Source organism: Oncorhynchus tshawytscha, linkage group LG04, assembly GCF_018296145.1.
Source record: "Oncorhynchus tshawytscha isolate Ot180627B linkage group LG04, Otsh_v2.0, whole genome shotgun sequence".
NCBI classification, from domain to species: Eukaryota; Metazoa; Chordata; class Actinopteri; order Salmoniformes; family Salmonidae; genus Oncorhynchus; species Oncorhynchus tshawytscha.
In genome coordinates this window covers 14,880,428-15,168,785 of record NC_056432.1, presented here as the reverse complement: position 1 = coordinate 15,168,785, position 288,358 = coordinate 14,880,428, and the positions used below count along the sequence as shown (strand labels likewise).

General features: G+C 42.8%; 4 protein-coding genes and 1 long non-coding RNA gene across 8 annotated transcripts; 3 read left to right on the top strand and 2 right to left on the bottom strand.

Annotated features, from left to right (window-relative positions):
* The first annotated feature begins 53,257 nt into the window (after positions 1-53,257).
* Positions 53,258-75,770, top strand: LOC112247227 (hyaluronan and proteoglycan link protein 1). 2 transcript variants are annotated; one of them, XM_042320360.1, is made up of 4 exons: positions 53,258-53,547; positions 67,863-68,213; positions 72,623-72,925; positions 73,134-75,770. In XM_042320360.1, the coding sequence occupies exons 1-4, from the start codon at positions 53,448-53,450 to the stop codon at positions 73,421-73,423; spliced, it is 1,044 nt and encodes a 347-aa protein (XP_042176294.1). In that variant the 5' UTR covers positions 53,258-53,447; the 3' UTR covers positions 73,424-75,770. The 2 variants fall into 2 exon arrangements, with proteins under 2 accessions (XP_042176294.1, XP_024271716.2); XM_024415948.2 differs by having other exon boundaries at positions 67,863-68,234.
* A 9,145-nt stretch (positions 75,771-84,915) lies between these two features.
* On the bottom strand, positions 84,916-144,896 carry LOC112247206 (versican core protein). The gene is made up of 19 exons (XM_042321263.1): positions 144,832-144,896; positions 140,229-140,615; positions 138,795-138,969; positions 138,328-138,455; positions 135,383-135,676; positions 130,241-131,122; positions 129,311-129,931; positions 125,823-125,902; positions 124,873-124,924; positions 121,965-122,279; positions 121,424-121,526; positions 98,800-113,411; positions 98,532-98,645; positions 97,507-97,620; positions 95,140-95,298; positions 94,608-94,690; positions 87,545-87,689; positions 87,031-87,213; positions 84,916-86,945 (listed from the first exon to the last, which is right to left on the bottom strand). Exons 1-19 carry the CDS (start codon positions 144,893-144,895, stop codon positions 86,740-86,742), a joined length of 18,717 nt encoding a protein of 6,238 aa, XP_042177197.1. The 5' UTR covers position 144,896; the 3' UTR covers positions 84,916-86,739.
* An 11,628-nt stretch (positions 144,897-156,524) lies between these two features.
* Positions 156,525-167,964, top strand: LOC121846343. Its single transcript, XR_006083193.1, has 3 exons — positions 156,525-156,745; positions 166,541-166,606; positions 167,035-167,964. It is a non-coding gene; the product is annotated as an uncharacterized LOC121846343 (long non-coding RNA).
* Positions 167,965-180,475: 12,511 nt separating this feature from the next.
* On the bottom strand, positions 180,476-244,195 carry LOC112247171 (DNA repair protein XRCC4). 3 transcript variants are annotated; one of them, XM_024415895.2, is made up of 8 exons: positions 243,918-244,195; positions 234,015-234,188; positions 232,653-232,858; positions 210,919-211,079; positions 193,712-193,864; positions 192,877-192,983; positions 188,161-188,305; positions 180,476-180,734 (listed from the first exon to the last, which is right to left on the bottom strand). In XM_024415895.2, the coding sequence occupies exons 2-7, from the start codon at positions 234,151-234,153 to the stop codon at positions 188,169-188,171; spliced, it is 903 nt and encodes a 300-aa protein (XP_024271663.1). In that variant the 5' UTR covers positions 234,154-234,188; positions 243,918-244,195; the 3' UTR covers positions 180,476-180,734; positions 188,161-188,168. The 3 variants fall into 3 exon arrangements, with proteins under 3 accessions (XP_024271663.1, XP_024271656.1, XP_024271671.1); XM_024415888.2 differs by having other exon boundaries at positions 243,929-244,194; XM_024415903.2 differs by lacking the exon at positions 193,712-193,864 and having other exon boundaries at positions 180,477-180,734; positions 243,929-244,192.
* Positions 244,196-244,217: 22 nt separating this feature from the next.
* LOC112247190 (protein kish-A) lies at positions 244,218-251,845 on the top strand. The gene is made up of 4 exons (XM_024415916.2): positions 244,218-244,332; positions 246,349-246,458; positions 250,831-250,865; positions 251,000-251,845. The coding sequence occupies exons 1-4, from the start codon at positions 244,330-244,332 to the stop codon at positions 251,068-251,070; spliced, it is 219 nt and encodes a 72-aa protein (XP_024271684.1). The 5' UTR covers positions 244,218-244,329; the 3' UTR covers positions 251,071-251,845.
* Positions 251,846-288,358: the final 36,513 nt, after the last annotated feature.

Genomic DNA, 288,358 nt, shown 5'->3' with positions numbered 1-288,358 from the left:
AAGCTGGTAACTGTCATGACTCCGACCGAAGGTGGCTCCCCTTCCCGTTCGGGTGGCGCTCGGCGGTCGTCGTCGCCGGCCTACTAGCTGCCACTGATTCTTTCCTCCCCCTCCTTATGTGTTTATTGATTACACCTGTTTTGAGTTTGTTGTAATTAGTTGGGCTTTATTAGTCAGCCGGCCCGCCCGTTTCTTTGTGCGGGATTAATTATTGTAACCTTTGTGTTTGGTGTAGACAAACGTGTTGGTTTATGTTTGTGGAGTTTGCTGGACAGTTTTCGTCCCCCGTGTCTGGGGCATTTGTTTTGAGCACCCAGTGTTTCGTGGGGTGGTCGTTGCTCACCGTGTGTGCATTAAAAGAGCACTATATTGAACTCTCTGTTTCCTGTGCCTGACTTCCCACTCATGACACCCAGAAAGTTACAGTAACACTGTTGATTGTTCATTTCCTACAATATATTTTTTTAAAGTATTGATTTCTCCAAACAACATTCAATATTCCTAATTAGATCCAATTCAGACAGGGTCTTTGGTAAAATGTCATTTTGCACACATCACAGCTTGTTAAGATAATCATCTGATTACATACATTCTGAAGACAAGTTCAAAAACCTTGTTCATTAATTGACCCTGCAGCACGCTAACCTGGTCTTTCTCTCTGGCTCTATTAGCTAACAGACTGACAGACTGGCCTGAGAGAGGAAACACAAGGCAAAACCCTTCCTGTGATTATTGGAGGGGCTTGTTTCAAAACTTCTTACACCAGCTCATTTACCCACCTTCCCTGCCTGTGGCATTTCTGCTTTTGATGGAAAGTCCGTGGGAGGCACAGAAGGGACTAGCTTGCTGCCCATCTCAGAGATGATCTTGCTTTGGTCAGCAGAAATGACTGTCTTGCATAATGCATTATCTATTGGGCTCTGATCTTGCTCTTGTTTGATAGGCAATCTGTGAGCATTGCATTGTATATGGAAAACATCAAATCTATCAGGATGAATGGGAAACATGAACACATAGCCCAACATATTTGGTTGTAATATTTCATTAGTAGACCTATTTGTTAATTGACATTTAAATTATTTTTGATCATGTAATTTCATAACAAACAGGATTTAAACTAAATGTCAAACTTTAGAAAATTTCCACAAAGTGCCCATGAAATAAAGCTTGACTGGTTCTGGGAATCTTCTTTACACCTTTGGTTTCAACTCCCATTTCTGCCTTGGGGGGATTATTTTTAGCTTTGATGATAGCAGACAAAGCATTTTTCTATCTGGGTCATATCTGAGGGGAGAAAGCAAGCTAGCACTGCTCGCTCAGTCTGTCAAAATAGCAGCAAGGTTATAGAGATCATCCCTATAGCAGAATTCACCCAGAGACTCACTGTCTCCCCTGTTGACTCCCCCTTTTTTCTCAGTCTTAGAGGAGGGAGCAAAGAACTACAGAGACAAAGAGAAAGACAGTCACCTGTATTATATGGAATGTCATGTCATCTGTCACCAGTCTGCCTCAGAGCATGGGTACAACTCAGAACAATGTCATCTCTTTTTAACCCTTAAAGAGGAAACATATTTTTACCTTAAAAGCGCCAAAGGGGGTCATTGGTAAAATTGGTAATGATTGCAAAGAATCTGTCAGGCAGTAACAGTTTTTATTAATCTTTTGTAACACAAGTAAATGGTTTACATTCCCCAAAATAAGCATATTTAACACAAATATAGGTTTTTGTAAAACATTCATGTCTGGAACAGATCTTTTGATACAGTTTATCCATAGATACTTGTTATGAACATTTGTTTGTTATTCATTCAAATTGAAAAAGTATCTGTGATACTCAGAGGCTGAGAATTTGGCGATTGAGCTAATCTGACATACTGGTACGACCTATGATGGCCACTGATATCAGCGATATGTGACATTCAGCTCTAACTGTGGAACACTATGGGCTAACAACTCCATTCCAATTGCATCTGAAATATGAGACTCTCAACATCGCAACTTTCTTTATTTTTACATTGTTTAGTAATTATTTTGTTATAGGGGCTGCCACGCCCCATGGGCCAAATCTGGAGTGGCTCCATATCTATATGTTTTCAGGGTACTGTGCATCTACCTCTGTGCCAATTGTTTTGCTTTTACCACAAAGTTTACTCCACATTTTCAGCTTAGCCGCACACCACTAGAATACAACAAATGTATTATTTTTCATGTCTCCATATTAAAATCATGGCACATTATGTATTTTTTGTTTGTAACTAGTTACTTGACAAAGTCAAAAAGGGAAGGGTCAACATTTACCCCTCACTGATATGCCAACATTAGTTGTAACAATTAGAAACTAGCTTGTCAGTCCTCTGTGGGCTTCTGGAAAATCCTGTGTAGATGCTGTCTCTGTGACTGACGATTAAGCAGTTTATTTTGGTAAAAGCTGATTTCAGAACTTTGAAATGGCTCAAGATTTTATTTTACTGCACTGACAGAAAGCTTGACTCTATCACTGGTTGGAGAGTTTGGGATAATAAATACACAGTAGTTATAATAAAGTCTTAATATGCCTATTTATCTACCCATCTTAGTAGACCTCATTCTAAAGGCCTTTACTCCTGACCCAAGAATAATGCCATGCCCAATATACTGTACACCAGCTCTTCCCTCAACTAAAAAGCCTTGTTGTTTAGTTGTCTATTACCATATAATACAATCACAAACTTGAATTAAGACTTGAATAGAAAATTACAAAGCCAAACTTAGCAAAGAACAGAAAAAGAGAGAAGGATGGGGGATATTGCATGCAGATGGCTTGACTGGTATGAATGTCACACATTGCCTGAGGAGTAGTCATTATTGCCACAAAGGGGAGGAGTCTCTTTTTGAACTTTACATAATTGTTTGGGAGTTTGCTTCCAATTACTGTACGCTGACTAAGTCACTTGCCCCCGGGAAGCATTGAGTTTTTAATCAGTGGAGACGGCTGAGGGGAGAACGGCTCATAATAATGTCTGGAACAGAGCGAATGGAATGGCATCACACACATGGAAACAATGTGTTTGATGTATTTGATTACATTCCACCAATTTCGATCCAGCCATTACCACGAGCCCGATCTCCCCTATTAAGGTGCCACAAACCTCCTGCGGTGAATTTGTCACGCACACTTTCAAAGCTGGGGCTAATTTGTTTTGGTTTATTTTGCAGATGTTTTAAATAGTGCATCTCATTAGAGGCTTTGATAAGGAAGTGAAACCTTTTTTAACCTCGTGATCTCTCCCTGTAACTCTGATGATCACAGCATCATTGATCTTTAACATTAGCCTAGTGGTTAAGAGTGTTCGGCCAATACCTAAAAAGTCATTGGTTCGAATCCCTGAGCCGGACAAGGTGAAAAAAATCGTCCCTTCTGCCGTTGAGCAAGGCAGTTAACCCCCAACAACAACAGCTCCCCGGGCACCGATGATGTCGATTAAGGCAGCCCCTTGCACCTCTGATTCAGAGGGGTTGGGTTAAACGCAGAAGACACATTCCGGTTGAATGCATTCAGTTGTGCAACTCACTAGGTTTCCCCTTTTCCCAATACTTCAAATATTTCACCCCAAGATAATATGCTTTCGTATGGTACCCATATGGTAACTGACAATAGTTGGAGTAATTACTGGTACAAAACACTCATCCAGTCCCTCACTACAGTGTCATTTAACACTGAATTTAGTAAACCAACAGTATTTCAAATATTTTCCCTGGAAAAGTATGCTTTGTATGTTACATGGACCACTACCTAAACGGGACCTAAAAGGTCTCCAAATTAGCTGTCACTATCCTGATGTTGAAATGGAGCTGAAACAATCACCCATCATCTCTATACAATCCAACACAGCAATGTTTGGATGCTCATTTGGTTTATGGGAGAAATCTATACACTGTCAAGACACAACCCACAGTACACATGCTCTCTCCATAGACTGGGCTGCAGTGTGACACATCACTGCAGAACGTCTGCTAGACAGCTGAGTCCACACTGTCTTTACAGGGTGTCTGCATAACAGTCCTATAATACTTCAGATGTTGAACACTGCTCACGTGTGTGTGTGTGTGTGTGTGTGTGTGTGTGTGTGTGTGTGTGTGTGTGTGTGTGTGTGTGTGTGTGTGTGTGTGTGTGTGTGTGTGTGTGTGTGTGTGTCCTATGGAATATTTCATATGTGTATACCTTAGTATGTGTCCATTGGTATTTATGTCTACTGCACCAGCAGGAACTGAGTTAGGCTAACTGGGAAGTTTGTCTCTACCTTTGTATTTAGTTGTCTGTACAAGAATGTAGATGTGCCTTTGTCAGTGGGTTTACAGATATAAGACAAGGGTGTGAGTGTTTCAAATCAAATGTTATTGGTAACATACACATATTAAGCAGATGTTATTGCGGGTGTAGCGAAATGCTTGTATTCCTAGCTCCAACAGTGCAGTAATATCTAACAATTCACAACAATACACACAAACCTAAAAGTAATACAATGGAATTAAGAAATATCTAAATATTAGGACGAGCAATGTCGAAGTGGCATTGACTAAAATACAGTAGAATAGAATACAGCAGATACACATGAAATTAGTAAAGCAGTATGTAAAAATTATTAAAGTGACCAGTGATTTCATGTCTAAGTATATACAGCCTCTAAGATGCAGGGTTGAGTAATCGGGTGTTAGCCAGCTAGTGATGGCTATTTAACAGTCTGATGGCCTTGAGATAGAAGCTGTTTTTCAGTCTCTCAGTCCCAGCTTTGACACACCTGTACTCACCTTCTGGATGACAGCGGGGTGGACAGGCTGTGGCTCGGGTGGTTTATGTTCTTGATGATCTTTTTGGTCTTCCTGTGACATCGGGTGCTGTCGGTGTCCTGGAGGGCAGGCAGTGTGCCCCCTGTGATGCGTTGGGCAGACCGCACCACCCTCTGGACAGCCCTGCATTTGCGAGCAGTGTCTGTGTCAGTGGACCATGTTAGACCGTCAGTGATGTGTACGACGAGGAACTTGAAGCTTTCCAACTTCTCCACAACGATCCTGTCGATGTGGACAGAGGGGTGCTCCCTCTGCTATTTCCTGAAGTCCACGATCAGCTCCTTTGTTTTGTTGACATTGAGTGAGAGGTTATTTTCAAGCACCACACTCCCAGGGCCCTCACCTCCTCCCTGTCGGCTGCCTCGTCATTGTTGGTAATCAGGCCTACTACTGTTGTGTTGTCTGCAAACTTGATGATTGAGTTGGAGGTGTGAGTGGCCATGCAGTCATGGGTGAACAGGGAGTACAGGAGGGTGCTGATCACACACCCTTGTGGGGCCTCTGTGTTGAGGATCAGTGAAGCGGAGGTGTTGTATCCTACCTTCACCACCTGGAGACTCCCGCCAGGAAGTCCAGGACCCAGTTGCACAAGGCGTTGTTCAGACCCAGGGCCCAGAGCTTGATTATGAGCTTAGAGGGTACTATGGTGTTGAAGGCTGAGCTATAGTCAATGAACAGAATTCTTACATAGGTATTCCTCTTATCCAGGTGGGATAGCGCAGTGTACAGTGCAATGGTGATTGCATCGTCTGTGGATCTTTGGGGAGGTAAGCAAATTGAAGTGGGTCTAGCGTGTCAGGTAAGGTAGAGGTGATATGATCCTTAATTAACTAGCCTCTCAAAGCGCTTCATGATGACAAAAGTGAGTGCTTCAGGGTGATAGTCATTTAATTCAGATACCTTTGCTTTCTTGGGTACAGGAGCAATGGTGGACATCTTGAAGCAAGTGGGAACTGCAGACTGGGATAGGGAGAAATTGAATATGTCGGTAAACACTCCAGGCAGCTGATCTGCGCATGTTCTGTGGGCCGGATAGGGATGCTGTCACGGCCGGCAGCCTTGCGAGGGTTAACACACTTAAATGTCTCAGTCACATCAGCCACGGAGAACGAGAGCCCACAGTCTTTGGAAGCGGGCTGTGTCGATGGCACTGTGTTATCCTCAAAGCGGGTGAAGAAGGTCTTTAGCTTGTCTGGGAAAAAAACGTCGGTGTCCGCGATGTGGCTTGTTTTACCTTTGTAATCTGTGATTGTCTGTAGACCCTACCACATACGTCTCATGTCTGAGCCATTGAATTGCGACTCCACTTTGTCTCTGTACTGACGTTTTGCCTGTTTGATTGCCTTACGGAGTGAATAACTACATTGCATGTATTCAACCATATTCCCAGTAACCTTGCCATGTTTAAATGCGGTGGTTCGCACTTTCAGTTTAGCATGAATACTGCCATCTGTCTACGGTTTCTGGTTTGGATAGGTTTTAATAGTCACAGTGGGAACAACAACTGAGTCACCGTGTCCGTGTATACATCAATGTTATTATCCGAGGCTCCCCGGAACATATCCCAGTCCGCGTGATCAAAACCATCTTGAAGCATGGATTCTGATTGGTCAGAACAGCGTTGAATAGACTTCCTGTTTGAGTTTCTGCCTATAGGTAGGGAGGAGCAAAATTGAGTTATGATCTGATTTTCCAAAGGGAGGGTGGTGTAGGACTTTGTAGGGATCCCGGAAGAGAAAATAGCAGTGGTTGAGTGTTTTCCCAGCGCGAGTACTACAGTCAATGTGTTGATAGAACTTCGGTAGTATTTTCCTGAAATTTGCTTTGTTAAAATCCCCAGCCTACAATAAACGTGGATATGGATATGTGGTTCCCAGTTTGTATACAGACCAGTGTAGTTCCTTGAGGGCCATCGTGTTATCAGCTTGAGGGGGAATATACACAGCCGTGACTATAACCAAAGAAAATTATCTAGGGAGGTAATACGGTCGGCATTTAATTGTGCGGTATTCTAGGTCGGGTGAACAACAGGACTTGAGTTTCTGTACATTATCACAATCACACCATGAGTGGTTAATCATGAAACATACACCACTGCACTCTTCATCCTGGAGAGTTCTTTATTCCTGTCTGCGGGACATATAGAGAACCCAGCTGGCTGTATGGAAGGGGACAGTATATCCGAAGAGAGCCATTATTCCGTGAAACAGAGTATGTTACAGTCCCTGATGTCTCTCTGGAAGGAGATTCTCGCCCTGTGTCACGAATCCCACCGAAGATGGTGCCTCTTCCTGTTCGGGCGGCGCTCGGCGGTCGTCGTCGCCGGCCTACTACCTGCCATCGATTCCCTTTCCTTTTGTTTCTGTTAGTTTGCTCTAATTGGTTACACCTGTTTTGAGTTTAGTTTTGTTTGTAGGCTATTTAAAGGCACTAGGCCCGCTGGCTATTGTGCAGACTTGTTCTCTGTTTTATGGTGTTGTTTAATTTTGTGGTCTCTATTTTTCCGGATAGTTTTAGTCCTGTTTGTTTGGACGGGTTGTTTCATGCGCCCTTGTGTTTTGCATGTCCGTTTTTTCGCTGTCATTGGAATAAAGATCCCCGTACGTACCTAATCTGCTCTCTGCGCTTGACTCCTCCACCCACCATTCATAGTAGCCGTAACACCCTGAGCTTGTTTACTTTATTGTTCAAGCGGTGGATGGTGTGCCCGTCTCCTGAGTCGGACTAGAATTCCACTCAGAGTACCTCTTCTCCGCCAGCAGCATATTGGAACAGCCTCTGGGATAAGTTCAATTCCCCTTGGGGGTGCAAACAAAGGATCCAATTCGGGAAATTCGTATTGCTGATCATAATTCTGGTGAGTTAGCTCCGACTCTGATATCCAAATGTTTTTTCCGGATGTATAAACACAAAAAATGTTCTGGGCTAATAGTTTAAGAAATAACACACAAACAAAATACTCAAAGTTGTATAGGAGCTAGTAGCAGAGCTGCCATGTCTGTCGGCTCCATCTTACGTGTCTGTGTGTGTTTGTGTATCTTTGCGATTGTGTGCATATTCACTGACTGTACAAAGCATTTGGAACACCTTCCTAATACTGAGTTGCACCCCCTTTTGCTCTCAGAACAGCCTCAATTAATCTGGGTATGGACTCTGTAAGGTGCCGAAAGTATTCCAAAGGGATGATGGCCCATGTTGACTCCAATGCTTCCCACAGTTGTGTCAAGTTGACTGATGTCCTTTGGGTGGTGGACCATTGTTGATACACACAGTAAGCTGTTGAGGGTGAAAAACCCAGCAGCGTTGCAGTTCTTCACAGAAACCATGCACGTGTCACCTACTACCATACCCCAGTCAACGGCACTTAAATCTTTTGTCTTGCCCATTCACCCTCTGAATGGTACACATACACAATCCATGTCTAAATTGTCTTAAAGCTTAAAAATAATTATTTAACCTGTCTCCCTACCTTCATCTACACTGATTGAAGTGGATTTAAGTGATCATAGCTTTCACCTGGATTCACCTGGTCTGTCATGGAAAGAGCAGGTGTTCCTAATGTTTTATCCACTCAGTGTTTGTCGTATTTGCTTGTAAGTCTGTTTAAAATCAGGTCCCGGGGGAACTTTATGTGGGTGTTGTGCTTGCTGTCACCACCGCAATCAATCTGCCTCTCCCAGCTGCTGATTCACCGCAGGCAGAGCAGAAATGTACTGAATAAATTTCTCCGCAGGCCGAGATGGATCCGCCACACACATTTAAATTTGACGCTCTATTACCTCCTAATGCAGGAGATTGACCTGCAGGCTCAATAATCGTACAATAAGTTTGAGCAATCGCCACTGATTTCACCCCTCTGCCATCCAAGTCATGTTCCCTCTCAGCCAAGAATGGTACATTTTTAGTCTTAACATCCTCTCTGGCAAAACGTTTGATGAAATGTATTCCCCTGGTGCCAATGGAAAGAACAGTAGACATGCTAGAGATTAGAAAAGAGATTAAAAAACTGTACATTCAGTATGTTCAGTTTATGCCTCTGTTTGTGGTTAATGAATTAGCAGAGGCTGTGTGTGTGTGTGTGTGTGTGTGTGTGTGTGTGTGTGTGTGTGTGTGTGTGTGTGTGTGTGTGTGTGTGTGTGTGTGTGTGTGTGTGTGTGTGTGTGAGTGTGTGCGTGTTTGTGCGCGTGTGTGCGCGTGTGTGTGTGGCAACACATATACATGTGCCTTCAGCTCAAAGCACCCCCACAACATGATTCTGACACCTCGTGCTTCACGGTTGGGATGGTGTTCTTCGGCTTGCAAGTCACCCCCTTTTTCCTCCAAACATATCAATGGTCATTATGGCCAAACAGTTCTATTTTTGTTTCATCAGACCAGAGGACATTTCTCCGAAAAGTATGAACTTTGTCCCCATGTGCAGTTACAAACCGTAGTCGGGCTATTTTATGTCGGTTTGGAGCAGTGGCTTCTTCCTTGCTGAGCGGCCTTTCAGGTTATGTCGATATAGGACTCGTTTTACTGTGGATAAAGATACTTTTGTACCTGTTTCCTCCAGCATCTTCACAAGGTCCTTTGCTGTTGTTCTGGGATTTATTTGCACTTTTTACAACAAAGTACATTCATCTCTCGGAGAAAGAATGCGTCTCCTTCCTGAGCCGTATGACGGCTGTGTGGTCCCATGGTGTTTATACTTGCGTACTATTGTTTGTACAGATGAATGTGGTACCTTCAGGTGTTTGGAAATTGCTCCCAAGGATGAGCAAGACTTGTGGTCTACAATTGTTTTTCTGAGGTCTTGGCTGAAATCTTTTGATTTTCCCATGATGTCAAGCAAAGAGGCACTGAGTTTGAAGGTAGGTCCTGAAATACATCCACAGGTACACCTCTATTTCACTTAAATTATGTCAATTAGCTTATCTGAAGCTTCTAAAGCCATGACAACATTTTCAGGAATTTTCCAAGCTGTTTAAATGCACAGTTTATGTAAACTTCTGACCCACTGGAATTGTGATACAGTGAATTATAAGTGAAATAATCTGTCTGTAAACAATTGTTGGAAAGATGACTTGTGTCATGCACATAGTAGATGTCCTAACCGACTTGCCAAAACTATAGTTTGTTAACTCTTGCTCCTACTTGAGACGCAGACGTCCCATCTAGAGCTCTGGAAATGCAAATGCGCTACGCTAAACGCTAATAGTATTAGTTAAAATGCAAACGTTCATTAAAATACACATGCAGGGTATTGAATTAAAGCTACACTCGTTGTGAATCCAGGCAACAAGTCAGATTTTTAAAATGGTTTTCGGCGAAAGCATGAGAAGCTATTATCTGATAGCATGTAACACCCCAAAAGACCCGCAGGGGATGTAAACAAAATAATTAGCATAGTCGGCGCTACACAAACCGCACAATAAAATATAAAACATTCATTACCTTTGACCATCTTCTTTGTTGGCACTCCTTGATGTCCCATAATCAATATTGGGTCTTTTTTTCGATTAAATCGGTCCATATATAGCCTAGATATCGATCTATGAAGACTGTGTGATAAACGGAAAAAAATTGTGTTTCATAACGTAACGTCATTTTTTAAAAGTAAAAAAGTTGACGATAAACTTTCACAAAACACTTTGAAATACTTTTGTAATGCAACTTTAAGTATTAGTACACGTTAATAAGCGATAAAATTCATCAGGAGGCGATGTAAATTCTATAGGTGGTCGTCTGGAAAAAATGTCCGGAAAAAACTCAACCAATACATCCTGTTGGAGGCCGGAGGGAATCGGTTCCCTTGGGTCGGTTCGACCAAGAATCAAATCCGAAGCAAATGAGAAGACTCTAGACATCCTGTGGAAGCTGTAGGTACTGCAACCTCGGCCTCATTTAATACGGTTCACCTTTAACAAATCCTGGAAGTGGCGCATGGATATTTTTTTCCATTTTCAGTGATCAGATTTTCCTGCGCTTTTTGATGAAACAGACGCTCTGTTATAGTCACAGCCGTGATTTAACCAGTTTTAGAAACGTGAGAGTGTTTTCTATCCACACATACTAATCATATGCATATACTATATTCCTGGCATGAGTAGCAGGACGCCAAAATGTTGCGCGATTTTTAACAGAATGTTCGAAAAAGTAGAGGGTCGACTTAAGAGGTTTTTAATAAGAGTGGAGTGGTGGAGTGGTTGAAACACTAGTTTTAATGACTCCAACCTAAGTGTATGTAAACTTCCGACTTCAACTGTATGTTCTGTCTGTGTGGGTTTTACAGTATGTATGGCACCCAAACATATGGCTTTACAGTATGTATGGCACCCAAAAATATGGAATCCCTAAAATGTAATTATGTATCAAAGTATAAGTAAAAAATATAAATCATTTTTAATTCCTTCTATTAAGCAAACCAGACAGCACAATTATTTTTTATTGATATTTAGCAGGAGCACACTCCACTTTTTCTGTCAGTGTAACAATTACTTTTGGGTGTCAGGAAATGTATGGAGTAAAAAGTACATTAATTTCTGTAGTGAATGTAGTGAAGTGTAAGTAGAAGTTGGCAAAAATATAAATACAGATAAGTATAAGTACAGATACCCCATAAAACGAATCAAGTAGTACTTTAAAGTATTTTTACTTAAGTACTTTACACCACTGCATATGGCTGTACAGTATGTTTTGCACCCAACATATGGCTTGACACTATGTATGGCATCCAAACATATTGCTTTACAGTATTTAGTATGTATGGCTTTACATGTAGTAGCTGGTAGTTGTTTCTACAGTAGTAGCCATTTGATTCTGTAAACACTTTTTTTTAAATAAAAAATAATACAGTAGGATTATTCACATTTACATTTTACATTTACAATTCAGTTTCTGCACAGGAAGCAGAGTATCAGTAAGCAGGTTTCCAGCCAACCTTTTTATGCAAGTAAAGTACATGTCAGATAAAAATTGTCACGACAGGCCTGATGAAAACAGCTAATTTGTTGATAAACTTTCCAAATGCCGACAAAACAAAATATGCTAGACAAGGTGGTCTATTTTTGTGTCTGTAAAATTAATTATGCAAAAAATGGTAGTGATATAATAACCATCATTTCAAAGTAAACTTTGAGTCACCTGATTAACGTTTGTGTAGTCGTCCCACGAAGACATGGGAAAGCAGGCAGTTTATTAGGCTACAGATGAAATAAATGATGATGAACTTCAAAGGTGGTGAAAGTGCAAGGTGATGAGCTTAATCGGGGTGACATATTCTTGTGACATATTCTGGCTGGCGTTTGACAAATTACCAAGTATATTGCTCTTTTGGCCATAATAATCTAATCATGTAGTAAGCTATACCTGCACTGTATCAGCAGCTGTTGGCTAGAGCGCACGTGCCCAGACACACATTTTTTTGTGACAAAACCATCAGTAGAACTGAAAATGTGATGGAAACCCATTTAACTTGTATTTCGGCACATGGGAATTTAACCACACAAGTGATTGGTATGTGCACTATAACATCACACACAGCCTTTTATCCGCAACAAGTCAATTTGATGGAAACACATCGTTGTTGGAAAAATTAGCAAATTAATTTTATGTGTTTTTTAGAATATTGGTGTCACGACATCTGCCGAAGTCGGTCCCTCTCCTTGTTCGGGCGGTGTTCGGCGGTCGACGTCACCAACCTTCTAGCCAACACTGATCCATTTTTCATTTTCCATTGTCTTGTCTTCCTTCACACCTGGTTCCAATCCCATCAATTACATGTTGTGTATTTAACCCTCTGTTTTCCCTCATCCCTCATGTGTGCGACGGGTTTTGTACCCACTTTTGTTATTTTGTATATTTTGGTTTTTGGAGTTTTGTCAGCACTTATTAAACGACTCCGTTTATACCAAGTTCGTTCTCCTGCGTCTGACTTCCCTGCCACCAACACGCACCCTTTACAATTGGCATGGAAATCTGTCGCCAATTAGATGGAAACCAGTCTACTGCAGCTAAATGTGTCCATTTCTTAGGAAAGATTTAGTCTACAAATGGGAAAATAGTTGCATGCATACTAATGTGTTGACTACAAGGTACATCTGTTTCCACCAGTACTGGGAAGGCCTTTTGACCTGGTGATTCAGCACAAAATAAATTATGCTTTTTAGTTTCTTCACTTTCCCTCACCATTCCTCGAAGTCATTGGGATAGGAGAGCTGAAAGCTCTGAAACTCTGGTGGTAAGATCATTGCAAATGCATATTAAAACATGTATTATTACACTTAAAAATAAAAGTGGTTAATCTTGTATCATCTTGTATCGAGCCAGCATATATAGCAATGCAGTTTACACTGTGATGCAGTATCTTAGATCGCTGCGCCACTCGGGAGGCCCCAATTTTTTTATGCTGATCAATTGCCTTGCACAAAGAATCTATTGTCCTGCTAATAGCCCATAATGGTGCTGTACAACGTGACCGGTCGGGAGTAGGCTACAGTACTACAGTCACAGCAAAATAATCCTAACATTTCCACACCCTAATTGTTGTCTAACCAATACCCAAACAGAGATTCAGTGAAAATAAAAATCTCATTGACAATCCATTCAATGAGTAGGTGTCAATCTCGCTGTCTTGACCTCTGAATGCTGTCTTTTCCCCCTACCACTTGCCTCATCCATTCATTTTGAAAGAGTATTTTCCTGTAAGCATAATCAGTGCTCTATCTCCCCCTTGCGCTGGTCTGGAGCAGTGACACAGTGACACAGGGTATTGTACTAAAGCACAAATTACCTCTAAATCCCGCAGCATAATCTCAAAATGTTTAGTTCAGCAACCACTGTACAACATTCCCACAAAGTCTCACAATAAAGATGTTCTATTCAAATCTATCATATTCCTTCAACAGATGAAGGCCAGACATATAAAATACATGCCACTGGACTGTTGTCGGTTTTTCCTGAGACCTCAGATGTCAAGGGTCACCGAACTGAACTAACATCAGAACTCCCAGGTGCAAGGGCAGCACACAGACACCGCATCAGGGGAAAAGTAATTAACAGATGATCTCACACAGCACTCAAACCAACATTGTCCATGGGCCAATCAAAACAATAAATTATTCTTTAAATGGGCCTATAGTGGCAAAAGAAGACACACATCAGTTGGCCCAGCTCTAGTGGTTTTGTGCAGTATGATCATTACATACTGTATGTACAACAACAACAACAAAATTATGTGATTTCCAGAATGTCTGGCGTTGACACTAATTCAAGACTGTCTACGTAAATAGTTACTAAATGTACAAAAAAAAGTGTTTAAGGGTGTTTCAATATTTTATTCATTACATCATTGAAAAAGTACCATCAATGGAACATTTGTCATGCAGGTGCTATCAAAAGACATCCATTTGTACACGTAAGTGACTCACTGCATGGCAGAATGTTTACCTTGTCTCCGCTTGCATATCTACAGTATGTCGTGCCATAGATATTCAGCAGAGACACTCGTCTGGCTAACCCTAACTAACACTGATTGATTTGTTGTTGTCCCCTTTTTCAGTGGAAAGTTTTTTGGCACAAAAAGTTGCCTAATTACATACTTGTAAGTGCTACACAGATACAGTTTGATAGATTGATTACCTTATCCGTAAACATGCCTACTAACTGCCCTGATACCTCACCAGTTTATGAACAAGATAAGGCTCCTCCTTGTTAGCTGATTAAATGTCTGTCAAAGTTGTCTGATGAGAGAGAGGCGAAATGCTGTGAGGTATTCTGTCTGTCAAGCATTGAGCCATGAAATTGGTTTGAAAATACAGGCTGTAATATAAAGACTTGATAAACAACACGACAGCAGATGTTACAGTTTGTTCATTTGATAACAAAGCAGTGTAGTTGTGTGACTTTGAGTTTAGGGTGTGTGTGTGTGTGTGTGTGTGTGTGTGTGTGTGTGTGTGTGTGTGTGTGTGTGTGTGTGTGTGTGCGCGTGCGTGTGTGCGTGTGCGTGTGCGTGTGTGTGTATTTTATGAGTTAAATTAAATTTAAACATTGCAGTACATTAGTCTATTTGACTAATGTAAATACCCTCATGTCAATTAGGGCAGTAGAACATGGGAATTATTAATTGTCTGTTGTTTGTCTTCATAAAAAGATTGAAGCTGTCCTGTGGGCATCCAACGTCCTAAGTTAAAAATCTTCTACCACTATACATTAAGCAAATATATATATATATATATATATATATATATATATATATTTTTTTAAATTTTTTTTTTTAATGTATGGCGCAATGGGTTAGACAGTTTTCCATGTTGTGATTCTCTGGCGTGGCAATGTGAGTAATCCCTGGGGATTGGGACGGGCGTCCTGAGGCTTTGTCAAATGATAATGACGTCGCCCCTCTGTGAGTGGGTGAAATAGTGGGTAGGTATATTTCATAGTCAAAGACCTGACTAACTCAGTCCCTCTCAACTTCAGCGCCAACTTCTCAAGGTGAGCACAACTTTTTTGGACTTGTTGAATGGGCATAGTAATTTGCAGTGTGTAATGTATTGCTTTCTCATAAAATGCACCTCTTATCTGTTAAAATCTTTTACTTGACCTGTGGTGAATATCTGTGATGCGTGGATGTCTTTCAGTCATGGCTAATGTTCATGCAGCATTGATGGGCACTGGTAGGATCAGGTGGAATTATTGTAGGGTGAGAACGCAACCAGAAGTTGTATATCAAATCAATCATCTTTTTGGTTTAATATTAATTCACTGTAAAAGTGCAATCTTTCTATAGTTTGTCTTTTTAAACAGTATCCACATAACTATATAAGGACGGGTATGACAGTGATACAAAGTAGCCTAAGATATTATTTCAAGATTCAAGTATTATTGCACAAGTACTTTGAAATTACTTTCTTTTGTGCAATGTATTATTTTTCAGTAGGCTACAGTGCACACATGTAGGGAAGTATGGTCTTTATGTACACTGAACAAAAATATAAACACAACATGTAACGTGTTGGTCCCGTGTTTCATAAGCTGAAATGTTTTTTTTTTCTCCCAGAAATGTGTTACATCCCTGTTAGTGAGCATTTCTCCTTTGCCAATATAAACCATCCACCTGACGGGTGTGGCATATGAAGAAGCTGATTAAACAGCATGTTCAGAAACACCTTGTTCTGGGGACAATAAAAGCCCACTTTAAAATCTCAATTTTTTTTCGCACAACACAATGCCACATATGTCTCAGGTTTTGAGGGAGTGTGCAATTGGCATGCTGACTGCAGGGATCTCCACCAGACCTTCACATCCAGCTTTTTCACCTGAGGGGTCATCAGAGGGGGTGTGGGGGGGCTTTCTGAGGAGTATTTCTGTCTGTAATAAGCCCTTTGGTTGGGAAAACCCATTCTGATTGTCTGGGCCTGGCTCCCCAGTGGGTGGGCCTGGCTGCCAAGTTGGTGGACCTTTGCCCTCCCAGGCCCACACATGGCGGCACACCTGCCCACTCATCTGAAATCTGTAGATTAGAGCCTAATGAATTTATTCAAAATGACTGATTTCCTAATATAAACTTTAACTCATAAAAACATTTGAAATGATTACTTATTTATTGGGGTGGCAGGGTAGCCTAGTGGTTAGAGCGGTGGACTTATAACCGGAAGGTTGCAAGTTCAAACCCCTGAGCTGACAAAGGTACAAATCTGTCATTCTGCCCCTGAACAGGCAGTTAACCCAGGCTGTCATTGAAAATAAGAATTTGTTCTTAACTGACTTGCCTAGTTAAATAAAGGTAAAAAATAAAGTTAATTTATATTAGGGGTAGATCAGCTTTAATATTGTGGCTTCTATCAATGAAATTGTTTGCATCATTTCCAAACCTCCATATATATACTTATTTGGTAAAATAATATACAGTACCAGTCAAAAGTTTGGACACACCTACTCATTGAATGGTTTTTCTTAAATTTGACTAATTTCTACATTGTAGAATAATAGTGAAGACATCAAAAACATTAATTTACCCATAGGGAATCAGGTAGTAACCAAAAAAGGGTTAAACAAATCAAAATATGTTTTATATTTGAGATTTCTTTTAGGTAGCCACCGTTGGCCTTGATGACAGCTTTGCACACTCTTGGCATTCTCTCAACCAGCTTCATGAGGTATTCACCTGGAATGCATTTCAATTAAGTTGTGTTGTGACAAGGTAGGGTTGGTATACAGAAGATAGCTCTATTAGGTAAAATACCATGTCCATATCAAATAAGCAAAGAGAAACGACAGTCCATTACATCAAGAAATGAAGGTCAGTCAATACGGAATTTCAAGAACTTTCAAAGTTTCTTCAAGTGCAGGCTGTGTAAGGGCTATTTGACCAAGGAGAGTGAGAGAGTGATGCATCAGGCGTCCACAATCACTCGACCTCTACCCAATTTGGGACGAGTTGGACTGGAGAGTGAAAGAAAAGCAGCCAACAAGAGCTCAGCATGTGTGGGAACACTGTTCCTGTCCTGTTCCATGGCTGTTCAATGTTACATGTTCACTCTCCGTACCTGCTTCTCTACTCCAGCGTCAGTTTTTATATCCTGTACAGGTCCTAAACAAAAAATGAATGTCAAACACTACACAGTGCATCTCCTTGGAACCACATTAATCTCTTAGTAGTTAGTATATGTTGTGTATCAGTATGATTATGGTGGCATCAGTAGTATCCACTCATCTGACACCAAGCTGGTCACTTTCACAACCTTATGTAGCCGGCCATCCATGCAAGTGCATGACTTTAAATATTTTTTTCCTGTCTTCTCTAAGATGTGGTTATGTCGAAAAGTGCTATTTTATAAATGTAGCAAAAAAACGCAACATTAGGAGTAGAACTTTCCTGCAGTCAATTGACTTGTGGTCTCATGGGTGGAATATTATTAATATTTTCATAACTAATAAACTGCAAACAAAACTGGTGTTTCTATGTCAAACAATTTTGTTATATTTCAGTCTGTTGTGATGTATATAAAGTGTAATTTTGGGATACGAACTTAAACTTTAATACATTACATCTCTTTATCTGACATGGTAAAGGGGACTTCTTTTTATGCCCATAACCATGTGTGTGAGGTGTCAACTTTCGTAGATTTGTTTAAGACTACTACGACACATTCTGTGTGACCCTGATTTTGCCCACTGCAGTAAAATGAAAGAGTTGCCAAACTATGGTACATAATGATAGACAAGTCCAAATTCTGCAAATATGGACAACCAAATACTTCAAGAGTAACTTTCATTTTCCCTTTACTTAAGTGATAATGCCAGAGAAGCCGGTGTTTGGAGGATATATTGGATATATATGTATATATCCTCCAAACACAGGCTTTGAGGGCATTATCACTTTTATACAATGGGTCTCCAAATGAATACTGATTTACATGTTTTCAATAGAAACTAACTTAATTTTTATTATTAATTTATTCATACTAGTTCATCCTTCCACAAGATATAGTCCTGACACAAACCTAGGGTATCTACCCAAGCCGGCTGGTTGTTGGTTCTATCATTTCGGTTGCCAGAGACGCGACCCAGTCGTTCAGTCTTTTTGTTCTGTATCTATGGACGCGACCCAGTCGTTCATTCTAAATGTTCCATTGGCTGGCAACGTTCTTATCCCTTTGCTTGCTAGCTAGCCAACGACAGCTAACTTACAGTCATGGTAAACAGAGCAGCCAGAATAACAACAGTAGCTGCATTTGCATATGTTAAAGTTGTTTTCTAGTGACATTTATTTGGATACATCCATAACAATGAGCTAATGAGGACCTATTTTGCCTGACATTGAATATGTGCTCTCTCGTCAGAACACTGTTGTTCAGAGGAGCTAGCCAACAACACAGCTAACACAATAACTTCAAACTGAAGCTGGAAAGACTGCAAAGTAGCTGCACTTCGTTTGTTTGACCCTTTTTCAATTGATATTTCTTTGTATGTATCCATACAAATTATGACAGCTGATTCATGATTTCGACGGGCTGAGAAACGCTGCCTGCTTGTCTGCCTCGTCCCGCATTACTATGGGAGAGCTGGAGATTGAATTTGAATATTGAAACAATGTTGCAAATGTCGGGAAGACCAACAGCAAGGTTTATACAAATCCCCCATGTTGAAAACTAAATGCTAGTCTGAAAGAAATGTGAGATAATGTCTAGATGCTTTTTGCAGTAGAGATCAAGTTTATAAATTGCCTGGCTGGGCTGATGAGAGTGGATTGCGCAGTCAGATGGAACAGAGTAAATAGGCATGTGTGTGTCTGTTACCATTATGCCCTAGTGGACTGCTCCATCTCTTTTCATAATATCTTGACCTATAAGGAACAGTGATGATGCATCAGTCACATCAGTCAATGAAAATCATTTTACTAACAGTGTACAGCAGGCATATCACTCCCTGTATGTCAACCATAAGTCAAAGAGGTGTTGTGCCCTCATGTGGTGATACAGTTCCATTACACTTTATACTGAATGCCCATATGTGTAAACAAACAACTGGCATATCACTTAATTTTCCTGTAGCATGCATGTCTTTTAATTGGAATGATTCAGTAAACATGTCTTTTTCATTTAGGCTTCATTACAAGACCTTGTGGAACATAGGTTACCAAGGGAGAATAACATGATACGTTGAAGGGAAACATATTAAATTATGCAGTACCTACATTGGAAATTGAGGTCAATGTTGGGGCTTGGAAGTAACAGTACTTCAAAGCTTCTAGAAGTTAAGTTAAGAATATGTCCATAGACTGATGATGTCCAATGATGGCCATGGACTGAAAATGCTAATGGTGTGATGTTTACATTAGTTCAGTATCTGTGTCATATTTGAACCCCAAAACTCCAAAATTTCTATTTATGTCATTGTAATTCAGATATCACATAATATTTCATGTATATAGTAATATTTAGCAGCCACATGTTGAGATTATTTCAAATTTCACATACTGTAGACACTGCACAACATTATATTGTTAATACTATCATGCAGTAATAAGATATTTTACAATTTACATTTCACAGTAATATTTTTTAAATAGTTTATCCGCGGACTAGCCACATTCTCTGCAAGTATAATCTAACATTGGAACTTTCATGGGAGGTTATTCAATAGCGACAAATATCTGGACTCTTTACATACACTCTTGCGTCCATGAACGAGCTCATATGGGATCCCTCAGAATTAAGTGGTACCAAATGTTTTTTTCTCAGGCAACAATAGGCCACTGTTGAACTTGCTTGTTTATAGACCTGGGGTCGTATAATAGTAAAATGGAGATTTGAGCACTTAAGGTTCTTGACGTTAGTGGAAGGCATTAAGGGTTCACAAACAAAAAAAATCCCCACATTGGCAACCAACCTAATTGCATCACACTCAGGCAGTTTTCATAGGTTAAATTTCCTTCTGTACATTGCAACAGGAGATGGAGAGTCTGGAGATGATAGTGCTGGAAACAAAGTCTTCTGACACAGTCCATGGATCAGTATAGCATTTTGTGATAGATTGATCTCTTATAGTTGCATCCTCTACCGACTATTGTATGGCGATAGGTTTAAAGTCAGCAACCTCTTTACAGAGAGCGGGGAGCGCGATTACATCCAGATGTGTCTTGTTTAATTTTCCCCCTATGCATTGATTGTGTTAACTGAAAGCAGGGGCTGTACATTAGAACGTTGACATATTGTGGGGCAGATAACTTGGCTACTGCATTACATAAGCACACAGAAGCTTGGGGGACTCTTCTCATGCATGCCGCTACCTACAGTACCCTGAGCTGGGCCTACCCTCACAGTACCCCATGCTATGAATGACCCATAGAGCACTACCATCCCGAGCACATCCCCTCGGCTCATAGCACAGGCCAAAAATCCATCTTAGACCTGTGTGTCACCCATATACGTAACAGAGGCTCCTTTTCCCCTCTGGAAGCCATGACCCCTTAGGAGACCGTGTTGCGATTTGGGGTGTGGTGAGAGGGAGGTACTCAAGCATCAAGCGTGGCATGGGGGAAGGAAGATCTTCAGAAGGATGGCATTTCAGAGCTGGGAGTTTACACGGCAGTTTATTTTTCTTTGTGTGTTTGGGGGGTTAGGGAGAGTTGAGGGTGAGAGGCAGAGAACCGCAGGCCTGCTCCTATGAAGTTGGGGCCACTGAGGTCTGTTTGTTTTAGCCTAGGAGGTCGTGGAGCGGGGAGAGGAGGCTGGAGACCCACGAGGTTGGCCCAAAGTGCACCCAGACTGCCTCCAGACTCCCTGGTCGCCAAACCTGAACACACAACTACTAATAACTACCATCGTTTGGTCTTTAGAGGTTTACATACTCCAAAATTCACTAGAAATATATTGAACAGTATCATTTAGTTACCATATTTGTCTGCATATTTGATCTGTGCTCTAAACACGAATGAAGAGATGTTGAAAAGTCATAATTTTGAGTAAAATAATTGCAGCAAGAGCTCCAACAGCCCAATTCATAATTGAGCAAGAAGTGAACAAGGAGTCTACATAAGACCTCATATGCTGTCCAGCCTCCCACTCAGAGGAGTGGATACAGTGCATTAGACAGTAGGGTGCATTTTGGCTCATTTTGCACTTTGTACTCAAAATACTGGTTCAAGAAGACTGCCGTCCATTTAAAGTTTCCACTTGGCCTTAAATGCCTGTGGAAAATATATATGCATCCAGCAGATCCGTGTAGCTGGGGGATGACTATCTACTTATAGCCAGGGGGAGGAGGGATAGAGAATGTACATACTGTATAGGGGGGGGGGTCTCATGTCTCTCTCTTAATTGTCATGGAGCTCGTTCATCAATAAGGTTTTTAACAATGCGTCCGTACAATTCTCCCTACGTTTTTATGCCTTTAATCCCATTACTGCCTGCTGGTGGGAAAGACAGAGCGATGGATGAGAAACAGATTGATGTGCGTAGCCAATGAGCTTTACTGCCCAGAAGGGAATTGTATTCTATAGCCTGTAAACTGAAACATAATTATATCAATATGCAGCCTTTGGTCATTTGTTTTCCTTTCATGGTATGATCTAAGCACAGTGTGCATATGGGACACATACAGAGCCTTCGGAAAGTATTCACACCCCTTGACATTTTACACATTTTGTTGAATTTAAAATGGATAAAATTCCATTTTCTTGTCACTGGCAAACACACACACTATAATGTCAAAGTAACACATACAAATAATGATTTGTAAGGTCACTCAATCGAGCAGCAAATTTCAAACACAGATTTAACCACAAAGACCAGGAAGGCTTTCCAATGCCTCGCAAAGAAGGGCACCTTGGTAGATGGGTAAAAATGTTTAAGCTTTGTTTAACTAGACAAGTCAGTAAAGAACAAATTCTTATTTACAATAACAGCATACCCCAGCCAAACCCTCCCTTAACCCGGACGACGCTGGGCCAATTGTGCGCCGCCCTATGGGACTCCAAATCACGGCCTGTTGTGATCCAGCCTGGGATCGAACTCGCCTCTGTGGTGACGCCTCTCGCACTGCAATACAGTGCCTTAGGGAAAATGCTGAATTTCCCATATTACCAAAAAAATGCATTAAAAAGTGTGTATTTATTGTTACATAAACAACGATTGGTGTCTCAGCATTGAATTGCCAAATACATTTGTTTAATGTAAAAAGTATAAAAACAAAGATCTACTTCGTGCTAGCTCAAAGGTCTTCCATGTTGTCTGTAATCCAGTAGATACTCTTCTTCATGTTTCTAAAATTGATAATTACAGAAGGCAGGACAAAGGAGCGTCTTATTATTGGTCTTCAAGAAAATAAATCAGAACAAAAGAGATGGTAGCTAGCTAGACTAGCGGTTAGTAATCTCTGAAGTAAAGTAAGGCACGGCGAATAACGTTAGTAATCGAGTAATCGTGACATTTGTCAAAATAAAGTGCAGTGCTATTCCATTCAGATACAAATACACTAGACATTTCCACTCTTGTCCTGACCGCGATGGAGATTTCTGTCAGGCATGGCTTCAGGCCATCCGACATTGTGCTTATGGTGTTGATGCGACGCCTAAAGTCATTCACCAGCTTAGGTTGACCGTGTCCAGTGATCACTTTGTGGCCAGGTTCTGTTCCCACCGTCTTTCCACCACGGACGGGAAAGCGCCAACCATTGAAGGTATGTTGCTAGCTAGCTAAGTTGCTAACACCTGTACCTAGTCACCACAAAGTCATTTATAACATTATTTGTTTACCATTCCTTGAACTAGTTTGTGATGTTTTTAGCTTAGCGGCTACTGTAACGGTAATGTTATCCTGTCCTGCTGACTGTTTTGTTTGTTTATCTTTGTGATGCAATTTCCTATTTCATTATAACGTTACTGATGATAAATAGTATGTTATTTTCCACCTGACATCACAGTTTTCTGTAGTGCTATTGATTGCATTAATGTACTTGCCAGAGTTAAGGTTAATGAGTAGGACACAACCCTAGCCAGAGCTATATACTGTAGATAAACGTAATTCCCTGTCCCTAGCTGGTACATGAGTTGTAATGACAACAATCTAGCCCAACCTTTACATTATTTACATTAAAACATTTAGAATATGAGCTCATGCACTAAATTGACATGTAATGACTGACTCTGTTTTATACCATGCAACTTCACCAATCACTCGTTCTGTTTCTGCCTGCCTGGAAGGGAATGGAGGAAGGAGAGGGGTAGTGGACCAGGCATGAGGATAGGAAAATTAACTATACAGTCTGGGATTTTATCTTTGTTCAATTTCTCACATCTTCTGTCTTTGTATCCTTTTCAAACCCTTTTCAAAGAGGGGACCCAATGTTCCTCCAAACATTTTTCAGGAGGATGCAAGGAAAGACTAATTAGGACTCATTTCTATTTTTAGTTTTGTTATTCTGTTACACATCTTTCAGGAGATCCAATAAGCCATGTGGAGTATTCCAAACAGGCCAGGGACTGGGTAGAGAAGAGTGTATGAACAGAAGACATTAAACTTTAGAACCCGAATGGTCCAGCAGGCTGTCTTGAACCCAATTGGCCCAGCCGTCTGGACCAATTGACCAGACCTACCTCCCAGCATCATCAACCAACCAAGGAGACTGCCTGTAGCAAAACGTTTCAGCCATACTTTGCAACTAAATTTATCTAGCCTAATGATGGCAGTGTGATGTTGTGGAATGCCATCAATGACATGTCATGCAATCAGAACAGGCTTGGCTTGAATAGAACAGGCTTGGAATCTCTAACCCTGGTAATTTGACTGGTCAACTCATGGGTACATTTGCATGGGCTGCCTGGTGTCATCAAATCACATTATATTTGTCAGATGCTTTGTAAACAACAGGTGGAGACTAACAGTGAAATGCTTATTTCCCGGCCCTTCCCAACAATGCATAGAGAGAGAAAACAGAGAAATAATAGAAAAGTAATAACAGTTAATAATAAAAGTAATTAGTAATGATAACTTGGCTATATGCAAGCGGTACCAGTGCCGAGTCGATGTGCAGGGGTACATAGTAGTTGAGGTAGATATGTACACATAACTGGGAATAAAGTGACAGAAACAACAGGAACAACAGCGTACGTGATGAGTCAAAAAAGTATGGCTTGGGGAAGAAGCTGTTTAGGGTCCTCTTGTTTGCAGACTTGGTGCATCGGTACCTCTTGCCTTGCGTGATGCAATAATTTCCGTGGTAATGTAGAATGTTCATTCAAATGATGCTAACTGATGTGGCTCATGCAATGGAATGTATTTTTTGTAATGTCAGTTGAGTTGATTCAACAAATCACAGCACGCTGCGAGGGTCCCCGCTCCAGAGGCGCCACCTAAGTGGGCCAAGACTGCGGTAGAACGGGGTCCACGTCCCGCACCCGAGCCGCCGCCGTGAAACAGGCTCACCCGGACCCTCCCCTTTTGATTAGGTTTTTGCGGCCGGAGTCCGCACCTTTGTGGGGGGGTACTGTCACGCCCTGACCTGAGAATTCTTTGTTTTCTTTATATATTTTGGTTAGGTCAGGGTGTGACATGGGTGATGTAGGTGTTTGTTACTGTCTAGGGGCTTTGTAGGTTTATGGGGTGTTTACCATCTAGGTGTTCATGTATGTCTATGGTTGCCTAGATTGGTTCTCAATTAGAGGCAGCTGTTTATCGTTGTCTCTGAATGAGAACCATATTTCGGCAGCCATCTTCTTTGGGTATTTCGTGGGTTATTGTCTATGTCTAGTTGCCTGTGTCTGCACTGTTTATATATCACGTCACGTTCGTTTGTTGTTTTGTAAGTTTGTTTTAGTGTTCTTTCTTCATTAAATATAGAACATGTATTCATATCACGCTGCGCCTTGGTCTCCTACCTACAACGAACGTGACAGAATAAGAACGGAGAGAATTTGTTAGGCAAATTATATACAAGCTCTGTGTGTGTGATCACATTATGGCGCCAACAGATAGGGCAGCTCTGCTTCTAGCTCCCAAGCAACTTTGCAGTATTTTCTTTTGTTGTGTGTTATTTCTTACATTTTTAGCCCAGGAAATGTTTTGTTTTATTGCATACAGCCGGAAATAACTTTTGGATATCAGAGCAATGGTAACTCACCAGCATTACGACCGGGAATACGACTTTCCCGAATTGTATCCAGAGTTCGTACCCCCCATGGCAATATAACTGATTCCAGAGGCTGATCCAAAACACCGCCGGTGGAGAAAAGGTATTTGGAGTGGACTTCTAGTCCGATTCAGAAGGCGTGCACACCATCCACCGCTTCCGAGTATATTACTCGCTAATGTTCAGTCTCTGGATAATAAGATATACGAGCGCAGGGTGAGAATCTCCTTCCAGAGAGACATCAGGGATTGTAACATACTCTGTTTCACGGAAACATGGCTCTCGGAATATATTGTCTTTGACTATACAGCCAGCTGGGTTCTCAGTATATCGTGCAGACAGGAATAAATAACTCTCTGGGAAGAAGCAAGGCATGTTTCATGATTAACCACTCATGGTGTGATTGTGATAACATAGATAAACTCAAGTCCTTTTGTTCACCCGACCTAGAATACCTCACAATCAAATGCCGACCGTGTTACCTCCCAAGAGAATTTGCTTCGGGTTATATTCACAGCCGTGTATATTCCCCCTCAAGCCGATACCACGGCGGCCCTCAAGGAACTACACTGGACTTTATGCAAACTGGAAACCACATATCCTGGGACCACATTTATTGTAGCTGGTGATTTTACCAAAGCAAATTTGAGGAAAACGCTACCAAAGTTCTATCAACACATTGACTGTAGCACTCGCTCTGAGAAAATATTAAACCACTGCTACTCAGCTTTTCGAAATGCCTACAAGGCCCTCCCCGCCCTACAATCAGCAAATCTGATCATGGCTCAATTTTGCTCCTCCCTTCCTATAGGCAGAAACTCAAACAGGAAGTACCCATAATAAGGGCTATTCAATGCTGCTCTGACCAATTGGAATCCACGCTTCATTGTTGTTTTGATCACGCGGACTGAGGATATGTTCCGGGTAGCCTCTAAGAATAACATTGACAATACACGGATACGGTGAGTTTATCAGGAAGTGTATAGGAGATGTTGTATCTAGTTACAGTATCTAGTTACAGTAGATGTTGTATCTACTGTAACTATTAAAACCTACCCTAACCAGCAACCATGGATAGATGGCAGCATTCGTGCAAACTGAAAGCATAAAACACCGTATTTAACCATGGCAAGGTGACTGGGAATATGGCCGAATACAAACAGTGTAGTTACTCCCACTTTAAGGCATACATCAGTATAGAGACAAAGTGGAGTCGCAATTCAAACAAGCTCAGACAAGAGACATGTGGCAGTGTCTACAGACAATCACAGACTACAAAGGGAAAACCAGCTACGTCTCGGACACCGACGTCTTGCTTCAGGACAAGCTAAACACCTTGGCCAGCTTTGAGGATAACACAGTGTCACCGATGTAGCCCGCTACCAAGGACTGGGGGCTCTCCTTCTCCATGGCCGACATGAGTAAGACATTTAAGAGTGTTAACCCTCGCAAGGCTTGAGCCCAGACGGCATCCCTAACCTGTCCTCAGAGCATATGCAGACCATCTGGCTGGAGTGTTTACGGACATATTAAATCTCTCCATATCCCAGTCTGCTGTTCCCACTTGCTTCAAGATGTCCTCCATTGTTCCTGTACCCAAGAAAGCAAAAGTAGCTGAACTAAATGACTATTGCCCCGTAGTTCTCACTTCTCTCATCATGAAGTGCTTTGAGAGGCTAGTTAAGGATCATATCACATCTACCTTAACTGACACCCTAGACCCACTTCAGTTTGCTTACCAACTCAATAGATCCACAGGCGATGCAATCGCCATCGCACTGCACACAGCACTATCCCATCTGGACAAGAGGAATACCTATGTAAGAATGCTGTTCATTGACGATAGCTCAGCATTCAACACCATAGTACCCTCCAAGCCAATCATTAGGTTTGGGGCCCTGGGTCTGAGCCCTGTGCAACTGGGTTCTGGACTTCCTGAGGGGCCGTCCCCAGGTGGTGAAGGTAGGAAACAACACTTCCACTTTGCTGATCCTCAACACAGTTGCCCCACAAGGGTGCATGCTCAGCCCCCTCCTGTACAGTACTCCCTGTTCACCCATGACTGTGTGGCCATGCCATGTACATCCTCCTTTTTCTGCCACCGTCTCTTATGACCAAAAGAGCTTCTAGAGGACAGCAATTACTCACCTCGTTCTGGAGGAAGACTCATTCTTTTACGAGATGGACACAAAGGATTCACTTCAGTCACCCGACAAGGCCCAAATCCCAATGATTTGCATGAGAAAGAGACAGAGATATCAGGGACGTAGGTCAGTGGCCCTTGTAAGGATCCAACGGCAGCCTCCCGGGTGGCGCTGTGGTTAAGGGCGCTGTACTGCAGCGCCAGCTGTGCCATCAGAGTCCCTGGGTTCACACCCAGGCTCTGTCGTAACCGGCCGCGACCGGGAAGTCCGTGGGGCGACGCACAATTGGCCTAGCGTCGTCCGGGTTCGGGAGGGCTTCGTCGGTAGGGATGTCCTTGTCTCATCGCGCACCAGTGACTCCTGTGGCGGGCCGGGCGAAGTGTGTGCTAGCCAAGGTTGCCAGGTGCACGATGTACCCTCTGACACATTGGTGCTTCTGGGTTGGATGCGTGCTGTGTTAAGAAGCAGTATGGCTGGCTGGGTTGTGTATCGGAGGACGCATGACTTTCAACCTTCGTCTCTCCCGAGCCCGTACGGGAGTTGTAGTGATGAGACAAGATAGTAGCTACTACAACAATTGGATACCACAAAATTGGGGAGAAAAAGGGGTACATTTTTTTTTTTTTAAACAAAAAAAAAAGGATCCAACGGCGAGTGGGTAATCTGCCTCTACCATCAGTCCTATTAGCCAACATACAATCATTGGATAAGAAAATAGACGAACTATGATCTACGACCACTCCAATTCGCGTAACGCCCCAACGGATGATGCAATCTCTATTGCACTCCACACTGCCCTTTCCCACCTGGACAAAAGGAACACCTATGTGAGAATCCTATTAATTGACTACAGCTCAGGTTTCAACACCATAATGCCCTCAAAGCTCCTCACTAAGCTAAGGAACCTCGGGCTAAACACCTCCCTCTTGAACTGGATCCTGGACTTCCTGACGGACCGACCCAGGTGGTAAGGGTAGGTAACAACACATCTGCACTCTGATCCTCAACACGGGGGCCCCTTAGGGGCGCGTGCTCAGTCCCCTCCTGTACTCACTGTTCAGCCATGACTGCATGGCTAGGCATAACTCCAACACCATCATTAAGTTTGCTGACGACACAACAGTGGTAGGCCTGATCACCGGCAACGATGAGACAGCCTAGGTCAGAGACCTGCCATGTGGTGCCAGGATAACATCCTCTCCCTCAATGTGATCAAGACAAAGAAGATGATTGTCGACTACAGGAAAAGGAGGACCGAGCACTCCCACATTCTCATCGATGGGACTATAGCAGAGCAGGTTGAGAGTTTCAAGTTCCTTGGTGTCCACATCACCAACAAACTATCATGGTCCAAACACACCAAGACAGTCGTGAAGAGGGCACGACAAAGCCTATTCCCCATCAGGAGACTGCAAAGATTTGGCATGGGTCATCAGATCCTCAAAAGGTATTACAGCTGCACCATCGAGAACATCCTGACTGGTTGCATCACTGTACTCCGGCTCAAATCAATATGGCACAACAGTAACATTCTGAAAACAAGGCAGGCCTGCAATTTCCTCTTCTTTCTACAGGTGACATTCTTTACTGTAATTAAATTTGACGAAGGTACCAAATACTATGAGGGCGTGAGAACAGAATATGATTGTTTTCTTGCGGCGCACATTAATCTACTTCATGGGTTTCAATATAAGAAAATAACAAAATACATTGGCAAAAATGTGCCTACTGAAATAAGTTAGCTGAAAAATTGTGCCTAGAAAGTCATTACAAGGACCATTGCGGTCATGGGAGGTCAGAGCGGTGTGTTTGGGAGGTATTTATGATGGACTTTGACGTTACATGTGGAAGGTGGAGGTAGAATCAGCTTATTACCTAAATCTAAATACTCAAGCAAAGGATCTAAAAACTGTCTGGGGTAGTGACAAAAGCCCAGGCAAGTATTTTGAGTTAACTTTTAAGGACTGCAGAGATTTTCAGGCTAAAAAATAAACGGAATGGAGCTGAGCACAGGCAAAATCCTTGAGGAAAACCTGGTTCAGTCTGCTTTTTTGCACAGGGCTCAGTCTGCAGACACTAGGAGATTAATTCCCCTTTCAGCAGGACAAAAACCTAAAACACAAGGCCAAATCTACACTGGAGTTGCTTACCAAGAAGACAGTGAATGTTCCTGAGTGGCCGAGTTACAGTTGTCACTTAAATATGTTTGAAAATCTATGGCAAGACCTGAAAATGATTGTCTAATAATTATCAACAATCAATTTGACAGAGCTTGAAGAATTTTGAAAAGAATAATGGCCAAATATTGCACAATCCAGGTGTGGAACACTCTCAGAGACTTACCTAGAAAGACTCACAGCTGTAATCGCTGCCAAAGGTGCTTCTACAAAGCATTGACTCAGGTGTGAATACGTATGTAAATGAGATATTTCTGCATTTCACATTCAATACATTTGTTACATTTTCTTAAAACATGTTTTCACTTTGTCATTGTAGGGAATTGTGTGTAGATGAGCGAGATAATCTATTTACTCCATTTTGAATTCAGGCTGTAACAGAACAAAATGTGGAATAAGTCAGGGGGTATGAATACTTTCTGAAGGCACTGTAAGTAATGGATTCCATGAAGTAACCTCCTCCCTATAGCTACCCCCATCGACAGTGCAATAGTGCTCGTCTGTTGCAGCATCTGGTTCATTATACAAGACTGATGAAAGCTCTTTAATATGAACTCGCCGAGCACAGTGCAGACCCCCACCTTCCTCCCCTCACCCCCACCACCCCTAACCCTCTTGTGTGAGAACATGTGGAAGCCATTCACATGCTGCAGCGGTAGAGGGACTCCTGGTTAGATGGGAACAGAATGGGACACAGGCAGGGAGAGAAGGAGACAGCTGTAGCTCTGTTGTATTGGCAGCACAATCAACCAGTTAAACAGGCCGATTTAAAACAGTCTGAGACCCATGGAACATGCTGTACAGCCAGCCACTACGACAAGATAGGAGAGGACAGGACAGGACTTTTGAATTTTCAGACTATCTTCTGATCAGTTTTCCACTTTAACTACTGCTTGTGTTCTCTTTCTTGCAATATATTCAAATTGTGATTGATGTATGTTCATGTGAATGGAAGATAGGGGTTGTTTGAAAGGGTTTAATAGAAGGGGTAGAGGGAGTTTTAACAGGGAAAGGGAGGTAGATGGAAGGAAAGTATTTGAAGAGATTTGAGAGAGGGAGGAACACATACAATACTTTCAGTGGGACAAAGATGAACATCAGGGCAACGTTGTATTCATGTACTCTAAGTGATCACAGCCCAGTAGCACCCCAGTATTTCTGAGCCTGCATCTGAAGTAAGAATGACCGTCTCCTTGTCTGGTTGGCATGATAGACACAGATGTGATTTCATACAAAGGAAATAATGTATTTACATTTTATTAAGAGACACTTTGGGAGTAAAGTTCCTTGGGTTTTAGAAAATAAGTAGCATGTTCCATTCTCTTTGGATTACAGAAAATTGTTCCAATGCATGTAGAACTTTATAGGTTTGTCTGATTCCGTTTGTCTGAAGTTGGCAGGTCAAGTACTCACGAGGGAAGTCATTTCGTCAGTCAGGCTTCTCTCTTGTATGTGTTACATTGTCTCTGAGAGGCAGGAGTTAGGCTATGACTGATGGCAGGGTAACAGATAAAGAGCCACAAGCAAAAGTCCCCATTAAACCCACATGGTTCTTCAGGTGTTGAGATGAATCTACAGGACCTCTAAAGAAATGCCTAGCACAGAATGGCAACAGCTGGGGACTGTACCACAACACTGTCACTGAACCCATTTGAGGTTTTTGCGGATGGTCTCTAGCCCTTATGGTGTTTGGGAGTTTTAGGGTGGTCTGCTTCCCCTTTCTCAACATTTCTGAACCTCACTTCCTTATGGGGCTGTGATAATGGACCTGAGATGGTGAGAGAGATGCACTGTCTAATTGATTGTTTTGTAAACATATGGACATTGAGTTTACAGGCGTAGTCAAGCAGAATGGAAATTGAAGGGTTAAAATTCCAGAAAAACAATCACTTCCTGTTTGGCTCTAAATTGGAAGGTGGTATGTGGGAAGTTAAAAAGCTCCAACCTCGCATGAGGGGCTTGCAGTAAAACATAATTATCATTATTTTTGCTGAATCACATTTGCACTAATCCTTCGAAACATTTATATCGCCACCCGTTAGTTTGTGTAGTCGGTGCCAAGCGGTGGAGCTCTCATGTAGGGCTAATACACGTCAGTGGGTTGCTGAGTCACTGACCCTAAACCGCCAGGACTAACCTCTGAGTGTGATGATAGCCACCCTGCCTAGGTGAAACATGCCGCTAAAGGCCTGGAACATGTGCCACACTGGCCTTTAAAAGTGTGCTCTTCAGATGTTGGGAAATACCCCTGCTTCACTATAAAACCTATAATGAACTAAAGTAAGTTTGGACCAGCGATTTGAAGCGAGAGTGTTTATAATATATTTTTATTTTTTATTTTTCCCCCCTCGTCCTCCCCCTTCCCTGTTATTTTTTACAGACTGATTCTCGTGAATGCTTTGCCATTTCCTTTTGTGTGTTTCGTCCTGGTCTTTCAAAAGGGAGGAAGGAGTTAGATTGTGTTGGGTGGAGGAGAGCAGGGTGCCTCCATTTTGCCCTGGAGCTCTGCATGTGGATGTGAAGCCACATCTGATGGGCAGGGGGAACGGGAGTGGGACAGTTCTGGTATCATGGCTGTAATTACTGGGGCACTGACGTTGAGAGATTGATTGGGTTTGTACAAGAACCGAGCAAAGCCATTCAAACAGGGGTCCGTTCAGGGGGACCAGAAAAGGATGAAGAGTTAAATAGGGAAAGGATACTCACTCCCTTGTTTGCATGGATTGTTCCAGGTACACAAAGGGTCCTCTGTCAAAAGAGGAGGTTTGTTTAGGATGTGGTTAGGACAGGACTGGTGTCACAGCAGAGTAATTAACCATGCATTTGTTACACTCAGTCAGTAACATGTTGCATATCAATTTTGGGGATTGATGTTTGAATATTTGCATTACCAATGGGCCTATGTTGAAGGCCCAGTGCGGTCAAAATTCTGTTGTTCCTGTGTTTATACCATATTATACAACAGCTGATGAAACTAACACTGTATAAGTGTGAAAACATTTGATCAGTGTTATTTCCTGATAGTTGCAGGTTGAAAATACAATACAAAGGACTTTCTAATCAGCAGGCTTGCATGGGCAGGAGTTTTGGCTTTCCATGGTGACATTACATTTTTACATTTGACATTTTAGTCATTTAGCAGACGCTCTTATCCAGAGCGACTCAATGTATTCTTTTGCATTCTTTTTCGACATCACCATGCAGTAAATTGGTTGATAGAGAAATAACAAAGAGAGTTCCAAACCTTTCGGCCAACAACAGCTAGTCCCCACTCAAGACCACTCCCAGATAGGCCTAGCAAAAAATGGGCAAACAGCTTTTTTGCCCATTTTCATTGGAAATCTATAACTATAAAGTACTTAAGAGTTATTGTTTATTCCAGTCCTATTCATCAGCCAGTATGATGTGGAAGAGTGAGTGAAATAACTGCCTTCTAATGCTCATGAGACCGATGTTGTTAGCAGTGCTTATTTTCTCAGGCAAATGAACCATCTATTAGCAGAAATGAGTATATATCTTGGACTAAAATAGTTTAGACTACACCCTCTGAACAATCACGCTAATCACAATTTCCCAACAAAATGATTATGAAACAATTCCATTGCCAGAATTGTACATTTAACTGATGGGGTTTGAACGCAGATCTTCTATGTACACATATCTTCTATGTACCTGATTTTCTATTAGCCTACTGAGCTAAAGCCTAGGTATAGACACAATACCAATGAATAACATAAGCCAATGAATCTCCTTGTTCCAGTTCGCTCCTCGTTCTAGTATTTCTTGATCTCTTCTTTAAGTTTGGACCCAGAACTTCATTGAGCAGCTGACCAATTACGTGAGAGATTACACACACAACAAGTAGCAACTTTTCTTGCAGTGCCTTGTTTTTAGCTCCCACGAGAGACATGGCTTTTAAGAGCCCCTTGAGCATAGGATAGATAACTAAAATACACAATCTTCAGAGCTGTTTGTACCCTAATGACTCGATTGCTACCCGCACTCTTTCCCAAACCCTAGCGTGCTCTCACTTTGGCTAATCCAAATCTTAGTGCTGTTTCTGTCCCAGTGTAAATGTTGAGTGCTTGTTGAGGATAGTCTTTTGTCCCAGAATAGGACACAAGGGTCTGTGACATGATTTGGGCACAAGCATATCTTTAAGGTTACAAAACAGCGACATAATATAGGGCTGTTTTGCTGGAGCCAGATTATGCCCGCTCTTGGACTAAAAAGAATACTAAATGAAGAGTCTCCATTAAAAATTATTCATCTGGGTCTGTAGGATGAGCTGATGAATGATGGAGAAGATCATATGTGAGATGTTTAATGAGAGACAATGTGGATGTTTGTTTGAACCTCCCAGCTGACAAATTGTAAGCAACTGTTGATCTCCCTTCTTCACTCATCTTCAAAGCTGTGCACGGAGGCTATTTTGCTTGTGGGGCTGCATTGGTATTGGTTTGGTCATGGTCGAACGGCACTGAGTGACAGATGTTGAGTGGTGTTGCTATGAGCAGAGACAACCTAGACCAGGGGTGACTCTACCGATCAGTTCTGCTTCGTGTGTGGCTCCCCGTGCTGCACGGAGACCTAATTAAATGTAATGTGAAAGAAGATTAACAGCTGTGGGGGAAATGACTGACAAATCTTTACTAAACCCAGGTTTTGTTACGACTGCATTTCATCTCCCTATTTTCCTTTCCTATCTCATAATAACGAACGTGGTAAGAACTTACTTTCCACCGTGTTGGCTCTTTCCACGCTTGGCTCTCTGCTAGGGTACATTGTAGACTATTAGATCGGTAAAGTGATTCATCTGAGCCACACACTGTTCTACATCTGTTCCCTGGCCCTCTCCAGCTGTTCTCTGACGGGGTTCTTCTCAAATGAATCTAAAGGAGATCGCTAGGGTCACTGACAAAGTGTTCTGGCTCCCAGTATATAATCTAATGTGATCCCTCCAGTCCCTTTACGTCTAACGTTTATCAATGCATCCAGTTCTGATTAAGCTCCAGCACTGTTCACTGGCCATGTGTTTTCAATATGCAAGTGTATACCGAAAAGCCGTCTTTAACAATTGGAACTAGAGAATTACAGTAGATGATGTAAAAGCTATTCACTGACAATAAAAGATTGTTGATTAAACTCTAATGAAAACCAACATTAAACAACTGACATGACGCGCAGAAGACATTTGAAGTTTGTCTTTTGTTTGCAATGCCAGGTGGCTCTGCCTAGCCCCACCCATGTCCTTGGCAAGGGACCCTGGACTCCAAAAGATGATGTGAATTTTTCGACCTCTTAAATCAATTATGCATAAAAAACACGTGGCTGTGAACTTGGCCCTGTCCGAACTCTTTGGTCATTTACTGAATCATCTAGAAGCACAGTGACAGTCATGAATCCACCTCTCTACCCACTACCCCAAGACACACCCCTTTCAAATTCCAATTGTCTTCAGTTTCATCTTTCCCATCCATTGAAGCTGACTTCAGCCACATCTGGCATCCAGCCTCAGCAACGCTCTGTGAAAGCACTCACAGACTAATCAATTAGTTTCAATAGGACCACAGAATGCTTATCAAAAAGAAGAGGTAAAACTCTCATCCAACTCATCATCCAAAGACTTGCAGGATGAGGACAGAAGCTCATCTGTATCGTAATGGCACTGTAATGACACTGTGTCTCCAGCACTCCAAGCCCCCTGCCTTCCATCTTCTCCTGTCCTTTCACAGTCCAAACGATGCCCCAGACTGCAGACCTAATGATTCACCACCATTGTCATAATCCTGTCCTTTGGGTTAGATTGGGTCTGTGACTTAGTTCCCGGGGTTCAATTTGGGGAAGGGAGGTGTATTTCTCCACGGTCATTAGGGATCTAAATATGTTATCGGTTAGACGTCTCCCTAAAGCCATGTTTCTTCATGGCACCATCATAGAAATAGAATGAATAGAACAGGCTTGGAACCTCTAACTGACTGGTAAACTCATCCTGGCACATTTTTGCAAAAAGCTAAATGTCACAGGATTTTTTATCAATGCATTGCGGTCAATCGGAAAATATGAGTGTCACAGGGTTGACGTTTATGTCAATACATTACTGTCAATGGGAAATGCCTAGCCTCACAGGGTTGACACATGTCAATGTCAATACATTGCAGTTCATGTGAAAAGATAAGCTTCACAAGTGTTGATGCTTATCTCAATAGGAAAAGATGAGTGTCACATGCCTAAGTGAATAAATTGCATTCAATATGGGAAAATTAACAACACCATATGGACGCAGAGAAAGGCATCACAGACATGACACCCTCCTCTCTACATATCACTCTCACGCTCTCTCTTTCCATGCCCCCCTCCATCACCCTCTCCCTCTCAGTCTCCTCTCACATCTCCCGCCCTCAATTCTATCTCCCTCCTTTCCCCCTCTATAATATTTCTAGACAAACATACAGACAGACACATAAACTCACAGACAGACAGAGAGACAGACAAACAGGGATAATATATATATATATATATATATATAGATTTTGAAATTATGATAGCATAACTGAAAACTGTTTTTCTGATTAAAGAAGCAATAAAACTGTCCTTCTTTGACTAGCATCAGCATTTGTGGGTTCGATTACAGGCTCAAAATGGCCAGAAACAAAGATCTTTATTCTGAAACTCATCAGTCTATTCTTGTTCTGAGAAATGAAGGCTATTCCATGCAAGAAATTGCCAAGAAACTGAAGATCTCATACAACGCTGTGTAGTACTCCCTTCACAGAACATCGCAAACTGGCCCTAACCAGAATAGAAAGAGGAGTGGGAGGCCCCGGTGCACAACTGAGCAAGAGGACAAGTACATTAGAGTGTATAGTTTGAGAAACAGATCCCTCACAAGTCCTTAACTGGCTGATCCATGAAATAGTACCTGCAAAACACCAGTCTCAACGTCAACAGTGAAGAGGCGACTCCGGGATGCTGGCTTTCTAGGCAGAGTTCCTCTGTCCAGTGTCTGTGTTCTTTCGCCCATCTTAATGTTTTGAGATATGGCTTTTTCTTTGCAACTCTGCCTAGAAGATTGTTTAGTATAGTCCGATTGTAACTCCACTTACTACTAGCTGTATAGTCCGTTTGTTTGTGTTGTTGGTCTGGCTAATTTCCCATCAGTAGCTAGCATTCACTCTTGTGGCTGCTAGGACCTTCGTGAAAATGGGCATGAGGGATTCCCTAGAATATTACATTTTTCTAAGTAGTGAGAACAATTGGGAGCAGGCAATGTTGAAAGTAATCATCAGACATGTTGTACTTTTCTTAAATGTATTTTTGTAATTGACTAAAACAATCAGATAAAAAGAAAATTACGTTTGAAAAAGGTTACGTTTTTGCTGTGAGCCAATGGGGTACACCTAGGTAACCACAGGTTGTCTTTCCCACAGGCGGGCAGGACCACGACTTCTATCTATTACCGACTGGGACTATAATCCAACTCGATATTCGCATCATAAAAAGGGATTCGCTTCGAACACGCCCACAAATTGGGGAAAACAAACATTATTTCCCATTGACCCCCATTGTACATTTTTGCTGTGAGCCAATAGGGTAACAGGGTATTTCCCCACAGGTGGGCAGGGGCTGTGGTGTTCTATCAAATAGGGCAGGGGTGTCAAACTCAAATACCCAGTGGGCCAAAATGTAAAACCTGAACAAAGTCACGGGCCAACATTGAACAAATTAACCTTTTAATATGGACCCAAACAAGTTTTGCTTTAACATTGAATATGGAACAAGCATCGCTTATTACCATACAATATATAATTTAATAGTGGAGACATGCAAAATTGAATTTCAAATGAAAAAACACATCAATGGCATTAATTTATTAAATGAATAAAATTTAAATAAAAATTGTATGCCTCTTTTCTATTTGCAGCCTTCTGATTTAAATACCAAAATAAACTTTTTCCACTGGCTAATAATTTTACAAATAAAATGATAATAAATCAATCAACCATTCAAGCCCATGCCTTGTAGCAAGAAAAAGTGCATAAAGAAAACGTTAATTATTGCACACTGGTCTAATCTGATGTGCCCAAGCCAGATACCTGGCATCTCTTCTTGGATGCTAGTTCATCAATGTCTGGGCTCAAGCTCTGAGCTGAAGAAATCCTCAGTATCGAGCGAAGATGTTCATCAGTCAGACGTCTCCTGTGAGTTGTTTTGGTCATCTTCATCGAGGAGAAAAGTTGCTCGCATAGATAAGTGCTGCCGAACATGGAGAGCATCTGAGCAGCTTGGGTGCGGAGCTGAGGCATTGTGTCAGGGATGAACCGTGGAAACTGTGCGGCGCCCACAGCATCATACTTTGACTTCAGCGTGTCGTTGCACTGGAGTTCAATCAGCTCCATTTGGATGTTGGTTGGTGCATTTTCCACATCAACTGCGAAGGGATTACTAAGCAGTTCAAACTTGCATTTCTGGGCATCGAAGTCGGCAAATCGCCGGCTAAACTCAGCGGCGAGAACACTGAGTTTTTCAGCAAACTGTGCGCATGGGAACACGGCGGTAGAGATCTGCGCTTTTATGGATTGGCAGCAGGGAAAATGGCAAGGGTTTCCTTGCAGCATCTGATTCTCCCACAGGCAAAGTTTAGTTTTGAAGGCCCTCACTGCAGCGTACATGTCTGTGATGATGCGCCCCCGCCCCTGAAGCTGCAGGTTCAGCGCATCGAGATGGCTCGAGATGTCACAGAGAAAGGCCAGCTCACACAGGAACTTTTGCTCCCGGAGCTCTGCTGTATCCTTCCCTTTGGTTTCCAGGAATTGACATATTTCCTCGCAGCTCGAAACATCTGTTCAGTACTTTTCCTCTGCTTAGCCATCTCACCTCTGTGTGATACGGCACGTCTGCGTATTCCGAACCACACTCCTCCAGAAAAGATTTAAACTGGCAGTGATTTAGACCTTTGGCTCTTATAAAGTTAACTACCTGTGTTACTGTGGTCATAACATGTTCCATCTTTAGGGCTTTGGCACACAGTGCTTCCTGATGTATGATGCAGTGGTAAACAGTTAGCTCACCTGCACAGTTCTCTTCCCGCATCTTCTCCCGAACCATGCCCACCAGTCCACTCTTTTTACCGCACATCGCTGGCGCACCATCTGTCGTTAATCCAACGAGTTTATCCCACGGCAGCTTTATTTCAGTTACACATTTGGAAACCTCCTCAAAGATTGCCTTTCCTGTGGTTGTGCCATGCATTGATTTGAATCCTAATAGCTCCTCCGTAACACACAGATTTGAGTCCACTCCACGGATGACGACTGACAGCTGAGCAGTATCAGATGCGTCGCAGCTCTCATCCACAGCGAGGGAGAACGCAACAAAATCTTTTCCCTTTTCCATCAGCTGGTCATACAGATTGGTGGCAAGATCACATGTGCGATCAGCTACTGTGTTCCTGCTCAGGCTCACGTTTGAAAATGCTTGTTTTTTCTCTGGGCATACGAGGTCACAAACCTTCATCATGCACTTTTTCATGAACTCTCCCTCATTAAAGGGCCGGGCTGATTTTGCGATCTCTGCTGCCACTATATAACTAGCCTTTACAGCAGCCTCGCTTTGTGATGTGGCTTTTTAAACATATTCTGTTGTGAAACCAAACTTCTTTTCATCTCCTCTACTTTCTGGCTCCTTTGAGTCATGTCCAGGTCCTTGTATTTGTCATGGTGTTTCGTTTCATAGTGTCGTCTAATGTTGTACTCCTTACTTACAGCCACGTTGACTCCACAAACAAGACAAACAGGTTTGTCTTTTACATATGTAAACAGATATTCTGCCTCCCACTTGTCCAGAAAGCTCCTGTTTTCTGCCTTTCTTTTCGCCATTTTTGGGAAGGGTTAGCTCGCTGACAGTTGTAGCGTCTATGTTGCTATGACTACTGTCACAGAGGAGAGAGCGTTTCTGGGTCCTGTCCTGATTGGCGCGCGAAAACAGCAGAGCATTATGGGATTCGTAGTATTAGTGGTGAATGCGCTGTATAATACCGGCGGGCCAGCTCTAGTAGTAATTTGGTATTGTCTCGCGGGCCAAATATAATTACCCAGCGGGCCAAATTTGGCCCACGGGCCAGAGTTTGACACCCATGAAATAGGGGGTTGCCATGTGACGTATAATGTCTCCTGGCAGCCATTTTGGAAGACCACCCACCGCATCAATTCTTCAGACAACAACAGCTGACTGGCTACTCCATACTGCATGATAACAGTGCCTAAAACTCGTTGACCATCATCATGGTCAATTTCCGTAGCTGTATTTGGCTGCTCTAACAAGGCAGGAAAGACAACAGGAAAACAATATTTTTAAAGATGACCTGCAATCATGAATCACCAAGGAGATAAGACTAAATAACTATCAGAAAAGCAAAGAAATCTTTTTTCCCTTTAAGACCTGAACCCAGACAGTTGTCAGTACAGGGTCTGCTCTGATCGATTTCGAGTTTAGTTGTTATGCTAACCAAGTGTTGACAACAAGACTAAGTTAGCCAACATTAGCTAGCTACGTAAATAGCTTGTAGTCTAGCTAATAGCCTGCGTCTCTCTCATAGTTGGTGTGTGAGTTTCAAGTTTTGGAGAAGCACATTTTTCACCATAAAAAATGCACCTTTATAATAAAACATTGCATCTATCATCGCATTTGCTGACTAATGTAAGCCTACTATTCCTAATGTGATGAGTGGATTGTATAGTCATAATTTATTAGGCTATTAATATAACTCTATCTAATTACTATGCATGGCTTAGCGTGTAGTGGAATAGGCCTATAGGCTATATCAGATATGTTTCTTTTTTTCCGTTGCACAGGAAAATGTGGCCTTTGATCAACATTAGCAAAATCTTTTATCATTTGACAAATCACAGGGTAGCCTAGGACTACTCTGCTGACACTGGCAAACAATGACAATGACCTTGTCTTGAATGAAACTATCTAATCTAGGTCTACGAAAAGGAGAGACACAAATCAAGAGTTCTGGTGTTATAGGTGAAGTGATATTCTAACATCAGGTGTGCATTTTCATCAGCTGCAAAATGGGTTCACATGGCTGATATCCTAAGAGTCAATCAAATAAATTGAATCGGAGAGCTAACAACTGAAAAAAAATTTATGTTTCATTTGTGAATACAACACAGAAATACAGACCAATTACAAACAGATTTCCTTACCCTCTTTAATGCAGGATTGGGATATGTGATTAATCAACATTGACACTAGTTCACCTTGAATAATACATTTAAGTAAAAAATGTAAACAATTTTAAACACTTCACTTCAAAAGAGTCCACACTTAATTTAATATTTTTTTTTTTTACTTGTACAGTTAACTCGTATGTAAAGGTTAGAAATCTTAGTAACAAGTAGGCTATTATTACTAAAGCATTATTTCAGGTGAACAAAAAAAAGTCAATATCAGAGGTGGCCAACCTCGCTCCACTGATCCCTGATCTACTTGGTGAGCGGACTTCTATTCCATCTCAGAAATAGCACACTTGATTATTAACTAATTAGGTTGAATAAATTGCATCAGTTGTGCTAATGATGAGCTGTACCAGAAGCCTGCACACCCAGTAGGGTTGGCCTGCTCCAGTTGTAATACGTTTATACATTGTGTGTAACTGTTAAAGGGTAGGTCGCATAAATGTAACCACCTGACATATGGATTCACATTAGAATACGCATCAGAAGTCCCAATGCAAAGTTACAACTCTCCTTTCAATTTGTTGAATCATTACAAAAAACTGATCAGAATTCTAAAGAATGGGGAAACAACATTTGCGGGGTGTGACGCAATATGGAAGACCCAGAAATCCAACCTATTCCCTATAATTTAAATCAAACCAAGTCGTTTGTACTCATGACTTCTGGTTTCAATAAAAAAAAAAAATCTGCCAACTCACAAGCAAATAATTTATGAATATATTACAAATCAGCTTGCAAGGCCTTATTCTAATGAACCCTGTAAAATAGCCTTATTCTAATGAACCCTGTAAAATAGCCTCATTCTAATGAACCCTGTAAAATAGCCTCATTCTAATGAACCCTATAAAATAGCCTCATTCTAATGAACCCTATAAAATAGCCTCATTCTAATGAACCCTATAAAATAGCCTCATTCTAATGAACCCTATAAAATAGCCTCATTCTAATGAACCCTATAAAATAGCCTCATTCTAATGAACCCTATAAAATAGCCTCATTCTAATGAACCCTATAAAATAGCCTCATTCTAATGAACCCTATAAAATAGCCTCATTCTAATGAACCCTATAAAATAGCCTCATTCTAATGAACCCTATACAATAGCCTCATTCTAATGAACCCTATAAAATAGCCTCATTCTAACGAACCCTGTAAAATAGCCTCATTCTATTGAACCCTCTTTTTCCAGCAGTAACCCACAGAACATAAATAAAACAAAACCCTCCAGCTGAAAAAAAGCTCTAAAAAAGCTCCCTCCAGCTCTAAAAAAAGTAAAGAGAGTGCAGACACTTAAATATTGCCGGCTATCATCAAGGTAAAAACTGTAGGCTGAGTTAGCTACCAAACAAAGGACGAGCCAGAGAATGAGGCACTAACTAGCCTTGCCAGCTAGCATATCACTGCAGAGGAAACTTCTGCCAGATATGAAATGTCAAAATGTGAGACAAAAGCAGCAACTCCAAGCATAGTAGGAACTCTGTTTCTACTGGGCCTGACCTTTTTGGAGAATATGATGAAGACCAGGTGTTGTTAATGTTAGAGCATGCAGCTGAGGTAGGGATCCTTCTCAATTTGGAGCCCGAAGCAAGGTACCGAGAGCACACTGGGGGTAGGGAAGCTTCAAGTAGGGAATGTTGATTGGTAATATGGCTAACTAGTTAGTTTACTACTGAAAATACACCCTATAATGTCACTCCCTTCATAACTAGGTCTGAACCATGTACAAATATCTTGTTGTACGTGCTCGTGAAGCAGGTATATTCAGATGTCAACAGCCATGAAGTCTGTGTGCTGTCAGGAATACAAGCAGACAATGTCCAAGTTGATAGAGGAAGGAATGGGTTGTATAACGCAATATTCTAGCTTCCCCGTGGTGTGCCTGGATGGCAATGTGATGCGCACTGCCTACAATATCTACCAGCAAGCAGTGTTGCCAATTCCTCAGTAAGGAACGTAGTTATTGCCTGTCCTAAAAGTCGCTAGAAGTCACTAAATGACATCATCACCTATTTGCATCATTGGCCATGTGCATGTAATTGTGATGGACGCTGTAGGAGAGGGGACTAACGTCGTGGGAAAGACAAAAAGTGAGCAAAAAACACCCTAAATATATTTTGAACTACAAATTAACTTTCTTCTGTCGATTCTTGTTTTTTTTAATGTCACAATTCCAACCCTCCTCCTTTATCCGGGCTTGGGACCTGCAAAAGTGACCCAATAGAAACACTCTGACAGAGTTACTATGTTTGTTTGTTTTTTAGTTTAGTTTTCTTAATTTGGTTTGGTTTTTAACCTTATGGTCCACTTAGGAGCCTACAACAAGTCACAGTAAAACATGAACATTTTTAACCATAATATTTATTACATTTTTTTGTATACAATCTACATTAACAATCTAAATGGACCAAAAAGACACAATAGAAACAAACTGCCAATGGCAATGTGAGAAAATTTTGTTAACTAGTCTGGTCCTAATTCCGGCAAAAAAAATAAAAAATATAGCAACTAAGTCGCTAAATTGGCAACACTGCCAGCAAGACTGTGCCCCGAAGGCTGACATAGTCCATAGTCAACAAAGTTAGTTCATCTACAAATAGAATCTCACTAATTGTGTGCAATAATGAAGTCAAATAATGTTACACCACTCCCCCTACCAATAAAGTTTCTCCCTAGATATTTCAAACATGTTTCCTATAGGCAGTTCATCAGCTGGAATTGGGTCTATCTCGGGCAGTACAATGGTGTGCCAATTCCAGCATGTGCAGTCAACGGGATATGAAATAGGTTCCCATATGAGGAGAACATGCCCCACACAGGCATCAAGTTACCATTCAAATAATTAAAACGTGTTTTTAACAACACTTCTACAAATATATATATTTTTAATTTAACCAGGCAAGTCAATTAAGAAGAAATTCTTATTTACAATGACTGCCTAGCCAGGACGACGCTGGGCCAATCAGAGCCGAATATGATACAGCCTGGATTTGAACCAGGAACTGTAGTGATGCCTCTAATACTGAAATGCAGTGCCTTAGACCGCTGCACCACTCGGTAGCCCTGCTGTACCAATACTGATGCACTACTTTTGTCATGGGTCTTTTTTTGTTGTTGTCACATTCCACTTCGTGGTCACAGTCCCCATAATAATGATAGTTAATATACAATAACAATAACATTTTGAAATACAATGAAATAATTGTATATATTTTTATAGATTTCCTTATGGATGATTGAGATGTGCAGCACTTGGTGTGAGGAGTTTCAAAGAGCCCAAAGTCCGATGAACATAGTTTGCGGGTGGGTGTGTAGGTGTGGAGTTAGGCTTGCTACCGACTCAAAGTGCTGCTTACACTTATCCAATTATCTCAGCTAAGTAATGGGAAGTAAACAAGGACAGAGGGTACGAGAGAACAACTCTGTGTAACAAAACCCTAATGAGAGGAACAACTCTACTCTAGCAGACAGAAATCAGCATAGGTTTGGATGCAGGTGTGTAGATGGCATAGATGGCAGTGCGACCTAAGAAGGCAGATGTTGAACTGAGGTGCTATTCAGGTTCGTGGAGGAAGAGGGAGCAAGAAAAATGAATTTGAATGTTACTCAAGTTCTCAAGTACTGTAAAACATATAGGCTTTGAATCATTATGACACCGCATGTTACCAATATGATAACAATGCTTCCTGCATGGAAAGACTGGTGTGAATTCAGGTGTTGATGGAAATGTGACATTAGAAGACTGATGTTGGACTGAGGTGGTATCAGATTCCTAGAGAAAGAGGGAGGGAGAAAGACAAAAAATAAATAATAATGTTTTATATAATGACGTGATAAAATATGAAGAAATGTTACCGTAGGTGGGTTTGGTCTTCACTCGTCCGCTCTTCTCATTGTAATGCAAGGCTGAAAGGTATGATCTAAAATAAAAAAGGATTAAAAAAAGAAGCACAGGATACATTTGATGGGAAGGTGACAATTGACAGACAAACAATGGAAAAAGGGCTTTGATACACTTGACTACACTCTTACTTTGAAATGGCTTTACCAACCTTGCTTGCATTCCCTTGTAGAAGGCGGTGTGCTTCGGCAAGAAGCTCAGCATCAGAAAGGGGTATGCCTCTAGCCCGATGTCCGGTAGTCACAGCATAGTTGTGAGATGTCCTTCAGAATCAAGGCCCCATGTAGAATCTTCTCCATCCCCACTGCCAGAGTCTGGAATTAAATTTCAAAACAGCCTTATATTCTAAGAATATAAGGCTGTTCTATAAAAACACATGTACTACATGTTAGATGTGGACACTTACAGTGCCTTCGGAAAGTATTCAGACCCCTTGACTTTTTCCACATTTAGTTATGTTACAGCCTTATTCTAAAATGGATTAAACTTTTTTCCATCCCTCATCAATCTACACACAATATCCCATAATGACTAAGCCAAAACATGTTTTTAGAAATACCTTATTAACATAAATATTCAGCCCCTTTGCTATGAGACTCGAAATTGGGCTCAGGTGCATCCTGTTTCCATTGATCATATATGTCAAGATAGCTAACTAGTTAATATGAAGTTAGCTCGCTGGTGATATTTCATTCACTTAGCTAGCTATACAGTATGTAAAGTTAGCTAAATATATTTACTTACTTGAATAGGTTCTCCCACTGCCTCCATTGTCTGGGTCCTTCAAAAAAACAAAATAATGTGCAATCATAATGGGCAATCTTCCCGATGTTTCCGGTGGTAGCAAAACGCAGCCAGCCATGTGGACAATCAGAGGACTTCTCCAGACTGACTCTGGTCTTCCCACATGGCACCTAGAGTGGTTGCTAGGTGATTTGTGACGCAACTGTAACCCTCTATTGATGGGTTGCACGTTTAACGTTAGCTAGTTGGCGAAGATTGAGGGGAGACCTCCTGATTTTAGATAGCTAATGTTAGCGTTGCTATCTATTTTTGACAAACCTTTGCTAGCCAATGACAACATTGCCATCTGTCTAAAGTAAATTTGACAAGATGATGATGATGATGGCAAAGTTGCGTCCTACTAAATATGTGCAGACTTTGCCAATGTCATTGTATTCCCAAGCCCCTATAATGTAATTTAGATTAAACAGTCATTAGCCCCGGTACAATGTTATTAGCCCACGTTCTATTTTTGAGTATCAGTGTGGCTGTGGCGTCTGTAGAATGTTGATAACAATGGCAACGAAGTGACCGAGTGACAGAGGTGCAACCCATGAATACCGACTGGGACTGTGGCTGCCTGATGTTGTGATGCCATAATTCCCATGGTCATGTAGAATGTTCATTCAATTGATGTTAACTGATGTGGCTCATGCAATGTAATGTATTTTTTGTAATGTCAGTTGCTTTGAATCAACAAATCACAGGTTATATTGATGGGTACACTTCCTGCTTTTACTTCCTCCTTTGGTCGCCATGCAACCCATTATGTTATCATTGACTTGAATGGGGACGCCTATTAATTATATTTATATGGGCGCCACCTCAGCATCTGAACCTGGACCTTAGAGAGGCCTCGTTTCATCATGCTTAAATTATTCAGGGAAGAGCAAATGATGTACATGGAACTTGTCCCTTGAGCAGTGGACCTTTGTCTATAATCCTACAATAGGGTGTGATATTTCAGCTGATGGTTCAGGGGGAGGTGGGTGTTGAGGGCATGAGAGGGAAGATTACAGTCCACCATAAAGAAGGCTAGACCACCACCACATTTGTGCGGCTAGCATGTTAAAGGTATGATTACATACAGGAATATAACATATAACATGATAATGATGACTGTACTGTACAACGCTTTACCGCTCAAGGAAACCATAAACAAATGTGCTTTAACAACACCAGTGTGCTCAGTGAAGAGAGCCAGTGAACTTAAACAAAACTCTAAGAGACTGACACTGCACTGTAATCACATCTGGGTTCTATGGAGTGTACACTTTCTTTATCTTCAGAGATATTTTTTGCAAAATAATTGTTTTGGGTTTGAATGTTTTCCTTTCAGATGCCATACATTCAGAACTAACAATGAGACATAATTGTCCGATGCTTAGCCCTTCCTTCCAAAAGCAACTGAAACTGATGAAGAGAAAAACATAGTGTTTTATTGTTCCTCACCAGTGAATTCCCCGGACTGTTAAGGAACATAGACATGTCTGTCTCCATCCAGACACATGTTGGGAAGCCTGCCAACTCTTATGTACAGGCTACAGATCACCACTTCCTCCTCCCCATACTGGTTCTACCAGAGCCTGACTGGAAATGATGGGGAGAGTGTGGCCACTTCAGAGCCTCACCTTGTGTCCCAATCCAATATGGCTGACTATATGGCAACTCTAGTTATTCAACGTAATGCATTTAGACCATTTGGTAATTTGTTTTACAACGCTTTTGTAGCTAGGTTTCCATTCAACTGGCGACAGATTTTCATGCGAATATTGTAGAATCTGCATGATGAAAATATGCGCATTTCCCACTAGTGGTGTACTTCCAACAAATGGACTAAAGTTGCGGATAAAGTTTGGTGCGTGATGACATAGTGCACACAAAATGTACTTTTTCGGATAGGAATTCATGTACCAAATAAAAATAAAATGTTCAGTATGTTTCCATTGCATTTTTAACTCTACCGATATACCAACAGTTTTGTCACAAAAAAAGTTGTGTTAAATAGAAATTGTGCCTAGTCTGGTCTTGGCATGTGGGCTTTAGCCAACAGCTCGCACATAAAGTGCAGATAGGCTGGGCGGGTTTGGCTAGTCTACATGAGGAGATTATTATGGATAAGAGCGAGAATATTTTTATTGGTCAAATGGCAGTCGAGTATCGATCATGTCACCGGAATAAGACCCTTGATATGTATTGGAATGGAGCAATAAGATCACAGCACACTTTCACCACTCTGTGAAGTTCATCATCATTTATTTAATCTGTAGCCTAATAAACTGCATGTTTCCCGAGTCGTAGTGGGAGGACCAAACACCATATTATCAAGTGACTCCAAGTTTACTTCGATGCAATTGTTATTATATCAATATTCACACATAAAGGCATTTCCACCGCCATTTCTCACGTAATAAATTTTACAGACACAAGAAGATGTCATCATGTCGAACCAACAAATTATCTGTCGGCATTTATTTAAAAAATGTAAATAAGAATTTGTTCTTATCTGACTTAGTTAAAAGAGGTTAAATAAAAAAGTAAAAATTCTAGCAAATTTTCCTGTTTCCATCCCAGCTGTCATGATTTTTTTATTTATACGGTAAGACTTTACTCGCAGAAAAACTGTTGATGGAAACATGGTTACTGACTCAGATATATACTGTTCCATGGAGACATTTCCCTCTGTAGCACTCTCAATGTCTCTATTCTACGCCAGCTGTGGGGTTTCAGCCAGCAAGTAGCTGGCATGAAAGAAAGTTCACTGCCCCTTGACTGCCAGCTTAGGCACCACCACAAATAACCAAGGCTTTGCAAGAAATCACGTCTCAATAATATGTGAAGACTGATCTCTTCCATTGCAACCCCCCACGTATTTAACCAATATTTGTTTCATCAAATAGAATAACAAAAGAGAGAGCCACAGACAGAGTGAACCCTGCCAATAGCTGATCACCCAGTGGTGAGTCTCCATCCAACGACGACCTGGTTAACTGTTACATGTAATAGTCTTAAGAGGTGTAATCATTAAAGTTTGTCTCTTTAAACAATCAAAAGGGTACAGGAAAATGTAAAGATCAGATTTGTCTTATGAGCCCTACATGGTTATCCAATGCTGTTACGATCAACTCTGGCAAAAACATAACACCACAGACTGTAAATGGTTCTTCCCAATAGCTCCCTACAGTAGAATCATGATTTATAGTTGAAGTCGGAAGTTTACATACACCTTAGCCAAATACATTTAAACTCAGTTTTTCACAATTCCTAGTAAAAATTCCCTGTCTTGGGTCAGTTAGGATCACCACTTTATTTTAAGAATGTGAAATGTCAGAATAATAGTAGAGAGAATTATTTATTTCAGCTTTTATTTATTTCATCACATTCCCAAGTTTACATACACTCAATTAGTATTTGGTACCATTGCCTGTAAATTGTTTAACTTGGGTCAAACGTTTTGGGTATTCTTCCACAAGCGTCCCACAATAAGTTGGGTGAATTTTGGCCCATTCCTCCTGACAGAGCTGGTGTAACTGAGTCAGGTTTGTAGGCCTCCTTGCTTTTTGCTTTTTCAGTTCTGCCCACAAATGTTCTATGGGATTGAGGTCAGGGCTTTGTGATGGCCACTCCAATACATTGACTTTCTTGTCCTTAAGCCATTTTGCCACAACTTTGGAAATATGCTTTGGGGTCATTGTCCATTTGGAAGACACATTTGCGACCAAACTTTAACTTCCTGACTGATGCCTTGAAATGTTGCTTCAATTTATCCACATAATTTTCCTCCGCCATGATGCCATCTATTTTGTGAAATGCACCAGTCCCTCCTGCAGCAAAGCACTGACTGGAATTGTGATACAGTGAATTATAAGTGACATTATTTGTCTGTAAACAATTGTTGGAAAAATGACTTGTTTCATGCATAAAGTAGATGTCCTAACCGACTTGTCAAAACTGTCATTTGTTAACAAGAAATTTGTGGAGTGGTTGAAAAATGAGTTTTAATGACTCCAACCTAAGTGTATGTAAACTTCCAACTTCAACTGTACTATCATAAGCAGTCATACGTGGTGTAATAACTCATGTTGAGCTCTTATCAATTATGGTGATGCTCCCACGGTCCTTGGCCAGAATGTTCGACATCTGTGGCCAAAGCAGAGCCGTATACTTCCATGCCCCCCCCAAAAAACTCACAAGGGCCAAGGGAAAGAGCCAGGATTTCAGAAAGAGGAAGAAAGAGAGAGAAAGAGAGAAGAGAAGGGGGTTGGGAAAGACAGGGAAAGGGAAAGGGGACTTTACACTGGGATCTTATAGGTGTGTTTTACGCCTTCTTGCGTGTTATGTGTACTATATATTGTAAACTGGGTGGTTCGAGCCCTGAATTCTGATTGGTTGACAGCCGTGGTATATCATATCCTATTCCACTGGTATGACAAAACATTTATTTTCACTGCTCTAATTACATTGGTAACCAGTTAATATTAGCAATAAGGCACCTCTGCGTTGCACCGTGCATAACAACATCCCTTAGCCGTGGTATATTGGCCATATATCACACTCCTCTGACCCTATTGCTTATTTACAAGCTTTGTCGAGTATCAAAGACTGATCGGTGCTGTTCTTGGAGGGAGTTGTGGGTACTTGCGCTCCATCCATTTGCCTTTGTTCCTCATGGAGTGGTGATTTTATAACTGTAATGTATGGTTATGTGTTTCCATCTGAAATGAAACAGATGAGCCAAATGAATCTTTAGCATTTGTTGCATTTGATATGATGTGCAGTGACAAGGAGCTGGCATGGGCATAGGACACTCCTGCTATTTCCACCCTGGATGCCAGGCATTGCGCACAGATGGCACATGAATGGGGACGCAGTGCCAAGACAACTCTACCGTGCGTCGAGCCATCCTTAATAAGGATCAGATGACAAAGTACGTCCATTATGACATGGCGTAACAAAATACAGTGTTTTTGTTCCTCCCTGATCTGAAGCGAGGCTGAAACCATGATACACCATCTGTGAGGCGTCTCATCACTTCTGCTCATGCATGGGTCCAGCCCTCTCCAAATGCACTAAGCTCATCCTCCCCTTTTTGTCCCCATCCTGTCCTCATGTTGACAGAAGCAGCACGTTGTCTGAGCGTTATTAACCAGCAATAGTCCTGTCCCCAATCACGTCGTGTCTGTGACGATGATTAGAAGCACATGTTTGGCGGTGGCTAACATGGACACCCTCTCCTAGTTCAGCCTTGACCTGCTCTCCTCAGTTCTGTGTGAAGGTTTATGTAAAGAACACAAGGGGTCTGAGACGACCATTGTCCTGCGACCCCCGATGGCAGGATCCCAGGAAGCTGCTATATGTATATTAACGGGAACCATACCACCCTGTCAAGTGCAGGAAGCACAGACCTCAGCCAGCTGGGAATCCGCTTATGGCCCTGACACTAGGCGAAGGGTCTTTGAGTGGGACATTCCATATACATCCTTTCAGGTCAGCATGTACTCTCCCACACAAACACTCCCACAAGTACACAGATGGACAAGCTAATGGACACACTAAGAAATACTTACGTATGCATGCACAATGAGTTATTGCAGATAGTCATAAACACACATACACGTCGCACACACACATACACACCTACACATTCACATGCACACATACCCAGTGCCCAACCACACAAATGACTCTGCCTATGCACTGTATATAACTGCCCCAACTGTCAAAGTGCTGATGACTACTTTCCATTGCAGCCTTTATTGCCACTTCGACTAGAGCTGGTTGAATTGTGTTTCCGTTGGACTTTTTCCCATTGCTAAGCAGTGCTATTAAATCAGGGGCGTTCAGCATTATTCACCAATCCAAATTAATGCATTAACCCTTTTTCTTCACGTATAGTTTTGTACTCTGCAGTCCCATACATATTCTGTGCTGATTTCATCATTTGGGTCATGTCACGTCACATGGACACTCTGCAGAACATTTACGTTACTCGTGCTGTTGTCATGTCGCCCTAGCTTTGAGTTCATCTTTTAAATGGGTGGCTTTTTAACAGTCTTTCATCAGGTCTGTAATAGGTCAAATTGCCAGCGCTGAACTTCTACACAATAAGTTGGTTTTCATTGCACTGTTAGGGAGGGATCTGTTTCATGGTCAGTGATCTTTGGCTTGAACACTCACATGAAGATCAAAGTTGATGCAAAAAATCTGTACAACAGAAAGAAAAATGCCTGGGAAAATCAGATTTTTAAGCATTGACCTAATTTAAAATTCATGAAATGTAACCGATAACGGCAATGTTTAGGGAACAGAAGTGATTAGTTGCGTCCTTAAACGTTGATTGTGTGTCCAAATATACTTACACCATTGTTCCAATAGAAAATTAGTTTGCAGCAATAATCTAGCAAAACAATACTGCTGAAATCTGCTCACATCCAAAATGAACTGGTTCCATGGTAAGTTTGGCTGCATAATGGTGGCTGTGTTTCATGGATCTACGTTTGTCCCTGAGGTTTGTCTGCAAGTGTTTCCTTCACTGTGGGTGAAAAGTATCTCAATCATAGCTGTGCTAGCTAGCTAGCCTTCATTAGAGGAGAACACTATGTTGTGGTAAAATCCCCCAGAGTCATGCATTATATCTACTTTCTAGCCTGGAGCAGGACTGAAGTTCTGCTGTACATACCCTACAAACTGCCAATCATTCTCCCCGTAAATACTTTCTCCTTCTAGTCTTCTATTTTAGCCCTTGGCAACGCAGACGCTTGTTAGCCGCGTGTGAGCAGTGTGGGTGCAATAATTTAATAAAATAGATTTCTACATTTATTTTGCAACGGGAGGTGTTTCTTTGTTCAGTGGACTAAGTCCTGGAGGTGTTTCTTTGTTCAGTGGACTAAGTCCTGGAGGTGTTTCTTTGTTCAGTGGACTCGGTAATGGAGGTGTTTCTTTGTTCAGTACATTAAATCCTGGAGGTGTTTCTTTGTTCAGTGGACTCAGTCCAGGAGGTGTTTCTTTGTTCAGTGGACTCAGTAATGGAGGTGTTTCTTTGTTCAGTGGACTAACTCCTGGAGGTATTTCTTTGTTCAGTGGACTAACTCCTGGAGGTATTTCTTTGTTCAGTGGACTAACTCCTGGAGGTGTTTCTTTGTTCAGTGGACTATGTCCTGGAGGTGTTTCTTTGTTCAGTGGACTAAGTACTGGAGGTGTTTCTTTGTTCAGTGGACTAAGTCCTGGAGGTGTTTCTTTGTTCAGTGGACTAAGTCCTGGAGGTGTTTCTTTGTTCAGTGGACTAAGTACTGGAGGTGTTTCTTTGTTCAGTGGACTAAGTACTGAAGGTGTCATATCAACAAAGGGGACAATTTGAGGGCAATATAGTTTACCTCTTCTGCCCCTCTGAGAGGCCAAAGTGAAGGAACATGGCGTTGTGGGGAGGTTGAGGAGAGCTGTTCATAAATGACGTGGCTGAGTGAAGCCTATACAGAGCTATGTCGAGCCAGAGCGATGGGGAGGGGGAGTGGTCTCAGCCATGCTGGGCTACAATAAAAGAGACCTCATATCTGAGGAGTCCAAACTGTCCAGTAGCACCACCGGTGGCTGCTGTTCCAGGGTTACTGGCACACCTCATAAAAGAAAGAAAATAAAGAAAATAAAGAAAACAAACAAAGAGCTTTTGATTCTGATTCCTTTGTTACCTTGCTAATTAGTGTGATTTTTATTTTTGCATTTCCAGTGAAGAGGCCCCTTGGTGTGAAAAAAAAAGAAAGAGAAAATGATCACCATGCTTTGCACCGTTTTTCTTTCCCTGACCCTGGCCAGCAGTGTGTACAGCGAGACCAACAGCCCTGCTTCTCCACCAGCCTACACAGCAGGTAAGATTCTGTGTGTGTGTGTGTGTGTGTGTGTGTGTGTGTGTGTGTGTGTGTGTGTGTGTGTGTGTGTGTGTGTGTGTGTGTGTGTGTGTGTGTGTGTGTGTGTGTGTGTGTGTGTGTGTGTGTGTGTGTGGGGGTGTGTGGGGGCAGGGGTGTGTATGTAGTGTCTGTACATGTGTGTGTGCTATGGGGCCTCAGTAAAGTGGTACCATAGACTTATAACAGCAGGGTAATTGTAGTGGTTGGTAATAGAAGCCTCTCTGGGCTGTCATACTCAGTCTGACTCACCATGCTGGCCACTGGCTGAGCATAAATCAGCCTGTCACTCACAAGGGCTCACTGTCCACACGTCACAATCTACTAGTTTTACACTGCATATTTGGACAAAACTTTATTTTCAGAATTTAAATGTGGACCAAACCCTCCTTTTTACTCTGAAAATTAGTCACTGTTTCCATTGTAGTTCAAAATATTATTATTAGTATACCTTTATTTCAACAAGGAACAAAGACTGAGGCCAAGGTCTCTTTTACAGCTGGGCCCTGCGTATACATGTTTACACATACAGTTTAGGTACAATGAATTTAAAAAACTCAACATTACAAACAAAAGATCACAGATAACACACAAAAAATACAGCAACAGATTACATTTACACTTAGGTTATTCTACTAACAGGTTATTCCCCTAACAGTTTATTCCCCTAACAGGTTATTCTACTAACAGCACAAGAACTTGCATTACCCGAAGCAGTTGCAAGCAATACAAAAATAAAAATGCTCCAATAAATGTTTAAAATGAGCAAGGGGGACAAGAGTCTCAAGTTTAAGTTTAGTCTGCAGGCTATTCCATAGGCAAGGAGCGTAACAGGAAAAGGCAGCCATACCCAACTCTGTGGAAACCGCACGGGCCTCAAGTGTAATCCATGCTTGAGACCTGATTTTAGGAATTATAATTATAATATTGATGAATGATGATAAATAAGAAGGTAGATTATTCAGAAGTGCTTTATAGCCAAACACGAGAGCATGTTGTTCTCGTCTCATGGACAGCGAAGTCCAACCCACATTATGATATTAAACACAGTGGTGAGTTCTGTAGCTAGCACCCGTAATAAACCTAAGTGCGCAATGATAAGTAGCATCCAGCGATTTAAGTGTTGATGCCGTAGCATGAGTGTAGATAATATCCCCATAATCCATAACAGACATAAAAGTAGCATGCACAATTTGTCTTCTATTTGTAGAGGACAAACATGTCCTGTTTCTATAGAGGAAGTCTAGCTTGATTTTGAGCCGTTACAAAGTTCGTCAATATGTATTTTAAAAATGGACTTATAGGTCAGAATTTGTCAAAATTGTGTTCTGATAAACTGCAGCTACGTGCTTTTTATGTCTACAATCAGACCACTTGTTCTTTTCTTTCCCACACTGCATTCCTATTAGGAGGGAGTGTGAACGGGGAAATTGGAACAGCACTTTTTCAGACTGCACCTGCTCCAGCTACATCCTTAAGTATTATTTGAAATAGCACATGTAGCTTAAATCAAATACTGTGGGATATCTTACTGCCAAATGCAATAGTCAAAATACCACTAGAAACACATTGGTCTAGCTCAAACCAGAGTCTCAATGGACAAGGTTAAGAGTAGTATGAAATGTAATTTCTTCAGTCTGTCAGGCTGACTCAGGGGATTTGAGCAGTAGCACGGCAGACAGAGAACCACGGCCAAGTAGGAAAAATGCACTTTCTCAGAATCTGTAGATGAGATGCTGTCCTGTCTGTGCAAAAGTTTGTTCTACTCATGTGGGCTGATGATGTCAGAAATGTGTGTGTGTGTGTGTGTGTGTGTGTGTGTGTGTGTGTGTGTGTGTGTGTGTGTGTGTGTGTGTGTGTGTGTGTAGCCCCATGATGTCATAACCTTGGCTCTGGCCGGCACCCAGTCCAAATCTATACAGTAGATCTTTATTCTAACACTATGGAAAAAAAGCCTTAATGTACACTTATGCCAGGGGCATTGCCTGCTCCACTGACTCACCCAGGCCTCTGGGTTAAGATTAAAAGCCACAGTAAAACATATAGAGCTGAACTCTAGCCAAATGACTCTCCCTTTCCCACTGAGGTAATGGTCTGTTAACTCTGGAGATTTTGGGGGGCTGGTGCTTAGACAGAACTGGGGATTGGACAGGGCTGGGGTTTGGATAGGGCTGGGGCTTGGACAGGGCTGGGGCTTGGACAGGGCTGGGGATTGGACAGACCTGAGGCTTGGACAGAGTTGGGGCTTGGACAGAGCTGGGGCTTGGACAGGACTGGGGATTGGACATGGCTGGGTTTTGGATAGGGCTGGGGCTGGGGCTTGGACAGGGCTGGGCCTTGGACAGGACTGGGATTTGGACTTAAGTAGGGTTTGGTTGGAACTGGGCCTGGGATGGGACTTATACAGGGTTGGGGGTGAGGTTGTGGCTTTGACATAGTTGGTGCCTGGGAAGGGGCTTGGGCTCGGGCTTGTTTGGGAGGGGGTTGGTGCTGTGTCAGGAGGAGGCTGTGATGCTGGTACAACAAGTGAAGTTTGATGTGAAAGTTTAAAGTAACTGTCCAGTTTTTCCACATTTCTATGAAATATGACCTATAATTAATTAAAATATGAGTGAAAATGTTTCCTTTCCCAAAAGTATAATGAACTATTTTAAAAAGCAGATTTTCTGTGTTGTAATGATATGGGTCGACCCCAACAACAGAATGGTGTGGACATATACTGGTCATTAAAAATATTATTGCGAGTAGACCGCTGATTGGCCATCTCAGCCAATGAGGCAGGAGACATCATTCTCTATGAGGAAATATCAAGCATTTTTTAAATGGTCTATTTGAGATACAAGTTTGAGCTGTTTTTTAATAAATGTTTTATTTATGCTTTGGCCACAAATACCAGTATAGGATGAGTCAACAACATTATTTGGGTATGAGTTAAGAGAACATTAACTTTGAAACGGGAGCTTTTCACTGAACAATTACTTTAAGGCAGGTCTGATTTATAAGGCGATGGCAACAGCCAAGAAGTCATGGTGACATCATAGTACCATTCCCAGAGTATGTGTGTGTTTAAAAGAGTTGAGGTGTGTATGTGTGTGCATAAGTTCGTACACACCTGTGTCCGTGTATATGAGAGTGAGTACACGTTTTTTGGGCACGTGCGGGGGTGTGTGTGTAGGCGTGTACCTTGGTCACAGCTGCCTGTTAACTAGATCTCCCTGTTGACTCAGGAGCATAGCTGCAGAGCTGCAGGATGTTGTAAAGGATAGCATGTCTAGCTGGTCGGGGTGGGTGTGGTTTTACACTGGATGACACACATGTAGTTACAGCTGTGTAACATACTCTCTGTATACATACTGTTGCTCCTTCAATGTCTCAGAGACCATAGTAAAACTAAGTTAATGAACACTAGGTTAGGATAACATTATGAAGTGCCTGTAGACTCTAAACATGTATGTCACATGGCAACATTGGACCATTATGATGTTACTGTCAATTTATTACTCTCTCAGATACAGCTGTTTTCAATCACTCAGTACTATAACATTTTACGGAGTGAGAGAGAATTGTATATGATCGTAAAATGGCAGTAGGTCATGGTTACCACGGTACTTTTTATTGTCATGCACATGTGGTCATTTACTTATTCTCTTTCCTCTTTTTCATTCAACCCCCACCCTCAAAACCCTTAGTTCTAAGGGCCCGGGGCTGGGTTTCTACTAAGCTAACATGTGGATGTTCATACCCAGATCATTGAACTATTTCATTTAACATTTTTGGACCCCTATAGGTACAAAAAATAAATGAGAAAAACCTATTTGATGAAGCATTGAATTTGGCCTTATTGCTGTTAGCCCTGTAGAAACACACTGAAGATGGAGCAGACGGAGAAGGACGACGTCTTACGAGTTCCAATATAGTGACATTTATCATGTTTATCTTAACTTTTTTTGTACAGTAAGTTCATACTATTACCACATATGACTGCGAAGCACTTCTGGACATCAGATTGCCAGTTACTAATCCTTGATTTCAACTTCAACAAGAGTCTTCTGTCATAGAGACTTGAAAGCTGCTATATTATATGTCTTACTGCTGAAAAGTGGCTATAGCTATGATGAAGCTATGCACGTAGTACTCAGTGGATTCTCCATCCAGTGGCAGGATCGGTCGGTGGATTTAGCGAAATCGAAAGGAGAATAAGTGTGTTTTTTAAAATAAATAACAACTGGTGTGCTACTTCCAGTGCAAAGGAAATCTCTAGCTTTGGCTCACCTGATACCATCCTACTGCAACAACCCTCACACGGCAGCCCCTCAGGGGTGTGTGCTTAGTCCCCTACTGTACTCCTTGTTCACCAACAACTGTGTGGTCGCACACGACTCCAACACCATCATCAAGTTTGCTGATAACGCAATGTTGATAGGCTTGATCATCGATGGCGATTATTCAGCCTACAGAGAGGAGGTCAGAGATTTAGCGGTGTGGTGCCAGGACAACAACGTCTCCCTCAACGTCAGTAAGACCAAAGAGCTGATCGTGGACTATATGAGAAAGTAGCCTCCCGAGTGGCGCAGAGGTCTAAGGCACTGCAGTGCTTGAGGCGTCACTACAGATCCTGGTTTGATCCCGGTCTGTGTCGCAGCTGGCCGTGACCGAGATGCCCATAAGGCGACGTACAATTGGCCCAGCGTCATCCGGGTCATGGGAAGGTTGGTGCCTCTTTAATTTGCTCTAAATCTCTCTACATCTGTCTCTTCCTCTATTTGAGAGATGAGAGAGGCCTGTAATTTTCATCATAGGTACAATACAACCATGACAGACAAAATGAGGGAAAAAATCCAGAAAATCACATTGTAGGATTTTTAATGAATTTATTTGCAAATTATGGTGGAAATAAGTATTTGGTCAATAACAAAAGTTTATCTCAATACTTTGTTATATATCCTTTGTTGGCAATGACAGAGGTCAAACGTTTTCTGTAAGTCTTCACAAGGTTTTCACACACTGTTGCTGGTATTTTGGCCCATTTCTCCATGCAGATCTCCTCTAGAGCAGTGATGTTTTGGACCCACTGGATTTGTAAATTATAAGTGAAAAAATCTGTGTGTAAACAATTGTTGGAAAAATTACTTGTGTTATGCACAAAGTAGATGTCCTAACCGACTTGCCAAAACTATAGTTTGTTAACAAGAAATTTGTGGAGTGAAATATGAGTTTTAATGACTACAACCTAAGTGTATGTAAACTTCCGACTTCAACTGTATCTACCTCAAGTACCTCATACCTCTTCACATTGATCTGTTTTTTGTACTCCTTGTATATAGCTCCATTCTTGTGTATTTTATTCCTCTTACTCAGCATGGAAAAGTTTGTAAGCAAGAATTTCACTATAAAGTTTACACCAGTTGTATTCGGTGCAAGTGATAAATACAATTTGATTGGAATAACAGATTCATACATGGAAAGAAAGATGGGTGTCATAGAGAAAAACAGAGAACACCATCATATTCGTGAGAGTCTCGTCTTTCCATCGAGGGGCCATATTAATTTGTACAATTCAGATGTTTTTTGGAGAAGACCAAAAGGTGCTGTAGCTCTGCCACCTCCCACAGACAGATTTTGATGGGGATTGTTTTATTATGCTATTTCGATTAGTAAATAAGTGGGGGGGAAATGGTTGGTAATGGTTTCATAAAATGTTTGTATATGTTACATTGACATTTTAGTCATTGAGCAGATGCTCTTATCAAAAGCGACTTAAAGGAGCAATAAGGGTTACGTGCTTTGCTCAAGGGCACGTTGACAGATTTTTCACCTAGTCGGCTCAGGGATTTGAACAAGCAACCTTTCCGTTACTTGCCCAACGCTCTTAACTGCTTAGCTACCTGCCACCCCAATTAGAGGGAACCCTTGACCCAAAACAAATAGCCCTGTGTAAATAAGCTAAGGCTTGATATACACTGAGTGTACAAAATATTAGGAACACCTTCCTGATATTGAGTTGCACCCGCTTTTCCCCTCAGAACAGCCTCAATTCGACGGGGCATGGACTCTACCAGGTGTCGAAGGTGTTCCACAGGGACGCTGGCGTCATGCACGCCTGGTGCTTTTGATGAGGAGCCATTGTGTCATTCTATAGCAGAAGTGGGATAAACTCTTTGGCGTGCGTTTGGTGGGTAATGAGGGGAGGGGTGAAGGAAAGAGTGGTTGGATTTAGGGCTATAGGGGAAGATTAAATGTGTAAGGCAGCCCCACTACTAATCATTAAATCAGTCTACAGGATAGCTTGCAACTGATAATGTATAGGTCATGCTAGTAAATCCAGCCACGCGTCGAGTATGTGTTCTGTGTGCATAGAAGAATTGGGTTGAGGTGGGAAACAGGGGTGGAGGAAGAGGGGTGGGGGTGGGGAGATGACTGAACCGGGAGGCAGTTAACCTGGAGCGCCTGGTAGTGATTCTTGCATCCATGTTGAAAAGTATTTTCCCGTTGAAGAGCCAGTGGAACCGTTTTCAAGTCATGGCTTTGGTATGGCTCAAGACGCCCGCGGTTGTACGACTCTCTGAGTGAGCCTCCGCCAGACAGATGTGGAACAGAACCCAAGAGAGATACAAAAGAGGAAGAAAAATAGAGGAAGAGACAGATGTAGAGAGATTTAGAGCAAATTAAAGAGGCACCAGGAGATAGGCACAGAAGGAGAGGGAGGAAGGGATACTGGCTAGGATGCCACTGGGGACACCAGTTAGTACTGACATAATTTGATCTATCACTCAAAAAGGGACTTAGTTTTTACCAAATGCTGCCGATTATTTCTCCAGACATATTCTGCTCAAAGGGAAGGGGATGTGAAAAGTCTGCTTTGCATCAAATCAATGTTTATTGGTTGTGTACACAGTTTGGCAGATGTTATAGCAGGTGCAGTGAAGTGCTTATGTTTCTAGCTGCAACAATGCAGCAATATCTAGCGATACAATAACAATACACATCTAATCCAAAAGTTAATCCAAAAAGAACAAGAAATGAAGACCTATCAGAACGAGGTTGGTGGAACATTAATGTTGGTGGCACCTTAATTGGGGAGAACTAAGTGGAATGGTAGCTAATACATCAAACACATGGTTTGCATGGTTTCCATCTGTCTGAAGTCATTCCATTTGCTCCATTCCAGCCATTATCATGAGCTGTCCTCCCCTCAGCATCCTCCACTACAGCAATATCAGAACAAGCAATGTCAGCAGAGGTGTGATACCCATAGGGGGCACAGGGGCATGTGCCAACAGATTTGTCCTGTTTAAAAATATATATACACCAAGTGTACAAAACATTAAGGACACCATGGCATAGATTACCCAGGTGAATCCAGGTGAAAGCTATGATCCCTTATTGATGTCACTTGTTAAATCCACTTCAATTAGTGTAGATAAAGGGGACGAGGCAGGTTAGAGGGATTTTTAAGCTTTGAGCCAGTCGAGACATTGTGTATGTGTGCCATTCAGAGGGTGAATGGGCAAGAAACAATATTTAAGTGCCATTGAACGAGGTATGGCAGTGGGTGCCAGGCACATCGGTTTGTGTAAAGAACTGCAACGCTGCTGGGTTTTTCACACTCAACAGTTTCCAGTGTGTATCAAAAATGGTCCACCACCCAAAGGACATCCAGACAACTTGACATAACTGTGGGAAGTATTGAAGTCAACATGGGCCAGCATCCCTGTGTAACGCTTTTGATACCTTGTAGTCCATGCCCGACAAATTGAGGCTGTTCTGAGGGCAAAAGAGGGGGTTCCTTGGCTGAGATGGGAGAACCTGCCATAAGAACAACAGTCTCTACAGCACTTCACCAATCTGGGCTTTAAGGGAGAGAGGCCAGAAGGAAGGCACTTTGGCCTGAATGAAAAGCACTATGTCTGGAGTAAACCAGACACATCTCATCACCCATCTAACACCATTAGTACCGTAGAGCATGGTGGTGGCAACATCATGATATGGGGATGCTTTTAAGGAGCAGGGACTGGGAGGCTGGTAAGGATAGAAGGAACAATTAATGGAGCCAAATACAGGCAAATCCTTGATGAGAACCTGCCTCAGAGTGCAAACTACCTGAGACTTGGGAAAATATTTATTTCCAACTGGACAATGACCCCAAGCATACAGCCAAAGCAACACTGGAAGGCTTCAGAACAAGAATGTGAAAGTCCTTGAGTGGCCCAGCCAAAGCTGACTTGAATCCCACTGAAAATCTCCCCCATCTAATTTAACAGAGCTTGAGAAAAGCTGCGAGGAATAATGGGAGGAAATCCCCAAATCCAGATGTACAAACCTGATACAGACATACCCAAGACGACTCAAAGCTGTAATCGCGGCCAAAGGTGCTTTGACAAAGTATTGACTCAGGGATGTAAATTAGATATTTCTGTATTTCCTTTTCAATACATTTGCAGACATGTTTTCACTTTGTCATTATGGGGTGTTCAGATGGTTAAGAAAAAATATATTTAATATATTTTGAATTCAGGCTGTAACACAAAAAAAAGTGGAAAAATCAAAATACATGACACAAGTAATTTTTCCAATAATTGTTTACAAACAGATTATTTTACTTACCCTGTATCACAATTTCAGAGGGTCAGATGTTTACATACACTTGACTGTTGACTGTGCCTTTAAACAGCTTGGAAAATTCCAGAAAATTATGTCATGTGTTTAGAAGCTTCCGATAGGCTAATTGACATAATTTGAGTCAATTGGAGGTGTACCTGTGGATGTATTTCAAGGCCTAACTTCAAACTCAGTGCCTCTTTGCTTGAAATCATGTGAAAATCAAAAAAAATCAGTCAAGGTCTAGTTCATCCTTGGGAGCAATTTCCAAACGCCTGAAGGTACCATGTTCATCTGTACAAACAATAATACGCAAGAATAAACACCATGGGACCACGCAGCTGTCATACCGCTCAGGAAGGAGACGAGTTCTGTCTCCTAGAGATGAACATACTTTGGTGCGAAAAGTGCAAACCAATCCCAGAACAGCAGCAAAGGACCTTGTGAAGATGCTGGAGGAAACCGGTACAAAAGTATCTATATCCTCAGTAAAACGAGTACTATATCAACATAGCCTGAAAGGCCACTCAGCAAGGAAGAAGCCACTGCTCCAAAACCGCCATAAAAAAGCCAGACTACAGTTTGCAACTGCACATGGTGATGAAAATCATAGTTTTTGAAGAAATGTGCTCTGGTCTGATGAAACAAAAATAGAACTGTAGAACTGAGGATTGCAAGCTGAAGAACACCCTCCCAACCGTGAAGCACGGGGGTGGCAGCATCATGTTGTGGGGGTTCTTTGCTGCAGGAGGGACTGGTGCACTTCACAAAATAGATGGCGTCATGAGAAAGGAAAAGTCAGGAAGTTAAAGCTTGGTCTCAAATGGGTCTTCCAAATGGACAATGACCCCAAGCATACTTCCAAAGATGTGGCAAAATGGCTTAAGGACAACAAAGTCAAGGTATTGGAGTGGCCATCACAAAGCCCTGACCTCAATCCCATAGAAAATTTGTGGGCAGAACTGATAAAGCGTGTGCGAGCAAGGAGGCCTAGCAACCTGACTCGGTTACACCAGCTCTGTCAGGAGGAATGGGCCAAAATTCATCCAACTTCTTGTGGGAAGCTTGTGGAAGGCTACCTGAAACATTTTACCCAAGTTAAACAATTTAAAGGCAATGATACCAAATACTGTTTGTGTGTATGTAAACTTCTGACCCACTGGGAATGTGATGAAAGAAGTAAAAGCTGAAATAAATAATTATCTCTACTATTATTCTGACATTTCACATTCTTAAAATAAAGTGTTGATCCTAACTGACCTAAGTCAGGGAAAGTTTATTAGGATTATAAGTCAGAAACTTTGAAAAACTGAGTTTAAATGTATTTGGCTAATGTATGTTAACTTCAGACTTCAACTCTATCTTTGGCTAGCGAGTGTATTTAAGAAGAGGCTGATGTGTGGTGACCATTGACTGCTCTGTCTGGCCCAGGGTGCTGTATTTCCTGGGAATCTTGCCAAGGCTTTATTGATTGGGGCTACACCAGTGGTGAGAGGGTCATGGACCAAGTGCATCCATCATGTCTTGGCATAGGCTTAGAGAGACGTGTGTAGGCAACCACTAGGTGGAATCCCCACAAAGCACCACTCTCATGAAGACTTAACAGAGGTCAGGGAGATTGTGGGAACTCACATGGAGTGACTAATTGCACCTACTTCTCTGAACTGAAGGGTAGCATGACTAATTGCACCTACCTATCTGAATTGAAGGGTGGCATGACTAATAGCACCTACCCTTCTGAACTGAAAGGTGGCGTGACTAATAGCACCTACCCCTCTGAACTGAAAGGTGGCGTGACTAATAGCACCTACCCCTCTGAACTGAAAGGTGGCGTGACTAATAGCACCTACCCCTCTGAACTGAAAGGTGGCGTGACTAATAGCACCTAACTCTCTGAACTGAAGGGTAGCCTTATTAGGAGGGAGGCCGGGAAGAAGGGAGGGAAGGAGGGAATAGTTGTCACCTTTTTCTGTAAACTGATGAATGGACGACTTTGGTTCCTGCCCTGGTGGGATGCCCAACATTTTTTTTACATAAGTCAACTGGGCCAGATGAAAGATAAACATTTAATCTCGGGGGTTAATGAGTGATAAACTAGCATTTGATAACTGCCAGAGCTGGCGGTGGTATACAGTTTGGTAACTGCCAGAGCTGGCGGTGGTATACAGTTTGATAACTGCCAGAGCTGGCGGTGGTATACAGTTTGATAACTGCCAGAGCTGGCGGTGGTATACAGTTTGATAACTGCCAGAGCTGGCGGTGGTATACAGTTTGATAACTGCCAGAGCTGGCGGTGGTATACAGTTTGATAACTGCCAGAGCTGGCGGTGGTATACAGTTTGATAACTGCCAGAGCTGGCGGTGGTATACAGTTTGGTAACTGCCAGAGCAGCTGGTGGTATACAGTTTGGTGAAAGCCAGAGCTGGTGGTGGTATACAGTTTGGTAACTGCCAGAGCTGATGATGGTATACAGTTTGGTGAAAGTCAGAGCAGCAGGTGGTATACAGTTTGGTGAAAGCCAGAGCAGCAGGTGGTATACAGTTTGGTGAAAGCCAGAGCAGCAGGTTGTATACAGTTTGGTAACTGCCAGAGCTGGTGGTGTTATACAGTTTGGTGAAAGCCAGAGCTGGTGGTGGTATACAGTTTGATAACTGCCAGAGCTGATGATGGTATACAGTTTAGTGAAAGTCAGAGCAGCAGGTGGTATACAGTTTGGTGAAAGCCAGAGCAGCAGGTGGTATACAGTTTGGTGAAAGCCAGAGCAGCAGGTTGTATACAGTTTGGTGAAAGCCAGAGCAGCAGGTGGTATACAGTTTGGTGAAAGCCAGAGCAGCAGGTGGTACACAGTTTGGTGAAAGCCAGAGCTGGCAGTGATATACAGTTTGATAACTGCCAGAGCTGGCAGTGGTATACAGTTTGGTGAAAGCCAGAGCTGATGGTGTTATACAGTTTGGTGAAAGCCAGAGCAGCAGGTGGTATACAGTTTGGTGAAAGCCAGAGCAGCAGGTGGTATACAGTTTGGTAAAAGCCAGAGCAGCAGGTGGTATACAGTTTGGTGAAAGCCAGAGCTGGTGTTGTTGTACAGTTTTCTGAAAGCCAGAGCAGCAGATGGTGTACAGTTTGGTGAAAGCCAGAGCAGCAGGTGTTATACAGTTTGGTGAAAGACAGAGCAGCAGGTGGTACACAGTTTGGTGAAAGCCAGAGCTGGCGGTGGTATACAGTTTGATAACTGCCAGAGCTGGCAGTGGTATACAGTTTGGTGAAAGCCAGAGCTGATGGTGTTATACAGTTTGGTGAAAGCCAGAGCAGCAGGTGGTATACAGTTTGGTGAAAGCCAGAGCAGCAGGTGGTATACAGTTTGGTGAAATCCAGAGCTGGCAGTGGTATACATTTTGGTGAAAGCCAGAGCAGCAGGTGGTATACAGTTTGGTAAAAGCCAGAGCAGCAGGTGGTATACAGTTTGGTGAAAGCCAGAGCTGGTGGTGGTATAGAGTTTGGTGAAAGCCAGAGCAGCAGGTGGTATATAGTTTGGTGAAAGCCAGAGCAGCAGGAGGTATACAGTTTGGTGAAAGCCAGAGCAGGTGGTGTTATACAGTTTGGTGAAAGCCAGAGCAGCAGGTGGTATACAGTTTGGTGAAAGCCAGAGCAGCAGGTTGTATACAGTTTGGTGAAAGCCAGAGCTGGTGTTGTTGTACAGTTTTCTGAAAGCCAGAGCAGCAGATGGTATACAGTTTGGTGAAAGCCAGAGCAGCAGGTGGTATACAGTTTGGTGAAAGCCAGAGCAGCAGGTGGTATACAGTTTGGTGAAAGCCAGAGCTGGTGGTGTTATACAGTTTGTTGAAAGGCAGAGCAGCAGGTGGTATACAGTTTGGTGAAAGTCAGAGCTGGTGGTGTTATACAGTTTGGTGAAAGCCAGAGCAGCAGGTGGTATACAGTTTGATGAAAGCCAGAGCTGGTGGTGTTAAACAGTTTGGTGAAAGCCAGAGCAGCAGGTGGTATACAGTTTGGTGAAAGCCAGAGCAGCAGGTGGTATACAGTTTGGTGAAAGCCAGAGCAGCAGGTGGTATACAGTCTGGTGAAAGCCAGAGCAGCAGGTGGTATACAGTCTGGTGAAAGCCAGAGCAGCAGGTGGTATACAGTTTGGTGAAAGCCAGAGCAGCAGGTGGTATACAGTTTGGTGAAAGCCAGAGCAGCAGGTGGTATTCAGTTTGGTGAAAGCCAGAGCTGGTGGTGTTATACAATTTGGTGAAAGCCAGAGCAGCAGGTGGTATACAGTTTAGTGAAAGCCAGAGCAGGCGGTGGTATACCGTTTGGTGAAAGCCAGAGCAGCAGCCCGTATACAGTTTGGTGAAAGCCAGAGCTGATGGTGTTATGCAGTTTGGTGAAAGCCAGAGCAGCAGGTGGTATACAGTTTGGTGAAAGCCAGAGTTGGTGGTGTTATACAGTTTGGCAAAAGCTAGAGCTGATGGTGGTATACAGTTTGGTGAAAGCCAGAGCAGCAGGTGGTATACAGTTTGGTGAAAGCCAGAGCAGCAGGTGGTATAGAGTTTGGTGAAAGCCAGAGCTGGTGGTGTTATACAGTTTAGTGAAAGCTAGACCTGATGGTGGTATACAGTTTGGTGAAAGCCAGAGCAGCAGGTGGTATACAGTTTGGTGAAAGCCAGAGCAGCAGGTGGAATACAGTTTGGTGAAAGCCAGAGCAGCAGGTGGTATACAGTTTGGTGAAAGCCAGTGGCTGGTGATTTGCTCCAGAGGCGGGAGACTGGCTGGTGCCCCAAAGTGGAATCTAATCAGGACTAGAGGCCCACTTTGATGATAGAGCTTACTGGATCCAACAGAAGTGTGTGTGTGTGTGTGTGTGTGTGTGTGTGTGTGTGTGTGTGTGTGTGTGTGTGTGTGTGTGTGTGTGTGTGTGTGTGTGTGTGTGTGTGTGTGTGTGTGTGTGTGTGTGTGTGTGTTTCTGTGCATATGTTTTATAACACACAGACACCATAAATTATTCAAATAATAAGCCTACAGTATATAGTCTGACCCAATTGTGTAACAAGCAATATGTTACCTACTGCAAGACCCAGATTGTGCTAAGGAATCTTTGGTGACAGTCAGTTTCACGCTGGTACAACCCTACCACAAGACACTGTACAGATAAGCTTATACAGAAAAGTCCATTTAAACTGCCCCCCATTCCCGTACTCAACCACTAGTGCCAGGAACATGGAAAATTGCTCTGCATATTATAGGAAGGGACAGTGCCATGCCACAATGGGAAAGAGGTTTTGAGACAAACAGTCTGAAGTTCCCATAGCTATATTAACATTGTTCAACTCCAAGCCACAGTCATTATGGGTTTTAAAAAGTGGTTTATAGGCAATGTAGAGAGGTGCATTTTTCAGAGATCCTTTAATACTTTTTTGCTTGCCAACCAACCACATGCAAAGCCACAATTCTTGTGGGCCATCTTTATTCTGGTACACTTGAATGTCCTCGAACGTCAATCATTAATACATATGCATAAACCCATTACTCTCTCAAAACATTACCAGACATGTCAGTCTGCTTTTTGGAAGCGGTCCTTTCTGAACTGACACCAGTAATTAATACATTGTTCAGTATTCTACCCTGTTGTCCTGATGCCTTATTGAATCCTAACACACTTTACATCTTCTCTTGTATTTCACAGAGACTGAACTAGGTGATCAGAACCGGGTGTTTGCCAGCCGTGGCTCCAACGTCACTCTACCATGCCGGCTCCACCGCCAGCATGGGATGTCCTTCGGCAGCGTGGGCATGAGAATCAAGTGGACCAAGCTGTCTGCAGACGAGTCTGTGGAGGAGGATGTGCTAGTGTCCATGGGATTCCACAAAAAGAGCTACGACAGCTTCCAGGGTCGCGTCCACCTGCAAGAAGCCGACGATGACGACGCCTCGCTGGTCCTTAGCGACGTGTCCCTAGATGACGTGGGAAAGTTCCGTTGTGAGGTCATTGATGGCATGGATGATGTCATCCATGAGGTTACCTTGGAGGTGCAAGGTAGTGTAAGCTACAGCGATGGTAAATCCTTCTCTCTTTACTTCTGCCTCCGGCTCTGCGATGGGCATCATGTCATCACATCATCCCACATTTCCTCATCACCCCCCACCATTTTATCTTGTCTTCTTTGTCTTTATGTTGTGGTTATACTTTACCCCATAAATAGAGAGGAGTTTTTCAAGACCAAGTAGCCTGACCTGCAAGGGAAAAAAGTATTTAGCATTTTAGCAGACACTTTTATCAAGAGTGACTTACAGGAGCAATTAGTGTTAAGTGCCTTGCGCAAGGGCACATCGGCATATATATTTTTTTACCTAGTCGGCTCTGGGATTTGAACCAGCGGCCTTTCGGTTACCGACCCAACGCTCTTAAGCCGCCCTAGTCCTACCCATGAACTACTGTCTGGTGGAAATGAATGGTTTAAAGACCAGAGCCAATAAATCTCTTTCACGGACTGGCTGTTCCCTTATTTTCAACACCTCACCACCACATTATTGATTTCTTTGCAGAGAGACAAAAGACGAAAGAGCTGACATCTTTTGTTCATTTATTCAGATCTTGTGCTGAATACATTCACGCAGTCTAACACTGCAGTAAACTAAAACACATTTTCCAACTGAACTAATACCACTCCACATCTATCCAGACATCCTCATTACTTATACCATTTGTATAATGATGAAATGAGTCCTGTTCTTCCTTTTAATATGTGGCACAAATACAACCACATGGCAAATTATCTATCGGTAAAAGTGAGTCAGCCTAAATGCATTCAATACTATTATATGGTCCTCGTTCCTATTTGGGCCAAGACCGCCAAGAACGCCTGAGCAGATTTGGGTCTTGGGTAAGAAAAGGGATCTTTAACAGAGAGAAGCTAGTTTGCTAGCCATAATGAAAACATGCTGGTACAACTAGCCATTGTTAACATTGGAACAAAATAGTCCAATAAAAAGTCTTAATGTTGGTTGTGATTTTTCTTCAAAGTACCGGTAATCAAATCAAAATGTTATTCTGTTTGCGGCTGTGCACATATGACAATCCAGCACTCGGGTACTTAGGCTACGATGGGATGCAGGGTTTTGTAACAGATGTAACTACAGATGCTGATATAGCAATGCCAGGATAATCTACTGTCTTACAGGGATGGTTCTTGCTTTATCGGCTCCTAATCATTTGTTAACCATTCCCAAAGGGTAAAGAGAGAAGTGGTTGATTTATCTTGGGATAAACAGGCAGTGGTCAAATGTCACCCTCTCTGTTAGCTACAGTAGCAGTTACACAAAGCAAAGATGGGGGTTAAATGCAGATGTCTTACTCAGGCCGTTTACGATTGAAAGAAATTAAGGGGTGGCTCTCCCTTAGGCATCGGGGTCTGGTCTACTTAGTTCATTGACTGTACATGAACCAGATAAAATGAGGGAGTGGAATGTTTCTCTTCCTCTTACATCTCTGACACAAAGAACATTAATGAAGGCTGAAGAAGTGATGCTGAGGTCAAATTCTGTGCTCTCCAAGAACATGTCAACAATCACTAAAGCCTGATGATAACCACCTTCCCCTCAGGATTTTCACATTTATAAGGGATTACATTTGGGTGGAGGCCGGACAAATAAAATATTTAACAGGACAATAGAGGAGTGGACCAGCAAAGTCTGAATCAAAGGAATTACTTCCATTACAAAACCATCACACTCAAGGTGCTGTTTTACAGCTGTTAATTACATAACTGAACCACCCAATGATTGACACCAGAAGTTCCATTTGTACTTTGTATTATAGTGCATTCGGGTTGTTTTGGCCTAACATACTTACATGCATACTTATATACATAGATCTTAATTTGAGCCAGTTTGCTACAGCAGGAAAATAATCCTGCAGCAACAGGAAATGTGAATTATTATGTGGATTATAATTAATAGACATTTTTGTAGGAGTTGACACATTTTTCGTAAGGGTATATCAAGTCTGAAATTTCAAAGAAGAAATTACAAACTTCAGAGGCCTTTTAAACCTCAAATACACTACACGTTTTAGATTTCCTGCATTGCAGGAAATATCTTAAGCCACAGGGAGATCAAATCAAGGTCATGCATCTGTAGCTTTGCAGTTGCAGCCTAATTAAAACATGAACAGCTTGTTTGGTAAAAGAGAAGAGATCACACCTAGCTTGCGTGAGATGAATCTCCCTTCCCTGCTGAGGGGCAGACAGCCACGTAGTTAGATAGTAAGCGAAGTCTGGAGATTCTCTGTCTCTCTGGAGACGGCTGCTCTTTTAACACTCACCAGGAGCCGAACGACCAAGAAGAGTAATGGCTTACACTCACTAACATATACTATCAGATCGTATGTCAGAAACCCCCATTCCCTCATGACTGGTCCGGTCTAGATCCAGGACCACACACATTCTTCATCCCACTGGATGTCTGGGTCTGTAAACCAACAGTAGGAGGAGTGTGTTAAACATAAATCCAAAATCCTTTGTTCCATACACTTCCTGAAACTGGAATTACAAACACGGTGCCACTGGTTTAAAAGGAATAATGGTCAGCTTTAGAATCATATTCCTCACCTCAGTATGTAATGATGTTTTATGTGTATTTGTATGTTTACGGTATATTTCTATCTACTGTATGTACAGTTGAAGTCGGAAGTTTATATACACTTAGGTTGGAGTCATTAAAACTCGTTTTTCAACCACTCCACAAATTTCTTGTTAACAAACTATAGTTTTGGCAAGTCGGTTAGGACATCTACTTTGTGCATGACATGAGTAATTGTTCCAGCAATTGTTTACAGACAGATTATTTCACTTATTTCACTGTATCACAATTCCAGTGGGTCAGAAGTTTACACACACTAAGATGACTGTGCCTTTAAACAGCTTGGAAAATTCAAGAAAATTATGTCATGGCTAGAAAATTATGGTAGGCTAATCAACTAAATTTGAGTCAATTGGAGGTGTACCTGTGGCTGTACTTCAAGGCCTACTTTCAAACTCAGTGCATCTTTGCTTGACATCATGGGAAAATCAAAAGAAATCCGCCAAGACCTCAGAAAAAAATTGGAGACCTCCACAAGTCTGGTTCATCCTTGGGAGCAATTTCCAAATGCCTGACGGTACAAATGAATCTGTACAAACAATAGTACGCAAGTATAAACACCATGGGACCTTCATACAGCCTTCATACAACTCAGGAAGGAGACGCGTTCTATCTCCTAGAGATGAACGTACTTTGTTGCGAAAATAGCGAATCAGTCCCAAAACAACAGCAAAGGACCTTGTGATGATGCTGGAGGAAACAGTACAAAAGTATCTGTATCCACAGTAAAATTAGTCCTATATCGACATAACCTGAAAGGCCGCCCGGCAAGGAAGAAGGCACTGCTTCAAAACCACCATAAAAAAAGCCAGACTACGGTTTGCAACTGGACATGGGGAAAAAGATTGTACTTTTTAGAGAAATTACCTCTGGTCTGATGAAAAAAAATTGAACTGTTTGGCCATAATATCGTTATGTTTGGAGGAAAAAGGGGGAGGATTGCAAGCTGAAGAACACCATCCTAATCATGAAGCATGGGGGTGGCAGCATCATGTTTTGGGGGTGCTTTGCTGCAGGAGGGACTGGTACACTTCACAAAATAGATGGCAAGGTAAATTATGTGGATATATTGAAGCAACATCTCAAGACATCAGTCAGGAAGTTAAAGCTTGGTCGCAAATGGGTCTTCCAAGTGGACAATGACCCCAAGCATACTTCCAAAGTTGTGACAAAATGGCTTAAGGACAACAAAGTTAAGGTATTAGAGTGGCCATCACAAAGCCCTGACCTCAATCCCATAGAAATTTGTGGGCAGAACTGAAAAAGAGTGTGCGAGCAAGGAGGCCTACAAACGTAACTCAGTTACACCAGCTCTGTCAGGAGGAATGGACCAAAATTCACCCAATTTATTGTGGGAAGCTTGTGGAAGGCTACCCGAAACGTTTTACCCAAGTTAAACCATTTAAAGGTAATGATACCAAATAGTAATTGAGTGTATGTAAACTTCTGACCCACTGGGAATGTGTAGAAAGAAATAAAAGCTGAAATAAATAATTCTCTCTACTATTATTCTGACATTTCACATTCGTAAAATAAGTTGTTGATCCTAACTGACCTAAAACAGGGATTTTTTACTGGGATTAAATGTCATGAATTGTAAAAAAATATTTTTTTAATCAATAATTATTTGAATATGTTGTTTAACCTGTTGTATACACGTGATAATGCCCTCGAAGCCAGTTGTTTGGAGGATATATTGGCACAGTTTGCCGGGCCCTCAACGAAACAACCCCCATGTCAATATATCCTCCAAACACCGGCTTCGAGAGCATTTTCATTTAACCCCAGCTCCTTTCTCATTCCCAGGTGTGGTGTTCCCTTACTCCCCACGGCTGGGCCGGTACAACCTCAACTTCCACGATGCCGAGCAGGCTTGCTTGGACCAGGACTCTGTGGTGGCCTCCTTCGACCAGCTCTACGAGGCCTGGAGGAGTGGCATGGACTGGTGCAATGCCGGCTGGCTGAACGACGGGTCCGTGCAGTACCCCGTCACCAAACCTAGAGGGCCCTGTGGAGGTGCCAACGCCAGGGCGGGCCTGAGGAACTACGGCCAGCGTGAAAAGTCCAAGAGCCACTATGATGTCTTCTGCTTCACCTCTGGCCTCAACGGTGAGTTGGTGTTTCCTTTGTGTGGTTGTTTTCCTGTTAATCATTAAAAATGCAGTGTGTTATGTATCATTGAGACACAATTATTCAAGTAGCAGAAATAGATGGACATACATTGCAGTAGGACAGAGTTCATCAACATAGCTAATAGACCTTTTTGTAAAGTGAGGCAGAATACCCCCAACCCAAATCCTCTTTTGGCCGACCTCAGGTCGTCTCTACTGGCTGGTGCAACCCGACAAGCTGACGTTCACAGAGGCTGTTCAAGCGTGCCAGGATGACGGGGCTGAGATCGCCAATGTGGCCCAGATGTACGCTGCCTGGAAGCTGAACGGTTATGACCGCTGCGACTCTGGCTGGCTGGCTGACGGCAGCGTCCGCTACCCCATCTCCAGACCCCGCAGGAACTGCAGCCCAACAGAGGCGGCCGTGCGCTTTGTGGGATTCCCTGACAAGAAGCAAAAGCTCTTTGGTGTCTACTGCTTCAAGGGCCAGCAGTGAAGAGGCAATGCCAGGACTTAGCCCTGTGCACAAAACCAACTTAACCACCAAAGAAAAATAATGACAACAACACCAATAACACCAATACATGTCGGGAATTAATTCGCATGAACTAGCATGAGCTCATTACCTTACCAAAACTGTGCTCATTTTTTTTATTCTTACAAACTATGAATATTGTAAAAACTAATTTTCATACTGCAATGACCTAAATATATTTTGTAAGCTGAAACAAGAGTTATTCCTCGTCATGTAATAACACAGCACCATGGTTGAAATTGTGACAGAGACAAGGCCTGGATGAGTTACATCATCCTCGTTTGTTTTGTCCTCCACAAATTGAGTGTGTGAAGAAATAATGATTGGAGCGTTTATGCTCTATTTGGCCAGGGAATGCTTTTGAAGTTTCAAAAAATGAAAAAAATTGTCTGTGACAAAATGCATCAGGTCTAACTAACATGCATATCAAGCAATTTATGGACTCAATTTCATGAACATAATAACCACAGTTTGACTATGGAAGTTCTGTTTTCAGTAACACTTGCACAGTAATGTTACCACAAACTACGACAGACAAAAAACAAAAACGACAACAACAACAAAATCACATTTTAATCCCCATCTCAAGTGAATCTTCATCTAACATTTGACAAAGGAGATTCAAGTCAGCAAGCTAACTTTCCTGTATGTCCTGAAACGGTGAACCACACCCATAGAAAAAATGGTTCCAAAAGGGTTCTTTGGCTGTTCCCATAGGAGAACCCTTTTTGGTTCCAGGTAGAACCATTTTTAGTTCTAGGTAGAACTATTTTGTGTTCAATGTAGAACTCTATGGGGAAAGGGTTCTACGTGGAACCCAACAGGGTTCTACCTGGAAACTAAAATGGATCTTCAAAGTATTCTCCTATGGGACAGCTGAAGAACCATTTTAGGTTCTAGATAGCACCTTTTTTTCTAAGAGTGTATTGTTCCAAAGTTTAAAAAAGTTTCAGAATAGTTTGTCTGCTAACTCAGAGACCCTTGTCCCTTCTCTTTGCAAGTGTTACTTTAATAATGCATGTCTCTCCTCAACATCTAAATACTTCCCCCTCTTACTAAGAATCCTCCAGGGTGCTTTTCAACTTTATGAATTGTGATCCGATCTTTTAACATTTCTGTTTAAAGCATAGCATGAATGTATGTGTCCCGGACTGTCACTCCTCTTCATAGATAGTTTAGATCAATAGATAATCATAAGTCATACTGAGCAATTATTGTAACTAATATAACCCGGTTTGTTATTCTTTACAAAGTGTTTGTATTGCCTTTTTCTAATGTTCTTTTTATGTCACTATGTGTGGCTTATTGCTTTGTCAAATTGTTTTTAATCATTTTTTTTGTAACTCTTTTGAGAGAATCTTAATATGTACTCCCCACACTTGCCCCTCACCCAAACCTTACTTAGTGTACAGTATTATATTGGACAAAATTCTCAGATTGAAATCGCAACAATTCCTAGGTATAATTTCAGCTAAATTTCAGTGAAGGAAAAATCTCAACGTACTATAGTGTTGATTGTACGGCATCACATAAGAGGCATCCACTTTGAGAGTTTCCAATTGGAATTTTTTTTTAAAACAATGTTGAACAGTTTTTGTCTTCAAATCAATGAAACGCAGGGTCTGACTATAATCCTGACTCGAAGAAGTTGGTCCAGTCCAGACTCGAAGAGCAAAAAAATCACAAAGTATTTGCTACCAATTTTAACTCAGACTTGAGATTAGCCTCTTCTGAGGTTAATTCTGGAATGATAATATCCAAGGGCAGTAACCAGATTAATTGCATATGCAGTGCATATAAAGTGGTAAATAAAGAGAGTGATTAGAAATACCACCTGACTTCTATGTCTCCATATTATGTTAAATGTTTTAGTGTTCCCTCAGCATTACAACACTAAAATGGACCCATTGGATAAGCAGGAGGTTGACAACTGAGATGTGTGTTGACTATAGCCATAACCACTAGCCTAGTAGAGACAATATTGGTCAGTAAAACTGAATATACAAATGAAGGAGGTGATCTTTATTTTATTTTTGTGTTGCATTTAGGTTTACCTTTCTCTCACTCTCCTAGATGCATTGACACAGTAGCATGTGGTTATTTGATTGAACCTGGTTTACTAACTGCAGTCACATAAAAAAGAAACAGATTTTTCTAAAGCATGATACACATAATTGGCGTTTTTCACATTTGTGTTACCTTTTTATTCACACATCCCTTGGTGGAGGTGTTTTTTGTTTTCTAATGCCATTTAGCATTTTGAACATAAGACAAAACTGAAAATAAAGACTTGGTGATAAACTTTTGACACTGACTTATTCCCGTCCATTTAATGGTAGTTCTGTGTATTTCTGTTGTTGGATCTGGACCAACATACATGGATTATGTTTCTACATTCTATAAATGCCGAGGTTGACATTGGTGCAGTAGAAAGCTGCTGGAAGGAGCAAAGGAGTTGGCAAATGAAGGGCACTCTCCTGTCTCCATGTTCTGTGTACAATGGTGTTTTATATTGAAAGTAAATTGCCTGCATAAGGCTTTAATATTGCATGTGTATCAAACACTAGGGGTCCCCTCAGAGGTGCCCCTCAGGCTGCATGCTTAGTCCCTTCCTGTATTCACGCATTCATGTGTGTGTGTGCGTCAGGACTAAATCCTCTCCATGTTTCATGCTTGTTACTGATATCCAGATTATGTTACATGGCTGAGGAAATGCCAAAGTAATGAATAAACGATGGACATGGAGCATTAGACTGAAACAGACCCTGAGACTATCAGGATAATCCAGCGCACATTTCATTTTCAAAATGTTTCTCTTTTTTTCTAAAGAGGGAAGAAAGACTCCGATATCCCAGAGAAACCAGCCGAGAGAGTGTTCTTTTCCTGAGCTTATTAACGGGATGTCTGTTTCATGAGGAAGATTGAAGGGTCTCTCTCCGTGGGACATCCAGCCAGAGGCCTGTAATGCTAATGACAGCTAGAGCAGCAATGTTCACAATAAGAACTGTACACAAACCTCAATCAATACGAAGATTGCATTCATCTACCCACTGTTATAGTTTGTAATAATGGTGAATTGGTAATGGTGTTTCACACCATTGCATCATCGTAGATCAGGGCTCCCCAACTGGAGGTCTGTGGATGTTTTTATTTGGACCTCCAAGTTTTCTGAGGATTGATTTGTTTTTTTAGGACTATTTTTTACATTATTTTTTAGATGGTTTTATTTTTTATTGTTGGACATAAAATACTGTACAAACACCAGGAAATCACGTTTGGAATTATTATATTGTGGGCAAATGTTTGAGCTTCTTGTGGTCAGTTTGGTCAGGAGCAAAGGAGTTGGCAAATGAAGGGCACTCTCCTGTCTCCATGTTCTGTGTACAATGGTGTTTTATATTGAAAGTAAATTACCTGCATAAGGCTTTAATATTGCATGTGTATCAAACACTAGGATATAAATGTAGGAATTGATCTAAAAAAAGGCTCCACTTACACTGCAAAGGCCCATTCAGAAACCAGTTACAAATCAATATTTTGTGATATGAAAATGTGCAACCTTGGTATAGATTTAATAATAGCCTATAAAGTGTGGAGGTGGTTTGTGTGAGCTATAAGACACTCAAGACCAGGCCTACAGGTAACCTGTCTAAATTACTATCGGCCCGTAGCACTCACGTCTGTAGCCATGAAATGCTTTGAAAGGCTGATCATGGCTCACATAAGCACCATCATCCCAGACACCCTGGACCCACTCCAATTCGCACACCGCCCCGACAGATCAACAGATAACGCAATCTCTATTGCACTCCACACTGCCCTTTCTGGACAAAAGGAACACCTACATGAGAATGCTGTTCATTGGCTACAGCTCAGTATTCAACAATATAGTGCCCTCCAAGCTCATCACTAAGCTAAGGACCCTTGGATAAAACATCCCCCTTTGCAACTGGATCTTGGACTTCCTGACTGGCCACCCCCAGGTGGTGAGGGTAGGCAACATCACCTTTGCCATGCTGACCCTCAAAAGGGGGCCCCTCAGGGGTGCATGCTTAGTCCCTTCCTGTACTCCCTGTTCACCCATGACTGTGTGGCAGTGCATGACTCCAACTCCGCCATTAAGTTTGCAGATGACATGACGTTGATAGGCCTGATCCCCAATGTCGATGAGACAACCTACAGGGAGGAGGTCAGAGAGCTGGCAGTGTGGTGCCAGGGCAACAACCACTCCCTCAACGTCAGCAAGACAAATGAGCTGATCGTGAACTACAGGGAATGGAGGGCCGAACACACCCCCATCCATGTCGACGGGGCTGTAGTGGAGCAGGTCGAGAGATTCAAGTTCCTCGGAGTCCACATAACTAAGGAATTATCATGGTCCACACACACCAACACAGTCGTAAAGAGGGCACGACAACGCCTCTCCCCACTCAGGAAGCTGAAAAGATTTGACTTGGGTCCTCAGATCTTCAAAAAGTTCTACAGGTGCACCATTGAGAGCCTCTTTACTGGCAGCATCACCGTTTTGTATGGCAACTGCTTGGCTTTCAACCGCTAGGCGCTACAGAGGGTAGTCCATACGAGCTCCCTGCCATCCAGGACCTCTATACCGGTCGGTGTCAGAGGAAGGCCCTAAAAATTGTCAAAGACTCCAGCCATCCAAGTCATAGACTGTTCTCTCTGCTACCATATGGCAAGCGGTACCGATGCACCAAGTTTAGAACCAACAGGACCCTAAACAGCTTCTACCCCCAAGCTATAAGACTGTTAAATAGTTAACCAATAGCTTCCTGGACAAATCTGCATGGATCCTTTTTTGCACCAGCTCTTTTGACTCATCACATATGCTGCTGTTACGGTTTATTCTCTATCCTGTTGACTCACACCAATTCAGTACTGGTACCCAGGGTATATAGCCACGTTATTGTTACTCATTGTGTATTTATTATGTTTCTATTTTCTTTCTATTAGTTCTATATATTCTCTCTGCGTTGTTGAGAAGGGCCTGTTACTAAGCATTTCATTGTTAGTCTACACCTGTTGTTTAAGCATGTGGCAAAGAACATTTGATTTGATATGTAGAAAATAAGTGTATTTCCCCTTAATCTTCCCTGGCTGTTTATTCTTGTCTATAGGAGACCTACCGGCTGTTTATACTTCTCTATGGGAGACCTGACAGCTGTTAATACAATACTTCTCCATGGGAGATCAGCCAGCTGTTGATACTTCTCTATGGGAGATCAGCCAGCTGTTTATACTTCTCTATGGGAGATCAGCCAGCTGTTTATACTTCTCTATGGGAGATCAGCCAGCTGTGCTTCAACTGACTATTATTTAAGAAGTGAGAGAGCAACAGGACATACAACTTCTACCTCCTTTGCTTTGGTATGCTAAGTGTTGCCTAGCCAACCAAGTAGATTACAGGGGGCTGTCTCTCCAAGTGGTTCTATTTGTGGTATATTTCAGCGGGGAGACATTTACTGTGTTAGCAGAAGGAAACGCCAGACAAATGTAAGGGTGTTGTTTGACTAGCCCAAGAACCCATTGACATGCCACTTCCAAAGGTTGTGTTAGAGACTCCTTCAAGACTACTTCAAAATACACTGCTGCACACGCCAGGGAGATGGCAGGGAATATCACTAAAGCCACAAAAAACAATGGCGGAGAGGTGAAGAGCAATGCTGTTTTATTATACAAAGCAAAGCAGTCATGAGTATACAGACAACGTGGGGGCTTGTTAAATGTCTGTGAGTATGTGTGCATGCGCGTGCATGTGTGCGTGTGCGTCAGGGCTAAATCCTCTCCATGTTTCATGCTTGTTACTGATATCCAGATTATGTTACATGGCTGAGAAAATGCCAAAGTAATGAATAAACGATGGACATGGAGCATTAGACTGAAACAGACCCTGAGACTATCAGGATAATCCAGCGCACATTTCCTTTTCAAAATGTTTCTCTTTTTTTCTAAAGAGGGAAGAAAGACTCCGATATCCCAGAGGAACCAGCCGAGAGAGTGTTCTTTTCCTGAGCTTATTAACGGGATGTCTGTTTCATGAGGAAGATTGAAGGGTTTCTCTCCGTGGGACATCCAGCCAGAGGCCTGTAATGCTAATGACAGCTAGAGCAGCAATGTTCACAATAAGAACTGTACACAAACCTCAATCAATACAAAGATTGCATTCATCTACCCACTGTTATAGTTTGTAATAATGGTGAATTGGTAATGGTGTTTCACACCATTGCATCATCGTAGATCAGGGCTCCCCAACTGGAGGTCTGTGGATGTTTTTATTTGGACCTCCAAGTTTTCTGAGGATTGATTTGGTTTTTTAGGACTATTTTTTACATTATTTTTTAGATGGTTTTATTTTTTATTGTTGGACATAAAATACTGTACAAACACCAGGAAATCACATTTGGAATTATTATATTTTGGGCAAATGTTTGAGCTTCTTGCGGTCAGTTTGGTCAGGAGCAAAGGAGTTGGCAAATGAAGGGCACTCTCCTGTCTCCATGTTCTGTGTACAATGGTGTTTTATATTGAAAGTAAATTACCTGCATAAGGCTTTAATATTGCATGTGTATCAAACACTAGGATATAAATGTAGGAATTGATCTAAAAAAAAGGCTCCACTTACACTGCAAAGGCCCATTCAGAAACCAGTTACAAATCAATATTTTGTGATATGAAAATGTGCAACCTTGGTATAGATTTAATAATAGCCTATAAAGTGTGGAGGTGGTTTGTGTGAGCTATAAGACACTCAAGACCAGGCCTACAGGTAACCTGTCTAAATTACTATCGGCCCGTAGCACTCACGTCTGTAGCCATGAAATGCTTTGAAAGGCTGATCATGGCTCACATAAGCACCATCATCCCAGACACCCTGGACCCACTCCAATTCGCACACCGCCCCGACAGATCAACAGATAACGCAATCTCTATTGCACTCTACACTGCCCTTTCTGGACAAAAGGAACACCTACATGAGAATGCTGTTCATTGGCTACAGCTCAGTATTCAACAATATAGTGCCCTCCAAGCTCATCACTAAGCTAAGGACCCTTGGATAAAACATCCCCCTTTGCAACTGGATCTTGGACTTCCTGACTGGCCACCCCCAGGTGGTGAGGGTAGGCAACATCACCTTTGCCATGCTGACCAGCCGAGAGAGTGTTCTTTTCCTGAGCTTATTAACGGGATGTCTGTTTCATGAGGAAGATTGAAGGGTTTCTCTCCATGGGACACCCAGCCAGAGGCCTGTAATGCTAATGACAGCTAGAGCAGCAATGTTCACAATAAGAACTGTACACAAACCTCAATCAATACAAAGATCGCATTCATCTACTCTCTGTTATTGTATGTAATAATGGTGAATTGGTAATGGTGTTTCACACCATTGCATCATCGTAGATCAGGGCTCCCCAACTGGAGGTCTGTGGATGTTTTTATTTGGACCTCCAAGTTTTCTGAGGATTGATTTGTTTTTTTTAGGACTATTTTTTCCATTATTTTTTAGATGGTTTTATTTTTTATTGTTGGACATAAAATACTGTACAAACACCAGGAAATCACGTTTGGAATTATTATATTTTGGGCAAATGTTTGAGCTTCTTGCGGTCAATTTGGTCAGTCTACAAATGATTTGTTAATATGTTCTGGCCACCCCGACCATCCACTCAAGAAAAAATCGGCATGCGACTGAATCTAGTTGATGATCCCTGTTTAGACAGAGCTTCTCAATAAGCAGGCACTGGGGACCAATGGCGTGATGTTCAGTGGAACTGAAGGGGGCTGTTACGGTTCTCTTCTTCCTCCTACACAAAGACAGGAACAATCACCCACGAAACACTCAAAGAATATGGCTGCCCAAATATGGTTCCCAATCAGAGACAACGATAAACACCTGCCTCTGATTGAGAACCATATTTAGGTAGCCTGTTTTGTGTTGGGTTTTGTGGGTGGTTATCTCCTGTGTCAGTGTTTGTACCACACGGGACTGTTTCGGATTTTCATGTTTCTTGTTTTGTAGTGTATTTCATGTATAGTTTCGTTATTAAAAGTACCATGAATTATAACTATGCTGCGTCTTGGTCCGATCCCTGCTACACCTCTTCTTCAGAGGAAGAGGAAGAAGAGAACCGTTACAGAACCACCCACCACAACAGGACCAAGCGGCGTGGTGACAAGCAGCCAGCATCAAAAGACTCATGGACTTGGGAACAGATATTGAACGGAGAGGGACCCTGGGCACAGGCTGGGGAATATCGCCACCCCAAAGCAGAGCTGGAGGCAGCGAAAATAGAGAGGCGGCATTACGAGGAGCAGGAGAGGCAGCGATGTCAGGATTTCGGGACATGGGAGCAGAATCTGGACTACACAACTTGGGAAGAGATAGACAGGTGGTCGGTCGACCCAGGGAGAGTGCCGGAGCCCGCCGGGGATTCGATGGAGCAGTGCGAGGAAGGTTACAGGAGAATGAGGTTGGCGAAGCGAGCACGGCGGCGCGGTAGAAAGCCCGAGAGTCAGCCCCAAAAATTTCTTGGGGGGAGGCACACAGGGAGTATGGCGAAGCCAGGTAGGAGACCTGCGCCAACTTCCTGTGCTTACCGGAGAGCGAGAGAGACCGGGCAGGCATAGTGTTATGCTGTGGAGCACACGGTGTCTCCAGTGCGGGTGCATAGCCCGGTGCGGTACATACCAGCTCCTCTTATCAGCCGGGCTAGAGTGGGCATCGAGCCAGGTAAGGTTAGGCAGGCTCGATGCTCAAGAGCTCCAGTGCACCTGCACGGTCCGGTCTATCCAGTGCCACCTACACGCACCAGCCCTCCGGTGGCAACCCCCCGCACCAGGCTTCCTATGCGTGTCCAGAGCCCAGTACTCCCTGTTTCTCCTCCCCGCACTCGCACTGAGGTGCGTGTCCTCAGCCTAGTACCACCAGTGCCGGCACCACGCATCAGGCCTATAGTGTGTCTCGCCTGTCCAGTGCTGCTACAGCCTTCCTCCTCTCCAGCGCAGCCGGAGTCAGTCTCCCGACTGTTCAGCACTGCCAGAGCTCCCGCCCCTCAGTTCAGAGGCGCCAGAACCCCTCATTCCAGAGGCGCCAGAGCTCCTCAATCCAGCGCTGCCAGAGCCTTCCTCCTCTCCAGCGCAGCCGGAGTCTCCCGCCTGTCCGGCGCTGCCAGAGCTCCCGCCCCTCAGTCCAGAGGCGCCAGAGCCCCTCATTCCAGAGGCACCAGAGCTCCTCAGTCCAGCGCTGCCAGAGCTTTCCTCTCCAGCGTTGCCGGAGCTTCCCGTCTGCACAGCGCCATCAGAGTCGCCAGTCTGCCCAGCGCCGCCAGTGCCGCCAGTCTGCCCAGCGCCGCCAGTGCCGCCAGTCTGCAAGGAGCCGCCAGTGCCGCCAGTCTGCAAGTGGCCGCCAGTGCCGCCAGTCTGCAAGGAGCCGCCAGTCAGCCAGGAGCCGCCAGTGCCGCCAGTCAGCCAGGAGCCGCCAGTGCCGCCAGTCAGCCAGGAGCCGCCAGTGCCGCCAGTCAGCCAGAATCCGCCAGAGCCGCCAGTCTGCCAGGATCCGTCAGTTCCGCCATTCAGCCAGGATCCGCCATTCAGCCAGGATCCGCCAGTCAGCCAGGATCTGCCAGAACTGCCAGTCTGCCAGGATCTGCCAGAACTGCCAGTCAGCCAGGATCTTCCAGAACTGCCAGTCAGCCAGGATCTGCCAGAGCCGTCAGTCAGCCAGGATCCGCCAGTCCGCCAGTCTGCCAGGATCCGCCATTCAGCCAGGATCCGCCAGTCAGCCAGGATCTGCCAGAACTGCCAGTCAGCCAGGATCTGCCAGAACTGCCAGTCAGCCAGGATCTGCCAGAACCACCAGCCACCAACTGTCACATTCTGACTATCGTTCTTGTGTGTTTTCCTTGTTTTAGTGTTGGTCAGGACGTGAGCTGGGTGGGCATTCTATGTTGTGTGTCTGGTTTGTCTATTTCTATGTTTGGCCTGATATGGTTCTTAATCAGAGGCAGGTATTAGTCATTGTCTCTGATTGGGAACCACATTTAGGTAGCCTGCTTTGTGTTGGGTTTTGTGGGTGGTTGTCTCCTGTGTCAGTGTTTGTACCACACGGGACTGTTTTGGGTTTTCATGTTTCTTGTTTTGTAGTCTATTTCATGTATAGTTTCGTTATTAAAAGTACCATGAATTATAACTACGCTGCGTCTTGGTCCGATCCCTGCTACACCTCTTCTTCAGAGGAAGAGGAAGAAGAGAACCGTTACAGGGGCACTGGCCCCCCTATTTTAAACCATTATTTGTACTGAATTATTTTTAAGGCATTGCATAGATATAAAAGTAAAGCCCCCACACGCAGATGCTCCAACAAAACATTGAAGGCACCAACCCATACCAACTTTTTGAGCCTCACTGATATTTCCTGCTCAGTACCTGAAAAGACATGTGCTTCTGACCTCATATGTTAAAGGAATTGAGTATGGTCACCTTTGTCCCCTAAAAGTGAACATTGTGTGCTGTGAAGACAGGGCGGTGATATATCCTCTGTTCTGTACTGTCTTTGACCTCGGGTCACTGGCCAAGGATTGAGTATAAGCCTGTTTTCTCTGTGTTTCACAGCACAGACCAGCGCTCCGGAGCCAAGAGGAACAATTTAACACGTTAATGAAACAAAGTGTATGATGTATGAACACTACTCTTTCTTCAATGTCATTCATTTGGACATGAGTGACAATTTCTCATCTCTCTGTTCCATATGCTGACCATAATTCAAACTCAGTCTACCAATGACCTCTCCCTCTCCACACTTTACAGATTCACATGTAATGTTTCTCCCTGCGAGGATGTGTGCACATAAGCGCTGGTGAACTGTAATAGTGTGCTGTGCAGGGCTCCAACCCATCAGGGATTTGTGTTCAGATGATAATGGTATGGAAAGCAGAATACCTTAAAGGTAATGACTTGTGAGAGAGTTGTGTTACAATGTGAACTGTACGACAATATGGAGTCTTTGCTTTGGTAGCCATCATATTTTCTCTAATTCAATACATTTATTTTCTCATATCTTCTCACACTTTCATATCTATTTTAATTCAAACATTCAGGCAGCAATAGGACACCTCCTGGATACATGTTGCATTGTCGCAAGGAACAAATGTTCAGGAGTTACTCAAGATTTTCAAGTGAAAGTAGCCATCCCAGTTCATTGACAGCAACTGTTTCTGTAGACAAAGCTTTGAGCAGGAAATGGCATGTCTTGCAACTAGTTCAATTTTGAACAGCGCTACCTGCTGGTAGTAGGACTGTACTACTAACAAAGTGAAGTCCTGTTGACCACCACGATCACAGTAAAAGTCAAAGCTTACTGTTGAATGTTAAATCATGGATTGTAACATGGTTTGAAACCTAGCCTGCCCCAGACTGTTAATACAAAAAGGAGACGGGAGTAAAATTGGCAAACTTTTTATTTTATTTCTTTGGTGACTGAGAGCAGGTAAAACAGTTTTGTTTCATTTAGAAATGTATTTCTCGAACATCCTAGACATTCACATTGTAAAAAAAAAAGTTATACTGTAAATGTTATTATGTGCACTTTGATGCTAAAACACAAATAAAAAAAGACAAACAACAACTGCTGGATGACCGTCATCAATTGTGCAACACTAAATCTGTACAAAGTGTTTTGTGACAGAAACACTGCAATTTCAGCTGATTGAAGCCCTACTCTTTGGTCCATTGTTGACCCCTAAATGTCATACTATAAGGCCCATCGAGCATAGTGTGTAGTAAAGGAATATCTTCATCACATTGACTCAGATACTGCGATGTTAGCTGTCTCCTACAAAGCATGTAAATACATTCTAGTATTGAGACAAGTAAGACCAAGTGATTGCATCGTCAGAATATTTCACTTACAAAAAATTACGTAGCAAGAAGAGCAGCTTGAAAAATAAATTATTTGTATCTTTTGTTAAAAAAGGTGTTTGTTCAAGTCTTTCGAAGTGTTTCACTAAGTACATTCTCTCAATAGTAGTTTTACATTGACCTAAGAAAACAGCACATGGAAGCGAAGAGCTTGAGTCGCCTACAGTGTCAGGAAACAGAAAAGTTACCCCCTCGGGCAGAACAGAAGCAAAGCTAATTTTTTAAAGGATTTTTATAACATTGTTTTAGTAACATTAAAATACCTCGCATTTGCTGTAAACGTAGCAAGGAATTCCAGGTTATATTGTCTAGAAAACATACATTCCATAACCCTCCTTTCCCTTCTATAGTTTCATTCAACACAGTCAAATAATTTACAGGTCGATGGCTTCACTTCAATGTCTAAGGCCTTTAGAGCTTAGGAGGAGACACTCATTTGGCCCTCAGTCAAATAATACTTAGAAATCTCCTCTCTAGTTTCTCAACATACAATAGAAAGCAAAAGTGTTAAATGGATGTGCACAAATATTAACCCATTATCATTGCATCATATATTCTTTATATATCTATGGATGAGACGGGATGAAGACTGCAGCTGATGACAAAGAGCTAGTGATAAAAGGACTCCAGCTATCTAAATTCTGATTGGATGGGCCTTCGCCATGTTTCAGTTTTTCTTTCTGTGATCTGAAATCTGATTGGTCAGTGACGTGTGTCATCAGATAGTCGCAAGTGTGGTATTGGATGAAAAACTCTGTATAAATTGCATACAGTAATCATGTGTAACAACAAGATAAACACAAGTATAGAACCTCTTTCTTTGAAATGTCATTCCTGGAATAATGTAGAGAAGAGAGAGATGGATTGTGTACTGTGGATTCATTTGATTGTCAGTGCCTGCGTAGCACAGACTATTAATTAAATTAAGTAAATTAATTGTATTCTTTTGCATAACATAAGCGCTATAATTTCACAAAAGCTGGAATTTGCCGGTATCTTTTTCCCAATGTAAGAGTTGAACACTCTCCTGTCTGTATAAAAGGGAGAAAATCGTATCATTGCGGATGAATGCATTATTTGGTCCAAAGTACATCTCCAGCACACTTTTCCAGTAGCCATCTGAAGGTATCCACTTTGGCTTTGTTATAAAATAGTGTCCCTTTATAAGAATATTCTTTAAAATCACATCATTCCAAGATTCCACCATCAAAATTGCAAGAAAAATTGTAAATATCCTTTGGGTTTCTTCTTTTTGTCCTTTCATTCTTTAAAGTTCTTAAAATGTTTTAATTCGATTAAAAAATATATATATATCCACATAACTAACAGTCCTGCGTTCCTATGGTTTAGGCTCTGCTAGTTCTGAGTAAACGTAACCTAGCGTAATCATGGCGATCATTGTCTTCTGCTTGTCTTCTGCCTCTCCGCTCTCTCCTTCCTCGATGGTGAGGATGATGTCGGGCCGCCGCCTCGTCAGACCGCCGCTTATATTTGTTGCTACTGAACAGGCTATAACTCTGCCTCCTCGCAAAGGCCCTCTGGAAGTTTGATGCTGGGGAAGAAACAATAGCACTTGGTCAGAAAATGTGGAGAGATCCTCACTAGAATTAATCAATCAATCGATCTACTGTACTCACGACTCATGCAGGCGATTTTGGGGATGTCCCATCGGCCGTCTTCACGGCAACGGATGGTTGGCACGTGCCTCTGGATGAAACCGTCCCTACACTGGTACCTCACTAGTGCGTTGATCTCATAGCGTGACCTCTTTCTGCCGAAGGTACGAGTGTTCTGTACCAGAGGGGGCTGGTTACAGGCCACTGGGAAGAACACACAAGGATTGATGGGAGAATGAATGGCTGAATGGATGGATGGATAAACAAATGAATGAATGGATGGATGGATGAATGGGTGGGTGGAAGAATGAATGAATGAATGATAGATTAATAGATAGATAGATGGATAAATGTACACTGTCAGTGGATTGAAATAGCTCTCAACATTTCAGTCATTTAGCAGACGCTCCTGTCCAGAGAGACTTAAAGTTAGTGCATCCATCTTAGGATATCTAGGGGGGACAATTATTATGGGACAATTATGGCTAACATTAAAGTACTTTTGTGGCATTTTTAAACTGTATTTCTGTCTTACCTGTGCCTTTCTTGCAGGTGAAGGTGAGATGGTAGTTGCAAGGCACGTCATTCCACTGGCCGTCCTCGTGCCAGATCATCACCACACAGTCCTCTCCAGATGAGAAGAAACTGTCTGGCTGGTTGGGACGCCAGTTCTCATATTGCTATGGGAAAATAAGAAGAAACAGACCATAACGATTGGATCATCATCATCATTATAAGAAGGATCGGACCAGGATCACAGTGAAGACACTTTAGTAAATTTCCTCTAGCAAGTGCCTCACTTTGTCCGAGCTGAAATCAGTACAGATACACACTCTCTTTATTTAAGAATAACAGCTAACAACATGCTGGCAGCACGCGCTATCTCTGGGGTATAATTGGAACAATAGATATGGTCAGTGATAGTCCTGTCTCAAGTCTCCTCTGGGGTAAAGGCCATTAAATTGGTTATCAAAGAGGTTAAAATAGCTTTCCGGTGTGTAGTTAGGTTGGTGGGGACATTTCTGAATGACTTATAAGTGGCAGCTTAATGTAATGCTGATATCATCCACTGGAGGTCTCTATGTTCCTTCTGCCTGCTCAGATCAACACAGACGTATTGACACATCTGGAACTAGAGTCATTACGACAATACTTTTTAAAATCCGATTTAACCTTCATTTTACCAGGTAGATGGAGTGAAAACTATTTTTCACTTACAGCGACGACCTGGTGAAGAGTTGCAGGGGTGATAGATAACGGTAGAATGTACTGTGACTTTGAGGAATTTAAATAACTTTTTACTTTCTCCTACTTTCAAACAGACTATCCTACTCCTCTGTCTCTCCAACCACCCTCTCTGCTCTCTCCCTACCCCTCCTCCCCTCTCTCCTCAACCTCTCCACTCTCTCTTCTCTCTCCCACCCCCTCCTCCCCTCTCTTCTCATCCTCTCCACCCCCTCTCCTCTATCCCCACCTCCTCCACCCCTCTCCCCCTCTCTCCTCACCCCCTCCACACTTCTATACTCCACCCTCACCTCTCCACACTGCTGTCTCAGTTCCCAAAGGACACTGTAACCCACTGCTCAGCTACACTATGACATCACCCTCCAGACTTTTCACTGGGACCCTGTGAGAGACTTTGCTCCACAGCCAAACAAAGGAACAGAAAAGAGGCCAAATCACTAAATAAACTGAGCCTGTGAGTCCTGCTCAGATAAACATTATACTGGTACAGTTGTGCTGTGCAGGATGGAAACAGTCATGGGAAATAGAATGTTTCTAACACATGTACACTGTCATATTGCACATTTGTAAGACGGAGGAAATATTGATCCAATGTGGAGTATTGGATATTATAAACCGGGTAGTTTGGGTCCTGGATGCTGATTGGCTGAAATAGCATTTCAGCTGTGTGTGTGTGTGTGTGTGTGTACACCGAGTGTACAAAACATTAAGAACAGCTGGTCTTTCCATGACATGCCAGTCAGAGGGTGAATGTGAAAGACAATAGGTTTAAGTGCCTTTGAACAGGGTATGGTAGTAGGTGCCAGGCGCACCAGTTTGTGTCAAGAACTGCAATGTTGCTGGGTTTTTCACGCTCAATAGTTTCCCGTCTGTATCAAGAATCCACCAACCAAAGGACATCCAGACAATTTTTTAATTGCAGATAAGTTATCCAGAAACAGGGTGTGTACGACAATTATCGTGTGTTGAAGCAGAGTTACACTAGTAATGCCAGGCATGTATTGAATCACACACCATTACTGTGTAATGTGGAGGGACCATAGCAAAGCATTGAGAAGCCTCCTCTTAGCTCCTCTCCCACCTTGTTAGAAATACAATTGTTCCTGTCACAGGGAAATTATATTATTAATGTGGCATTGTAAATATACTTTACTTGGATGAATAGAGAATTAAGCAATATGTCCCGAGGGGTATGGTACAGTAACTTTGGAAAGTACCCCTTGACTTTTTCCACATTTTGATAGGTTACAACCTTATTCTAAAATGTATTAAATTGTTTGTTTTTTCTCATCAATCTACACACCATAGCACATAATGTAAAAGCAAAAACTGTTTTAGAAATTATTGCTATTTAAAAAAAAATTTTTTAATGAAAATATCATGTTTGCATTAGTATTAAGACCCTATACTCAGTACTTTGTTGAAGCACCTTTGGCAGCGATTACAGTCTTGAATCTTCTTGGGTATGACACTACAAGCTTGTATTTGGGGAGTTTCTCCCATTCTTCTCTGCAGATCGCCTCAAGCTCTGTCAGGTTGGATGGGGAGTGTTGATGCACAGCTATGTTCAGGTGTCTCCAGAGATATTCGATCCGGTTCAAGTCCGGGCCCTGGCTGGGCCACTCAAGGACATTCAGAGACTTGTCCCGAAGCCACTCCTGCGTTGCCTTGGCTGTGTGCTTAGGGTCGTTGTCCTGATGGAAGGTGAACCTTCACCCCAGTCTGAGGTCCTGAGCGCTCTGGAGCAGGTTTTCATCAAGGATCTCTCTGTACTTTGCTCCATTCATCTTTGCCTCTATCCTGACTAGTCTCCCAGTCCCTGCTGCTGAAAAACAACCCCACAGCATGATGCTGCCACCACCATGCTTCAACGTAGGGGTGGTGCCATGTTTTCTCCAGACATGACGTTTGGCATTTAGGCCAAAGAGTTCAATCTTGGTTTCATCAGACCAGAGAACCTTGTTTCTTTAGGTCTGAGAGTCATTTAGGTGCCTTAGGCGAACTCATAGCGCGCTGTCATGTGCCTTTTACTGAGGAGTGGCTTCCGTGTGGCCACTCAACTCATAAAGGCCTGATTGGTGGAGTGCTGCAGAGATGGTTGTCCTTCTGGAAGGTTCTCCCATCTCCACCGAGGAACTCTAGATATCTGTCAGAGTGACCATCAGGTTCTTGGTCACCTCCCTGACCAAGGCCCTTCTCCCCCGATTGCTCAGTATGGCAGGACGGCCAGGTCTAGGAAGAGGCTTGGTGGTTCCAAACTTCTTACATTTAAGAATGATGGAGGCCACTGTGTTCTTGGGGACATTCAATGATTGAGAAATGTTTTGGTACCCTTCCCCAGATCTATGCCTCGAAACAATCCTGTCTCGGGGGCTCTACGGACAATTCCTTCGACCACATGGCTTGGTTTTTGCTCTGACATGCACTGTCAACTGTGGGACCTTATATAGACAGGTGTGTGCCTTTCCAAATCATGTCCAATCAATTGAATTTACCACAGGTGGACTCCAATCAAGTTTTAGAAACATCTCAAGGATGATCAATGGAAACAGGATGCACCTGAGCTCAATTTTGAGTCTCATTGCAAAGGGTCTGAATACTTATGTAAATAAGGTGTTTCTGTTTTAATTTTTAATTAGTTTGCTAAAATTGCTATAAACCTGTTTTTTCTTTGTCATTTTGGGGTATTGTGTGTAGATTGCTGAGGGAATTGTTTTATTTAATCAATTTTAGAAAAAGGCTGTAACGTAACAAAATATGGAAAAGGTCAAGGGGGTCTGAATAGTTTCCGAAGACCGTTATAAAACTGGGTGGTTCGAGCCCTGAATTCTAATTGTCTGACAGCTGTGTTATCAGACTGTATACAAAAGGTATGACAAAACATTAAATATGTATTGCTCTAATTACTTTGGTAACCAGTTTATATTAACAATAAGGCATCTGGGAGTTTGTGGTACACAGTATGCTCAATAAACCACGGCTAAGGGTTGTCTCCAGGCACTCCGCTTTGTTCCTGCGAACAGTCCTTAGCCGTGCTATATTTAAGCAATAAGCCCCGAGGGGGTGAGGTATCTGGCCAATTTACTACAGCTACGGGCTGTTCTTATGCATGACGCATCATGGAGGGCGTGGATACAGCCCTTAGCCGTGGTACAGTATATTGGCCATATACCACAAACCCCCAAGGTGCCTTATTGCCATCATAAACTGGTTACCAATGTAATTAGAGCAGTAAAAAGGAATATTTCGTCATACCCGTCGTATATGGCCAATGTACCATGGCTAAGGGCTGTATCCAGGCACTCTGCGTTGGGTCGTGCTAAGAACAGCCCTTAGCAGTGTTATATTGGCCATATACCACACCCCCTCGTGCCTTATTGCTTAATTCTCTATTCATCCAAGTAAAGTATATTTACAATGCCACATTAACAATATAATTTCCCTGTGACAGGAACAATTGTATTTCTAACAAGGTGGGAGAGGAGCTAAGAGGAGGCTTTTCAATGCTTTGCTATGGTCCCTCCACATTACACAGTAATGGTGTGTCATTCAATACATGCCTGGCATTACTAGTGTAACTCTGCTTCAACACACGATAATTGTCATAGACACACACACATACAGATGTAAGATCTTAATTTGATCACCCTGTTGCAGGATAATTGTCTGGATGTCCTTTGGTTGGTGGACCATTCTTGATACAGACGGGAAACTATTGAGCGTGAAAAACCCAGCAGCGTTGCAGTTCTTGACACAAACTGGTGCGCCTGGTACCTACTACCATACCCTGTTCAAAGGCACTTAAACCTATTGTCTTTCACATTCACCCTCTGATTGGCACACATACACAATCCATGTCTCAATTGTCTCTATTGTCTTAATCTACACTGATTGAAGTGGATTTAATAAGTGACAGCAATAAGGGATCATAGCTTTCACCTGGTCAGTCTATGTCATGGAAAGACCAGCTGTTCTTAATGTTTTGTACACTCGGTGTACACACAGCTGAAATGCTATTTCAGCCTACCAGCATCCAGGACCCAAACTACCCAGTTTATAATATCATACAGATGTAAAATCTTAATTTGATCACCCTGTAATACTAGAGTAGTTGAGCTACGAAAAAAGCTTCTGAATTGTCTAATTTCCTCTTTGAAATGTCAGACTTGATTTTCCTAATTGAAAAATGTGTCAACCCTACATATACAAAAATGTACATTAAATATAATCCACATAATAATTCACATTTCCTGTTGCTGCAGGATTATTTTCCTGCTGTAGCAGACTTGCTGCAGCTGTATACACACAGCTGCAGAGCTGCGTGGAATGTACCGCTGCATTGATCAGAGCTACCATCTTTCAGCTAGGCTTTAGGTTCAAACAGTCTGTTCAAAGACTTGACCCCCCCTCCCCCTACCTTGTTCCTCCCCCGAGGCCCCATGCAAGATCCCACAAGGAACCTTGTTATTACGGTTAGCAAACACAATCTCAGCTTCCTGCTCAGCTGACTGACGTAGCAAATGCCCACAACAGCCCCCACGCATCCTCCCCAAAATAATCAAACAGCCTCTCCCTCCCACAAAACCAAAATGACCCCAAACATGCAAATGATAATTCCTACATTTCCTGAATGAATTGAGAATCAATGTTGTGTGTGTTAAATGTGTTTGTTGTTTTACACAAGAGAGAATGTAAAACTGTTAAGGTATATACACTCTGTTCCCACATAAAGCCGCAATACAGTAATGCTGACCACCCACCCAGGCCTACTATCCTACCCCACCCCCCTCCTATCTCTCTCTGCTGCCGGGGACAGGTGCTGCCCATCTGTGTGTCTGGCTGCCTGATGTGCTTCCTGAGGAGAGGGGAGGCCTGTACCTGTCTGCGCCTGTCAGCTCCTCTCTCTGCTGCGTCATTGACACCTTTATTCCCATCTCTCTCAACTGAGAGGGGGTTCAATCTGCCCGCAAAATGACACCGCTTATCTCCTGCCCCCCAGGCCCTCTCGGTCCTCCGCCCTTCCCCCCACCCCTCTCTCTCTGGTGATGGTGGGGTCTTATCTTTGAAGTGAAGAGCCAATCTGTACAACCTGGCCGAAAGTAGTAATTAACCACTTTCCTGTCTAGTGAGGGGAATCTGCAGTGCGTTTACATGACCACAAACAAACATGCTTCCACTTGTGCAGACACATACACTACATATACTGAGGCTCATTATGTCTATTTTTCTCCATCTCTTACAATCAACAGACACACACAATTCAAGCCAGTGTGGTTATTGTTATAGTTTGTGAATGACAGAGATTGTTGTTAGTGAAAGGCACCACATGTTACTGAACATGTAGAGTAGCATTTCCATAGCAATAGAATGAAAAGAACAGTCTTGGAACCTCTAACCCTGGCAATTTGACTGGGAAACTGATGGGTACACTTGCAATGCCTGCCTGGTATTATGATGCAATAATTCCCATGGTAATGTAGAACGGTCATTCAAATTATGTTAACTGATGTGACTCATGCAATGGAATGTCAGTTGATTCAACAACTCACAGCACCGATTATTTTTTATTTTATTTTTTATTTGTTTTACACCCCTTTTTTCTCCCCAATTTCATGGTATCCAATTGGTAGTAGTTACAGTCTTGTCTCATCGCTCGGACTCGGGAGAGGCGAAGGTCGAGAGCCATGCGTCCTCCGAAACACAACCCAACCAAGCCTCGCTGCTTCTTGACACCATTCCCATCCAACCCGGAAGCCAGCCGCACCAATGTGTCAGAGGAAACACCGTACACCTGGCGACCTGGTCAGCGTGCACTGCGCCCAGCCCGCCATTGGAGTCGCTAGTGCGCGATGAGACAAGGATATCCCTGCCGGCCAAACCCTCCCTAACCCGGACAACGCTGGGCCAATTGTGCGCCGCCCCATGGGCCTCCCGGTCGCAGCCAGCTGCGACAGAGCCTGGACTCGAACCCAGAATCTCTGGTGGCACAGCTAGCACTGCGCCACCTGGGACAGCATCGATTATTGGGTACACTTCCTGCTTTTACTTCCTGCTTTGCCTCTATGGGTACACTCGCAGTCCCCCCATTATGCCATCATTGTCTTGAATGGGGACGCCTGTTCTATTCATTATATTTCTATGAGCATGACGCCAAGCCAGTGAGCTTGTCCAACAAGGTGTAAAGGAGATAGTAGGCTATGTCATGAGAAAGTGACCAGAGAGTTTCCTCATTTACCACTGCAGGAAATGACACATCTCCTAGATGACTGTGTTTGTCAGCAGTATCCCTGTAAATATTTACCGGGATTCAACACCGTTTGTCGAGGCTAAAAAGTGTGAGAACCTCTTCTTACCATGGGCGTGCTGTCGGTCCAGCGGAAGTCATTCTCGTACATCTTATCGTTCAGGCCGATCCACTGGTAGTCCTGTCCAAGGCCTGCCGTGAAGGGCACAACAGAACACAGGAGGTCAATGAGTTGATTCCAATGCCTTATTAGGCGCTTTTCAGTCCCTCCATAAAGAGAGCGCGAGAGAGGCATTTTTCTACACATGCATCACTCTTCCTGTTCCAAATGCCTGCGTTTTCTTTCTCTTTCAGCCAAGACATTTGTCGTCTACTCCACTGTTGCTGCCAACCACCCCAAAAAACCTACTGTAGTAATCCACTATGCCTCTCTGCTCCACAGCCCATATTCATTTAATGAGATTAGTGTATACTGACTTTAAGACGAGACACTTGTGAAATACTGTAGTCACTTTCAGACGGTTAAGACTGTGTCATTGAGCATTATTTTATGGTTGGCTTTGTGTCTTGTGTTGTCTTGTGTACAACTAACAGTATTGTTTTCCTGGCGTGTACGTGCATGCGTGTGATATCACACTTACGGTTGACAAACTGCTGCTCATCATGGGAGAGGATGCTGGCCAGGTGTGCCCCCTGTACCCTGCACTCTCTCTCTGCTGTGTCCCAGTTCCTCCTCTGGGGGATGTACTTGTAGCAGTGGCCCTGGAACTTGTGCCAGCCAGAGTCACACGTCTCAGTGTCTGAGGAGAGAGAGAGAATGGATGTGTATCACAGACATTTGTGCTTCAACGGTACAATAAAAAAGATAACAGCAGCTGAGAATCCGCAGACAATGACACAATAACATTTTCAAAAACTGTTATTTATGGGGGGGATTGTTCACAATGCATGAGTCTACAACTTGGCAAAAAAAAGGTAATGTGATTAGTGAATAAAAGGGTTACACACATTGTAATACCTCTCACTATATTTTCACTGAAAATGAAAAAGACACTCTCCCCTAAGAATGTCTAATCCACCCAACACCTGTGGGTACATGGTCCTATCTGCATGTTGATCTAGGTTTCATCCCTAACCTCCAGTGCACACCAATTAGTTTCAGGAGATAACTAGGAGACAGAGAGGGGGTACTGTGTGTCTTTATAAGGTCACCCTGAGCCCCCTGGCTCTGCTGTTATCTCAGACTGCTCTCTAATCAGTGCCCCACCCCCTCTCAATTCAATTCAAGGGGCTTTAAAAGTTAAATAAACAATACAAAGTGGACAGTAAATATTACACTCACACAAGTTCCAAAATAATAGAGACATTATGTCTATATACAGGGTTGTAACAATATGCAAATAGTTAAAGTACAAAAGGGAAAATAAATAAATAAACATAAATATTGTATTTTCAATGGGGTTTGTTCTTCACTGGTTGCTCTTTTCTTGTGGCAACAAGTCACACATCTTGCTGCTGTGATTGCACAGTGTGGTATTTCACCCAATAGATATGGGAGTTAATCAAAATTGGATTTGTTTTCGAATTCTTTGTGGGTCTGTGTAATCTGAGAGAAATATGTGTTACTAATATGGTCATCTCTCTCTCTTTTGCACACTCACTCTCTCACTCTCTCCTCACTCTTTATTTTATTTTATTTAACTAGGCAAGTCAGTTAAGAACAAATTCTTATTTTCAATGATGGCCTAGGAACAGTGGGTAAACTGCCTGTTCAGGGGCAGAATGACAGATTAGTACCTTGTCAGCTCGGGATTTGAACTTGCAACCTTTCGGTTACTAGTCCAACACTCTAACCACTAGGCTACCCTGCCGACTCTCTCTCACTCCCTCTCTCTCTCTCCCCTCTAGCCCCCAGAGAAAGAGTGTCGACTATTTACTATTTACTACTTACCTTCTCACTCTCTTATTCCCTTAATACAGCTGTATATGGGCTAAACAAAGAGTGTTATCATAGCCTTTTCTCTGTTTGTCTTCTGGCAAGAGACCCTGAGAAAACAGCTGGGTCTAAGCATACGGGATCCAGCCCTGACTCAGTGATGAGTAATGGCAGCAACATTCGGAGTATGGTCAGGACAGACTGGCCAGCATGTATAATGCCCTGGGTCAACACACCAGGGACAAAATGGGGTGCAGTCAAGCTATAGACTCAATAGAGAATAAGAGGCTATGAGTTGGTCTGAATGACATAATCAGGCATTTCATCGTGCTTGTGCATGTGACATTAAACCTTCAAACTTTAAACATGTAGCTTGAGAGTCTCAACCCAGGTTCTGTTGAAAAAAATGCAGTGACATACCCTGCTTAGGGCCAGTGAACGATTGGATCATTGTTGAGCTGAACAAGAGAGGACGTGAAGTCTAAAACACCTGTACTGGAAAATTACTTTACACCTGGACTCGTGGGTATTAACCGATTGTCTGTGATTTCTTTAATAGACCATTGTGTTTGCAGACATGGAAAACTGTGACAATCTGTGGTCTGTCTGATATGTGAAGAGACTGTAGCCCCTGGCTTTCTGACCACACATTTCTATGCTGCCTCCAGTATCTGAATGACTCAGAGTCTAAGAGTCTCACTCTATTTCCCAAGGGCTCAGGTAACTGATCATATCACACACAGCTATCTGGAGATCTATGACTTTCCTCCAAAAAAGCCAACTTCCATTCCTCTGTGATCTAAATTCAATGATCAGTGATGTATTTTTGTGTGAAATACAGGCCAGCGTTGGAGCGCCTCACACCGTTGCTAAGAACACTGCCATTGTTTATTTTACTATGTCATATTCTCCTTTGCATGGCAAGTACTAGTGCCTGAATGATGGAGAAAAAGCTGGAACAACCTTTAACAAATATCTACTCAAATGTTTTCATTCAGCTGATGTTTAACGAGGAGAGAATCCTACTGACAGAGTTTACTGACAGATCCCATGGATATTCTAACTAACCTACCTTCTTCACAATAGAGTCCAGCGTAGCTTGAGAGGCAAACACAGGTGAAGGAATTCAGGCCGTCAATGCATGTAGCTCCGTTGCGACAGGGGTTGGACTGACATTCATCAATGTCTGAAAAGAAACGTGAAAAAGCATGGGTAAATTATACTGCACAAGATATAAAACAAACTGAAAGAACAACTGCATAACCATTCAGAGGTGGAGGAGATGGACATGCAAAACAAATGCATGTCTGATGAACTCGGAATTCAAATTACAACATGTAGACAATGGTGGAAAAAGTACCCGATTGTCATTTTTACTTGAGTAAAACTGAAGCCCATAATTGAAAATGACTAAAGTAAAAGTAAATGTCACCCAGTAAAAGTGTAAATGTATTAAGTTTGAAATATACTTAAGTACTAAAAGTTAATGTAATTGCAAAAATATGCTTAAATATCAAAAGTAAAAGTATAAATAATTTCAAATTGCTTTGAAAGCAAACCAGCAAACCAGACGCCACGGTTTTCTAGTTAAAAAAAGAAAAGATTTACGGATAGCCAGGGGCACCCTTCAACACTACACATATTTTGCAAACAAAGCATTTGTGTTTAGTGAGTCCGCCATATCAGAGGCAGTAAAGATGGCCAGGGATGTTCTCTTGACAAGTACTTGAATTGTACCTTTTTCCTGTCCCACTAAGCATTCAAAATGTACGTACTTTTGGCTGACAGGGAAAATTTATGGAGTAAAAAGTACAAGAAAAGTTGTGCAAAATATAAATAGTAAAGAAAAGTACAGATACTCCAAAAAAGTACTTTAAAGTATTTTTATTTAAGTACTGCATGCAGATAATACCCGTTGTCTAATTTTGGCACATGGCTACTGCATCAGTAAGCCAACAAAATGAAAGGCCTACACATAAATGTGGCCTTCAGGAAATAATTGGTCCTCGTTGAGATGAATCTCATTAGCACATTGAGACTGAAAGCTTACTCTAAAATGCCTAGTCCTCCACTGACTGAAAACCATTTTTGGCATACCTGTTTCACAACGATCTCCACTGTAGCCAGGGGCACAGCTGCAAGAGGGGAGACTTCCGCGTCTATAGCAAGAGCCCCCATTCAGACAAATGTTCTCAGTGCAGGAGTGGATGCCTGTGTTTTAAATAAGAAGTAGAAAAACGAAAACAAACATTCAATTGACTTCACATTCTAGAGAAGACAAACGTTAAATGACAAACGTTTAAAATTATGATATGATGATATTTCCATAGCACACAATAACATTGTATCATTGACAACCACATACCTGCAATTTCAATTGTCTCGCCAACGATCGTGTGCCCCAAATCCAGTCTGGTCTCAGCTGAAGTGGTATTTTCTACTCCCTTGATGGGGGGTTCACCCTCGACTAACGTAGGTCCTGATACATTATCATAGTCCACGGTTTCCTCCTCCGCAGACACAGATGAAGGAATACTGTGGATTGTAGCAACTGATTCTGGCTCGTTCTGTGTTCCTGCTGGCGATTCAGTTGTGTACTCTGGCTTTTCCCTCGTTGGCATCTCCGTGGTAGGAGTAACAACTTCCTCAATTTCACCCTGTGCTTCATGTTTCTCAGAGGAGCTTACGACACTAAGGGACTCCGCTCCGGGGTCGGCTGGAGACTGGCGAGATGGTGGACTGGTGACACCTGGCAAAACCCCGGTCTGAATCTGTGCCAACGATTGGGTGGTTTCCTCCACAGTGTCAATCTCTGGCTTCTCAGAAACTGTATTTTCTTCTGGACTGCTCTCAGAACCGGCTGACTTAATTTCAACACTAGAAGTCGTGAGAGAGGGTGAACCAGTGACGGCGGATGTCAGTTCTGTCTGAGTCACAAAGAGGGATGGGGTGGTCTCCTCTGTTGTGTCATTCTCTGGCTTCAAGGTTGAAGCAATTGTCAACTTTTCCTCCAAACTGCTTTCTGAGCTGTAGGAGGCTAATACTGATTGAGTCACAGATGGGCTGGACAGTTCATCTGATCTGCTCTCTGAACTCGATGACACACTCTGAATATTCTGTGTTGGGACAGTCTGTGTTGGGACATTCTGTGTTGGGACAGTTCTGAGCGCTGTTGCTTCCACCTCAGGCTTTGTGGTGGTTGTAACGACGGAAGGTATAGATTTAACCTGTACTGGCTCTGAGGTACTTTCATAGTCCACCATTTCATCAATGTATGTCATTGCAGATGGTGTGCTGTTCACTTTAGTTTCTAATACCTTCTCAGTTAGAGGAGAAACAATGATAGGAACGCTTGTCTCTTCAACCACAGCCTCTTGTTCGGAGCTGCCTCCTGCCTCCTCTGTTGTAGGTACCTGGCTTGAAGCTTCAACTTGTTCCTCTGCCTCTGGTGTGAGTAAAACAGCATCGGTCTTCACTGGAGAAGCAGTAGAGACAAAAATTGATTCTGAGCTCTGTGCAGGTGCAGTTATAGTTTCTAAAGACTGGCTTGAATCTTCCTTAGGCAGCATGGGACTGGTTGTAGGCAATGCTGTTTCCTCAGAAGAGAGATCAGTATGAGGACGATGAGTAAATGTTATCTCTGACCTGGCCTGTTCAAACGATTCCTCTGGTGTTGTCATGTCTGGTTTGGGTACAAATGTTGTGACAAACTGGACCACCACGTCAGACTCTGATGCTGCCTCAGTGGAATAGACAGAGGCAATTGCCTGCACTGTGCTAGCCAAGAGAGGATCTTCTGTTGAAGAAGTGTCTGTAGTGAAACCCTCACTTGTCTGGTGACCTGAGCTCTGGTCATCTGTGGAAGGTAAGACAGAGATGGTAGCTGATGTTTTTCCAGAGCCTGATGGTCTCTCAGTTTGCTCAGTGACTTCACTCTCCTCTGTTACAGTTTCCTGTGATGTTGTTGTAGGTTCCTCTGTGCTAAACAGAGAGGAAACTGTAGTAGTTGGTAAGTCTTTGGTAAAAATGTCAAGGGTTTGGTCACCTGAGCTCTCCTTATCTTTATCAGGTAGGACTGAGATCACTGTGCTTTTCACTGAACTGGCAATATCTGATGGCTGTCCTGTGTTAGTTAGGTCTGTCTGTGTGGTTTCTTCACTATCAGCAGTTGTTTCAGGAGAGGTAAGGTCAGCCACGGATTCATAGACAGCTGATGTTGATGTCTGCAATGGCTTGGCTGTGCTACTGTGTAAATGAGCTTCTGTTACAGGAGACTCCTGGGTGGTCATCGGACTTGTCTCATCTCCAGAACTCTCTTCATCTGTAGAACCTGTTTCTATGTCATCAACACCAGGAGTTACTAACTCCTCTGAGTCTGTTGGTGTTTCTGTCGGATCAATGGCTGCAGACTCTTCTGGTGACATGACATGTGGCCTTACTGTGGTTGTCACTTGTTCTGCTTTGACAGTGCTGTGTACAGAAGAAGCTGTTGTAGTGACTGACATAGCAGAGGTATGGGTAAATGCATGTTGGGTAAATGCAATCTCAGACCTAGCCTGTTGGAAAGATTCTTCAGGTTTTGTCACGTCCACCTCGGGGACAAAATCTGTGACAAACTGGTCCACCACATCGAGCATTACAGATGGCGCAACAGTGGAATGGACAGACAAACTTGCCTGGGAGGAAGCTTTCTCTGTTTTCTCAGTCCTAAACAGAGACAACCCTGTAGTAGTTGTAGTCTTTTCAATCTCTGCTGTTGCTTTTTCAGGTGACATTGTTGTGGCTGTTACCTGCTCCATTTTGACAGTGCTGTCAACTGGAGAAACTGTGGTTGTTTTAGACGCTTTACTAAAATTATCAGGGGTATGGTCACCAGAGCTCTCTTCGTCTGTGGAGATTATATCCGAAATGGAAGAAAGTGAAGATTTCTCAGTGCTGAACAGAGAATAAACCGTAGTTGTGGATGTCATTTGTAAACGTACAGTAACAGACTCTTTGGTAAACGTTTTAGGGGTTGGGTCACCAAAGCTTTCTTCATCTGTGGAGGTTAAATCCAAAATGGAAGCAACTGATGGTTTATCTTTGCTATACAGGGAGGAAGTGGCTTCAGAGGGTTTGGGATTTGAAGTCTTCATGTCATCCCCAGAGATGCCCTCCTCTAAAGATGAAGGTACTAGAATGTTAATCTCTGTCGCATCACCCTCCTTAGCAGCTGTTGAGGTGGGGATTGTGGTTTGGGAGGTCTCCACTACAGAGGTGAAGGTCTCAGATCCAGAGCCTTCAGAGTCATCTTCTCCTGAAGACTCATCAACAGGCAATGGGCTGGTTGGTTTCACAGTCTCTTTGTCTTCTTCAGTGGACACTGGCGTATGTTGTGTAGGAGTGTTAGACACCTTGGTGGCTTGGGTGGAACTAGATGAAGTTGTTGTGGCCTCCACTTCAGAATGCTCATCAGATGTGTCTTCTACTCTAGCTTTAACAGTAATAGGAGAAGGGGCGGTGGATAATTCAATTGCATCTGTCCGGAATTCCTCACTGCTAACTGTGGTCTGTGAGATTGTATCTATGGGGAGAGTTGATGCTTGGGATGATACAGGGGCAGAAGGAGTAGGCTCGGTATCAGACTCCTCACCAGTGACACCATCTCCGGAGAACTCATCAATAAACACAGTTGGTGTGGTGAATGCCGTCTGAGAGCTGGACTCCGTGGATAGAGCTTTGGTTTGGGTGGTTTGAGCTACAGAGGACACAAACACTGAAGTAGACGCCTCACTAAAAACATCCTCTACAGATGACGAGGTGGTCGTTCTCACAGTCTCTGAATGTTTAACTTTTGCAGACCTTCTTGTTGTCTTAGCACTTGCCTCTGCAGATATATCTACAGAGGTGACTGATGGGATTTGTGTTGTGGCCAGACTCAGTGAGTCAATTGTGGAAGACAAACAGTCATCTGTCCCAGACCCTTCAGGTTCTTTTGTCATTGTAATTGAGGACTGTGGTGTCATGGTAATGGCTGTGACTCCCCATGCTTCCTCTGTAAAGATGGTGGGGTAGAGAGGTGAGGAGAGTTCAACCATTGCCACAGTATCAGCGTCAATTATGGTTTCATCTTTAGTGATAATCTCAGGGGTTGTGGTCATGCTCTCTGTAACAGTGGAGAACAGTGTGTCCTCATCTCCGGCCTCCTCTGTAAATATGATAACTGTGCTTGTTGATGGTTTCGTACCGTGCACCACCATGGTGGGGGTCTGGTCAGTTTTGGTTTGGCTGCTTGTTGAGGTGACTATCATGACCTGCTGGTCAGTAACACCCTGGTACATAATAGAGGGGAGAGCAGTGAATGTGGATGACTGTGATCTAAAAGGCACTGTCGTATGGTCTCTGACAGTTGTGTGGTCTCTTACTACTGTGTGGTCTCCAACAGTTGAATGATCACTCACTGTTGTATGGGCTCTCGTCGTAGTATGGTCTCTTTCGGTTATATGGAATCGGTGTGTTGTACGGTCACTCATAGTTGTGCTATCAGTCATAGTTGTGCGATCATTCACAGTAGCAGGGGGCTGTGTAGCATCTGGACTGATGGGGGTTTCAGTATCTGGGCTGACATGACCCTCATCATCTGGGCCTGGTGTGCTTGACACAATGGATTCTGTTTGGGCAGTTTCCTTGGTAAACATATCAGAGGTCTGGTCACCTGAGCTTTCATCTGAAATTAAGGCAACTGATGATTTATTTGTACTGCTTGTTTTTCTTTCTGTCACCTCACTTTCCGTGGTCTGAGCTGTGATAGAAATAAACTTAGGTACCTCAGCAGTTGTGCCAGATGATAGGGTTTCATCAACCTCAACAGCTGTTTCTAGGCTGGTGACACTGCTGACAGACAATGTGGTAAATTCCTCCATTGTTGTTGCTGGACTAGACAGTAGAGGAGCAGTTGTGCTTGCAGGTTGCTTAGTGGACATGTCTAAATTGTCTTCACCTGAACTCTCATCCTCTGTACCATCATTCTCAACTGTAGAGTCAATTGTCAAGTCACCACTACCATTCTCTGTGAAAGAGACTGTGGAAGCCTCTGATGGTTTACCTGTTATTAACATGGAAGGATATTGGGTTGATGTGGATTCCTGTGACTGTGTGAACTCTTTTGAAGCATCAACATTTGGAGTCCAAGATGTGCTTTCAGTCTCTCTGATTTCGGTCTCATCTGTGGCTACCATGAATAGGTCTTGTGGTTGAGTGGCAGTCTCAACTACTACCTCCTCACCTGAACCCTCTGCCTGAGTTGTCTCTTGGTCATCCTCTGTCTTTGAGATTCCAGATCCCTCCAAGTCCATGGGTGAAGAGGTGCTGTGGGCAGAATGTGTTGATGCCCCGGTTTGTTCCATCACCTGTCCAGTCGATGTATGAACAGTGGTAGACCTGCTGACAAACTCAATCGTTGAGACTGGTGCCTTGGTAAATGTATCAGAGGTCTGGTCACCAGAACCATCCTCCTCTGTAAGTGTCAAGATTGAACTTGTGGTCTCTTTTGGACTTGATGAGGTGAAAGCACTAACTGACTCTGATGTGGATGCAGTTGTTGCAACAGAGTCCTTAGTGAGCATCTCAGTTGTTGCTCCAGCTGAGCTTGTATCCTCATCTGAAGTAAGGATGGTGCTTTTCTCTGTTTCATCAAAAAAGGGAACAACTGATGTTTCTTTTTCTCTAGTCTGTCCAGAATCTGTTATATCAGTGAGTGCTTCCTGTGAGGTTCCGATCACTGTAGCTGATGTCTCCATTGGTTCCCGTGTCTGATCTATCAGGGTAACAATGGGAGTCGTAGATGATTCTTGGGGAATAATTTCAGCTGTGTCCCCTGATCCGTCATCTCTGAGGGTATAAATCAAACCTGTTGTTTTCTCGACAATGGCAGTGACTGAAGGCTGGGCAATTGCAATTGTTGTCTGTGAGGTGACATCCAGAGATGTTGCATTAGTAGATACCTTGGCAAACATATCAGGGATCTGGTCACCAGAACCATCGTCCTCTGTAATGGTCAAGATTGAACTTGAGGTCACAGTTGGTCTTGTTGTAGTGAAAGCACTAACTGACTCTGATGTGGATGCAGTTGTTGCAAATGACTCCTTCGTGAACATCTCAGGTGTTGAACCACTTGACCTTCTATCCCCTTCTGAAGTGGGGGCGGTGCTTGTCTCTGTTTCATCAATAAAAGGAACAAATGATGGCATTTCAGAACTTGATGGTGCCCCTGGCTGTTCTGGTCTGACTGTACCATACACTGGAGAAAGAGGGGTGGCAGCTGACTGAGTAGTAAACATATCAGAAGTCAGATCTCCTGAGCTCTCCTCCTCTACGATGGTAGTCTCAAAATTAGCAATTTTCTCTGTACTATGTAGAGAAGAAAATGTATTAGCAGCAGCAGTCATTATCGACTCCACTGTTGCAATTTCCTTTGATACTGAAGTCGTTAAATGACTTGGTTTCTCAGTGCTAAACAGAGAAGTTGCTGAAATTGTAGCAGTCTTTTCACTGTCTTTTGTTGCAGTGTCCTGTTGCGCTGTGGTAGGTCTCTCAGTGCTATACAGAGAAGAAGTTGTATTTGTAGCATTTCTTGCAGTCTCAGCTGTTGAAGTTTCATGAGGTTCTCTGGTCAATATTTGTTTTAGCTTCTCAGTGCTAAACAGAGAAGAAACTTTAGTCGTGGACGTCATTTGTTCTGCTTTGACTGTGCTGTATTCAGAAGAAACTGTTGTAGTAACAGACTCTTTGGAAAACATATCAGGGGTCTGGTCACCTGAGCTTGTATCGCCTGTGAGTGTTACATTTGAAATTAAAGCAACTGATGGTTTCTCTGTGCTGCTTGCATCTTTTTCTGTCACCTCACTTTCCGGTGTCTGAACTGCGCTAGAAATAAACTTAGGTACCTCTGCAGTTGTGCCGATTGATAGAGTAGCATCAACCTCAACAGCTGTTTCAAGGGTGGCGTCACCACTGACAGACAATGTGGTGAATCCCTCCTTTGTTGTTGCTGGACTAGACAGGAGAGGAGCAGTCGTGCTTGCAGGTTGCTTAGTGGACACATCTGAGATGTCTTCATCTGAACTCTCATGCTCTCTCCATTCATCCTCAGCTATAGAGTCTATTGTCAAGTCACCACTACCCTGCTCTGTGAAGGAGGCTGTGGAAGCCTCTGCTGGTTTACCTTTGCTTGACATGGAAGGAGATTGGGTTGATGTGGATTCTTGGGACTGTGTGATCTCTATTGAAGAAACATTACTTGGACTCTCAGATGTGCTCTCAGTCTCTCTGATTTCATTCTCATCGGTTGCTACAGTGAACTGGTACTGTGGTTTAGTGGTGGTTTCCACTGGTGCTTCCTCAACTGTCCCTTCAGGTTTACTTGTCTCCTGGTCGTCCACTGCTGCTGAGATTCCCGAGACCCCCATGTCTACGTAAGTGAATGCAGTGAAAAATGTTGATGATGTGCTTGCTAGTCCAGTTGCTTGGTCCACAGAAGGCTCCAAAGTTTCAACTGCTGCAGTGGGAGATTCTTTGGGTGATTCATCTATTTCCTCTGTGGGTGTGATAACTTTTCCTACAGTTGTGCTTTGGAATTGGTCAATGCTGATGATTGCGGAGGAAGATGTGATCATCAAAGCTTCTGACCCTAGTGATGTTGGTGTAGTAGATTCCTTGGTAAAAATTTCAGGTGTCAGGTAGCCAGAACACTCCTCATCAGTGAATGTGACCACTGAGGCTGTCACACTTGAGACAGGGCCAGCTGAAGGTCCATCTGTGCCTGTTGTTTCTTCTGTCTGCTCAACCCCTTTGGTTCCATTAGTTACTTCAGTGCTTACTGATTTTGTAACCAATGAGTCTGTTGAAGATGATGTAGTATGCAGTGAGACTGTTGTAATAGCAGATGTGTCATCACCTGAACTCTCACCCTCTGTGGCATCACTTTCTGAAAAAGAGGGTTCTGTCAAGTCTCCACTTCCTTGCTCGGACAATGAAGCAGTAGCTGATTCTATTGTCTCAGCTGTGCTAGTGGATAGAGGGTTTTGGGTTGATGTAGATTCTTGGCTGAGCTGTGTGGACTGTGTTGAGGATGCAACACCTAGAGCCTCAGATTTACTCTCGGTCTCTTTGATTTCTGTCTCATCTGTGACTACAGAGAACAAGTCCTGTGGTTTAGTGGCGGTCTCATCTGCTACCTCCACACCTAATCCCTCTGCCTGAGTTGTCTCTTGGTCATCCTCTGTCTTTGAGATTCCAGATCCCTCCAAGTCTCTGGGTGAAGAGGTGCTGTGAGTGTACTGTGTTGATGCACTGTTTTGTTCCATCACCTGTCCAGTCGATGTATGAACAGTGGAATAACTGCTGACCAACTCAATCGTTGAACCTGGTGCCTTGGTAAACATATCAGTGTTCTGGTCACCAGAACCATCTTCCTCTGTAAGGGTCAAGATTAAACTTGAGGTCACTGTTGGTCTTGATGCAGTGAAAGCACTAAGTGACTCTGATGTGGATGAAGTTGTTGCAACAGAGTCCTTGGTGAACATCTCAGTTGTTGCTCCAGCTGAGCTTGTATCCTCTTCTGAAGGGAGGATGGTGCTTGTCTCTGTTTCATCAATAATGGGAACAACTGATGGCATTTCTGAGCTTGATGGTACCTCTGGCTGTTCTGGTCTGACTGTACTATACACTAGAGAAAGAAGGGTGGCAGCTGACTGAGTAGTAAACATATCAGAAGTAGGATCTCCTGAGCTCTCCTCCTCTAGGATGGTAGTTTCAACATGAGCAGTTTTCTCTGTAGTATGTGGAGAAGAAACTGTAGCTGCAGCAGCAGTCATTTTCGACTCCACTGTTGCAGTTTCCTGTGATACTGAAGTTGTTATATGTCCTGGCTTCTCAGTGCTAAACAGAGAAGTTGCTATCGTTGTAGAAGTATTTTTACTATCTGCTGTTGCAGTTTCCTGTGACGCTGTGGTAGGCTTCTCAGTGCTATACAGAGAATAAGCTGAAGTGATTGTAATCTTTGATATTTCAGCTGCTGCAGTTTCGTGCGATGCTGTAGTCACTACTGGTATTGGCTTCTTAGTACTGAACAGAGAAGAAACTGTTATTGTTCCTGTGTCTTTGGTAAACATATCAGGTGTCTGATCACCTGAGCTCTCTTTTTCTGTGGTGAGGACTGAACTTTTGTCAGGGGCAGTGCTGAGGATTGTAAGTTCTCCCTCAAGTTGTTTGGTAGTTTGAGCAGTTGAAGGTTTATCTTCAACGAGTGAAGCCTCTGCGGTACTGTCATTGAACACCTCTTCAATGTCTGGAGATATGGATGATGTGACAGCAATGTAAGCTAAACTTGTTGCTTCTGTGCCGTACAAAGAAGATATAGGTGTCACAGAGGAAGTCTTTGTAAAAATCTCAGTTGTTTGGTCACCTGAGCTTTCTTCATCTGTAGAGGTGAGGAATGAACTTGACTTTATGTCAGCGGTAATAGTGGTATCTGTTGATTTTTCTGTAACTTGTCCTGCTTTCTCTGTGCCATATAGAGACGAAGCAGAAGTAGGACCTGTCTTTGAGGTCTCATCTGTTGCAAAATCATGTGACGCTGTCATTCCGACATGTCCTGGTTTCTCTGGACTGAAAAGAGCAGAGACCGTGGTGGTTGCAGCGTCTTTGGTAAACATATCAAGAATTGAACTTTTCTCTGTATCATCAATAAGGGGAATACCTGATGTCCTTCCTGTTTCTCTAATCGGTCCAGATTCTGTTATATCAGTGAGTGCTTTCTGTGAGGTTCCGATCACTGTAGCTGATGTCTCCATTGGTTCCCGTGTCTGATCTATCAGGGTAACATTGGGAGTCGTAGATGATTCTTGTGGAATAATTTCAGCTGTGTCCCCTGATCCGTCATCTCTGTGGACATAAATCAAACCTGTTGTTTTCTCGACAATGGCAGTGCCTGAAGGCTGGGCAATTGCAATTGTTGTCTGTGAGGTGACATCCAGAGATGTTGCAATAGTAGATACCTTGGTAAACATATCAGGGGTCTGGTCACCAGAACCATCGTCCTCTGTAATGGTCAAGATTGAACTTGAGGTCACAGTTGGTCTTGTTGTAGTGAAAGCACTAACTGACTCTGATGTGGATGCAGTTGTTGCAAATGACTCCTTCGTGAACATCTCAGGTGTTGAACCACTTGACCTTCTATCCCCTTCTGAAGTGGGGGCGGTGCTTCTCTCTGTTTCATCAATAAAAGGAACAAATGATGGCATTTCAGAACTTGATGGTGCCCCTGGCTGTTCTGGTCTGACTGTACCATACACTGGAGAAAGAGGGGTGGCAGCTGACTGAGTAGTAAACATATCAGAAGTCAGATCTCCTGAGCTCTCCTCCTCTACGATGGTAGTCTCAAAATTAGCAATTTTCTCTGTACTATGTAGAGAAGAAAATGTATTAGCAGCAGCAGTCATTATCGACTCCACTGTTGCAATTTCCTTTGATACTGAAGTCGTTATATGACTTGGTTTCTCAGTGCTAAACAGAGAAGTTGCTGAAATTGTAGCAGTCTTTTCACTGTCTTTTGTTGCAGTGTCCTGTTGCGCTGTGGTAGGTCTCTCAGTGCTATACAGAGAAGAAGTTGTATTTGTAGCATTTCTTGCAGTCTCAGCTGTTGCAGTTTCATGAGGTTCTCTGGTCAATATTTGTTTTAGCTTCTCAGTGCTAAACAGAGAAGAAACTTTAGTCGTGGACGTCATTTGTTCTGCTTTGACTGTGCTGTATTCAGAAGAAACTGTTGTAGTAACATACTCTTTGGTAAACATATCAGGGGTCTGGTCACCTGAGCTTTTATCGCCTGTGAGTGTTACATTTGAAATTAAAGCAACTGATGGTTTCTCTGTGCTGCTTGCATCTTTTTCTGTCACCTCACTTTCCGGTGTCTGAACTGCGCTAGAAATAAACTTAGGTACCTCTGCAGTTGTGCCGATTGATAGAGTAGCATCAACCTCAACAGCTGTTTCAAGGGTGGCGTCACCACTGACAGACAATGTGGTGAATCCCTCCTTTGTTGTTGCTGGACTAGACAGGAGAGGAGCAGTCGTGCTTGCAGGTTGCTTAGTGGACACATCTGAGATGTCTTCATCTGAACTCTCATGCACTCTCCGTTCATCCTCAGCTATAGAGTCTATTGTCAAGTCACCACTACCCTGCTCTGTGAAGGAGGCTGTGGAAGCCTCTGCTGGTTTACCTTTGCTTGACATGGAAGGAGATTGGGTTGATGTGGATTCTTGGGACTGTGTGATCTCTATTGAAGAAACATTACTTGGACTCTCAGATGTGCTCTCAGTCTCTCTGATTTCATTCTCATCGGTTGCTACAGTGAACTGGTACTGTGGTTTAGTGGTGGTTTCCACTGGTGCTTCCTCAACTGTCCCTTCAGGTTTACTTGTCTCCTGGTCGTCATCTGCTGCTGAGATTCCCGAGACCCCCATGTCTACGTAATTGAATGCAGTGAAAAATGTTGATGATGTGCTTGCTAGTCCAGTTGCTTGGTCCACAGAAGGCTCCAAAGTTTCAACTGCTGCAGTGGGAGATTCTTTGGGTGATTCATCTATTTCCTCTGTGGGTGTGATAACTTTTCCTACAGTTGTGCTTTGGAATTGGTCAATGCTGATGATTGCGGAGGAAGATGTGATCATCAAAGCTTCTGACCCTAGTGATGTTGGTGTAGTAGATTCCTTGGTAAAAATTTCAGGTGTCAGGTAGCCAGAACACTCCTCATCAGTGAATGTGACCACTGAGGCTGTCACACTTGAGACAGGGCCAGCTGAAGGTCCATTTGTGCCTGTTGTTTCTTCTGTCTGCTCAACCCCTTTGGTTCCATTAGTTACTTCAGTGCTTACTGATTTTGTAACCAATGAGTCTGTTGAAGATGATGTAGTATGCAGTGGGACTGTTGTAATAGCAGATGTGTCATCACCTGAACTCTCACCCTCTGTGGCATCACTTTCTGAAAAAGAGGGTTCTGTCAAGTCTCCACTACCTTGCTCGGACAATGAAGCAGTAGCTGATTCTATTGTCTCAGCTGTGCTAGTGGATAGAGGGTTTTGGGTTGATGTAGATTCTTGGCTGAGCTGTGTGGACTGTGTTGAGGATGCAACACCTAGAGCCTCAGATTTACTCTCGGTCTCTTTGATTTCTGTCTCATCTGTGACTACAGAGAACAAGTCCTGTGGTTTAGTGGCGGTCTCATCTGCTACCTCCACACCCAATCCCTCTGCCTGAGTTGTCTCTTGGTCATCCTCTGTCTTTGAGATTCCAGATCCCTCCAAGTCTCTGGGTGAAGAGGTGCTGTGGGTGTACTGTGTTGATGCACTGTTTTGTTCCATCACCTGTCCAGTCGATGTATGAACAGTGGAATAACTGCTGACCAACTCAATCGTTGAACCTGGTGCCTTGGTAAACATATCAGTGGTCTGGTCACCAGAACCATCTTCCTCTGTAAGGGTCAAGATTGAACTTGAGGTCACTGTTGGTCTTGATGCAGTGAAAGCACTAAGTGACTCTGATGTGGATGAAGTTGTTGCAACAGAGTCCTTGGTGAACATCTCAGTTGTTGCTCCAGCTGAGCTTGTATCCTCTTCTGAAGGGAGGATGGTGCTTGTCTCTGTTTCATCAATAATGGGAACAACTGATGGCATTTCTGAGCTTGATGGTACCTCTGGCTGTTCTGGTCTGACTGTACTATACACTAGAGAAAGAAGGGTGGCAGCTGACTGAGTAGTAAACATATCAGAAGTCAGATCTCCTGAGCTCTCCTCCTCTAGGATGGTAGTTTCAACATGAGCAGTTTTCTCTGTAGTATGTGGAGAAGAAACTGTAGCTGCAGCAGCAGTCATTTTCGACTCCACTGTTGCAGTTTCCTGTGATACTGAAGTCGTTATATGTCCTGGCTTCTCAGTGCTAAACAGAGAAGTTGCTATAGTTGTAGAAGTATTTTTACTATCTGCTGTTGCAGTTTCCTGTGACGCTGTGGTAGGCTTCTCAGTGCTATACAGAGAATAAGCTGAAGTGATTGTAATCTTTGATATTTCAGCTGCTGCAGTTTCATGCGATGCTGTAGTCACTACTGGTATTGGCTTCTTAGTACTGAACAGAGAAGAAACTGTTATTGTTCCTGTGTCTTTGGTAAACATATCAGGTGTCTTATCACTTGAGCTCTCTTTTTCTGTGGTGAGGACTGAACTTTTGTCAGGGGCAGTGCTGAGGATTGTAAGTTCTCCCTCAAGTTGTTTGGTAGTTTGAGCAGTTGAAGGTTTAGCTTCAACGAGTGAAGCCTCTGCGGTACTGTCATTGAACACCTCTTCAATGTCTGGAGATATGGATGATGTGACAGCAATGTAAGCTAAACTTGTTGCTTCTGTGCCGTACAAAGAAGATATAGGTGTCACAGAGGAAGTCTTTGTAAAAATCTCAGTTGTTTGGTCACCTGAGCTTTCTTCATCTGTAGAGGTGAGGAATGAACTTGACTCTATGTCACCGTTAATAGTGGTATCTGTTGATTTTTCTGTAACTTGTCCTGCTTTCACTGTGCCATATAGAGACGAAGCAGAAGTAGGAGCTGTCTTTGAGGTCTCATCTGTTTCAAAATCATGTGACGCTGTCATTCCGACATGTCCTGGTTTCTCTGGACTGAAAAGAGCAGAGACCGTGGTGGTTGCCCCGTCTTTGGTAAACATATCAAGAATTGAACTTTTCTCTGTATCATCAATAAGGGGAATACCTGATGTCCTTCCTGTTTCTCTAATCGGTCCAGATTCTGTTATATCAGTGAGTGCTTTCTGTGAGGTTCCAATCACTGTAGCTGATGTCTCCATTGGTTCCCGTGTCTGATCTATCAGGGTAACATTGGGAGTCTTGGATGATTCTTGTGGAATAATTTCAGCTGTGTCCCCTGATCCGTCATCTCTGAGGGCATAAATCAAACCTGTTGTTTTCTCGACAATGGCAGTGACTGAAGGCTGGGCAATTGCAATTGTTGTCTGTGAGGTGACATCCAGAGATGTTGCATTAGTAGATACCTTGGTAAACATATCAGGGATCTGGTCACCAGAACCATCGTCCTCTGTAATGGTCAAGATTGAATTTGAGGTCACAGTTGGTCTTGTTGTAGTGAAAGCACTAACTGACTCTGATGTGGATGCAGTTGTTGCAAATGACTCCTTCGTGAACATCTCAGGTGTTGAACCACTTGACCTTCTATCCCCTTCTGAAGTGGGGGCGGTGCTTGTCTCTGTTTCATCAATAAAAGGAACAAATGATGGCATTTCAGAACTTGATGGTGCCCCTGGCTGTTCTGGTCTGACTGTACCATACACTGGAGAAAGAGGGGTGGCAGCTGACTGAGTAGTAAACATATCAGAAGTCAGATCTCCTGAGCTCTCCTCCTCTACGATGGTAGTCTCAAAATTAGCAATTTTCTCTGTACTATGTAGAGAAGAAAATGTATTAGCAGCAGCAGTCATTATCGACTCCACTGTTGCAATTTCCTTTGATACTGAAGTCGTTATATGACTTGGTTTCTCAGTGCTAAACAGAGAAGTTGCTGAAATTGTAGCAGTCTTTTCACTGTCTTTTGTTGCAGTGTCCTGTTGCGCTGTGGTAGGTCTCTCAGTGCTATACAGAGAAGAAGTTGTATTTGTAGCATTTCTTGCAGTCTCAGCTGTTGAAGTTTCATGAGGTTCTCTGGTCAATATTTGTTTTAGCTTCTCAGTGCTAAACAGAGAAGAAACTTTAGTCGTGGACGTCATTTGTTCTGCTTTGACTGTGCTGTATTCAGAAGAAACTGTTGTAGTAACAGACTCTTTGGAAAACATATCAGGGGTCTGGTCACCTGAGCTTGTATCGCCTGTGAGTGTTACATTTGAAATTAAAGCAACTGATGGTTTCTCTGTGCTGCTTGCATCTTTTCTGTCACCTCACTTTCCGGTGTCTGAACTGCGCTAGAAATAAACTTAGGTACCTCTGCAGTTGTGCCGATTGATAGAGTAGCATCAACCTCAACAGCTGTTTCAAGGGTGGCGTCACCACTGACAGACAATGTGGTGAATCCCTCCTTTGTTGTTGCTGGACTAGACAGGAGAGGAGCAGTCATGCTTGCAGGTTGCTTAGTGGACACATCTGAGATGTCTTCATCTGAACTCTCATGCTCTCTCCGTTCATCCTCAGCTATAGAGTCTATTGTCAAGTCACCACTACCCTGCTCTGTGAAGGAGGCTGTGGAAGCCTCTGCTGGTTTACCTTTGCTTGACATGGAAGGAGATTGGGTTGATGTGGATTCTTGGGACTGTGTGATCTCTATTGAAGAAACATTACTTGGACTCTCAGATGTGCTCTCAGTCTCTCTGATTTCATTCTCATCGGTTGCTACAGTGAACTGGTACTGTGGTTTAGTGGTGGTTTCCACTGGTGCTTCCTCAACTGTCCCTTCAGGTTTACTTGTCTCCTGGTCGTCATCTGCTGCTGAGATTCCCGAGACCCCCATGTCTACGTAATTGAATGCAGTGAAAAATGTTGATGATGTGCTTGCTAGTCCAGTTGCTTGGTCCACAGAAGGCTCCAAAGTTTCAACTGCTGCAGTGGGAGATTCTTTGGGTGATTCATCTATTTCCTCTGTGGGTGTGATAACTTTTCCTACAGTTGTGCTTTGGAATTGGTCAATGCTGATGATTGCGGAGGAAGATGTGATCATCAAAGCTTCTGACCCTAGTGATGTTGGTGTAGTAGATTCCTTGGTAAAAATTTCAGGTGTCAGGTAGCCAGAACACTCCTCATCAGTGAATGTGACCACTGAGGCTGTCACACTTGAGACAGGGCCAGCTGAAGGTCCATCTGTGCCTGTTGTTTCTTCTGTCTGCTCAACCCCTTTGGTTCCATTAGTTACTTCAGTGCTTACTGATTTTGTAACCAATGAGTCTGTTGAAGATGATGTAGTATGCAGTGGGACTGTTGTAATAGCAGATGTGTCATCACCTGAACTCTCACCCTCTGTGGCATCACTTTCTGAAAAAGAGGGTTCTGTCAAGTCTCCACTTCCTTGCTCGGACAATGAAGCAGTAGCTGATTCTATTGTCTCAGCTGTGCTAGTGGATAGAGGGTTTTGGGTTGATGTAGATTCTTGGCTGAGCTGTGTGGACTGTGTTGAGGATGCAACACCTAGAGCCTCAGATTTACTCTCGGTCTCTTTGATTTCTGTCTCATCTGTGACTACAGAGAACAAGTCCTGTGGTTTAGTGGAGGTCTCATCTGCTACCTCCACACCTAATCCCTCTGCCTGAGTTGTCTCTTGGTCATCCTCTGTCTTTGAGATTCCAGATCCCTCCAAGTCTCTGGATGAAGAGGTGCTGTGGGTGTACTGTGTTGATGCACTGTTTTGTTCCATCACCTGTCCAGTCGATGTATGAACAGTGGAATAACTGCTGACCAACTCAATCGTTGAACCTGGTGCCTTGGTAAACATATCAGTGGTCTGGTCACCAGAACCATCTTCCTCTGTAAGGGTCAAGATTGAACTTGAGGTCACTGTTGGTCTTGATGCAGTGAAAGCACTAACTGACTCTGATGTGGATGAAGTTGTTGAAACAGAGTCCTTGGTGAACATCTCAGTTGTTGCTCCAGCTGAGCTTGTATCCTCTTCTGAAGGGAGGATGGCGCTTGTCTCTGTTTCATCAATAATGGGAACAACTGATAGCATTTCTGAGCTTGATGGTACCTCTGGCTGTTCTGGTCTGACTGTACTATACACTAGAGAAAGAAGGGTGGCAGCTGACTGAGTAGTAAACATATCAGAAGTCAGATCTCCTGAGCTCTCCTCCTCTAGGATGGTAGTTTCAACATGAGCAGTTTTCTCTGTAGTATGTGGAGAAGAAACTGTAGCTGCAGCAGCAGTCATTTTCGACTCCACTGTTGCAGTTTCCTGTGATACTGTGGTTGTTATATGTCCTGGCTTCTCAGTGCCAAACAGAGAAGTTGCTATAGTTGTAGAAGTATTTTTACTATCTGCTGTTGCAGTTTCCTGTGACGCTGTGGTAGGCTTCTCAGTGCTATACAGAGAATAAGCTGAAGTGATTGTAGTCTTTGATATTTCAGCTGCTGCAGTTTCGTGCGATGCTGTAGTCACTACTGGTATTGGCTTCTTAGCACTGAACAGAGAAGAAACTGTTATTGTTCCTGTGTCTTTGGTAAACATATCAGGTGTCTGATCACCTGAGCTCTCTTTTTCTGTGGTGAGGACTGAACTTTTGTCAGGGGCAGTGCTGAGGATTGTAAGTTCTCCCTCAAGTTGTTTGGTAGTTTGAGCAGTTGAAGGTTTATCTTCAACGAGTGAAGCCTCTGCGGTACTGTCATTGAACACCTCTTCAATGTCTGGAGATATGGATGATGTGACAGCAATGTAAGCTAAACTTGTTGCTTCTGTGCTGTACAAAGAAGATGTAGGTGTCACAGAGGAAGTCTTTGTAAAAATCTCAGTTGTTTGGTCACCTGAGCTTTCTTCATCTGTTGAGGTGAGGAATGAACTTGGCTCTATGTCACCGTTAATAGTGGTATCTGTTGATTTTTCTGTAACTTGTCCTGCTTTCTCTGTGCCATATAGAGACGAAGCAGAAGTAGGAGCTGTCTTTGAGGTCTCATCTGTTTCAAAATCATGTGACGCTGTCATTCCGACATGTCCTGGTTTCTCTGGACTGAAAAGAGCAGAGACCGTGGTGGTTGCAGCGTCTTTGGTAAACATATCAAGAATTGAACTTTTCTCTGTATCATCAATAAGGGGAATACCTGATGTCCTTCCTGTTTCTCTAATCGGTCCAGATTCTGTTATATCAGTGATTGCTTTCTGTGAGGTTCCGATCACTGTAGCTGATGTCTCCATTGGTTCCCGTGTCTGATCTATCAGGGTAACAATGGGAGTCGTAGATGATTCTTGGGGAATAATTTCAGCTGTGTCCCCTGATCCCTCATCTCTGAGGGTATACATCAAACCTGTTGTTTTCTCGACAATGGCAGTGACTGAAGGCTGGGCAATTGCAATTGTTGTCTGTGAGGTGACATCCAGAGATGTTGCAATAGTAGATACCTTGGTAAACATATCAGGGGTCTGGTCACCAGAACTATCGTCCTCTGTAATGGTCAAGATTGAACTTGAGGTCACAGTTGGTCTTGTTGTAGTGAAAGCACTAACTGACTCTGATGTGGATGCAGTTGTTGCAAATGACTCCTTTGTGAACATCTCAGGTGTTGAACCACTTGACCTTCTATCCCCTTCTGAAGTGGGGGCGGTGCTTGTCTCTGTTTCATCAATAAAAGGAACAAATGATGGCATTTCAGAACTTGATGGTGCCCCTGGCTGTTCTGGTCTGACTGTACCATACACTGGAGAAAGAGGGGTGGCAGCTGACTGAGTAGTAAACATATCAGAAGTCAGATCTCCTGAGCTCTCCTCCTCTACGATGGTAGTCTCAAAATTAGCAATTTTCTCTGTACTATGTAGAGAAGAAAATGTATTAGCAGCAGCAGTCATTATCGACTCCACTGTTGCAATTTCCTTTGATACTGAAGTCGTTATATGACTTGGTTTCTCAGTGCTAAACAGAGAAGTAGCTGAAATTGTAGCAGTCTTTTCACTGTCTTTTGTTGCAGTGTCCTGTTGCACTGTGGTAGGTTTCTCAGTGCTATACAGAGAAGAAGTTGTATTTGTAGCATGTCTTGCAGTCTCAGCTGTTGCAGTTTCATGAGGTTCTCTGGTCAATATTTGTTTTAGCTTCTCAGTGCTAAACAGAGAAGAAACTTTTGTCGTGGACATCATTTGTTCTGCTTTGACTGTGCTGTATTCAGAAGAAACCTTTGTAGTAACAGACTCTTTGGTAAACATATCAGGGGTCTGGTCACCTGAGCTTTTATCGCCTGTGAGTGTTACATTTGAACTTAAAGCAACTGATGGTTTCTCTGTGCTGCTTGCATCTTTTTCTGTCACCTCACTTTCCGGTGTCTGAACTGCGCTAGAAATAAACTTAGGTACCTCTGCAGTTGTGCCGATTGATAGAGTAGCATCAACCTCAACAGCTGTTTCAAGGGTGGCGTCACCACTGACAGACAATGTGGTGAATCCCTCCTTTGTTGTTGCTGGACTAGACAGGACAGGAGCAGTCGTGCTTGCAGGTTGCTTAGTGGACACATCTGAGATGTCTTCACCTGAACTCTCGTGCTCTCTCCGTTCATCCTCAGCTATAGAGTCTATTGTCAAGTCACCACTACCCTGCTCTGTGAAGGAGGCTGTGGAAGTCTCTGCTGGTTTACCTTTGCTTGACATGGAAGGAGATTGGGTTGATGTGGATTCTTGGGACTGTGTGATCTCTATTGAAGAAACATTACTTGGACTCTCAGATGTGCTCTCAGTCTCTCTGATTTCATTCTCATCGATTGCTACAGTGAACTGGTACTGCGGTTTAGTGGTGGTTTCCACTGGTGCCTCCTCAACTGAACCTTCAGGTTTACTTGTCTCCTGGTCGTCATCTGCTGCTGAGATTCCCGAGACCCCCATGTCTACGTAAGTGAATGCAGTGACAAATGGTGATGATGTGCTTGCTAGTCCAGTTGCTTGGTCCACAGAAGGCTCCAAAGTTTCAACTGCTGCAGTGGGAGATTCTATGGGTGACTCATCTATTTCTTCTGTGGGTGTGATGACTTTTCCTACAGTTGTGCTTTGGAATTGGTCAATGCTGATGATTGGGGAGGAAGATGTGATCATCAAAGCTTCTGAACCTAGTGATGTTGGTGTAGTAGATTCCTTGGTAAACATTTCAGGTGTCAGGTAGCCAGAGCTCTCCTCATCAGTGAATGTGACCACTGAGGCTGTCACACTTGAGACAGGGCCAGTTGAAGGTCCATCTGTGCCTGGTGGTTCTTCTGTCTGCTCAACCCCCCTGGTTCCATTAGTTACTTCAGTGCTTACTGATTTTGTAACCAATGAGTCTGTTGAATATGATGTAGTATGCAGTGGGACTGTTGTAATAGCAGATGTGTCATCACCTGAACTCTCACCTTCTGTGGCATCACTTTCTGAAAAAGAGGGTTCTGTCAAGTCTCCACTTCCTTGCTCAGACAATGAAGCAGTCGGTGATTCTATTGTCTCAGCTGTGCTAGTGGATAGAGGGTTTTTGGTTGATGTAGATTCTTGGCTGAGCTGTGTGGACTGTGTTGAGGATGCAACACCTAGAGCCTCAGATTTACTCTCAGTCTCTCTGATTTCTGTCTCATCGGTGGCTACAGCGAACTGGTCCTGTGGTTTACTGCTGGTTTCAACTACTACCTCCACACTTAATCCTACTGGCTGAGTTGTCTCTTGGTCATCATCTGTCTTTGAGATTCCAGATACCTCCAAGTCCATGGGTGAAGAGGTGCTGTGGGTAGAATGTGTTGATGCCCCGGTTTGTTCCATCACCTTTCCAGTAGATGTATGAACAGTGGTATATCTACTGAAAAACTCAATCGTTGAGAATGGTGCCTTGGTAAACATATCAGGTGTCTGGTCACCAGAAGCATCTTCCTCTGTCAGGGTCAAGATTGAACTTGAGGTCACTGTTGGTCTTGATGTAGTGAAAGCACTAAGTGACTCTGATGTGGATGTAGTTGTTGCAACAGACTCCTTGGTGAACATCTCAGCTGTTGCTCCACTTGAGCTTGTATCCTCTTCTGTGTGAACAGTAACAGGGGTACCTAAAGGTTTTTCTGTGCTTGTTGGCCTCTCTGTGACTTCTGTGACTATCTCCGCTGTTGCATTTTCTTGTGACGTTGTTTTCTCTGTGCTATATACAGATGAAACTGTAGTAGTAGCAGTCGCAGTGTCAGGTGTTGCAGTTTCATGTGATGAAGTGGTTACTTGTCCGGGTTTCTCAGGGCTATACAGAGAAGTAGCTGTCTGTGGAGACTCCCCTGTTGCAGTTCCATGTGATGCTGTAGTCTCTACATGTTCTGGGTTCTCTGTACTAAACAGAGGAAAACTGGTGGTTGTTGTAGTTGCAGAGTCTATGGTGAACGTATCTCTTGTCTGGTCAACTGAGCTTTCTTCGTCTGTAGAGGAGATAACTGTGCTCGTCACCACCTCATCAATAACAGGTGTAACTGATGGTTTTTCTGAACCCGATGATTTCTCAGTCTGCCCTGTAACTTCACTCTTTCCTGTTGTGATCATTACATGTGGCATTTCAGTGGTTGTCATTTGTTCTGCCTTGACTGTGCTACAAACAGAAGAAACTGTTGAAGTGACAGGCTCTTTGGTAAACATATCAGGAGTCTGATCACCTGAGCTCTCTTCATCTGTGGTGAGAGCTGAGCTTGTCTCTGTAACAGGAATAGATGAAGGTTTTTCTGAGCCTGCCAGTTTCTCAACCTGCTCTCTAACTGCACTCTCTGCTGTTTCATATGACACTGTGGTAGTAATTACTGGTTTCTCAGTGCTATAAAAATAAGACACTGTGGGAGTTGCAGTGTCTTTGGTGTAAATCTCACTTGTCTGGTCACCTGAGGTCACTGTCGAGGATAGGGTTGAGCTTGCCTCAGTCACTTGAGTATCCACTTTAGCTCCACTAGAAACAGCTGGGCTGAAAGTCACAGAAGGTGAGACTGTTGATGACACATCAACTTTTTTACTGGGTTCAATGCTTGATGATAATGTTGATTTCTCATCCTCCATTTTGCTCATGCTGAACATAGGAGATGCTGTTGTCACAAGAGACTCCTTTGTGGACATCGGAGAAATCTCATCTTCATCTGTAGGGGTGACGGCTGTGCTAGTCTTTGTGTCATCACTAATCGGAGTAGCTGATGGTTTCTCTGTTTGCTCTGTAGCCTCACTGGTTGCTGTTGAGCTTGTGGTCACATCATGTTCTGTTTTGACTGTACTATAAAGAGGAGAGAGCGGTGTTGCAGTAGATGTGCTAGTAAACATACCAGGGTCACCTGAACTTTCCTCCTCCGTAATAGTTGGGGTAACTGAAGGTTTATCTTTGCTTGTGGTCTCTTCGTCTTGTTTAGGTACCTCACGTGTCAGAATTGTGCCCTGTGTGGTGTATCGGCTGACTAAGTCTGAGAGAGTTGCCATGGTTGTCTTAATCATCTGAATAGTATTATATATTGGAGAGGCAGTTGTTGAAGGAAATTCTTTGCTGGACATTGGAGATATTGCCGGACTCTCAGAACCCTCTTCATCTGTGGAGGTTGAAGTTGTCTCAGTCTCATCAATGACAGGAACAACTATTGGTTTCTCTGTGTCTGTTCGGTCTTTGGTCGGTGCTGTGATCTCACTTTCCTGTGTAGTATCTGCTGAGCTTGTTCTTGGTAACGTTGTTGTGGATCCTAACAAGATCTGTTCCATGTTGGATGATGGAGAGCTGGTTGTGAACATATCAGGAGTTTGGTCTCCTGTGGTCTCCTGCTCTGGTGTGGAAACCATATGCGCTGCAGTCGTGTCTTTCACGGTGGGAGACACAAGAGGCTGGCTAACTGTTGTTCCCTCTTTATGGCTTGTCAAAAATTCAGCTGTGGTAGAGCTCAAGGAATGCGATTTCGTGCTGCCTGCCTTTTTGGATGGCGTCACCTCAGTCGTGATTGTTTCTCCTAAAGTTGTTTGGGCACTTGTTGTTAAGGAAGGCAGAGTGGTGCTGGTTGGTTCCTGAGGAGTGTGTGTGTCCTGTGCTGATCCTTCCTCCTCGCCTGAGGTGGAGCCCTCAATGTCACTGGGGGTCGCTGGCGGTGAGCCATCTTCAACATCAACAGAAGTGGGTGTAGAGACGGACAGTAAAGGGGTTTGAGTGGAGATTACAACATCTGGAACAGCAGAGGTGCTCTTTGTTCCTACTGCAATTTCAGGCGCATCTGTGGACACGTGCAGTTCAGTTGTGGGAGAGACAGAGAGCTCTTCCACAGACCCTTCTGGCTGAGTCACCTCAGCATTACTGTCATCATCCGGGGGTTGTGTCTCTGATCCCTCCACCTCTTTGTCAAACACAGAGGTGCTGACTTGCTGGCTTCCTTCAGGGGGTGTGGGTGTATGAGATGTTTGGGTTTGTTCTGAAGCTTTGGTTACTGCTGTGCCAGATGGTGAAACAGTGGACACTGCTTCAGTGGACGTAGTTATGATGTCACTTGGTCCCTCTCTGGTTTCTGAAAAAGATGATACACCCTCAGCTGTTTGCTCTGTTTTGGATGGGGTGGTTTTCACAATTGTTGTGACAGGTGCAGAGGTTACAGTCACTTCTGTCTTTGCAGCGGGGCCTTGTGTGGTTTCCTCAAACTGCTCTGGAGGTGACAGAGGAGGAGTTGACTCCACATGAACCATCTCAGGGCCATAGCTTTCAAAAAATGTGTCCAGAGTGGACATTGACAAAGGCAGTGGGGAAGTTGAGAACAGTTCCTCCTTGGGCACCAAAGATATCTCATTCTGAACCTCAGTCTCATCTGTTATAGTACCAATCTCTATCACAGAGTAATCAAAAACGGCGGGGGTCATCTCCTCCTCGCTGCCCCCCAGAGTGGTCACATTGCCCTCAAACTGGAACTGGTCTCCTCCTGGTCTCCTCCCAACCTCCTCCTCTACCCGTCTTCTCTCTGGCTCCAGGGTCACCTCATGTTTTCCATTGATGAAGCTCAGCATTGGGGTGATGGTGACAGCAGCAGAGGAGAATAAGTCAGGTTCTCCACTGGCCAGCATGGGCTCACCATCCACCAGGGAGGGGGTGGCCTGGTCAGGAACGGCAGGGATGATAGGGAACGGACTCAAAGTGTCTAAGATCAGCAGAGTCGCATCCATTGAAAATAGACAGAGAAATGGAAAGAAAAGAAGAGTGCAAAAGAGAAAGAGAGAGAGAGGGATAGAGGGAGAAAGAGGGGGGAAAGAGACTGATTAGCATACATGACAATGACACTATAAAAAGTAATTGTGTTGGTAACATTAGTTCATGCATTTATTTATACTTATTACTAAATCATTATTGAAAGTGATTGATAAAGTGCTCAAAATGAACAATTGTGACATTGTTCTTAAACTTATGATTAGATTTCTTTCTTCCTGAAATGTAACCTGACTGAACACAGTAATGGTCATTCTCTATAATTTTACTAAGGTGTGGATTTTCCAAAGATACAAAGAGTAGATAATGTGAAAATATACACATTCCTATCCATACAGAAATTGAAAAGCATTCCCACTGGGCACAGACGTCTAGTTTTGATTTGCGTTTCATTAAGTTGTGAATTCAACGTGAAATCAACAACACATTTCACCATGTCATTGGATTTAGGTTGAAAGTTGGGTGAAAAAAAATACAAAATGCTCTGACCTTTTGCAAATCCAACACATTTTCCATGTTGATTCAACGTCATCACATAGGGGGTTGAAATGTCATGGAAACAACGTTGATTCAACCAGTTTTTGCCCAGTGGGTTGTCTCAACTTTCACAGTTCTCCGTCTAGGCTGTATTTAGTGAGTGGAAATCCAAATAAAAACAATTCCATGTTTGCCCTTCCTCTTTCAGCTGAACTCTATTCAGCTCCATGGTTTACAAAACATTGGACCTGAAATAATGTAAGATCCCCTAGGCCTAGGTGATCAGTGGGAGGGAAGGAGTCCGCTTCTACTCCTGTTTTTTGTAGGTCCTCTGTCTAGTCACAAATAGCAGGGGATGGTAAAATCGAGTGGCAAGATGCGGCACTAAGTAGAGCTCAGCAGCTAATGCCTGTTATGTGCTTATGACTTAATGATTTGATATGGTCACAGCATCGTCACAACAAAAATAGCATGAGAGGACTTGTCACTTTAAAGGCCAGCCTACAAATAATACAAATATTATAAATCAAATCTTCTCGTACATACTTGGAAACTTTGGCTTGTCTGCCAACTGAATACTATCCAAACCATAATCCACAGATTTATATCCCCAATTAATTTTCTAAGAAAATATGACCACAAGCCATCTAAGTGAGTCAGAAATGTAACATTTAGGCTTAACATTGAGGATTCCAAATTAAATAGTGACACTTCCAAACATCTTCGTGGAACATCGTTTGCTTGTCTGGGGTTACCACTATTGCATTACAGGTCTTATTTAATATCTGTATTGATGGTGGCCACTTCCAACTTGGATTCATAAATAATACATGTCCTTCAATACTACAGATGTAGGATCTTAATTTGATCACCCTGTTGCAGGAGAAATTTCCTGCAATGCAGGAAATGTAAAACTTGTAGTGTATGAGGTTTAAAAAGGCTTCTGAAATTTCCTCTTTGAAATTTCAGACTTGATTTACCCTTACAAAAACTGTATCAACCCCTACGACAATGTCCATTAATTATAATCCACATAAGAATTTACATTTCCTGTTGCTGCAGGATTATTTTCCTGCTGTAGCAAACTGGTTCAAATGAAGATCCTGCATCTGTACACATTCACAAACAATCAAATACCACACATACAGTATAGTGGTCCAATGACCTTGTGTGACCCTAGGCTTCATCAGTAGTTTTTTTTTCTCCATCAGCTGTGTTAATTTCTTCTTCTTTTTTTATGGTAACTCAGCAGCATCCTTTACTCTCTCTAAAGCACAAAGCTATCCCCATCGTCCTACACGCTTTACGCCTTGCTTTGGAAAGCACACTAAGTGACATGCTTCACCAGTTAAGAGGATGGCATCTGGTATACCTCACAATACTTGGCAGTGATGTTTCAATCAGGATGTTATGGTGAGCATTAAAGAATGCGTATACTCGGTGTAACACGGCCCTTAAGCCCATGTCCTGCGGGCTGAAAGGTTCCCCTCAGACCCCAAGTCAACTAAGGCCCTGAGTAAAGACAGACATCCTGTTCCTGCCCTGCTTTGCAAACAAGAACGGCTGTTCGGAGTCAAACCCTGAGCAGATCCATTGGATGTCAGAGTGTCTCCCTGGAGAGGAACGCGTGCCACATCTAATGATCGGCCCACACAACCGTACAGCCTTTGGAAAATAAGTCCTCACACGTCCCCTTGAGATGCACACTCGTTTTTCCCTTCCCCTTATTAATAACAAACGTTGTGAGTCAGCCAGCTTCACGCCCTGATCTGACGGCACTAAAATGTTTTATAAACAAGGTGGTAAATGGCTTGGCAGAACACAGAGCAGTGTGGTCGTCTCTCTGTCATGGTAATCAGCTCACCATTCTTTGGCTTGATCTGTTTACCATTTTCTACTTGCAATCCAACCAGCGCCAGGGTAGGGGATAATGGTTATTCATTCACCATTCACCACACACTCCTCCTCCATCTATTTCTCTCTCCCATCTGAAAATAAAAGTTTCCCACAAGCTGTGGCTCAGATAGATTAATGGCTGGAAGAGAGAACACCTGCAGGAGCCGAGAGCTGCAGAGGCTGACACTTGTTTAAGGCCAGTGGAGCCTGGGAACACAGGAGAGCAATAACCCACCTGTTACACACACTCTTTAATCACCGCATCTTACCTCACCACACACTGTCAACCTCCCTACCCTTTCCACTCCCCCCCACCACCACTGCCATCACTACCACCACCCCACCCACGGCACTACCCCACAACTACCACCACCCCCAACACCACTACTACCACCACTACCCCTACCCCCACCACTGCCCCACCACCACTACTACCCCCACCACTACCCCCACCACTACCCCCACCACCACTACTACCACTACCCCTACCCCCACCACTACTATTACCACTACCCCCACCACTACCACTACCTCTACCCCCACAACTACCACTACCCCCACCACCACTACTACCACTACCCCCACTACTACCCCACCCCACCACTAACACTACCCCTACCCACACCACTACCCCATCACTACCCCCAACCCCACCTCTACCACTACCCCCACCATTATCACTACCCACACCACTACCACTACCCCCACCACTACCCCCACCTCTACCACTACCCCCACCATTACCACTACCCACACCACTACCACCACCACTACCACCAACCCCACCTCTACCACTACCCCCACCATTAACACTACCACTACCACTACCCACACCACTACCACCAACCCCACCTCTACCACTACCCCCACCACTACCACTACCCCTACCACTACCACTACCCCACCCCACCACCACTACCACTACCACTACCCCCACCACTAACACTACCCCCACCCACCCACACCACTACCACTAGACCTACGCCCACCACTACCCCCAACCCCACCTCTACCAGGACCCCCACCATTACCACTACCGCCACCCCCACCACTACACCCACCACTACTACTACCCCCACCACCACCACCACTACCACTAACTTACCCTCACCCCCACCACCATGCCTCCCCGCCTCCCTCTTGGCCCTCCCTGCCTCAGTTGCTCCATGGCGGGTGCCCAAGCTCCTGGTGACATATTACACATCTGTTAAAATAAAACCAGCAGCCCACATAAACCCAGGCCAGCAGTGGCTCTGGAGGGAGAGCAGTGCTCCATGCTGAGGACAGGCACAAACACTCTGCTGTGTGCAAATCATGACCTCAGCCACAAAACTCACCAGCTGCACAGCACCACTGCTCCAGAGTCCAGACCTATCTCCTGACTCAAATTCAGTGGGCAGGTAGGTCATGTGGTTGCTTTGGAGGAATCATTTTGTACTGGAGTGCACATAATTGAAGATCAAATTATAAGTGGACAAATATCAGTTTTCTGTGCTCACTGGAGTCATTGTAGCCTATAAAAAGGGCTTGATAAGTGACAATAATCACTCACATCTCCCTGATCAGAATGAACAAAATTATCCCATAAGGGTACAGTGATATTTTATTGCATGTTAAAATATCCCTGTGCCCTTAGAGATAATTTAGTTCATTCTGATCAGGGAGACGTGAGTGATTATTGTCACTTATCAAGCCCTTTTATAGGCTACAATGACTCCAGTGAGCACAGAAAACTGAGGCCAATTCCCATAAGCAAGTGGTGTCTGCTGTGGTGGCACAAAACAGTCAAGCCACCATGTCACCAGATACTCAGATGTCCTCACAGAGAGGGGAGATTTTTTCTTAGTGGTGACATCACCCTAGAGGTGGTGTCCAGGCTTCAGTGTGCTGACAGGCATCTGTGCTTACTCAGGTAGGCTGCCAAGCCTCCTCCTTTACTGTCAGGCTAGCAGAGGGAGCTACGTGCGTGCGCGCACACACACACGCACAGGCTGTGCCCTGGGTCTGTTGTGTGGCTCCTCTGAGCACAGTGCTGGCTTTCTCCCCAGCAGGCTGCACCAGCAGGCCTGCACTCTAAGAGGGAGTCCAGATCACCTGTACCCAGGCTCAATGGCAGCCAAACCAAGCACGTCCTGTAGCACCGTGCCAGATCACCACACTCCTTTACAACTAGTGTAGCACCACAGCGGGTCAGTAACACTGGAGTATCCCCCTGTTTTCTCCTTCTCATCTTTCTCATCCTCAAGGCCAGCCTACTCCTCATTTTGGCATAAATGCTGAGGGACAAGTAGCAAATATCCCCATTTACTGTAATCTGAAGTGGGTGAGGTAATGTTACTGACACATGTAAAAGGCCACTTCAGCAGAAACTGCATGCCAATTTGCTTACAACACATTAAGGATTTTATTGCCTTACACTGATTGAAATTAAAGAGGAAAAGTGGCATATTGACACTTGGTAAAATATTACAATCATGTTATTAATCTATAATCCAGCATTACTCAAAAAGCATGAGTAATCACACCTGAAACACACTGGCACTCTGATCAATAACCTGCTGAATAAATCGTCAGGCACCTGTACAGTAATCCCTCCCACTGGCCGATTGACTGTGAGGTGAGGTGAGGCCACACACTCCCTCGTCCTACACTGTTGCGGCTGCCTCAGTGAAGAAGAATACCAGCGATAGCAAAACGCGACGTGGAGAGAGTTATTCTTAACATTGGTCATTTACATAACCCAGGTCCTGGAGGCCTCACTGCTATGCTGACCACAAAACCTGTTAATCAAATAAACAGCTGCTTTCTGAGAGAGTGTGAAGTTCTCCATTTCTCATTTTGTGTTAATTTCCCTCTGAACCCCCAGTCTGTCTGGACATCTGTTCAGCTGGACTGACTGACTGAACTGAGGTGGTCCAGGCACTAAGAACCAAGTAGTCTCTTAGCGGATGTGGGGAGAGAGGATCCACTAAGGAATTCACTAGCTAGCAGGGGAGAGGGAAACATTTACAAAAAAAGGGTTTTGCAAGTGGTCCCTTGACAGGTCTACAGGGGTGGAAATATATTTAATATATTTAATGATTAGAAATAATGTTTTTTGTTTTTTGTTGCTCTGTAAGTGTCAGAAGGTGTACAATTGTGACAATATGCTAATGTTGCCTTTGTCTTCTGTCATTTTCAAATGGTCTTCTGATGTAAATAACCTACATGATTCTTGCCTGGTCTAAGGTTTTCATGAAACACACTCAAGTAGCCTATATAGAGTAAAATGTTGTAAAATATGAGAATAGTATGACACTATAAAGGCAAAGCAACGTCGGTATTCTTCAGCATTGTTTAGACAAGCTAATTTGCTATAGCAATGTATGTGTTCAGTGCAGTAGTGGTTCCACACTATAATTGGCTATCCAAATGACAAGACAAGTCATAATCTTCCTTTTCAAGTATCCAGCTCAAAAAAAAGCCATTGTGGCGATATACATAGAGATGCATGTTTCCAATCAAATAGAATTAACTTCACCCATGCTAAATCAGAATACGGTTCAACTATGCTTAGTTTTTGCACATAGGTTTACACAAAGACGATCTTGGTTTCACGATCAAGAGAGTATAAAATATTAGCGCTCCATGCTCCTCCAAACTACAGCATCTCCAAAAGAAAACAGCTGCACCATTTGCAAAGCCAAAAACTACAAACATAATGGTATGGAAATGAACAACAGTCACACCAAAGCTAATGCTGATATGGCAGCGCCTCCATGTGTGTGTGTGTGTGTGAGAGAGAGAGAGAAAGAGAGAAAGAGAGAGAGAGAGAGAGAGAGAGAGAGAGAGAGAGAGAGAGAGAGAGAGAGAGAGAGAGAGAGAGAAAGAGAGAGAGGGAGAGAGAGCAGCACATGCATTCTCCTTGGCAGAGAGTCAACCCCCCACCCCCTTTCAGCACCCTGGACAGCACATGGTCTTACTGTCTCTTGCCAAAACCCCCTCTACTGTACATTCATGTTCATTGGCAGAGAGCAGCAGCACAGTAGGCAATAAGTGTTAACACATGCCTGCGTTACAGACTCTCTGTCATATTGGCCTATGCCTAAACATATTGAAAAGGAAAATAGCTGTTATTCACAGTTAAACCAAAACATGTACTGTGCTTATGTTTAAATTGCAAGTTGACAGGAGGAGAGTGATCATGTTGAAAACCCACCCTAGTAACAGTAGCCTAACACATCTGACCTCCTACTAGAGCAGACATAAAGGATCCCGGGTAGGGACAGACCTGAAAGACTACTAAGCACATGTGCACCACATGACTGTGGAGTAGGCCTAATCCTATTATAGGGAGGTCCTGATCTTTCCAGGTGATGCACAGCAAACCTTAACCACTGCAATCAACTTAATTGCAGACATCCAGGTTATCACTGTCATGAAAATAAACATAATCTGGAGAGCTACTGGAAGTTTGACCTTTATATGTCATACTTTATATAGATCACCAAACGTTGAATTGTTACAGATCAACGTTTACCTCTGTTTGCCTATATCATATGACCATAGCATTAGACGTAATGGAATACAGTGAACAAGACGTATTCTTCTTACCTGACTTGTTCTGCTTCTGCTCGTCAACATTGACAATGATGACATGGATTGGAAGTCCGTCTGGGCCCACGGTGGCTGGAGCCCTGGTGGGCTTGATCACGGTGGAGGTTATGGGGGCAGACGTGAAGTATTCTGTGTCGATGTCTGTGGGGGTGTCTGGGTCTTCAGTCAGGGTTTCACAGGGGAACTCAGGGATGTGAGTGGTGGACTCTTCAATGACCTGGACCCCTGAGGTCACATCCTCAGCTGACGTCTCAATGTTGATGAGAATGGCAACTGCTGTTGTGCTCACAGAGGAAGGCTGCTTGGATGTCACGGTTGCATGTAGTGTGGTGGATTCAGTTGGTGGGGCCTGTGTTTGACTTGCCTCTTCCCTGTACACGGTGGCTGGTGTCTCTACATCATGAGGAAGAGGTTTCTGGGTGGCCTCAGCTTCAGAAACACCCTCTGTCTCAGCCGGGTGAGCGACAGCTTGCACGGTTGAATCTTGGGATGAGTGTGTGGTCAGGGCATCAGTTTCTGAGCCATCTAAAGGCTTCAACGATGAATCCGTTGGTATTGCTGAGTGTGTGGTTCCTGGTTGTGTCGGGGTGGTGGTGGGCTCTGTGCAGGTGCCGGGATCTGTATCACACACAATTGGGAGAGTGGTGGGAGATGTGCTGGTTGAGGGGTCATAATGTACCTCTTGAGTTGGAGGAACTGGTGGAAGTCTCTCTACAATTCCTTCAGCGGATCCCTCAAGGACCTCTACTGCTGAGGGTTGGGCACTAGCCTCAATGTCAATATGATCAATTGGTTGAGAAGTAGCACCACTTACTGACACATCTGGAGTGGTAGAGGCAATCATCATTGTGGAATCATCTGTGGTTTCAAGAGTGTAGGACAGTTCAGTTACATGTAGACTGGAATCATCTGTAGTGTCCTCGGTACTAATAGGTTCATCTGTAGTTTGCTCAGAGGTGACTGGTTCTTCTGTAGTCTCTTCAGTGGTGATTGATTCAGTTGTTTCGGTTGTCGAAACTGATTGGGCATCTTTCAGGTTTAAGGTCATCTCTGGAGTGATCCCTTCCAGGACGGTTTCCTCTGTGTTTCCATGAGCAAACATGGGTTCTGTGCTTGGAGAGGCCTCTAGAAGAATGTCAGGCTGAACCGTGCCGACTTCAATCATGGAGTGATCCTCTGGTTCTTCTGTGGCTTCAGCCAATCTCTGCCCAGATTCTGTGCTCTGTGGCTGGGCCACAATGGTGCCTAAAAACTCTTCAGGTTTGGCATCTTCCACCTGGATGGCTGCAGTGGCCGGAGGGGGAGCAGTGGAGGTAGTATCACCAGGATGTGGAGCTGTTGGACTTCCTGTTGTAGTGGGTGGAGCTTGGAACGAGTCTCCACGGCCTGGGTACGACTCAACATGGCTTGAGATTCCCTCAAAGTCATTGATGTCGGAATCGGGGAAGGGCGTTGTAATGACATTGTCAGTGGTCTGCTTGGTGATGTTGGCAATGGTAGTGTGTGGCTCTGTAGCAGCTGTTGTGTGTAGCGGGGTCACCTCCTCAAGATCATCTTCATGTGTTACCGGGGTGGGGCGAGGCGGAACCATGCTGGTTGAGAACATAGACGGAGTCACTGCTGTCTCAGCTGATTCTCCTGTCTCTGTGACAAGTTCAGAACTCAGGGTCTGGGTAGTGCTGCCTCTGTCCAGAGAAGAGAGCTCTGTTGTGGAACCAATGGGGGATGTGGCCAGCATGGGGGGGGGCGTGGTAGAACCCTCCACAGACACATCCACCCAGGTAGTCTGATTTCTCAGCTCCCTCCTAGCTGCGGACAGAAGAATGGAAATAGAGTGTATTACTGTCAATGAAATCCCCAGCACAAAAAAAAAGTGCCTGAAACAAAAAGAACCAATGACCGACACATAAAAATTTGGTCAGGCCCAAAAATAGTTTGTTACATAAGAACAGCATGATTAATAGACAGTAAAATCATATCCCACTGTCTTATTTTTGGACCACTTAACTATTTAATCTGGGATCTTTCATTCTATTTTCAAACTACCCAGTTCCTGTCTGAGGCTCACTGGCTGGCACCAGAATGGTACGTTTGTCTTGGCTGTACCTTGCCAACTCACTCAATCTGCCAGATTTCACACAGCACTACCCACTTACAATACAGCACACACGCTGGTTTATGGCACGACGCCAGTATAGACTTCACTATAAACCCTACAGTGAGTGTCCTCAGAAGACCCAGCCTCTATCATGACATCATCTCCCACAGCCACAATAAGTCTAATAATGCAAACTCTGGAATAAAAGGAGAGCAACAAAAGAATGATTGATTAGCATTATTGGCTAATTGTTTATGAAACAATGCAAAGTAATCCCCTTCAAAAGTAATTCCCCTTACTAAACTTGGGACTCATCTTACAACGTTCTAAATGTACTTGCAGAGTTTAAAAATAATTTGTAACACTTGGTCAACAGTGTTTCTTCTTGTGAGAATACAACCAAATCAGAGTAAAATACCGGACATGGCTTAATAAATTAGTGTTGCCATGGCATTTGAGTGTAGGGCATGAAAGAACTCTGTGTAAACATGACGCTTAGAGACACAGCTGTAGTGTTTATCACTAGTCACTCCATAAATTCTAATTTTCTCTCCAAGAAATAATGATATTATTATGAAATTATTTTTTGACATGTTATGGAGTTGACAGTCCCTAGAGCATCAGTATTGGAAACAGTTTCCCACCCCTGAGGTTTGTAATCATAACAAAGGTTCAAATTACCAAACAATGGTCATAAATTGTGTCTAGAAGTCCAGTATTATCATGTTGATCCACTCAGAACGTTCTCCCCCCCATTCTCCCCACTAAGCACAGGCTAGTTTCCCTAGCACAGGCAGATACTGTAATGTAGGTGAGGTCATTTTCTAAGCTTTCCATTTGAAATATTAGGACAAGTACAAACTTTGAACAGTAATTTTACATTTTCAATAGTGTCTATCGGCATGCATGTAGCCATTAAGTGTGAATTAAACAGTAGTGTAAAGTACTTAAGTAAAAATACTTGAATGTACTACTTAAGTAGTTTTTTGGGGTATCTGTACTTTACTTTACTATTTACTTTTACTTCACTACATTCCTAAAGAAAATTATGTACTTTTTACTCCATGCATTTTCCCTGACACCCAAAAGTACTCGTTACATTTTGAATGCATAACAGGACATGAAAATGGTCTAATTCACTTATCAGGAGAACATCCCTGGTCATCCCTACTGCCTCTGATCTGGCGGACTCACTAAACACATGCTTCGTTTGTAAATTATGTCTGAATGTTGCAGTGTGCCTCTGGCTATTCCTAAATTAAGAAAATTGTGCCATCTGGTTTGCTTAATATAAGGATTTGAAATTATTAATACTTTTACTTTTGATACTTAAGTATATTTTAGCAATTACATTTACTTTGATATATTTTAAACCAAATACTTTTAGACTTTTACTCAAATAGGATTTAACTGGGTGACTTTCACTTGTACTTGAGTCATGTTCTATTAACGTATCTTTACTTTTACTCAAGTATGACAATCGGGTGCTTTTTCCACCACTGGAATTAAACACATTCACTTTTAGATGTCTTTTGTGTGGATTAGCTCTTGCTTTTTGGTCTTTTTGGTCTCTTTGTGCCTGTCATCGCACGGTCTCTGGGTTTACTGGTGTTGTTCCTCGCTGTGCTCCAGCTCCTGACTTCATGTGGCTACTGGAACTGCTCCTCCAATATTCCTATTACATAGGCTAATCAGAATTATGATCCCTCCCTATAAGCTTAAAGGTTAAGCTGCTACGTGATCAAGACTATATTCCTCCCAGTCTGTTCTCAGTGACTGGATCAAAGCTTGATTGTTCAGAAGGCACATCCTCGCTCGTTCTAAATCAAATCAAATCAAATTTTATTTGTCACACATACACATGGTTCTCTCCCTGTCCCTATGTCTGACTCACTCTCCCCCTCTCCCTCTCTCCCTCATATATATATACACACACATACACACACACACTCCTCTCCTCAGCGGCGCAACAGGCTGTGTAAAGCAAATGACAGCTGTTCAGCATTACGTACTTTCCCTCCTTCTCTACCAGCTATCTCTGATGTAAAGTGTGAGACCATTTTTTCCCTAGCAGGAAAAACAGACCGTGGTCTGTTAGAAAGCAGAGGGAGTGCACTTTCTCACTGATGTTTGTGTGCTGTCACTGTTACCCGGTCCTTTGTTTTCTCCAGTCCGGGGACCAAATTATCCCTCCATTTTCCTCCTCTGACACTCATCTGACTGACTAATGTTTATATAATGTCTATTTGGTGTTTTTGTGTTCCTCGAAGGGGAAATGATGAACTGTTCGAGTCAATGGAAAAGGGGGTACTTGAAAAGCACTTAGGTGAGAACAAAACCAAAAAGGGAGAGCTAAAAGGCAACACAGGGAGATCTAAAATGGAATACAGGAATGTGGAGGTAAGGATGCCCTCTTTATGTGACCTCCTAACCCTGTGACTTCTAGCGTCTCTCAGGGAGGCCCAATGGCCTGGCAGGGGGTGGCTTATCTAGCCGATCCTCGTTTAAAAAGATGGAATGGCTAGGTCAGAGGTCGGCTTATCTAGCCGACCCTCGTTTAAAAAGATGGAAAGGCCAGGTCAGAGGTCACCAAGGCTGACTGGTTTTAGAAGTCTGGTCAGTAGCTCCAAGTGAGTGTTACAGAAAAGGGGCAAACTCTGACAGCGGAAACGAGAGGAGAGAAGAGAAAAGAGAAAGATAAGGAGAGGAGAAACGGTGACAGACCTGTATCTGCACTTTCATTTGGTGGCCAAGTCATTTGGCATCACCTGGAGATGTCATGTTTACATAGAGTTTAAATAACTTGGATCAAATAAGTATATTACGTATTATATATATATTTATTTTTTACATCTTATATTTGTATAGTTTATGAGGTAGTATGTGACTGTTTTCTCTGCTCAACTGCACCAATGAGGTTATTCAAAGCTAGCCACAGAGAAAGAAAACACTAAATGTGCCCAGCCTTGAAGTAATGCAGCTATTACAGCCAGACAAATAATGACTGTGTAGGACCCTCCATCAGATTGGGCTATGCATCAAGTAAAACACCCATCAGATTGGGCTATGCATCAAGTAAAACACCCATCAGATTGGACTATGCATCAAGTAAAACACCCATCAGATTGGGCTATGCATCAAGTAAAACACCCATCAGATTGGGCTATGCATCAAGTAAAACACCCATCAGATTGGGCTATGCATCAAGTAAAACACCCATCAGATTGGGCTATGCATCAAGTAAAACACCCATCAGATTGGGCTATGCATCAAGTAAAACACCCATCAGATTGGGCTATGCATCAAGTAAAACACCCATCAGATTGGGCTATGCATCAAGTAAAACACCCATCAGATTGGGCTATGCATCAAGTAAAACACCCATCAGATTGGGCTATGCATCAAGTAAAACACCCATCAGATTGGGCTATGCATCAAGTAAAACACCCATCAGATTGGGCTATGCATCGAGATCAAAGGCAGCAAGAGTTTAGAGTCATGCTTTCATTCTACTGTTATCCAATCCCAATTTAGTTGCTGAGGGCGGGACACAAAAGGACATACAATGAGGTGAGTAATTCACTGTAACGGGCTACATAGTCTATCTAGCATGAAACAAACAACGCTCTACATAGGGATCTGTTAAGTTTGTTTTGTTGACAAAAGAAACATGAAAATTAACATGCAAATAAACCATACACTCAATACAAGGTGAGTTATACACAACATATTGAGAGTGGACTGTTTTGTAGACATTTCAGTATTTGTGTCAGAGAAGGTGCAGACAGGATGAGGATTGGTGGGTGGGAGTGAAGCATCTGCACTCTAAAGGGGGGACATCACAGCACTGTCCTTGACCAGAAATATTAAACATTCTCTGACCTCAGTCTGTGTCTGAGTAGTGTGCTCTGAGAGTACTCTGTTAAAATCCAAAAGGAACCCTTTCCACATAGATGCCTATGTATGTTTACCTGTAAAGCAGTAGGCTCCCAGCTGGGTGGAGGGTTCTGGGAAGCCAGTCTGGTTCCTGTAGCGGTACATGGTCCTGACGCCCAGTAGACCTCCACCGCACTGCATTCTGGGTACGGCGACGGGATGGCGAGCGCTACCGTCCGAGAGCCAGCCATAGTCACATCTGTCCAGACCCTGTCTCCAGGCGGAGTGGAGCTGACCCGGCGACGCCAGTACGGCGTTCCTGTTCTCACACTCCTTCTTCGCCTCCTCAAACGTCATCTTACGGGTCACAGGCGCATAGTACACCTCACCTAAAAACAAACAGGCATTACATGTAAAGTGTGACTTTCTAGTGAATCAGGATGTTGTAATACAACTTATATGGGTGCTATCACTGACTATAGTGTTATCACTAACTTTTTGGTCCTTTAAAAACCTGCTTGCAGGCATAATATTGTGTGCTGTAGCTTGGAAAATAAATACATGTGACTCTGGATGACAACATGTTTGTTTCCCTGCCATGATACTAACGAGTATCACAATACTGGTATCATCCATAACAAATATGTCATTCCATTTTGACCATGGTAGCAGTGTCATGAAGATATAGAGCCATGAAGATATAGACACTATAAGCCAGTGTCAGTGCAGTGGAGGGCTCTGGGCCTAAACCTTCTCCCACTAATTCATTTAGGACTACAGTACAGCATTCATTCCATTATCCTGAGGTGGGCTAGCAATGCTGACTATGTGTCACTATCAAAGACAGTCTGTCCCTCATGCCATTAGGTCCCCCACAGTGGGTGTGGCAGTCCATAGTTAATGTAGTCAACTTCATAACTCATCATCCAAAGTTGTTTTTAAAGATGTCAACACTTATTGATTATGTTTTCAACCAGCCTGGAGTGGAATCTAGTTCAAAACAAGTGACAGTGGGGATTAAAAAAACTGCATGTTTTCAGTTAAGATTTGGGTGTAACGTTCACTGTCTTCTCAGTAGTTTCCATATGAATTGTCCCATACTTTAAACCTTACAGATTTACTGCCGTACGTTTCGGACATCCCCAGTCGCAGTGTCTGGTGTTAAATTTGTCTTTAATAAAGCAGGCGTGAGACATATTAAATACCACAACACACAACCGTCTGTTTCTGTTCTGTTGCCATGTGTCTCAGTGTCAAGGGAAGTATACTCTGGCTTGCTAAACATTGAAAAATGTTCACTGAAAGTCTCAGAATCCATAAATATGCATTGATATGCACAGTAATACCATACAGAAACATTGTAGTATAAGGTATGACAGTGTATATACCATACAGAGGAAGTATGTATAAGGTGCAGTATGACAGTGTACATACAATACAGGTACCATTTTGGATTCAGGATCAGGGGTGTTTGATGCTATTTCCTACTTCACAGCAAAATAAATCAAAAATATATATATTATGCCTTCTTGAACATGTGAACGTTCATATGCCTGAATTACAAAACATTTAAATTATGAGCCTAGTTTAGCCAAGGAGAAAACACTGAGCTATATAGGGAGAAAGTTAGGACCCATGATTGGCTGAGATAATAGAGGGGGGACAATAGACAGACTACTTTCTGGAGGACAATGCCATGCTGACTCATGCATTTAAATGTGTTTTTTTAAAGAGATGGGTGGGCCTAAGGCTTTAGAGGGCGTTAACAATGTTGAATGGGCAGAAACAAAAAGGAGCTCTCTAGGAAGTGTGAAAATCGTTCAAGGTCTGTTTTCTCCTACTTCTCTCCAAAGTGGGATAACAATTTTATCCAATTTCAAAGAAGCATAACTTTTATCATGTTTCCCCCAACTGCAGTGTATGATATACAATTTTGAAGCTATGTTTCTGAACTTTCATAAAATGCATTAAAAGAATGAACATTTGATATAAGCTCACCTTCCTAAATTCTGTCAGAAATGTGTATTGTGTACTGTGCATTATTGACATGCATACAGTGTATGTGCATTGTAAATGAGAGGGTTGAACTGTGAGCAGAACATGGTGGGGTACGGGTGGGGTGCTGCTTCCTGGCTGACATTATACTGGAGTAACTACATGCGTTCCTCAGCTAGCCTCCATAACAGTGCATTAAGATCAACACTACTACATGTTATCTTGGCCAGGTCGCAGTTGTAAATGAGAACTTGTTCTCAACTAGCCTACCTGGTTAAATAAAGATGTTTTTTTTTTTACAAAAATAAAAACCCTAATGGTATTATCATACTCCTTATGATCCAAGAGGATTTGACCTGATAATACCACAAGGAAGACACGTGTGATACTTTCCCAGCATGAGTGGAGGAGTGACGTTAGCGCTCAGAGACAAGTGATGGAGCACGCTGCGACTCACATTCAATTTGTCAGCAGGCTCAGCGTGAAGGATAAACACAGATAATAAAGTGTATTGGCCGCTCTCAGGCTTTCCCTTTATGGTGCCAGAAGCATTTAAAGCTCCCATCACCACATAGTTTCTGGTGTTGTTTTTAGAGCCTTTGTGAAGGAAGGAAGGAAGGATCTGGTCCAACATGAAGAGCCTGGCAGTTTGTCTCTTTTGATGGTTGTGCCTGTCAGGGGAATAACGTTTGGCACCATGCTGCTTGTCAAAGTTACGTAGAGTTACTGTAGCCTTCACTCATTCCTATTTACAGACTGCAAGTATGTTATAAACAGGCAACAAACAAAATAGAATCCAGTAAATATTTAGAGAGGAAATGCCTTGCCACATGTATTTACTTGCTTACAATACCAGAATAAAGACCTAAATTGGTACATTGCCAACTCTTTCCATCACCAGGTGTGTAGAAACCCATTTCTCCCCCTGACTAGCATCAGTGTAGTTTAGCAGCTTGTCTGTGTATGGTTCCATTGGATGTGCTCATCTTGGTTTTCATTGGACGTACCACTAGCCGACCCTACATCCAACATGTTGTTCTCTTACCATCCAGCTTGTCCACATAACAGTAGACATCATAGGTCTCTGTGGCCTTCCTGGCTCCATACGTCCTCACCCCAGCCTTCCTCTGCAGGTTGCCATAGCAGCCAGGTCTAGGTCTGGTGATTGGGTATCTACACATGCAAACAGAAGATAAGATCACGTCATGTAATTGATCCCCAAAGGGAAAGGTGATTGCACCAGCTAACCTGTACATCATGTCATAAATGAGAAAGCCAGGGAGTCAGAATAGAGCTGGTACTGTCACTGGCTTAAACTCAGTATATGTCAGTACACATGCAAATTCAGACCAATGACAGCTATGGCAGAGAGGGTAAACTAAAGAGTTTTAGACTTCAGGCCCTGTAACAACCAGTTACCAGTAGCCTGGGAGAGAGTCCTTTTCTGATTTAGGCAATTACGTCTATTTACTTTTTGACAAAAACAGAAAAGAACATGGAAGATCATCTCACCTTACTGACAGATCTGCGATCCAGCCTGCGTCACATTGGTCAAAGCCGTCATCATAGGCTGATTTAAGCTGGTCAAGCGTGGCGATGGAGGCTCCTATGGTTTGGCAGGCCTGGACAGCGCTCTTGTAGTTCATGTTGTACCTGCTGGTGCTTGCCCGGTAGTGAAACACAACACCTGGGAACAAACACGCACACGCACACACGCACACACACACACACACACACACACACACACACACATACAAAAACACAAATGAGTTCCTGTGTAGAAAAGTGCTCTAGTAAATAATCTATTAATTATCAAAGAGTAAAACACTGGGGGTCATGACTCCTGTCTAATAGCACACACGTGTGAAATAAATTGGGGTCTAATATGTTAATTGTGATGAGCATAGCTTAAGATGACTAGAACCCTCTGCAATGACCACAAATGAAGATAGCACTGGATGATTTAGAGACGATACCATGAACCTGACTTCCCATATTTGTGGCAGTAGACTGACTCTGAAGAAATGAATGATAATTGCAACAAGTTGGAGAAATGGGTGTTTTCAATGTCCCGAATATGAGTTATGTCTGCCAGATAATGTAACTCCCCAAATAAAGATTGAGAATATAGTCATATTAAATGATTGGGACACAGTTATCCTTCTACACAAAAATGAAGATTTACACCTCAGTTGCCATAGCTCTGGAACTGTTCTGCATAATATCCCACTTGGGACATAGACTGTAAACATGCCAAGATTCAAAATTGTATGTTGACACCTCATCAGTGACTGACCTTACTGTGTTTGTCTTTTATCAGATCATATCTAGTTTTCCTGGTGAGAAGATTAACTTTGCATGCCACTGTTTTCAATGAGAAACTGTTTCTTGCAAAACACTGGGAGAAAGAATGTTACACTAATACCAGATGTACTTCCTGATTAATGATTCCAACATGATTGTTTCCTATGCTAAATCAAGGGGATAAAACAAGATGTCTTATTATAAGAGCATAGGGTCTCTCACCATTCAGATAAAAAGGATGGGAACCATCAACAGGCACCAGTATCATCAAATGCACACAATACTTAGGCCTATAACGTAGCTGAGTAACTCCTCCCTATGGCATAGCCATAGGTATATATATTGATATATATAGAGTTGGGTGTCTCTAGCACAAAATGCAGGAAACCCCAAGTCTACAGTCGACACATGTGCTCCCTACTTTCATATTTACTGAATGACACATTGAGGGAAATTGCTTTGATTTGTTACTAATACGTCTCCACCACTTCATTCAAAGGTTGGCTCATCCACTTCATAAGCTTATCAAACATTTTCCATTGGGAACTTGTCAAAATGTCAATGTGCTTAGCAGATATTTTCTCCAGCAAAAGGAAATAGGCAGAGAAACTGACTATACAGAAATAAACAGATGACACCAACCCTTGACGTCGAGGTTGACCATGTCCTGCGTGTCCTCGATACCATACATGACCTCGCAGCGGTAGGTGCCGGCATCGCTGGCTCGGAGCTTCACCATGGTCAGAGAAGAATCCCCCACATCCTCTGGGTGGCTGGGCACTGACACACGGTTTCTGTAGATGGAGCCAATCTTAATGATGCCATTTTGGGCCACCAGCACCGTGGATTCCTTTTCTCCATCCATTTTGGTCCATTTGATGCGCAGGTAGTCTGTGCTGGTGGGGGTTACTGTGCCGTTGGCGTTGATGGAGGGCTTGGCTGTGGGCATATTGGAGAAGTGGCACGGCAAAACCACCTTCCCCGAGAGGGAGCCACTCACAGGCCTCATCATAGTTAACGTGTTGGATGCTGGGAAATATTTCAAACAAAAAAGACTAGGTAAGGCAGCTGAAAATGTATAGAGAGATTACTGAACAATGGCATGTTTTTTTCAGAGAATAACAACTTTAACTCTGGTGCAGTATCAGTATGGGTGATAAAGGACAACAACAAGAAACGATACATTGATTCGAGGTTGTCCCCTTCAACCACACTACCCAAGCTTTTCCTCTAGTTTAAAACATCTGTTAAATATAGTCTGGGATAAGCTCTTCATAAAATGTTAAACCTTTTATTCAAAGTTGAAACACTCTGCAAAGACTTCTAATTAGTCAAGCATATTGCTAGTTTGCTATGAACCTCTTATTCAATAACAGACATAGAGGGTGTAACATTAAGTCCCAGACAACTAAAGGACATGCATCATAGCACCAAAGTAGCCCTTGGAAAGTCAAGCCTCATCCTCAAAACTATGGGTGGGGAGCCTCCCAGTGACATACACAGAATGTGATGTATGGTCATAAAAATGTGTATGACATAAAATAGTCAAACAGGGAAGGCATGTCTGCAGCCTTAAAAGTTGCTCCACTACTATACTACCTGTCAGGAACCATAAGAAAAACTGATTCACTGTTCTTCCAGGCTATCAGAGCTAAAAATACACAATTGGCTGGTTTCCCAGACATAGATTTACCTTGGTTTTGGACTAAGGAGCACGTTCAACAGATAATCTACATTGACATGCTTTTAAATCCAGGATTAGGTTTAATCTGTGTATGGGAAACCCTATAAACTATGAATGATACTTAAAATGCAATGTCAAGTCATAAATTAAGAGTTTTCAAGTCATCAGAGTAAAAGCTCTTATTTGGTCCACATATCTTAAAATATATTGTTACTCTCTCTCTCTATGAAGGCCAACACCGCAAAAAAAAAGGTTTGCTATGTGGGGCACAGCGACAGTATGACACAGCTATGACAGTTTATGAGCATCGCATCTGGTCTTTCTAAACAACTCAGACTTTCTGGCAGCAGGTCGGACAGGCAAACAGTCCTCTGGAGCAAGGTTATTCACAATTCCCTCAAGTATTGCTTTTTATAAAGTAATCAACACAGAGTAACTCCCAGTCTCTGTTTATGTTCCGGTTAGAACCACACCACACACAGCGCACATCCTCACGATGCCAGATGCAATGCCATGGCAACGGGATGAATCACCCTTGGCCACCTGCACGGGATTATCACATTGAAGGGAATCAATGAACGCTCGGAGCAACGATGTACAGAATGCTTTGGAAGCGGTGTGGGACAGCCGTGAGCAAGGGCTCTAAACAGAGGGCCTTACTAGGGCTGAGAGGTGAAACCAGCTGTTTTAGCTGAATCCAGACTGGGACCTGGGCCTAATTGAAAGGTATCCTGTCTGTACAGGGCTAAGGACCTGAGGTTCTAGCTGCCCACTGCTGCCCATCACAGGGCTGACCTTACTCTGCTTGCAGGGCTCACAGGCATTGACTTGGCGTTGTCTGTCTGCTTTTTTGTTGTTGATTGGGGTGAAACCTCATTGCTGTGAGACATTTTTTTACATTTATTTTATTTCACCTTTATTTAACCAGGTAGGCTAGTTGAGAACAAGTTCTCATTTGCAACTGCGACCTGGCCAAGAAAAAGCAAAGCAGTTTGACATACTGTATACAACAACAAAGAGTTACACATGGAATAAACAAACATACAGTCAATAATACAGCAGGAAAATCAATATACAGCATGTGCATATGAGGGAAGATAAGAGAGGTAAAGGCAATAAATAGGCCATGGTGGCAAAGTAATTACAATATAGCAATTAAACACTGGAATGGTAGGATGTGCAGAGGATGAATGTGCAAGTTGAGATACTGGGGTGCAAAGGAGCAAGATAAATAAATACAGCATGGAGATGAGGTAGATTGGATGGGCTATTTACAGATGAGCTATGTACAAGTGCAGTGATCTGTGAGCTGCTCTGACAGCTGATGCTTAAAGCTAGTGAGGGAGGTAAGTGTCTCCAGCTTCAGAGATGTTTGCAGTTTGTTCCAGTCATTGGCAGCAGAGAACTGGAAGGAGAGGCGGCCAAATGAAGAATTGGCTTTGGGGGTGACCAGTGAGATATACCTGCTGGAGCGCGTGCTACGGGTGGGTGCTGCTATGGTGACCAGTGAGCTGAGATAAGGCAGGGCTTTACCTTGCAGAGACTTGTAGATGACCTGGAGCCAGTGGGTTTGGCGACAAGTATGAAGCGAGGGCCAGCCAACGAGAGCATACAGGTCGCAGTGGTGGGAAGTATGTGGGGCTTTGGTGACAAAACGGATGGCACTGCATCCAATTAGTTGAGTAGAGTGTTGGAGGCTATTTTGGTGGCTATTTTGTAAATGACATCACTGAAGTCGAGGATTGGTAGGATGGTCAGTTTTAAGAGGGTATGTTTGGCAGCATGCTTTGTTGTGAAATAGGAAGCCGATTCTAGATTTAATTTTGGATTGGAGATGTTTAATGTGAGTCTGGAAGGAGAATTTACAGTCTAACCAGACACCTAGGTATTTGTAGTTGTCCACATATTCTAAGTCAGAACTGTCCAGAGTAGTGATGCTGTACAGGCGGGCAGGTGCGGGCAGCAATCAGTTGAAGGGCATGCATTTAGTTTTATGTTCATTTAAGAGCAGTTGGAGGCCATGGAAGGAGAGTTGTATGGCATTGAAGCTCATCTGGTGTTTTTATTTTATTTATTTAACCAGACGGCCTAGGAACGACAGTACGACAGATTTGTACCTTGTCAGCTTGGAGGTTTGAACTTGCAACCTTCCGGTTCCTAGTCCAACACTCTAACCACTAGGCTACCCTGCCGCCCCACAGGGTAGCCTAGTGGTTAGTTAATACAGTGTCCAACGAAGGGCCAGAGGTATGCAGAATGGTGTCGTCTGCGTAGAGGTGGATCAAAGAATCACCAGCATTGAGAGCGACATCATTGATGTATACAGAGAAGAGAGTCGGCCCGAGAATTGAACCCTGTGGCACCCCCATAGAGACTGCCAGAGGTCCGGACAACAGGCCCTCCGATTTGACATACTGAACTCTATCGGAGAAGTAGTTGGTGAACCAAGCGAGGCAATCATTTGAGAAACCAAGGTTGTTGAGTCTGCCAATAAGAATGTTGTGACTGACAGAGTCGAAAGCCTTAGCCAGGTCGATGAATACGGCTACTGGCCCAACTTTCGGTTACTGGCCCAATGCTATAACCGCTAGAATATCTGCCACCCAAAGCACAATACTTTCCAATTGACTTAGTACCAAAAAGTGTGTTTGACTAATTGCCTACCTGAATTGTGCTGAAACACATGCATGGGTCATTCCTCAAAATAAGTGCATTTTGCATCGCTTTGATGTTTATATACACTTGAAGTCGGAAGTTTACATACACCTTAGCCAAATATGTTTAAACTCAGGTTTTTACAATTCCTGACATTTTATCCCAGTAAAAATTCCCTGGCTTAGGTCAGTTAGGATTCACCACTTTATTTTAAGAATGTGAAATGTCAGAATAATAGTAGAGAGAAATATTTCTTTCAGTTTTTATTTCTTTCATCACAATCCCAGTGGGTCAGAAGTTTACATACACTCAATTAGTATTTGGTAGCATTGCCTTTAAACTGTTCAACTTGGCTCATACACACATGACCTAAGTGTGTGTAAACTTCCGACTTCAACTGTATATTAAATTAAGTGCCCTTTAATATAGACCATATGGAAAATTCAATAAAGGCTTGCTAAAGTTCCAAAATTCAGCATTTTGACATGTCCCTCTGTCAAAACCTGTGCCACTTCTAGGAGGATTTTAACCCACTTAATCCCAAAATGTCTCCCAATGTCACTGTCACTGTGAAGCCCTAGTCATTTTGTTGCTTTGACAAAGTCATATCTGAAAATTATTATTTATTTAATGTGATTAGTGATTCATTTACGCATGTCCCTTATTTTAAGGACAACCATGTTATGTGAACTGAACTCTCACTTTAATATGGTGAAACTAAATCATTTTTTAACAAACTCACACATACATAAACTGTACAGAGAGAGAGAGAGAGAGAGAGAGAGAGAGAGAGATTATTATTAATAGTAGTAGTAGTAGTAGTAGTAGTAGTAGTAGTAGTAGCCTGTAGTAATAGTAGTAGCAGTAGTAATAGTCGAAGTAGAAGTAGTAGTACGCAACACTTACCGAACCCAGATGCACTTTGACACAGGCAGTATAACCAGAGGATATGTTTTATTTTCAGTATCATCTTGAACCTGAAGGTAGGAGGGAAACACAATGAATTAACTGATTGTTATGAGACACCAGCCTTCTGCTATAAGGTCTAGCAAGATACACATTCCTCATTCATTACAGTGATGCGTCCATTGACATGTCAGCATGTTCAAAAGTGAGCGATAGCGGTGGACCAACAAAATTAAGTAATTGTTACAGGCGAACTCCAACGGATCGATTAGAAAATATAATCCTGATAGCGGTTAATGGAATGTTTCTGTCCGTCCCCGTTTCTGCGGTGTCACTCTACAGCCCAGAACGAGTGTCCAGCGGCTCTCTCTTGCTTAGTATGATGCCCCGGTGGTCGCTAAGGACAATTTGTTTGTCTTGTCACTTCCTCCGAATGTGGGTGGTGGGATTGAGAACCCCATGGAGGTAGCCTCCTGTTGGGTCAAATCACAAATGTTTGGGGGAAAAGGGGGGACGCTCAACAGACTGGCTGTGAGTGGCCTCATTTAATTTGCACCTCGGCAATGTAAACACGAGTGACAGGTAAATGAGTTGGAACTGTTACATTATAGCCTCTCGGTCAGCTGGGCACGTTTCCCGACGTGAAATTAAAAGGTAATAAATGTTTCTGATAGCAGGCACTCGGTTATTTGAGTTGATTGTGGGAGAGAGTTCAGGGCGGTTAGGCTGTGTGACATGTTCGTCTAGAGGGGCTGGGCTGGCTAGCTGGCTGGCTGTCCTGATTCAATACACTCCACCCTAAGAACAGTAATTCAAAGAAAAAATCATCTCTGGCGGCTGGTTACTTTTTTACCTTATTTTTTGTTGAGGGGAGGGGTAGTCGATGAGTTGCCAATTCACATTGACCATGTATTAATCTAAAACCTGTCTGTTTGATGTAACGCTCCGCGTTCTGTCAGCTTGCTCTATCATTAACCTCGTTTCCAGGCTCAATTGCTAGAGAGAGACGGCTCGGCTGGGTGGACGAGATTACTCTCTCATCGACCAGTGAATGTCTAAAGCGACTCTAACTCAATTTGGCTAGACTTTCCTATTCCACTGGATAGGCTAACAGCGGTAACCAATGGCACACAAATAGGCTTACAATAGCCCAGTGTTTGTAATGCTTTCTCGAGTTGTGCATAAAAGCGCATTGCAAGAAATGTAGACTGTACACTTGTTTAAATCCCCAAGAACTTTCCTTGTTATGAGTTTGCTAAAATGTGAAACATTGATTATTTTCAATGTCAACATTTCCCACTATCACATATATATAGTGACACCTGTGGGCTACCTAATGTAAATGTCACATACATTTCATCAGGACTTGATATGACCAATATCGTTAAAATACCAACTTTGAGAAAGGTGATGCATAACTGAGTGAAACTGGTTCACCTGTCAGACTACAAATCTCAACCGTCGTCTACAGAAGAAGAACAAACATTTGGTGTCCAACAAGTGTGGACAAAATGTGAACTGTGGGCAGTGGTGTACCATACTTAAGTAAAAATCCTTTGTAGTTTTTTGTGGTATCTGTACTTTACTTTACTATTTAAATTTTGGACAACTTTTACATTTACTTCACTACATTCCTAAAAGAATGATGTACTTTTTACTCCATACATTTTCCCTGACACCCAAAAGTACTCGTTACATTTTGACAGAAAAATGGTCCAATTCACACACTTATCAAGAGAACATCCCTGGTCATCCCTACTGCCTCTGATCTGGCGGACTCACTAAACTGAGTGTTGTAGTGTGCCCCTGGCTATCCGCCAATAACGTTTTTTTTAAACGTGCCTTCTGGTTTGCTTAATAAAAGGAATTTGAAATGGTTTATACTTTTACTTTTGATACTTAAGCACATTTGAGCAATTCCATTTACTTTTGATACTTAAGTCTATTTAAAACCAAATACTTTTAGACTTTTAGTCAACTAGTATTTTACTGGGTGACTTTCACTTCTACTTGAGTCATTTTCTATTAAGGTGTCTTTACTTTTACTCAAGTATGACATTTAGTACTTTCTATAACGCTGACTGTGAGTTACACAGACAGGGTATTTAAGGACAATACAACTTAGTCTACAAATATGCACGCACTGAACTGTTTGTCCAATGAGGCTATCATCCGCAAAGGATGCTCAAATAGAATGTAAAAATAAATGTAGAACTAATTATTGTATCCCTGGTCCAAGAAAATGTATCGGCCAATAGAGACATAAAATATGATACGATTTTTTATAAGACATAAAGGCTCATACATGCTTATAACAAGTTATAAAGCATTATACCTGGATGCTTTAAGTAAAGGCGTACTAATATATAGTATAATAAAATAACAACTACAAACATTACCTTAAACAAGGTTTTAACTCCATGAAATATAGAAAGAGAATCAGTTTATATCCTTGAAATTCCAGTTACTCCCAGTGTAGTCATGCGTAAAAAGTGGCCAATAAATATTTGATCTGAAAGTCCGTCACTAAGCACTTATTTCCCGGGTGCGCCGATCCTCTCCAATCACTGCTTCTGTGGTGCAGTGTCCCACTCCAGTATGTTGCTTGTTCTGATCGGGGCAAGAGCAACCAAGAAGTGGTAGCCAGCTGCAAGTTCAAATTCTCTTTACACCCACTGTTATTTCGTCACTGTTGGAGAGGAGGGGCCCACTGCCCATCCCAAAAAATTGTGGACACCTTTGGGAGGGAGAAAAAAAAACATAATTAGACCCTTTGTCTAACACGAACATCCTCATCCAATAACGTTGTTGCTACACCACACAATTAACTTGCACTGGTCAGACCGTTGTCAATGAAACCATTTAACTGTCCATTTGGAACCCAGATGTACCCATGCGTCAATTAAATTAATCAATACAAAATAATGATACGTTTCTGTTCAATATTCAAATCACTAGTCAGAGCCATCATCTTTTTTCCATACTTTGATCCAAGAAAATACTGAAGATGACGGATTCCTTTGGAATAAAAGGGTGTCCAAAATGATGCTAGGTGTAGACCGCTCCTACCTAAGGGTGCGCGTAATGGAACGGAGCGCGTTAAAGGACTGATGTGTAATTCAACAACTGGATGAAGTTCCTTGTGCTAACAGGTTGGACAACACACACAACTGTAGAGGGATGAGGTCGCCCACTTTTGACAAAATTTCGATACAACCCAATCGAATCAATAGGCTACAAATGGTGCGTAAACATACACTTTTGCGCGAAAGCCTATTCCTGCCAACCTTGGGGTCCGGCGATAAACGCAAGCGAATGTATTATAATTAAATGAAAAAATCTAATGTAGCCTACTGCATGAGTAGTTGGCAAGTTCACTTCATTTGTTGCAGGCATTTCATTAAGTTCACCATTGGCAACGCAGATATGATCTAAGAACAAGGCTACTTCACGGCTCTAAATTAGTCGGATAACTGAGACCACTGACATGACCCGACAGAGCCAGAGCCTGAGAGCCAGTGACTGATCTGACAGTGAAGCCCCTTTGCCTGTCCTTTCCACACGGGGGAGAGGCCGGACCGCTCTACCCCCGAGCTGATAGTAACGTTCATTGGCTACTGTCATGATACAGAGGCTGGATGAACCTCTGGGGGAGGTGTCTGTGTGACCAAAACTCAAAAAGGGGATTCCATTCCGAAATCGTTGTCAGAGGAGCTTGTTCATTGTTAAATCAAACAAGGAATGCACATGTAGCCAATCTCATGTAGCCTATAATCAAATCTCCTAGTTCTTGATACAGTATGTGTACTGTCATTTTATAAAGTATATTTTGTTTGTTTGGGAGAAATAATATATTAACATTTTCACATTTTACACTTTAGTCATTTAGTAGACGCTCTTATCCAGAGCTACTTACAGTATTCTTAGGTCTAATACCACACTTCTCCATAAAACAATTCATTATGAAAATCATGCTTGGCCAGGCATAGGAAAATATTTTTTTTTAAGTAGTTATTGTTTTTGGATTAATTATTGTCATTTAAAAGTGCTTTAAGATAATATAAATGTTAGAATGTTTCACCTACTTTTGCATGACATGTTGGTCAGTAATATGTATTCACAAATGTGTCATTAAACAATGTTATCATGATATGTTTTATGGAATTGTTAGTTCCTTAAAATAACTATTCCCAACAGACACTGTATTCAGACTATCCCGTCAACTATTTACACAGGGATGTCCAATCCAACATAATTCATCCCCTACATGCCTTATAGGTGATTTAAGTCTTACCATTTGGATAGTGGAGATGGCTAACAGCTCCATTTGGGATGTCTACATAGTATAATGGGGACCTCCACACCTGTTATGTGCTTAGATGTGTTAATAGACTTTAATACAGTCTATGATCATTGATCACATAAAACTGACAACATGGCACTCCATTATCATTATAGTGGATCCACACAGTGGGAATGTGTGTGATCCTTCTCTGTAAAGTATGTGAATGATGGAGCCTACTTTTGCACTGTATTTGCCTAGTCGGAGGTGTTGCTAACATTTATGATAGCAAATTTCAATTTACAAAAAAAAAGATCACTTTTTAAGGCTACTGTTTTACAGGCCTCCTGGGCCATGTACAGCGTTCCTCATTGAGTTCATTGAATTCCTTTTTGGACCTTTTAGTCATGGCAGATAATATTCAAATTTCTGGTTACTTTAATATTCACATGGAAAAGTCCACAGACCCACTCCAAAAGGCTTTCGGAGCCATCATCAACTCAGTGGATTTTGTCCAACATGTCTCCGGACATACTTACTGCCACAGTCATACTCTGGACCTAGTTTTGTCCCGTGGAATAAATGTTATGGATCTTAATTTTTCTCCTCATAATCCTGGACTATCGGACCACCATTTTATTACGTTTGCAATCGTAATAAATAATCTGCTCAGACCCCAACCAAGGATCAAAGTCGTGCTATAAATTCTCGGACAACCCAAAGATTCCTAGATGCCCTTCCAGACTCCCTCCACCTACCAAGGATGTCAGAGTACAGAAATCAGTTAACCACCTAACTGAGGAACTCAATTTAACATTGTGCAATACCCTAGATGCAGTGGCACCCCTAAAAACTAAAAATATTTGTCATAGGAAACTAGCTCCCTGGTATACAGAAAATACCCGAGCTCTGAAGCAAGCTTCCAGAAAATTTGAATGAAAATGGTGCTACACCAAACTGAAAGTCTTCCGACTAGCTTGGAAAGACAGTACCGTGCAGTACCGAAGAGCCCTTACTGCTGCTCGATCATCCTATTTCTCCAACTTAATTGAGGAAAATAAGAACAATCCTACATTTATTTTGATACTGTCGCAAAGCTAATTAAAAATCAGCATTCACCAAGAGAGGATGGCTTTCACTTCAGCAGTGATAAATTCATGAACTTCTTTGAGGAAAAGATCATTAGAAAGAAAATGATGGACTCCTCTTTAAATATGCATATTCCTTAAAAGCTCAGTTGTCTTGAGTCTGCACAACTCTTCCAGGACCTAGGATCAAGGGAGACACTCAAGTTTTTTGTACCATATCTCTTGACACATTGATGAAAATAATCATGACCTCTAAACCTTCAAGCTGCATACTGGACCCTATTCCAACTGAACTACTGAAAGAGCTGCTTCCTGTGCTTGGCCTGCCCATGTTGAACATAATAAACGTCTCTCTATCCAACGGATGTGTACCAAACTCACTAAAAGTGGCAGTAATAAAGCCACTCTTGAAACAGCCAAACCATGACCAAACCATGATCAGCCTATATCAAATCTCCCACTCCTCTCAAAAATGTTAGAAAAAGCTGTTGCACAGCAACTCACTGCCTTTCTGAAGACAATCAATGTCTTAGCACTGAGACTGCACTGTTGAAGGTGGTAAATTACTTTTTAATGGCGTCAGACCGAGGCCCTGCATCTGTCCTCGTCCTCCTAGATCTTAGTGCTGCTTTTGATACCATCGATCACCACAATCTTTTGGAGGGATTGGAAACACAAATTGGTCTAAATGGACAAGTTCTGGCTTAGATCTTATCTTTCGGGAAGACATCAGTTTGTCTCTGTGGATGGTTTGTCCTCTGACAAACCAATTGTAAATTTTGGCTGTTTTAGGACCACTATTGTCTTCACTATATATTTTACCTCTTGGTGAGGTCATTCAGAAACATAATGTTAAGTTTCACTGCTATACGGATGAGACACAGCTGTACATTTTGATGAAACATGGTGAAGCCCCAAAATTGCCCTCCCTGGAAGCCTGTGTTTCAGACATAAGGAAGTGGATGGATGCACATTTTCTACTTTAACTCAGAAAAAACAGAGATGCTTGTTCTAGGTCCCAAGAAACAAAGGGATCTTCTGTTGTATCTGACAATTAATCTTGATGGTTGTACAGTACAGTCGTCTCAAATAAAACTGTGAAGGACCTCAGCGTTACTCTGGACCCTGATCTCTTTTTTGACGAACATATCAAGACTGTTTCAAGGACAGCTTTTTTCCATCTACATAACATTGCAAAAATCAGAAACTTTCTGTCCAAAAATGATGCAGAACGATTAGTCCATGCTTTTGTCACTTCTAGGTTAGACTACTGCAATGCTCTACTTTCCGGCTACCCGGATAAAGCACTAAATAAACTTCAGTTAGTGCTAAACACGGCTGCTAGAATCTTGGCTAGAACCAAAAAATTGTATCATATTACTCCAGTGCTAGCCTCTCTACACTGGCTTCCTGTTAAGGCAAGGGCTGATTTTGTCACTCCCTGGTCATAGAGAGGCTTTTATTCTCTATTTTGGTTAGGCCAGGGTGTGACTAGGGTGGGCATTCTAGTTTCTTTATTTCTATGTTTTCTATTTCTTGGTTTTTGGCCGAGTGTGGTTCTCAATCAGAGGCGGCTGTCTATCGTTGCCTCTGATTGGGAATCATACTTGGGCAGCCTTTTTCCCACCTGTGTTTTGGTGAGTAGTTGTTTTCTGTATAGTTGATTTTCTGTATAGTTGACCTGAGCCAACTCCCCGTGCTTACCGTGGGGAGCATGTGACTGGTCGGGCACCGTGTTAAGCGGCGATGCGTACCATGTCTCCACTGCGCAGTCACAGCCTGGTGCGCTATATTCTAGCTCCTCGCATTGGCCGGGCTAGAGTGGGCATCCAGCCAGGATGGATGGTGCCGGCTCAGCGCTCCTGGCCTCCAGTGCATCTCTTCGGCCCAGGGTATCCTGTGCCGGCTCTGCGCACTGTGTCTCCGGTGCGTCTGCATAGCCCAGTGCGTCCTGTGCTAGTGCCCCGCAGTTGCCGGGCGAAAGTAACCATCCAGCCAGGACGGGTTGTGCCAGCTCTACGCTTGAGACCTCCAGTGCGCCTCCACGGCCCAGTGTATCCGGTGCCTGCTCCACGCAACAGGCTTCCAGTGCATCTCCCCAGTCTGGTGAGACCTGTTCCGGTTCCATGTACCAGGCCTCCAGTATGTCTCCCCAGCCTGGTAATCCCTGTGGCAGCTCCACGCAGCAGGCTTCCAGTACGTCTCCTCAGTCCGGTGAGACCTGTTCCGGCTTCACGTTCAAAGCCTCCAGTGATGATCCATGGCACGAAGCCTCCAGTGATGATCCATGGCACTAAGCCTCCAATGATGATCCATGGCACAAAGCCTCCAGTGTTGATCCATGGCACGAAGCCTCCAGTGATGATCCATGGCACGAAGCCTCCAGTGATGATCCATGGCACGAAGCCTCCAGTGATGATCTATGGCCCGGAGCTTGCAGTGAAGATCCATGGCACGAAGCCTCCAGCATTGATCCATGGTCCGGAGCCTCCAGCGACGGTCCCCGGTCTGGAGCCTGCAGCAACGGCCTCCTGTCCGGGGCCACCACCAAAGCGAACGGATCTGCGGGCGGATGGGGGTCTACGTCCCGCACCAGAGCTGCCAGAGGCTTTTATTCTCTGTTTTGGTTAGGCCAGGGTATGACTAAGGTGGGCATTCTAGTTTCTTTATTTCTATGTTTTCTATTTCTTTGTTTTTGGCCGAGTGTGGTTCTCAATCAGAGGCAGCTGTCTATCGTTGTCTCTGATTGGGAATCATACTTAGGCAGCCTTAGGCAGCCACCTGTGTTTTTGTGGGTAGTTATTTTCTGTATAGTTGATTTGCCTTACAGAACTGTTTGTTTTTCTCTTTGTTATTTTGTTTGAGTGTTTTGAGTAATAAATTATCATGTACACTTACCACGCTGCGCTTTAGTCCGATCCTCATTCTGACGAGAGACGTTACAGATTTCAAGGTTTTAATGCTAACTTACAAAGCATTACATGGGCTTGCTCCTACCTATCTTTCCGATTTGGTCCTGCCGTACATACCTACGCTACGGTCACAAGACGTAGGCCTCCTTACTGTCCCTAGAACTTCTAAGCAAACAGCTGGAGGCAGGGCTTTCTCCAATAGAACTAAGCTTTAAGGAATGATCTGCCTATCCATGTGAGAGACGCAGACACTTTATTGAAGACTCATCTCTACAGTAGGTCCTATGATTGAGTGTAGTCTGACCCAGGAGTATGAAGGTGAATGGAAAGGCACTGGAGCAACGAACCGCCCTTGCTGTCTCTGCCTGCACTGGGATTCTGCACTGGGATTCTCTGTCTCTAACCCTATTACAGGGGCTGAGTCACTGGCTTACTGGTGCTTATTCCATGCCGTCCCTAGGAGGGGTGAGTCACTTGAGTGGGTTAAGTCAATGACGTGATCTCCCTGTCCTGGCTGGCGCCCCCCTTTGGGTTGTGTCGTGGGGGAGATCTTCGTGGGCTATACTCGGCCTCGTCTCAGGGTGGTAAGTTGGTGGTTGTGTGACAAGAGATGAAAAGAATATGCCCACTCCATCAAGCAATGGGGACAACAACACAGGGCATTCACGGGACCTCATGGAACCATGGACCGCACCTGCAGAAACTGGACAACAGGGGGAAGCAGAGGAGATACCTATCATAGACTTCTCCCGGCTGACGCTTGACATACCACCTACGCCACCTCCAGTGGTAGAAACAACCAGCTGGTATGATTGAGTGGAATTAGCCAACAGTAACACGGAAGCAGCAATGTGAGAGTCAGTAGTGCATGACCTTAAATGGTAATAATAGGAAGCTTCCGTTTAACACACAGGCCTAAGGTTACGTAGGTCTACAGCACCAGTGGGAACTTCCCCTATAAAAAGGTATATAAAGAGAACAGAGATCATAAGACAGCGTGATCCTCACTGACATATGAGACAGACTTCATATGGAGAATCATCACAGGTAAATGTACTACTGCACTATACTCTTTTTGTTAGACTATAACAATATTTGAGAACTGGATTATTTTGCCTAAGTACTTATTGGATCACTATCTGAATATACTTGGTTGAATTTAGTGAACCCGAGACTGAGTCTACGAAACACAGAGGTCTAAACGCCTCTTGAATACAGACGAAGTGGCAGTCACTCAGTGAGACTTCAGGTACAGATGTGATTGGCAATACAGGGAAACAGCAAAGTACCAGTTACAATATATTGTGTTAAAGGTGGGAGACTGGATTAGGATCAAGAAACCACCAGGAGCTGATACAGGGAAGAGTAATTTTTTTTAAACACGGAAAGAGACAGCAAATAACTGAGGTTGTCAGTGCTAACCCAGTTAAAGTAGACAGTAATATAACAGTAGATATCTCCCAACTTAAGAAAGTATGTCCGCCCCAGAGGTAGTGCCAGAATGGTTGCATCTGCTTAACTGCAGGTCAGGGCTGCAAGTGCGCCGTTCTGGAGATACTATATGGGTTGCCTCACACACCTGGCATGAGGATTTAGTCAAGGTTGGGGTGGTGGTGGCAGGCGAACACAAAGGTGGCAAGAACGTAAGTGTATGGATGTTACAGGGTCAGGACATATGAGCACTGTACCATGTGACAACTGTGGAGAACCAACTGCCGAAGTCCAATACCAAGGACTGGCTAATCGGCCACAGGAAGTGATAGCGGAGAGAAAGGCGGGAGACAAAGAGTAGGCCGCATACTCATGTTTAGAGCATGTGGATTACATGTATTCCCGAATTGTGTACGGGGAGTACATGTAGTATCGGGAACCTGGGACCCTAAAAGATGCTTATGCATGTGGAACCACAGGGGAATCATTACAACCTAGGGGTGTAGAAATCAGCAAGTTAAGGGAAATACGGTCTTACTAAGAGGGAGCTTGCTTACGCCAGTAATGCTAAAAGACCCTCTCTGGCCGGTAGAACAAGGACCTTTCCAGTTGGCAAAAGGGTCTGGTACCTATAGGAATAGTGAAGAGTGGCTAAAAGCCAGGGAAAGAGACCCAGTACCCCTTACGGGATATGGGACCAGTAAAGGAGAACCAGAATGTTGGATGATGGTAGACGGGAATCTTTCCTTATGGAACCCAAGGAATTACCTAAGTCAGATGCTGATAAACAGACGTGACTGGAAACAAGATGATGAATATGAATTAGACAATAACCAATGAGAGAAACAACCACCATGGAGTAATAAGAAGATGCTGATGGGAAGGAACATGTAAGCCAGTGAGAGAACATAACTGGGGCAGGTTAATGAGGAAAGAAAAGACAATGTGCTGTGTCTCTAAGCTTATGGCTATAGAGGATACAGAACCCGTCCGAGGTGACAAAAGAGAAAGGCACATGGTGAAATTGGGATGGCAAATATACATTGCCCAGGACCCTAAGACTAAATTGGACTGTGTATACTCGTGCCACATGTTGGTGGACAGGAAAGCAGCTCCTGGAGAGGGAAGGGGTAGAAATAAAGCTGCTCCACCTGATCCACAAGGAAAATTTAGAAGGTTTATTAACCTAATAAAAAGGAAACCAACTCCAGACACACAAGACCCTGGAGAGGGCACATCTAGACAAAGGGATAGAGGCCATACTAGGTCCCCCATTTGTAAAAAAATTAATAAAATAAAACCAATTAGAACCTCCTCTGTCTCCACAGGGAAGCATGAGACTGGGGTAAGTATTCATTCCACCATAATCATAGTGCCAAGCGCTATAGTATTTGGACTAACCCTAGGGGTAATATACGAAAAACAAGAAAGAGAAATTATACAAGGTTTAGAGATAGAACAAGAAAGATGCCAGAATTCAATACCCGTATACAGGGCATTTACTAAGTGATGGGGGGTACCAGTACAATGCACCCCGAATAATAGAACAGACTGCCCTGGATATCCACCAGTAAAGTTAAAACAGAGATATAATATTACGAAATGGAATCTGACCTGGGATCATAATAATACCATAGTGGTGTTGTGGAAATCAGTTACCAATAACACACTCCAAGGCTATATAGTAAATATAACTAAAGGACCCGTTCTAGTTAATCAGACGTGAGAATGGACAATATATGAATTCATTAAAAAGGTGGCCAATGGAGGGGACAGCTGGGTGATGCAGAGAATATAACAGAGATCAAATTTATCTATGATCAAAGTACGGCCAGTTCACCTTGGGAAAGTGTTGAGTGCCACAGTTTAACGACTGCTTTCAACACCTCAGCCTGGCCTCGGAGAAGAATAACAACACGTTGGCCTCGGATGAGCAAAAATAGCATGGCCACCAGTCATGCATCTGCAAGTCATGCATATGCAAATGCAGCAATAACAACACCCCGTGAACCAGGCGGAAATAATACTAGCACAACAGCATGCGACAAAACAGAAATGAACATAACACACACAGAAGGCCTAAAACAGAGTATGGATCAAGGGGGCTTAGATATATCATGTCTGAAAGGGAATAGCTCCAGGTACCGAGTAAGGCGCAGCATGCAGAGGCGGATTACAGGACCAGGCCCTGAAGCTAAATGGTAAACTCTATTGCTTGCTGTTTGGGGTTTCAGGCTGTGTTTCTGTACAGCATTTTGTGACATCAGCTGATGAAAGAAGGGCTTTATAAATACATTTGTTTGAGAGTCAGTTCTAGTGTGCTGACTGATGTTCGAACATGCAAGGATACATACATCTGGCATTGGAATGCTGATTTCCTCTCGCATGACTTCTCAAACAAGCTGATCTGTCTCTAAACCTTTGACACTGCAAGTGTTGTGCGAGGCCTGAGTCTTCCTGTGTGACCTCAGGCTAAATACAAGCAGGAAGTCAAAAATAGACAACATAAACATCATAGTGAATTTCTAACAAACTTTATTATGACAATTAATATGAGATATGAAAAACAAAATACTTATCAAGATAAACTAAGAACCATGTCCCAACACAAAATAAAATGTGTATGGTGAAAATTTCTTAGGAGGTGAATATTTCACAAATATTACCTTCCTCTTCCACATTGTAAAATGGTATTCCCCTTGACAATAAACAACACATCAAATGAAATCATCTGGTTTTGTAGACCAATGCACTGCATTGACAGTGGTGAGTCATTGAATGTCTGTCTTCCTTTAGTTTGGCTGTGATGTTGAGACCAACCTTGAAATGGCATCCTGATTGGTTATCTGCTCAGCTCACGTTGGTGGGTCCTTCCTGAAAATGTGAAAGTTGGATGTTGTTTAGTTTCCTTAAGCAAATTTAGCCACTAATAACAACACTAATGACTGCCCTTAATAGTAGTCATTGAGAACAGGCTCTGTGAATCAAAGCTGACAGGCAGGTCTGGTCTAGCAGTGTAGGCAAGTTGTATTGTGACATCACTGTGTTGTCTCAGAGACTCTTCAGACCAGATGAGAGCTCGAGCAGGGGTGATCAGCCTGTTTTTAGGGAAGATGGTCCTGGCCCACTGGGGGCCCTTGTAAAAGTGTTAGGTGTCGTCTCCATGCCTGTCTGCACTGCAATCATCCCCGGGCTGACCACCAGGTACCTACTATACCCCCTCCCTACAGCTGGCTGGCCTAGAGTGGTGAAACTGGAAAAGAGAGGAGGTTACCCTCGTCAAAAAAATACCATTTATTACAATCCAAAAGACAATCCAAAAGATTTTGGAACCTATCCTATAGGATTTTAACCTTTTGCACTCTATCTATAGAATATAATCCTTTGGAGTCCAATAGGACTGGTTTGAAAATCTGATAAAATTTTCAGATTGGATTCCAATAATTTTATTGGAATCCTATAGGATTTTTGACTTGGGTAAAATGTGTAGATCAGAGTTATTTTATAGCACAGACCCCTTGACTTTTTCCACATTTTGTTACTATTTACTATTTGTGTATTAGTATTGTATTTGCGAGACATTCTACTGCACTGTTGGAGCTAGAAACAAGCATTTCACTGCACCTACTAAAACACCTGCAAATCTGTGTACACGACCAATAAACTTAGATTTTTATTTGAATCTTAGGACAGGTATCAATCACCTTTGGTCAGCAAGTCAGTCATCAGGAATAACACTGAGTTGCAGAGATGTTATACAAGACCAATGGCATGGGGCATTGACTTCTGAGGTCTGAAACAACTGGAACACTTAGATTTTGGTAGTGAATGATCACTACCAATAAGGTTAGGATTGAGGAAGATTAGCTGATCCTAGATCTGTGACTAAGGGCAATTTCTACCCAGACCACCTTGCTTAAAGAACTTTGCCATTGACCTTGTCTGTGCCAATACTCTGCTCACCATGGCATCCTCTAGTCAACACACCATATGACTCGACGGGGCTAACAGATTTTACAAGGGGGGCCCATCTCTTCCCTCACCCCTAAAGAGAGGGAGAGACAGTGGGTTGTAACAGGGTAGGGAGATAAGAGGGCCTTCCTCAGACAGCTGCTTTAAGTTAGTGGGCTTCATGTTCAGACACTGTTGGACCCTTCCCTGGTCTGTGAGTCAGATTAACGTGTCCTGAGACGCACAGCTAGGGAACATGAAACATACAAAGGAACTTATCAAGGAAGCTTCCTGGGCCTGGTTTCGCAAAAGCGTCTGAAGGCTAAGTTAATCGTTGGAACCTTGGTAGGAGCATCGTTAAATCTCCGAGCTCTTTTCGAAAACCATTATTACTAAAGTTACTCTTGAAAACGCTTGTTTATTACCGACTACCTCAGACCACCAGTAGAACAGCTAAGTGCATAGTTAGATGCTTTTTTGCCCTTACATGTCACTTTATACACAAAAGATCTCTGCTAAACATAGAATGAAGCTGTTTATCTCTCTCTGTGTGTCACGTCCTGACCTTAGTTTCTTTTTTATGTCTCTATTTTGGATTGGTCAGGGTGTGAGTTGGGGTGGGCATTCTATGTTATTCATTCTATGTTTTCTGTTTTGTGTATTGCACCTTGCAGAACTGTTCGTTTGTTGATTTTTGTTCAAGTGTTAGTTTTTATTAAACGCATTATGAATACTTACCACGCTGCACCTTGGTCCTCTTCTCCTTCTACCACGCTACACCTTGGTCCTCTTCTCCTTCTCCTTCTACCACGCTACACCTTGGTCCTCTTCTCCTTCTCCTTCTACCACGCTACACCTTGGTCCTCTTCTCCTTCTCCTTCTACCACGCTGCACCTTGGTCCTATTCTCCTTCTCCTTCTACCACGCTGCACCTTGGTCCTCTTCTCCTTCTCCTTCTACCACGCTGCACCTTGGTCCTATTCTCCTTCTCCTTCTACCACTCTGCACCTTGGTCCTCTTCTCCTTCTCCTTCTACCACACTGCACCTTGGTCCTCTTCTCCTTCTACCACGCTGCACCTTGGTCCTCCTCTCCTTCTCCTTCTACCACTCTGCACCTTGGTCCTCTTCTCCTTCTCCTTCTACCACGCTGCACCTTGGTCCTCCTCTCCTTCTCCTTCTACCACGCTGCACCTTGGTCCTCTTCTCCTTCTCCTTCTACCACGCTGCACCTTGGTCCTCTTCTCCTTCTACCACGCTGCACTTGGTCCTCATCTCCTTCTCCTTCTACCACGCTGCACCTTGGTCCTCTTCTCCTTCTCCTTCTACCACACTGCACCTTGGTCCTCTTCTCCTTCTACCACGCTGCACCTTGGTCCTCTTCTCCTTCTCCTTCTACCACAGTACACCTTGGTCCTCTTCTCCTTCTCCTTCTACCACGCTGCACCTTGGTCCTCTTCTCCTTCTCCTTCTACCACGCTGCACCTTGGTCCTCTTCTCCTTCTCCTTCTACCACGCTGCACCTTGGTCCTCTTCTCCTTCTCCTTCTACCACGCTGCACCTTAGTCCTCTTCTCCTTCTACCACGCTGCACCTTGGTCCTCTTCTCCTTCTCCTTCTACCACGGTGCACCTTGGTCCTCTTCTCCTTCTACCACGCTGCACCTTGGTCCTCTTCTCCTTCTACCACGCTGCACCTTGGTCCTCTTCTCCTTCTCCTTCTACCACGCTGCACCTTGGTCCTCTTCTCCTTCTCCTTCTACCACGCTGCACCTTGGTCCTCTTCTCCTTCTACCACGCTGCACCTTGGTCCTCTTCTCCTTCTCCTTCTACCACGCTGCACCTTGGTCCTCTTCTCCTTCTCCTTCTACCACGCTGCACCTTGGTCCTCTTCTCCTTCTCCTTCTACCATGCTGCACCTTAGTCCTCTTCTCTTTCTCCTTCTACCACGCTGCACCTTTGTCCTCTTCTTCTTCTCCTTCTACCACGCTGGACCTTGGTCCTCTTCTCCTTCTCCTTCTACCACGCTACACCTTGGTCCTCTTCTCCTTCTCCTTCTACCACGCTGCACCTTGGTCCTCTTCTCCTTCTACCACGCTGCACCTTGGTCCTCTTCTCCTTCTCCTTCTACCACGCTGCACCTTGGTCCTCTTCTCCTTCTCCTTCTACCACGCTGCACCTTGGTCCTCTTCTCCTTCTCCTTCTACCACGCTGCACCTTGGTCCTCTTCTCCTTCTACCACGCTGCACCTTGGTCCTCTTCTCCTTCTCCTTCTACCACGCTACACCTTGGTCCTCTTCTCCTTCTCCTTCTACCACGCTGCACCTTGGTCCTTTTCTCCTTCTCCTTCTACCACGCTGCACCTTGGTCCTCTTCTCCTTCTCCTTCTACCACGCTGCACCTTGGTCCTCTTCTCCTTCTCCTTCTACCACGCTGCACCTTGGTCCTCTTCTCCTTCTCCTTCTACCATGCTGCACCTTGGTCCTCTTCTCCTTCTACCACGCTGCACCTTGGTCCTCTTCTCCTTCTCCTTCTACCACGCTGCACCTTGGTCCTCTTCTCCTTCTCCTTCTACCACGCTGCACCTTGGTCCTCTTCTCCTTCTCCTTCTACCACGCTGCACCTTAGTCCTCTTCTCTTTCTCCTTCTACCACGCTGCACCTTGGTCCTCTTCTCCTTCTCCTTCTACCATGCTGCACCTTGGTCCTCTTCTCCTTCTCCTTCTACCACGCTACACCTTGGTCCTCTTCTCCTTCTCCTTCTACCACGCTGCACCTTGGTCCTCTTCTCCTTCTCCTTCTACCATGCTGCACCTTGGTCCTCTTCTCCTTCTCCTTCTACCACGCTGCACCTTGGTTCTCTTCTCCTTCTCCTTCTACCACGCTGCACCTTGGTCCTCTTCTCCTTCTCCTTCTACCACGCTGCACCTTGGTCCTCTTCTCCTTCTCCTTCTACCACGCTGCACCTTGGTCCTCTTCTCCTTCTACCACGCTGCACCTTGGTCCTCTTCTCCTTCTCCTTCTACCACGCTGCACCTTGGTCCTCTTCTCCTTCTCCTTCTACCACGCTGCACCTTGGTCCTCTTCTCCTTCTACCACGCTGCACCTTGGTCCTCTTCTCCTTCTCCTTCTACCACGCTGCACCTTGGTCCTCTTCTCCTTCTCCTTCTACCACGCTGCACCTTGGTCCTCTTCTCCTTCTCATTCTACCACTCTGCACCTTGGTCCTCTTCTCCTTCTCCTTCTACCACACTGCACCTTGGTCCTCTTCTCCTTCTACCACGCTGCACCTTGGTCCTCTTCTCCTTCTCCTTCTACCACTCTGCACCTTGGACCTCTTCTCCTTCTCCTTCTACCACGCTGCACCTTGGTCCTCTTCTCCTTCTCCCGACGACAATCGTTACACTGTGGTTGCTGATAACTTCAAAAGTAGTTGACTAAAAATACAAAAGTTGGCAATGTTTTTGCAATTGGTACAAACAAGCAAAATATAAAAATATTATTCAAATTAAAACTGAGATGAGTGCATTAAAAGATCAATACAGTACAAGGCAACATGTAAAGTGTTGGTCCCATGTTTCATGAGCTGAAATAAAAAATCCCAGAAATTTTCCATAAGCACATATAGCTTATTTCTCTCCAATTTATGCACACATTTGTTTACTTCCCTGTTAGTGACCAAAAATCCAGCAGCATACCACCCTGCATCCTTCTAAAGCTAAGCAGGGTTGGTCCTGGTCAGTCCCTGGATGGGAGACCAGATGCTGCTGGAAGTGGTGTATGAGGGTGAGTAGGATGCACCCTTTCCTCTGGTCTAAAAAAAAAATCCCAATTCCCCAGGTCATTGCTGTAAATTAAAACGTGTTCTCATTGAACTTACTGGGTTGCCAAGATAATCCATCCATCCGACTGGTGTGGCATATCAAGAAGCTGATTAAACAGCATGATCAGTGCACAGTATTGGGGACAATAAAAGGCTACACTAAAATATGCAGTTTAGCCACAGATGTCTCAAGTTTTGAGGCAGAGTCCAACTAGCATGCTGACTGCGGGATGTCAACCAGAGCTGTTGCCATAGAATTTTATGTTCATTTATTTATCTACCATAAACTGCCTCCAACATCATTTTAGAGAATTTGGCAGTACGTCCAACTGGCCACACAACCGCAGACCACGTGTAACCAGCCCAGGACCTCCACATCCTGCTTCTTCACCTGCGGGATCGTCTGCTGATGAAACTGTAATATAGCCCTTTTGTGAAATCCATAGATTAGGACCTAATATATTTATTTCAGTTCACAGATTTCCTTACATGAACTGTAACTCAACAACATCATAGAAATGATTGCATGTTGCGTTGATATTTTTTTCCAGTATATTTCATGATGTGTACCAATGATGTGCCAAATCTGTGATTTAGTGCATTAGCCTTTTATAGAGACATTGAAACACTGGTCACTTCTGTTTCACACTGTGTATTTAAATACTGTATCCCTGACGTAACTCAACATAATATTTCTACAACTGTACATTGTATTTTAGTTTTGTTTATACACACCGCATATGTATTTATACACTGGATTCTTGACATAGCTTATTGTAATATATCTACTGCTGTACAAATCATTCTTAGTTGATTTTGTGTAAATGTTCCTAGGTTACATACGTATAGATTGTATTTGATTATTGCTACAGTGCTACTTGGGCTGTTAATCAGATTTGTCTCGCCATTCTTGATTTCTTGTCTTTTTTGTATTTTTTCCTCTTACATTTGAATTGTTCAACATGTTACTGCATTGTTAGGAGCTAGTAAGATAAGCATTTTACTGCGCCCGCTATAACATCTGCTAAACTGTGTAGGGTAAGCATTAGATCGCTAGGTGATAGTATCTCTCTAGGAGCTGATCCGTCATCAGTATTGGAGAATAATTATAATATTAATGTAAGATTTGAACGGAGAAAGTGGATCCAAGAGCAGAGCTGCCTTTCTTTCCATCCTATCAGTATTGACACATGCTCCAACTAAGCACTTAGTGGAAGTTCTTCCTACGTACTGTTTTGGGAAACACATGTGAGTTGTTTGGCCGTTATAGGAACAATACCCTGTTAAAACACAAATTCCTGTTAAAACACAAATTCCTGTTAAAACACAAATTCCATCGCTATTGGGAAACCAGGCCCAGAGCAGTAATCCCAATGGGATGACTAACCAAACACCAAATCTGCATACCTGCACCCAGTCCTACACGATTTGCAAATACACTTCTGTCAGAAAAGAGGTCACATTTTTTTCTTCCAATGAATCCAAGTAATTCCCAGCATAATGAAATGAGATTGAGTGAATCGATCATTTCATCCACCTACAATCTACCCAACTTTTGAAATTTCCTTCTGAGAAAAAGTGAGTTGATAACAAGAAACAGACTGCTTGCGTACTCATAGACTTGAGTCAGTTACAGTAAATAGATTGCAGAAGTGTGGGATCCATTTCATTCCCTACCCCCTTGCTGTAAATAAGTTAATCAGTACATACTGCTTCATAGGGGATTCAGAATCACATATTTGTGGGGAAAATCTCCAGATTCTGCAACCGAACACGGTTGAGAAACGTCACGTTGGCTAGATTTCAGCTGACTGTGCGTTAATTCATTGGTTTAAAATTGCAACTCACAATGAAAACATTGATTCTTGCTGTAGCTCAGCCACAGTTAAATGAAAAGAGCTAAGTGAGTGAGACGCTTTACAGTCAGCAGTCTAGCCAGGTTGCAATTACATGGGAGAAGGCATGATGGGTGGGAAGCTTGTCGATTGCCTAGTTTGACCAAGAGGCATGATAACAACATAATATCACAGATTGCTGATGAGAATAATGTAATTCATGCAATTAAGGAAAATGACTTTGAATAAAATCCATTTAGGATTTTCAAAGCATTTTATTTGAACAAAGCCCAATAATAACAGTTTTGGACCACCCATTGTAACAGCCTGAGGTATGAATTTATGATAGGGACAATAAAGATCTTGCCATGTTTCCGTTGGTCTTAATGCACATATACAGTGCACATATACTGTAGAATCATGCTCAAGACCACTCTAAAGCGAGGTCTTTATTAGCAAAATTATGGTCCTATTCAATCCATAGCGTTTGCCCAGTAAATTCAAATAAGAATATTTCACACGAGACACCGTACCGTCAGATAAACTTCTAAATCATATAACACTAAACAAGATAGTGTTTACTGTGTCCATGTTAAATCACTTCAAGGGAAAGATAGAGGCCAAGAATGTGGTTATGAGCAAAGACTCAACCATAGCTTTGTTAATCCAAAGGATGAGCTTGAGTGCAGGTATACGTTTATAATTGGGTAACCAGCGGACATATACACTCTTCCCACGTCATCCTTGGCCCTGCAATTTTAAAAAACAACAACATTTAAATAATTTAGCAGACACTCTTATCCAGAGAGACGTACAGAAGCAATTAGGGTTAAGTGCCTTGCTCAAGGGCACATTTACAGAATTTTCACCTAGTTGCCTCGGGGATTCAAATCAATGACCTTTCGGTTACTGGCCCAATGCTGTTAACCGCTACGCTACCTGCCACCATCTGCTAGCAGTTTGGGGAAGATTGTAATGATACTAAAGTAGGCCAAGTGAACATAGAATACTGATAATACAGGAGAAGAAGCTAACCGTCTTAGAACACACACATACACACACATACACACACACCAATTAGACTCGGAAACACTGGGCTCATCTGGTTGTACTGTACATGCACACTCAGTCTCAATACACTCAGTCACTACAAAGATACTCAGTTGCCGAAGAGGATGAAAACCACTCAGGGATTTCACCTTGAGGCCAATGGTGGCTTTAAAACAGTTAAAGTTTGAAGGCTGTGATATGAGAAAACTGAGGATGAATCAACAACATTGTAGTTTCTCCATAATTGTAACCTAATTGACAGAGTGAAAAGAAGGAAGCCTGTAAATAATAAAAAATATTCCAAAACATGCATCCTTTTTGCAACAATTCACTTTTTGTCCTGAGTGTTATGTTTGGGGCAAATCAAATACAACAAATGACAGAGTACCACTTGCCATATTTTCAAGCATAATGGTGGCTGCATAATGTTATGGGTATGCTTTGAATTTTTAAGGACTGGGGAGTTTTTCAGGATAAAAATAAATAAATAAACAGAATGGAGCTAAACACAGGTAAAATCCTAGAGGAAAACCTAGTTCAGTCTGCACTGAGAGATGAATACACCTTTCAGCGGGACAATAACATAAAACACAAGGCCAAATCTTGACCGGAATTTTTACCAAGAAGACAGTGAATGTTCCTGAGTGGCTGAGATACAGTTTTGAATTAAATCTGCATAAGAACAGCCCTTAGCCATGGTATATTGGCCATATACCACACACCTCAGGCCTTATTGCTTAATTATACCATGGCATTTTTGAATACTCATTTTTGATTGGCTTGAAGGTCATTCTAGAGTGTGCATTAAATCCCTATAATGCATGGTATATCAGCACGGTATAATTCAATGGCTAGTTCATTCTTACATGTTCTATGTTTGAGCTGCTTTTGAAAGCAAAAGTTGAATTGAAAACATTAACATTATTGCATTGTTGATTTAGATTTAGCAAGATAGGACTGATGGTTGGGTTTACTTAAACCAGCAAGTCTATTTGGCTACCAAGGTAACTACTGTAGCTATCTAGTAAACTTGCTAGCTGCTTCAGTGGATGTTGAACACAATTCCACCGGCAAACAAACACATTTCTAGTGGCAAATGTGTTCAATTATAGTGATGGTATAAAAGGGATAATCAACTCAGGGCTCTATGCATTCTCTGGAAAATAACGCAACTCAGTGGAAGGTTAGTTCCACTCCGCTAGTGCATCGTGGAACACACCTTCCACGTCATTCACTATTTTCCATAGAACGCATAGCCCCTCACTGATTATCCTGTACAGATTTATTGAATAATTTCTCTAAAACTGTCAAATTTGTTATTTTACACAATATATTTCCACAGCACTGGCAAACCATGATTGACCAACTCCCTGACCAACATGGCTGACCTTAGGACCATCGTAAGAAGGTTAATATCCGCTCTAGTCTTCTAATTCCTAATTCTATGGTTCCACTCTTGCATGCAGCATCAAATAGGGACAGGCTATAAAAAAACAGCTTCATAGAATAGAATCTCAATCAAGCACAAAACATGAGTTTACAGGTCCTTATCGTGACACAATATTCCTTGTCAACATTGTGTGAATTGTAAAGAACAGGAGTCATATGCAATATACACATACCCACACTGAGGGGCTACAGTAGCCACTTTCTGATCATTCGTGAAATGGCAGATCATGTTCCCTTTTTGGTGCTAAACAGACTTACAGGCCTGAGCCCCAGGGCAAAATATGGCCCCCTCTCTCTCACACACACAAGATGGCACAGTCAGTTCAAAGAGGGGCAGAAGGAAGGCCTACTGCTGTGTTTGTAATGCCCTGAAATGTATTCCTCCAGTTTCCAACAGCCTGCCTGCTGCCTGACCTACATACCTGTACCACCCCCGGCGTGAAGAGCCGCACTGCCCACTGCGAACACCAAGCTTGATGGGTAATGTGGTCTAACATTGCTGGGCCAACAAAACCAAATAAACTCATGAAAGGAAAGTTACCATAACTAAGAGGAGCACTGAACTGTTCAAATGTCTTCCTTTCTAGAAAAAAAAGTCAGTACTATTTTTTGGATTTTCAAGTCCCATTGATTCAAATCAGATTCAGAGCCAAACATAACCCATGATGCTATGTTTTTTTGGAGCAAACTGAACCTTTGTATCTGCCAAGCCTTAAGAAAATGCTTCCCAACAAGCAAGATCATTCCAATAGTTATCTAAAAATACTGGATGACCTACAACAGACTGCCTGGGTAAAATGAACCAGTTAATTCACTACAATTGTTTCAGTAACAGAATACTGCAAAACCCTCAAATTAAAAGACACAGAAGTTGCACAGGGAAGTTGTACAGGGAACACAACATTCTCTAAATATTGCTTGTTGACTGCAGGAGCTGTGTCAGACATTACAGTACCAGCACAGTGGGTAGTCTGAACACCACATACCTATTCCCCAGACAAGGAGCCCTATATCTCTTCTCCAACATGGCAGGACAAGCAGCAGAGCAGGAAGAGTCCTGTCATCACCAGGACTGAGAGAAGGGTGCAGGTGCACACTTAAGTGAATTAAGATGATAAGCAAGTCATTGGATGCTTAATTTGAGGCTGGCATAGCAATCAACGCTTTCTCACTACCAGTGTTAACCTTTTCAGCTGCCAGGGATACTCTGGGTTTGACACATATAAGCCATAATATGGTATTACATGGAAGTCTAGAGTCTCTAGAGATTGAGAAAATAATTTCAAATTCTCTACTTCAATCTCTTCCTCATATACAGTACCAGTCAAAAGTTTGGATACACCTACTCATTCAAGGGTTTTTCTTTATTTTTACAATTTTCTACATTGTAGAATAGTAGTGAAGACATGGAAACTATAAAATAACATGTATGGAACCATGTAGTAATGAAAAAAGTGTTAAACAAATCTAAATATATTTTAGATTCTTCAAAGTAGCCACCCTTTGCCTTGATGACAGCTTTGCACACTCTTGGCATTCTTTGGGGGCTCCCGAGTGGCGCAGCGGTCTAAGGCACTGTATATCAATGCTAGAGGTGTCATTACAGACCCTGGTTTGATCCTGGGCTGTAGCACAACCGCCGGTGATTGGGAGTCCCATAGTGTGATGCACAATTGGCCCAACATCGTCCGGGTTAGTGTTTGGCCGTGGAAGGCCGTCATTGTAAATAAGAATTTGTTCTTAATTGACTTGCCTAGTTAAATAAAGGTTAAATTCTCTCAAAACAGCTTCACCTGGAATGCTTTTCAAAGAATTGAAGAGTTCCCACATACACTGAGCGCTTGTTGGCTGCTTTTCCTTCACTCTGCGGTCCAACTCATCCCAAACCATCTCAATTGGGTTGAGATCGGGTGATTGTGGAGGCCAGGTCATCTGATGTAGCACTCCATCGCTCTCCTTCTTGGTCAAATAGCTCTGGAGGTGTGCCTGGAGGTGTGTTGGGTCATTGTCCTGTTGAAAAACACATTTTAGTCATGCGAAGTACAAACCAGATGTGATGGTGTATCGCTGCAGAATCCCGTGGTGGCCATGCTGGTTAAGTGTGTTTTGAATTCTAAATAAATCACTGACAGTGTCACCAGCAAAGCACCCCCACACCCCCACACCATCACAACTCCTCTTCCATGCTTCACGGTGGGAACCACACATGCGGAGACCTGTTAACCTACTCTGCGTCTCACAAAGACACAGTGGTTGGAACTAAGAATCTCAAATTTGGACCAAAGGACAGATTTCCACCGTTCTAATATCCATTGCTTGTGTTTCTTGGCCTAAGCAAGTCTCTTATTCTTAATGGTGTCCTTTAGTAGTGGTTTCTTTGCAGCAATTCAATAATGAAGGCCTTGTTCATGCAGTCTCCTCTGAACAGTTGATGCTGAGATGTGTCTGTTACTTGAACTCAGGAGCTTTTATTTGGGCTGCAATCTGAGGTGCAGTTAACTCTAATGAACTTATCCTCTGCAGCAGAGTTAACTCTTTGTTTTCCTTTCCTGTGTCAGTCCTCATGAGAGCCAGTTTCTACACAGAGCTTGATGGTTTTTGCGACTGCACTTGAAGAAACGTTCAAATTTCTTGACATTTTCCAGATTGACTTACCTTCATGTCTTCAAGTAATGATGGACTGTTGTTTCTCTTTGATTATTTAAGCTGTTCTTTCCATAATATGGACTTGGTCTTTTACCAAATAGGGCTATCTTCTGTATACCTCCCTTACCTTGTCACAACACAACTGATTGACTCAAACACATTAAGGCAAGACATTTAAAAAAAACAACTTTTAACAAGGCACACCTAATAATTGAAATGCATTCCAGGTGACTACCTCATGAAGCTGGTTGAGAGAATGCCAAGAGTCTGTAATGCTGTCTTTAAGGCAAAGGGTGGCTATTTGAAGAATCTCAAATATAAAATATATTTTATTCTTTAATAGTTTTTTGTTTACTACATGAATCCATATGTGTTATATCAAAGTTTTGACGTCTTCACTATTATTCTACAATGTAGAAAACTTCACCAAACATTTGACTGGTACTAAACATAATGTACAGTACTAGCTACTCTGAGGGAGGCTGAGTGGGACATTTCATTGTGGATTAGGGTTTGCAGAGGGATTAGCAGCAGCATGGCCTCCTGCTGTCATTAATAGCATCATCAGGTCATAACACACAGTGGTCAGAGGTCAGACTGGCTCCTCAGACACAGCCTCCAAGTCCAAGTTTCCCTAAGGCACAGGTCTGGGACCAGTCTACCCTCCCCAAATCCATTATGATAGACATTACGTGAGGGTTGGATGCTAAATTTTCCACCATAGTCCCATAATCCCTGTGCCCAAGAAAGTGGAGGTAACCTGCCTAAATGACTACCGTCCCGTAACACTCACGTCGGTTCAGTGCCTTGCAAAAGTATTCATCCCCCTCCTATTTTGTTGCATAACAACCTGCAATGTTTTTTTGGGGGGGGTTCATGTAATGGACATACACAAAATAGTCCAAATTGGTGAAGTGAAATTTAAAAAATAACTTGTTTTTAAAAAATCGCAATTTTGGGGGGGAGAAAGTGGTGCGTGCATATGTATTCACCCTCTTTGCTATGAAGCCTCTAAATAAGGAGCAACCGATCTGGTGCAACCAATTACCGTCAGAAGTCACATAATTAGTTAAATAAAGTCCACCTGTGTGCAATCTAATTGTCATGTAGTTATGTCCTTGAGCTGTTCTTGTCTAATGATGTTCTGTATTATGTTATTTTGTATTATGTTTCATGTTTTGTATGGACCCCAGGAAGAGTAGCTGCTGCTTTTGCAACAGCTGATGGGGATTCTAATAATATACCAAATACTAAATACATGATCTGACACATGATCTCAGTATTTATATACACCTGTTCTGATAGGCCCCAGAGTCTGCAACACCACCAAGGAGCACCACCAAGGAGCACCACCAAGTAAGTGGCATCATGAAGAACAAGGAGCTCTCCAAACAGGTCAGGGACAAAGTTGTGGAGAAGTACATACAGTGCCTTGCGAAAGTATTCGGCCCCCTTGAACTTTGCGACCTTTTGCCACATTTCAGGCTTCAAACATAAAGATATAAAACTGTATTTTTTTGTGAAGAATCAACAACAAGTGGGACACAATCATGAAGTGGAACGACATTTATTGGATATTTCAAACTTTTTTAACAAATCAAAAACTGAAAAATTGGGCGTGCAAAATTATTCAGCCCCTTTACTTTCAGTGCAGCAAACTCTCTCCAGAAGTTCAGTGAGGATCTCTGAATGATCCAATGTTGACCTAAATGACTAATGATGATAAATACAATCCACCTGTGTGTAATCAAGTCTCCGTATAAATGCACCTGCACTGTGATAGTCTCAGAGGTCCGTTAAAAGCGCAGAGAGCATCATGAAGAACAAGGAACACACCAGGCAGGTCCGAGATACAGTTGTGAAGAAGTTTAAAGCCGGATTTGGATACAAAAAGATTTCCCAAGCTTTAAACATCCCAAGGAGCACTGTGCAAGTGATAATATTGAAATGGAAGGAGTATCAGACCACTTCAAATCTACCAAGACCTGGCCGTCCCTCTAAACTTTCAGCTCATACAAGGAGAAGACTGATCAGAGATGCAGCCAAGAGGCCCATGATCACTCTGGATGAACTGCAGAGATCTACAGCTGAGGTGGGAGACTCTGTCCATAGGACAACAATCAATTGTATATTGCACAAATCTGGCCTTTATGGAAGAGTGGCAAGAAGAAAGCCATTTCTTAAAGATATCCATAAAAAGTGTCGTTAAAGTTTGCCACAAGCCACCTGGGAGACACACCAAACATGTGGAAGAAGGTGCTCTGGTCAGATGAAACCAAAATTGAACTTTTTGGCAACAATGCAAAACGTTATGTTTGGCGTAAAAGCAACACAGTTCATCACCCTGAACACACCATCCCCACTGTCAAACATGGTGGTGGCAGCATCATGGTTTGGGCCTGCTGTTCTTCAGCAGGGACAGGGAAGATGGTTCAAAGGCACTGTATCAGGGTTGGGTTATAACTAAATAACCAAAACCTTTGAAAATCCCACGGAGTGCCATTAAATCCATTATTAAAAAACTGAGAAAATATGGCATCACAACAAACCTGCCAAGAGAGGGCCGCCCACCAAAACTCACAGACCAGGCAAGGCAGGCATTAATCAGAAAGGCAACAAAGAGACCAAAGATAACCCTGAAGGAGCTGCAAAGCTCCACAGCAGAGATTGGAGTATCTGTCCATAGGACCACTTCAAGCCGTACACTCCACAGAGCTGGGCTTTACGGAAGAGTAGCCAGAAAAAAATCCATTGCTTAAAGAAAAAAATAAGCAAAAGGCCAAAAGGCATGCGGGAGACTCCCCAAACATATGGAAGAAGGTACTCCGGTCAGATGAGACTAAAATTTTGCTATGTCTGGTGCAAATCCAACACCTCTCATCACCTGAGAACACCATGCCCACAGGGAAGTATGGTGGCGGCAGCATCATGCTGTGGGGATGTTTTCCATCGGCAGGGACTGGGAAACTGGTCCAAATTTAAAGAATGATGGATGGCGCTAAATACAGGTAAATTCTTGAGGGAAACCTGTTTCAGTCTTCCAGAGATTTGAGACTGGGACAGAGGTTCACCTTCCAAGCAGGACAATGACCCTAAGCATACTGCTAAAGCAACACTTGAGTGGTTTAATGGGAAACATTTAAATGTCTTGGAATGGCCTAGTCAAAGCCCAGACCTCAATCCAATTGAGAATCTGTGGTATGACTTAAAGATTGCTGTACACCAGCGGAACCCATCCAACTTGAAGGAGCTGGAGTGGATTTTCCTTGAATAACGGGCAGAAATCCCAGTGGCTAGATGTGCCAAGCTCATAGAGACATACCCCAAGAGACTTGCAGCTGTAATTGCTGCAAAAGGTGGTTCTACAAAGTATTGACTTTGGGGGGGGTGAATAGTTACGCACGCTCAAGTTTTCATTTTTTTGGTCTAATTTTGTCACGCCCTGACCTTAGTTATCTTTGTTTTCTTTATTATTTTGGTTAGGTCAGGGTGTGATGATGGTGGTATATGTGTTTTCCCCTGTCTCTGGGTTTTCTCGCACTCACCCTGAGGTGCGTGTCCCCAGCCCGGTACCACCAGTGCCGGCACCACGCACCAGGCCTATAGTGTGCCTCAGCAGTCCAGTACACCCTGTTCCTCCTCCCTGCACTCGCCCTGAGGTGCGTGTCACCAGCTCAGTACCACCAGTGCCGGCAACACGCACCAGGCCTACAGTGCGCCTCGGCAGTCCAGTGCGTCTGGCGACAGTACCCGGTCCAGAGCGTCCGGCGACAGTGCCTGGTCCAGAGCGTCCGCTGACAGTGCCCAGTCTAGAGCGTCCGGCAACAGTGGACGATCCAGAGCGTCCGGCGACAGTGCCCAGTCCAGAGCACCGGCGACAGTGCCCTGTCCAGAGTGTCCGTCGACAGTGCCCAGTCCAGAGCGTCCGGCGACAGTACGCAGTCCAGAGCGTCCGTCGACAGTGCCCAGTCCAGAGCGTTCGTCGACAGTGCCCAGTCCACAGCATCCGGCGACAGTACGCAGTCCAGAGCGTCCGGCGACAGTACCCAGTCCAGAGCGTCCGGCGACAGTACCCAGTCCAGAGCTTCCGGCGACAGTTCACAGACCGGAACCTCCCACGACGGGCCACAGTCCGGAACCTCCCACGACGGGCCACAGTCCGGAACCTCCCACGACGGGCCACAGTCCGGAACCTCCCACGACGGGCCACAGTCCGGAACCTCCCACGACGGGCCACAGTCCGGAACCTCCCACGACGGGCCACAGTCCGGAACCTCCCACGACGGGCCACAGTCCGGAACCTCCTACGACGGGCCACAGTCCGGAACCTCCTACGACGGGCCACAGTCCGGAACCTCCTACGACGGGCCACAGTCCGGAACCTCCTACGACGGGCCACAGTCCGGAACCTCCTACGACGGGCCACAGTCCGGAACCTCCTACGACGGGCCACAGTCCGGAACCTCCTACGACGGGCCACAGTCCGGAACCTCCTACGACGGGCCACAGTCTGGAACCTCCTACGACGGGCCACAGTCCGGAACCTCCTACGACGGGCCACAGTCCGGAACCTCCTACGACGGGCCACAGACCGGGGAATCGAACGGCAGGCCACAGTCCGGGGTCTCCAGCGAAGGTCCCCAGTCCGGGGTCTCCAGCAACGGTCCCGGCGATGATCATCAGCCGATGATCTACGCAGCGAGGGTCCCCAGCCCGGGGCCTACGGCGAGGATCTGCAGTCCAGAGCCTCCGACGATGATCCATGGGTCTGTGCTACAAGAGCGGACTCTTGTAGCACAAAAACCATAGACAGCACCCTCCTGTCTAGGGTTTTTGTATGTTTATGGGGTTTTTCTAGTCTAGGTGTTTTTATGTCTATGGTTGCCTAGATTGGTTCTCAATCAGAGGCAGCTGTTTATTGTTGACTCTGATTGGGGACCATATTTAGGTAGCCATATGCCTTGGATTGTTTGTGGGTTATTGTCTTTGTGTAGTTGCCTGTCAGTACCCGTGTCTCATAGCTTCACGTTTGTTTTGTTGTTTTGTATAGTTTGTTTAGTGTTTATTCTTCATTAAAAGAAGAATGTATTCTTATCACGCTGCGCCTTGGTCTCATCATTACGAAGAACGTGACAAATTTCTTGTTTGATACACAAAAATATTTTGCAACTTCAAAGTGGTTGGCATGTTGTGTAAATAAAATGATACAAACCACCCAAAAATATATTTCAATTCCAGGTTGCAAGGCAACAAAATAGGAAAAACGCCAAGGGGGTGAATACTTTTTGCAAGGTTGCAAGCCACTGTAGGCATGAAGTGCTTTGAAAGGCTAGTCATGGCTCACATCAACACCATCATCCAGGAACCCTAGACCCACTCCAATTTGCATTTCACCCGGAAGGATGACACAATCTCAACAGCACTCCACACTGTCCTTTCCCACCTGGACAAAAGGAACACCTATGTAAGAATGCTGTTCATTGACTACAGCTCAGCGTTCAACACCATAGTGCCTAGAAAGCTCATCACTAAGCTAAGGACCCTGGGACTAAACACCTCCCTCTGCAACTGGATACTGGACTTCCTGAAGGGTCGCATCTGCCACGCTGATGCTCAACGCGGGAGCCCCTCAGGAGTGCGTGCTTAGTCCCCTCGTTGACTCCCTGTTCACCCATGACTGAAGGCCAAGCATGACTCCAACACCATCATTAAGTTTACGGACGACACAACGGCGGTAGGCCTGATCACCGACAACAATGAGACAGTCCATATGGAGGAGGTCAGAGAGCTGGTAGTGGGGTGCCAGGACTACAACCTCTCCCTCAACATGAGCAAGAGAAAGGAGCTGATTGTGGACTACAGGAAAAGGAAGGCCGAACACAACCCCATTCACATCGACGGGCCTGTAGTGGAGCGGGTAAAGAGATTCAAGTTCCCTGGTGTCCACATCACCAACAAACTATTATGGTCCAAACACTCCAAGACAGTTGTGGAGAGGGCACGCCAATGCCTTTTCCACCTCAGGAGACTGGAAAGATTTGGGTCCACAGATCCTCAAAAGTTCTACAGCTGCACCATCGAGAGCATCCTGACCGGTTGTATGGCAACTGCTTGGTCTCCGACAGCAAGGCGCTACAGAGGATAGTGTTTATGGCACAGTAAATCACTGCAGCCAAACTTCCTGCCATCCAAGACCTATATACTACGCGGTGTCAGAGGAAAGCACCAAAAATTGTGAAAGACAAGTCAGACTGTTCTGTCTGCTACCGCATGGCAAGTGGTACCGGAGCACCAGGTCTAGGTCCAAAAGTCTCTTTAACAGATTCTACCCCCAAGCCATAAGACTGCTGAACAATTAATCAAAATTAATCAAATGGCCAACAGGACTATTTGCATTGCTGCTACTCGCTGTTTATTATCTATGCATAGTCACTTTACCCCTACCTACATGTACAAATTACTTTGACTAACCTGTACCACCGCACATTGTATATAGCCTCGTTATTTTATTGTGTTACATTTGTATTTAATTTTTTACTTTAGATTATTTTGTAAATACTTTCTTAAACTTCTCTGGACCTAGCCAAAAGCCAGTGAAAATGCAGAGTGCCAAATTCAAATAAATTACTATAAAATCAAACTTTCATGAAATCACACATGTAAGATACCAAATTAAAGCTGCACACTTGTTGTGAATCCAGCCAACATGTCAGATTTCAAAAAGGCTTTTTGGCGAAAGCAATTGATGCTATTATCTGAGGATAGCACCTCCGTAAACAAAGAGAGAAAGCATATTTCAACCCTGCAGGCGTGACACAAAACACAGAAATAAAAATATAAATCATGCCTTACGTTTGACGAGCTTCTTTTGTTGGCACTCCAATATGTCCCATAAACATCACAAATGGTCCTTTTGTTCGATTAATTCCGTCGATATATGTCCAGAATGTCCATTTATTTGGTGCGTTTGATCCAGAAAAACACCGGTTGTAACTTGCGCAACGTGACTACAAAATATCTCAAAAGTTACCTGTAAACTTTGCCAAAACATTTCAAACTACTATTGTAATACAACTTTAGGTATTTTTTTAAAGTAAATAATCAATCAAATTGAAGACTGGATGATCTGTGTTCAATACTGGAAGAAAACAATCTGACACTACCTTTCTGGTCACGCACCTCTATCTAACAGTACACTTGAAGTGACCCTCGTTTTGAACAGGGCTACTTCTTCATTACACAAAGGAAAAACCTTAACCAATTTCTAAATACTGGTGACATCCAGTGGAAGCGGTAGGAACTGCAAGAAGGTCCCTTAGAAATCTGTATTCCCAATGAAAAGTCATTAAAAAGAGAGTGACCTCAAAAAAATAAAAATCTGAATGGTTTGTCCTCGGGGTTTCGCCTGCTACATAAGTTCTGTTATACTCACAGACATGATTCAAACAGTTGTAGAAACTTCAGAGTGTTTTCTATCCAAATCTACTAATAATATGCATATCTTATCTTCTGGGGATGAGTAGCAGGCAGTTGATTTTGGGCATGCATTTCATCCGGATGTGAAAATACCGCCCCCTGTCACCAAGAAGTTTTAAACTATTTTCTTAAAACTGCATTGTTGGTTAAGGGCTTGCAAGTAAGCATTTCGCATACAACACCTGTTGTATGTGTCAAACACAATTGAATTTGATTAGATCAGTGTCTAGGGGGAATCATCATTCTACTCCGCAGGGGGGCGAGGAATTCAAGTTCAGACTGACACAGAGCTTCAGTAACAGACTCCATCTTGGGCATGCTGACCCAGTCCTCCGCTAGATGCCTCCGGGGTAGACCAGGCCATGGAGGCACCATGGAATGACATAGAGGGGGATTGGATGCTCCACACTAGCAGCAGTTAAAAGGTTTAGCACATCATGGGAGCCTTGTCATAAACGTGTCAGTAGACAAGATAAATAAAAAAGATCTCTTTCAGTAGGACAGGTCACTAAAAGACAAACCACAATGTCAATGCACATGCTGCCTGTACAATATCACTAGTTGGTTTGGGATGTATCAATATTTCCAAATAAAAACTGTGCACATCCCTCCACACCCTCAGCCATTAAAATTAGCAAAAATATTGTCTATGGAAATAACCACAATCTGTGCCACATTTGTCAGAACATTCTGCTGTTCCATTTTAACGGCCAAGTCTCAGGGCTCTGAGTAAACATGTCTAGTTTATGAGGAAATGTTCTATGTGTCAGTATGTGCCTCTGTGCGTGTGTACAGTGTAAGTGTCGATGGTTCTAGTTTTGTAAACAAAAGACAGTGAACGCAACATGTTTGTGAAGACCCTTTATTGCACTGTATATTCATGGTTTCTCTTTGTGTCTCGTGTGTGTCAGGTTTACTGTGGATCCTTTATGGGTCATTCTTTAAAAGAGTGCGAAATTAGCAAGTTCTCTTAAAAGGTGAAATGCAGAGGTTTTTATCTCAATATCTAATAATTTCTCAGTAACAATTAAGTACCGTAATGGGGTTGGTTTCAATTAAAATGTTCAAAAAGAAACCAAAATAGCTTGTTAGCAAAGAACAATTTCTCAAGCAAGAATTTTTGTAGGACTGTCTGGGAGTGGTCTGACTGGGGAGGGGCACACTGAAAACTAGCTGATATTGGCAGAGAGGTTCGGAGCTATCTTTCTTATTGGTCTATTAACTAATTTACCACCTGGTGATGTCACCAGGCTGGCCAAAACCCCATCCCACCCAAACAGGCTGGAATTTCAGGCGGTCTTTTCAAACAGCTTTAACGCTAAAAGGGCTTATTCATAATTTTCACAATTTCACAGTATTATTCCAACCTCATAGTGTGGACATATATATAAAACAGAGGAAAATCATGTTTTTGAGTGCACTGGGCTTTTAACAACAGTTCAGGTATAGGTGCTCATAATGCCTTTACAAGACTAGCAATTCTGTTAAAACAGACCATGATACAATAGATTACGACAGCAACCGAAGTCAAGTAATAGTAACACTGAACCTTTACGCTACCGTTCAATGCTAAATATTTGCAAGTTGAGGTGATCAAGACATAATGGCAATATATCAATTTGCAATCCGTATTCTAACCATTAATCAAAGGTAATTATTGCTGTAAGGTTTAAGAAACCACACAAACAACAAATTCAGACCCTTCCCCGAGTCTGACTGATCAGCCTTACCACTGGGAACACACAAACGTAGTTTGCTCCAGAGGCGCCTCCTACTATGGCTGACCCTGTAAAACAACACATTTCACTGCACATATCTGGTATATGTGACAATGAAACACTTGTATTTTTTAGAACTGTGGTGGCAGGTCTGAATGTTATCAGACTAGACAAGACACCATGTGAAGGGAGTAGTCTCCACAGTCTCTGACATTCCCCCATGGTGTGCCGCTGCATGGTCTGACTCAGAACTTAGGCCTGGAAGTTGGCAGCTCCAGCTCTGGGGCGAAGTCAAGCTCTTGAGAAATTGCTTCCATATCTTTGGCCTCGAATTGCGACCGCGTCTTCCAAGTGATTAACTCCCAACGCCATTCCCGGGATGCACTGGAGAAGGATAAGTCACTGTCGTCACAAAACCACAAACATGTCTGTAAGTGTGTTTTTGACGCAGCACTGCATGGAGAAAACCACCAGAGGCATTTACAGTATGTAAGAAAGATGGGATGGTGTCAAATCATAGCCTGACGACTCACACTAAATTATTCCGCTGCTCTGTCGTTTGCTACATACTTTGGTCAGAGACTGCCATCATTGAAGTCGTTTTTACGTACAAAACAAAGTCACCAGCGATTGGATCGTCTCGGACCAATCAGATTATCAAAGCCAATGACACATTTTCAAACAGACTAATTGCGGTTAACAAACGTTTGGCCGGAGCAAGGAGTCAAGTCAACCTTGTGACCTTGTTGATTGGATCAAGATGTTCAAATTACAGAAGGACAAGACGCAACTTGTCAAGAGACCCGTGCCAGAGACAATTCTACTGAAAATGTTGTGTAACATTTCTACAAGCAACAAAGATCTAATGGTAATACATGTGACCTGAAGAGGTTGGAGAGGTTTCATGGTTTACAGGGAGTCATCCACAGCACTAAGGAAGATTCTAATCAGGCTGGTTGGGAGCTCTGGCTGAAGTCCAGCCATACAGAGAGGGTGGGGGGATGGGGCGATAGAGAAAGGGACAGTGTTTGAAAGAAAGAAAGAGGGAGCAAGGGATGGATAGGAAGAAAGACAAATCCAAGAGCAGTGCTCACTGTCGTAGATCGGTTTTCTTTTCCATTGCAGTGCATGGGCTAGGGCTAAATTGCCCTGAGACCGTGATATTTGTTTAAGAAAAAGAGGGTAACAACAAATTAACTCATGCCGTTTGAACTGGCCAGAGTGCAAATGAGAGAACTGCATGTTTTTACTGGAGCTAATGAGCTGCAGCTGTTAACGCCTTGTTGTACATGCTGCGTCATGGTGTTCAGCTGCAGTCTTTTGGGTGGCTGTTTATTTGCAGACACCTTGAGGAAGAAGTGATGGGTTCTCAAAAACAAGGCGAGAGGAAGTGATGCGACGCAAATTCATTTGAAAATTGGAGGCAGCAAGCTTAGAAGAAAAACACATTTTAAAAATACTCTAAAAGCTTTAGAGTTGAGCAATTATCACAGACTCATCTACAGTGGAAGAACCAATACTAATGTGTAAATTAAAACTCACAAAGGCTAAAATGTACAAAACGCAAACACCAAATCATAACATCACATTTACATTCAGAAAGTGTGATGGGTCCTCTGCCAGTAGCTAAGGTCTATGTTCAAGCCCATTACAGCAGTGCACTTTGACAGAGAGCAATGATTTACAAGTATCCACCCACCAAACAACAGACCACACATTTTCTTTGCATGAAACTGTCCACTCAGAAAACCAAAAATGATTTCATTTCCAGATCATTTTAACCCCAAATTGGGTCATATATAGCATTCTTGAGTCAGAATAGACTTTTTGGGGGCATTTGGATTTTGTTTGGTTTGAATTAATTAATTACTGTTGATATTATGTGCTATTAGTTCTACTTGTCACGAACCGGCTCGAAGTTTGTAACAAAAAGGAGACCACGTGGAGATAAAGAATAACAAAATATATTTATTAACTGAAGTAAACTAAATACAATTAACAATGGTGTGTGTAATCAGTAGTGTAAGTGAGTGTTTGCGTGCATAAATGTGATAATGAGGGGTGTTGAAAGGTGCCAAAGCAAACATATAAAACAGCCACAAAAATGCCACAACAAAAATCTATCAGTGTCTGCATGGAGTGAGTCTCCTCAATAAATGGGGATGAGGTGTATTTATCCCGGGACACACCCGAGCCCAGGTGTGTCCCATTTTGCTGACGACCCTCCTGGCTCCGCCCACCGGCATCCTATTAAGGAAAACAAGAGCAAATATAAATAATTCGGCAGACAGAGTGGGAGGGTCGTCACATACTGGTGAAATTGTTCTCCCAATGCCTCTTTGTGTATGTGGAGGAATGGCCAATTTTAAAGGATGTGGCAAGATTAATGAGATCAAGCATAATTCTGTCGAAATGACTCAGTATGTTTACCATTTCAAAGATGCATAGATCAGCTTCAGGCACATATGGACCGGGCTACACAAACAACCATGAAACTTTTAGGGTTAGGCCAACACTTTCTGTTTCTGCAAAGAAATACCACCCGACCTACATCTAGTTTTTGTATGTATTTTTATCTCAACCTTGAAAGACCCTTTGGTGATAATTATTATTATTAGTAGTAGTATTTATTACATGATTAGCAATATCAAGTTCTTGCCAAAATAACTTTTAAGCCTGAATGATGCACAAAAAGGTACTCTTTGTTTGATGTAGGCATCGAATCGGGATGCCAGTGGCTGACTGGTTAACCACCCTTTACAAATTAGCCCGTTAAGCTTATCAGTTTAATGGTTCATTTGCACTATTTACGGATGTTTGCATAAGATACATTGTATTAGTGAACATTGCAGGACACTGTGAAAGCTGAAAATAGTTTTGAACACCACAAGGGGTCACAAAGGTGCAATAAGTAAGATACGGGGCAAGAGAACAGGTGAAGGGGTCTGAAGAAAGTTTAAAGTTACACTACAGCTGTTTTTATCTGAATATCAAAACATTTCAGGGAAACAATTAAGTACCGTACTGTGATTGTTGTCAAAAATAAGCAAAAATAGCATCTTAGCAAAAAGAGCAATTTCTCAAGCAAGAATATTGCTAGGACTGTCTGGCAGTGGTCTGAGTGGGGAGGGGGAAACTGAAAACTAGCTGTTATTGGCAGAGAGGTTTGGAACTCTTTCTTATTGGTTAATTAACTAATTTACCGCCTGGTGATGTCACCAGGCAGACCAAAACTCCATCCCACCACAACAGGCTGAAATGTCAAAACAGCCCTTGTACTAAAAAGGGCATTATCATAATTTTCACAATTTCACAGTATTATTTGTTTTATTTATTTTACCTTTATTTTACTAGGCAAGTCAGTTAAGAACAAATTCTTATTTTCAATGACGTCCTAGGAACAGTGGGTTAACGGCCTGTTCAGGGGCAGAACGACAGATTTGTACCTTGTCAGCTCGGGGATTCGAATTTGCAACCTTTCGGTTACTAGTCCAACACTCTAACCACTAGGCTACCCTGCCGTCCCATTATTCCAACCTCATATTGTGGAAATAAAAAACGCAAGAAAATCATGTTTTCTACTGCAATGGGCCTTTAAGGTTCTGTAAAATTATTGAAGTGGCCAGGCTGCTAGTTCTGACTATGATTAAATCCCTCGAATAGATATTCATTCAGGCTATAATCAAATCAAATCATCAAATCAAATTTTATTTGTCACATACACATGGTTAGCAGATGTTAATGCGAGTGTAGCGAAATGCTTGTGCTTCTAGTTCCGACAATGCAGTAATAACGAACAAGTAATCTAACTAACAATTCCAAAAAAACCTACTGTCTTATACACGGTGTAAGGGGATAAAGAATATGTACATAAGGATATATGAATGAGTGATGGTACAGAGCAGCATAGGCAAGATACAGTAGATGATATCGAGTACAGTATATACATATGAGATGAGTATGTAAACCAAGTGGCATAGTTAAAGTGGCTAGTGATACATGTATTACATAAGGATGCAGTCGATGATATAGAGTACAGTATCTACGTATGCATATGAGATGAATAATGTAGGGTAAGTAACATTATATAAGGTAGCATTGTTTAAAGTGGCTAGTGATATATTTACATCATTTCCCATCAATTCCCATGATTAAAGTGGCTGGAGTAGAGTCAGTGTCATTGACAGTGTGTTGGCAGTAGCCACTCAATGTTAGTGGTGGCTGTTTAACAGTCTGATGGCCTTGAGATAGTTATATATATATATATGCATGATATTAGTATGAGTATTCAGGGATGATTGTGTAGACGTTAACTTTTTGGCATGGATAACTGGTTTTCAACTGTTAAAAAAACTGGGCACTCACTTACAGTTGAAGTTGGAAGTTTACATACACCTTAGCCATGTACATTTAAACTCAGTTTTTCGCAATTTCTGACATTTAATCCTAGTTAGGATCACCACTTTATTTTAAGAATGTGAAATGGCAGAATAATAGTAGAGATAATTATTTATTTCAGCTTTTATTTCTTTCATCTCATTCCCAGTGGGTCAGAAGTTTACATACACTCATTTAGTATTTGGTACCAATTGACTTTATATTGTTTAACTTGGGTCAAACGATTCGGGTACCCTTTTGGCCCATTCCTCCTGACAGAGCTGGTGTAACTGAGTCAGGTTTGTAGGCCTCCATGCTTGCACATGCTTTTTCAGTTCTGCCCACAAATCTTCTATATGTTTGAGGTCAGGGTTTTGTGATGGCCACTCCAATACCATGACTTTGTTGTCCTTAAGCCATTTTACCACAACTTTGGAAGTATGCTTGGGGACAATGTCCATTTGGAAGACCCATTTGTGACCAAGCTTTAACTTCCTGACTGATGTCTTGAGATGTTGCTTCAATACATCCACATAATTTCCCTCATCATGATGCCATCTATTTTGTGAAGTGCACCAGTCCCTCCTGCAGCAAAGCACCCCCACAACATGATGCTGCCACCCCGTGCTTCACGGTTGGGATGGTGTTCTTCGGCTTGCAAGCCCTCCCCCTTTTTCCTCCAAACATAACAATGGTCATTATGGCCAAACATTTATATTTTTGTTTCATCAGACCAGAGGACATTTCTCCAAAAAGTACGATCTTTGTCCCCATGTGCAGTTTCAAACCATAGTCTGGCTTTTTTTATGGCCGTTTTGGAGCAGTGGCTTCTTCCTTGCTGAGCGGCCTTTCAGGTTATGTCGATATAGGACTCGTTTTACTGTGGATATAGATACTTTTGTACCTGTTTCCTCCAGCATCTTCACAAGATCCTTTGCTGTTGTTCTGGGATTGTTTGCACTTTTCGCACCAAAGTATGTTAATCTCTAGGAGACAGAACGCGTCTCCTTCCTGAGTGGTATGATGGCTGCGTGGTCCCATGGTGTTTATACTTGCGTACTATTGTTTGTACAGATGAACGTGGTACCTTCAGGCATTTGTAAATTGCTCCCAAGGATGAACCAGACTTGTACTTCCGGCGATTGTACTTCCGGCGCCGACAGAGATGGCCGCCTCGCTTCGCGTTCCTAGGAAACTATGCAGTTTTTTGTTTTTTACGTGTTATTTCTTACACTAGTACCCCAGGTCATCTTAGGTTTCTTTACATACAGCCGACAAGAACTACTGAATATAAGATCAGCGTCAACTCACCATCAGTACGACCAAGAATATGTTTTTCGCGACGCGGATCCTGTGTTCTGCCTTACAACCAGTGTAACCGAGTGGATCACATGCAGCGACCAAAAAAAAAACGACTCAGAAAAAGAGGGAAACGAAGCGGTCTTCTGGTCAGACTCCGGAGACGGGGCACATCGTGCACCACTCCCTAGCATTCTTCTTGCCAATGTCCAGTCTCTTGACAACAAGGTTGATGAAATCCGAGCAAGGGTAGCATTCCAGAGGGACATCAGAGACTGTAACGTTCTCTGCTTCACGGAAACATGGCTAACTGGAGAGACGCATTCCGAAGCGGTGCAGCCAGCGGGTTTCTCCACGCATCGCGCCGACAGAAACAAACATCTTTCTGGTAAGAAGAGGGGCGGGGGCGTATGTCTTATGGCCAACGTGACATGGTGTGATGAAAGAAACATACAGGAACTCAAATCCTTCTGTTCACCTGATTTAGAATTCCTCACAATCAAATGTAGACCGCATTATCTACCAAGAGAATTCTCTTCGATTATAATCACAGCCGTATATATCCCCCAAGCAGACACATCGATGGCTCTGAACGAACTTTATTTAACTCTCTGCAAACTGGAAACGATTTATCCGGAGGCTGCATTCATTGTAGCTGGGGATTTTAACAAGGCTAATCTGAAAACAAGACTCCCTAAATTTTATCAGCATATCGATTGCGCAACCAGGGGTGGAAAGACCCTGGATCATTGTTACTCTAACTTCCGCGACGCATATAAGGCCCTGCCCCGCCCCCTTTCGGAAAAGCTGACCACGACTCCATTTTGTTGATCCCTGCCTACAGACAGAAACTAAAACAAGAAGCTCCCACGCTGAGGTCTGTCCAACGCTGGTCCGACCAAGCTGACTCCACACTCCAAGACTGCTTCCATCACGTGGACTGGGAGATGTTTCGTATTGCGTCAGACAACAACATTGACGAATACGCTGATACGGTGTGCGAGTTCATTAGAACGTGCGTTGAAGATGTCGTTCCCATAGCAACGATTAAAACATTCCCTAACCAGAAACCGTGGATTGATGGCAGCATTCGTGTGAAACTGAAGGCACGAACCACTGCTTTTAATCAGGGCAAGGTGTCTGGTAACATGGCTGAATACAAACAGTGCAGCTATTCCCTCCGCAAGGCTATCAAACAAGCTAAGCGCCAGTACAGAGACAAAGTAGAATCTCAATTCAACGGCTCAGACACAAGAGGTATGTGGCAGGGTCTACAGTCAATCACGGACTACAGGAAGAAACCCAGCCCAGTCACGGACCAGGATGTCTTGCTCCCGGGCAGACTAAATAACTTTTTGCCCGCTTTGAGGACAATACAGTGCCACTGACACGGCCTGCAACGGAAACATGCGGTCTCTCCTTCACTGCAGCCGAAGTGAGTAAGACATTTAAACGTGTTAACCCTCGCAAGGCTGCAGGCCCAGACGGCATCCCCAGCCGCGCCCTCAGAGCATGCGCAGACCAGCTGGCCGGTGTGTTTACGGACATATTCAATCAATCCCTATACCAGTCTGCTGTTCCCACATGCTTCAAGAGGGCCACCATTGTTCCTGTTCCCAAGAAAGCTAAGGTAACTGAGCTAAACGACTACCGCCCCGTAGCACTCACATCCGTCATCATGAAGTGCTTTGAGAGACTAGTCAAGGACCATATCACCTCCACCCTACCTGACACCCTTGACCCACTCCAATTTGCTTACCGCCCAAATAGGTCCACAGACGATGCAATCTCAACCACACTGCACACTGCCCTAACCCATCTGGACAAGAGGAATACCTATGTGAGAATGCTGTTCATCGACTACAGCTCGGCATTCAACACCATAGTACCCTCCAAGCTCGTCATCAAGCTCGAGACCCTGGGTCTCGACCCCGCCCTGTGCAACTGGGTACTGGACTTCCTGACGGGCCGCCCCCAGGTGGTGAGGGTAGGCAACAACATCTCCTCCCCGCTGATCCTCAACACTGGGGCCCCACAAGGGTGCGTTCTGAGCCCTCTCCTGTACTCCCTGTTCACCCACGACTGCGTGGCCATGCACGCCTCCAACTCAATCATCAAGTTTGCGGACGACACAACAGTGGTAGGCTTGATTACCAACAACGACGAGACGGCCTACAGGGAGGAGGTGAGGGCCCTCGGAGTGTGGTGTCAGGAAAATAACCTCACACTCAACGTCAACAAAACTAAGGAGATGATTGTGGACTTCAGGAAACAGCAGAGGGAACACCCCCCATCCACATCGATGGAACAGTAGTGGAGAGGGTAGCAAGTTTTAAGTTCCTCGGCATACACATCACAGACAAACTGAATTGGTCCACTCACACAGACAGCATCGTGAGGAAGGCGCAGCAGCGCCTCTTCAACCTCAGGAGGCTGAAGAAATTCGGCTTGTCACCAAAAGCACTCACAAACTTCTACAGATGCACAATCGAGAGCATCCTGGCGGGCTGTATCACCGCCTGGTATGGCAACTGCACCGCCCTCAACCGTAAGGCTCTCCAGAGGGTAGTGAGGTCTGCACAACGCATCACCGGGGGCAAACTACCTGCCCTCCAGGACACCTACACCACCCGATGCTACAGGAAGGCCATAAAGATCATCAAGGACATCAACCACCCGAGCCACTGCCTGTTCACCCCGCTGCCATCCAGAAGGCGAGGTCAGTACAGGTGCATCAAAGCTGGGACCGAGAGACTGAAAAACAGCTTCTATCTCAAGGCCATCAGACTGTTAAACAGCCACCACTAACATTGAGTGGCTACTGCCAACACACTGTCAATGACACTGACTCTACTCCAGCCACTTTAATCATGGGAATCGATGGGAAATGATGTAAATATATCACTAGCCACTTTAAACAATGCTACCTTATATAATGTTACTTACCCTACATTGTTCATCTCATATGCATACGTTGATACTGTACTCTATATCATCGACTGCATCCTTATGTAATACATGTATCACTAGCCACTTTAACTATGCCACTTGGTTTACATACTTATCTCATATGTATATACTGTACTCGATATCATCTACTGTATCTTGCCTATGCTGCTCTGTACCATCACTCATTCATATATCCTTATGTACATATTCTTTATCCCCTTACACTGTGTATGACAGTAGTTTTTTTTGGAATTGTTAGTTAGATTACTTGCTCGTTATTACTGCATTGTCGGAACTAGAAGCACAAGCATTTCGCTACACTCGCATTAACATCTGCTAACCATGTGTATGTGACAAATAAAATTTGATTTGATTTGATTTGATTTGATTTGTTGGGGTCTACAAAAAAAATTCTGAGGTCTTGGCTGATTTCTTTTGATTTTCCCATGATGTCAAGCAAAGAGGCACTGAGTTTGAAGGTAGGCCTTGAAATACATCCACAGGTACACCTCCAATTGACTCAAATGATGTCAATTAGCCTATCAGAAGCTTCTAAAGCCATCACATAAATTTCTGGAATTTTACAATCTGTTTAAAGGCACAGTCACGAGCAGTGTTGGTGCAATGATTGAATAACATCTATGTGCAACTTCTGACCCACTGGAATTGTGATACAGTGAATTATAAGTGAAATAATCTGTCTGTAAACAATTGTTGGAAAAATGACTTTTGTCATGTTATGCACAAAGTAGGTCCTAACTGATTTGCCAAAACTCTAGTTTGTTAACAATAAATTTGTGGAGTGGTTGAAAAACAAGTTTTAATGACTCCAACCTTAGTGTATGTAAACTTACAACTTCAACTGTACCCAAGTATCATACATATATGATGTCAATGATTCCAAAATCATAATAATATTCATTCAATACAATGTTGACATATGACATTTTGATAATAATAATGGTGGTAGGGAGGTCAAATGTAATGAATAGGATCATTCTGATGTTGACAACTACCATATTAGGGCTTCATTGGCTGTTGCACTAACCTGTGAGTTTACTTCTGGTCTGGAGAGGGCTTCTTGACCTTTAACTCTGGGCTCTGATGGTAACAGAGCACATGCTTGCTGCTGGGCAACACATCTTTACTGTCTTGCACAATGTCCTCCATAGAGCTTGTCTGGCTTGACATGTCTGGGTGACAAACACATACACACACAAATTACATAAAAGACACCCTCTCAAAACTGTTGGTGGTGTCAGCAGTCAAAGGTGATGTATTTACTTTAAGTCAGTTTGGCTGTAAAGTGATTAAGGGGGGCCATTCAGGGCCCCATTCTTTGATGAGCTCACTCATTCACAATGCCAGAAAACACACCAAGGTTATGAAAAGATCTATGAAATGTCTATAAAAAAGGTGATTGTACGGAACCAGTTTACACCTACGTATGCAACTGCCCCTTGAGGTTTAATTGACATGTATCAAATGACTGTGTCTAAGGTCCTATTATCCTAAACCTAACATGCGGACCAAACTGGACGCGCGTATCCGTCCTCGTGCGCACTTCGATTTCTTTCACCCACACCAGAAGCGATCAGGACACACAGGTTGAAATATCAAAACAAACTCTGAACCAATTATATTAATTTGGGGACAGGTCAAAAAGCATTGAACATTTATGGCAATTTAGCTAGCTAGCTTGCTGTTGCTAGCTAATTTGTCCTGGTATATAAACATTGGGTTGTTATTTAACCTGAAATGTACAAGGTCCACTTCTACGACAATTATTCCACAGATAAAACGGTAAACCTAATTTGTTTCTCATCATCTCTCCTCCTTCCTTAAGGCTTCTTTTTCTTCTTTGGAGTTGGCAATCAACTTTACAGCATTACTACAACCTACCAGAGTGTGGACCTAAGTTAATCTTTCAGTCACTCACGTGGGTATATGCTCCTAAAAACCTATGAGGAGCATGTTGAGCGTCACAAATAGAACCAATTTCTATTTTAGCACCTGGCCACGCAGACGCTTGCTGACGCCCATGAGCAGTGTTGGCGCAATGATTGAATAACATATATGTGCAAATGTATTTTGCAACGCTTGCGCACGTGATGCGAGCAGTGTGGTCAGCATGTAATTCCTTACTCCAACCCGGGTCCTAACCCTAATTCTTTACTCCAACCCGGGTCCTAACCCTAATTCTTTACTCCAACCCGGGTCCTAACCCTAATTCTTTACTCCAACCCGGGACCTAACCCTAATTCTTTACTCCAACCCGGGACCTAACCCTAATTCTTTACTCCAACCCGGGACCTAACCCTAATTTTTTACTCCAACCCGGGACCTAACCCTAATTCTTTACTCCAACCCAGGTCCTAACCCTAATTCTTTACTCCAACCCAGGTCCTAACCCTAATTCTTTACTCCAACCCAGGTCCTAACCCTAATTCTTTACTCCAACCCAGGTCCTAACCCTAATTCTTTACTCCAACCCAGGTCCTAACCCTAATTCTTTACTCCAACCCGGGACCTAACCCTAATTCTTTACTCCAACCCAGGTCCTAACCCTAATTCTTTACTCCAACCCAGGTCCTAACCCTAATTCTTTACTCCAACCCAGGTCCTAACCCTAATTCTTTACTCCAACCCAGGTCCTAACCCTAATTCTTTACTCCAACCCAGGTCCTAACCCTAATTCCTTACTCCAACCCAGGTCCTAACCCTAATTCTTTACTCCAACCCAGGTCCTAACCCTAATTCTTTACTCCAACCCAGGTCCTAACCCTAATTCTTTACTCCAACCCAGGTCCTAACCCTAATTCTTTACTCCAACCCGGGTCCTAACCCTAATTCCTTACTCCAACCCGGGTCCTAACCCTAATTCCTTACTCCAACCCTGGTCCTAACCCTAATTCTTTACTCCAACCCGGGTCCTAACCCTAATTCTTTACTCCAACCCAGGTCCTAACCCTAATTCTTTACTCCAACCCGGGTCCTAACCTATTCACTTGCCTGTACTACTGTCTCCTTTGTAGAGTAATTGGCAGGGAACTGTCAGAGTGATGGTCAGAAATTATTTAGGTCAAATTATTTAGGTCAACTGAACTCAAGGAGAGTGACTGGCCATGGTTGATGAACTGAGATGCTGAAAACCTCCCCAGGTTGTAATCACTCTGTTTCCACCTTTAAACCTTTTCCCCTCTCATTCATAGGAGAGCAGGGGTGATAATGTAGTGCCTCATTTAATGTAGCCTACATACATTATAGATTATACAAGGGGGTCACCTGGGGATGCCGTAGATTTAGAGGTCTGTCATAGTCTAAAGGACACCTCATCATCCCCACTTCCCTCTCTGCTCCCTCACACTCCTACTCTCCTTCCCTCCCTACCCTTCCCTCTCTCAGCCCTGACACTCTCTCCTTTGTTTCCACTCCATAGGTCTTTGGGTCCTAAATGTACTTCCTGTAAGAGTGTGTCATAGAGTCACATGTAGACATTTACAGAGCACAGAAAAAATTACAGGAAAATTGTAGACTAGATTTCCTTTTTCCCTCACACTTATCTGTCTGTCATTCTACTCTCTCTTATCAGGCCATAATCAAGAGGAAAACTTAAACCAGGACACTCACAGACGGACATGGGTTAACTAGGGTCAAAACAGCCACATGGGTTTACTCTGGTCTGGTCATGTTCACAGACACAAAAACACAAAATAAGCACATATGGCGACAGATTTTCATTTGAATATTCTAAAATCAGCATTAAGAAAATAGGCACAGTTTCCACGAAATGGACTTGTTGCTGAGAAAAAGTCAGTGTGCGATTACATAGTACACACAAAATTAAATGTTTTATGTGCTGAATAAAAATCTAAAGTTTAATGTGTTTCCATCGCATTTTCAACTTAATAATGTTGTATGTTTTGTCCCAAAAACTGTTTCATTAAATAGCAGTTGTGCCTACTCTGGTTTTGGCACATGCACTCTGGACAACAGCTCACAGATACAGTGCAGGTAGGCTAGTCTGCATGATGAGATTATTATGGATAAGAGCGAGAATATTCAAATTTATAAAAATGGCAGTCAAGCATTGATCATCATGTCATCAAAATAAGACCCTCAATATTTATTGGAAAAGAATACCAAGCTCATCATTGGGCACTCTCACCACACTGAAGTTCATTGTAACTTATTTCATCTGTAGCCTAATAAACTGCATGGTTTCCCAAGTTGTAGTGGGAGGACCACACACCATATCATCGCGTTGACTCCAAGTTTGCTACGATGACGGATATTATAATCTGTATTTGCGCATAAAGGCATTTCCACCACCATTTCTCGCAAAATGAACTTTACCGACACAAAACGATCCAACCATGTCAAATGAACAAATTACCTGTAAGACTTTACTCGCATGAAAACTGTGGATGGAAACGTGGTTATAAACAGACAAACACTGCATGAGCTTGTCTGAGAATATATAGTCAGTTTGAGAATATTGAACAGTGCTAACACACACACACACACACACACACACACAGAATAGACCGACCCATTGGACAGAGCCACCACAACTAATCCCGATGCTACAGTACAGATGAGAGAACCATGACTGTGTTGCATTTCAAAACCGCCTGCTCCATCCCTCTGCTGGGTTTGGACCAGACACAAGGAGGCCCCAGTTCCCCCCGTACAGTAGAGACAGGGGGGTGGCTCACTCTGACGCAGACAAGAGACCACCTCGCAGGCGGACGTGCTGAACCCCTTGGAAGCAGAGAGAACTACACACAGTGGGTTTATGACTCACTGGTGAGAGCTTTCCAGGCATCCAATACCCCAGGCGGTGGCGTTTCGATCTAAACCACTGTTCTAACATCAGTTCTGTTGCCATGTGGAGTTTATGGAGCAGTTAAAATGAACATGGATAAACTTGGGAGCTCGCAGACATGGACGGGGAGAGCCTGACCTATATGTCGTCATGGTAATTCATATCATGACCTATGGCATCATGAGCAGTAAAGGGAATGGCCGAAAAATGAAACCCAGTTGAACACCCCACCCAAACTGTTGCTTGTGCTCGTGGTGCTGGAGTGGACCAATAAGAGTGTTGGTCACACTACTGTAACTTAATAGAGCACACATGAATCAGATTTTACCACAGGTAGAAGCTGCTATGTCAGTGTTCCTGAACTGCACAGTGATCTAGAAAGCTATAGGTGAACCCTGTGGTTAAGAATACTTCTTGGCACGTCTCTGTGGGTGTCGGCCAAGGCAAAATGACACTTCCACAGACCAATGGGGTGCTTGATTGATTGACATACAATGTCCTTTTATAGTCATACTCCAAATTCCAAATGGACTCCTAGACCCAATCCCCTATACCCTTGTGGAGATCTGAAATGATAGGATAGGTACATTCAATATGGTAAAAGCATCTCCTTGTCTTCTGATGGGCTAGGTGAGATTTTTTCTTAAACCTATTCAACCCTTTCAACTAAAAAAAAAGTGCATTTATTTGTGGATTGGCATGTGCCATGCTTCCATCTTGGTGGAACAAATGGAAGTGAGAACCAATGGAACACCTATGGAAAAAAAGCTCACGTAATGACAGAGTGCCACAGAATCAACATCAACAGTGTGTTTTAGGGAAATTCATTAGTCAAGCCTTGTCATGGTGTCTAAATTACAATGAGTTTCAGTATTTGGCTGCTGTATTCATGGTGGGAAAAAATTGGAATATCAGAATAGAAACACACACACAAACCTCTGATGAGCACAGTGGGTGCCTGAGATGGGTGGAAGCTCTGAGGCAGGTCCTCCTCCTCCTTAATGCTGTCTCCAGCCTTGGATTTGACAGTTACCCCAGTTACCCTACGGAGAGACAGGAGTGAGGGAGAAGAGACAAAGAGAGAGAGGGAACACTCACTAAGGCATCACACTTTATTTGGGGACATCATTGACATCTCTCTCAATAATTAGATATTTTTTTGACATCTGTTTACCTTTTTCTGACATTAGCAATCGATTAAAATGTAATTAAAAATCTCAACAGATTTTCCTGGTTACACAAGCAACTCAATTAAATAAAATTAAATCCAAGACCATGAGGGACAGCAAGAGAGCCAAGCACAAGCAACTAAATTATGTGTAAAATCGACTATTCCGATAGTATCCCATGTAGAGCTTTCAATGTAGTATGGACTGGACTGTCTGCTCAGTTACAAGCAGGCAGACAGGCAGACAGACAGGTTGACCTGCTCAATAAATGAGCCACTTGGGCCTCTAACTAACTTCAACAGTAGGGTGGCTGTCTTTCCACTTTGGGTTGACTATGGCTACAGCTCACTCAGAGGCATGATGAAATCATATATAACGTCCATCATTGTAGGTTCAAAAGTACAACTCAAGTCAACTACTTTCAGACAAGTTAGTCCCTCAAAAGACACCGATTGTACGTTTTCTTCTTTATAGGACAATCATCATGCGGCGGCCTATGTCAGAAACTGACAAGCTGGTAAAGAGACAGGGGTGCCGGGGACATGAAGACAGACAAAACAAAGAACCCGACGGTGTGTTGGAATATGCAGTTGTTGTCCAACCGGTGGTTCTCCTGCTCTTCCACCCGCTGTTGGACGTGTCTGATGGTGTCCTGCAGGGCCCTGATCTTGACCTTCTTCTCATTAAGCAGCATGATGAAACGAGAAAACAGGTCTCCCTCCATTGTCTCCATCTCCTGGACATGCTTCTCCAGACTGGGGATCACAGGTGGTATCATCACATTAGTGGTGTGTGTGATGCACGCACACTATTAATGCCACAATGCCAGAGAAGGAAGAAAGAGAGAGAGAGAGAGAGAGAGAGAGAGAGAGAGAGAGAGACTGGAATATTCTAGGTTTGAGGTCATCTGCTTTTTGCCTAAAGAGCAGGAGCCAAGACTTCACCAAAGTAATCAGAAATGCAGACATTGTCTTCCTGAAAGAAGAATGGTATAGAGCAGATGGACCCACTGGTTGCCCTCTAGGTTACAGAGAGCTGGTAGTCCCATCCACCAAACAACCAGGTGTGAAACAGGGATGGGACTTAGGGGGTATGCTTATTTGGTATAGATCACACTTAACGCACACCATTAAATTAATCAAAGCAGGAACATTTTACATTTGGCTAGAAATTAAAAAAGAAATCATCTCAAAAGAGAAAAATGTACCTATATCCCCCCACTAGAATCCCCATACTTTAATCAAGACAACTTCTCCAACCTAGAGGGGGAGATCAACTATTTCCAGACACAGGGATAGGGCTGTGGCGGGCACAACATTTTGTCAGCCGGTGATTGACAAGCAAATAACTGACGGTCTCATGGTAATTGACCGTTAATTAACAAACACATTTAGCATCTCCTGGCTTCCACACATATCCTACAAGCAACTGATGGAACATTGGAACGCAGACCTTTGGAACATCTGCATTGTAAAAAGTTTAATAAATCCATGTAATATAGCCTAAACCTTCACAATAAATCCAATACTTATTTTAGACAGGTCTAAAGAAGCATGATATGAAGAAAATGTAGTCTATTTCAGAAGAACAGAATAGCATACTCTGAGTTGTCCTTATGTTAGATCCTGATCTGGCTATGCCAAATGGCTACGGGCTACACTAGTTAATTTGCTTAGAATTCCTTGACATTATTTTACTTGATAGTATGAAGAATACAATTGAACAAAGCTGAATAAAATATAAAAGGATATTTTCTCCAAACGATTTGAGGGAGTGCGCAAATGCGGCTATCATGTGTTTTATTTTATATAACCTTTATTTTAGAGGTTAACAAAGAAATAGGTACTCCTATATGCTTAATTTAGAGTTATTAATGTAACTTCAGTTATTCTACAAACATTGGGCTATATGTTTTGATTTTTTTCAAATTGTAAGGCTGCATGATGCGACACTAATCATGATTTGAAAAAAGTAGCTTGAAAGGCAATAGCTCTGCTTTGTTTTTTTGTGCAGGCTGTACACACTTGCACAGGCGGTCTCTCATTCACAATTTGACAAGCACTTGATAATGCCTCGAATTTCACGGTGGCATCCACTTTGTGTGGCTGTAATGCACCCTAAAAAAATCCATGCCTTTTGAGGCCAGTGGCTGTTGTGCTCATGGCCCGGACTGCTGTGTTGTGCCCTTCTCCCTGAGTGCTGCTAGCTCCGAAGCACCTCTCACTCACATGGCTTTCCCTCACGTGATCGGGTCTTCCTCACAGGCTAAAAGTGAAAACAGACACATCAGGGAGGCAACTGCGCCTGTCCTTATCCAATTCTGAGGTGCATATTGAAGATATTCATAAGCCAACAAGATGAGTAGGCCTAACAAACAGCAAAAGCACTAGCCTATGTCAATCTACTATTCCCCATAGTACAAAAGTTGAACCATTCTATTCTGTGCAAGGAATAAATATTCCAAACATAGTCTGTGACAGTTGTGGGATGCGATAGATCCCAAATGAATACAATCACTAGCATCAACAAACCTTTATTATGCAATGTGGCTGACGCAACAGATCAGAATGTTTAGCTTAAAATGTTGATAAACGATAAGGCTATTTCTACACATTATAAGTGCAGCAATGTGCACATAGCAGTAGGCTATACGTGCGAATGTTCCATTAGCGGAAAAACACCATTATCAAAAGAGACCGCAAATGCGATTATGCATGTAAAGCTTTTATTATAAAGGTGCATTTGTATGGTGAAAATGTTCTTCTACAAAGTTGAAACTCGTGTGCTACTTATGTATGGCAGTTAGGCTCTACACTTGCAGATGAATGTGCTTAATTTTAAGAAGTTATTTGGCCTATATAGGCCTATGGGCTAGGCTACATGAGGTGTGCAACTATGATTCAAAAAAGATGCAAAAAAAAGGCATTGTCCAATAATCCAGAGGGCGCGATCAGAGAATTCATGCAATCCGCCTTGAAACTTTCTACAGAGACTGTAAACAAGGTGGCTTTCCACCGAGTACGTAGACTTGGAGCTAGGAATGACAAGACCAAGGGTTCCTCGACCGATCATCATCAAATTTGAACACTACCAACAAAAGGAGTCGATCAAAAGCAGGGGAAGGGAGTTTAAAGGGACCAAATTCGGTCTCAATGACAAATTTCCAAGGGAGATAAACAAATGTCGCAAGAACCTGTATCCGGTACAGAGGCAACAAAGGGAGAAGGGTAAGCGTGCCGTTCTCATTGTGGACAAACTCTTTATAGATGTACAGCTATTCCGAGATAGCTCCAACACCATAGCTGTACTAAATTCTACAGGGATTTCAGGTCCCAGAAAGTATGGGACTGTAAAAATATCTGAACACTATGAAGTGGATATGAACACACATGTACTCAATGACATGCTCGCTTACACATACGGACTTATACTTACACATACACACTAGATCTAACTCTCTTCTCTCACTCTCTCTTCTCTCTCCCTCTATTGTCATGAACTGTTTTATAATTGAATATGTTTCTTGTTCGTCTATCTTTTTTATGTCTTTGTCTACATGTTTATATATGTTTACAACAAGAAAGGGGAAGATATCAGAATAGAGGCATTGGGGAATAATAACATATTGTATGGCATACATTTGTACTGTAGTGAAGCCGTCTCTATAGTAATGCAAGGTCTCTTTCATGATCATGTGAAACGTCAATTGCTGGGATGTGTTTTCAATGCTGTTAAAGATAATTATGATGCAACTATGATGGTGATACGATATGGATTACAATTATCATTGTGAATATTAAGGCTATACGCACTAGATGTTACACATATAGACACTCAACCATGCAAATTGCCGGAGTTATTATTGATTTGGACAGCACACATTATAGTCTTACTGTTAGATGTCGTACACACTCTCACTACAGCATATCACATCCAATATCATACACTACTCAGATTTACAACACACATATCTTGTCTGAATTTTATAACATTTCTGGCATTGGCTCACAGGCAAACAGGCAAGGGAATAAAACAAATATTGCTGGAACTTATTTCTTGAATTCTAAATATCAGACATTTGAAAGCTCTAATTGTGGCAATCATAATACCTCTGATGGAAGTAACTTTACAAGCACTAATTATGGTCAATTTAGACTGAGAATATAGTATCTAGTTATGGTAATGGGTGAAATAAATATCGCCAGTTAAAATTGTAAAGTTTTAGCAGATTATAAAAAAAGAATATCAGTCTTTACGTGGCTACAAGAAACGGTAAAGGAAATCACAAATATTATGGACACATTAGAAATAGTGGATATTTGGAGACTAAAAAACCCAGACCTAGTGAGATAAACATGGAAGAGACTTAATCAAGCTAGTCGATTTGACTACTTTCTTGTCATTTTCTCTCTTGCGTCAAAGGTTAAAAAAGTTCTAATAGGAGACAGAATGCGATCGGATCATCATCTAATTGGCCTTCACATAACTCTTATAGAATTTCCACGTGGACGGGGATATTGGAAATGTAATCAAAGTTTACTGGAGGACAACTTTATTTTTAACTAAGACAAAACATCCACAGCATGATGGTAAATCCAGGGAGTTCTTTCAGAGCAGGGCAGAATGCTTCATGAAACATTGCTACGACAGTGGAAAAGTAAGTCAGCTAGCAAGGCATTGTAGTCATTTTATAACAGGTGATGATAAGCAGAAATAAGGGAGTACTAACTTACTCTCATAGTAGTTTATATGAGTTTCTCTTTCAAACAATCCGCTGGCCTCGTACACAGCCAATAGCTAACATTCGCCAAAGCAAACAAGGTACTGATAGTGCAACCGTAGTAACAGTACAGAAGATTAAAAATGATCAGGCCTACTGTACATATTACTGTAGAAATTATGGTTGAAAACTAGAATAGGTTGGAACTGTTACTGTTAAAATACAATAATTGTTATTCTTAACTGGAATGAACTCATTGACGAAAGATGCTTTTTGAGGCAAACACACTCACACAGTTCTGGGTTGCTCATCTACAGCAGGAAGCGGTCTCCTGCCTGCCTGAAAAAGCAGTGGATGTTCTGGTCCAGTTTGGCACAGCATACAGTTGAAGTCGGAAGTTTACATACACTCTGGTTGGAGTCATTAAAACTCCTTGTTCAACCACTCCACAAACCACTCCACAAATTTCTTGTTAACAAACTAGAGTTTTGGCAAGTCGGTTAGGACATCTATTTTGTGCATGACACAAGTAATTTCTCCAACAACTGTTTACAGATTATTTCACTTATAATTCACTGTATCACAATTCCAGTGGGTCAGAAGTTTACATACACTAAGTTGACTGTGGCTTTAAATAGCTTGGAAAATTCCAGAAAATGATGTCATGAATTTAGATGCATCTGGTAGGCTATTTGACATAATTGGAGTCAATTTGAGGTGTTCCTGTGGATGTATTTCAAGGCCTACCTTCAAACTCAGTGCCTCTTTGCTTGACATCATGGGAAAATCAAAAGAAATCACTCAAGACCTCAGAAAAAAAATGGTAGACCTCTCCACAAGTCTTTCATCCTTGGGAGCAATTTCCAAACGCCTAAAGGTACCACATTCATCTGTACAAACAATAGTACACAAGTATAAACACCACGGGACCACGCAGCAATCATACCGCTCAGGAAGGAGACGCATTCTGTCTCCTAGAGATGAACGTACTTTGGTGCGAAAGTGCAAATCAATCCCAGAACAACAGCAAAGGACCTTGTGAAGATGCTGGAGGAAACTGATACAAATGCATCTATATCCACAGTAAAATGAGTCCTATTTCAACATAACCTGAAAGGCAGCTCAGCAAGGAAGAAGCCACTGCTCCAAAACCACCATACAAAAAGCTAGACTACGGTTTGCAACTGCACATGGGAACAAAGATCGTACTTTTTTTAACAAAAATAGAACGGTTTGGCCGTAATGACCATTGTTATGTTTGGAAGAAACAGGGGGAGGCTTGCAAGCAGAAGAACACCATCCCAACCATAAAGCACGGGTGTGGCAGCATCATGTTGTGGGGGTGCTTTGCTGCAGGAGGGACTGGTGCACTTCACAAAATAGATGGAATCATGAGGGAGGAAAATTAAGAGAATATATTGAAGCAACATCTCAAGACATCAGTCAGGAAGTTAAAGCTTGGTTGCAAATGGGTCTTCCAAATGGACAATGAACCAAAGCATACTTCCAAAGTTGTAGCAAAATGGCATAAGGACAACAAAGTCAAGGTATTGGAGTGACCATCCCAAAGCCCTGACCTCAATCCTATAGAAGATTTGTGGGCAGAACTGAAAAAGCATGTGCGAGCAAGAAGGCCTACAAGCCTGACTCAGTTACACCAGCTCTGTCAGGTGGAATGGACCAAAATTCACCCAACTTATTGTGGGAAGCTTGGGGAAGGCTACCCGACACGTTTGACCCAAGTTAAACAATTTAAAGGCAATGCTAACTAAATCCTAAATACTAATTGAGTGTATGTAAACTTCTGTCCCACTGGGAATGTGATGAAAGAAATAAAAGCTGAAATAAATGATTCTCTCTACTATTATTCTGACAATTCACATTCTTAAAATAAAGTGGTGATCCTAACTGACCTAAGACAGGGAATTTTTACTAGGATTAAATGTCAGGAATTGTGAAAAACTGAGTTTAAATGTATTTAGCTAAGGTGTATGTAAACTTCCGATTTCAACTGTACCTATGCGAGTCAGTGTTCTCAACTCTGACATACTTAAAAAAAACAAGTACAGAAAAAAGTTAAGGCTGAGCATGACCTCAGTGTTGCAATGTCAAAAACGGAGCCCAGAATAGACATGCTTGTTGAAAACTTCAACCAGACACACACCTCTCATTAGGACTGTGTGTGTGTGTGTGTGTGTGTGTGTGTTTCTGGTCTACATCTGTGTGATGTGATCAATGAGTTTATTCCAGTTCAGAATAAAAATATGTATTGTATTTTACCAGCAACAGTTCCAACTTAGACTTTCTTTCAACAATAATTTATACAGTAAGATGTTCTGTTATTCATCTGTGTGATGTGATCAATCCGTTTTTTACAGTTCAGAATGAAAATTATTAATTGTATTTTAACAGCAACAGTTCCAACCTAGACAGATATGTAAGAGTGTTTTTAATGGGGGAAAATAAACATTAATAAATATTTATGTGGATATTTAATTTCATTGTTATTAGTTTTTGTCTATATTGCATTTGTTTAAGGCATAAGGGCAATGAAATGTACCGATATGTATGTATAGTTGCATATTTTCCTAAGCTTAGGTCCCAGGTAAACACAGAATTTCTCATTTGGGTCCCAGGTTGAAAAAGTTTAAGAACCCCTGCACTAAACCTCTCTCCCTCTCTAAAAGCTTCACTTATTAAAAAGTTTTACTTGAACCCTTAATGGTTCCCAAGTAGACTACTAAGAAAAGCTCATCCATTGTTTAAAAATGGCCTTTTTCGATTAATTGAAAATTATACTTTCTTCAAAGTATCTCGCTGTTTCAAAATAAGAATTGCAAAGCTAGCTACAATTTCAATTTCATCCCCCTGAAAATATTGAACAAATATAACAACAAATATTATGGCTGAACTCTAATGTGCTGGTTGATAAAATACCTGTATTTATGGCAAAGATGTTTGAAAATTGTATTTTGTTCTTAAATGATATTGTAAATTGGAATGGTGGAGTTATGTCCTTCGTGGAGTTATCAGAATTGTACAGGAAGGTCTGCTCAATCCAAGAGTACAGCCAATTGATTACAGCATTACCCCAAAAATGGAAGAGGCAGGTGACAGTGGGAAGAGGTATGGAACTGGTCTGTCTGCCCAATATAAAGGATCAAAACTGGTATAAAATAGTATAAATAGGAAAGTATACCAGTTTCATTTGAGGACCAGGATGTTGACAACATTGCCATATAGATTGCAAAATAGTCGGGAAGAGATTTTTGATACACGGATTCCAGAGTACAGGGTTTACGAGCTGATATATAAAACAACGCAAGATTCAAGACTTTGTGCTTTTCAGCTAAAAGTGTAATATAGAATTATTGCCACCAACAAAATGTTGAATATTTGGGGCATAAAATCGTTGAAGCTCTGCAGATTTTGTTGTCAGGATACAGAATCAATAGAGCATTTATTTTGGTATTGCCCTCAGGTAGCCTTTTTCTGGTCTCAGGTTCAGGAATGGCTGAAAATACATAGCATTGATCTAGCAGGTGTTAATGCGAGTGTAGCAAAATGCTTGTGCTTCTAGTTCCGACTATGCAGTAAAATCTAACAACTAATCTAACAAATTAACAACAACTACCTTATACACACACAAATACACACAAATGTAAAGGGATGAATAAGAATATGTACATATAAATATATGGATGAGCGACGGCGTGCGGCATAGGCAAGATACAGAAGATGGAGTAGAATACAGTATATACATATGAGATGAGTACTGTAGCATATGTAAACATTTTTAAAGTGCCGACATTTAAAGTGACTAGTGATATCTCTATATAAAATGTATTAAAGTGGCGTTATTTAAAGTGGCTAGTTATACCTTTATTAAATTTGTTTATTTAAGTGGCCAGAGACTTGAGTCTGTATGTTGGCAGCAGCCTCTCAATGTTAGTGATGGCTGTTTAACAGTCTGATGGCCTTGAGATAAAAGCTGTTTCAGTCTCTCGGTCCAAACTTTGACGCACCGGTACTCACCTCACCTTCTGGATAATAGAGGGGTGAACAGGCAGTGGCTAGGGTGGTTGTTGTCCTTGATTATCTTTTTGGCCTTCCTGTGACATCGAGTGGTGTAGTCGTCCTGGAGGGTAGTTAGTTTGCCCCCGTTGGGCAGATTACACCACCATCTGGATAGCCTTGCGGTTGAGGGCGGTGCAATTGCCTTACCAGGCGGTGATACAGCCCGACAGGATGCTCTCGATTGTGCATCTGTAAAAGTTTGTGAGTGTTTTAGATGACAAGCCAAATGTCTTCAGCCTCCTGAGGTTGAAGAGGCGCTGTTGCGCCTTCTTCACCACGCTGTCTGTGTGGGTGGACCATTTCAGTTTGTCCGTGATGTGTATGCCGAGGAACTTAAAACCTTCCACCTGCTCCACTACTGTCCCGTCAATGTGGATGGGGAGGGTGCCCCTTCTGCTGTTTCCTGAAGTCCACGATCATCTCCTTTGTTTTGTTGACATTGAGTGAGAGGTTATTTTCCTGACACCATACTCCGGGCCCTCACCTCCTCCCTGTAGGCTGTCTCGTCGTTGTTGGTAATCAGGCCTACCACTGTAGTGTCGTCTGCAATCTTGATGATTGAGTTGGAAGCGTGCATGGCCACGAAGTCATGGGTGACCAGGGAGTGCAGGACAGGGCTGAGAACGCACCCTTGTGGGGTCACAGTGTTGAGGATCAGTGGGGTGGAAATGTTGTTCCCTACATTCACCACCTGGGGGCGGTCAGTCAGAAAGACCAGGACCCAGTTGCACAGTTGAGACCCAGGGTCTTGAGCTTGATGACGAGTTTGGAGGGTACTATGGTGTTAAATGCTGAGCTGTAGTCAATGCACAGCTGATATGGTCATGGATATGGATGTGATATTGTCCATGACTAGTCTCTCAAAGCACTTCATGATGACAGACGTGAGTGCAATGGGGCGATAGTCATTTAGTTCAGTTACTTTAGCTTTCTTGGGGACAGGAACAATGGTGGTCATTTTGAAGCATGTAAGGACAAGACTGGGATAGGGATTGGTTGAATATGTTCGTAAACACACCAGCCAACTGGTCTGTGCATGCTCTGAGGAAGCGGCTAGGGATGCCGTCTGGGCCGGCAGCCTCGCGACGGTTAACACGTTTAAGTGTTTTACTCATGTTGGCCACGGTGAAGGAGAGCCCACAGGTTTTAGTAGCGTGCCGTGTCAGTGGCACTGTATTGTTCTCAAAGCGAGCAAAGACGTCGGTGTCAGCAAAGGGCTGGTTTTCTTTTTGTAATCTGTGATTGAATATAGACCCTGCAGCATACGCCTCGTGTTTGAGCCGTTGAATTGAATTGCGACTACTTTGAACTACTTTGTCTCTATACTGACGCTTTGCTTGTTTGATTGCCTTGCGGAGGGAATAGCTGCACTGTTTGTATTCAGTCGTGTTTCCGGTCGCCTTGCCATGAGTAAAAGCGGTGGTTAGCGCTTTCAGTTTCGCACGAACGCTGCCATCAATCCATGGTTTTTGGTTAGGGAAGGTTTATATGGTCACAGAGGGAACGACATCTCCGATGCACTTCCTAATAAACTCGCTCACCGAGTCAGCGTATAACAGAACTGATGTTGCAGGCAAAAGCCTGAGAAAAATCCAATCCGGAAGTGCCTCATGTTTTGAAAGCGCTGCGTTCCAATGCGTCCCTATTGAGCAGTGAATGGGCTATCAACCAGATTACTCTTTCTCCGTATTCCCGAAGGTGTCTACAGCATTGTGAAGTAGTTTTACGCATTTATGTTGAAGAATACACGTAAGCGGCTACATTGCGCAAGTGGTCAACAGATGCTCTCAGAGAGATTCTCGCGTAAAATACAGAGGTAGCCATTACTCCAATCGGTCCTACTGAGAAACAAATTGTCCCGATGGATATACTATCGAATAGATATTTGAAAAACACCTTGAGGATTGATTATAAACAACGTTTGCCATGTTTCTGTCGATATTATGGAGCTAATTTAGAATATTTTTCGCCGTTTTCGTGACTGCAATTTCCAGGCGACTTCTCAGCCAAACGTGAAGAACAAACGGAGCTATTTCGCCTACAAAAATAATATTTTGGGAAAAAAGGAACATTTGCTATCTAACTGGGAGTCTCGTGAGTGAAAACATCCGAAGCTCATCAAAGGTAAACGATTTAATTTGATTGCTTTTCTGATTTCCGTGACCAAGTTACCCGCTGCTAGCTGGACAAAATGCTATGCTAGGCTATCGATAAACTTACACAAATGCTTGTCTAGCTTTGGCTATAAAGCATATTTTGAAAATCAGAGATGACAGGGTGATAAGGCTAAGCTGTGTCTCAATATATTTCATTTGTGATTTTCATGAATAGGAATATTTTCTAGGAATATTTATGTCCGTTGCGTTATGCTAATTAGTGTCAGGCAATGATTACGCTCCCTCATGCGGGATGGGGAGTCATCAAATCTGTCGTTCTGCCCCTGAACAGGCAGTTAACCCACTGTTCCTAGGCCGTCATTGAAAATAAGAATTTGTTCTTAACTGACTTGCCTAGTAAAATAAAGGTAAAATAAATAAAAATATCCCAGTCCACGTGTTCAAAGCAATCTTGAAGTGTGGAATCCGATTGGTCAGACCAGCATTGTATGGACCTGAGCACGGGTCTTTCCTGTTTTAGTTTCTGTCTATAGGCTGGGAGCAACAAAATGGGGGGGATTGTGGGAGGGTTCTCGGATGGTTGAGGGACAGCTATTGGGGATCTTGGAGGGTTCAGGTCCCCATGTTTTTGGCCTGGTGGGAGATCTGTTGATGTGCCCTTGGGCACGGAATTGACCCTGGATATTTCGGTGTGTCGCTCTGAATGGGAGTCTGTTGGATGACTGGTGTGGTGTAGTTGTTGAGTGGCTTCACTGCAAGTATATTGTATGTTTTGGATATTCAAAAAAAAAATAAGGTAAAAAAATAAATTAAATAAATAAAGGCATTTGTTTCTTGCCTTATGCTGGACATCATTCACAAGTGATAATATATAAGTGATAGGCTAATATTGTCACCCATCACTAAATACTAAATAATATATGTGTGACATTTGTTTTGAATTTGAATGGACCATTATCAGTCACCTGTCTCGAAACAGAGGCAGCGTGAAAAAATACATGCACTTAAAAAGTGAATGGAGGGCGCTTTTCCCGTGATTCATTTTCATAACAGCCAGGTAGGCTATACTCCTGTTGTAAAGATAAGCAATGTGTGTTAATATTAGAAAAGTTGAGAAATAAAAATATAGCAGGCCAAGCCTATAGAAAGCTGATGGGATCCTCCTCTTTTTAATATTGGCCATCACTCTTGCAATTGCATAGCCTACATCTACCCAGGGAGATGAACTAGTTTTTGGGGACATAAATGCCATAACTGGACAAGACCCTGACACTCTCAGCACACAGGGGGACAATCACCTACCTGGAGGTGACAGCATTCCCTCCCAAATATGCCCCCCTAGACAACTAAGTCAAAACAACCAACAAAAATGGGTCACAACTCTTGCAGTTCTGTCACACACTGGGTCTGTACATAGTCAATGGTAGGCTTCGAGGGGACTCCTATGGTAAGTACACCTACAGCTCATCCCCAGGCAGTAGTACTGGAGATTACTTTATCACCGACCTCAACCCAGAGTCTCTCAGAGCGTTCACAGTCAGCCAACCAACACCGCTATCTGATTTATACCACAGCAAAATTACAATCTACTTGAAAAGAGTAATGCACAACCATGAGATATTGAGGCCGAACAAACTGGGCAGTGTAGTGTAGAGACCTACCAAAAAACTATTGGCCAACAACAAATTGGCCAACAATCCAATCCCTCCTAGACAACTTCCAGGACAAAATGTTTCCCTGCAATAGCAAAGGTGTAATGTTAGCAGTAGGAAACCTGAACATAGTATTTGACCTAACAGCTAACATATTGCTAATCAAACAATTATTTTTTATTAGTCACATACACAGCGTTGCAGATGTAATTGCAGGGTACAATGAAATGTTTAAGTTCTGAGCACCAACATTGCAGGTCAAAAATAGAAGTGAATGAAACAACAATAACCAGGGTAGAATGTCCTTGAGGGAATGTCTATTGGGGGAGCAACAGAGGGGGAAGTGAGAAGTAAATTAAACAATAAAAATAATAATAAATACATATTTATAACTGTAACAATGATAAATGTCCATTTGGGGGTGGGGTCAGGGTAAATTACATGTCAAGGATGATCAATGGAAATTGGATGCACCTGAGCTCAATTTGGAGTGACATAGCAAAGGGGTGTGAATACTTATGTAAAATAGTGATTTCTGTATTCAATACCTTCGTAAAAATATCCAAAAACATGCTGTTGTCTCATTCTCATTAGGGCTATTGTGTGTAATCCACTCAGTAACATAACAAAATGTGGAATAAGTCAAGGGATATGAATACTTTCTGAAGGCACTGTTTGTGGTCTGTCGTACGATATTTACTGTAGGTAAGAAACTAATTTGACATTTGCTCAGGACATTGTTTTCACTGAGGAAATGTTGGAGTCTGCTATCGATGATACTGCAGAAAATTTTTCAGAGCTTACCTTTGATGCAGATTCCACGGTAGTTATTGTGGTCAAATTTAGCTCTACTTTTGTGAATTTGGATGATCAGACCTTGCTTCCAAATACTGGGGAAGATGCCAGTCCGTTGAAGACTAAGAATAGCCCATTTGAATTTGTGGTCTGTATATTTTATTATTTAGTTTAGTATACCATCAACACCACAGGCCGTTTTGGGTTGGAGGGTCTGTATTTTGTCCTGTAGCTCAACCAATGTAATTGGAGAATCCAGCTGGTTCTGGTAGTCTTTAAATATCTTATTCTAAGTTTGGCAAATGATCACATACTGTATATGTGTTTGCGCCTGGTTCTTTGTTATATGGTCAAAAAGGTTGGAGAAGTGGTTTATTGCAAAAATGTCTAAAAACATGTTCTCACTTTGCCATTATGGTGTATTGGGTGTAGATGAGTGAAAAAAAGCTGTAACACAACACAATGTGCAATAAGTCAAGGGGTATGAATAGTTTCTGAAGGCACTGGCACTGCCGTGGGGTGAGACAAGGATGCACCTTGAGCCCAACCCTCTTCAATATATATATATATATATATATATATATATATATATATATATATATATACAGTGCCTTGCGAAAGTATTCGGCCCCCTTTGAACTTTGCGACCTTTTGCCACATTTCAGGCTTCAAACATAAAGATATAAAACTGTATTTTTTGTGAAGAATCAACAACAAGTGGGACACAATCATGAAGTGGAACGACATTTATTGGATATTTCAAACTTTCTTAACAAATCAAAAACTGAAAAATTGGGCGTGCAAAATTATTCAGCCCCCTTAAGTTAATACTTTGTAGCGCCACCTTTTGCTGCGATTACAGCTGTAAGTTGCTTGGGGTATGTCTCTATCAGTTTTGCACATCGAGAGACCGAAAATTTTTCCCATTCCTCCTTGCAAAACAGCTCGAGCTCAGTAAGGTTGGATGGAGAGCATTTGTGAACAGCAGTTTTCAGTTCTTTCCACAGATTCTCAATTGGATTCAGGTCTGGACTTTGACTTGGCCATTCTAACACCTGGATATGTTTATTTTTGAACCATTCCATTGTAGATTTTGCTTTACCTTTTGGATCATTGTCTTGTTGGAAGACAAATCTCCGTCCCAGTCTCAGGTCTTTTGCAGACTCCATCAGGTTTTCTTCCAGAATGGTCCTGTATTTGGCTCCATCCATCTTCCCATCAATTTTAACCATCTTCCCTGACCCTGCTGAAGAAAAGCAGGCCCAAACCATGATGCTGCCACCACCATGTTTGACAGTGGGGATGGTGTGTTCAGGGTGATGAGCTGTGTTGCTTTTACGCCAAACATAACGTTTTGCATTGTTGCCAAAAAGTTCAATTTTGGTTTCATCTGACCAGAGCACCTTCTTCCACATGTTTGGTGTGTCTCCCAGGTGGCTTGTGGCAAACTTTAAACGACACTTTTTATGGATATCTTTAAGAAATGGCTTTCTTCTTGCCACTCTTCCATAAAGGCCAGATTTGTGCAATATACGACTGATTGTTGTCCTATGGACAGAGTCTCCCACCTCAGCTGTAGATCTCTGCAGTTCATCCTGAGTGATCATGGGCCTCTTGGCTGCATCTCTGATCAGTCTTCTCCTTGTATGAGCTGAAAGTTTAGAGGGACGGCCAGGTCTTGGTAGATTTGCAGTGGTCTGATACTCCTTCCATTTCAATATTATCGCTTGCACAGTGCTCCTTGGGATGTTTAAAGCTTGGGAAATCTTTTTGTATCCAAATCCGGCTTTAAACTTCTTCACAACAGTATCTCGGACCTGCCTGGTGTGTTCCTTGTTCTTCATGATGCTCTCTGCACTTTTAACAGACCTCTGAGACTATCACAGTGCAGGTGCATTTATACGGAGACTTGATTACACACAGGTGGATTGTATTTATCATCATTAGTCATTTAGGTCAACATTGGATCATTCAGAGATCCTCACTGAACTTCTGGAGAGAGTTTGCTGCACTGAAAGTAAAAGGGGCTGAATAATTTTGCACGCCCAATTTTTCAGTTTTTGATTTGTTAAAAAAGTTTGAAATATCCAATAAATGTCGTTCCACTTCATGATTGTGTCCCACTTGTTGTTGATTCTTCACAAAAAAATACAGTTTTATATCTTTATGTTTGAAGCCTGAAATGTGGCAAAAGGTCGCAAAGTTCAAGGGGGCCGAATACTTTCGCAAGGCACTGTATATAAATGAATTGGCGAGGGAACTAGAACAGTCTGCAGCACCCGGCCTCAACTTACTAGACTCTGAAGTCAAATGTTTACTGTTTGCAGATGATTTGCTTCTGTCCCCAACCAAGGAGGGCCTATAGCAGGGATCATCAACAAGATTCAGCCGAGGGAGGGGTCATTTTTTTCTTGAGCAGATGGTCGGAACGTTATTACAAATAATTTGTAGACTAACAATTGAACACAAGAAGCCCAAACAGATATATTTGACTAAAACATAATAATTTCAAACCTTGCTTACATTTGTATACGATCACTCTTTTATGTGCGGCAATACTTAAATTAAATCACTTGGAGCTGATTTGCTGGTGTTTTTACAGTATTTTATGTCCAACATTTGTATTTTTTTAAAGTTAGTTTTGCTCATACAACTTTGGGGGACAAATTCGATCCATGGGCCGCCGGTTGGGGAACTCTGGCCTACAGCATCACCTAGATATTCTGCACAGATTCTGTCAGACTTGGGCCCTGACAGTAAATCTCACTAAGACAAAAATAAAGGTGTTCCAAAAAATGTCCAGTTGCCAGGACAATTCTATCTAGACACCTTTGCCCTAGAGCACACAAAGAATTATACCTACCTCGGCCTAAACATAAACACAATAGGTAACTTCCACAAGGCTGTGAACAATCTAAGAGACAAGGAAAGAAGTGCTTTTCATGCCATCAAAAGGAACATAAACTCAACATCCCAATTAGGATCTGACTAAAAATACTTAAATCAGTTATAGTACCCATTGCTCTCTATGGTTCTGAGGTCTGTGGAGCACTCACCAATCAAGAATTCACAACATGGGGAAATGATCCTTCATGTACAATGCAAAACATCAAACAATGCATGCACAGAGCAGAATTAGGACTGTACCCGCTAAATATTAAAATCCATAAATAACTGTTAAATTCTACAACCACAAAGCCCCCACCTACAGAGATTAACCTAGAGAAGAGTCCCCTCAGCCAGCTGGTTCTGGGGCTCTGTTCAGAAACACAAACAGACCCCACAGAACCCCAGGACAGCAACACAATTAGACCCCCCCCCTAAAAAATATATAAAAAATAACCATTTGACACACTGGAAAGAATCAAACAAAAAACTGAGCAAACTGGAATAGTATCTGGCCCTAAACAGAGAATACACAGTAGCAGAATACTTGACCACTGTGACTGACCCAAAACTAAGTAAATCCTTGACTATGTAGACTCTGTGAGAGAGAGAGCCAGGTATGCATATGTGCCCACTGCCCAAATAAATGAGTTGGAAACTGAGCTACACTTCCTTTCCTATTGCCAAAGTTATGACCATATCACAGACACATATTTCCCACAGATTACACAGATCCACAAAGAATGTGAAAACAAATCAAACATTGATAAACCCCCATATCTGTCAGGATAAATACCGCAATGTGCAGTCATAGCAGTGAGATTTGTGACCCATCGCCATGAAAACAGGCCAACCAGTGGAGCACAAACAACATTGTAAATACAACCAATATTTATCTGTGTACTTATCTTCCCCTACTATTCGTACTACAACTATGTGCACAATGTTAAAAACAATGTACAAAGCTGATAATAATACATTTGAAATATATTTATCCCTTTGAAACCTTTATGAGTGCAATGTTAACTGTATATTTTTTTATGTTTGTTATGTGCTTTTTTGTTTCTTCTCACTTTTGTTAATGGTTTATTTCACTTGCTTTAAAGCCACTTTGAACTGAGAGAGAGAACTTTGGGTGGGTGTTATTGGGATGATGATGTGCCCCACCCTGGCCAGACATGAGCCACTCTACTGTCTGGCTTTTTCAGCTACTCAAGGGATCAGGGAGGAAATAAAAAAATAAAAAAAGAGGAAAAAAAGAAGAAGAAGAAATTAATTAATTAATTGAAGTCAATTCCCAGAAATCCCCAATAGTCTTTGCGGCCTGGACGTGGGTAACTCTCTCCTCTCAGTTGGGCGGCTAGTGATGATGTTATTGAGTGATGATGTCATTGTTGAGTCTCTGGGGAAAGAGGGCTAGGGAGTAGACCTAAGACGAGGAGCACGGGCACAACAACCCACAGATAAGTGGACTGCATCGTAAAAGTGGAAAGTTACTTCCTTTTTTCGTGCCCTCAATCTAAACATACCCGCGCACGCGTGTTCACATACACAGTCCTTACTCTGCAAGGAGGTGCTGTCGCTCCTGCTGGAGTGTCTGATTCTTCTCCTGCAGCTGTCTGTTCTCTGCCTCCAGGTCAGCGCTGTGCTCCAGAGTGTGGGCTATCATCTCCCTGTTGAGATCCACAGGGGCAGGGTGCAGCTCCACTGCACCCATGTTCACCTACACATAGAGAGATGGTTGGGAAAGTAGAGGAAGAGAGAGAAACAGACAGAAATAAAGAGGGGAACAAGATTAAGTGAAGTTCTCTTCTTGAGTGTGTGCCTGTGTGTTTATGCAAAGTGTTAGTAGGTGTGTGGTGTGTGTGAGGAAACAATATCAGTGTGGGATTCACTACTATCGCTTTAGAACCCACTACAGAACAAGCACCCAGCTCTCTACCCACCCAAATGGGCATTCAGCAGCAAGGAAGCAGCCTCTCAGCACAAGAGGAACTCAAAGTTGTTTATCAGAATGGAGTGCTTTAGAGGAGATACTAGACTTTCAGGATCTAGGCCTCGGTGGCTTGAAGACAAGACTTAAAGTTCCAAAGCTCTCTCTCTCTCGCTTCATCTCACTTACTCCTTGGTGAGAGGGAGTGATGTAGGGAAAGAGAGGAGAAAGGCAAGAAGGAGGTGAGACTGAATAGGGAAAATAAATGCTCCAAGCTTTTTCTTGTCTCCTCTCTTGTCCCCCTCACCATCCCCACTCCTTCTAAACAAGGTATAACAGTCAACTTAATTCATCGGTCCAGACACATCTAGCTACAGTACTGTACCTCCTAGGGGCTCTTGACTGACGTGTCATTATGGGGCGTCCCACAATCGTCATTCTCTGTTTTTATACACTAATAACACAGGAATGCCTGTACATGCACACAGTGAACATCCATTGATCTGAGCGCATAGACAGAGAGCTGTCAAATATAGGGGGCCTTTCAAAAAGGATAAGAAAATAAGTCATCAAATGGTGCCAAGGTGAGGTCATCAAACAGAGACAGGGTGGGAGTTGGTTTACTGCATTTCCCTCTCTTTCTGTAACATGTTGAACATGTTGAACACACTTCTAAGCTTCACTCTCTCAGGTAATGAGGTAGCCCGCTGTGTGTCTGCTGTGGTTTCCTGAAGGAGACAGACTGGTGGTACAGTGAGTGTTCCTTATAAACCTGTCAGCTTGATGGGGGCTGTCTCTGCTTCTGGCTAGCCGTCTCCCATCTTTCACCCTCCTACAAATGGGCACTTGTCTGGGTCATATCTACTAGCCTATAGGCATCCAAAAAAGCACCTTTAAAATCTGTATGGCAAATTGACCTGTGACGGTCCTTACTAGTGCATGTAGCTATAACAAAGTGGAAATGTAGCTACAGTAGTAACTCAATCACATCAATTGAGTTATGCTAGCTAATATGTTGTCAAATGTGATGTTGTTGAGGTCAAGGTGGCTGGAGTAGCTAACTGAATGACATAACGCACAGCTCCACCCTCTCTCTCAGTCACTCTTTCCTTCTCTATGAAGTGGTCTAAATACCGGATGGCGCTAGCTGGATGAATTAGCTAGCTAGCTATGTTAGCTAGTTAGGCCATGGCTAGTAGTACCTTTTATTTCTCGCAGTCATAGACTGAATTGTACATATACTTACAATTATAAAATCAATCATAAATAATGAACAAATTGTAAAATCCTAAACTAGCAAAACACCTGAGTAGTCAGGGTTTGAGTGAGGCCAGGGTGCCAGGGACAGCATATTCCAGAACTGGTTATACGAAGCAGATGTAGATGGACAGTAGGTCTGCTGTGGTTACAGAGAAGTGCTTAATGCGCTTGAGGAGGAACTGCTTCCTGCTGGTGCTTGTGGTCATGGTGTCAACCTGGCTGCTCCAGCGCAGGTCCTGCTGGACAGTGAGACCCAGCACCCTGAACTTTGATGTCTATGACAGGGGGACACCATTGATGAAGAGGGGGTGGTGCAGGCTGGGTTTTCAGAGAAGATGACATGCATCACTACACATTTATTCTCATTGAGAAGCATGTCATTGGTAGCGGTCCAGGTGCTGAGATCATCCAGTTCCCTCTGCATTGATGATGGTTGCTGCAGTTTCGTGGTTTCAAGCAGATTCATGTCATATTTCGACACGGTTGGCAGCTTCATGTGAAGCATCATTGATGAGGGCAAGGAAAATGACAGGGTCAAGGAAGGTCAGAGATTAGAAGGTCAGAGATTAGAAGGTCAGCTAGCAATAATGCAACAAGGATGCATCCACCAGATGCGGAAGCAATTGAGCCTAGGGACAAGGTTACGGTTAACGATAGGTAGCGAACAGGCTAATATTTAATTAGATAGATAGATAGATAGATAGATAGATAGATAGATAGATAGATAGATAGATAGATAGATAGATAGATAGATAGATAGATAGATAGATAGATAGATAGATAGATAGATAGATAGATAGATAGATAGATAGATAGATAGATAGATAGATAGATAGATAGATAGATAGATAGATAGATAGATAGATAGATAGATAGATAGATAGATAGATAGATAGATAGATAGATAGATAGATAGATAGATAGATAGATAGATAGATAGATAGATAGATAGATAGATAGATAGATAGATAGATAGATAGATAGATAGATAGATAGATAGATAGATAGATAGATAGATAGATAGATAGATAGATAGATAGATAGATAGATAGATAGATAGATAGATAGATAGATAGATAGATAGATAGATAGATAGATAGATAGATAGATAGATAGATAGATAGATAGATAGATAGATAGATAGATAGATAGATAGATAGATAGATAGATAGATAGATAGATAGATAGATAGATAGATAGATAGATAGATAGATAGATAGATAGATAGATAGATAGATAGATAGATAGATAGATAGATAGATAGATAGATAGATAGATAGATAGATAGATAGATGTGGCAGGGCTTGCAAATTATTACAGACTACAAAAGGAAGCACAGCCGCGAGCTGCCAAGCAGACCACCATAGTCCCTGTGCCCAAGAACACAAAGGCAACCTGCCTAAATGACTACAGACCTGTAGCACTCACATCCGTAGCCATGAAGTGCTTTGAAAGGCTGGTAATGGCTCACATTAACACCATTATCCCAGAAACCCTAGACCCATTCCAAATTGCATACCGCCCAAAAATAACTAAACATCTGCCTCTGCAACTGGATCCTGGACTTCCTGATGGGCCGCCCCCAGCTGGTGAGGGTAGGTAGGAACACGCTGATCCTCAACACTGGAGCCCCCCAGAGGTGCGTGCTCAGTCCCCTCCTGTACTCCATGTTCACCCACGACTGCATGGCCAGGAACGACTCCAAATGATTGTGAACAACAGGAAAAGGAGGACCGAGCACGCCCCTTTCTCATCGATGGGGCTGTAGTGGAGCAGATTGAAAGCTTCAAGTTCCTTGGTGTCCACATCACCATCAAACTAGAATGGTCCAAACACACCAAGACAGTCGTGAAGAGGGCATGACAAAGCCTATTCCCCCTCAGGAAACTAAAAAGATTTGGCATGGGTCCTGAGATCCTCAAAAGGTTCAACAGCTGCAACATCGAGAGCATGGTTGCATCACTGCCTGGTACGGCAATTGCTTGGACTCCGACCACAAGGCACTACAGAGAGTAGTGCGTACGGCCCAGTTCATCACTGGGGCTAAGCTGCCTGCCATCCAGGACCTCTACACCAGGTGGTGTCAGAGGAAGGCCCTAAAAATGGTCAAAGACCCCAGCCACCCCAGTCATAGACTGTTTTCTCTACTACCACATGGCAAGCGGTACCGGAGTGCCAAGTCTCGGACAAAAAGGCTTTTCAACAGTTTTTACCCCCAAGCCATAAGACTCCTGAACAGGTAATCAAATGGCTACCCGGACTATCTGCATTGTGTGCCCAACCTCTCTTTTACGCTGCTGCTACTCTCTGTTTATCATATATGCATAGTCACTTTAACTATACATTCATGTACATACACGCGGGAGCACCAACCACTGCTCCAGCACATTGGCTAACCGAGCTATCTGCGTTGTGTCCCGCCACCCACCACCCGCCAACCCCTCTTTTACGCTACTGCTATTCTCTGTTCACCATATATGCATAGTCACTTTAACCATATCTACATGTACATACTACATCAATCAGCCCGACTAACCAGTGTCTGTATGTAGCCTCGCTACTTTTATAGCCTCACTACTGTTATTTTTCACTGTCTTTTTACTGTTGTTATTTATTTCTTTACTTACCTATTGTTCACCTACTACCATTTGTGCACTATTGGTTAGAGCCTGTAAGTAGGCATTTCACTGTTGTAGTTGGCGCACGTGACAAATTAATATGATTTGAAGACAAAAGAAGAGAGGTCAATCTTGAGGATAGAGCTTGCTCAAAAGAGGTGCTTGCAAGTTCACCGTGCTTACGCAATAACTATTTTGGCTTGCCAGATGGTGTATTCATGACAAGTTGGAAAATCTGAACCTCTGAGTTAAAATTAAGTTATTTGCGTAGAGCTTCCTATTGGTTGATTTTGATACTTTCCAAGTGGGAAACTCAGGCCTCACAGCCACAAAGTCATAAACCCCAACTATTTCTACATTTTATCTTCTTAAAATCGGATTTTCTCTAACCCTAACCTTAAATCTAACCCTAAACTTAACCACAATGCTAACCTTATGCACTAACCCTAACCTTAAATTAAGACCAAAAAGCAAATTTTGGTTTTCATTACATTTTTCATGATATAGAGCCCTACTGTGGAGGTGTCATAATACCCATAAAACCTAGCGGTCAAACAGGGAAAAGTTTCCAATCGTTTTTCTACCATTGATTTTTCCCATAGGGAATTTTATAAACACTTAAAGGGCTGTGTTTCGTGTATCCTTACAATGGCATGACGTTTTGATAACCATGTAAATCTCTCTTTTATCAATTTATTCGCCTCTATTTACTCTCAGATTCAGAAATGCTAATTAGCTTCAAAGTAGACATGCAAAACTACAAATCCCTGCAAGCTCCTGCACGTAAATCTTTAGCTGACACCTTTGCTAACAGGTATTGTGTCAATTTAAAAGATACACAAGATAGTTCACAGAATTGTCCATTTAAATAAATGTAGTCAGATGCTTACTTGCAGGTTCCTTCTCAACAATGCAACAGCAATTACAAATGATAAAACAGAAGAATACAAACATAAAGCAAATGGCTCGGTAGAATAGAAGAAACCTTTTATCATAAGTATAATACAGGAAGGCACAATATTTACACGTTTCAGGGAAGGGGGGATTGAGGGGCAAGTGTTTAAATTGTGCAGTATTAACAATAGTAAATAAGAGTCTGGTAGCAGCAGTTGTGATGTGTGTAGCATGAATGTATGTGTGTGTGTGTGTGTGTGTGTGTGTGTGCACGTGCATGTGTGTGTGTGTGTGTGTGTGTGTGTGTGTGTGTGTGTGTGTGTGTGTGTGTGTGTGTGTGTGTGTGTGTGTGTGTTTGTGTGTGTGTGCACGTGCATGTGTGTGTGTGTGTGATATGACTGGTTTCACATTAGTTTCCACTGACTATAAGTTAAAATAGATCTAAAACAAGTGTAATTTTATATTTACAATCCCCTTATCCAAACAGATTACTCATTTACCTAGGTCTTATTAATAGCTCTTATCAAGTTGTAAATTACAGTGCATGGAGAATGATGTTATTTCTATCAGAAAAAAGAAAGTTGATGTTTTTCCACTTGGAACCGTAAGGTTGCTGGACCTTATTCATAGTTTCCTCACATGTAAAGGTGGTGGAATTATGAGAGAATTAATACATGCATTTCCACATACTTAAATTCAAGAGGGATGTGTGTAAAAAAGGAATTAAGTTAATTTTACGTATGCATACCTCAGGTCTAAATTTTCCCCATAGAGAAAGAGGATGCAATGCCTCATGATGAGTTGGGAAACCAGAAGGTAGTGAGGTGCTAAATCTTTGCTGGGCTGTGTTGGGGTCGTTGACCCACTGTAATAAAGGCTGGCGTCTTCAAAAGCTCTCATTAAATGCTTGTAATTTTTGTCTAGGCCAGAGTTGTCCTGGCAGGCCACACAGCTGTTTTCTCCTGGCACGGTGAACCTGATCCTGTCAAAGTAGACACTCCTCATCATCACCGTTCTCTCTATGTTTCCCTTCCTGCTCTCTGTTGGTCTCTTTCTCCCCGTGTATTCTCTCTCACAAAGAAGAAGAAAACACCAGCAGAAATCAGACTTGTGAGGAAACCTGCACACCACACTTTTCAGGAAATACTCAGGCCCAGTCACAGTAAAATGAAGGAAACCTGAACACAAGTTTGTGAGAAGTTATATGTGCACAGTGTTCCTCATTCTTACTGTGACTAGACCATGCTAGTTCACTCTTATACAGTATTTAAATAACTTGCACAATGCTAGTTCACTCTTATACAGTATTTAAATAACTTGCACAATGCTAGTTCACTCTTATACAGTATTTAAATAACTTGCACAATGCTAGTTCACTCTTATACAGTATTTAAATAACTTGCACAATGCTAGTTCACTCTTATACAGTATTTAAATAACTTGCACAATGCTAGTTCACTCTTATACAATATTTAAATAACTTGCACAATAGTAGTTTATTCTGACTTCTGCAAGTAATTTCAATTTTGGACAAACTGTTGTCCAATATTTGACATTTCTTTCCACCAGTGTTTGTATTTCATGGTACTAAAATCAATGTTTAATTCCTGTAAGGATTTCATTGTGTTTGGAGATCACTGATTTAGTTTATATGTTATTCAATACTTTGGCTTGCCGAATAGGACCCTTTATACAGCCCTGCCTCATTCATTTCTCAATAAACAAAGTTATGCTCTTCTGTTTTCAATATACAGCATAATATGTTATTGTTCACTAACTATATAGCTTTCAACACTCAAAAACATGACAATACAAAGCTAAAACACCACAATGCACATTAACCCCCCTCAGACTCCCTGTCCTTGTTTTGTGTGATTGCTAACCTAAGCGCTGCCATCGGCCTTGGTGTTGCCAAACAGCCGATGTAACGGCTGTGAAAGAGCCCCAGCAACGAGGGCTGATTACGACATGGCCATGTAAATCAGCACTTTAACAATGCACTAATGGCTTCAGGATTCGGAGGAGACCACCCAGGTTATATTGAAAGACAGCTTCCCAACATCGTAAAAATAAGACCAAAATGAAGATGTTACTGACTGATCCTATGCAGGCTGAGCCCCACAGCCTGAGAGTCTATGAAACTGTAGGCATGCTTAATAAGAGATGATAAAGGTAATGTGCAGAGTTTCAAATGAGAGAGCTGTTTAACTAGAGGGTGTTTGTACACAGGTCTGTGTGAGTGACCGTTACATGTCTGAACGCGCAAAGGTGGATCTGAGCAAAGGTTTAGAAAGTGTACGTGTGTTCAGGGAATGATGTGTCACACTGAGTAACACTTAAGGCTTTGTTCTTACTTTAGCTCCAACCCCCTTCACTTCTTCCGTTAGATCTCCCCCTTCACCCCTGTGCCAGGGCAGCGTGTCAGTCAGCTCAGTGTGGCTAATCACAGGTCAGTCTATCTATACTGTAAAGTACAGTACATCTCTGTGACCCCGTGGTTCAACCCTGGTTCACATTACTCTGCCTGTAAGATGTGCTGTTTCATTTATCACTATAATGATAGGTTAGGGGAGTAGAAGAGGTCATAATAGCATGGGGTAAACTATAACCCTTGTGTACACTAACACGCTGAGCATTGCTGACAAGTCAGAGTGAGCCCTGAAGTCGACTGCAGCTTGGCTACTCCTGTTCTGGGCCTCTTGTAATTCAGTTGGTTTTGCAGCTCATTATATTTTGAAGATCATTATGTGCACATTTGTTTCTCTGCTCCCTCTCATTCTGACGACAAACTGTTTCCTTGACACAAGTCCTTCTTGCCAGTGACCAATGTAATGTGGTTAGGCTATGTTGGGTCCATATTGTCCTGTGAGTGGGTGTTTAAAGCCCTGGGGGCCAGGTCACTGGGCGTCCTGGGACCCCTGTCCTGGTAGAGAGAGGGAGGGCTGGAGGGTAAGAAGCTCTGTTAGCAGGGGCCATAAATAACCTGTTTATGAACTAGGGCCGGCTCCATCTAAGACGATGTGAGACAAAAGATCACAGGACTAATGCAAACAATGAGTATGTATCACAATAATGTGATTATTGTGGATAGTCAGATGAATATAATAGTTCAAATTAAAACGTTTACATGCTTTGGAAGAAGAACGATTTCCTTAATAATCCTGTTTACATGGACACATCTGAAATCAGGCTACCTGATGGCACTCTGATCAATGCTGAAAATCACCAAGCAAACTAAACATTCTACCACAGCAACCATGTTATTTTTGGGACATATAAAGCTTGTATGTGAAAGCTACTTCTAAGATGCATACATTCAGTTGTTCTGAACTTGTTCTTCACTCACGCTAGAGGGAGGCTCGCCCGGCTGGCGCCAACACATGAGCAGATCAAATACACTGCTGGAACACCGATTAAGGTGTTTATATGTCATAATAATTAGAAAGACTGCCCTGAAAACCAGGTGTTTTAATCGGCGTAAGTTTACTTTGATTTGACCTTATGCCGATTAAGATAAGCAGAGTAAGGTGTTTACATGACTATTGCATAATCTGCCTAATGGCATAATCAGTTTAATATCAAATTATTACTGTGCATGTAAACGTACTCAGTGTGTGTGTGTGTGTGTGTGTGTGTGTGTGTGGATGTGTGTGTGACACGATGAAGTCTCCATGGAAAGACGGACAGGATGAAGTCTCCGTAGAAAGACGGACAGGATGAAGTCTCTGTGGAAAGACCGACAGGATGAAGTCTCCGTGGAAAGACGGACAGGATGAAGTCTCCATGGAAAGACCGACAGGATGAAGTCTCCATGGAAAGACCGACAGGATGAAGTCTCTGTGGAAAGACCGACAGGATGAAGTCTCCATGGAAAGACCGACAGGATGAAGTCTCCATGGAAAGACGGACAGGATGAAGTCTCCGTGGAAAGACGGACAGGATGAAGTCTCCATGGAAAGACCGACAGGATGAAGTCTCCATGGAAAGACGGACAGGATGAAGTCTCCATGGAAAGACCGACAGGATGAAGTCTCCATGGAAAGACCGACAGGATGAAGTCTCCATGGAAAGACCGACAGGATGAAGTCTCCGTAGAAAGACGGACAGGATGAAGTCTCCATGGAAAGACCGACAGGATGAAGTCTCCATGGAAAGACCGACAGGATGAAGTCTCCATGGAAAGACCGACAGGATGAAGTCTCCATGGAAAGACCGACAGGATGAAGTCTCCATGGAAAGACCGACAGGATGAAGTCTCCATGGAAAGACGGACAGGATGAAGTCTCCATGGAAAGACCGACAGGATGAAGTCTCCATGGAAAGACCGACAGGATGAAGTCTCCGTAGAAAGACGGACAGGATGAAGTCTCCATGGAAAGACCGACAGGATGAAGTCTCCATGGAAAGACCGACAGGATGAAGTCTCCATGGAAAGACCGACAGGATGAAGTCTCCATGGAAAGACCGACAGGATGAAGTCTCCATGGAAAGACGGACAGGATGAAGTCTCCATGGAAAGACCGACAGGATGAAGTCTCCATGGAAAGACCGACAGGATGAAGTCTCCATGGAAAGACCGACAGGATGAAGTCTCCATGGAAAGACCGACAGGATGAAGTCTCCATGGAAAGACCGACAGGATTAAGTCTCCATGGAAAGACAGACAGGATGAAGTCTCCATGGAAAGACCGACAGGATGAAGTCTCCGTAGAAAGACGGACAGGATTAAGTCTCCATGGAAAGACAGACAGGATGAAGTCTTGCTTCTCTCATTCCTTTACTTTTCTTTTCCTGAGACCCAGTGATAAAGCTAAAGGTCAAAGTCTATGCCGTGTGCCAGGCCTTGCCAGGGTGTGGGCAGATAACTGGGCAGGACCAGAACTGCCATCCTGTGTGACTGATATAGGCTACCCTTTCACAGAGAGCTGGGGTATTGAAAAAAAGGCCTCCTTTCAGACTGAGCAAACACATCTTTCTGTTTTCATGTGGAATTTGTTAACTTGTGAATTGTGCATTTGCATATTGCTAGTGCTGTGAACACACTTCATAGCACATATATACTTGCTATTCAATAGGGAGATTTGCATTCACCTGTCTGGTTATTTCTGTAAGTGAATATAACGAAAAGGAAGCAAGGATACAAGGGAAGGTAGGTCAAAGGAGGGGAGGTCAAGGGGAGGAAGGTCCTTCAGACAATTGAGATGCATCTCTGTGAGGAATTGTTGCAAGGAAACACTATAGACCAGGTATATTTTCTACGAATATTGAACAGTCCAAGAACATGACATCCTTGAGAAATGTATGAGATTCACGTTGAAAGTTACACTTACACTGTGTAATCAATAGGGAAAGGAGAACAGAAGACATGGATTTGACGGAAGGCAACCTAGTGGCTAGAGCGTTGGGCCAGTAACCGAAAGGTTGTTGGATCGAATCCCCGAGCTGACAAGGTAAAAGTCTGTTGTTCTTTCCCTGAACAAGGCAGTTAACCCACTGTTCCCTGGTAGGCCGTCATTGTATATAAGAATTTGTTCTTAACTGACTTGCCTAGTTAAATAAAGGTTACATTTCAGAATACAAAAAAACAAAAAAGAACTAAGCTAATGGATACCACACACATTTGTATATGTTTGTAAAAATATCCTATTAAATTAGATACATGGCCTTGATATGCATAATCCATTCACGTACAAAATTACTTATACATACCATACATTCCCCAATTTGTAGACACACACAGTTATAACCCCAGCCTTATTACCCCAACCCGCTATGTCCAGATTTACAAACACATCTTCGACACTCAGCATATACCTCCCCACTTTGTAGTTTAACACACAACTGCCATACACACACATCCTTAAGAAGTATATCCTTAAAGAAAACACGTTCCATGTGCTCTCTCAATACAGGCATAACAGCCAACATACTGTATATGTACCCCCATCAGCCAAACAGTGCCCATATGCCCATCACACAGTCACACTTCCATTATTCCCTGTCTTATACATCCGACACAGATAAATCCCAGCGGTAGCGTGCGGAGTACAGCTTAGGACAATACGCCAGGGCTCAGTTTTATTGGAGAGAATGAAATGCATAGAAATAGAATGAATAGAACAGGAGTCCCAAACAAGTGAAAAAATATTTGGTTGTTCTATTCGTTGTATTTATATGCAACCTATCCGATAGGCGAAATACAGGTAGATAACTTTTGAAAAACTGGGCCCAGGCTTTTCTTTACCAGCTTCTCCTGTCAGCCCCCCTCACATCAGCCCCCCTCAGAGTAAGGAATCACAGTATGAGAGGAACAGACGGGGGGGTGAGGGGAGGGTAATAGCCCAAGGAAAAGAGCAGGGAGCCTGTTGAAGTAGAGGGGGGAAGACTGGAGTTGGGATACCTACTTTTTCTATATGGTATCTAAATCTTTGGGTATGGCTGCCCACAGTACACACCCACACCACTCTGCTTCAATCAGAGGCATAAACTAGTGCTAATCAGTGTAAGTGTCTGAGGGGATTCCCTTGTGTGTGTGTGTGTGTGTGTGTGTGTGTGTGTGTGTGTGTGTGTGTGTGTGTGTGTGTGTGTGTGTGTGTGTATGTATGTATGTATGTATGTATGTATGTATGTATGTATGTATATATATATATATATATATATATATATATATATATATATATATATATAGACCTAGTCCAGACAGTCAGTGCCCAGAACAGAAGGTCAGCAGCAGGGAGGGGAGGTGGAATGTAGGACTGGAGAACAAAGGGATCGGGACATGACCCCAGTGAAAATGGAAACACATAGTGGGCATAGAGGGGAACAAGGCATTCCTTATGGGAGCATCCAACTGAATGTCCTGAAGTCACCCTGGTTACACTGGGAGCATCCAACTCCCAAGTGAATGTCCTGAAGTCACCCTGGTTACACTGGGAGCATCCAACTCCCAAGTGAATGTCCTGAAGTCACCCTGGTTACACTGGGAGCATCCAACTCCCAAGTGAATGTCCTGAAGTCACCCTGGTTACACTGGGAGCAGGGACACAATGAACTCATTCATAAAGGCAAAGTCTACTTGATAATCTAGACATCCTTTGGTTTTCCAAAAAGTTAAGCAATTTCATCCATACTGTGATATAAGAAACTTTAAGGAAAATGACCCTGTTGCAGAGTCCGCAAGGTGAAACCCCATTAATTGCTTAATATACAGTACACGTTACAACAGACAGGATTTAGTAGAGAGTATATATTACTACAACAGACATGATTTAGTAGAGAGTACACATTATTACAACAGACAGGACTGAATAGACAGTATATATTATTACAACAGACAGGACTTAATAGACAGTATATATTATTACAACAGACAGGACTTAATAGACAGTATATATTATTACAACAGACAGGACTTAATAGACAGTATATATTATTACAACAGACAGGACTTAATAGACAGTATATATTATTACAACAGACAGGACTTAATAGACAGTACACATTATTACAACAGACAGGACTACTGTTGGAGCCCACGCAACCATTAATCATAGCCATATACCCCTTTCCTAGCTCAAAATGGCATGTATCTCTGGAAAACAATGACGTGTGTGTGTGTGTGTGCATACGTGCGTGTGTGTGATCGTATAGCACTGTGTGTGTGTTTTGGGGTGGGAGGGGGTCTTTATTATGGGAAGCGTGGGCAACTAGCGGAAAGCTTGCCCTGTCAGCAGCAGATCCACCTTGCAGAGGCTGTGGGGAAGATAATGAGACGGAAGTGAGAGGCGGCAATGCCCTGATAAAGACTGATAATTTGAGGCTTTCTAAACAGTTTAGTGTGTGCCATGGAACATGATGACACTATTGGGTCACATTTCTGATTGTACCAGAAAGACTCCAGCAAGATTGTGGGAGAAATCTGCATGTCAAAATGACTGCAGTTCTTTAACAAATATCTGTAAGTGCAACTTGTGCAAACAGACAAAAAGATGAATGATGGACACCCAGACAGACCACATGGATTAGTCCTAAATTGTATCCTCCATTGTGGTCTGGAGAATCTTAATTTTTAGCTTTCTTCCAATTGTCATACAGAACTGGCCGTCTCAATTTCTTTGTAATTTGCAACCAAATACACAATTTGAGTTGTATTAATTGTCCTACTTTTCAGTCACTCTGGTCCCTGTCTGCTTTTGTTGGTTTAGCGATTTATCCAAACACAAATTAGCGTCATTGCACCACTACACAAAACTGTGAAAATGGAAACACAAAACGGGACAACATTATTTCTTGGAGAGGATACTATTGTATCCGAGAGGGGTCTGGATTAGGACTGAAATGATTCTGGATTTCACCACTACTTGTTCTGCCCAACACTGAACATGTTCTTAGTAAGACATTATCTGCAGTTCTTTAAGTAAAACAGACATCTAGATATTTTCCTTGCAGTGTTACCTGTATCAGAGCCTGTCTGTTTCGGTTGGCAAGCTCAAAAGTCAAGTCGCCCTGCGTATCTATCAATGCATTCTGCCTAACAAAAGCCACAGCACCCTAGACAAGGGCACCACTATATGACTGTTTGCCAACAATGACGTATCTGTGGTATTCACAGACGTGTTTGGTTTTGGGCTGGGTGGGGAGAATTCATTTTCATTTCAATCACACTGTTTTCTTCGCTGTTCTTCCTCTTTTCTGCCACAGAAGCAGGTGTTGGAGCAGCTCCACGCCCAGTAGAGACAGCTAGATGAGACAGTGGTATCATTGGTATAGAATGGGTTGGACATGATATGGACCTTTAGACACCCTACAGTAGTACAATAGCATGGATAATGGCAACACAGTGAGAAAGGCCATGTATAGTCTAGTCATAATATGGATAAGTACAATCGTTAATGTGAGTTAATGTAGCGCAAAGAAAAGGACAGGGAACTTTCCTAGTCCATATAAATCCAATAGGAAGCATCATAATCCACAAAAACATTATGTTTGTCCTCTCTCTCAGACCAAAGGTTGAGAGAACGCCAAGAGCGTGCAAAGCTGTCATCAAGGCAAAGGGTGGCTACTTTGAAGAATCTCAAATATACAAATATAAAATATATTTTGATTTGTTTAACACTTTCTTGATTACTACATGATTCCACATGTGTTATTTCATAGTTTTGATATCTTCACTATTATTCTACAGTGTAGAAAATGGTCAAAATAAAGAAAAACCCTTGAATGAGTAGGTGTGTCCAAACTTTTGACTGGTACTGTATATATATATATATATATATTAAAAAAAAGGGATTTGTCTGACACGGTAAAGCAGTTATCCCCCAGCCTGTTAGTTCTCTAGAACCCCTGACAGATGATGTTGCTGACAATATCCTGATAGTATCCAACTTCACCCCAACACCGAACTAGCACATCTCAATTCATTCAAGTAATACTTTCACAGAGGAGCATCAATGAATCAACTGAAGATCCAAACAAGAGAACCTGAACATGTGTCAAGTGCAGTGTACTGTAGGTATTCATCTAAATATATGGCTCTGGGCAATGCATGCAAGTGAGCGGCTGCAAGAATGCCCTTGCCACAAGTCATGGGTCAAATCAAAATGTATTTGTCACGTGCGCCGAATACAACAGGTGTAGACCTTACAATGAATTGCTTACTTACAGGCTCTAACCAATAGTGCAACAAAGGTATTAGGTGAACAATAGGTAAGTAAAGACATTAAAAAAAATGTCTAAAGACAAACAAATAACAGCGCGGGGCTATATACAGTAGCGAGGCTATATACAGTAGCAAGGCTATAAGAGTAGCGAGGCTACATACAGACACCGGTTAGTCAGGCTGATTGAGGAAGTATTTACATGTAGATATGGTTAAAGTGACTATGCATATATGATGAACAGAGAGTAGCAGTAGCGTAAAAGAGGGGTTGGCGGGTGGCGGGACACAATGCAGATAGCCCGGTTAGGCAATGTGCGGGAGCACTGGTTGGTCGGGCCAATTGAGTTAGTATGTACATGATTGTATAGTTAAAGTGACTATACATATATGATAAACAGAGAGTATCAGCAGCGAAAAATAGAGGTTGGGCACACAATGCAGATAGTCAGGGTAGCCATTTGGTTACCTGTTCAGGGGTCTTATGGCTTGGGGGTAAAAACTGTTGAAAAGCCTTTTTGTCCTAGACTTGGCATTCCGGTACCACTTGCCATGCGGTAGTAGAGAGAACAGTCTATGACTGGGTTGGCTGGGGTCTTTGACAATTTTCAGGGCCTTACTCTGACACCGCCTGGTGTAGAGGTCCTGGATGGCAGGCAGCTAAGCCCCAGTGATGAACTGGGCCGTACGCACAACCCTCTTAAGTGCCTTGCGGTCGGAGGCCAAGCAATTGCCGTACCATGCAGTGATGCAACCAATCAGGATGCTCTCGATATTGCAGCTGTAGAACCTTTTGAGGATCTCAGGACCCATGCCAAATCTTTTTAGTTTCCTGAGGGGAATAGGCTTTGTCATGCCCTCTTCACGACTGTCTTGGTGTGTTTGGACCATTCTAGTTTGTTGGTGATGTGGACACCAAGGAACTTGAAGCTTTCAATCTGCTCCACTACAGCACTGTCGAAGAGAATGGGAGCGTGTTCGGTCCTCCTTTTCCTGTTGTCCACAATCATCTCCATAGTCTTGGTTACATTGAGGGATAGGTTGTTATTCTGGCACCACCCGGCCATGTCTCTGACCTCCTCCCTATAGGCTGTCTCGTCGCCTACCACTGTTGTGTCGTCTGCAAATTTAATGATGGTGTTGGAGTCGTTCCTGGCCATGCAGTCATGGGTGAACAGGAAGTACAGGAGGGGACTGAGCACGCACCTCTGGGGTGCTCCAGTGTTGAGGATCAGCGTGTTCCTACCTACCCTCACCAGCTGGGGGCGGCCCATCAGGAATTCCAGGATCCAGTTGCAGAGGGAGATGTTTAGTTCCAAGATCCTCAGCTTAGTGATGAGCTTTGAGGGTACTATGGTGTTGAACGCTGAGCTGTAATCAATGAATAGCATTCTCACATAGGTGTTCCTTTAGTCCAGGTGTGAAAGGGCAGTGTGGAGTGCAATAGAGATTGCATCATCTGTGAATCTGTTTGGGCGGTATGCAAATTGGAATGGGTCTAGGGTTCTGGGATAATGGTGTTAATGTGAGCCATTACCAGCCTTTCAAAGCACTTCATGGCTACGGATGTGAGTGCTACGGGTCTGTAGACATTTAGGCAGGTTGCCTTTGTGTTCTTGGGCAAAGGGACTATGGTGATCTGCTTGAAACATGTTTGTATTACAGACTCAATCAGGGACATGTTGAAAATGTCAGTGAAGACACCTGCCAGTTGGTCAGCACAAGCCCGGAGCACACGTCCTGGTAATCCGCCGTGTCACTGGGCAGCTCGCGGCTGTGCTTCCCTTTGTAGTCTGTAATAGTTTGCAAGCCCTGCCACATAAGACGAGCGTTGGAGCCGGTGTAGTATAGTTCAATCTTAGCCCTTTATTCACACTTTGCCTGTTTGATGGTTTGTCGCAGGTCATAGCAGGATTTCTTATAACCTTCGGGGTTAGAATCGTGCACCTTGAAAGCTGCAGCTCTACCCTTTAGCTCAGTGCGAATGTTGCCTGTAATCCATGGTTTCTGGTTGGGATGTGTACGTACAGTCACTATGGGGATGACGTCCTCGATGCACTTATTGATAAAGCCAGTGACTGATGTGGTGAACTCCTCAATGCCATCGGAAGAATCCCGGAACATGTTCCAGCCTGTGATAGCAAAACAGTCCTGTAGTTTAGCATCTGCTTCATCTGACCACTTTTTTATAGGCCGAGTCACTGGTGATTCCTGCATTAATTGTTGCTTGTAAGCAGGAATCAGGAGGATAGAGTTGTGGTCGGATTTACCAAATAGAGGGCGAAGGAGAGCTTTGTTCGCGTCTCTGTGTGGAGTACATGTGATCTAGAATTTTTTTCCACTCTTGTTGCACATTTAACATTTGGGAGAACTGATTTAAGTTTCCCTGCATAAAAGTCTCTGGCCACTAGGAGCGCCACCTCTGGGTGAATGGTTTCCTGTTTGCTTATTTCCTTATACAGCTGACTGAGTGCAGTCTTAGTGCCAGCATCTGTATGTGGTGGTAAATACATAGCCACGAAAAGTATAACTGAAAACTCACTAGGCAAGTAGTGTGGCCTGCAATTTATCACAATATACTCTACTTCAGGAGAGAAAAATCTAGAGACTTCCTTAGATTTCGTGCAGCAGCTGTTGTTTACAAATATGCACAGACTGCCCTCCCTCGTCTTGATGGTGCTGTGTATATCCCGCAAGCTGAATATCCATGTCATCATTCAGCCACGATTCCGTGAAACATAGGATATTACAGTTTTTGATGACCCGTTGGTTGGATATTCGTGATTGTACCTTGTCTAATTTATAGTCCAATGATTGCACGTTGGCGAGTAATATTGACGGTAACGGCAGCTTTCCCACTCGCTTTCTGAAGATCCTCACGAGGCATCCCACTCTGTGTCCTCTGTACCTGCATCTCTTCCTCTTGCAGATAACTGGGATGTTGGCCTTGTCGCGTGTTAGGAGAATGTCCTGTGCGTCCTGCTTGTTGAAGAAAAAATCTTCTTCTTATCCAAGGTGAGTGATCGCTGTCCTGATATCCAGAAGCTCTTTTTTTGCCGTAAGATAGTGGCAAAAACATTATATACGAAATAAGTAACAAATAACGTGAAAACCCCCCCACATAATAGCACAATTGGTTGGGTGCCCGTAAAACTGATGCCATTTCTTCCGGTGCCATTTTTCAATGGGTATGAGAGGGTATGAGAGAAGTGATTCAACACGCAAAACCTCAAAATATTGGAGAGCCTCCATAGGAAGCCTCTGGGAATTCCCTGGGACTGGATGCTCCTGGACCTGCCCTGTCCTCTGGGAATAAGAGGAGCAGTGACAGTCAGGGTGTTCCCCCCTCAGCTAGGCTAGCCAACAACATCAGCCACACATCAGCCTGTGGTCTGTGTGGAATGGTGACAACTCAGGCAGGCCTGTCATGAGGGAACGTAGTGTGGAGTGTGTGCCATATACTGAACATGGGGGTGCTATTTTCCCCCAGGCATGGCAGTTTGTGCGAATGGGGAAAAAGCATACAGTGGCTAGTGCATTGTATAGAAGGGTAAAGACTGATTCATAACGTAGGGAGGCTCTACAAGAGTATAGTCCAACATACCATAGTACACAGGACTTCTTTACTGAAGCCCAACAAATCAATATGCATATGAACGCATTCACAGTATGCTTGAAATCAATGCAAGCAACGGGTGACCATGCTTAAGAAGGAGAGTTGGAAACTAAACAAAATACCTAAATCACTAATCAATGTGCTTCAGAAAAAGCACCTTCAGGAAACTACCCCAGAACTGGAACTGTCCTGTAGGTGTTTTTAAGCAGGAAGTTAATCCCAGACAAGGTATAGACAATTCCTGGGGTGGCAGGGTAGCCAAGTGGTTAGAGCATTGTACTAGTAAGCGAAAGGTTGCAAGTTCGAATCCCCGAGCTGACAAGGTACAAATCTGTCGTTCTGCCCCTGAACAGGCACCCACTGTTCCTAGGCCTTCATTGAAAATAAGAATTTGTTCTTAATTAACTGACTTGCCTAGTTAAATAAAGGTAAAATAAATAAAAAATCCCAGACAAGGTATAGTCATATTTAACTAGGCTATACAGTATGCTACTGTACAAAACCATGAGTTGGTGTCTGTTGAAATGAGGCCATGGGAGCTATGTAAAAACCCACAAAGTTAGTGTCATTGCCACAGAAGTTCCAGCTGACAGAGTGTTACAAGAAGACCCTCTTCCTTCATCATCCCTTCTACCCCAATCCACTGACATCTAAAATTCAACGAAGCATGTAGTTTGTCAGTATAAACTATATGACCAAAAGTATGTAGACACCTGCTCATCAAAATCATGGGCATTAATATGGAGTTGGTCCACCCTTTGCTGCTATAACATCCTCCACTCTTCTGGGAAGGCTTTCCACTAGATGTTGGAACATTGTTGTGGGGACTTACTTCCATTTAGCCACAAGAGTATTAGTGCGGTTGGGCAATGATGTTGGGTGATTAGGCCTGGCTCGAAATCGGCGTTCCAATTCATCCCAAAGGTGTAGCATTAAGATTTCCCTTCACTTGAACTAAAGGGCCTAGCCTGAACCATGAAAAACAGCCCCAGGCCATTACTCATCCTCCGCCAAACCTTACAGTTGGCACTATGCATTCGGGCAGCTAGTGTTCTCTTGGCATACGCCAACCTCAGATTCGTCCGTCGGACTGCCAGATGGTGAAGCGTGATTCATCACTCCACACACCACTCTTTACAGCTATCTGTCACTGTTCTCATTGTCAACTAGACCACACTACTGAGTACTGTTGTTAACTTAACATTTACAGGCAATATAAAATGTTACACATTTTACAGAGATAGTCCCCTATTCAGCAGAGACTGGGTGTGTGCGCCTATAGATTAATAGATTGTGTGATCAGTGTTCCTGATCCGAGATCAGAGTTTACGAGCATAGTGAATGTGATAGCAATAGCACCCAGGTCGTTTCTTTTGCAAACACTCCGACTTTACATAGTTATATCATACAATCACTAGTGTGAAGGGACGCTGTGTTGACATAATGATTGGGCAAGCTGCTGAGGACATTCAAGCCAAAATGAGGAATATCACCTGGTGCCACAATGCTACCTCAGACTCTGAAGCAACAGGTGTAGACTGTTAACCACCTGGCAAGAGACACCCTCTCCCTCTCCCTCTCGGAAAGAACGTTAGTTAATATTTCCAACAGTGACTTAACTCAAGCAATATCATTATAAAGAGCATACTGTGTCATGAACTACCATAATAACAGTATTAAAAATATTGCTAATGCTAATACATTAGCAATGTTTGCAAATACACAATCTTCAAGTCGATTCAAAAGCTTGATCTTTTCCACCAGCAATGTTGAGGCTATAAAATGCACTGTTAGGAGTAACTCATCTAAAACACCTGCTTAAGAGCAGTTTAACAGCAAAACCTTATATTATATATAGTGTATCATTACAACTTCTAGGGGTCATGTGCATCAGATATTAATGTCAGGTTAAGTTCAACATCTGTTTTGTACTCTTTCTTCTCCTTTCTTGTGCTCCCGAAGGAAACTTGCCTCATCTTAGTCACTTTTGTACCCTACAATTATCTTGCTAAGAAGACTTGTTACACTTTCAACTTCTGTGTGTGTTGAAAAAGAAAGAGAGAGAGAAAAAGAGCTAAGAAAAGAAGCAGGTGATAACCCAGCTAAGTTGTTAAAGTTTAATGCAAACAGACCCCAGGAATCCTCAACAAAGGCCTACCACACACACACACCACACACACACACACACACACACAGTTTGTATTAGTCCTCTGTATCTGACCTTTTGTCTCACATCGTCTTAGATGGAGCCGGCCCTAGTTCATAAACAGGTTATTTATGGCCCCTGCTAACAGAGCTTCTTACCCTCCAGCCCTCCCTCTCTCTACCAGGACAGGGGTCCCAGGACGCCCAGTGACCTGGCCCCCAGGGCTTTAAACACCCACTCACAGGACAATATGGACCAAATCCTACCTTGAGATCTGTGCAAAGACTAAGAATGTTCTCACAAATCCCCCATTGATTTCTATGCATGATTTACGCACAGGGACTAAACCATTCTGTTCTGATAAGATGGGTAATAAATTGCCAGATTGTTATCTTGGTTTCTCCTCAAGTGGCCCTCAAGGGAACACAACCTTCTTTATCCTGGATTGTGGAGAAACAATACATCTTATCTTTAAACAGCCCCTTGTAAACCCTCTTAGTGACTTCCTGTGTATTTTTTGTGTGTGGCTAGTGACCTACGTCCTTGGGGCATCATGGGAAATGAAGTGTGTGGTCAAACAAATTGAGCCGCACATAAGAAAAACCTATGGGAAACCAGAAGACTAGAGGATCTTGCAATGAGAGCCATTAGGCCTAGTAACAGTTTACATTTGGGGACATGTTCACAGGCCCAGATTAAGCCGACTTTCAAATCCTTGACTAAAAAGAATGTTCAATGGAAACTCTCCATTGGTCCAGGAGTAGTACAGATGTAGGATCTTAATCTTTGGACCAGTTTGCTACAGCAGGAAAATAAATCTGCAGCAACAAGAAATGTGAATTATAAAAAAATTGACATTTTTGTAGGGGTGGATACATTTTTCGTAAGGTAAAATCAAGTCTGAAATTTCAAAGTGGAATTTACAAACTACAGAATACTTTTTAAACTTGAAATGAACTATATGTTTTAAATGTCCTGTATTGCAGGAAAGTTCTCCTGCAACAGTGTGATCAAATTCATATCCTACATCTGTATGAGTAAAAACAAGCAGTGGATTGGGCTACTATTCTACCTGGTATGTTAGCATAAACATTGGGATGTAGCCTGTATCTCCATCTGAAAGGGAAGGAGTCATGTGGGGTGTCATGCTATAGTAGCCATGGCTGACACTTACCAAAACGCCTCTCTGGGACTTCTTGTCATACGACAGACAACCGTGGTCAGAGGAGAGGTGGAACAGGTACTCCTCCTTTTCTGCCACTCTTCCTCTTCCTCTTTCGCTTTCTCCTCCTCCGGTCAGTGCCTGATGAAGATCTTCCACATATTTCTCCCTTTTCACTCCCAACTCTGTGGCTTTCCCAGTCATCTCCTCCTCTGGTACTGTAAGAGTACAAAGCAGCGGTTAAAACAAGAAGACACAACTTTAGTCCCCAAGGTTTCTTCTGGCATTGATCCTCACTTTTCAATCAGAGATTCTACTTAGCTACCTACTGGTAGGTGTGTGGACTGGCCAGTCAATGATATTGATGCCAGTAAATAGGACTGGAGTTGTATAAAATTGCTGACGTGACTATACCGAAGTCTCACTGGAAGGACAATGCATACTTTAAATGCATGTATAAAGGAGGCTTAAAGAGGAAAATGTGCATTATGGGAAACAGCACCACTGTTTGCCCCAGTGCCTTTGCTATTGTTTTGGTTTTGTTGATAAAAACAATGTAGAGGGGCATTCGGCAGTGTGAAAAAAAATCTAAAAATCAGTACACTGCTGTGCTATCGCACGTGCTACGATATGGGGGACGGTTCATTTTCAGTAAGTTCTTTGTTGTTGTAACATCCAAAACAGACGTGGCAGTCTCACCAATTAAGAATTCCAGCTTTAAGGAAAGCATGCAAGGAAGCCAAGGAGAAGATCATTAACTGCTCTCCAAGGGGCCAGGGTCCCAATTAACACAGGTTCAAACACACACACACTCAAACATGCACGTGCATATCTGTCACAATGCCGTTACTGCCTGTCATCTCCCAGATGGACAGCCAGAGAAGAGAGTAGCTATGTTCCATGTGTACATGAAAGCAAACATAGCAGTGCTTTGTTGCCATTCCTAAATGACACAAAACAAATGGTGCACTAAGTAACTTCTTAGTTGAAAGACACAGTGTGGCATTCACTTGGACACCCCTCAACACACACACACACACACACACACACACACAAAGACAGGCCTTGTAAGGCTTCATCAATGTAATACACCTGTAAGCTGCACCATGTGAGTGAATATGGATGATGAAACAAGCCCGCTGCTGTCCCTCTGGCTAACAGACCTGCAGTCACAGTGCTATGAGTCGAGGTACATAGTTGGGCCAGGTGCCTACTTAAGAGGCCTTATGAAGAGAACCCCAAACACACCTGGTGACAACACAGTCTGGAGGATGGTGAAGGAGTCGGGCCTCTACCATGTGTGTGTGTGTGTGTGTGTGTGTGTGTGTGCACGCATCTATATACATGCTTGTGTAAGCCGCATCTAGCCCTTACCTTCTCCGATCCAGGACGAGCTGCCGTCACTGAGGGCGAGAGTGAAACCAGCACCCAGGTCTTCGGCCCAGTCCACCCGCAGGAAATAGGGGATGCTTGGGTCCAACACCACACTGATCTGACGGACCGTACCACTCATGCCTCCCAAATACCGTCCCACTTCTAGCTCCAGACCTGCAGAGATAGAGACCCAAGGGACAGACTTTAGACAAGGACAATCTTCATCATGTACATAAAACACTCTTGATGTGACAACTTTTTAAAAAATGTAAAAGCTTTTTCTGTTACGTATTTTGAGTATTAACTGTGGTTGCATCAATGCCGGGCATTGTTTCATTGCTCATGGTTTACTGCGAATACAAGCCCCCATGCAAATTCACTCAGGGATTGGGCAGTGTCATACAGTGTGTTGCAACAAAGGGCCTTTTAGGAGGTTGTATATGTGTGTGTGTGTGACGTTAAAACCACAGGGGATATCCATGGGGTCTGGCATTGGGGTGTTGGCTCTCTAACCACCAACAAAGTGCAGAATAAAAGAAAAGAGCACAACATCCTGGTTGTTTAACAGCTAACTCAATTAGAATGTTGTGTATCAAAACATATATGTTAGGCCTAGACTGAATCACTTGAATCCCTGCAGGTTTTGCCAGACAAAGATTTATCCTCAATCACAAAAATGATAATCTGAGGTTTACAAACCAATCTCAGATTCCCCTACCTGCAACATTTCTTCAAATCTCCCAATACAGAAACCATTGATGAATTAGAAATGTATTGGAAAATGTGTTTTCCTCGACAAAGCCAGGGAAACTTTTACTTGATTACGAATGTCCATGCCAAAAAGCATGATTACAGCTTCCAGGTGAGGTGAGAGGTGAGTTGGACTATTGCCTGCCAAAGTATAGGGCTGAGTGAAAAGAACAGCTTCATTGGCAGTTGGCCATTTGGACACGTTTGAAGAAATGAAAAGGAGCCCATTCGGAGAGGGAGCCAAAAGTTATGTGTACACATTTTTTTCTCCCTAAAAAAGGCCAAGGAGCAGGTCAAGGTTATTCAAAATCAGTGGTACAGCTGAGACCTGTCCTCTCTCACACACACACACAGACACACACACACAGCAGATTAAAGTTGACCCTTTGTGCTCTGAGGAGGGTTTGGTTAGGCAGGATGGAGGGGTAAAGGATAAGGAGAGAAGGGGGGTAGGGTCAACTTTAACCTCATAAAGAGAGCCCAGCTTCTCATTAGTTACTGTAACATCTGTCTGAAGGGACGATGATCCTGCAGTAATGACAGAAGGACACTCCAATTAAATAAACACTGTGCTGACTCAGGAATGGAGCAATGCCCATAGAGCTTCAAAGCCAATGCTGGAATTCTGGCCATGTCATCCTCATATCCCTTACACACAATCATCCCTGTATCCCTAAATCATGACACAAACTCCCTCCCTTTCACCTGCAGCCCCTCACTCCTCTATTCTCCTCTCACTCTGTAATTCTTTGTTCACTCCTCCCCTCTTTCCCAATGTTATGTTCTGTCCTTTCTGTTCTGAAGCACGTTTGACAGGGTCTCAATGGTTATCAACTGTAGGGGTTATCAAAAGTTACCGTAGCCACAAAGTAAACCCTGCCTATATCTTCAATTTCTCATCTTAAAATTGTATTTTAAACCTAACACAAACCTTAACCCCACTCCTAACCGTATGCCTAACACAAACCTTAAAGTAAGACCAAAAAGCTAATTGGTTAAAAACTATTCTGATAAATGCAACAGTAGGAAAATCGACAAAGTACTCCAAACTTTTGAATCCGTGTATTAAATGTATTGTCAAATTTCACATTTTATTCTTAGAATGATATCATATATACATTTTCTTATTGTATCAGGTATATTTTTTAAATATATTTAGAGTAAAAAAAAAAGATATGTTCCTCATTTCCATAAATACACAGGGTACTGTATATTTACATATATGAACACATTAACAAAAAAGGGTTTGAAGAGGGCTGCAACCAGCACTCACCTGAACAGCCTAGACTGCCTTAATTACTTACTCAACAAGTGTGAATAGCAGGATACCCTCAGAATAAAAACCAACACACTTGGATCACACTAGATTACACCTGTCTAAACATCAAATCAAATTGTATTGGTCAAATACACATATTTAGCCGTTTTTTTTTAATAACGGGGAGCCCGTTATTGCGAGTGTAGCTAAATGTTTTCCATTGTTTGCAAATTTATACATAATAATCACTATTATCATTTTCGGGAGGAGCTTTCATTTCAGCGCATCTAATTTGTAAAAATTTCAACCAATTTCTAAGAATGATTATAAAAACGTTACCTTGTCTATTAAGACAAAAAACAGGGGGTAAATTTAAAAAAGGGTGGAAATACATGTTGTGAATTAAATATTTTGCCATGATGAAATCTTGGAAATAAAAACAATGAAATATTTTTTGGGGTTAAATCCAAACAAGCACTTGTTCTTTATAATAATCACTGTAACTTGATTCCTGAATAGACCACACTGTTTTTTGTTTTATTATTTGTATTTATTTTGGGTTTTACACGTTTGCGCAGTCTGCTCATTGAAAGAGATGGCAATTCTATATGTAAAATACGACTGTAATATTTCTTTAATGTATATACACTGCTCAAAAGAATAAAGGGAACACTTAAACAACACAATGTAACTCCAAGTCAATCACACTTCTGTGAAATCAAACTGTCCACTTAGGAAGCAACACTGATTGACAATAAATTTCACATGCTGTTGTGCAAATGGAATAGACAACCGGTGGAAATTATAGGCAATTAGCAAGACACCCCCAATAAAGGAGTGGTTCTGCAGGTGGTGACCACAGACCACTTCTCAGTTCCTATGCTTCCTGGCTGATGTTTTGGTCACTTTTGAATGCTGGCGATGCTTTCACTCTAGTGATAGCATGAGAAGGAGTCTACAACCCACACAAGTGGCTCAGGTAGTGCAGCTCATCCAGGATGGCACATCAATGCGAGGCGTGGCAAGAAGGTTTGCTGTGTCTGTCAGCGTAGTGTCCAGAGCATGGAGGCACTACCAGGAGACAGGCCAGTACATCAGGAGACGTGGAGAAGGCCGTAGGAGGGCAACAACCCAGCAGCAGGACCGCTACCTCCGCCTTTGTGCAAGGAGGAGCACTGCCAGAGCCCTGCAAAATGACCTCCAGCAGGCCACAAATGTGCATGTGTCTGCTCAAACGGTCAGAAACAGACTCCATGAGGGTGGTATGAGGGCCCGACGTCCACAGGTGGGGGTTGTGCTTACAGCCCAACACCGTGCAGGACGTTTGGCATTTGCCAGAGAACACCAAGATTGGCAAATTCGCCACTGGCGCCCTGTGCTCTTCACAGATGAAAGCAGGTTCACACTGAGCACATGTGACAGACGTGACAGAGTCTGGAGACGCCGTGGAGAAGTTCTGCTGCCTGCAACATCCTCCAGCATGGAGGTTGGCGGTGGGTCAGTCAGGGTGTGGGGTGGCATTTCTTTGGGGAGCCGCACAGCCCTCCATGTGCTCGCCAGAGGTAGCCTGACTGCCATTAGGTACTGAGATGAGATCCTCAGACCCCTTGTGAGACCATATGCTGGTGCGGTTGGCCCTGGGTTCCTCCTAATGCAAGACAATGCTAGACCTCATGTGGCTGGAGTGTGTCAGCAGTTCCTGCAAGAGGAAGGCATTGATGCTATGGACTGGCCCGCCCGTTCCCCAGACCTGAATCCAATTGAGCACATCTGGGACATCATGTCTCGCTCCATCCACCAACACCACGTTGCACCACAGACTGTCCAGGAGTTGGCGGATGCTTTAGTCCAGGTCTGGGAGGAGATCCCTCGGGAGACCATCAGGAGCATGCCCAGGCGTTGTAGGGAGGTCATACGGGCACGTGGAGGCCACACACACTACTGAGCCTCATTTTGACTTGTTTTAAGGACATTACATCAAAGTTGGATCAGCCTGAAGTGTGGTTTTCCACTTTAATTTTGAGTGTGACTCCAAATCCAGACCTCCATGGGTTGATAAATTTGATTTCCATTGATAATTCTTGTGTGATTTTGTTGTCAACATATTCAACTATGTAAAGAAAAAAGTATTTAATAAGAATATTTCATTCATTCAGATCTAGGATGTGTTATTTTAGTGTTCCCTTTATTATTTTGAGCAGTGTATATATACAGTGGGGCAAAAAAGTATTTAATCAGCCACCAATTGTGCAAGTTCTCCAACTTAAAAAGATGACAGAGGCCTGTATAATTTTCATCATGGGTACACTTCAACCATGAAAGACAAAATGAGAAAAAAAAAATCACATTGTAGAATTTTTTATGAATTTATTTGCAAATTATGGCTGATCTCAATACTTTGTTATATACCCTTTGTTGGCAATGACAGAGGTCAAACGTTTTCTGTAAGTCTTCACAAGGTTTTCACAGACTGTTGCTGGTATTTTGGCCCATTCCTCCATGCAGATCTACTCTAGAGCAGTGATGTTTTGGGGCTGTTGCTGGGCAACACAGACTTTCAACTCCCTCCAAAGATTTTCTATGGGGTTGAGATCTGGAGACTGGCTAGGCCACTCCAGGACCTTGAAATGCTTCGTACGAAGCCACTCCTTCATTGCCCGGGCAGTGTGTTTGGGATCATTGTCATGCTGACAGACCCAACCACGTTTCATCTTCAATGCCCTTGCTGATAGAAGGAGGTTTTCACTCAAAATCTCACGATACATGGCCCCATTCATTCTTTCCTTTACACGGATCAGTCGTCCTGGTCCATTTGCAGAAAATATTTTGGTTTCATCTGACCTTATGACATTCTCCCAATCTTCTTCTGGATCATCCAAATGCACTCTAGCAAACTTCAGACGGGCCTGGACATGTACTGGCTTAAGCAGGGGGACACGTCTGGCACTGCAGGATTTGAGTCCCTAGCGGCGTAGTGTGTTACTGATGGTAGGCTTTGTTACTTTGGTCCCAGCTCTCTGCAGGTCATTCACTAGGTCCCCCCGTGTGGTTCTGGGATTTTTGCTCACCGTTCTTGTGATCATTTTGACCCCACGGGGTGAGATCTTGCGTGGAGCCCCAGATCGAGGGAGATTATCAGTGGTCTTGTATGTCTTCCATTTCCTAATAATTGCTCCCACAGTTGATTTCTTCAAACCAAGCTGCTTACCTATTGCAGATTCAGTCTTCCCAGCCTGGTGCAGGTCTACAATTTTGTTTCTGGTGTCCTTTGACAGCTCTTTGGTCTTGGCCATAGTGGAGTTTGGAGTGTGACTGTTTGAGATTGTGGACAGGTGTCTTTTATACTGATAACAAGTTCAAACAGGTGCCATTAATACAGGTAACGAGTGGAGGACAGAGGAGCCTCTTAAAGAAGAAATTACAGGTCTGTGAGAGCCAGAAATCTTGCTTGTTTGTAGGTGACCAAATACTTATTTTCCACCATAATTTGCAAATTAATTAATTAAAAATCATACAATGTGATTTTCTGGATTTTTTTTCTCATTTTGTCTGTCATAGTTGGAACGTACATATGATGAAAATTACAGGCCTCTCTCGTCTTTTTAAGTGGGAGAACTTGCACAATTGGTGACTGACTAAATACTTTTTTGCCCCACTGTTTATCGTCGTTCTGCCACTGAACAGGCAGTTAACCCACTGTTCCTAGGCCGTCATTGAAAATAAGAATTTGTTCTTAACTGACTTGCCTAGTTAAATAAAGGTTAAAAAATATATATCTACTCAAATGTTTAGACAAACCTGCTCATTCAAGGGTTTTTCTTTATTCTTAATATTTTCTACATTGTAGAATAATAGTGAAGACATCAACACTATGAAATAACACATTTGGAATCATGTAGTAATCAAAAAAGTGTTAAACATGTCAAAATATATTTGAGATTTGAGATTCTTCAAGTAGCCATCCTTTGCCTTGATGAGAGCTTTGCCCACTCTTGGCGTTCTCTCAACCAGCTTCACCTGGAATGCTTTTCCAACAGTCTTGAAGGAGTTCCCACATATGCTGAGCACTTGTTGGCTGCCTTTTTCCTTCACTCTGTGGTCCGACTCATCAAAAAAACATCTCAATTTGGTTGAGGTCGGGGGATTGTGGAGGCCAGGTCAAACTGATGCAGCACTCCATCACTCTCCTTTGTGATACCAAAATAGCCCTTGCACAGCCTGGAGGTGTGTTGGGTCATTGTCCTGTTGAAAAACAAATTATAGTCCCACTAAGCCCAAACCAGATGGGATGGCGTGCTGCTGCAGAATGCTGAGGTAGCCATGCTGGTTAAGTTTGCCTTGAATTCAAAATAAATCGCAGTGTCACCAGCAAAGCACACCCACACCATAACACCTCCGCATTCATGCTTTAAGGTGGAAAATACACATGCAGAGATCATCCGTTCACCCACACCTCGTCTCACAAAGACATGACGGTTGGAACCAAAAATCTCCAATTTGGACTCCAGACCAAAGGACAAATTTCCACTGGTCTAATGTCCATTGCTCGTGTTTCTTGGCCCAAGCAAGTATCTTCTTCTTATTGTTGTCCTTTAGTAGTGGTTTATTTTTGGCAATTCGACCATGAAGGCCTGATTCACGCAGTCTCCTCTGAACAGTTGATGTTGACATGTGTCTGTTACTTGAACTCTGTGAAGCATTTATTTGGGCTGCAATTTCTGAGGCAGGTAACTCTAATGAACTTATCTTCTGCAGAAGAGGCAACTCTGTGTATTCCTTACCTGTGGCGGTCCTCATGGGAGAGTTTCATCATAACACTTGATGGTTTTTGCGACTACACTTGAAGACACTTTCAAACTTCTTGAAATGTTCGGTATTGATTGACAATCATGTCTTAAAGTAATGATGGACTGTAGTTTCTTTTTGCTTATTTGAGCTGTTCTTGCCATAATATGGACTTGGTCTTTTACCAAATAGGGCTATCTTCCATATACCCCTTTACCTTGTCACAACACAACTGATTGGCTCAAACGCGGGAAGAAATTCCACAAATTAACTTTGAACAAGGCACAGCTTTTAATTGAAATGCATTCCAGGTGACTAGCTCATGAAGCTGGTTGAGAGAATACCAATAATGTGCCAAGCATGGCTACTTTGAAGAATCTCAAATATATTTTTATTTGTTTAACATTTTTTTTGGTTACTACATGATTCCATATGTGTTATTTTATCGTTTTGATGTCTTCACCATTATTCTACAATGTAAAATAGTACAAATAAAGAAAAACCCTTGAATGAGTAGGTATTCTAAAACTTTTGACCGGTATTGCAGTCTATCACAGTGCCATCCGTTTTGTCACTAAAGCCCCATACACTACCCACCACTGCGACCTGTATGCTCTCGTTGGCTGGCCCACGCTACATATTCGTTGCCAACCCCTGGCTCCAGGTCATCTATAAGTCTTTGCTAGGTAAAGCCCTGCCTTATCTCAGCTCACTGGTCACCATAGCAACACCCACCCGTAGCACACGCTCCAGCAGGTATATCTCATTGGTCATCCCCAAAGCCAACACCTGCTTTGGCTGCCTTTCCTTCCAGTTATCTGCTGCCAATGACTGGAACGAATTGCAAAAATCACTGAAGCTGGAGATTTACATCTCCCTCACTAATTTTAAGCATCAGCTGTCAGAGCATCTTTCACTGTACCTGTACACAGCCCATCTGTAAATAGCACACCCAACTACCTTATCCCCATATTGTTATTTATTTTTTTGCTCTTTTGCACCCCAGTACCTCTACTTGCATATCATCATCTGCACATCTATCACTCCAGTGAAGTGCTAAATTGAAATTATTTTGCCACTATGGCCTATTTATTGCATTACCCACACACTGTACATAGATTTTTTATTTTGTGTTATTAACTGTACGTTTGCTTATCCCATGTGTAACTCTGTGTTGTTGTTGTTGTCACACTGCTTTGCTTTATCTTGGCCAGGTTGCAGCTGTAAATGAGAACTTGTTCTCAACTGGCCTACCTGATTAAATAAAGGTGAAAAAAATAAAAAACATGACAAACTGTTACATGCAAATCTCTTTTGATTACAAGGAAAATGATTTTGTCAAAATCAAAACAAATGTACCAGAAAGAAACAAAGATTACAGCCATGTGACACTATGATCTTGTATAGGGCACATTGAGCTGCCTGAAAAATGTGAACTAGGCCTAGGTGATAAAAGGTAATTCTCTGTAGAGGATGAGTTATGGAGGATATGAAGTCAAACAACCCCAGCCACTAATTCAAGGTGCTTCCAAGAGATAAGTGATTCTCTAATTACATATAGCCAAGTCACTGCAGCCAAGGTCTGGACAACCAGCAGTGTAATTAACTGACATTCCCAACATGCTCTGCAACTTGCAAAACTGATGATTTGCCTATGGGCAGAAACATCAGAGAATCACTTCGGCGGCATGACAACAGCACTGTGAAATATTGGGACTTTGTTTTGCTACTAGGCCTAGTTCATGAAGTCGCTCGCCCCTCCCCCACCAGTCTTTCATGATCAGCCCATGGGAGTTTGAACAGATTGGGCATGATTGAAAAATATGGTGTCTCAATATTTTTTGTTAAAAGTGACGCTTCAGGGCATATCAAGTGGCACTGAAACCAACGTTAATGGTCATTACATTGGCAGGTGAATTGTCTACATGGTATATAGTCCCACCTGTCCATGGCTTGCACAATGTTGTAGACATGCTTATTAACTACTTTGTAGCTTACTTTTTGCATATCTAAATAATGGAAAATGTAAATATTTAATTGTGTAGGCCTAAATACATAAACCACGAGGCATCACAGTTGAAACGAGAATTTGTACCAACCCTGCAACACTTTATTTACATGACTAATTGTGTAACATACTAGTCATTGGAACACCACGTGTGTATTCATTAGTCGCACACTGTAGCAAAACTTTTGGACCATAGCGAAAGGTTTTGCAATGGACAAATTCCAGTAAGTCCCTCCCTGTTTGGATCCTAGTGAATACGCCCCTGGGAACTTTGATTATTGTCTTGTCGACTCATGACCAGGACCTTAAATTATTTAATCAAGGACATGTCTTTTTAATATCAATAATAACTAAGTGAAGAAGGCTAGTGTGCAGTGTGTTATTTAAAAGAGATTGAATTACAACAAACATTCCAAATCTGATTCAAATAAACACTTCTGGAGCTAACAAGTCTCAATTCCAAGAAATCATGACCAAATTCCCCTCTGCATTTTACTATAGAACACAGTTGATTTATGTGTGGTTTCGATTCAAAATTCTTGCATTAATGGTACATTAGGAGTGTCTAAGAGGCAGGCGTTGGGGAGATCATAAAACATGGTTTAAATGCAATCATGTCAAGATGTCTTCGAGGTATAGTCGGAGGGAGGGGGCATATTGTGAAAACTTGTGACGTGAGAAAATGACCACAAACATGTCTAACGTCAGAGAAAAAGAGAGCACATCATTGCCAGTAACTGTTTGAATGTTTACACCCATAACAGTAACTTTAAATGTAGAAACTTTAGTAATGTTCAATTGTTAATCTTCTCCTTCCCTACCTACATGATTGTAAACTGTCGGAAAACTGTCACTGTTCGCTGAGAGTTCTACTATAAATAATATAACACATGACTCTGTTGTACCGAACTTTTGATAACTAGCTAGTATCGTTCGCTATTTTTCCTCCATTCAAATGTAGCTCATTTGATATTGACCACACCTTCATCAGGAAGTAAGCAAGCAACTTCTCAATCAACTTTGCACGCATTCATTATGAATAAAAACATTTTCCGATATACATCGCATGTAACCTGCATGACGCAAGAGAAACAAATCTTACATGAAACTTGCCTCTTATGAATGAGTTCACCTCAGAGTAATACCTTGACTTCCGCGTTTTAGAAGTAGGTTAGGAATTGTCACTGTCTCTAGCGTTTAAATTGTACACCACTGAAATAAATGATGCACTGACTGCATGTGTTTTCGACACAAAAGAAACCAACTGAAATAGATAGCTAATAGTTTGCGCTAGCTAGTGCCCCATACTTTAAATTCTGCACTTCAGAGAATCAACGCATGTTTTGAAAGCAAAGATATTTGAAGTTTGATAACTTAGCCCATAAAAATGTCCAGTAAATTGTAAGCCAATCAGGGAAGGGCTTGTGTGAGTGCGTAATGACGCACTAGTAACTAGGTCATTTCAACGGACGAAGAGGAAGTGTGATGTGGCTTTGAGAAATTTAGCTACAAAAATGGTAAGAGTGAGAGTTGTTCAACTTTTCAATATCAATTCGTGACAATGGTTGATATAGGTTTTCGTATATAGTATCCAAATACCTCTATATGACATGAGTAGCTGGCAAATGTTTCTGCAGACAGTATGTGTAGCTTGCTTGCTTGTTAGCAAACAGTACTGTAACGTTAGCTAGCTTTGCCAACAAGGGCAATAAAATCACGACAAAACATCTCGATCTGTGTTGTCTCAGTTTCTCCTATCATACTGACCTAGCCCTTTCATGTTATAGCCTATTTGTTAAATGTCGATTGCATATCCACATGGTAGATGCCAATCAGTGTGACAGTTCGCAAACTCGACGAAATTGTGCCACGTCTGGTGCTTTAAAGACAACCGGGTTTGGGAACTCAAAAATAGGTCAAATGATGACGTCAGTGATCTTCGGGTTGGAAAGTGGCGACTCTAGAAAGAGGCCCGAGTTTTCGAAATGTAATTCCGAGTTGGATGACCGTTCAAAACGATTTTTCCCATTCGGAACTCGTTTTTCCGAGTTCCCAGTTTTCTAACGAGGCATTAGCCTTTCCGTTCCGGGCCACCAATGTAGCATGCCTTTGTGTTTTATACCGCATTCACGTGCTAGTCAGAACTTGAACATTTCCGACTTTCTAACTGGTTCTATTTATACACGAGCAGCGTTCAACGAATCAGCAAGTCGAACACTTCCGTGTTTCCCAGTTCCGACTAGAATGTGAAGGCGGCATTATGCGCCGTTTACATCGTGACCTATTTCATTACGCCTTACATCATCTTCACTGATTCTTTGCGTTACGCCTTACATCATCTTCACTGAGTCTTTGCCTGGTGGCGGAGCCTTTGTAACGCAAAATATGGAGGAGAGCCTGTCTCATCAGCTAGCGAAATATGGGATGGGTATAATTTGTGGCACGTTTCAACAGGAATCTGTGTCAAACTTCGTAAAGTACAAGGTTGCCAACAAATAACGCATACAAAGTAACATTGTCAATCCACCTAGCGAACTAGCTGCCGAATAGGCATCCATTTATTCTTAGTTTGTCGATAGGCTACCAGAGTGAGTACAGGCATTTTTCGGGAATAAATATTGTGAGTAAAACACGTAATTAAATAGCCCACTCCCTACCCCGGTATCTTATTCTGCCGCTATACAACTTTGTGTGCGTTGTTTGTTGGCAACCTTGAACGTTTTTGGAACGGAATCCTGTTGGAATGTTCCACAAATTATACCCACCGCAAAATATGACTTTTTCGAACAAGACAGGATACATATTGTTTCGGGTGATAATATAAAATGTTTTGTAAAGTTATTTTTTTTCTCAACTTGTTTCTTTAACTTAATTTATAAACCGGGTGGTTTGATCCCTGGATGCTGAACATATGACAAAACAATACTGTTTACTGTTCTAATTACATTGGTAACTAGTTTATAATCACAATAAGGCGCCTCTGGGATTTGTGGTATATGGCCGTATACCACAGCCCTAAGCCGTGGTATATTGGCCACATACCACATCCCCCTGGGCCTTAATGTTTAAATATAGCAAGTCAAGCTAGCTTGTACTGCAGCGCAGCTAGCTGGCTAAAAGGTAGGCTAGGTTGAAGATTCCATTGTAGCTAGCACCCCCCACCTTTATAATTAGCATCAAAAATGTCATTACCATCGCATTAAACTTAAACGGGAAGCAACAGTCATATAATATAATTTTCTTAACAGCCAATGTGTATTATTTTACATTACTGTTAAAATGGTACTTATTTATAGGAATGGTTAATTGTTTGAGAAGGTCCTCAGCAAAAGCAGCCACTAGCTAATGTTACAGGCTTGGGCTAGGTTTAGAGCCTTTATACCAGATCAAACTTGATTTAAAATATTGTATGCCCAATTGTTGGGATGCTAAGAATTTGTTTTATGTTAATTTTTTAAATTTAAATACCAATTCTCTTGGTGAAAATTTTAGTCTGATGCATTTCTTTCATTTGTCACTCTCTCCTCTTGCAGTCTGCCATTTTTAACTTCCAGAGTCTTCTGACTGTGATTCTTCTGCTCATCTGTACATGTGCCTACATCAGAGCTCTAGCCCCCAGCCTGCTAGACAAGAACAAGTCAGGGTAGGTACCATTTGAGTTCAGTTTATACATTTAAGGGCAACTCGGGGTGTTAGCCCATGTTACAGACCGCAATGAACAAGGTCTATGAGTATATCACAAGCAAACCGTGCAACTTAATTCCCGATCTGTGATTGTTTGTGTCAAGTTTTCCACGTCAGAAGGTCCTTAATTGGTAGAAAATTCTGATTTTAAAAAGGCATTATTTACAGTGCCCAATAAATAATTAAATCCAATTGTTAGATGGTACCAGGGCCTAAAATGTACTTTTTGGACCACCAGCCACTGTGGCAGGTAGATATTTTTTTAAATCTTAAAGCCAGTCAGATTTTTTTTCCCAGACAAAATATATTTTTTGCCATGCATAAGAAGAAACTAAAAGCAGATGACCATGCTTTGTAATATTTCTAAAACAAGACATTTCTTAGTAAAGATACGAGCCTACCAGACAAGCTAAATTACTTCTATGCTCGCTTCGAGGCAAGCAACACTGAAGCATACATGAGAGCATCAGACGTTCCGGATGACTTTGTAATCACTCTCTCCGTAACCGATGTAAGACCTTTAAACAGGCCAACATTCACACGCATTACCAGGACGTGTACTCGGAGCATGCGCTGACTAAGGAGTCTCTTTGCTGTCAGTGGAAGTAGAAGACTCAAACTAGCATTGAAAAACAACCAAGCTGGGCCTCCCGGGTGGCGCAGTGGTTAAGGGCGCTGTACTGCAGCGCCAGCTGTGCCACCAGAGACTGGGTTCGAACCGGCCGCGACCGGGGGGGTCCATGGGGTTGGCCCAGCGTCGTCTGGGTTAGGGAGGGCTTGGCCGGTAGGGATATCCTTGACTCATCGAGCACCAGCGACTCCTGTGGCGGGCCGGGCGGGTTGTGTATCGGAGGACGCATGACTTTCAACCTTCGTCTCTCCCGAGCCCGTACGGGTTTTGTAGCGATGAGACCAGATAGTAGCTACTAAACAATTGGATACCACAAAATTGGGGAGAAAAAGGGGTAAAATTCGGGGGGGAAAAGAGAAAAAAAGAAGAAAAACAACCAAGCTTGTGAGCAAAGAAACACAAGGACCAAGTCTAACTTTGTAGACTTTCTATGCCCGTGCGCAGCACTTCGCTGCATTTTTCTGTTAGCGTCTAACAACTGGATTTAATACTTTATTGTACACTGCTCAGTGATGCCAATTTAACAACAGCCTACCGACTATCGATATACATTCTAATGTGGGACGCTTCTCCAATGTTATGCCCGAAGACGGAATGTTACTGCACTGGGCTACCAGATATAATGCAGTTATAAGGACAAAGCAGTGTACCATAAAGTTCAACTAGAAGAACAATACTTTTTCTATTAACCTGCCTCTAGATAGCCTTGTTTGTTAGGTATTGACAGTGACACATTAATACTTGTGTTAAATTATTTTTGCTTTATTTCTCAACAAATAAACAACTTGTCAGAGAATGTTAGACCAGCCTATTCTCCTCTCCATTGGGTCATTATTTTTCTTGGGAGAACACAGTCCATGATTCACTATAATGAGGCTGAGGTAACCTAGTTTCACACTAGAGCTAGGAGGGACGCAGTAAGTATTTTGCGCAAGAATGATTTGTTCTTGAGTGTTTTTGGTTGTGATGTGCCACAGCAAATGTTTTATCATGGGTCCAATGCGTGTTGCGATTGATTGAATCTCTGAGGCTAGCATCACTGCTACATCGACCAATATTCTTATCTCTATGAAAAGGATGTGTTGTTGGTGACAACCTAAAACAACACTTGTTTCCTGTACTACACTCTTTCAGTGCCAAAATAAAACAATCACTGGAAAACATTCTGTTTGCCCCAAAAACATTTACTTCAGATACATGAGATAATTTATTTCATAGTGCAAGAGTTTAGAATGGAAAGCCTGCTCTGGTCATTGAGGGATGGGGTTGGAGAGGTGCTTTTGGCCAACTAGCACACACACAGGAGCATAATCTGTCTGACCACACACACACCTAAATATTCAATCTGTGGATGAAAATGCAGTCCTAGAAATGCCAGTTACGGAATTGTGAATGGAAATGTGGAAATGCGGAAATGTTTCAAAAAATATGAATAGTCTAATTAAAGGGTAGCTATTTGACTAGATGTTCAGCAGCCTTATGACCTGGGGGGGGGCAAATGTGAATAGTCTGAGAGACTGATGTTCAGCAGCCTCTTGGACCTTCTTGGAGACTTGGTGCTCCGGTACAGCTTGCCGCGTGGTAGCGGAGAGAACAGTCTCTTTCTAGGGTGGCTGGAGTCTTTGACAATTTTCATGGCCTTCCTCTGACACCGCCTGGTATAGAGGTCCTGGATGGCAGGAAGTCTAGCCCCAGTGATGTACTGGAACGTTCGCACTACCCTATGTAGTGCCTTGCGGTCGGAGGCCGAGCAGTTGCCATACCAGGCAGTGATGCAACCAGTCAGGATGCTCTCGATGATGCAGCTGTAGAACCTTTTGAGGATCTGAGGACCTATGCCAAATCTTTTCTCCTGAGGGGGAATTGGTTTTACAGGGCCTTCAGAAAGTATTCACACTCCTTGACTTTTTCCACATTTTGTTGTACAGCCTGAATTTAAAATGAATTAAATTGATATGTTTTGTCACTGGCCTACCTACACACAATACCCCATAACGTCAAAGTGGAATTATGTTTTTTAATCAACGGAAAAGCTGAAATGTCTTTGAGTCATTAAGTATTCAACCCCTTTGTTATGACAAGCCTAAAAGAAGTTAATGAGTGAAAATGTGATTTGTTTAAAGTCACATAAGTTGCATGGATTCACTCTGTGTGCAATAATAGTGTTTAACATGATTTTTGAATGACTACCTCATTTCTATACCCCACACATACACTTATTTGTAAAGTCCCTCAAACAAGCAGTGCATCTGCTTTTCCAATGACTCGCAAAGAAGGGCACCTATTGGTAGATGGTAAAAAAAACATTGAATATCCCTTTGAGCATGGTGAAGTTATTAATTACACTTGTTCATGGTGTATCAATACACCCAGTCACTGCAAAGATACAGGCGTCCTTCCTAACTCCATTGCCCGGATTTCACCATGAGGCCAATATTGACTTTAAAACAGAGTTTAATGGCTGTGATAGGTGAAAACTGAGGATAGATCAACTGCATTGTAGTCACAATACTAACCAATTTGATAAAGTGAAAAGAAGGAAACCTGTGCAGAACAAATATTCCAAAACATGCATCCTGTTCGCAACAAGGCACTAAAGTAATACTGCAAAACATGTGGTAAAGCAATTCACTTTTTGTCCTGAAAACAAAGTGTTATGTCTGGGGCAAATCCAATACAACATGTTACTGAGTACCACTCTCCATATTTTCATAGCATAGTGGTGGCTTCATCGTGTTATGGGTATGCTTGTATTTGTTAGACTGCGGTGTTTTTTCAGGAGAAAAAAAATGTATTCACCTTTCAGCAGGACAATAACCTAAAACACAAGGCCAAATCTATGCTGGAGTTGCTTACCTAGAAGACAGTGAATGTTCCTTAGTGTTGACTTAAATCTACTTAAATGTCTTTGGCAAGAAAATGGTTGTCTAGCAATGATCAGCAACCAATTTGACAGAGCTTAAATAATGTGAAATGTTGCACAATCCAGGTGTGGAAAGCTCTTAGAGACTTACCCAAAGAGACTCACAGCTGTACTCAGCTTCTACAAAGTTTTGACTCAGAGGTGTGAATACTTATGTAAATTATATATCTGTATTTCACATTCAATAAATGTGCAAAAACTTCTACAAACATGTTTTCACTTGGTCATTAAAAAGGGTATTGTGTGTAGATGATTAAAACATATATTTTGATTTCAGGCTGTAACACAACAAAATGTGAAAAACTTTCTGAAGGCACTGTAGGTGTCTAGTCCTGCTGAGTAGAATTCATATCATGGAACTTCTTCAGATAGGAGGCGCCATTGCCTCCTCTTCTACCACCACGATAAGAGCCCGTACATGGGCACGGATGTGAACTGGCTGGCCTGTTTGTGTCTCCTCTGTGGAGATAATGCTCAATGTCCAGTGTCTCTCCTGTGTTATCACACACAGTGGAGCTGTGAAAGAGGCCTTCCTGGTTGCCACCTCATGGCTCAGTAGCTCATCCTCAACCCCTGGCTATAGGCCCCCTACAGCAGCAGGGATGTGATAGTGGCCAAGTCCTATCTTCAGACTCAAGTATTTCTGTCTTTCCTTTTGATGTGGCTTAGGGGATCGGCACGAGGAGGGATTGTGTAGGGTTTGGCCACCATGTTTAATTATGAAGTTATACATTTTTTATTGAGCTGTTGAATTAAATATATGTTGTTCCCTTTCAGAATTTTGGGAATATTCTGGAAGTGTGCCAGAATAGGTAAGCTATGTACAGCCTTTTTTTCTTAATCGTTTAGCTGATTGCTAATATGTCGATTTGCTATATAAGAGTAATTGTGACCGAACACAGTCTTATAACTCTTTCTTTTTCTCTCTTGCTCTCTTTTTTTTTAGGTGAACGTAAGAGTCCCTGGGTGGCTTTTTGTTGTGTCTTGATGGCTTTCAGTATCCTGTTTGTACAGTAGTACACCAGACGAGGGGGGGGGAAGAGGAACAAGAAAGGAGAAGAAGCTTCAAATGGACTGTACGATCCACAACGCACAGCAGAACCTGGATAGAGAGAAAGGGGAAACCCATCTCCACCATAGTAATGGATAGAGCGAGGGGTCTGTGTATGAGGCTGGGGTTGTCAGTGGTTGTCCCCTCGCCCATAAGGAGTGTGTGAAATTCACCAGGGACTCTTGTCGGTGTGTGTAATGTTTACTCCAGTCATGGGGGGGGCAATGTCTCCTCCACTATTCAGTCAAATGCTTTAATGACTCAGTTTCACCCTCTCTTTGTTCATGGGATCAAAACATTGTTTCCTCTCTTGTGCTAGAGGTTGGTCATAGAATTTCAAACATATCGTGAAAGACAGTGGTTTGTATTTTGCCTTGATTGGGCACTAAACTAACTTTACTGTGTTTTTGTAATTGAGAAGTGTAATTTTTTGAGGACATGTATGCTTTCTCCATGAAAATGATATTATGATCGGGGAACACCTGTTTCATGGGGAATTTTATATTTGTTAATTGAACTGCAACGTGGAAAGTTTATAATGCATTTACAACACAAGCTCATAGTCTTATCATATCTCCTTTATATTATTGAGAGGTTATTGTTGGAAGTCAATGTGATCAAAATAACATGACACCCAGCAGTCATAAGGCTGATTGTCTTAACTACATGTCCGTTTCACAGAGCAGTGTATTTTTCGTGTTGTAATGGGTCTATTTATTAAATAACCTTTTTTGAAACTGAGGCGCCCAGTTTGTTACATAGTCAAGTACTTTAAGATCCATGCATCTATGCATATTTCATATTTGGTATCTGTCAATCCTAGATAACCCTTGGAATGCACTATGGTACAGTTGAAGTCTGAAGTTTACATACACCTTAGCAAAATACATTTAAACTTTTTTTTAAAACAAGTTTTAATGACTCCTTCCTAAGTGTATGTCAACTTCCACTGTATGTCTATTGTAATGTTTACAGTAGGGTCATATAAGGATAATGTGCTTACCCTATCTGAGCTCCAATGGATTCTCTCCTGACTGAGGGAGACAGTGAGGGGATTTTGATGCCCTTGTGTTGTCGGCTATGACCTCACACTCATCACTCTTCTATTGCTAAGGTTGTAGCACTCTGGTGAGGATGACAAACGATACAAGACGCCACTTCTCATTTCTGCACCCTTAATGCAGTAGTGCTCTGTTCATGTTTAGTCTTTTACTTTAAAAGTGCAGAGAACTTTTTCTCAATTCGTTTTGAACCTTTGGACCTTGCTAAAGCTTGTCTGTGAGACCAACTACTTGTGAAAAGCTTAAACACTACATTTCACTAGGTATCAATGCTGAACACACACACAAGTTTTCCTACGCTATTTCCCCATTGTCAGTTGTTAGAAAAGTGTCAACTGTGGTAACTTAACAGGCAGAAGTGTCGACATACAAGAACCATGGTAGCCTAACTGGCAGCGTCCATCAATAAAATGCCCCAGTCCCCATATTGGTGCGTATCTGTTTTGGCATATTCTGATTAAGATGACCCATCAAGCAGAGCCTGCCGGTAATGCAGTGATAATCAGGACATGACGCAGATACAGGAGCCACTGAGGAGTAGTGGCCTCAGTCATCACTGCTGCTATCTTAAAGAGGCCTGATATGGGACCTGAGAGACAGTGTTGGGCTTGTGGACCAAGCTGTCTTGGTTGAAGATGAAAGGGTAAACTCTGGTCTGTTTTTCTCTGTGTGATGGTAGTAGCAATGTCATTATGGAGGGAGAGGGATAGGACAGATTATTAAAACAAAATTAAGGAGTCCTCAGTGTTTATTCAGTCTAGTATGGCAAGACTGAGATGTGACTGATGTGAATTATTGACATTAAGCTTGGCTAATACTTAAACAGTTTGGCACATGTCAACCCTTGTGAAAGTGGAGATGTGCTTTCTTTTAATTGCTCTGTTCATTTTAATCTGCCTAAATCCTCTTACTCAATTAATAACCATTGACAAAATAAGACTACCTGGTGAAAAACTCTGGAGTAGGTTGCCCAAAACAACAGTTCACCCATTCATGTCGATAATAAAATAGTCTTTCCTGATTCTTGGTAATATATTTGAGTTGGCTGCTCTGAATTTACCCATGGTGATGCCAAAGGGTAAGAACCAGAAGAAAATCAGACTGTGGCCATTTCCTGTTAAACCTTTCAGTTGGATTTCCAAATGATTGGTTTTATATCATTACCCCCTCCCCCACACACACACACACACCACAGGAGGTTGGTGGCACCTTAATTGGGGAGGACGGGCTCATGGTAATGACTGGAGCGGAATAAATGGAATTATATCAAACACATGGTTTCCAGGTGTTTGATGACATTCCATTTGCTGCTTTACGGCTATTATTATAAGTCGTTATCCCCTCGGCAGCCTCCTGTGACACACACACTTCGTGTGAAAACCACACATTATCACAACAGACTTGTCCTGTCATGGCACCAACAGTGGGTCTCAATTCACTCTGGGAAACGCCAACACAAAACATTCCACTCTCTGCTATTCCCCAGGTCTCAATCCCCACTGTGACAATACACAGAGTTAGCTTGACAGGAGCAACTAACCCTTTAATGAAATGGTCAAACCTTTCTTGATAATTGTGTCTTTGGCACTCAGGGATCATGAAAGTGATATATATATATTTTTTATTTAGTTATTGTGCAATTAGACAGGCTGACCCAAAACAGGCTAATTGTTATACAGCCAGCCCCAAACTAAATGGAGTATTAATCAAGCTAAACTAGTGGGATGAATAGCTTAGCTGTGTATAATGATTTCACCTCTACTGTGGCACACAGACAAATGATGACAGAGTCATCTCAGGAAACAAAGCCCTGTCTTTCATCCCTGGGCAAAGGCTGCTTCTCCCAATTCCCTGGGTGGTGTTTTAAAGGATAAGCACTTTGTATTTATTGCTGTGTTAAATAGTTACTGTATAGCCAATAGCATCATCATTATCACAATGTATATTCCCAATTGGTTTTGACTGGTCTTGGTTTACCATGTTGGCTTCATGGTTGGCAGTTGTTGGTCCAGCACCTAACTTACTCTACTACAGTTTAGTTTTTAAGAATACGGTTTCAAATAAAGTTTTTATTTTGATTGTAATTTGGTATTTTGGGATAAACCCATGTAACCTCTACATTTATGAGGTATAAAACTGAAGCCCAGATGTAAGTGACTCCATGAAGTGGCACGAAATTAAGATTTCTGATCCAAAACACCTAATTTAATACGCTGGTCAATTTAATGCGCAATTAATTCATATGAATAGATTTGGTTCATGTCAGGCCTGTTCTAATACATGTATTCCCTCTCCTTAGAAAGTTGAAATTGATGGATGGTTGGAGGGGAAGCCTGAGGACCTAAGACAACAGTACAACAGTAAGCTTAGCTCATTTGGTTGAGTTTCTGTCCTCTAGATTTCCTCTCTACATTAATGACTGGAAAAAGCCTGTCATATTGAGCATTGAGGACATGTCTATTGAGAAACAGCACAGCAGATGTATTACTGGTTCTGGGGTGGAATGGGTTCATCATGTATTCCTCTCACTGCTTTCAGAGCATGTTGCGATGATCAAATATTCAACTGAGGCCCTGCATGGTAGGACCAGACAGACCATGTGCTCCTTTGATCGTTAGCATGGACTCGTTTGACATCTTCAAAGGCAATCAAGCTAATAAACTGTCCACGACCGGATCACAGGAGTCACACAGGAGACCTAACAGACCTTTCAACATGTTAGCTAGGGAGGAGAGAGAGAGATGGCTTATTGATGAGAGAGGTAGGGAGGATGTTACAGTAGGATGTTAGAAAGTCAATATGCATGGCTGGAGTTAGTTAGAATGGGATTATATTGGATATTAATACATTTTTGTTATACAGAGTTAGTTTCTCACTTCTTACCTTCTGTCTGACCCCATGTTTATCCATGTCCTTTTCTGTTTGTTTAATTGTTTCTCTTTAGTTTATTGAAGCTTTAGAGGCCAAATCTGTTATTTCTGTGGTGTCACACAGAGCAACCACAGGCAGCTAAGCAAGCCCCACTGTAAAGAACACAACATTCTCGTTCCTGAAGTCTTCAGTCTTTTTCCCTCCAATGAGAAAGGATTACAAAGTGAAAAATGATACCCTCATAATGTAAATGGTTGACGCCATAAAAATCACCTGTCCTCGGTTGCAACACTCCACTCCCCAACATCAGCACAATAACTGTTCATCTGGAGCTTCATGAAATGGTTTTCCATGGCCGAGCAGCCACATGGAAACCTAAGATCACCATCCGCAATGCCAAGCGTCAGTTGGAGTGGTGTAAAGCTTTCCGCCATTGGACTCTGGAGCAGTGGAAGCGCATTCTCTAGAGTGATGAATCACTCTTCATCATCTGGAAATTCGATGGACAAATCTGAGTTTTGCGGATGCCAGGTGAACACTACCTGCCCGAATGCATACCGCCAAATGTAAAGTTTGGTGGAGGAGGAATAATGGTTCGGGCTTGCCCCCTTAGTTCCAGTGAAGGGAAATCTTAACGCTACAGCATACAATGACATTATAGACAATTCTGTGCTTCCAACTTTGTTGCAACATTTTGGGAAAGGCCCTTTCCTGTTTCAGCATGACAATGCCCTCGTGCACAAAGCAAGGTCCATACAGAAATGGTTTGTCGAGATCGGTGTGTAAGAACTTGACTGGCCTGGTCTTAACCTCATCGAACACCTTTGGGATGAATTGGAACGCCGATTGCAAGCCAGGACTAATTGCCCAACATCAGTGCCTGACCTCACTAATCCTCTTGTGCCTGAATGCAAGTAAGTCCCCGCAGCAATGTTCCAAAATCTAGTGAAAAGCCTTCTCAGAAGATTGAAGGCTGTTCTAGCAGCACAGTGGGGACCAACTCCATATTAATAACATGATTTTGGAATGAGATGTTTGACGAGCAGGTGTCCACATACTTTTGGTCATGTATTGTATAAAGTGGCTAAAACACTATGTAACATTATTAGAGTGACCCATGTTCAATGACTATGTACATAGGGCAAAAGTCTCTAAGGTAGAGTACCGGGTGGTCAAGACTCTCACTGTAGGCTGTCTCGTCGTTTTTGGTAATCAGGCCTTGTTGTGTCTTCATCAAATTTGATCAAATCAAAGTTTATTTGTCACTTGCGCCGAATACAACAGGTGAAATGCTTACTTACAGGCTCTAACCAATAGTGCGGAGAAAAAAAAGTGTGTGTGTGTAGGTAAATAAAGAAATAAAACAACAGTAAAAAGACATTTGAAAATAAGAGTAGCAAGGCTATATACAGACACCGGTTAGTCCGGCTTATTGAGGTAGTATGTACATGTAGGTATCGTTAAAGTGACTATGCATATAAGATAAACAGAGAGTAGCAGCAGCGTAAAAGAGGGGTTGGGGGGTGGCACACAATGCAAATAGTCCGGGCAACCATTTGGTTACCTGTTCAGGAGTCTTATGGCTTGGATGTAAAAACTGTTGAGAAGCCTTTTTGTCCTAGACTTGGCACTCCGGTACCGCTTGCCATGCGGTAATAGAGAGAACAATCTATGACTGGGTTGGCTGGGGTCTTTGACAATTTTCAGGGCCTTCCTCTGACACCGCCTGGTGTAGAGGTCCTGGGTGGCAGGCAGCTTAGCCCCAGTGATGTACTGGGCCATACACACTACCCTCTGAAGTGCCTTGTGGTCGGTGTAGTATCTGGGATCTACATCTGTTTATATTAGTTACTGTGCTGTTACTAAGCAGTAATGCATTACGGCAGTGTTACGTTACTACACCTAATAGGAAATGCACATGCGCACTGGAATGCCGGGAACTGTAGAGCACGAGGGTTTTTTGACTAAACGAAAACTAACTGTACTCCCGTCTCCTGCCTGGTCATTTCTCCACAACACAAATATTACAGTCGGCAGCCGAGCAATTGCCGTACCAGGCAGTGATGCAAACGGTCAGGATGCTCTCGGTGTTGCAGCTATAGAACCTTTTGAGGATCTCAGGACCCATGATTGAGTTGGAGACGTGCGTAGCCACACAGTCATGGATGAACGGGGTGTACAGGAGAGGCCTGTGGGGGTCTGGGGTAAGGTTAGTGTTAAGGGTTAGGGAAAATATGATTTTGAATGGGAGTTAATTTTTTGGTCCCCACAAGGATAGTAAAATGTGTTTGTGTGTGCGTGCGTGCGTGCATGTGACTTTTAGGTTACCTTCACCCCAACAGATGCAATCTGTTACAGAAAACTAACGAGAGAAAGAGAAAAGCAAAGTCCTGCTGGGCAACTCCCCACGGCCTCAGAAACTGGGGCACTGTGTTTCCTTTGAAGATGGCTTTCGCTCCGAGGGCGGTTCGTTACGCTCTCGACAGCCCTGGGCGGAAGTGGTATGTAACAGGCTATTCCCACATGGCCCTGGGAGCCCTCGCCCTGTGCCAAGATAGCTGAGTCAGCCATAGCTTGGAATTGCTGTTAACCGTGGTCCTGGGAAGGTTACGTAAAACCTAAGCTCTCTCACTTCAAAGAACACCTGACCTGGTGGATTCAGGGTCGTCAAAGCTCCCCAATCTGGGTCACAGGCCCGGGTCACTAGATTATAACCAGGTTTGAAGGTGGACAATATAATGATTAACTCTGCCTTATAGTTCTCCATCTGGTTGAATCTCTGTGTTCATTTTAGATACAGCATATTCCTGTTCAGTAGATAATTGTCAAACTGGCAGCATTACCTATGGGAAGTAGAGGTGAATGCGTTGAAACATGCAGGTCTTGCAATGAGGTTTTGGCTAGCCTAGACTACAGTCAGAATGATGAATAACCCATTGATAACATGCTGAGTCATCTAACTCTTCTTAATCTTTCTGAATAATCACTTTCTGACTTATTTTATGAGAAATCCTGTTTTCACCAGTTCCCATAAAAAAAATGCTCACCTGCATGGGTGGATAGATAAATTGGCATTGCCAAAATAGCTAGTCTCTTATCTTTGCTTATCAAACCACAGTTAGGATTTGATATTACTGAACCAATGAGTCATTACTTTCTACAAACATAGAGAGTGAATACTGGATCTCAGGTTGTCTTCTATATTTCCACCTAGACACATCTAGCTTGGGCAAGTCATGCATAATATAACCATCATTTGCATAATTTAAACAACCTTTACTGTTGGTCCCAAAGAAAAACACCTTTGGACGTGTGGACATAGTAACAAGAATGGTAATAATACATCAACCATTTACAATACACTTTAAAAAATAAAAGGTTCCTGGAGTATCCTTTAGGGGTTCTTCAAATTGAAACTGTGGGGGAACCCCTATAAGTTCTTTGAAGAACCCTTTAAAAGGTTCCTTCAAAACAAAAACACAACTTTTAATGGACTTTTCATCAGAGGTGTAGTCTGTGAATCCAAAAATGTGTAATTATACAGATGATTAACAAAACATATGAACACTTCATACCTTGGTTTTTATGGTAAATGTGAATGAACATTATTTTTTTTGATAATGGTTTTCATAAACATACCATGTCCATAATGTAGAGGCCTATGGGATATTCATTTAAAAGGTAAGGGAGGAGGATGATAAATGTGATGTGCATAACATACCGATACCAATTGACATACCTTTGTATACCTCCTCATCTGTTTACCTTCAGACATAGACACAAAAGTGAGCAGTTCAGTCATCTGCACGCAATACAGCCAGCCTTCAACATATTCTTATAGCCTACATATTCTTACCTCTGTTGATTGATATCCATTGAATTGTGTTCATGTTCTGTTTTAGAAAGATTTGCACAAATTTGAAAAGATCATTGTGAATCAATATGAATTTAGATCATACAAGGAACAAACCTCACCTTAAATTGAGGATATCTTTACATTTCCCAGTTAACTGCCTGCACCTGCTGTCCTTTCAAATTCAAATCCAAATGTTTCAGTTGGGCAGTTAGGTTCCTGCAAGAACCACCATCAACTAAGGAGGTTCCTCGATGAACCCCACCTCTTATGGGGTTCTTGGAAGAACCTTTTGGGGACAACATTCAGTGCCAAGAACCCTGAGGTTCTTCTAAGAACTTTGAGGATCTTAGAAGAACCCTTGTTGAACCTCTCATTTTTTAGAGTGTAGCTACAGAGTCTACTACCTACCTTCTTTTATGTTTTATGTTTTCATATTCTATCACATGTTCCCTTCCAATAATCCATGACCCTCATTCTGCAGTGGGTGTTATGTTGTGTATTTTTATGAATCCATTTCTGTCTAAGTGTTAGACAGTAACTAACTCAGTAACTGGATTCAGTAACTAACTCAGTAACTGGATTCAGTAACTAACCCAGTAACTGGATTCAGTAACTAACTCAGTAACTGGATTCATTAACTAACTCAGATACTGGATTCAGTAACTAACTCAGTAACTAACTCAGTACCTGGATTCAGTAACTAACTCAGTACCTGGATTCAGTAACTAACTCAGTAACTGGATTCAGTAACTAACCCAGTAACTAACTCAGTAACTGGATTCAGTAACTAACCCAGTAACTAACTCAGTAACTGGATTCAGTAACTAACTCAGTAACTAACTCAGTAACTGGATTCAGTAACTAACCCAGTAACTGGATTCAGTAACTAACTCAGTAACTGGATTCAGTAACAAACTCAGTAACTGGATTCAGTAACTAACTCAGTAACTAACTCAGTAACTGGATTCAGTAACAAACTCAGTAACTAACTCAGTAACTGGATTCAGTAACAAACTCAGTAACTGGATTCAGTAACTAACTCAGTAACTAACTCAGTAACTGGATTCAGTAACTAACTCAGTAACTTGATTCAGTAACTAACTCAGTAACTGGATTCAGTAACTAACTCAGTAACTAACTCAGTAACTGGATTCAGTAACTAACTCAGTAACTGGATTCAGTAACTAACTCAGTAACTGGATTCAGTAACTAACTCAGTAACTGGATTCAGTAACTAACTCAGTTACTGGATTCAGTAACTAACTCAGTAACTGGATTCAGTAACTAACTCAGTAACTGGATTCAGTAACTAACTCAGTAACTGGATTCAGTAACTAACTCAGTAACTGGATTCAGTAACTAACTCTTACCACATCAAAGGGGTATGTCCCAAATGGCCATTCACTCCAAGCCTGTTCCTTGCAGTTACAGGTCTGTGCTCTACAATGCAACATGTTATGGGACAAATGGAATCCCTGACAGCCAATTAGACCTTTGATCGAACAGAAGGGGACTCTTAGAACCTTTTTCTCCTGGGTGCCTGTTGCCATAGCATTGACACAATGAGTTCCATTACAGCCTTGACTCCATATGATAGGCTGTCAGATAATAGAATGATAGAGATACAACAAAAGGCAACTAATTATTGTGGTTGAAATGACAGGGGAAAATGCATCTGGAGGGGAATGATTTGGACAGGCACTGGTGTTTCCTAGCAATTGTGGACCAAACATGTTAAGTTAACATGCCATGCTAACGAGGGAGCACAACCAAAGCCCGGTCTTGTGTAAATTAGACAAAGCAAGTCAACTATTTTGCCAACTCTGATTGCTAATTAGAGGGTGTTGACATGTTTTGATTTGGTTTGCATCGCAATCCACTGCATTAGCAGAAAAGACAGATTGAAGAGATCATTCCACCACAATGAACATAATAACCCACTGGGCAGACACTGTTTGAATCAACATAGTCTCCACATAATTTCAAAGAAATTACATTGAACCAATGTCGAATAGATGTTGAATTGACGTCTATGCCAAGTGGGAAGATATTATTACAACCCCTTAGAACACAGTTGCACTAGCCAAAGGTACAACGCTTTCAAAGTGTGTAGACCAAGTTTGACACAGAACAATTACGAGTAAAATGTAACAACTTCAGGCTTACAGAGAGCAGTGTCTGTGTATCCTCAACTCCTGACAGAAGCCTTAAATGACACTAAAGTAGCTCACAGAGTGTTATACAGGATAGGATGTTTTATTAGTGCCATCCAATCACATTTTCCATTTTAAGACCGACCACAAGCCTATTGAAGTTTTACAGGCGGGACTATCAGTAACTTTATCCTCTTTGAAACAAAGTGTTTCATCTTCCACTGGTCCTCCCACCACCCACATTGTTTCAATTGTATCTCTACAGGGTGGTGTTGGGTTTAGTAGGTCAGCCTACCTGATCTATAGTTGCTTAGTGAAAGTGGGGCAGGGCGATGGCCAGATATATACATGGGCATCACTTTTTAACGAGGATGGCCTCTCAGACAAACCCTTGCTGGGGTTTCTGCTCGATTCACCTTCAGACATCTTAGGCCGATGGAGTTGGATAGAGGGCACATCTTTGCCATTATGGTGGGTGCATACTACCACCTGAGGTCTGTTGTCTGAACAGGCAACAAAGCCAAGGTTGTTGATTTACTGCCACCTGCAGTTATAGAATGTTTTCTCAGGACTCAGGAGCACATTCATTGTCTGAGCTCTCCTGCTGAGATCCTTCAGGATGTCCCGCCCAATTGACTACTTTAAAATGGTCGAAAGTCCTCAATGGCGCTGTGCATGCAAAAACAGGCGTTGTGTCAAGAGCACCCTATTGAATTCCATGCTCATTACACGTTGCATTGATTGTTTTTGCAACATTGTTTTTGCCAAATAAACCTGGGTCCATGGAAACTTGCTTTGTGATGCGTTCTGTATGATAATGACACAGAAAATAAGTAATCTTGTGTAAATTACCTCACTGCCAGTGCTCAAAGTTTCTGTCTCCCTTCCAGGAGGCCTGAAGAGTGTTTCCACTCAGGCACTTGAGATAGACACCCGAGTCCAGCAGGCAGGGTTCCAAACATGAGCTTGGAGAAAGCTGCTGGAGTAAGTCAGATCAAGGGATGTCTGTCTTTCTTGCCTTTCTGGCCTCATCCGTCAGACCTTCTATACTGTATAAACAATGTCAGCTCAGGGAACAACACAACATGCTCAATCATATGCTCACTCAACTTGGGTGGAGCCAGCTGATCAATGATAACAACCATCTCCATTTAGATACTCTGACTTTCTCTTCAGGTTCTTCCCACCAGTGGTGGAAAACGTATCCAAATGTCATACTTGAGTGAAAGTAGAGATAACTTTATGGAAAATGACTCAAGTAAAAGTGAAAGTCACCCAGTAAATTACTACTTGAGTAAAAGTCTAAAAGTATTTGGTTTAAAATATCAAGCTGAAGTAGGAAGTTTACACACATCTTAGCCAAATACATTTAAACTTAGTTTTTCACAATTATTGACGTTTAATCCTAGTAAAAATTCCTTGTCTTAGGTCAGTTAGGATCACCACCTTATTTTAAGAATGTGGAATATCAGAATAATAGTAGAGAGAATGATTTATTTCAGCTTTTATTTCTTTAATCACATTCCCAGAAGTTTACATACACTCAATTCATATTTGGTAGCATTGCCTTTAAATTGCTTACCTTAGGTCAAACGTTTTGGGTAGCCTTCCACAAGCTTCCCACAATAAGTTGGGTGAGTTTTGGCCCATTCCTCCTGGCAGAGCTGGTGTAACTGAGTCAGGTTTTGTAGCCTCCTTGCTCGCACACACTTTTTCAGTTACCAGTCTAATCATTTCTAGATGACACAGGCTAATTGAGTGAATGTCAGTGACTGATATAACAAGTGAAATTTCGAAATTTCACCTGGTGTATTCTACTATTTTAACTCTCAACATTAAATTGATATCCCCGGCTGGTGTGAGGAGGGAGGAGAGAGACAGAGAGAGAGAGAGAGACAGAGAGAGAGAGAGAGAGAGAGAGACAGAGAGAGAGAGAGACAGAGAGAGAGAGACAGAGAGAGAGACAGAGAGAGAGAGAGAGAGAGAGAGAGAGAGAGAGAGACAGAGAGAGAGAGAGACAGAGAGAGAGACAGACAGAGAGAGAGACAGACAGAGAGAGAGACAGAGAGAGAGAGAGAGAGAGAGAGAGAGAGAGAGACAGAGAGAGAGAGAGAGAGAGAGAGAGAGAGAGAGAGAGAGAGAGAGAGAGAGAGAGAGAGTGGTGCACAGGTCTCTAAGGACACTTGCTCAATGACTGCTCTCCACACTTTCTTCTACTCCATCCAAGTCCCCTGTTTCTTCGAGCTTTCACAGAACAAGGTCATTTCAGTCCAGGCTTTTCTTCTTGGAAGCAAAACAATGGTCCCTTTCACACAGTGCATATTGATCAATAATCTCACAGAAACATAATACCACAAACTACGTGCGATGCTGATATTCAGTGAAATGTTAACTGATTTGACTGGTCATGGTATAATTTATTGACATAAATGTAATTAGACAATCACATACAGTACCAGTCAAAAATTTGGACACATACTCATTCAAGGGTTTTTCTTTATTTTTTACTATTTTCTACATTGTAGAATAATAGTGAAGATATCAAACTATGAATTAACACATATGGAATCATGTAGTAACCAAAAAAGTGTTAAACAAATCAAAATATATTTTATATTTGAGATTCTTCAAAGTAGCCACCTTTTGCCTTGATGACAGCTTTGTACACTCTTGGTACATTGTTGTATTTTGGGGGGTTTTGTTTGGCAATAAAAGCATTCAATAGGGTATTTATCTAAAGAAAAGTACACTTACATGTAGGAAATGCTTGTTTATGTCACCAGACATAAAGACACAAGATTATTGTTAGTATCTTAGGGAAATGTATAAAGCTGCTTGTTTGGATGCTGATTGGTCAAGCAGCCTTCCAAGCCTTGCCGTATTGGCCATTACAGGCACGTCACTATGCCTGTGAAAATTATCACTGCGTCTCAAGAATATAATGGTCATGTTGCTGTCCAAATCACCTTATTTCCCCTTGCTTCCACTCTAGTATTTGGTTTGGTACAGCGGGGGCTAATATTACAAATAAGACTCACTATCTGCCTGTCCGACCTCGGAAACATTGTTTCACTTTAGAATTTCGATAAGCCTTGCTATCTTCCTGTCCGACCTCAGAAACATTGTTTCACTTTAGAATTTCGATAAGCCTCACTATCTGCCATTCCGACCTCAGAAACATCATTTCTCTTGTGAATTTTACATGGAGAGGGAACGTGTCCAGACAAAAGAGGGCTTGCTGTTGACGTACAGCGAATGCCTCCTGGAGGCCATGTTGGAAGTCCACCGCATTAATTTGTCTGACAACAACAGCCGAGTGGCTACCCTTGAATTTCAAGTTTTGGGGAGAAAACAAATGTCACCATAAAAATGCCCCTTTATAACCAAGGATTGCATCTATCATCGCATTTGCTGACTAATGTAAGCCTACTATTCCTAATGTGATAAGTAGATTGGATGGTGATAATTTAGGCTATTAATAATCGCATAGTGGGATAGGTTTATAGGCTATATCAGAGATGCTTCTTTCCTTTGCACAGGAAAAATTTGGTCTTTGATTTTTAAAAATCATGCAATTCTACTACCATTTATATGACTGGAGACATTAGCAGACTTTTTTAATCCGATGGTCGTCTAGGCCTACTCTACTGACACTGACAACAGATCAATAAAAATGACCACGCCTTGAAGCAACCATGTAGTCTCGGCTGAAAAGGGGTCCTGGCTTAAAGGGATCCAACTTTGGTCAAATTATTGTAAAAAGTCATATTTGGGGATTTTAGCTAACACTAACATTTTTCCTAACCTAAACTTAATTTTCCTAACCTGCTGCGTAAAATCCCCTAATATGCTATGAAATAGCCCTCCGTAAGGCAATCAACTGACGTCTTGCTTCCGGACAAGTTAAACACCTTCTTCGCCCGCTTTGAGGAAAACACAGTGCCACGGACCCAGCCCGCTACCAAGGACTGTGGGCTCTCCTTCTCTGTGGCCGACGTGAGCAAGACAGTTACACGTGTTAACCCTCGCAAGGCTGCGCATTCCATGAGGACCATAGGCAGATGCTTGTCCCAGTCATGCTGGTGTTTTGCAGAGACGATGGCTAGCTGCTGTCCAAGCTTTTGTTGAAGCGTCCACAAGGCCATCACTTTGAGGATGGAGAGTAGTAGTGCGGGACATACCCAGCCTCTCACACATGGTGGCGAACACACAGGATTCAAAGTTTCTGCCTTGGTCGCTGTGGATGCACTCCGCAGCTCCAAACCTGCTGAACATCCCCACTGTCAGGGCATCGACGATGGTCTCTGCCTCCTGGTCAGGCAGAATATAGGCCTCGGGTCATTTTGCGAAATAGTACATGGCCGTGAGCATCCAGCGGTTTCCACTGTCTGTGGTGGGGAACAGCCCAAATACATTCACTCACACCCTCTCCATGGGAGCCCCCACTGGGAACTGATGGAGCTGAGCATGAGAGCGGCCTGGAGGGCCCTTTCCCGCTGTGCAGTTGTCACATCGGCTGCAAAAGTCCTCCACATTCCTCTTGTGCTGCCCCCAGTAAAAGCCCTGATGGAGGCGGCAGAGTGTATTTGTGACCCCAAAGTGTCCAGTCCCCAACCACCCATGAGTGCTCTGGAGCACAGCCTCCCGCAATCCTTTTGGGACCACCACCTGCCACCTATCCTCTCCCATAGCTGACTCCTTCTATGCCCGCTGTAGTATGCCATCAGCCAGCCGCAGTCTCTCAAACTTTGACCACAACCCTTTAGTCGCAAGTGAAAGCGCTGCCACCTCTTCCTATGATGCCCTCAGCTTCGCCTCTACCCACTGTAACACTGGCTGTTGGTCTGTGTCCCGTCCCTGCTGCTGCGCCCATTCAGTCTGCAGCTCACAACAGACAGTCCCGCACGCCCGACACACTGTGGCACAGACCCCCTCCTCTGCACACAGCTCTCTCTCCCATCCCTCTCTCCGCTCACAGTGGTGGCAACTGTCTGCAGTACAGGGCCGACGGGACATTGCATCGGCATTAGAGGGGCGTGCCCCTGCCCTGTGCCCACTGCGAAGTCGTACGGCTGAAGCTCCTCCAACCAGCATGCCACATGCCCATCTGGCTCTCTGAAAGACATGAGCCACTGGAGAGCAGAGTGCTCAGTCCTTACAGTAAAGGACAGGTCACCAAGGTAGTACTTGATGTGTTTGATGGAAGTCACAATAGCTAGGAGTCGGGTGACACAGCAGCGGCGCTCATGTTTGTCAAATGTTTTGCACCACCACTCTCTCCCCCGATGGCCTCACCTCAGGCCAGTACCCCACCCATGCCCACATTGCTCACGTTGTGTCCAGGATAAAGGGCAAGGTGAGGTCAGGGGGGGCGAGCACAGGGGCCTCGATCAGTGCATGTTTGAGGGTGTTGAAGGCCTCCTCGCACTCCACTGTCCAAGTGAAGGCCTTGTCCTTTGTCAGCAGGCGGTTCAGGAGAGCAAGGGATGCTTGCGGAGCCCTGTACAAACCTCCTGTAGTACGAGGCCAGGCCCAGGAAGCTCTTCAGCTGATGCTGGTCGGTGGGGGTGGGCCAGTCTCGGACAGCCCCCACCTTGTCCTTCATGGTGCTGATATCCTCCTTCCCCACTCGGTGCCCCAAGAAGGACACCTCTCTCCTCATGAAGTGACACTTACTTCTCGGAGTGGAGGTTCAGGCCTGCAGCAACCACCCTCTCCAGCACATGCCGTAGCGTCCCCAGCGCTGACTGGAAGGAGCTGCCATTGGCCAGGATGTCGTTGAGGTATTCCAGACACTGCAATCCAGCACCCTGTCCATCAAACACACAAAAGTAGCTGCAGTGATGCACAGGCCAAAGCACAGGATTCTTCATCTGCCAGTGTCCTCTGTTAGTGGAGAACGCCGTTTTGGCTCTGGCCTCTGGGGAGAGGGGCACCTGCCATTAGCCACTGCGTAGGTCTAGTGAGGAGAACCAGGAGGACCCCCTAACCAGGTCCAGCAACTCATCGATATGTGGTATGAGGTATGAGTCCCTCCTGGTTACCTCATTCAGCCGCCTATATTCTGCACAGAACCTCAGCTTGCCCCCCTTCTTAGGAACCATGACGACTGGCACCACCCAGGGGCTGTCTGAAGGCTCGCTGAAGTCTGCCTGATGTATCTCCAACACAGCCTTGTCTGCTGCCTCCTGGCGTGCCAGCGGGATACGGCGGGGACGCATCTTAATGCCTAGCATCACCTGTGTGGATCTCATGCTGCACCAGATGAGTCTGATCCACCTCTTCCTCACTCAGCGCAAAGCTGTCTCTGAATTCAAACAGCAACTGCCACAACAACTGCTGCTCGGTGTCAAAACCAACACAGTTCCTCCCCCATATCTCCCTCACTGCAGACAGTGTCCTCTCCACTCCTATCTTGGGGAGCTGGGCTGGGGGGGCGCAGCCCGGGCTCACGGAAGGATGTGTCGTGGAAGTATCTGGGGAATGTAACACACAGCTGTAGGTGACAGAGGGGCTGGGGAAAAGTCACACACAGATGTGGGGGAGGGGGGGCAGCCATGAGCCTCTGCTGCTTTAACTGTTGGAGTAAAGGGGTTGTTGGGTTGTGTGAATGTGGCATTAGGGGGGGGGAGCATGGTGACTGCTGGCCCTCCCTGGGAGCTCAGTGTGCCCCCATTTAGGTCTAACTGGCAGCCTGTGCTCCTAAGAAAGTCCAACCCCAGAATACAAGTGTCCTGCACAGCTGCCACCCTCACTGGATGATGCACAGTCCTGACCCCTACTGTCAGAGTCATTATTCCCTTCCCTTTCATGGTGCCAGCTCACCTGTGACTGTGCGGAGCTGCACAGTGTGGGCTCAAACTGAGTCCAACCTGACACAATATCTGGCCTCACCAGGGTTACTGTGGACCCAGTGTCCACCCCCTCCACAGTAACAGGGACATGACAAAAGTCCCCAACACAGGTCTGGCCCAACACAACAACAGGTTCCATCCGCTTGCTCTCTTCTGTTTCTGGAGAATGTGGAGCCTTGCTCCCCCATCCATGTCAGGGGGCTCCTGAAGATGGTGGTGGTTGGGAAAAAGAGCCAGAGGTCCGCACTGCCCTGTCTATGCAGACCCCAAGCTGTTTCCCTGAGCTCTGGGGGACATGGGGCAATGGCCACACCCCTAGCAGACACTGGGACCAGGATGTGTGTTTCGTGCCGCCTGTAGCGACACAGCACGAATTAGTTCATTCATTTCAGCCACCCATGCAGGCTTTTCTGGCTCTGGGCTGCTCTGCCCCCCTGCCTGCACAGTGGGTCTGTCTACTTGCACCCCCACAGGAGCCCCAGCTGAAGTCCCAGCCCACACAAACTCCCTCTCTAAAGCCATCTCCAAGGCTATCTGCTATGACTCAGGATGAGCCAGCTGGGTCTGTATGTGCAGCTCCGTAGGAGAGAGCGCCTGTATGAACTGGTCTCGTACTAGCTCGCTCTGCACGTAAGGGGGCATGTGAGCATATGTCTGCCGAGAGAGACTCTCAATGTCATTAGTTAGCACCCGTAGTGGCTCTCCAGGCTTCATGCGTCTATTACTCAGTTCGGAGCGCAGCAGCCCGGGCTGTACACACTGTCCAAAGCGCCTCCCCAGTGCTCCCACTAAAGCACCATAATCATGTCTGTCCTCGGGGCTAATCAATATCAAACAGGCCAGAGCATCATCCGTGAGGCATAAAGCCGACTGCAGTGCCCTTTCTTCATCCGACCGCCCCCTAAATGAGCTAACAGTTCAAACTGAGCATGAAAAACTTCCCAATCCGCCTTACTGGAATACTTCGGGGTCTTAACAGATACGGACGCAGCCAGGAACTGGGCACCGCCATGTTTGTTTACATCCTGAGCCCCAGATTCCTCGTCCAGCAGCATCGAGGTCACCCCTTCGGTCCGCCCACCAGAATCCGTGCGAAGCACAGTCGACGAAGCACTCATGCCTGCTTCAGCCAGCATCATTCTAGCAGTCTCTCTCAAGCGGCCTCTGTGCTATGATGCCCTGGCGATCTCCTCAGCCAGATCCTCTGACATCCATGCACATGCACTTCTTTGGCCATAATCTTCCCCTACCTCCACCTTCACTTTCAGATTCCCTCGAAGCATTTTCAACCCCCTTTCTCACATACATTAGCTAGCCACAGTAATCAGCTAGCTAGCTGGCTAACTTTTATCTATGTTTTTACTTCTGACACCAATGTAATGACCTGGCTAGATCATAAAGGAACAATTGTCCAGCCAGAGGATTGAGTTCACGAATTTACGGTTTATTAACCCAACTCCACACAGGCTACTGTTTGGCCGTAGCCCACGCCAAATAATACCCTATGAAACAACCGTGACATTCTCTTTTGAGGACCAGACGTAAGAGAGAGAACAATGGCTAAACATGGTCTTAACTTGCAATGCCCCATCCCTCTGCCAAACCACCCCCACGCCACTCCACCAACCACCAGGATGCCCGGCATCAGAACGTTCCAGGCATTCCCGTGATTGGCAGATAGCAGGTTGATTGGCATGTCAGACCCCACGTACACTGAGTACTGGTAAGTACAACACAACCAACTAAATAGCATAACACACAGTTGTCTGTGCGGGTCACTACAGTAGCATAACATAACATGTACAGTGACCTTATGACAGCTGTAGTTAACTCTTCAATGACAAAATAGGATTTACAGTAATACTTGTTAATAACTCGTGACTGCTTCATTACAGGTTTTTAGTTGTCTTTACCAAAGTTATTTGACCAACTAATAGAAAAGTACAGCAGTCCAAAAGATCATCCATCAACAAAATGAATTCCCTGTAGGAAACAAATAATTATTGTTGAATGAGCTTACAGCAAAGGCTTACACTATTTAAGTATTATAAGCAATTCAATGGTATCTTAGTGACATGTGAAAGGTTTTCTGAGATGGTAGATGTTTGCTTTGTTTGTTTCTTTGTTTTCTCTCCACATCTTTAGTCTCTGTCCAATCCAATAGACCGATGGCACTGATACAATAAACGCATAACCAATGGCGTAACACAACACTGACAGCACAAGAGGTCCCAACTCTTTCAATTGAAACCAGGATTTGTAACCACGTTATGTCAAGAACTGGACGTCTCCCCATTTGTTGTGCAACCATCACCCCTTGCAGATATAGTGGGTATCCTCTGTTAAGCCAATATGTAATAACTAACTTCATAACTCATGCAGATAGAAACCTAGAAGCACGGTGGCTAGGAAAAACTCCCTAGAAAGGCCAAAACCTAGGAAGAAACTTAGAGAGGAACCAGGCTATGAGGGGTGGCCAGTCCTCTTCTGGCTGTGCCGGGTGGAGATTATAACAGAACATGGCCAAGATGTTCAAATGTTCATAAATGACCAGCATGGTTAAATAATAATAATCACAGTAGTTGTCGAGGGTGCAACAGGTCAGCACCTCAGGAGTAAATGTCAGTTGGCTTTTCATAGCCGATCATTAAGAGTCTCTAGAGAGTTGCAAACAGCAGGTCTGGAAACGGTGGCACGTCCGGTGAACAGGTCAGTACATGGATCTCAGTGTAGTGGACTGTACCCCTGTTAAAAAAACATGCTTTATGTCCATGTCGATGCTGAAGTGTTTCCAGGATATTTGGCTGCTTATGATTGTATCAATGGAACAGATGGTTTACATATTAGAGACCAAAGATGGAAGGTAACCCATCCTTTCAATATTACACTCATTAGGCTGAGTAGGATTTGGTTTTATTTTATTAGATACAACATTTTCTGTACTTCAACACTAATATATTCACTTTCCACAGTTCAGACAAACCAACGGCATTATTCACAGATCTATACCATCAAAGGGCTCATTGATCGATGTGAATAATGTGTATGTTCCCCAAATACAGCCACACATTTTAATTAATTCAACTGCTAATTGGCTTGTCATATGTGGTTATGACGACATGTCACAGTTACAAGCTCAAAGTATTTTCAGAAGCCATTAGCTAGATTCAATAAGTAAAGACTGAAATGTCATGTGTGACTACAACATTGATCTGCTGTACCAAAACATTTAAAGAGAAGTGTAAATGATTATGAAAGAAGCAAAAAACTAAAGGACTGTGAGATACTGAAGAGGCCTGATATACTGTTCTGTACTCTGCAGAATTACTGTAACCTCTGGGCCTTGACTTTTGCACATTGGAAAATGTTATTTTATGTTGAATCCAGAGAGTTACTAAGACCTGGCCAGCTGGCTCATACAGCCCTCTATCTGTCTCTGACAGTCTCTCTCTCCACATCTCGCTGCAGTTTCTATACAGGAAATGAACAATAAACATGCACGTAGATTTCTTAACTGCCACATTGGTCATATAAACAGAAAAACATCAGTGAACCCCGACTCTGGGTTTAGAAGTTATTGGAGAGCAACACATTAGACGATGCTGGAAACCCAGGTTCTCCTCTGGTGGGTAACTTCACTACATGGCCAAAAGTCCAACATCTCATTCCAAAATCGTGGGCATTAATATAGAGTTGGTCCCCCCTTTGCTGCTATAACAGCCTCCACTCTTCTGGGAAGGCTTTCCACTAGATGTTGGAACATTGCTGCAGGGACTTGCTTCCATTCATCCACAAGAGCATTAGTGAGGTCGGGCACTGATGTTGGGCGATTAGACCTGGATCGCAGTCAGCGTTCCAATTCATCCCGAAGGTGTACGATGAGGTTGAGGTCAGGGTTCTGCACGGGCCAGTCAAGTTCTTCCACAGTGATCTCAACAAACCATTTTTGGACCTCACTTTGTGCCCCAACTGTTGCAACAAAGTTGGAAGCACAGAATCGTCTAGAATGTCATTGCATGCTGTAGTGTTAAGATTTCCCTTCACTGGAACTAAGGGGCCTGAACCATGAAAAACAGCCCCAGACCATTATTCCTCCTCCATCAAACTTTATAGTTGGCAATATGCATTCAGGCAGGTAGTGTTCTCCTGACATCTGCCAAACCCAGATTCGTCCATCGGACTGCCAGATGGTAAAGTGTGATTCATCAGTCCAGTTGCAATGGGCTTTACACCACTACACCTGACGCTTGGCATTGCGCAAGGTGATCTTATGCTTGTGTGCGGCTGCTCGGCCATGGAAACCCATTTTATGAAGTATCCAAATAACAGCTCTTGTGCTGACGTTGATTCCAGAGACAGTTTGGAACTCGGTAGTGAGTGTTGCAACCGAGGACAAACTATTTTTATGCACTACGCCATTCAGCACCTGGCGTTCTGTGAGCTTGTGTGGCTGAGCCGTTGTTGCTCCTAGACGTTTCCACTTCACAATAACTGCACTTACAGTTGACCGGGTTAGCTCTATCAGGGCAGAAATTTGATGAACTTAGTACGGGCCATTCTACTGCCAATGTTTGTCTATGGAGATAGTGTGACTGTGTGCTCGATTTTATACACCTGTCAGCAACGAGTGTGGCTGAAATAGCCGAATCTACTCATGTGAGTGTATGTCCACATACTTGTGGCTATGTAGTGTATCTCCAAAACAGCACTAGTTATTAATGAAAAATACAAAACACATTGATTCATCTAATAAGTCTGTCAGAGAACGATCATCATTATGACATCACATCTTTTCTTCCCATTTAGACACGAAAACATTAATTATCTTTTCTATTTGTGATTATAAACTGGGTGGTTTGAGCCGTGAATACTGATTGGCTGATAGCTGTGGTATATCAGACCGTATACCACGGGTATGACAAAACATGTATTTTTACTGCTCTAATTACATTGGTAACCAGTTTATAAAAGCAATAAGTCACCTTGGGGGTTTGTGGTATATGGCCAATATACCACGGCTAATGGTTGTATCCAGGCACTCCGCATTGAGTCGTGCATAAGAACAGTCCTTAGCCGTGGTAGTTGGCCATATATCACACCCCCTCATGCCTTATTGCTTAAATAGGCCCTAGGAAGACTGATCATTGGAATGAAAGTGAAGACATAAGCACAAACAAAACACATTCAAGAAGTTCCTACACTGCCTTTTGCACCACCCAAGAAGAAAGGATTGTTTGTATTAAAACCCTCTGAGAGTCCACAGGAAACCCACTCTGTCTCACACCCCTGACCTCTATCTAAGTGTCAGTCACATTGCTTTGAATGACCCTAAAATCCCCCCAAAAGAAGACTCTAGTTATTTATTTATTTTATTTTGGTGATGACCTGTTTCTCCAGCTACCACCGGAGAGGGTGACCTCTCTCTGACGGACAAACAAACTCTCTGGTCAGGAGTCAGATGTCAAATCGGTTGAGATCACAAGGTCATGCCACACGTGGATGTGTGTGTGGATGGTGTGTGTGTGTGTGTGTGTTTGTGTGTGCATGCATGTGTGGTTGCCATGGACACTGGCTCCTGGACCCTCAGTGTCAGCTGTGCACCATATAGTCTCCCAGTGAGAGGTGGAAGTCCACAGGAGCCCCCCCCTGGTCCAGTCTAGAGTGGTTTGATGAGTCACCTATCTCCAATCACATACATTTTGCCCCACAAAGGAGACCAAGCAATTTTCTGCATAGTTTAGCTCTAGATTATTCAGCTCTACACATAATGAATGAACGGCAGTGAGATGCAAAGGTAAAGGCTGAAAGCCTTGTCCCTAAATGTGTACATGGGATATTCTGGGATCGCATGTCACAGGTCAGACATGGAGGGATGCCAGTTCTCAGGCAGTTACAGACCAATTAAATCCTATCAGCAAAGCTCAGGACACCCTGGGAAAATAGGTGGGGAATAAGGGATGTTTTCCTGTGTCTTAGAACAGTAACGTCTCCGAGTTAGAGTAGTGCGATGGAATGAGCTTTAGGGTTTGCCTCCTTTACTTTGCCCCTAAGAAACCAGGGAATTCCCACTGTGATAGCCTGATTAATTGGGATGGTTGTGCTTGTATTGATGAGTAATAAGCTGATATGGTTTGACCTTTGAGTCTCTTCAACACTAATTTGGTGGTTTAGTATCACGTTGTCACCCTCTGTTAATTCAACTAAATGTTGTTTGTCAACATGAAGCATCTGCATCTTTATTGCTTCAGTGAAACCCACAAACCACCATTAATTCCCCCATGCCAATGGGTGGGACTGGTATGTGACATGGTGACCAGAGAGTGGTTCAGGAGGAATTCCAGATTTAGGAGGAGATTCCCCACCAGCATCATTGACAGCTACATGGAGTCAAAATGTTCTGCCTGAAACAAGACTAAGTTAATGACAAGCCACAGGAGGAGGTTCTACTGACACAGCTTACATGTACTCCATCTGATGGGATATAGGTTTGTACTATGGGTGCAGATCTAGGACCAGCTTACCAATACCCTTCCCAAATCTTACAACCCGCTCTGCCAACGAGTATTTTGCTCCACTTATACAGGAGTAATAAAGGAATAGTACACTAATTTGGTCAGGGAAAATATATATATATATATATGTGTGTGTGTGTGATTTATCAGGGGTATTTATCAGAAGCCACAGCCCCCCTACTCCCCGCAGCTATGGTTCCTGATGTTTGAGGAGTGCTTTTCTCAGATTTGGCAGAGTATACTATTTGCAGGCTCACTGAAGTACAAAAGCTCCTCTGTTCCCTCCCAGCCGCTCAGACATGACTCAGAGTGAGACGTCTCTTACTGAAGGGGCTCCCTCTTGCCACGTCTCGTACTGAAGGACATCTCTCCAAGACTCACTCTCAATGTGCTGGGCTCACTTTGTAACCACCTACCTCTTCTGCAACAGACTACTTTTGAACACTACTAGCAACTTTTCAGTTTTGACAGGTGAAGTGAAGAATGATGTCCCTTTTCTGTACAAATTGACTGCTAGGGCAATGTTTCACATGAAATTGAAATAGGAAAATTCTTAATGAAATGATTGTCTTTGTACATTTGGGGCATTGTAACATCGTATTTGGGTTGTATTGCCAGGTGTGCACTATCTGTGTGGTCATCCCCATCTGCTGTCTGTGACCTCTGACCCCAGAGTACATTCCTGAGAGAGTGACGTAACACCTGGCCCCAGAGAGAGGCAACACTGCGTGGAACAATCATATTCTGTATACAGGATGAAATACGTCAAACAAATTCATATATACTACCATTCAAAAGTTTGGCGTCACTTAGAAATGTCCTTGTTTTTTAAAGATAATATATATTTTTGTCCATTAAAACAACATCAAATTGATCAGAAATACAGTGTAGACAATATTAATGTTGTAAATGACTATTGTAGTTGGAAACGGCAGATTTTTTAATGAAAAATCTACATAGGCGTAGAGGCCCATTATCAGCAACCATCACTCCTGTGTTCCAATGTCACGTTGTGTTAGCTAATCCAAGTTTATCATTTTAAAAGGCTAATTGATCATTACAAAACACTTTTGCAATTATGTTAGCACAGCTGACAGTGTTTTTGAGCCTGTAATCGAACCCATAAATGCTGATGCTCCAGATACTCAACTAGTCTAAAGAAGGCCAGATTTATTGCTTCTTTAATCAGTACAACACTTTTAGCTGTGCTAACATAATTGCAAAATGGGTTTCTAATGATCAATTAGCTTTTTAAAATTAATATATTCACTTTCCGCAGTTCAGACAAACCAATGGCATTATTCACAGATCTATACCATCAAAGGGCTCATTGATCGATGTGAATAATGTGTATGTTCCCCAAATACAGCCACACATTTTAATTAATTCAACTGCTAATTGGCTTGTCATATGTGGTTATGACGACATGTCACAGTTACAAGCTCAAAGTATTTTCAGAAGCCATTAGCTAGATTCAATAATTAAAGACTGAAATGTCATGTGTGACTACAACAGTCGTCTTCTGTTTCACTGAACATCCTTATTACAACCTGATGCAATGAAAATCCTCATATAACAAAACATTTAAAGAGAAGTGTAAATGATTATGAAAGAAGCAAAAAACTAAAGGACTCTGAGATAATGAAGAGGCCTGATCAACTGTTCTGTACTCTGCAGAATTACTGTAACCTCTGGGCCTTGACTTTTGCACATTGGAAAATGTTATTTTACGTTGAATCCAGAGAGTTACTAAGACCTGGTCAGCTGGCTCAGACAGCCCTCTATCTGTCTCTGACAGTCTCTCTCTCCACATCTCGCTGCAGTTTCTATACAGGAAATGAACAATAAACATGCACGTAGATTTGTTTAACTGCCACATTGGTCATATAAACAGAAAAACATCAGTGAACCCCAACTCTGGGTTTTTAAGTTAAACTTGGATTAGCTAACACAACGTGCCATTGGAACACAGGAGTGATGGTTGCTGATAATGGGCCTCTGTACGCCTATGTAGATATTCCATAAAAAATCAGCCGTTTCCAGCTACAATAGACATCTACAACATTAACAATGTCTACAATGTTTTTCTGATCAATTTTATGTTATTTTAATGGACAAAAAATGAGCTTTTTCTTTAAAAAACAAGTAACTTTATAAGTGACCCAAAATTTTGAACGGTAGTGTATGTGTTAAGGGTGTGTACTGGAGGCAAAGTCAGGTGCAGGAGAGCAGAGTGTAGTGAACAGGCACACTTTTTATTCCAGTCCAACGAAAGCACAAAAGTACATAAATGTGCCCAAACATGGAACATAGACAAAAAGTATGGCGCGTAACAATACCCACATAACATAAATACAATTTCACACAAAGACATGGAGGGGAACAGAGGACTAAATACATGCAGTGTGATTAGGGAATGAAAATCAGGTGTGTATGGGACAAGACAAAACAAATGGACATATGAAAAATGGAACGGCGATGGCTAGAAAGCCGGTGATGTCGATCGCCGAACGCCTCTCGAACAAGGAGAGGAGCCGACTTCGGTGGAAGTCGTGACAGTATGTGCCGTAAACCGAAGATAACTTAATTTACCTCTCAAAATCATTTTATGTTTCCTTTACGGACTATCAGTTTCAAACACTTTTGTTCTCTCCCCTGTGTTTTTTTTAATCATTAACAGGATTCAAGGAGGTCTTATGTGTCAAGTACTATAAACACACTCTTAAAATGGTCTTATTTCTATGTGCAGCAAGGTCCAGTAATAGATCTGTACACCAGAACGTGAAAGGCTAGATTCACTGTGATAGCTTAAGTGGAGACTTCAGCAAGAGTTCATGTAGGGCAAACTGTATGATGCAATTTTTCCATCAACCCAATGTCACACAAGGAAATGATTGCACAGGACGACCAATGAACCGTCTATATCCCCATACTTTGCCTTATGTCATTTGAGAAGATTTGCACAACAGCTGACTTTTTGACCTGGTGCATATACAGATATAAGATCTTAGTTTGATCACCCTGTTTCAGGAAATGTTAAACTTGTAGTGTATTTGAGGTTTAAAAAAGCTTCAGAAGTTTGCAATTTCCACTTTGAAATTTCAGAATTGATTTTCACTTACAAACATTTTTATCAACCCATAGAAAAATAGCCATGAATTATTATCGACATGGTAATTCACATTTCCTGTTGCTGCAGGATTATTTCCCTGCTGTAGCAAACTGGCTCAAAATGAAGTTCCTCCATCTGCATAGGATATGTATAATTTGATATCCATCAAGGCTTTAAAGAAAACAAACTTAGGTGACACACTTCTAAATGTCTCCGACAGCCCAGAATATAAAGCCTGTATTTTCCCAGGAGGAAACCCTCACCTTTATTTGTTTATCTTGTATACTAGTCCCCATTTGACCTCCCTCATGGGAAGAAAGAAGGACATGCCGAACAGCAGGTTGTTTAGTCTTACAGAACAGATCAAAGATCTCTCTACTAAATGACAAACAGCCTCTTCCCTCCCTTTACCCAGTGGAAGTGTTGTTTGACATGTGTCTGAAATAAATACAACATTGCACACCGTATTTTATAGGGGACTTTTACGCAATATGACCAGATGTTTAATTTAAGCTATAAATCTCTCACTTTCTTTAAATAAGGCTGTCAGTAAAACTAGAGCGAACAAAAATTCTGTGCCTTTAAAGATCATTAAGGCAATATAGCTTGTTCTCCACACAAATATTTTCAGAGGGAAGGTTAACTTTTGTTTCCTTTTATTTTATTTATTGAGGACATAATATGGACTGTTTAGCTTGACATTTACACATCAGTCCATTAGCTTACTCCATTTGAGGTGAGTCATGCTCACTAGTGAAGATGTTGAATACAGATGGAGGTTTCAGGTTTGTAAATTACATCTTTGCTTTGTTACACTCTAGTCATAAAATGGAACATGTCTTTCAAGGTTTACCACACTACCACATTCCATCCCACCAAAATTAAATACATTTGGTCAGATTGTTTTCTCCAAATGCTTAATGTTGATCTATGGTTATAGAGTTGTCCCTGACCATGTTACCTGACCAGTAAAAGGATTTTACCAGGCTGAGTTTACTGGTCATGTGATGTGGTGGGAAAAGGTTTTACCAAACTGAGTTTCTGGTCAGGTTATGTGGTCAGGAAAATAGTTTACTAGACTGAGTTTACTGGTCAGGGGATGTGGTCAGGAAAAGGGTTTATCAGACTGAGTTTACTGGTCAGGTGATGTGGTCAGGAAAAGGGTTTATCAGACTGAGTTTACTGGTCAGGTGATGTGGTCAGGAAAAGGGTTTACCAGACTGAGTTTACTGCCTACAAGGCACAGATGCCAATTCAATGTCTATTCCACTTGGGTTCAACTTCATTTCATTGAAATCATGTGGAAACAGTGTTGATTCAACCAATGTGTGCCCTGTGGGTGGTCAGGTGACATGGTAAAGAAGAATAGTTTTACCAGACTGAGTTTACTGGTCAGGTGATCTGGTTAACAAGACTGAGTTTCCTGGTCAGGTGATGTGGTCAGGAAAAACTCATGGCCTTACTTATGGGCAATAGCAGAGGACATTAAATGTTGCCGTGATTCATGACATCCTCCATTCATGATTCCCAGAAAGACACAAGTTAATGATCTGGTGCTTGTGGAGAGTTGAGTCTCTCTATCGTGTTGATTTGAGGGTGCTAATGTTGAGGTGGAGGCCTACTCTGTTGAGCTAGTGGTCTGATATGGATATAGAACCATGGCTCTTCATTGGCGGTGTCTTCCCATCCTCCCCCATGTAGTGTGCGTCAAGCCCATGGGACAGTAACAAGGTCCATATGTAGCCTCTTCCTCCAGCCTCCCCCTAAAACCTGAGGGGGGTAGTGCTAACAGGATGACAGCCTATTGATTTACTCACAGAAAGAAGAAGGGGGGAATGAAAGAGTGAGAGAGAGAGAGAGAGAGAGAGAGAGAGAGAGAGAGAGAGGGAGAGAGAGAGCGTAATAGCTCAAATAATTTAAAGTAGAATCCCCCAAAAATACGGTCAAGAATCAAGACTAGTTGCTGGGTTGGAAGGTGCCTGTAACTACCACCAGAAACTACTAGATGTGTGTTTAATGTGACTTAAACTGCTAGTCATTTTCGCTGGTTTATCTTTTTATGACTATGCTTTTATGACTAACACTTTTTATGACTAACATTTTACTACCAGAAGCATTTGAAGAAGACATCTTTTTCAGGAGGAGAAATCAACATTTAGACCGTGGGATCGTTTGGTAGGGGTGGTGGATCTGAACTTTTCTCCACAATCATGACCTAACTGCTCCATGCTATGTGGTTAGGGTGGGGCTTAGTAAAGGCAAATCAACCATTAAAAACATCTCCCCTGGCCTTACCCAGATACTTAACCTAATTTCTCACAGTAATAAAGTGATCAATCCATCATTAATTGACAGGACAGTATTGCTAATGCAGTACAGGAGTTTGGGCTTGTCATGCTCTCTGACTCACTTCAAAGAACAATCAGATACACACCCTTAGTCCCAGTCCCCCCAAACTCGATCTGGTCCAATCTGAAATTGGGAATTCCTTTTTCAGAGATTTGTCATAAAAGAGTCTAAAACGACAATCAGATAAGGTCACATTAAGTACTCCCATAAGTAATGTTGTGTCTCACCATAATCGTTCCCTTAAAAGGTGACCAAAACAGTAATTGATAAGGATACGTTGAGGTTTCTTGCTGTTACAAAGCAGGCCTGTCTGTAAATGAGCAATTTGTGGGATTTTTTTTGTAAGTCATTCAACATAACATTTCTAGACCTGTGATGCTTCACCTTGGCAAAACAAGGACAAAACAGGGACAAAACAAGGACAAAACAAGGACAAAACAAGGACAAAACAGGGACAAAACAGGGACAAAACAAGGACAAAACAGGGACAAAACAGGGACAAAACAAGGACAAAACAAGTAGCTTTCTCATAGACTGTATGTAGTATGGCTATTGTTTAAGAACTAGGCTTTACTTTCTAGGGGAATGGAAGGGGCCCCTCTGAATGAGTCTCCAGTCTTCCCACAACTAACACTATCAAAGACAGGAGACACTGTTGTCTGAAACCATACCAGCCACAGATATGCATTAGAATAATTGATCATTGGTGATGTGTTTTTGGGGTGTCCACATCAGAATGTTCTGGCATCTGGATTGTATTCCTGCTGGGATCTTCCTGAATTTGAAAGAGCTGCAACATTATCAAGAAAGGATAGAGTTAAGTTTTAAAACAAGAAGATGTCAGACACCCTTTGGATACACTGAGCCTCAGCATGTTTACAGCAGATGTCAAATTAACATGCTAACAAATAACATTGGCAAATAATAAATGTTTTACACCTGTCAAAATGTTGTCTTTTCTCAGCTACAACTCAATGGGACCAAATTACAGGCAACATGTTAACAATTTAAGAGATTTCCTTACAACTAACAATCAAGATTTATTAATGTAATAAAATCAGAGGGATATTTAGGAGAGGAAATAAATGAAAGAAATGTCACATCTTGGGTGTATCCATTGTACCAGACAATAGATATATTGTGTTTCAAATCTAAATCAACAAAGTTTCTCATGCCTACTTATAAATGATTGGCACATTTTGGAGGATCTGTGACGATATACCTCAAGATTGATTATTTATTTGTTAACTACTGTCTGTTATGATAAAACTATTCCATTCATAATAAACAAAATCTTCTGTATGGATCAGACAAAAAAAACAGCCATATCCTTGAACAATTCTCCACTGTCTGGTACTGGGAAAGGCTTTGATATGGGGTTGGTTACATGGGAATATGTGGGGGAGTCTGGGACGTCTGTGTGTAACAACAAGCATGCTAATGAAGGCTACAGTATATGCCGGAATTACAATATACTGTATAATGTCCACTGTTCTCCAAGAGTGACTGGATATCTTTCACACATCTAGTTTGTTCCTTTAGTCGAGAACCATAGTTAGAATCCAAGGTAGCATCAGAAAAGCTTTTCCTCTGGTGTAACAATGTAGAGGACCTCAGAGGTAGATGAGACCAAACCCCCTGGAACAACTACTGGAGGATGATCTTGTTTCAGTTTCACTTGGGACTGATTCACTGTAAAAACTAAAACTAAAAAAAGCATTTCTCAAGTTCATAATCAGTGGGGGGAGTTAATACAGTTCCTTATAAGCCTCACTGGAGTTATTTTGTTTTATCATCAAATGAAAACAGGAAACTCACTCCTTCCTGTTCTTCACTCCTTGTTCTTGGATAACTTCTCTATGGATATCATCACCATTTTCTGTTTGAAGGTATACTGTGGTGCATGATAAGCTGGCTTCATGGATAGCTGTGTAGAAGGATTTTGTTTGTTGGAATTTGGGGTTTATTTTGTTCAGAAAAGTATTGAAAATATGAGTTACATACAATGTCACTTGATTCCACGTGAATCATTTAAGTGCCTATACATAGTTGTTGTTATCAGTCTCACGCAGAGAGAATCGATCATGGTGTATCAAACCTCATACTACACCTCGTAGCATATTGCATCTCTACAGTACATGAACATTTTAGTCATTTAGCAGGCGCTCTTATACAGAGAGACTTACAGTTAGTGCATTCATAGTAAGAGGCCAGTTTCTTGCTTTATATAGATAATCCTCATCCACAAAGAAATCCATCACCACACTGACTGGTGGATAGTTTCTACATAGTTTGTATAGTGTTAAACACACACACACACCGTCATCCCATGCAGACTACTACACACATGCTGCATGCATGCACACGCGCACACACACACACACACACACACACACACACACACACACACACACACACACACACACACACACACACACACACACACACACAGAGACGTTCAATACAGTTAGTGTCACTTCAAGACGAGGTGGTGTTTGGTTGCTCCAGCTCCAAAAGACCACAACTTCCCTTCCCTTGTCCAGAAAGGAAGTGTAGAATAATGCAAAGATCATCTTTGCCCACTTTCCCCCTAGATACTCTCTCTGTGTATTATTCCAGCCTCCTCTCTTTACCACATTGTCTGATACTCTGGTATCAGAGAAGAAGGCTCACCATTCTCCAACAGGGAGAATACAAGTGGGAGGGTTGAGTCCAAGATGGCAAAGGGCCAGCTGAACTGGAGGCGAGGCACCACACCCTAATAAGGTAATATCACAATGATCCAGTTGAATGTAGACACAAATATAATACTTTTTTGTATTACAACTTTTCTGAAATATTGTATTAGAATATGCTAATTAGGCAATATCTAATTAAAGCTGGAATAATAATGGTGAAACAGCCACATCTATTTGCAATATTACAACAACAAAGAAGTTACTGCAAACAATGAACACTGTCTTGTCCACCAGCGCCTCATTGCACGCACGATAGAAGAACAGAATATGTACTGCAAAAATGTTTTACCATGCTGCACAACGCTCAACGCTAGCTTGGCAACAAACACAATAACACAGTTGGTGGGGTGGCCAGTGGTGCTGTTTCCCACTACCACGGATTCCATTTTTAAATATGCACAATTTGCATATACGACAAATCCATGTTTCAGGACACTGGGTGAAGTCAGACTAAATACTGGTTTCATTTGGTTTAGACCCTCCAAGATTGGAATTGTATAGAGTAGATTGTGGATAAATGCTTTTTTCCAAATAAATGTTTCCGAAGAATACAAATTTGACCACACATCAACAATTCAAGTCTGGAAAATATTTCTATTTAATAACCAGACAAAATTATGTGACTGCAGATGCTTCTGAAACTGAATTTCTTTTGTTGGTGTGTGAGAAGAGTCTGACTTCTGGAAAATTACAGTAAAGACAAGTACAATGAATTTTAGCCTACCAATTGCCAAATGCCTGTCGTAAACATCTCTACAAAGTAAATTACTCCATAAAGTCCAGTTTGTAACATTCTCTATGAAGTGGGCTTTGAAATTATGGATTTATGTAAATGTTATAATGAATTACATTCTGATGACGGTAGTATGATAACTAAAAGGAAATATACATTTCCATCAAGTTCTAGACATTTTTATGTTAACTTTTTGAAAGTACTAATAGTAAAGGACAAAAATACCCCAAAATCTCAAAATTGATAAGTAGATGAAAAAATGTAATTTCAGCCTGTGGTGCCTCTCCTTAACCTGGTCAATGGCATGTTAATGAACTGTAATCTTCCAGTGATTTCCTTTTCATTAGGCTATGTTTACTTATGGAGTCAAAGAGGAGTTTAGGACCGCCTACTGAGACTGGGTCCAGGAAGAGTCTACACTGAACACCAAAGGAAACTAGGAGCCTCTCTCTTTCATCTGCCCCAGACACTGTCTTTCCTTTATTTTACATTACTGTAGTCTATAATATACCGTATGCAACAATTTCAATGCATTGAATTCCATTCCATTTTCTGAATATAGGCAGAACCTACATTTTTCAGTTCGGGAACCTCTGAAACAGCGACAGAAATGAATAATCACCACAGTACAAAATGGAGAGGCAGAATATCAACGGGCTAATACGGATGGATTGCTTAGGGAATTAGGATTAGTCACTGGTTAGATGTGGTGATATCCAGAACCAGATACTGGGACAGTGGGCTGGGTCAGGCCGGGATCTTGGCCAAAGCCAGTCTGACCCAGTACATCAGCTCTGGTCCTAGCAGAATGACCATAATGACAAACACATGGCCTGGCCACAAACAGAGCTGAAGACCAAGATACACAATATATTTTGTGTGTGTGTGTGTGTGTGTGTGTGTGTGTGTGTGTGTGTGTGTGTGTGTATGTGTGTACCTGTGTGTGTGTGTATGTGTGTGTGTGTGTGTACCTGTGTGTGTGTGTGTGTGTGTGTGTGTGTGTGTGTGTGTGTGTGTGTGTGTGTGTGTGTGTGTGTGTGTGTGTGTGTGTGTGTGTGTGTGTGTGTGTGTGTGTGTGTGTGTGCGTGTGTGGTGTGTGCCTGTGCGTCTGCGTGTGTGTGTGTTTTACATCTTGAGATTTCAGTCTAGAGGTTTGAGAGAAGAGTGCTATTCATACACACAGTAGACAGTCTGGACTGGTATGAAATTCACCACTGTCTACAAATCAAAATACTTTAAATAGATCTTTACAGGACAAATTCTAACCCATATACTGTTGTTCTCTGTCAATAATCCTACATTTCTTCACAAGCTATTGTGCAATGACATCATTTTGACCAAAGTTTTCTCAAGAAAGCCAATGCTTTAGCGCCATCCAGTGGTTATATTGGGAAACTCAGTCTGTTCCTGTCTCCATATTAGTGCAGCTGTGGACACACTGGTATATATGAATGTATATCACATAATTTCTTCATCTCTCCATTTAGATGTATGTAGAGAATTCAGGTTATATATGTATGTATGTATGTGTGTGTGTGTGTGTGTGTGTGTGTGTGTGTGTGTGTGTATGTGTGTGTGTGTGTGTGTGTGTGTGTGAATGTTTCACTTGCTTTGCCAATATAAACATATGTTTACCATGCCAATAAAGCCCTTTTAATTGAATTGAATGTGTGTATGTTATAGAAGAGAGGGTGTTGCTGATCATAGCTAACACAACTGCCCAAAGTCATAAAAAATATGTTCCAATTCATAACTAAACAGAAGTCTATTGTACTGTAATAGTTATGCATTACGTGCACTGAAATTCCTCCTTGGGAAATTACGTCAGTTCTCTCAGACCACCACAAGGGGGTGGTATGGTCGTTGTTTCCCAAAATGGAAAAGGCCACTAGGTGAATGTCATTCAAGGTCACAATTGGCCCTCAGTTTCATCATCTGAGTACAAGGAACATTTGTGGAATGTAGCCAAAAGTCTCAAATGGGCTAAATGACAATGGGCTTTGATATGGTGACGTAGGCATAAACTGATGGTATTGCTAATGACCATATATACAGCTTTGAAAATGTATCCATGAAATAACAAATTGTGTTCTTTGACTTTTTGATTTTAGTAATAATAAAGACAAATGCTTATGTTTAACCTTTGTGAACTGGTTGGGACAGGCTTTTATTTACTGTCAATTTACTATCATCTTTTGACATGTGTTATGTTATGTTTATGACAGTCCTATGATGCTGTTATGACATAACATTCAAATGAAATGTTATGATTTTTGTTAGGACAAAAAACATGACATTTCAAAGGCACATTGCACTAACATAAGACAAATCCGGTTCATGCAACTGAGAAAATGTATCCAGACATTGCAAAGGGACTAAGAACATGTATGTATCAGGCCACCTACTAGGTACCAATCACACATTCTAACTGTTAATTCCACAGAAAGATATTGATTATTATTGTCTTTCCTCATAAAATGTAAAACTTAGCTCATATATGTGAGCTTGATGGAGTGCTCTGTTCCATTAGAGAAGAATAGTGAGAGGGAAATGCTCTGTATCGGTGGCTGTAGTGGTTGTGCTCCTACCACACATGCACTGCCCTGATCCTGTCTATGAGATTGTGTAAAAAACAAGTATTTGAGTTGTCCACACCACAGGCACACACACTATACCAGGAGCGGACTGGGACCAAATATCAGCCCTGGCATTTCTAACACACCGGACCATTTTTCCTTTGAGGCCCCCATTATTAGCCAGATAATTATCATTTTGCACAAAAAAAAACAAGTTAGACATGCCCACTAGGCTAAAAATGGACCAGCCCATCTGGCATTTCCCCAAAGTGCCAGATGGCCAGTCCATCCCTGCACTACACACACACACACACACACACACACACACACACACACACACACACACACACACACACACACACACACACACACACACACACACACACACACACACACACACACACAGTGGCTCACCCCCTATTGGTCAGCGTCTCTCCACCCCACCGCTGGAGTCTCTAAGGGGTCTGCTGCAGCTCTGTGCTCCAGGGGCCTGGAAACACTGGAGGGAGGCTTTTTGCTTACTTCTATTTTTGGTCCGGATATCTCTAAGCACAGGACCACAGTCCCCCCCCCCCATTTCCTACACACTGGTTACCAGTATAATTCTACTCAAATAATCCTTTCTGGGCAGATAAGGAAACACATTCTACCAGTGTAGAGAGGACTAGGCAACATGATACCGCAGAAACAAAGACTACTAGAATGTGAGCAAGGGTAGGCTAAGAACCAGCCATAAATCCTGTTCTTCCTGCATGGCCCAGAGGCAGTGACCAAGTGTTCACTCAACCATAGTAGGCAGGCCATGGTTGTAGCTCCCTTCCCCCATCCTCCATAATAGGAGTTTGGCTGCAGCCTCCTCCCAAGTGTGCAAGGCATAGACCAGACCAGAGTGGTTTCATCTGAACCCAGAGACCTTAGTTAGACATCTTGTTAACCATGCTTCTCAATACTACATTCACACTAGAACTTAAAAAGACTTTAAAGTAAGATATCCTGAGGAAAGTCTACACCTTTAGCCTATTTGCATATTTCCGTGGTTGTATACTGCATTAAGTCTAGCGGTACACTGACTACAGTGGTAAAACTCTACAGAAACTGAACAATTCACCAAGGCTGCATGGCATATAATATAATGTTAACCCAAAGTAATGTATTCACAGCCAATGCTGAAACCAGTGCATACCGGTAATACTGTACTTAGGTGTGGCCAGAGGAACATTCTTGTTCAATTGAATACTGGAAATAATTAATCTTGTATGAGGATGGTGTGTTAAATGATGAATGATGGGTACCTGTCAGCTCAGGTACATGAAAGTAGGCTAAACCTTACATCAGCTAATAGTTAAGAGTGCCAGGTAAAACATCACTTGACATTACACAAATACTCCCCTCTTGAGTGAAAAATAGGGACTGCCCACATTCCTACAATATAAGAGGGACGGACTAAATTCCCCAAATAGCCTATGGGACTGCAGTTTCGTGTAGTAACCCGTTCGAGGAAACATGTTTATGAATGAATGAGATCATCATTAGGCTGAGATAACTATTCTAATAGTATATAACTGTATGAGATAGATCTAGTAGGCTACATAGAGGGGTATGTGGTGTAGAACCATCTGCTGCTTCATCATCAGACATTTAGGGTACCTAAATTATATCTTGGAGAACAATCATTTTAGTGCGCATTACTGCGTGCGTAATAACAGCCTACAAATACGCAATGTTGTCACTCAGTGAGTGTTGTGTACATTGATTGTGAATTCATGTAGGCTACAAATTCAACATTCCTCATTCATTATACAATAAAAAAACAGTTTATTTAGAAATAGGAAATCTGTATAGGCATAAACTATATCATGCACTCTTTTCCTTCCCTCCGTGTCCCCGGAGGTGGGTATCCTGCTATTGATAGTGGCGAATGCCAGCGGGCATTACAACAGCAAGCGGCCATCTGCCAGCCTAGCGAACTAGCAACCCCACCAGCTGCAGTCGCAAAACGCCCTACAAAGCAGGACATGCATGCAGCTTCTGACGTCTGCGGCCACACTGCGCTACAAAGCGTAGAAAACCGAAGAGCGGAAACAATGAGATTCAAGCTTATAGAAACCGCATGGTTTAAAGACCAGCACGTTTTACGAAGACGTCTCTAAGTGCATTTCGGCTCATATTGAATTGAAGGTTAGATTTGAGGATTATTTCCCCACGAAAAAAATAAATACAAGACTCATGCAGGGACAGTTCTATACCCCGACATGGCGGCAAGAAAAAAGAGAGAGCTTTTTACTATTTTGGAAACTAACGCAGACACAGAAACTACCACGGTCTCCGACAGTGAAGATTCTCCGCTTAATCTTTCAGTCGATGTAAAGTGGTTTGAAATTCCTTTCAGAAAGCCAGACTCGGACGAGGAGGAAGACGAAGTACAGGAGGACGGCGAGG

What these genes read in the sequence shown, in the direction of transcription:
- LOC112247227 (XM_024415948.2), top strand. Translation starts at nt 53,448, where the DNA reads ATGATCACCATGCTTTGCACCGTTTTTCTTTCCCTGACCCTGGCCAGC. An exon ending in TCCACCAGCCTACACAGCAG is followed by an intron (nt 53,548 to 67,862) that starts GTAAGATTCTGT and finishes TGTATTTCACAG; the next exon opens with AGACTGAACTAGGTGATCAG. An exon ending in TAGTGTAAGCTACAGCGATG is followed by an intron (nt 68,235 to 72,622) that starts GTAAATCCTTCT and finishes TCTCATTCCCAG; the next exon opens with GTGTGGTGTTCCCTTACTCC.
- LOC112247190 (XM_024415916.2), top strand. An exon ending in CTAGACAAGAACAAGTCAGG is followed by an intron (nt 246,459 to 250,830) that starts GTAGGTACCATT and finishes GTTCCCTTTCAG; the next exon opens with AATTTTGGGAATATTCTGGA. An exon ending in CTGGAAGTGTGCCAGAATAG is followed by an intron (nt 250,866 to 250,999) that starts GTAAGCTATGTA and finishes CTTTTTTTTTAG; the next exon opens with GTGAACGTAAGAGTCCCTGG.
- LOC112247171 (XM_024415895.2), bottom strand. Translation starts at nt 234,153, where the DNA reads ATGAGTGGTACGGTCCGTCAGATCAGTGTGGTGTTGGACCCAAGCATC. An exon ending in CTCGTCCTGGATCGGAGAAG is followed by an intron (nt 232,859 to 234,014) that starts GTAAGGGCTAGA and finishes GTACTCTTACAG; the next exon opens with TACCAGAGGAGGAGATGACT. An exon ending in GAAGAGCAGGAGAACCACCG is followed by an intron (nt 192,984 to 193,711) that starts GTTGGACAACAA and finishes GTCTCTCCGTAG; the next exon opens with GGTAACTGGGGTAACTGTCA.
- LOC112247206 (XM_042321263.1), bottom strand. Translation starts at nt 144,895, where the DNA reads ATGATACTGAAAATAAAACATATCCTCTGGTTATACTGCCTGTGTCAA. An exon ending in AACTACAGATGAACCTATTA is followed by an intron (nt 129,932 to 130,240) that starts GTACCGAGGACA and finishes TGTGTGATACAG; the next exon opens with ATCCCGGCACCTGCACAGAG. An exon ending in TTACTCTGTGATAGAGATTG is followed by an intron (nt 121,527 to 121,964) that starts GTACTATAACAG and finishes CACCCCCTGAAG; the next exon opens with GAAGCCAGCAAGTCAGCACC.